General features: G+C 40.2%; 15 protein-coding genes, 1 long non-coding RNA gene, 53 other non-coding genes and 7 pseudogenes across 72 annotated transcripts; 39 read left to right on the forward strand and 37 right to left on the reverse strand.

Annotated features, from left to right (window-relative positions):
• The first annotated feature begins 6,226 nt into the window (after window positions 1–6,226).
• On the forward strand, window positions 6,227–8,399 carry LOC145465001 (melanocyte-stimulating hormone receptor-like). The gene is made up of 2 exons (XM_081448820.1): window positions 6,227–6,260; window positions 6,640–8,399. The coding sequence occupies exons 1-2, from the start codon at window positions 6,227–6,229 to the stop codon at window positions 7,548–7,550; spliced, it is 945 nt and encodes a 314-aa protein (XP_081304946.1). The 3' UTR covers window positions 7,551–8,399.
• Window positions 8,400–9,209: 810 nt separating this feature from the next.
• On the reverse strand, window positions 9,210–10,935 carry LOC145466060 (melanocyte-stimulating hormone receptor-like). The gene has a single exon (XM_081449838.1). The coding sequence runs from the start codon at window positions 10,675–10,677 to the stop codon at window positions 9,637–9,639; it is 1,041 nt and encodes a 346-aa protein (XP_081305964.1). The 5' UTR covers window positions 10,678–10,935; the 3' UTR covers window positions 9,210–9,636.
• A 9,121-nt stretch (window positions 10,936–20,056) lies between these two features.
• On the forward strand, window positions 20,057–20,955 carry LOC145464742 (melanocortin receptor 5-like; annotated as a pseudogene).
• Window positions 20,956–23,736: 2,781 nt separating this feature from the next.
• Window positions 23,737–24,651, forward strand: LOC145464920 (melanocyte-stimulating hormone receptor-like). The gene has a single exon (XM_081448735.1). The coding sequence runs from the start codon at window positions 23,737–23,739 to the stop codon at window positions 24,649–24,651; it is 915 nt and encodes a 304-aa protein (XP_081304861.1).
• A 4,748-nt stretch (window positions 24,652–29,399) lies between these two features.
• LOC145466764 (melanocyte-stimulating hormone receptor-like) lies at window positions 29,400–30,393 on the forward strand (annotated as a pseudogene).
• Window positions 30,394–32,234: 1,841 nt separating this feature from the next.
• Window positions 32,235–33,424, reverse strand: LOC145466846 (melanocyte-stimulating hormone receptor-like). The gene has a single exon (XM_081450559.1). The coding sequence runs from the start codon at window positions 33,422–33,424 to the stop codon at window positions 32,384–32,386; it is 1,041 nt and encodes a 346-aa protein (XP_081306685.1). The 3' UTR covers window positions 32,235–32,383.
• An 8,208-nt stretch (window positions 33,425–41,632) lies between these two features.
• On the forward strand, window positions 41,633–42,605 carry LOC145464738 (melanocortin receptor 5-like). The gene has a single exon (XM_081448522.1). It carries the CDS (start codon window positions 41,706–41,708, stop codon window positions 42,603–42,605), a length of 900 nt encoding a protein of 299 aa, XP_081304648.1. The 5' UTR covers window positions 41,633–41,705.
• A 2,614-nt stretch (window positions 42,606–45,219) lies between these two features.
• Window positions 45,220–46,612, forward strand: LOC145466737 (melanocyte-stimulating hormone receptor-like). Its single transcript, XM_081450446.1, has one exon. The coding sequence runs from the start codon at window positions 45,370–45,372 to the stop codon at window positions 46,282–46,284; it is 915 nt and encodes a 304-aa protein (XP_081306572.1). The 5' UTR covers window positions 45,220–45,369; the 3' UTR covers window positions 46,285–46,612.
• Window positions 46,613–52,657: 6,045 nt separating this feature from the next.
• LOC145465167 (melanocyte-stimulating hormone receptor-like) lies at window positions 52,658–53,569 on the forward strand (annotated as a pseudogene).
• Window positions 53,570–56,810: 3,241 nt separating this feature from the next.
• Window positions 56,811–57,886, forward strand: LOC145466397 (trace amine-associated receptor 8b-like; annotated as a pseudogene).
• Window positions 57,887–59,719: 1,833 nt separating this feature from the next.
• On the forward strand, window positions 59,720–60,682 carry LOC145466418 (melanocyte-stimulating hormone receptor-like). Its single transcript, XM_081450133.1, has one exon. It carries the CDS (start codon window positions 59,783–59,785, stop codon window positions 60,680–60,682), a length of 900 nt encoding a protein of 299 aa, XP_081306259.1. The 5' UTR covers window positions 59,720–59,782.
• A 9,820-nt stretch (window positions 60,683–70,502) lies between these two features.
• LOC145465154 (transmembrane prolyl 4-hydroxylase-like) lies at window positions 70,503–85,332 on the forward strand. 2 transcript variants are annotated; one of them, XM_081448926.1, is made up of 11 exons: window positions 70,503–71,056; window positions 72,136–72,220; window positions 73,041–73,172; window positions 75,404–75,495; window positions 76,836–76,897; window positions 77,100–77,137; window positions 77,338–77,500; window positions 77,697–77,754; window positions 79,225–79,343; window positions 79,766–79,856; window positions 80,606–85,332. In XM_081448926.1, the coding sequence occupies exons 1-11, from the start codon at window positions 70,847–70,849 to the stop codon at window positions 80,870–80,872; spliced, it is 1,317 nt and encodes a 438-aa protein (XP_081305052.1). In that variant the 5' UTR covers window positions 70,503–70,846; the 3' UTR covers window positions 80,873–85,332. The 2 variants fall into 2 exon arrangements, with proteins under 2 accessions (XP_081305052.1, XP_081305053.1); XM_081448927.1 differs by lacking the exon at window positions 73,041–73,172.
• Window positions 77,951–78,021, reverse strand: Trnae-cuc (transfer RNA glutamic acid (anticodon CUC)). Its single transcript has one exon. It is a non-coding gene; the product is annotated as a tRNA-Glu (tRNA).
• On the reverse strand, window positions 78,546–78,617 carry Trnae-uuc (transfer RNA glutamic acid (anticodon UUC)). Its single transcript has one exon. It is a non-coding gene; the product is annotated as a tRNA-Glu (tRNA).
• On the forward strand, window positions 79,987–80,058 carry Trnae-cuc (transfer RNA glutamic acid (anticodon CUC)). The gene has a single exon. It is a non-coding gene; the product is annotated as a tRNA-Glu (tRNA).
• On the reverse strand, window positions 82,624–82,695 carry Trnae-cuc (transfer RNA glutamic acid (anticodon CUC)). The gene has a single exon. It is a non-coding gene; the product is annotated as a tRNA-Glu (tRNA).
• On the forward strand, window positions 83,784–83,905 carry LOC145466869 (U5 spliceosomal RNA). Its single transcript, XR_014041999.1, has one exon. It is a non-coding gene; the product is annotated as a U5 spliceosomal RNA (small nuclear RNA).
• Window positions 85,295–85,366, reverse strand: Trnae-cuc (transfer RNA glutamic acid (anticodon CUC)). The gene has a single exon. It is a non-coding gene; the product is annotated as a tRNA-Glu (tRNA).
• A 10,100-nt stretch (window positions 85,367–95,466) lies between these two features.
• LOC145466870 (U5 spliceosomal RNA) lies at window positions 95,467–95,588 on the forward strand. The gene has a single exon (XR_014042000.1). It is a non-coding gene; the product is annotated as a U5 spliceosomal RNA (small nuclear RNA).
• A 925-nt stretch (window positions 95,589–96,513) lies between these two features.
• On the reverse strand, window positions 96,514–96,585 carry Trnae-cuc (transfer RNA glutamic acid (anticodon CUC)). Its single transcript has one exon. It is a non-coding gene; the product is annotated as a tRNA-Glu (tRNA).
• Window positions 96,586–97,699: 1,114 nt separating this feature from the next.
• LOC145466867 (U5 spliceosomal RNA) lies at window positions 97,700–97,821 on the forward strand. The gene has a single exon (XR_014041997.1). It is a non-coding gene; the product is annotated as a U5 spliceosomal RNA (small nuclear RNA).
• A 1,338-nt stretch (window positions 97,822–99,159) lies between these two features.
• Window positions 99,160–99,231, reverse strand: Trnae-cuc (transfer RNA glutamic acid (anticodon CUC)). The gene has a single exon. It is a non-coding gene; the product is annotated as a tRNA-Glu (tRNA).
• A 3,661-nt stretch (window positions 99,232–102,892) lies between these two features.
• Window positions 102,893–102,964, reverse strand: Trnae-cuc (transfer RNA glutamic acid (anticodon CUC)). Its single transcript has one exon. It is a non-coding gene; the product is annotated as a tRNA-Glu (tRNA).
• A 2,676-nt stretch (window positions 102,965–105,640) lies between these two features.
• On the reverse strand, window positions 105,641–106,664 carry LOC145465002 (melanocyte-stimulating hormone receptor-like). The gene has a single exon (XM_081448821.1). It carries the CDS (start codon window positions 106,662–106,664, stop codon window positions 105,747–105,749), a length of 918 nt encoding a protein of 305 aa, XP_081304947.1. The 3' UTR covers window positions 105,641–105,746.
• Window positions 106,665–112,157: 5,493 nt separating this feature from the next.
• LOC145465160 (transmembrane prolyl 4-hydroxylase-like) lies at window positions 112,158–122,881 on the forward strand (annotated as a pseudogene). Its single transcript, XR_014041527.1, has 11 exons — window positions 112,158–113,364; window positions 114,423–114,507; window positions 115,327–115,458; window positions 115,895–115,986; window positions 117,338–117,399; window positions 117,602–117,639; window positions 117,840–118,008; window positions 118,201–118,255; window positions 119,641–119,759; window positions 120,183–120,273; window positions 122,569–122,881. The product of XR_014041527.1 is annotated as a transmembrane prolyl 4-hydroxylase-like (transcript).
• On the reverse strand, window positions 118,452–118,523 carry Trnae-cuc (transfer RNA glutamic acid (anticodon CUC)). Its single transcript has one exon. It is a non-coding gene; the product is annotated as a tRNA-Glu (tRNA).
• Trnae-cuc (transfer RNA glutamic acid (anticodon CUC)) lies at window positions 121,953–122,024 on the forward strand. The gene has a single exon. It is a non-coding gene; the product is annotated as a tRNA-Glu (tRNA).
• Window positions 122,882–125,366: 2,485 nt separating the features above from the next.
• Window positions 125,367–125,488, forward strand: LOC145466879 (U5 spliceosomal RNA). The gene has a single exon (XR_014042008.1). It is a non-coding gene; the product is annotated as a U5 spliceosomal RNA (small nuclear RNA).
• A 928-nt stretch (window positions 125,489–126,416) lies between these two features.
• Window positions 126,417–126,488, reverse strand: Trnae-cuc (transfer RNA glutamic acid (anticodon CUC)). Its single transcript has one exon. It is a non-coding gene; the product is annotated as a tRNA-Glu (tRNA).
• Window positions 126,489–127,574: 1,086 nt separating this feature from the next.
• Window positions 127,575–127,696, forward strand: LOC145466860 (U5 spliceosomal RNA). Its single transcript, XR_014041991.1, has one exon. It is a non-coding gene; the product is annotated as a U5 spliceosomal RNA (small nuclear RNA).
• Window positions 127,697–129,081: 1,385 nt separating this feature from the next.
• On the reverse strand, window positions 129,082–129,153 carry Trnae-cuc (transfer RNA glutamic acid (anticodon CUC)). The gene has a single exon. It is a non-coding gene; the product is annotated as a tRNA-Glu (tRNA).
• Window positions 129,154–131,332: 2,179 nt separating this feature from the next.
• Window positions 131,333–131,405, reverse strand: Trnae-cuc (transfer RNA glutamic acid (anticodon CUC)). Its single transcript has one exon. It is a non-coding gene; the product is annotated as a tRNA-Glu (tRNA).
• An 11,542-nt stretch (window positions 131,406–142,947) lies between these two features.
• On the forward strand, window positions 142,948–160,137 carry LOC145465839 (transmembrane prolyl 4-hydroxylase-like). The gene is made up of 11 exons (XM_081449593.1): window positions 142,948–143,180; window positions 144,231–144,315; window positions 145,135–145,266; window positions 145,660–145,751; window positions 147,096–147,157; window positions 147,360–147,401; window positions 147,602–147,761; window positions 147,956–148,015; window positions 156,423–156,541; window positions 156,969–157,059; window positions 159,355–160,137. The coding sequence occupies exons 1-11, from the start codon at window positions 142,971–142,973 to the stop codon at window positions 159,619–159,621; spliced, it is 1,320 nt and encodes a 439-aa protein (XP_081305719.1). The 5' UTR covers window positions 142,948–142,970; the 3' UTR covers window positions 159,622–160,137.
• On the reverse strand, window positions 148,268–152,599 carry LOC145465739 (uncharacterized). Its single transcript, XM_081449505.1, has one exon. The coding sequence runs from the start codon at window positions 152,463–152,465 to the stop codon at window positions 148,476–148,478; it is 3,990 nt and encodes a 1,329-aa protein (XP_081305631.1). The 5' UTR covers window positions 152,466–152,599; the 3' UTR covers window positions 148,268–148,475.
• Trnah-gug (transfer RNA histidin (anticodon GUG)) lies at window positions 154,115–154,186 on the forward strand. The gene has a single exon. It is a non-coding gene; the product is annotated as a tRNA-His (tRNA).
• Window positions 155,789–155,860, reverse strand: Trnae-uuc (transfer RNA glutamic acid (anticodon UUC)). The gene has a single exon. It is a non-coding gene; the product is annotated as a tRNA-Glu (tRNA).
• On the forward strand, window positions 158,739–158,810 carry Trnae-cuc (transfer RNA glutamic acid (anticodon CUC)). The gene has a single exon. It is a non-coding gene; the product is annotated as a tRNA-Glu (tRNA).
• A 1,807-nt stretch (window positions 160,138–161,944) lies between the features above and the next one.
• On the forward strand, window positions 161,945–162,066 carry LOC145466876 (U5 spliceosomal RNA). The gene has a single exon (XR_014042005.1). It is a non-coding gene; the product is annotated as a U5 spliceosomal RNA (small nuclear RNA).
• A 929-nt stretch (window positions 162,067–162,995) lies between these two features.
• On the reverse strand, window positions 162,996–163,067 carry Trnae-cuc (transfer RNA glutamic acid (anticodon CUC)). Its single transcript has one exon. It is a non-coding gene; the product is annotated as a tRNA-Glu (tRNA).
• Window positions 163,068–164,118: 1,051 nt separating this feature from the next.
• LOC145466863 (U5 spliceosomal RNA) lies at window positions 164,119–164,240 on the forward strand. Its single transcript, XR_014041994.1, has one exon. It is a non-coding gene; the product is annotated as a U5 spliceosomal RNA (small nuclear RNA).
• Window positions 164,241–167,877: 3,637 nt separating this feature from the next.
• Window positions 167,878–167,949, reverse strand: Trnae-cuc (transfer RNA glutamic acid (anticodon CUC)). Its single transcript has one exon. It is a non-coding gene; the product is annotated as a tRNA-Glu (tRNA).
• A 5,065-nt stretch (window positions 167,950–173,014) lies between these two features.
• On the forward strand, window positions 173,015–173,086 carry Trnae-cuc (transfer RNA glutamic acid (anticodon CUC)). The gene has a single exon. It is a non-coding gene; the product is annotated as a tRNA-Glu (tRNA).
• A 3,088-nt stretch (window positions 173,087–176,174) lies between these two features.
• Window positions 176,175–176,296, forward strand: LOC145466877 (U5 spliceosomal RNA). Its single transcript, XR_014042006.1, has one exon. It is a non-coding gene; the product is annotated as a U5 spliceosomal RNA (small nuclear RNA).
• Window positions 176,297–177,225: 929 nt separating this feature from the next.
• On the reverse strand, window positions 177,226–177,297 carry Trnae-cuc (transfer RNA glutamic acid (anticodon CUC)). The gene has a single exon. It is a non-coding gene; the product is annotated as a tRNA-Glu (tRNA).
• Window positions 177,298–181,459: 4,162 nt separating this feature from the next.
• On the reverse strand, window positions 181,460–181,531 carry Trnae-cuc (transfer RNA glutamic acid (anticodon CUC)). Its single transcript has one exon. It is a non-coding gene; the product is annotated as a tRNA-Glu (tRNA).
• Window positions 181,532–189,979: 8,448 nt separating this feature from the next.
• Window positions 189,980–190,823, reverse strand: LOC145465003 (melanocyte-stimulating hormone receptor-like). Its single transcript, XM_081448822.1, has 2 exons — window positions 190,353–190,823; window positions 189,980–190,207 (listed from the first exon to the last, which is right to left on the reverse strand). The coding sequence occupies exons 1-2, from the start codon at window positions 190,821–190,823 to the stop codon at window positions 189,980–189,982; spliced, it is 699 nt and encodes a 232-aa protein (XP_081304948.1).
• A 2,267-nt stretch (window positions 190,824–193,090) lies between these two features.
• LOC145465004 (transmembrane prolyl 4-hydroxylase-like) lies at window positions 193,091–202,780 on the forward strand (annotated as a pseudogene).
• On the reverse strand, window positions 198,332–198,403 carry Trnae-cuc (transfer RNA glutamic acid (anticodon CUC)). Its single transcript has one exon. It is a non-coding gene; the product is annotated as a tRNA-Glu (tRNA).
• Trnae-uuc (transfer RNA glutamic acid (anticodon UUC)) lies at window positions 198,947–199,018 on the reverse strand. The gene has a single exon. It is a non-coding gene; the product is annotated as a tRNA-Glu (tRNA).
• Trnae-cuc (transfer RNA glutamic acid (anticodon CUC)) lies at window positions 201,898–201,969 on the forward strand. Its single transcript has one exon. It is a non-coding gene; the product is annotated as a tRNA-Glu (tRNA).
• Window positions 202,781–203,847: 1,067 nt separating the features above from the next.
• LOC145465166 (uncharacterized) lies at window positions 203,848–234,700 on the forward strand. Its single transcript, XM_081448938.1, has 2 exons — window positions 203,848–204,680; window positions 234,150–234,700. Exons 1-2 carry the CDS (start codon window positions 203,897–203,899, stop codon window positions 234,410–234,412), a joined length of 1,047 nt encoding a protein of 348 aa, XP_081305064.1. The 5' UTR covers window positions 203,848–203,896; the 3' UTR covers window positions 234,413–234,700.
• LOC145466873 (U5 spliceosomal RNA) lies at window positions 205,058–205,178 on the forward strand. The gene has a single exon (XR_014042003.1). It is a non-coding gene; the product is annotated as a U5 spliceosomal RNA (small nuclear RNA).
• Window positions 206,109–206,180, reverse strand: Trnae-cuc (transfer RNA glutamic acid (anticodon CUC)). The gene has a single exon. It is a non-coding gene; the product is annotated as a tRNA-Glu (tRNA).
• LOC145466862 (U5 spliceosomal RNA) lies at window positions 207,268–207,389 on the forward strand. The gene has a single exon (XR_014041993.1). It is a non-coding gene; the product is annotated as a U5 spliceosomal RNA (small nuclear RNA).
• Window positions 208,776–208,847, reverse strand: Trnae-cuc (transfer RNA glutamic acid (anticodon CUC)). The gene has a single exon. It is a non-coding gene; the product is annotated as a tRNA-Glu (tRNA).
• Trnae-cuc (transfer RNA glutamic acid (anticodon CUC)) lies at window positions 211,033–211,104 on the reverse strand. Its single transcript has one exon. It is a non-coding gene; the product is annotated as a tRNA-Glu (tRNA).
• On the forward strand, window positions 216,818–232,615 carry LOC145466172 (transmembrane prolyl 4-hydroxylase-like; annotated as a pseudogene). The gene is made up of 13 exons (XR_014041831.1): window positions 216,818–217,139; window positions 219,032–219,072; window positions 222,710–222,870; window positions 223,923–224,007; window positions 224,827–224,958; window positions 225,351–225,442; window positions 226,814–226,875; window positions 227,078–227,115; window positions 227,317–227,475; window positions 227,673–227,737; window positions 229,186–229,304; window positions 229,729–229,819; window positions 232,114–232,615. The product of XR_014041831.1 is annotated as a transmembrane prolyl 4-hydroxylase-like (transcript).
• On the reverse strand, window positions 227,934–228,005 carry Trnae-cuc (transfer RNA glutamic acid (anticodon CUC)). Its single transcript has one exon. It is a non-coding gene; the product is annotated as a tRNA-Glu (tRNA).
• Window positions 228,548–228,620, reverse strand: Trnae-uuc (transfer RNA glutamic acid (anticodon UUC)). Its single transcript has one exon. It is a non-coding gene; the product is annotated as a tRNA-Glu (tRNA).
• Trnae-cuc (transfer RNA glutamic acid (anticodon CUC)) lies at window positions 231,498–231,569 on the forward strand. The gene has a single exon. It is a non-coding gene; the product is annotated as a tRNA-Glu (tRNA).
• LOC145466878 (U5 spliceosomal RNA) lies at window positions 234,658–234,778 on the forward strand. Its single transcript, XR_014042007.1, has one exon. It is a non-coding gene; the product is annotated as a U5 spliceosomal RNA (small nuclear RNA).
• A 931-nt stretch (window positions 234,779–235,709) lies between these two features.
• Window positions 235,710–235,781, reverse strand: Trnae-cuc (transfer RNA glutamic acid (anticodon CUC)). Its single transcript has one exon. It is a non-coding gene; the product is annotated as a tRNA-Glu (tRNA).
• Window positions 235,782–236,866: 1,085 nt separating this feature from the next.
• LOC145466861 (U5 spliceosomal RNA) lies at window positions 236,867–236,988 on the forward strand. Its single transcript, XR_014041992.1, has one exon. It is a non-coding gene; the product is annotated as a U5 spliceosomal RNA (small nuclear RNA).
• Window positions 236,989–238,373: 1,385 nt separating this feature from the next.
• Trnae-cuc (transfer RNA glutamic acid (anticodon CUC)) lies at window positions 238,374–238,445 on the reverse strand. Its single transcript has one exon. It is a non-coding gene; the product is annotated as a tRNA-Glu (tRNA).
• A 2,163-nt stretch (window positions 238,446–240,608) lies between these two features.
• On the reverse strand, window positions 240,609–240,680 carry Trnae-cuc (transfer RNA glutamic acid (anticodon CUC)). The gene has a single exon. It is a non-coding gene; the product is annotated as a tRNA-Glu (tRNA).
• A 4,076-nt stretch (window positions 240,681–244,756) lies between these two features.
• Window positions 244,757–245,674, reverse strand: LOC145465007 (melanocyte-stimulating hormone receptor-like). The gene has a single exon (XM_081448823.1). It carries the CDS (start codon window positions 245,672–245,674, stop codon window positions 244,757–244,759), a length of 918 nt encoding a protein of 305 aa, XP_081304949.1.
• A 6,717-nt stretch (window positions 245,675–252,391) lies between these two features.
• LOC145465008 (transmembrane prolyl 4-hydroxylase-like) lies at window positions 252,392–260,467 on the forward strand. Its single transcript, XM_081448824.1, has 10 exons — window positions 252,392–252,658; window positions 253,722–253,806; window positions 255,146–255,277; window positions 255,706–255,886; window positions 256,032–256,069; window positions 256,271–256,436; window positions 256,634–256,691; window positions 258,109–258,227; window positions 258,650–258,740; window positions 259,498–260,467. Exons 1-10 carry the CDS (start codon window positions 252,449–252,451, stop codon window positions 259,762–259,764), a joined length of 1,347 nt encoding a protein of 448 aa, XP_081304950.1. The 5' UTR covers window positions 252,392–252,448; the 3' UTR covers window positions 259,765–260,467.
• Trnae-cuc (transfer RNA glutamic acid (anticodon CUC)) lies at window positions 256,888–256,959 on the reverse strand. The gene has a single exon. It is a non-coding gene; the product is annotated as a tRNA-Glu (tRNA).
• Trnae-uuc (transfer RNA glutamic acid (anticodon UUC)) lies at window positions 257,471–257,542 on the reverse strand. Its single transcript has one exon. It is a non-coding gene; the product is annotated as a tRNA-Glu (tRNA).
• A 1,622-nt stretch (window positions 260,468–262,089) lies between the features above and the next one.
• LOC145466874 (U5 spliceosomal RNA) lies at window positions 262,090–262,210 on the forward strand. The gene has a single exon (XR_014042004.1). It is a non-coding gene; the product is annotated as a U5 spliceosomal RNA (small nuclear RNA).
• A 929-nt stretch (window positions 262,211–263,139) lies between these two features.
• On the reverse strand, window positions 263,140–263,211 carry Trnae-cuc (transfer RNA glutamic acid (anticodon CUC)). The gene has a single exon. It is a non-coding gene; the product is annotated as a tRNA-Glu (tRNA).
• A 1,089-nt stretch (window positions 263,212–264,300) lies between these two features.
• LOC145466859 (U5 spliceosomal RNA) lies at window positions 264,301–264,422 on the forward strand. The gene has a single exon (XR_014041990.1). It is a non-coding gene; the product is annotated as a U5 spliceosomal RNA (small nuclear RNA).
• Window positions 264,423–268,103: 3,681 nt separating this feature from the next.
• Window positions 268,104–268,175, reverse strand: Trnae-cuc (transfer RNA glutamic acid (anticodon CUC)). The gene has a single exon. It is a non-coding gene; the product is annotated as a tRNA-Glu (tRNA).
• Window positions 268,176–269,336: 1,161 nt separating this feature from the next.
• On the forward strand, window positions 269,337–271,577 carry LOC145465911 (uncharacterized). The gene is made up of 2 exons (XR_014041733.1): window positions 269,337–270,474; window positions 270,963–271,577. It is a non-coding gene; the product is annotated as an uncharacterized LOC145465911 (long non-coding RNA).
• On the reverse strand, window positions 269,724–269,795 carry Trnae-uuc (transfer RNA glutamic acid (anticodon UUC)). Its single transcript has one exon. It is a non-coding gene; the product is annotated as a tRNA-Glu (tRNA).
• Window positions 271,187–271,258, forward strand: Trnae-cuc (transfer RNA glutamic acid (anticodon CUC)). The gene has a single exon. It is a non-coding gene; the product is annotated as a tRNA-Glu (tRNA).
• Window positions 271,578–283,430: the final 11,853 nt, after the last annotated feature.

Consider the following 283,430-nt stretch of genomic DNA (forward strand, 5'->3'; position numbering starts at 1 on the left):
AAACAAGGTATTCACTGACCAGTATCACGTGACCATATCTTAGACTCAGGTTATGTATGCTGCAAAGGCTGGAAGCATGCACGTCTGGAGCAATGTTTTGTCGTGTGACGATATCACCGCGGCGACCCATTTATTGAATGATACCCTTGCAGGGATATCCAATGAATGCTTCCCCCGGATTAAGGTTAAGGTGTCTTCATGGGACCCCCCCCCTCCCCTTATATGACGACAATAGTTAAACACCTGTGTACCATCAGGAATAAGAATTTTGACCTACAAGCAAGGATCTATGAGCTTATCCTCAACAACCAAGTGTGGGCTGTACGCAATGTAAACAGCAAACATGGAACTGGGACGAAGGGTTGGTGGAATACTGTAAACAAAATTGTTACAAGAGAGTCTAAGGCACAAAATATCAGCTCTGTTATTAACCCTGAGGATATAAGCCTGTTGTCGTAAAAAAATCAACACTGACACACAGTCTTCAGTCCCGGAGCTATCACTTAAACCGGAACGAACTTGGCCTTGCTCTTGAAGTGCATACTGTTAGGTTTATGACCCGGTCGAAACGTACAGCTGCAGGTCCGGATGGAATTCCTCTACCGGCTGTGGAGAGATTTTGCACACCACCTTGCTCCAATAGTTAGAAAGCTTTTTAGTTCTTCCCTCAGACAGCATTCAGTTCCTCTTCCATGGAATTAAGCTTGCCAACATATCTGCAATACCCAAAGAATCTCCACTGTCATCGTGTGCTCAGCTTCGACCGATATCCATCACGAACATCACCATGAGAATGTTTTTAGAGGTTAATATGTATAAACAAGAGGGTTTTGAAGGAGCTTAAGTTTGCGATTGGTATGGATCAGTCCGCCTATAAGGAATATTGCAATACCACAAAGACGTTTATTAAGTGTCAACATAATTGGCTCAGTTGGTTGGTAGAAGATGTAGACCTTTGGTGGAGTTTTGTCATTTGACCTTACTAAAGCATTTGACACTGTCTCCCACAAAATATAGATAGTATGCGATAAGCTGAAGTTTACTAATCTTAATCCATATATCATCAACTGGATTATCAGCTTCCTTGGCAACTGCGAACAGAGGGTCGTTCTTGATGGGAAGATTACTGGTTATGTTGACATTAAAAGAGGGGTGCCACAGGGCACAGTCCTTCAGCCATTTTTATTCTCTCTGATGGTGAACGATATAGAACTAGTCGATTTAAATAATGGGATCGTGAAATATGCCGATGACGTCACTATTACTGTGCCTATTAGAAGAAACTTGGACACAGCGCTTGCGGAAGTTAAGAACCGTGAGAGCTGGGCAGCCAACAACAGGATGTCTTTGAATTTGTCAAAGACGTGAGAAATGCTATTGCATATTAGTATAATATCAGAGCTGAACAAATAGTTTCCAGTAATCTGATTGGTTGAGCGATTCCTTATACAACATTTTTGAGGCTTGGTTACTAAGCTCGCCTCCTTTGATATCTCGGCAAGTAAACATTGCAGACAGTTGCTGAATGAATTTTTCATTTATTTGGAAGACATCACTCCAGCTCAGGATATTTAAAAGGATGGAGAATTTTCAAAATGAAGGCCATTACCCTGGGCCCAAAAATCTTTTAATAACTCGTATTCGTTTCTGTGAGTATTCACCAATGTTCACTTCGCTTTCGGCGAATGTATAATTGTTAAGTACAACTACTAAGTCTGCTCCCCCTCCAATGTCTGGGATTAAGCAGTAAGAGTGGCTGGAACGTCGGGGAATTATTTCCAGGAAGATTGTTGTAACTGGGATCTTCATATTGACAATTTACTGTCCAGAGCTGCTAGTCAACTGTATATTCTTAGAGTATGCAGGTATGATGGATACACTAAAGATCAGCTCAATAAACTCTTCGAATCTTTGAAAATTTCACTGTTTCTGTATGGATTAGAAGTGTAGGGCTCCGCCTTTCAAGGCAAATATTTAGATCGGATTGACACCTCCATCAGGCGAGCCCATCGATTTAGTTATACAAATAAGATCATTCTAATATTTGATGTAATAAAGAATAGGGACAGCACTCTCTTAAGAGAATCACAGTGACACTGATCATATATTGTACGACTTGCTTCCACCTAAACGTAACAGGGCTCTTAGAGATAAGGGTCATGACTTCATACTCCCTAGAGCTGTGAAAACAACTGACCGATTTAAACTGGCTTTTGTATAAATAAACGTCTTTTTTAAATTTCTTTCTTAATGTCTTTTTTAACTTATAATAATTTTGTAATACATATGACAGAGCTTATTATTGGTTGTAAAGTCACACGTATGCTGTGCCTGATCTTTTAGTAAAGACCTTATTTATTTATAAGTTTGGAGCTCATCGAGATTTGGTTTTTTTTTAAGTTTACCGCTAACCATGTACTGGTTTTCCATTGGATGGCAAGCTCAAGTGAGGTTATTACTCTGGGAGAGAAGGAGGGAGTAGGTGTAAAGGCAAAATTTCGGCGCATTTCGCTCTCTTCTAACCGCTGCAAAATCGTTTTTCAGCATTTGCCTGTTGTAACCTTCAGACGCTCCCCTAACCTTCGCGACCTACTAGTTACAGCTAAACTCTCTTCTAATTCTTGTAATCCCCAACTCCCTTCTCGTTCTTTCCGTTGTGGCAAAAACTGTGCTACTTGTCCCTACATTTCTCACGGACTTACTACATATACGTTCTTTTCTACCGGGGAAACGCGCCCCATAAAATCTAACCTGACCTGTGACACTAAAAACTTTATCTACATGATTCAATGTAACCGCTGTAATTTACAATACATAGGAGAGACGAAACGACGATTAAAAGACCGATTTAATGAACACAGAGTGCCATAGATGACCCTAACAACAAATCTAAACCTACTACAGCCGCTGAACATTTCCTGTCCTCTCCTAACCACACTTCTAATGACATGCAATTAATCCCCACAGAAAAAATCTTTTCTAACTGAGACTCTATCCCTAAGGCCAGGGAAGCTTTTTTAATTCAAAAAGGCAGAACAATTGATCCTGATGGTCTGAACATCCGCGAAGAAACATATTAATTGTTTCCATTTGTTTTCTTTTATTATGTTCTTTTATCATGTTACTTCATTTTACCGTATGCTTGTCTTTAATTTACACTGTCAATTACTTTTACGTATTTCCGGTATTACGTAAATATCGGCTACATAAAAACACGTCCCGATGTAAAAATTTCCATTGTACCTGAAGAAGGCTGGTTTGGCCAGCCGAAATATAGTACACCTTCAAAAACTCATCCTATGTTGTGTCGGTTTTTGCTTTTGTATTCTGCAAAAAAAAAAAAAAAAAAAAAAAAAAAAACCTGGCGCGTTGTTGACTTCTCTCCCGACATAGTCCTTGCACAATCTTCTCTTGAAAAGTCCCTGATATATTGCGTACCTAATTTCTAAAATCTTGAGTACGCTTATTGGGTATAGTTGTCACATGATTTTCTGATCCAATAGAAACAAATCCTCTTCTTCCTTTATGGTTAATTATTGGAATTAATTAGGAGCTCCGCTTTTAGGCCTGGCTAAATCTATATCTGTAACCAGTCCGGAATATCCCGATAAATTAGGACGGTCATGACGTCATGAAGCTATTGTTAGCAGGGAAAATGGCGGACCTTATACGCTGACAAAGAAAATATGTTGTTTCCAGTCTCGCATAGAGTCTGGCCAGCATTATCCAGGACTTTTTGCGACCAAACGTTGAGAAGGAGAATAAGCGGCCATTTTGGTAGTGGGAGAACGTTGACTGTCGTTTAATCATTGAGTTTTTTTGGTATCAAGCGACGATGTTGACGCGATTTTGTGGCCAAATATTAAGGCTAGTAAAGAGTAAGCGTTATTTTCTAGTATTCACGTATTTTTCATTGAGCTGTGTATATTTTTTACTGGTTCTAGTGTTGTTAAAGTTTCATCATGCCAAATTACATGGTTGTAAACAACGCCGATATTTTGTAAACTCTCTTTGAATTTGAGGCGTCACAAGTGTACCTGAACCGCTGTTGTTGTAAGGCTTGAGTAATACATCGTTCCTTCATTTTTATGACAGTTGTTTTCAATTTCTCTCTCTTAAGTACGTGGAAGGGCATACTCGACTGCTCGAGGCACTTTGCCGAATTTTTTAGGAAAAAACAAAGGGAAAAGAGAGGAAAGAAGACGTCGCTAAGTATGCGGACGAAATTAAACAAATTTGGGAGGTCTCTGTTTTGGTGGTGATTCACCAAATGTGCACCCCAGTTTTATCACTGGAGAGCCAGCAGCCTGTTGAAAACCACCTACAGCACAGAAGTGGCAGCGAAACAGACAGGCTAGGGGTAGTGCAGTCCCTGTAAATGGACGCTATCAGTATCCCAAGGAATGGCGCAAAGGGTAGAGAGATTGTTTGTGTTCATTTACCAGACGTTGAGGGCCATGCAAACATGTAAGTTAAGGTTTGTAGGGGGCATTGTACTCTTTTTTTTTTTTGGCATTTTTTAAAAACTATACACACAGCAGCTGTTCCTAGTAGATGATGATTCTTTTCACCTCCCCATGAAGCTTGAATGTACCAGAAAGTAATGCTTTTGCAAAATAATTTTTGTGAACGCAAAGACTGAAAAGGTACAAGAGTTTGGAATGTAGTGTCAAGTGCTGAACATTACTAATTGTGAAACTAATGCAAAACATTAATTGGTTGTGAACAGGAAACATATCAGTTTGGTTAGGAATATGTAATAAAAAATAGAAAACATAAGAGTTATCAGACCACTTGAGGGAAATCTCTTATTTATTGAGACTAATGTGGTAATTACATTCAAAATAAATTCATCTGTTAAAACGAAAAATACATTTGTAATAATATTGACATCTGTAAGCAATGTAATAATCTTCCAAGTGCTTGTGATTTGTTTCAGGTCCTGCATTCTGCTAAGAGGCAAATTCAAGGTTGAGAGTACCTAAAGAGTGAATAAAATGAAATGGATTTCACTTTCAAGACTGAATTTACTTTGTATACTTTAAATAAATAAATAATAAAACCTTGGGACATGTGGATGGATTGTGAATGCTCCCTTGTCAACCTGTCCAGGAATTATATTTTGATATTTTTGGGTAAATACCTTGTGAAAGTCAGCAATTATATGTAAGTTTTCATAATTTAAATGTGGAAATCAGACATGATATCTTCTGGCACAGCAACAAGTAGATACAAGAAATATTTAAAATAAATACCAAAATGGAGAAATTTCAGCTTTACAAAGTAACAGAATTTTTGACTCTCCATGCATCTGACAACACTAAAATTCTGGATACATTTTTCTAGTTTAGTTTATTTGGTATAACAGAACAAGAATTTCTCACACGTATGCGTTATTGAAAATTCTGTTTTAATAATGATTTCATTTCCTCGATTTAGCCAGAAAAACGTATAGTATTTTGGACATTTTACAATTTATCTTTGCTGGCATATAAGAACACGCGCGTGCTGTCAATTTCGGCCCGATAATCCCTAGATAAGAGGAAAGCCTCAATTCTCATATCGATCATTTCTGTTGTTAGAAAAATGTAGAATAAAGATGCTTACCGATTGTACGGTCTCTTTCCAAAGAATGATAACTGCAGCTCGTCAAACTTGGCCCGCATTGCGTTCCGAAGTGCTTCCTTCAGTCCGAGGATAATCATTATCTGGGCAGAATTGTCTGTGACATGGAAGGCGAACACAAACTTTCCTTTTATTTTATAATTTGGACAGTATTAACTCAATTCAAGATAAATATATACCTCCTGAAGGCCCGCATTCATGGCATTGGAAAGTATTCGCGACTCTCTTTGTCCGCCATCTTGAATCTTTTGGTTTGTTGTGAAACACAACACTCCAACCAAAACACGAATTGTCATTGGTTGAAACGTGAGTTTCGTGACATCACAGATGTCCTAATATATCGGAATATTCCGGACTGGTAACACAGCTTAAGTTAACTGTGCTAAACGGGGTCATTCGTCAATCGAATTTCAGCCATTACAGAGGATTACAATTGAAATGCCTTCTGGCTCCAGTTTTAAGACCAGGCTTTTACAGCTGATGATCATGCATGGCATAACGAGACGGTTTCTAGAATTTCGGTAGGAAATGCTTCACAAGAAGTGTCCCTGCACAGCCCACAATAAGCTTCGATCAGGCTCTTGTGGCTACGAAAGGAATAATGATCTGCTTTTACGCGCTGACAATAAATCGACGTAAATAATTTATTACACATTTCCTCAGTTGAGTGCTCACATTTTACCAAATGCACTTCTTGTATTTAACTAACTGTACGTAAATCATTCATTAGACAGATGGATATTTTAGAATTATTTAATTGTCAGACATTGTGATTGACTAAAAAGAAATGACTCGAATATATCATCTGATCGAGTGATGTTTTGATGTCAGGATATGCAAGTCTGATATTGATCTATAAATTCACCGAAAGAAACCATAACTGACTACGTAATTATTCAATACAGCAAGTATATATATGAATTAAATATAAAAATTCGAATCTAACCTGCACAAATCTCATCATGCATCATTTACAGCATACCATGAGGCATGCTAGCTATTGCTGTGTATGAGACTATCTACAATATGAACAAACACATCATCTGAACTGCTTCTTTCTGGACGTAAATCTGGAACAAACCAAAAATACAAATATTTCAGACGTTCTAACATGCGTTCTCAATTCAGTGTTCTCTCTCGTAACATCTACTGGAAATGCTCTAATTCTACATGTCATCTGGAAAACGCAAGAACTTCATTCGCCATCTTTCATCTTTTTATTTTGTCTTGCTGCTACGGATCTTCTCGTTGGACTTATTATATTTACGCAGCCTTTTTACGTGGCTTACAAGATTGCCGAGCTTACAAATAACTATGGTGCCTATTGCATCTTGAGAATGATTAAGAGCATATCTGGGTGGACAACGAGTGGCGCATCTTTGGCAATCTTAAGTGGAGTCTCTATTGATCGACTTCTTGTTTTAACCCTTCATTTACGGTACAACGCCATTGTAACCGTTCAAGGAGTATTGCAAACTGTTTTTGTTGTATGGATGTTATCTGTGACAATCGTCATGCTAAGATTTCGGATTCGCCAGTGGCTTATTTTTCCCGCTGCAATAGTTGTGACAAGAAAACTTGTCACAACCATGAGCACCTTGAAAATATTTCAGATCGTTCGCAGACATCAGCGCCAGATATCTCAGCAGCAGCAGAGTGTTCAAAGTAACACTATAAACGCGCTCAAATGTAGAAAATCAGTTGTGACTGCACTTTACGTTTATGGTTTGTTCATGATATTCTATCTTCCTTTTTGGGCGACGATGATTATGCGAGCTGTTACAGGATATACGTTGACAGTGAAAACCACCTATAACTACACAGCACCTGCTGTTTTCATTAACCCCTGCTTAAATCCTCTAGTGTACTGTTGGAGAATAACAGAAATAAGACTAGCTGTGAAGAATACGCTGAGCATAAACTGAAAGAAACAAACAAAACAAAACAAATTAGCGACTTTTCCGCTTTAGCACTTCGCTTTGAAATTGAGCAGACATCGGAAAGATGGGTGTGGCTTAACCAGGGTGTTGTTTTGTGTGTTTGTAGGAAGGATTTTGATGCGATGCATGTTGAATTACCAAACGTTTCGAAATGCTGGTGGAACTTGTACTTTGGCCTTAATGTAGGCGGTCATTTCACCTCCGTCTCTATCTCAGTCACACTTACTAAGCAAGTAATACAAATAACTACGTCACATTTTCAATATTTCGAAACCTAACCGTCCTTGTTTCAGGAAGAAGATAAACGAAATACAAAGGCTTTACGAGCGTAATAACTACGAAGAAAATTTACGACCACATATTCCCAACTCACAGATAATTCATCAAGTCTAAACAGGGGAAATCATGACTGTGGCGGTGTTTGAATATCTTGTCTTAATCAGCATAAAATTTTCCATTTTCTTGTTAGTTTTAGCTTCGTTTGAGAAAATCTCTCAAACACTCAAAACAGTGTTTAGCCACATTTCCAAACACCTTGAAGTTCATCAAACATACTCCGCTACGCGTCGTATTTTCAACTCTCTTCTCGGTGTTTGGAACTGTGAACACAATGTTTCGTGTTTGATATATTATTGACTTCAAAGAGAGCTAACAAAAACATGGGTTAATTTCCCGTGCAAATTGGTATCGCAATGCTATAAATTTTGTAAAAGAAATATTGTATTTATTATTAATCCAAAACACATTTTCTGAAGTTCTTCCACAAAAAGTTAAACAAAAACAAACAAACAAACAAACAAATGCAGGTGATTGTATGACAGCTGATCTGTTGCCGCCTAATTAACAACCCAAATTTTATATATATTCGATAAGAGAAAAGGGAAAACAGTCTGGAACTAGGGAAATATGAATAGGACCATCCGACTTTATATTTACGCTGCTCTTTCTACTGTACAGGGAGTTTATGATGCAGCTGATTTATTCAGTGTTTATCGTTTAGTCCTTTTGATTTGCCTCGCTACCAATTAAGCGTCATGACACCAAGTCGTTCTAAGTAATTTAAGAGGTGAATGTTCACAAGCTTCAGGAATTAAAGCAAGGTATTCCCAATATTCAAGCTACAGTGGCATGTCACACTTTGCGACTTTTACTAAAATAGACCATTTTACAGTTGTCTGCTCAGTGACCTGACCTTTTTATGGCAGCGAGGCTAGAGTTGACCTTGTTTTGATACAGACCTCACTGCTTTTGTCATGTAAATGCACCTAGTTGGCATCAGAACAACTTGTTTTACACAACAAAAGCAGTGAGGTCTGTATCAAAACAAGGTCAACTCTAGCCTCGCTGCCATACAAAGGCCAGGTCACTGAGCAGACAACTGTAAAATGGTCTATTTATCAGGAAATATATGGGCTTTCGGTGGTTTAATCTTTAGCAAGCTTTTCCATGTAGATATTATTAATTTTGAAAGCATTGGAAACGTCATGCAAATTAAAATTAAAATTTTAATATTAATGGTGTCAAAAAAGGCACTCTTAATAATTCTATGATGGTTTTTTGTTTCGGCTTTTCAGGTCGCACCACGACAATACTAGTGATTGCCAAGTGCTCGTGATATTAGCATTTGCAGAACCTATTGACAAAAGCTATTACCGTAATCACGCAATAGAATATTAGATCCAACTGAAAAAAGAAAAGTTTTCTTAAAGTTGGCTTTATGTTCAAATTGACTGTAATTTTAAAAGTGACGAAATAAGTTGTTATTAGGAGTTTGACTGTCAAATTTTTAGAGAACAAGTGAGATCGAAACTTTCTCCGTTTCAACTGTTCCGACTAGATAGGCGACTCACTCCAGCGTTAGAACTGTTATTGATTTCTGATTGGAAATGGTCGGCAATAGCGATGAATAATGGTGACAAGAAATGAAAATTTTATGGCAAAAAGCAAATTAATATATAAGTAGTGTGCGTGTGTACGTACAATGGACTAAGAATAATTATTAATGGTAGTGTAGTTTGCTTCATACTTCTTACCACACAGAACTCATAAAATTTGCAATTGATGCACAAAATTATATCTTTGAAACTGATCGAAATGTGCTTTCCAAAATGGTGACTTCGTTATTGTTTTTCCTCAGTGCATTTCTAACAGCTCTTCGTATCTCTCCAATTCTCCAGCAATATACAAGTGGATTCAAGAAGGAATTGATGTAAACAGCAGTAGTAACGTAGTCATAAATGATTTTCATTGTAGTTGTGTATCCAGTAAACGACTCCATGAAGATCGTCACAAAAAGTGGAAGAAAGAAAAGTAAAAGCAAACCATAAACATAAAGTACAGTTATGGTCGATTTCCTGGACTTCAGGACGTTCACATCATGTCTTTGAACATTCCGCTGTTGCTGAGATATCTGGCGCTGATGTCTCCGAACGATCTGAAATATTTTCCAGGTGCTGAGGGCTGTAATGAGAAATGTTATCAGTAGAACGGCTACAGGGACAAAAAACCAATTGCTTATCCAAAACCTCAATAGAACGACAGAGGTTGATACTACCCAGACGACTAAAGCAGTTAGCATTACTTTGGGAATAGTGACAAGCCCGTTGTATCGTAAATGAAGGGTTAAAGCGAGAAGTCGATCAATGGAGATTCCGCTTAAGGTCGCCAAGGACACGCCAATTGTTGTATAGCTAGATATGCTCTGAATAATTCTCAAGGCACAGTAAGCGTCAAAATCATCCGTGAGTTCCGCGATGTGATAGGCCACGAAAGACGGCTGACAAACCAGCCCAACAATGAGATCAGAAGCTGCGAGGCCGGACAAAAGAACGAAGGATGGCGAATGAAGTTCTTGTTTTTTCCAGATGACACGGAGGATGATCACATTACCGGTAGATGTTAACAGAGAAAACAGTACATTTAGAATAGATGTTAGGATACTTGCCACCACGGTATTGTGTGTTCGTTCCAAATTAACGCTTAGAAAGAAGCAGTTGGGTTGAATGTCGCTGCTTCTGTTCATGTTGGAGATGAGCCTCGTTGAAATGCTATAGCTCTCAGACGTATACGTATCTGTTCTGTTTGGACCCTGCAGCTGAAGCTTGCTAGTCATATATAATTCATACCTGCCATAATCTTTGGCTCGTGATTGGTAACCGAGACGGAGTTGTCTTAGTTGTTTGCTTATCTTTGTATGAAGAAATTACTGTGTAACTCAAACTGTCATCTGTTATCTTCACACTGAGGACTCTTGATCCATGGACGAAAATAGTTTTTGTGTTTACCTTATTATGACCTGTTTCAACTTAGCCAGGTTTTGGCCAGAGCTCGAAGACACAACTAATAAATTTTATTTAACACTTTTCCTCGTTTTTACTATAACAGGAAATTAAATTGCCAGTGATAACAATGGAAAAAATTATTTGAAGATAAAACAGAAAGTATGGAAAATGAGTTGGAGGTTATCTTTTTTTTTTTATCAGGCTTTTATTGCTTTCCAGTTTGTCATCTGTCGTCCTTTAATAGACGACTTATGTCACATACTATGCATAAAACCTCTGGAGAGGCCATTTTCTTGATGAAAATTAAAAGTTTATTTTTCAAGTGTCTGCCTAGATAATATTCTTAACTGAAATCTTGAGATAATACACTATTCTTAAAGAGGATTTTCGTGAAAAGTTTCGTGGAATACTACATAGCAGGCTGTTAATTGACAGGGCTCGGTGCCCAATTAAGGTGCGAGACTTGATAAGGAAAATCCGGCTATCTTTATAACGGGGAACGGGGAACGGGGAATCTTTAAAATGCGGAATCTTTAAAAGCGGGAATCTTTAAATTGGGGAATCTTTAAAAGCGGGAATTTTTGAAATGGGGAATTTTTAAAAGCGGGAATCTTTAAAATGGAGAATCTTTAAAATGAGGAATATTTAAAAGCGGGGAATCTTTTTTAAGCGGGAATCTTTAAAAGTGGGTGATTTCCTGTCAACCACTGTTTCGACTTTCCTTCGTTGTTCCTGGTTTTTATGATGAAAACGGCTTCAAACGACCCTTCCCCTATCACATCTCGTTCGCCGAGACCATTCCACTTAAACTGTGGAAGACCTTCAAAACGACCGATTCTTTCTTCTTTAAAGTGAATGCAATGGGCACTTTGAAATTGTCTTCGCATGACTGCATGGCGTAGAAAGAGGTATCATGAAGCAAACAGTGACGGATTATACGCGAAATTCGCCGCCACATCGTTCGGGCATCGAGCATCGAATTACTTTATTGCTGGTTTTCAGTGTCACGCCGTTCAAAATAAATCAAAATAAAAATCAAAACAGTTCAAATGATAAAGTCCAGAATCTTGAAGAGAACAAAGGTAAATATGGGAAGACTTTCACCAAGATTCACGTCACAGCAATGTTTCTTACGCAAGATATGCAGAGAAATTTTTTGCCCAAATTTATAGAGATTTTGATGGAGACGCCATGCTGGCGCCCATCGGGATGGCAGCCGGAAAACAACAGAAACATCTGTCACTGAGTTTTGCCACAAAAGCGTGAATTTATCTCTCCAGGAACTCAAAAACATTTTAAAAATGATACTTTTTCTAATACATGAACTGTTCAGATAACCAAATTCCCCGGAATAAGTCACTCTTTCAACCAACATCACAGCTTTCTTGCCCGTCATGTAAACGCCGCGTCACCCAAAAGCTTAGAAATTCGAGCGTAGTCTATTACAAAACCAAGAACCCACTTGGAGCGACAATTTGTATGAATATTAATTTTCAGCTGCTCTTATACATCATGAAAGTAAAATCTCAGGAGAATCCATAGTTTTGTAGTTTGAATTTTAGCGACGTCATGTGAAAACCAGATTTAGGGGACTGTTGATTTATCGATTAAATAACCAAAAATGTGTGTTCCTTACCATATATTTGCAGATATTTGTCGTTAAGTCGTAAGTCCTTCCATTAGCACATGATAAGGCTAGGAAAAATATCCATCGCTGTGAAACTCAATTTAAAAACGTCACAGTCCGAGTTAAGATAAATCCAGGCGGTTCGATTCTTTGGTCGGCGGGTCTAGCGGATCTCAAAGAGTGAGAATCGAGATTTGAACCGCTCCACTATCCCGCTAAACCGATGTGCTTTAATAGCGTGCACATCGCGCAGAATTCTATTGTCTTTCGCGATATATACTTGCAGTGCTCATTTTTTCAATGCGCGGAATAATAATTACAAATATTAGCTGTCGGAATTCCGACTGCTCTCGTCAATGAATCGGCGGCTGTCAATCAAACGGTCTGATGTGTGAAGTAAATCCCAAGGTGTAATAAGCTAACAAAAGCGCTCTAATTTAAAGGCGGCCTGCGCTCTTCACAAAGACTTTTGTCAACAAAGTCGTGTGCAGCGACATTCTCACTTTTTTTGTTAACATGTCACACTCGAAATGGTTTGAGCGCGAGAGCCAAAAGTTCTCCCACAAAAAATTCTTCTTCCAAAGCGTTGCCAAATTGAAAGAACGGTGCGCATAAAACTTTCTTCTACTTTATCGTTGTCCTCTTTTACTCGACCGGTCAAAGCAGTTCACCAGACGTAGTCTTTTACTCGATCGGTTTACGTAGCCTGTCGTTGATCGAGGACTTAAAAGACAACACAGGTCTCTATCTATTCGAAAGATGAAGGGGAAAATAGATGACATTTCTGTTTGAAATCCAGAGCCGAACAAAAAAGCAAAGGCACGCAGCGCGTCTTACGCCTGAGTGAGCATTGTTGTCCGCTGCATGTGTGAGATAATTATTCAAAATTGGAACCGTTTTAATTGATCAAAACATTTAAAATGCCCAGGTTCGAGTATTCAGTTATTAGAATCCTCTTTGGAGTAACATGTCAAAGCGTACGAGACAGCTGGGCTTTTACGCATCACTATTTGATGACGTTTATGATCGTGGCCTCAGTTATAAGTACCGACCCAAGCAAAAGCCCGTTGTTATGGGTATTTATGAAGTTGAGCGCATAGTCTCTCAACGAAATCAAGGGGGCAAGGCAGAGTATTTTATTCAGTGGAAGAATTATCCTTTAACTGAAAACACATGGGAGCTGTCCGAACACTTCTTATGTTGATGAAATTACATGTAAAGTGATGTTAAAGTGCACCTAACCCCAAAATTTGTTTTTCGCTAAAACAAATCTAGACTTTATTTGAAGCATTTGGGCGAAAAAATTTTTGAATTTGGTTGAATCCTCGATTTTCTATGCCCTTTCAAAGTCGCGATTAAGTGTTTCACGACCGCGTTTTAGGGAGTCTGGGGCGGCGGTTCCTGATGACGTCTACCCAGGAACCAAACACAATAGCGCCTCAGTCAACTCACTGTATTTGCTCGAGAAAATAGAATGCAAAACTAACCGTTCCGATGTATTTTGGGACTAAAACGTCCAAGTTTTGTCTCAGAATCATTTCTTTTTCGTCACTGGAGTCAGAGTTAAGTTTCGATTCGGAAGGCTCCGAAATAAACTTCGATCGAGCACGTTCGACAACTGTGAACTCACTGCTTAGAGCTTTGAGAACAATTTGCAATATTTCAAGCGACGACGGGGAAGACGTCTTTGCGGACGAGCTGCTTGTATATTAGGAATGGAAAGCTAGATACGAAGTGGAGGAGCAGGCAAACGAACAGCAGGAAAGAAAACTCAAGGACTGCTTTGGATGGTAATTTCCTCAACTAAATATAAGATTCCCACGCGTGTTTATAGCCCGTTTACATTTGTCCTTACCGAGAATGTATTTTGTCAAGGTTCTGTTAAATCCAGTTTGTGTTTTACTTTCAGTTGAATGCTTCATGTTTATAAGAGCGACGTACGTGTTGCAGTTTTCGAGACTTGATGACTTGCAAAACATGAGCTTCGATCGATTGAAAATCGTATTGTTTGGACCTGCATTTTTGAAGCTGCGGGAAGCAAGGCGGAAGGAAACATTTCATACAATTACTGATTTCACATTGTCACACGTTTTAAGTCGTAACTCCAAATAACCAATGTAAATTGTTCTCAAAGTTTGCAGTGAAATTCGTCGGATAAGCGAAAAGGATGTGTTCCCTAAGCGGTCCGCAGATAATGTTACGCGGTCATATTTTCGACGCTATTGCACAGAATCCTTGTCACACTGCTGATTTCCAAACCTTCGAAAAACTCTGTGAGTCTAACAATTTTGTTATCATGTAATTCTAGAGGATTAATCTTCGACTTTCATCTAAATCGAAAGAGAAATAAGTGTTGGTTGGCGGCGTACAGTTGCGATCTATTTACGTATCAGTATAACGCTTCTTGATCATGACCGGATCACACAACTTTGCCGGTTATGTTATAAATACTGCGGGATTGGAAGATATAGGTTGTCGGTGGTATTTCTACAAATTGATGGTTAGCTTTAAGCAGAAAATTTATGAAAACAGCGTTCGAAAGTCTGCGGAACAAATTCCGGTGAGAGTTCTTCAATGGTTCTCACAGATTCAGTTCGCTTGTTTCGGTTCGACAAACTCAACCATCGTTTACGTCTTTATTGCACCATTAGCCGATCATCGCCAGTAAATTGTACAGTATACCTTTCTTTAAATCTGGAATATTGCTGCAACAGCCGATAGCACCTCTGGAAGGCGTTTCTGCGCACTTTTCGAATGTGTATTGCACCATCCTGAAGGAGATGAGAGGAAATGAGATATCCAACCTTCCTGGGTAGACGTCACAAGAGCCGCTGGACCCATTCTCCTCAAACTCGGTCGTGAAACAAAATGGCGGTGTTTTGGAGCTAGTTTCGAGATTTCGTCGTGGCACAGAAAATCGAGGATTTAACGGAATCCAAAAATTTTTTTCGCAGAACTATTTCAAATAATAAGTAGATTCGTTTTAGCGAAAAAAAATTTTTGGGGTTAGGTGCACTTTAAAACGACGTTCAGAACACTCTGAGATCTTTTTTTCAACGAAAATCAAAAATGATCTCTTTGAGACCGGCTGAGGATGAAGTACTCTGCTTCGCTTCCTTTAACTCTTTTATCTCTCTGAGATCATTTTTGCCTTGACAACGCGCCACTGCCAGAGAGCCTCACCGTTTATTTGAAGATAAAACATTGGGTCGTAGCCTTTCAGTGGAGTGGACATGTACAAGAAAACGGGATTGACCGGGGATTCAATGAGCTCTAAAAAGAGCTCCCGATCAACGCGCTGCATTTCTTGCACAGATGACATGCTGAACATTCGTTTATTGCAACTCGCGCAAAGCGTTACTTTAAATACGATGGTTAAGTGATACATTTTATCACCTCTCAATTTCAATGCCTTATAGCGTCGGCGTCTGTCCTATTGTTTGTGGAGGCGGAGCTTGGCATATATTAACATTCCGCCGGGAAATTCAAAAGAGTTTCGCTCTATTGTTCTTCTAGTCTCCGAGGCGAACGAAGGCTGAAGGATCGTTACGAGTGTTCGAAAGTTGGCAGAATGACCACTTCGAAACATTATTTTCCGTTAAAACTTGGCATAAAGCTTCCTTTAACAACATACATTCAAAGTCGTATGATAACCGTTAAGAAGGGCACTTTGAAGGAGTAAAATTCTTCCTCCAAATATTTCCTCATATAATATTTTCCCTCAAATGGACCAAATTCAGGAAAAGAAAACGACTAAATCCACTTTTCGTAACATTTCAAAAAATGTGTCCTTTATTCCATCAATGTCTCATCTACAAAAGCCATATGATAACCACTACGAAACACAAGTATGAAGCACGTAAACTCTAAACAAGTATGCGTAGTCGGCCATTTTCTGGTCATTTTCTTTGTTGTTTAGCCATCGGCAGCCTAATTAATAATTAACTTTCGCGCGCACTCTACATTTAAGTCCCGGATATGTCGCGGCATTCTGCGCGATGAATATAATTAGAATGAATAAATTCCACAACTGTCTCTGTACCTGATAAGTTGATACATGTGACAGAATAAATAGGTTCCAGTAAGAAACTGAGAGATTCTCGCTCACTTTTCAGTAAAGATTAACGCTATTAAAGATCCCCCATTTTATAGATTCCCCGCTTTTAAAGGCTCCCCGCTTTTAAGGCTCCCCATTTTAAAGATTCCCGCTTTTAAAGATTTCTGCTTTTAAAGATTCCCCATTTTAAAGATTCCCGCTTTTAAAGATTCTATTATTTTAAAGGTTCCCGTTTTTAAAGATTCCCGCTTTTAAAGATTCCCCATTTTAAAGATTCCCGCTTGTAAAGATTCCTCATTTTAAAGACTCCCGCTTTTAATGATTCCCCATTTTAAAGATTCCCCGTTCCCCGTTCCCCATTCCAATTCTCCGTTTTTCCCATTCCCCGTTTCTTATTTTAAAGATAGCCGGAAAATCCGCTGTCAAGAACTTTTAATTAAATCTAGGTTCTACTAAAAACCAGGTTTTCGGAATACCTAGACGGAAAATAACTACTCCCGGCGCCCTCACGGTTAAAAGAGCCGCGAGGAAACGTTTCAAAATTTAATAATGATTTCACGAGAAATTATATATAACTTGTCAAACTAACCGTGCAACGAAAACTAAGTTTGCTGTTTGCATGTTCACGCTATGTCAGTTGAAAAAACTGTCGAGACCACATGTCAACGAAGACAATGATGTATGTGTGTAATAACAGCACAAGCCTGCCGCACAACCATCTCGTTAATGCAGCCACTGGCCTCAAGTTATTTTTACGGTCTCTTGTTGTACAAGTAGCCTAAACGACGTTGTCGAACCGAGAAAAAAATACCTCAGGTTATCGCTTTGTAGGACTCAGCCAAGTGTGTGAATCTGGGGGAACTCGCACTTCCTCGACAAGAAAATTTCGAATTGACCGTTCCTGGTTAACTCGCTTGGACGGATCTTGGACGTGCTGTTTACCTTCTAAGGTTCATTGTTATTCTTTTAAAAATGTTCTTGGAGCAATGGAGCAGGGGTGGGATCAGGGGTGGGATCAGGGGTGGTGGTGAAATCCGGCCGTGGAAAAACACAAAAATCCAATTTTCATTCATAGCTGGACGAAAATGTTCGAATTTGTCAGTCTCCAAAAATTGTTACGACAAATGGCAAATGAGCGATTAATCATTCTGGGGCTGAGCACGAAATCGTACCTTTCGCTAAATCAATCAACATTTACCAATTTTGTCAGCTCTAGAGAGATATAAAAATTAATGGGCGTAACTATATTAGACGCTTGCAAACTCAGGCGCGCAGAGGAAGGAATTCCATGATTCCTCCAATTTAAACTTATTGCCATTTAAAACATTTCTGATAACCTTAACATATTAACTTTCTCGATGAAGTTCGACTATTCAGAAGGCCAAGTCATCGCCCCTGTTACCGAACACGAATGCAGTAAAAACGCGCGTGTAAGAATGTACGTTATTGGCAATTTAGGATAAGTAGGTCTTTAATTAGGTTCTTAATTTCTATGAAGGAGATATTTGTTGATTATCAGAAAAATAAGTCAACTTGGGTTTGGTCCTTAAATATACAATATTTATTCACAACTGATTATTGTAAGCCTGGCGAAACTAATTACAGAATGTATATGCAGTGTTGCCTCTATAACAAAAGTTTATAATTTAACTGTAACCCATATATAAGAACCTGCTTGATCTTGCTTGGCTAAACAGGTTCCAAATTTTAAGGGTTGAAAATGGCAAATTTCTGCCTGCAGGTTCTTAAACCACTGGGTTCTTACACGAGGGTTTTTACTGTACTCCACCAGATTTGATTACTCTACCTGATCATCACCAAGCTAATGAATAATAATTTAGATAATGATTTACCATGAAACGTTTTTATTAGCAGAACGTTATGTTTCCTTGGCATCCATAACTTAACAGACTTTTTCTTTCAATATTGATGGTTTGTTAAATTTGCAGCGTTCGTTTCAACAAAAATTTCTATAAAAATACTCTAAATTCTAAAAACCTACAAACCACCGTGGAAAATTACATCATCAATGGTAGGTATCATTATTAATCCTCCGTAGGCAAAAAGATGGCGACTGGCACATTTACCCATAGTTCTTGGCGCACGAAAACCGAAATAACGTTCATAAAAACGTACAGAAACGTTATAGAATCTTCAAACCTAGGCTACTTAATATCCTTAGTACAGGGACAAAATATTGCAATGATAAGGCTTTCTTCGTGCTTTTTGGGCTGTGTTAGGTTTGCGAGGCGTTGTGGTAAAATGTACAGTCGCCATCTTTTTTTCCTACGGTGGATTTCATGCCGATCTTTACATTTCTAGTTATTTTCCATTTTCGTTCCACAACTATTTTTAAGATTGACAAGGTGAATTGGAAAGAACGATAAGTAAGATAAATAAATTTGTTTCCCAGATTTAAACGATAAAGAATGTTTAAGGTCAAGTGACTAAAGTTTTAAAATTTAGTTAAAACTCATTTCGATATAGACCGCAGGAATAAAAAATGCAACAAATTGATTTAATTCCGATTTATACTACATTTGAATTACAGCAGGCTGATAGAATCAACCAATCACTGAGCGATTTTGACCTAAGACAATTTAATATGGTCTATTTAGATAATGATTTTTGCGCGATCAAGGAATATATTTCACCTCAAAATGCGGAACATTAGATAAAATTCAAAACTATTTCAGAGATCCTGGAGAAATGCACGTGCTTTTGGGTAAGAAACAACTCAAAAGTTATCATAAGTTATTATGAAAGAAATAAAAAAGCTTGTCCAATATAATCAGTAATTTTTTTAAACACGACTGTGACAGCTTAGCAGATGAATCACTTTTAGTAGTAGTAGTAGTAGTAGTAGTAGTAGTAGTAGTAGTAGTGGTAGTTAACTTTATTTAAGTGTCAGTCGTTCTAATGCTTGTGGTCGCTTAAGAGACTCCAGCAGTGTTGTTTTCATGTTTATATACCTAAGTAAGTAACACATTATTGTATTGATGTGGTCGATTCAATTCTAGCATTTGTCTGATCATTGATAAAATTTAAGCAAACCTTTTGGCCATTGATAAATTACCGAAAGCGACCTGTCATATTGTGCAAATACCGCAAGTATACAATTGTATATTATATGGCAAGCCACCTGCAAAAATTATCATCAACCGATAGGATGAGATAAATGTCTTCCTTAACCACTGTATCGAGCTGTGCCACCTAATAGGGTTGTCCACTCCAGCGTAAACACCGTGCCGGATTATTGAAGATAATCTTAAGTGTTGTTTACATTTGTCTGAATATATGTGGAAATATATTCTTGAGTTCCCTATAAAGTCGAACAGGTCAGCTTTGACATTTTTACTGTCATTTACGAAACAAACCTGTTCTCCGTTAATTGTAAACTTATCGCACAATACAGCAGCTACGTTATTGTATATTACTAGCATGACGTATTTGGTATAACTTATGTAATTTACGTGCAACTCTTCATAAACAGACGGTTGTTATCTACAGATAAGTTATCTTCAGCATGGACAAAACCCATCCCAGTAATGTAACTTGCGCTTTTTTGGATATAAACTTGGAACAAACGAATAATACTTTTATCGCAAGTATTCTAACATGTATTCTCAATGCAGTGTTTTCTTTGATAACGGTCTCTGGAAATTTTATCATTTTACGTGTCATCTGGAAAACGCAAGAGCTTCACTCGCCATCTTTTATCCTTTTATTTTGCCTCGCAGCCGCGGACCTTCTCGTTGGATTAATTTGTCAGCCATTTTTTGTGGCGTATCAGATTGCGGAACTTACAGATAACTTTAGTGCCTACTGCGTTTTGAGAATGATTCAAAACATATCTGGTTGGATAACCACTGGTGTTTCGCTCGCAACATTAAGCGGAGTCTCAATTGATCGACTTCTCGCTTTAACCCTACATCTACGATACAACACCATTGTCACTGCTCAAAGAATGTTGCAAGCTGTTTTTATGTTCTGTATCGTGTCTGTGACAGTTGTCATGTTAAGATTTTGGATACACCCATGGATTGTTTTTCCTGTTGTAGTTGTAGTTGCAAGTTTTGTTGTTACAACCATAAGTACCTTAAAAATATTTCAGATTGTCCGTAAACATCAGCGTCAGATAAGCCAGCAAAAACAGAGTGTTCAAAGCAACACCGTTAACGTTCTAAAATGTAGAAAATCTGCCGTGACTGTACTATATGTTTACGGTTTGTTCGTGATATTATATCTTCCGTTTTTTGCGACGATGTTTGTGGAGACAGTAACTGGATATACATTAACAGTGAAAATCGCCTATGACTACGTGACAACTGTCGTTTCATTAATTCGTTCTTGAATCCAATTGTGTACTGCTGGAGAATCGGCGAGATACGACGAGCTGTTAAGAATTTCCTGAGGAAAAACTAAAAAAAAAAAAAAAAAAAACCCTCAAGACATTAGATATCTGATTTTTAGTAATACTTCAATTAGTGCATTGACGTTGAAATTGAGGCTTCAACAAGACGCATAAAGAAAAGATCGAAGGAGCGTGAACTATAATCAACGCTGTTTGAACAGCATAAGTGCAGATATATGCAAGCTAACTTAGCGAGGCACGTATGTGATGGCAGATGTCAAGATTTTGAAAATGTATGCAAACTTTACAAGCTCTATTTGTCGTTTTGCGATTTGCAAGTGACATTTCAATTAATGTGATGCGGGTTTAGCAATTTTTGATGGAAAGTTGTTTTGTGATAGGTGAGTACGAGGGGGGGCGGGGAAGAAGGGGCGGAATTTCCTTTCTGGGAGATGGCGTAGTTCCTGTAATTTCTCATTCAAACTGATGCCGATTGCAAACCTTAGTTTAAATCGGTAACAGAAACTATTTTTTATTGCTGGGTGTTTTTATGATCGAAATGCGCAGAAACACGAAGCAAAACGGCGTTGGAATCCGCCGCTTTCAGGATACTTTGCTTTTTCCCAATGACCTCAGACAAGTTAAAAGCGATCCAAAGATGAACATGTCAGAAACAAAGGTCCAAACCATAGTTAAAAAAAGGAAATAGAAAATTCAAATTAAGCATGCCTGTAAAATGTATGCTTACCTAGGAAGCATCGCTTTTCGAAAGCTACCAACTATGTCATATGAATTGTTCAAACAAATTTCAAATTACGTTTGGTACACTTTTTTAGTATTGAAAAGGTAGTCTTCCTATGTTTAGGCTCCCATTGTGGAAAACATGCCTTTCTCCTCTTCCGGGTCTGTATAGATTTAAACTGGCTTGACTCAAAAACAAGGAACATCATGCCTGTCAAAATCATGTTTTGTTTTCAGCACAAGGTTTGTGATTTGGTTACATTGCACTGGCTGAGCGATTTCAGAGAAGAGCTTCGATTTAATTTGGCGTAGTTATGCAAGTTTCTCAATTTAATTGCTTTGCTCACCTTTCAAACATGGCAGAACAAACTCTCAGCATCGATCAACAGTACATTTACATGCAGGTTTAACATGACCACATACTGTGTGCCATCGAGATCACATAAATGCTATCGATGGATTAAAAAAACAGAATACAAATTGTTTTGGAAACGTAACCAGATATAAAAGCTGTAAATACTCATATTAGCTACATAAATTTATTTACAATGGGCTAAGAGCAGGCGAAGTTATCGTTGGTTTTTTATTTGCCCTTTGGCTGGGTGCACTTTAATATGGGCGTGTTTGTCATTTTCTCAATGATATGGTAAATAAATAATCGCATGAACGCTAGAGCAATTAAGGATTTACACTATACCCGTGATATTTGAAAAAAATTCAAATTGCACTTGCCTATAGCTTGAGGCTAGTGCAATTTTGCCCGAAATTGGAGACATGTCAAATATCATTTGAAGTGTAAATAATCAGTTACACTTACGAGGATTCGACTACTTATTTTAAAACAATAAGACAACCATGTTGAGGTTGAGATTCATTTATCTTATGTTTCAATATCTTCTAGGGCTGCCCCAGGGTTTTTTAATCACTCTTTGTCTCCATTGAACATCGTTAAACAAGACAAAATTGTGTTTGTAAACGCGTTTTGACCTTAACAAAATTGTTCTGATTCCTTTCATGAATTATATTCCAGAAAGAGCGTAGTCGGACAAGAACTAATATCTCATTTCTATAGATATAAGTTATGGATATAACTTATCGTTACTTGAGTTTCACGAAGGAATAGGGACTGAGAAAATTAAGACTCCTCAAGCCTTATCGCTACGCTCCCGGACTCGCTCTTAACCCCTCGCGCGCGGGACTCAAAAGCTAAGTTACCCTACACGCAGGCTGTTTTTGCCTGTTTTCAATAAAATCCTTTTATTTTTTCTATTGTCTTCTTTACACCATCATTTGTCATTTGCCTTTAGGTCTCCCATTTAAGCTTCCGTGTTTAGGCTCTGCTCCCCCAAATCGTACAATAGAGAAAACACACGATGTGCAGCTTTGTAGCGAAAGCATAGAGTTGTTCTTTTAACATGTTTTAATTTCTTTTGTTATGGTTCTGTCCAATATGATTTTCAGTTAGGTAAAATTAAACTATACAGCTCCAGTTCTGAGACTCTTTGTTAGCGCGAGTGGGCATTTGAAACGTTTTCGCGGTATTTATTTAAAGACATTTAATAGGATTTTATGCGCAAACATGATCAAGACCGTGCATTGAGATATTCGAAAAAGCAAACTTTATTTACGCACTCGCTGTCGAGCTTTTGATGTTTACAACATATCATTATTATTTTTTGCGAATTTCACAATTGTATGAAAGCAAAAATGAACTACAGATTGAAAGCGTTTGTTCTTGGTATCATTTAATTTGCTTCCAATCAAAACAACTTCAGTTATTATTGATCCAAGATTTGAAACATGGAGATATCTGTGATTTTATTGGTCAATCACCCTTGAAGACAGGTGCTATTCATAATATTCAGTATGTCCAACTGACTTGCTTGAAAACTCTTGAGTTTAATTTTGCTACATGTAAACAACTTTGAAATAATACTTAAAAAACAAAGGCACCTCGTGTGTTGTGAGCCGAGAAACCAATCAACAAAACTAAGGTGATAAGAAAAGCTCAATAGCGCAAAGATGTAAATTACTGACTCTACTTGTATCAACTGCACTACGCGCACAACACACAGGTTTAAAGTACAGCTACAGTCTATAACCGGTCAGTTATGGTCATGTCAGAAATTAACAGAACCAACTTAAGTCTTCCCAACTGCTTCTATTTGGACCTACGCTTGGAACAAACCAACGATACCTTTATCGCAACTTTTGTAACATGTATTCTCAATGCTGTGTTTTCTTTGATAACGGCTATTGGAAATTTAGTTATATTGCAAGTCGTCTGGAGAAAACAAGAACTTCATATGCCATCTTTCACCCTTTTATTTTGCCTTGCAGCCTCGGATCTCCTCGTTGGATTAGTATGTCAGCCATTTTACGTGGCTCATAAGATAACCGAACTTACAGATAACTTTGGTGCCTATTGTATCTTAAGGATGATTCAGAGCATATCTGGCTGGACAACAACTGGCGCATCTTTTTCAATTTTAAGTGCAGTCTCTATTGATCGACTTCTCGCTTTAACCCTTCATTTACGATACAACACCATTGTAACCGTTAAAAGAATATTGCAAACTGTTTTTGTTGTATGGATGTTGTGTGTGACAATCGTCATGCTAAGATTTTGGATTCGCCAGTGGCTTATTTTTCCAGTGACGATCGTCGCTACAAGTTTTCTTGTCACACTCATGAGCACCTTAAAAATATTTCAAATCGTTCGCAGACATCAGCGCCAGATATCTCAGCTGCAGCAGAGTGTTCAAAGTAACACTGTAGACGTGCTGAAATGTAGAAAATCAGCCGTGACTGCACTTTACGTTTACGGTTTGTTCGTAATATTCTATCTACCGTTGTGTGCGACAATGGTTGTAGAAACATTAACTGGATACACGTTAAGAGTTAAAATTGCTTATGACTACGCAGCAACTGCGGTTTTTATTAACTCCTTCTTAAATCCCCTTGTATATTGCATGCGAATAGGAGAAATACGCCGAGCTGTGAAGAATTTATTTAAGAGAAACTGAAAACTCAAGAGAAATTCTTACAGACTCTTTAACCATTGGCCAATGTTTTGTTTTTGAAATGATGGTGATAGAGTGACAAGTAAGTGAAACAAGATCGGTATAATTGCAAATAATTATGTGTCCCCAGATATTGACATCAGGGTGGCAAAGCACTTACATTCTTGATGTATGGCAATATATTTTGTTTAACTTCAAGCGAGATCTATATCGCCTTTATTACCTCGTCGTCTTGCAGGTTTGCAAATACGGTTTTAGTGATGCGTATTCAGCAAAATTATATGAAAAATTACGCACAATTCATAGTTAAGCTGCCATTTCACCTTTAGAAGGTTCCTCAATCCCAAGCAATTCTATGAGATCTGTTGTAAACATTTACTACTGAGTTTAGTCGTTCACGAGCGCTCGGACTGGAAAGGGGACTACGTCAATACACGACACATCTAGAAATATTACACGTGTCTTTCGATCGATATTTTTCGAAGATCGTGGTTTATAATCTGTCTGCATCTTTCTTGCTTGCTTTTTAGTTTTACTCATAATAACGGAGCCCCTGCGCGCCAAAGATGAGCGAGCTGAGCCCCATACCTTAGAAAGTTAGGTAACCCAACGCTCTTAAAAAATTTCGTTGTCACGTGACTGTCCGTACATACGTCCGTTCGTAAGTCCGTAAGTCCGTACGTCCATACGCCAAGCCCAATACCTTGAAAATTAAGAAAGTAACTCCGTTACCATAGGTACGTCTTTGATATTGGACATTCATGTTATAGTTAATTGGCAGCTGTCAAAACAAGGCATCCACTGACCAGTATCACGTGACCATATCGCGGGCTCAGGTTATGTATGCTTCAAAGGTTGGAAGCATGCGTGTCTGAAGCAATATATTTTCGTGTGACGATATCACCGAGGCGACCCATTTATGGAATGATACCCTTGCAGGGATATCCAATGAATGCCTCCCCCTGATCAAGGTTAAGGTGTCTTCATGGGACCCTCCTTATATGTCGCCAATAGCTAAACACCTGTGTACCATCAGGAATAAGAATGCTGACCTACAAGCAAGGATCTATGAGGTTATCCTCAACAACCAAGTGCGGGCTGTAGGCAATGTAAACAGCAAACATGGAACTGGGACGAAGGGTTGGTGGAATACTGTAAACAAAATTGCTACAAGAGGGTCTAAGGCACAAAACAACAGCTCTGTTATTAACCCTGAGGATATAAACCTGTTGTCGTAAAAAAATAACACTGGCACACAGTCGTCAGCCCCGGAGCTATCGCCTATTCCGGAACGAACTTGCATCCTTACTCTTGAAGTGCATACTGCTAGGTTTATGACCCGTTCGAAACGTACAGCTGCAGGTCCGGATGAAATTCCCCTACCGGCTATGGAGAGAGTTTGCACACCGTCTTGCTCCAATAGTTCTTCCCTCAGACAGCAGTCAGTTCCTCTTCCATGGAATGAAGCTTGCCAACATATCTGCAATACCCAAAGAATCTCCACTGTCATCGTGTGCTCAGCTTCGACTGATATCCCTCACGAACATCACCATGAGAATGATTTTAGGGGTTAATAGTTATAAACAAGAGGTTTTTGAAGGAGCTTAAGTCTGTGATTGGTATGGATCAGTTCGCCAATAAGGAATATTGCAATACCACAACGACGTTTATTGTCAACATAATTGGCTCAGATGGTTGGAAGAGGATGTAGACCTTTGTTAGAGATTTGTCATTTGACCTTACTAAAGCATTTGACACCATCTCCCACAATATATCTATAGTCTGCGATAAGCTGAAGTCTACTAATCTTAATCCATATATCATCAACTGGATTAGCAGCTTCCTTGACAACCGCAAACAGAGGGTCGTCCTTGATGGAAAGATTACTGGTTATGTTGACATTAAAAGAGGGGTGCCACAGAGCACAGTCCTCGAGCCATTTTTATTCTCTCTGATGGTGAACGATATAAAACTTGTCGATTTAAACAATGGGATCGTGAAATATGCCGATGACATCACTATTACTGTGGCTGTTAGAAGAAACTCTGACACAGCGCTTGCGGAAGTTAAGAACCTTGACAGCTGGGCAGCCAACAACAGGATGTCTTTGAATTTGACAAAGATGTGAGAAATGCTATTGCATATTAGTATAATATCAGAGCTGAACAAATAGTTTCCAGCAATCTGATTGGTCGAGCGATTCCTTGTATGCCATTATATTTAGCGCGCCAGGCGGTGAATATAACGTTTTTTAGGCCTGGTTACTAGGCTCGCCTCCTTTGACATCTCGGCAAGTAAACGTGGCAGACAGTTGCTGAATGAATTTTTCATTTATTCGGAAGATATCACTCCAAGTCCAGGATATTTAAAAGGACAGAGAATTTTCAAAATGACTGCCGTTGCCCTTGGACCAAAAATCCTTTCAGTAACTCATATTCATTTCTGTGAATATTCACCAATGTTCACTTCGCTTTCGGCGAATGTATAATTGTTAAGTACAACTACTAAGTCTGCCCCTCCTCCAGTGTCTGGGATTAAGCAGAAAGAGTGGCTGAAACGTCGGGGAATTATTTTCCAGGAAGATTGTTGTAACTGGGATCTTCATATTGACAACTTACTCGCTAGAGCTGCTAGTCAACTGTATATTCTTAGAGTATGCAAGTATGATGGATACACCAAAGATCAGCTCAATAAACTCTTCGAATCTTTGATAATGTCACTATTTCTGTATGGATTAGAAGTGTAGGGCTCCGCCTTTCAAGGCAAATATTTAGATCGGAATGACACCTTCATTAAGCGAGCCTATCGATTTAGTTATACAAATAAGATCATTCTGATATCTGATGTAATAAAGAATAGGGACTGTGCTCTGTTAAGAGAATCACCAGTGACACTGATCATATATTGTATGACTTGCTGCCACCTAGACGTAACAGGGCCCTTAGAGATAAGGGTCATGACTTCATACTCCCTAGAGCTGTGAAAACAACTGAACGGTTTAAACCGGCTTTTGTAAATAAACGTCTTTTTTAAATTTATTTCTTAATATCTTTTTTAACTTAAAATAATTTTGTAATACATATGACAGAGATTATTATTGGTTGTAAAGTCACACGTATGCTGTGCCTGATCTTTCAGTAAAGACCTTATTTATTTATAAGTCTGGAGCTCATCGAGATTGCGTTTTCTTTTTTTTTTAAGTTAACCGCTAACCATGTACTGGTTTTCCATTGGATGGCAAGCTCAATTCAGGTTATTACTCTGGGAGAGAAGGAGGGAGTAGGTATAAAGGCAAAATTTCGGCCTCCCCTCCCCCCCCCCCCCAAAAAAAAAAAACCTGGCGCGTTGTTGACTTCTCTCCCGACATAGTCCTTGCACAATCTTCTCTTGAAAAGTCCCTGATATATTGCGTACCTAATTCTACAATCTTGGGTACGCTTATTGGGTATAGTTTGTCAAAATGTAACTACAAAAATAGCGAAACCACACGCTGAACTGTTACACGGGTTTCTGATCCAATAGAAACAAATCCTCTTCTTCTTTTATGGTTAATTATTGGAATCAATTAGGAGCTCCGCTTTTAGGCCTGGCTAAATCTATATCTGTAACACAGCTTAAGGTCATTCCACTGAAATAGAACCTGCACTGAGATTTTCGTCAAACTTTGCCTATTGTTTGTTCAAATTATAGGAACTTAAATTTTGAAATAAAAATGAAGGGTCCCCATGTTCGTTTAGGAGCAACAGCACCCCGTTTATACCCATATAAATCCTTATAATAGCACCACGATTGTAGTCACGATTGCTTGCTAAATTCACGTTTCCGACGATTGCTTTTTGTTCTACACTGAGTATTGGTCCATATTTATTTTACACAGAGAAATTTATTACTCAATTCAAAACACAGATAAAAATGATAGGTCACCATACTCGTTTGCGAGAAAATGACGATTTACCACTATGGCGAGGTCCAGCTGTAAACAAAAAGCCGCCATTTTTTAATGCGCGCGCGCTAATCACGCGTGAAATTATGCGAAGTAGGGATGCGCAATGCAATACTGGGGAATGACCTTAAGTTAACTGTGCTAAACGGGGTCTTTCGTCAATCGAATTTCAGCCATTTCAGAGGATTAGAATTGAAATGCCTTCTGGCTCCAGTTTTAAGACCAGGCTTTTACAGCTGATGATGATGCATGGCATAACGAGACGGTTTTAGGATTTCGGTAGGAGACGCTTCACAAGAAGTGTCCCTGCACAGCCCACAATAAGCTTCGATCAGGCTCTTGTGGCTACGAAAAGAATAATGATCTACTTTTACGCGCTAACAATAAATCGACGTAAACAATTTATTACACATTTCCTCAGTCGAGTGCTAACAATAAATAGCACACTTTAATGGCATTTTGCCAAATGCACTTCTTGTATTTAACTAGCTGGATGTAAATAATTCATTAGACATATTGATATATTAAAATTATTCAATTGTCAGACATTGTGATTGGCTAAAAAGAAATGACTGGAATATATCATTATCTGATCGAGTGATGTTTTGATGTCAGGATACGCAAGTCTGATATTGATCGATAAATTCACCGAAAGAAACCATAACTGACTACGTAATTATTCAATATGGCAAGTATATATATATGAATTAAATATAACAATTGAATGTAAACTGCAAAAATCTCATCGTGCATCATTTACAGCATACCATGAGGCGTGCTAGCTATTGCTGTGTATGAAACTATCTACAATATGAACAAAACACATCAGCTGAACTGCTTCTTTCTGGACGTAAATCTGGAACAAACCAAAAATACATCTATTTCAGACGTTCTAACATGCATTCTCAATTCAGTGTTTTCTCTTATAACATCTACTGGAAATGCTCTAATTCTACATGTCATCTGGAAAACGCAAGAACTTCATTCGCCATCTTTCATCTTTTTATTTTGTCTTGCTGCTACGGATCTTCTCGTTGGACTTATTACGCAGCCTTTTTACGTGGCTTACAAGATTGCCGAGCTTACAAATAACTATGGTGCCTATTGCATCTTGAGAATTATTAAGAGCATATCTGGGCGGTGGACAACGAGTGGCGCATCTTTGGCAATCTTAAGTGGAGTCTCTATTGATCGACTTCTTGTTAAACCTTCATTTACGGTACAACGCCATTGTAACCGTTCAAAGAGTATTGCAAACTGTTTTTGTTGTATGGATGCTATCTGTGACAATCGTCGTGCTAAGATTTCGGATTCGCCAGTGGCTTATTTTTCCCGCTGCAATAGTTGTGACAAGTTTTCTTGTCACAACCACGAGCACCTTGAAAATATTTCAGATCGTTCGCAGACATCAGCGCCAGATATCTCAGCAGCAGCAGAGTGTTCAAAGTAACACTATAAACGCGCTCAAATGTAGAAAATCAGTTGTGACTGCACTTTACGTTTATGGTTTGTTCATGATATTCTATCTTCCTTTTCGGGCGACGATGATTATGCGAGCTGTTACAGGATATACGTTGACAGTGAAAACCACCTATAACTACACAGCACCTGCTGTTTTCATTAACCCCTGCTTAAATCCTCTAGTGTACTGTTGGAGAATAACAGAAATAAGACTAGCTGTGAAGAATACGCTGAGCAAAAACTGAAAGAAACAAACAAAACAAAACAAATTAGCGACTTTTCCGCTTTAGTACTTCGCTTTGAAATTGAGCAGACATCGGAAAGATGGGTGTGGCTTAACCAGGGTGTTGTTTTGTGGGTTTGTAGGAAGGATTTTAATGCGATGCATGTTGAATTACCAAGCGTTTCGAAATGCTGGTGGAACTTGTACTTTGGCCTTAATGTAGGCGGTCATTTCACCTCCGTCTCTATCTCAGTCACACTTACTAAGCAAGTAATACAAATAACTACGTCACATTTTCAATATTTCGGAACCTAACCGTCCTTGTTTCAGGAGGAAGATAAACGAAATACAAAGGCTTTACGAGCGTAATAACTACGAAGAAAATTTACGACCACATATTCCCAACTCACAGATAATTCATCAAGTCTAAACAGGGGAAATCATGACTGTGGCGGTGTTTGAATATCTTGTCTTAATCAGCATAAAATTTTCCATTTTCTTGTTAGTTTTAGCTTCGTTTGAGAAAATCTCTCAAACACTCAAAACAGTGTTTAGCCACATTTCCAAACACCTTGAAGTTCATCAAACATACTCCGCTACGCGTCGTATTTTCAACTCTCTTCTCGGTGTTTGGAACTGTGAACACAATGTTTCGTGTTTGATATATTATTGACTTCAAAGAGAGCTAACAAAAACATGGGTTAATTTCCCGTGCAAATTGGTATCGCAATGCTATAAATTTTGTAAAAGAAATATTGTATTTATTATTAATCCAAAACACATTTTCTGAAGTTCTTCCACAAAAAGTTAAACAAAAACAAACAAACAAACAAACAAATGCAGGTGATTGTATGACAGCTGATCTGTTGCCGCCTAATTAACAAGCCAAATTTTACATATATTCGATAAGAGAAAAGGGAAAACAGTCTGGAACTAGGGAAATATGAATAGGACCATCCGACTTTATATTTACGCTGCTCTTTCTACTGTACAGGGAGTTTATGATGCAGCCGATTTATTCAGTGTTTATCGTTTAGTCCTTTTGATTTGCCTCGCTACCAATTAAGCGTCATGACACCAAGTCGTTCTAAATAATTTAAGAGGTGAATGTTTACAAGCTTCAGGAATTAAAGCAAGGTATTCCCAATATTCAAGCTACAGTGGCATGTCACACTTTGCGACTTTTACTAAAATAGACCATTTTACAGTTGTCTGCTCAGTGACCTGGCCTTTTTATGGCAGCGAGGCTAGAGTTGACCTTGTTTTGATACAGACCTCACTGCTTTTGTCATGTAAATGCACCTAGTTGGCATCAGAACAACTTGTTTTACACAACAAAAGCAGTGAGGTCTGTATCAAAACAAGGTCAACTCTAGCCTCGCTGCCATACAAAGGCCAGGTCACTGAGCAGACAACTGTAAAATGGTCTATTTATCAGGAAATATATGGGCTTTCGGTGGTTTAATCTTTAGCAAGCTTTTCCATGTAGATATTATTAATTTTGAAAGCATTGGAAACGTCATGCAAATTAAAATTAAAATTTTAATATTAATGGTGTCAAAAAAGGCACTCTTAATAATTCTATGATGGTTTTTTGCTTCGGCTTTTCAGGTCGCACCACGACAATACTAGTGATTGCCAAGTGCTCGTGATATTAGCATTTGCAGAACCTATTGACAAAAGCTATTACCGTAATCACGCAATAGAATATTAAATCCAACTGCAAAAAGAAAAGTTTTCTTAAGGTTGGCTTTATGTTCAAATTGACTGTAATTTTAAAAGTGACGAAATAAGTTGTTATTAGGAGTTTGACTGTCAAATTTTTAGAGAACAAGTGAGATCGAAACTTTCTCCGTTTCAACTGTTCCGACTAGATAGGCGACTCACTCCAGCGTTAGAACTGTGATTGATTTCTGATTGGAAATGGTCGGCAATAGCGATGAATAATGGTGACAAGAAATGAAAATTTTATGGCAAAAAGCAAATTAATATATAAGTAGTGTGCGTGTGTACGTACAATGGACTAAGAATAATTATTAATGGTAGTGTAGTTTGCTTCATACTTCTTACCACACAGAACTCATAAAATTTGCAATTGATGCACAAAATTATATCTTTGAAACTGATCGAAATGTGCTTTCCAAAATGGTGACTTCGTTATTGTTTTTCCTCAGTGCATTTCTAACAGCTCTTCGTATCTCTCCAATTCTCCAGCAATATACAAGTGGATTCAAGAAGGAATTGATGAAAACAGCAGTAGTAACGTAGTCATAAATGATTTTCATTGTAGTTGTGTATCCAGTAAACGACTCCATGAAGATCGTCACAAAAAGTGGAAGAAAGAAAAGTAAAAGCAAACCATAAACATAAAGTACAGTTATGGTCGATTTCCTGGACTTCAGGACGTTCACATCATGTCTTTGAACATTCCGCTGTTGCTGAGATATCTGGCGCTGATGTCTCCGAACGATCTGAAATATTTTCCAGGTGCTGAGGGCTGTAATGAGAAATGTTATCAGTAGAACGGCTACAGGGACAAAAAACCAATTGCTTATCCAAAACCTCAATAGAACGACAGAGGTTGATACTACCCAGACGACTAAAGCAGTTAGCATTACTTTGGGAATAGTGACAAGCCCGTTGTATCGTAAATGAAGGGTTAAAGCGAGAAGTCGATCAATGGAGATTCCGCTTAAGGTCGCCAAGGACACGCCAATTGTTGTATAGCTAGATATGCTCTGAATAATTCTCAAGGCACAGTAAAGGTTAAAATCATCCGTGAGTTCCGCGATGTGATAGGCCACGAAAGATGGCTGACAAACCAGTCCAACAATGAGATCAGAAGCTGCGAGGCCGGACAAAAGAACGAAGGATGGCGAATGAAGTTCTTGTTTTTTCCAGATGACACGGAGGATGATCACATTACCGGTAGATGTTAACAGAGAAAACAGTACATTTAGAATAGATGTTAGGATACTTGCCACCACGGTATTGTGTGTTCGTTCCAAATTAACGCTTAGAAAGAAGCAGTTGGGTTGAATGTCGCTGCTTCTGTTCATGTTGGAGATGAGCCTCGTTGAAATGCTATAGCTCTCAAACGTATACGTATCTGTTCTGTTTGGACCCTGCAGCTGAAGCTTGCTAGTCATATATAATTCATACCTGCCATAATCTTTGGCTCGTGATTGGTAACCGAGACGGAGTTGTCTTAGTTGTTTGCTTATCTTTGTAGGAAGAAATTACTGTGTAACTCAAACTGTCATCTGTTATCTTCACACCGAGGACTCTTGATCCATGGACGAAAATAGTTTTTGTGTTTACCTTATTATGACCTGTTTCAACCTAGCCAGGTTTTGGCCAGAACTCGAAGACACAACTAATAAATTTTATTTAACACTTTTCCTCGTTTTTACTATAACAGGAAATTAAATTGCCAGTGATAACAATGGAAAAAATTATTTGAAGATAAAACAGAAAGTATGGAAAATGATTTGGAGGTTATCTTTTTTTTTTTTTATCAGGCTTTTATTGCTTTCCAGTTTGTCATCTGTCGTCCTTTAATAGACGACTTATGTCACGTACTATGCATAAAACCTCTGGAGAGGCCATTTTCTTGGTGAAAATTAAAAGTTTATTTTTCAAGTGTCTGCCTAGAGAATATTCTTAACTGAAATCTTGAGATAATACACTATTCTTAAAGAGGATTTTCGTGAAAAGTTTCGTGGAATACTACATAGCAGGCTGTTAATTGACAGAGCTCGGTGCCCAATTAAGGTGCGAGACTTGATAAGGAAAATCCGGCTATCTTTATAACGGGGAACGGGGAATCGAGGAATCGGGAAATGGAAATTGAAGAATTGAAATGGAGAACGGGGAACGGGGAACGGGGAACGGGGAACGGGGAATCTTTAAAATGCGGAATCTTTAAAAGCGGAAATCTTTAAATTGGGGAATCTTTAAAAGCGGGAATTTTTGAAATGGGGAATTTTTAAAAGCGGGAATCTTTAAAATGGAGAATCTTTAAAATGAGGAATCTTTAAAAGCGGGGAATCTTTTTTAAGCGGGAATCTTTAAAAGTGGGTGATTTCCTATCAACCACTGTTTCGACTTTCCATCGTTGGTCCTGGTGTTTATGATGAAAACGGCTTCAAACGACCCTTCCCCTATCACATCTCGTTCGCCGAGACCATTCCACTTAAACTGTGGAAGACCTTCAAAACGACCGATTCTTCCTTCTTTAAAGTGAATGCAATGGGCACTTTGAAATTGTCTTTGCATGACTGCATGGCGTAGAAAGAGGTATCATGAAGCAAACAGTGACGGATTATACGCGAAATTCGCCGCCGCATCGTTCGGGCATCGAGCATCGAATTACTTTATTGCTGGTTTTCAGTGTCACGCCGTTCAAAATAAATCAAAATAAAAATCAAAACAGTTCAAATGATAAAGTTTAGAATCTTGAAGAGAACAAAGGTAAATATGGGAAGACTTTCGCCAAGATTCAGGTCACAGCAATGTTTCTTACGCAAGATATGCAGAGAAATTTTTTACCCAAATTTATAGAGATTTTGATGGAGACGCCATGCTGGCACCCATCGGGATGGCGGCCGGAAAACAACAGAAACATCTGTCACTGAGTTTTGCTACAAAAGCGTGAATTTATCTCTCCAGGAACTCAAAAACATTTTAAAAATGATACTTTTTCTAATACATGAACTGTTCAGATAACCAAATTCCCCGGAATAAGTCACTCTTTCAACCAACATCACAGCTTTCTTGCCCGTCATGTAAACGCCGCGTCACGCAAAAGCTTAGAAATTCGAGCGTAGTCTATTACAAAACCAAGAACCCACTTGGAGCGACAATTTGTATGAATATTAATTTTCAGCTGCTCTTATACATCATGAAAGTAAAATCTCAGGAGAATCAATAGTTTTGTAGTTTGAATTTTAGCGACGTCATGTGAAAACCAGATTTAGGGGACTGTTGATTTATCGATTAAATAACCAAAAATGTGTGTTCCTTGCCACATATTTGCAGATATTTGTCGTTAAGTCGTAAGTCCTTCCATTAGCACATGATAAGGCTAGGACAAATATCCATCGCTGTGAAACTCAATTTAAAAACGTCACAGTCCGAGTTAAGATAAATCCAGGCGGTTCGATTCTTTGGTCGGCGGGTCTAGCGAATCTCAAAGAGTGAGAATCGAGATTTGAACCGCTCCACTATCCCGCTAAACCGATGTGCTTTAATAACGTGCACATCGCGCAGAATTCTATTGTCTTTCGCGATATATACTTGCAGTGCTCATTTTTTCAATGCGCGGAATAATAATTGTAAATATTAGCTGTCGGAATTCCGACTGCTCTCGTCAATGAATCGGCGGCTGTCAATCAAACGGTCTGATGTGTGAAGTAAATCCCAAGGTGTAATAAGCTAACAAAAGCGCTCTAATTTAAAGGCGGACTGCGCTCTTCACAAAGACTTTTGTCAACAAAGTCGTGTGCAGCGACATTCTCACTTTTTTTGTTAACATGTCACACTCGAAATGGTTTGAGCGCGAGAGCCAAACGTTCTCCCAAAAAAGATTCTTCTTCCAAAGCGTTGCCAAATTGAAAGAACGGTGCGCATAAAACTTTCTTCTACTTTATCGTTGTCCTCTTTTACTCGACCGGTCAAAGCAGTTCACCAGACGTAGTCTTTTACTCGATCGGTTTACGTAGCCTGTCGTTGATCGAGGACTTAAAAGACAACACAGGTCTTTATCTATTCGAAAGATGAAGGGGAAAATATATGACATTTCTGTTTGAAATCCAGAGCCGAACAAAAAAGCAAAGGCACGCAGCGCGTCTTACGCCTGAGTGAGCATTGTTGTCCACTGCATGTGTGAGATAATTATTCAAAATTGGAACCGTTTTAATTGATCAAAACATTTAAAAGGCCCGGGTTCGAGTATTCAGTTATTAGAATCTTCTTTGGAGTAACATGTCAAAGCGTACGAGACAGCTCGGCTTTTACGCATCACTATTTGATGACGTTTATGATTGTGGCCTCAGTTATAAGTACCGACCCAAGCAAAAGCCCGTTGTTATGGGTATTTATGAAGTTGAGCGCATAGCCTCTCAACGAAATCAAGGGGGCAAGGCAGAGTATTTTATTCAGTGGAAGAATTATCCTTTAACTGAAAACACATGGGAGCCGTCCGAACACTTCTTATGTTGATGAAATTACATGTAAAGTGACGTTAAAACGACGTTCAGAACACTCTGAGATCTTTTTTTCAACGAAAATCAAAAATGATCTCTTTGAGACCGGCTGAGGATGAAGTACTCTGCTTCGCTACCTTTAACTCTTTTATCTCTCTGAGATCATTTTTGCCTTGACAACGCGCCACTGCCAGAGAGCCTCACCGTTTATTTGAAGATAAAACATTGGGTCGTAGCCTTTCAGTGGAGTGGACATGTGCAAGAAAGCGGGATTGACCGGGGATTCAATGAGCTCTAAAAAGAGCTCCCGATCAACGCGCTGCATTTCTTGCACAGATGACATGCTGAAAATTCGTTTATTGCAACTCGCGCAAAGCGTTACTTTAAATACGATGGTTAAGTGATACATTTTATCACCTCTCAATTTCAATGCCTTATAGCGTCGGCGTGTGTCCTATTGTTTGTGGAGGCGGAGCTTGGCATACATTAATATTCCGCCGGGAAATTCAAAAGAGTTTCGCTCTATTGTTCTTCTAGTCTCCGAGGCGAACGAAAGCTGAAGGATCGTTACGAGTGTTAGCAGAATGATCACTTCGAAACATTATTTTCCGTTAAAACTTGGCATAAAGCTTCCTTTAACAACATACATTCAAAGTCGTATGATAACCGTTAAGAAGGGCACTTTGAAGGAGTAAAATTCTTCCTCCAAATATTTCCTCATATAATATTTTCCCTCAAATGGACCAAATTCAGGAAAAGAAAACGACTAAATCCACTTTTCGTAACATTTCAAAAAATGTGTCCTTTATTCCATCAATGTCTCATCTACAAAAGCCATATGATAACCACTACGAAACACAAGTATGAAGCACGTAAACTCTAAACAAGTATGCGTAGTCGGCCATTTTCTGGTCATTTTCTTTGTTGTTTAGCCATCGGCAGCCTAATTAATAATTAACTTTCGCGCGCACTCTACATTTAAGTCCCGGATATGTCGCGGCATTCTGCGCGATGAACATAATTAGAATGAATAAATTCCACAACTGTCTCTGTACCTGTTAAGTTGATACATGTGACAGAATAAATAGGTTCCAGTAAGAAACTGAGAGATTCTCGCTCACTTTTCAGTAAAGATTAACGCTATTAAAGATCCCCCATTTTATAGATTCCCCGCTTTTAAAGGCTCCCCGCTTTTAAGGCTCCCCATTTTAAAGATTCCCGCTTTTAAAGATTTCTGCTTTTAAAGATTCCCCATTTTAAAGATTCCCGCTTTTAAAGATTCTATTATTTTAAAGATTCCCGTTTTTAAAGATTCCCGTTTTTAAAGATTCCCGCTTTTAAAGATTCCCCATTTTAAAGATTCCCGCTTGTAAAGATTCCTCATTTTAAAGACTCCCGCTTTTAATGATTCCCCATTTAAAGATTCCCCGTTCCCCGTTCCCCATTCCCATTCCCCGATTTTCCTATTCCCCGTTCCTTATTTTAAGGATAGCCGGAAAATCCGCTGTCAAGAACTTTTAATTAAATCTAGGTTCTACTAAAAACCTGGTTTTCGGAATACCTAGACGGAAAATAACTACTCCCGGCGCCCTCACGGTTAAAAGAGCCGCGAGGAAACGTTTCAAAATTTAATAATGATTTCACGAGAAATTATCTATAACTTGTCAAACTAACCATGTAACGAAAACAAAGTTTGCTGTTTGCATGTTCACGCTATACCAGTTGAAAAAACTGTCGAGACCACATGTCAACGAAGACAATGATGTATGTGTGTAATAACAGCACAAGCCTGCCGCACAACCATCTCGTTAATGCAGCCACTGGCCTCAAGTTATTTTTACGGTCTCTTGTTGTACCCGCTTTTAAAGATTCCCTGCTTTTATAGGCTCCCCATTTTAAAGATTCCCCATTTTAAAGATTCCCGCTTTTAAAGGTTCTATTGTTTTAAAGATTCCCGTTTTAAAAGATTCCCCATGTTAAAGATTCCCGCTTTTAAAGATTCCCCACTTTAAAGATTTCCGCTTGTAAAGATTCCCTATTTTAAACATGATTCCCGCTTTTAATGATTCCCCATTTTAAAGATTGCCCGTTCCCCGTTCCCCATTCCCATTCCCCGATTTTCCCATTCCCCGTTCCTTATTTTAGAGATGGCCGGAAAATCTGCTGTCAAGAACTTTTAATTAAAGCTAGGTTCTACTAAAAACCTGGTTTTCGGAATACCTAGACGGAAAATAACTACTCCCGGCGCCCTCACGGAAAAAGAGCCGCAAAGAAAAGTTTCAAAATTTAATAATGATTTCACGAGAAATTATCTATAACTTGTCAAACTAACCATGTAACGAAAACAAAGTTTGCTGTTTGCATGTTCACGCTATACCAGTTGAAAAAACTGTCGAGACCCCATGTCAACGAAGAAAATGATGTATGTGTGTAACAACAGCACAAGCCTGCCGCACAACCATCTCGTTAATGCAGCCACTGGCCTCAAGTTATTTTTACGGTCTCTTGTTGTACAAGTAGCCTAAACGACGTTGTCGAACCGAGAAAAAAATACCTCAGGTTATCGCTTTGTAGGACTCAGCCAAGTGTGTGAATCTGGGGGAACTCGCACTTCCTCGACAAGAAAATTTCGAATTGACAGTTCCTGGTTAACTCGCTTGGACGGATCTTGGACGTGCTGTTTACCTTCTAAGGTTCATTGTTATTCTTTTAAAAATGTTCTTGGAGTAATGGAGCAGGGGTGTGATCACGGGTGGGATCAGGGGTGGTGGTGAAATCCGGCCGTGGAAAAACACAAAAATCCAATTTTCATTCTTAGCTGGACGAAAATGTTCGAATTTGTCAGTCTCCAAAAATTGTTACGACAAATGGCAAATGAGCGATTAATCATTCTGGGGCTGAGCACGAAATCGTACCTTTCGCTAAATCAATCAACATTTACCAATTTTGTCAGCTCTAGAGAGATATAAAAAGTAATGGGCGTAACTATATTAGACGCTTGCAAACTCAGGCGCGCAAAGAAAGGAATTCCATGATTCCTCCAATTTAAACTTATTGACATTTAAAACATTTCTGATAACGTTAACATATTAACTTTTTCGATGAAGTTCGACTATTCAGAAGGCCAAGTCATCGCCCCTGTTACCGAACACGAATGCAGTAAAAACACGCGAGTAAGAATGTACGTTATTGGCAATTTAGGCTGAGTAGGTTCTTAATTAGGTTCTTAATTTCTATGAAGGAGATATTTGTTGATTACCAGAAAAATAAGTGAACTTGGGTTTGGTCCTTAAATATACAATATTTATTCACAACTGATCATTGTAAGCCTAGCGCAACTAATTACAGAATGTATATGCAGTGTTGCCTCTATAACAAAAGTCCTTAATTTAACTGTAGCCTATATATAAGAATCTGCTTGATCTTGCTTGGCTAAACAGGTTCCAAATTTTAAGGGTTGAAAATGGCAAATTTCTGCCTGCAGGTTCTTAAACCACTGGGTTCTTACGCAAGGGTTTTTACTGTACTTCACCAGATTTGATTACTCTACCTGATCATCACCAAGCTAATGAGTAATAATTTAGATAATGATTTACCATGACACGTTTTTATTAGCAGAACTTTATGTTTCCTTGGCATCCATAACTTAACAGAGTTTTTCTTTCAACATTGATGCTTTGTTAAATTTGCAGCGTTCCTTTCAACAAAAATTTCTATAAAAATACTCTAAATTCTAAAAACCTACAAACCACCGTGGAAAATTACATTTAGACATCAATGGTGGGTATCCTTATTAATCCTCCGTAGGAAAAAAGGTGGCGGTTGGCACATTTACCCATAGTTCTTGGCGCACGAAAACCGAAATAACGTTCATAAAACGTACAGAAACGTTATAAAATCTTCTTTAGGCTACCTAATATCCTTAGTACAGGGACAAACTATTGCAATGATAAGGCTTTCTTCGTGCCTTTTGGGCTGTGTTAGGTTTGCGAGGCATTGTGGTAAAATGTACAGCCGCCATCTTTTTTTCCTACGGTGGATTTCATGCCGATCTTTACATTTCTGGTTGTTTTCCATTTTCCTTCCACAACTATTTTTAAGATTGACAAGGTGAATTGGAAAGAACGATAAGTAAGATAAATGCATTTGTTTCCCAGATTTAAATGATAAAGAATGTTTAAGGTCAAGTGACTAAAGTTTTAAAATTTAGTTAAAACTCATTTCGATATAGACCGCAGGAATAAAAAATGCAACAAATTGATTTAATTCCGATTTATACTACATTTGAATTACAGCAGGCTGATAGAATCAACCAATCACTGAGCGATTTTGACCTAAGACAATTTAATATGGTCTATTTAGATAATGATTTTTGCGCGATCAAGGAATATATTTCACCTCAAAATGCGGAACATTAGATAAAATTCAAAACTATTTCAGAGATCCTGGAGAAATGCACGTGCTTTTGAGTAAGAAACAACTCAAAAGTTATCATAAGTTATTATGAAAGAAATAAAAAAGCTTGTCCAATATAATCAGGAATTTTTTTAAACACGACTGTGACAGCTTAGCAGATGAATCACTTTTAGTAGTAGTAGTAGTAGTAGTAGTAGTTAACTTTATTTAAGTGTCGTTCTAATGCCTGTGGTCGCTTAAGAGGCTCCAGGAGTGTTGTTTTCATGTTTATATACCTAAGTAACACATTATTGTATTGATGTGGTCGATTCAATTCTAGCATTTGTCTGATCATTGATAAAATTTAAGCAAACCTTTTGAAGGCGAGCTGTCATATTGTGCAAATACCGCAAGTATACAATTGTATATTATATGGCAAACCACCTGCAAAAATTATCATCAACCGATAGGATGAGATAAATGTCTTCCTTAACCACTGTATCGAACTGTGCCACCTAATAGGGTTGTCCACTCCAGCGTAAACACCGTGCTGGATTAGCGAAGATAATCTTAAGTGTTGTTTACGTTTATCTGAATATATGTGGAAATATATTCTTGAGTTCCCTATAAAGTCGAACAGGTCAGCTTTGACATTTTTACTGTCATTTACGAAACAAACCTGTTCTCCGTTAATTGTAAACTTATCGCACAATACAGCAGCTACGTTATTGTATATTACTAGCATGACGTATTTGGTATAACTTATGTAATTTACGTGCAACTCTTCACAAACAGACGGGTTGTTATCTACAGATAAGTTATCTTCAGCATGGACAAAACCCATCCCAGTAATGTAACTTGCGCTTTTTTGGATATAAACCTGGAACAAACGAATAATACTTTTATCGCAAGTATTCTAACATGTATTCTCAATGCAGTGTTTTCTTTGATAACGGTTTCTGGAAATTTTATCATTTTACGTGTCATCTGGAAAACGCAAGAGCTTCACTCGCCATCTTTTATCCTTTTATTTTGCCTCGCAGCCGCGGACCTTCTCGTTGGATTAATTTGTCAGCCATTTTTCGTGGCGTATCAGATTGCGGAACTTACAGATAACTTTAGTGCCTACTGCGTTTTGAGAATGATTCAAAACATATCTGGTTGGATAACCACTGGTGTTTCGCTCGCAACATTAAGCGGAGTCTCAATTGATCGACTTCTCGCTTTAACCCTACATCTACGATACAGCACCATTGTCACTGCTCAAAGAATGTTGCAAGCTGTTTTTATGTTCTGTATCGTGTCTGTGACAGTTGTCATGTTAAGATTTTGGATACACCCATGGATTGTTTTTCCTGTTGTAGTTGTAGTTGCAAGTTTTGTTGTTACAACCATAAGTACCTTAAAGATATTTCAGATTGTCCGTAAACATCAGCGTCAGATAAGCCAGCAACAGCAGAGTGTTCAAAGCAACGCGATAAACATGCTCAAATGTAGAAAATCTGCCGTGACTGTACTATATGTTTACGGTTTGTTCGTGATATTATATATTCCGTTTTGTGCGACGATGCTTGTGGAGACAGTAACTGGATATACATTAACAGTGAAAATCGCCTATGACTACGTGACAACTGTCGTTTTCATTAATTCGTTCTTGAATCCAATTGTGTACTGCTGGAGAATCGGCGAGATACGACGAGCTGTTAAGAATTTGCTCATGGAAAACTGAAAAAATGGAAAAAAAAACCCTCAAGACATTGGTAATCTGATTCTTAGTAATACTTCAGTTAGCGCATTGACGTTGAAATAAAGGCTTCAACAAGACGCATAAAGAAAAGATCGAAGGAGCGTAAACAACGATGTTTGAACAGTATAAGTGCAGATGTATGCATGCTAACTTAGTGAGCCACGTATGTAATGGCAGATGTCAAGATTTTGAAAATGTATGCAAACTTTACAAGCTCTGTTTGTCGTTTTGTAATTTGCAAGTGAAATTAATGTGATGCGGGTTTAGCAATTTTTGATGGAAAGTTGTTTTGTGATAGGCGGGGGGAAAATTTCCTTTCTGGGAGATTGCTTAGTTCTTGGAAATTTCTCATTCAAATTGAAACCGATTCCAAACCTTAGTTTACATCGGTAACAGGAACTATTTTATATTGCTGGGTGCTTTTATGATCGAAATGCGCAGAAACACGAGGCAAAACGGCGCTCGGATCCGTCGCTTTCAGGATACCTTGCTTTTTCCCAATGATTTCAGAAAAGTTAAAGCGATCCAAAGATGAACATGTCGGAAACAAAGGTCCAAACCATAGTTAAAAAAAGGAAATAGAATAATAAATAATAAATTCAAATTAAGCATGCCTGTAAGCATGCCTGAAAGCTACTAACTATGTCATATGAATTGTTCAAACAAATTTCAAGTTACGTTTGGTGCACTTTTTTAGTATTGAAAAAGTAGTCTTCCTATGTTTAGTCTCCCATTGTGGAAATATGCCTTTCTCCTCTTCCGGGTCTGTATAGATTTAAACTGGCTTGACTCAAAAACAAGGAATATCATGCCTGTCAAAATCATGTTTTGTTTTCAGCACAAGGTTTGTGATTTCGCTACATTGCACTGACTGAGCGATTTCAGTGAAGAGCTTCGATTTAATTTCGCGCAGTTATGCAAGTTTTTCAATTTAATTGCTTCCTTCAAACATGGCAGACCAACTCTCAGCATCGATCAACAGTACATTTACATGCAGGTTTAACATGACCACATACTGTGTGCCATCGATATCACATAAATGCTATCGATGGATTAGAAAAAACAGAATACAAATTGTTTTGGAAACGTAACCAGATATAAAAGCTGTAAAGACTCACGTTAGCTACATAAATTTATTTACAATGGGCTAAGAGCAGGCGAAGTTATCGTTGGTTTTTTATTTGCCCTTTGGCTGGGTGCACTTTAATATGGGCGTGTTTGTAATTTTCTCAATCATATGGTAAATAAATAATCGCATGAACGCTAGAGCAATTAAGGATTTACACTATACCCGTGATATTTGAAAAAAATTCAAATTGCACTTGCCTATAGCTTGAGGCTAGTGCAATTTTGCCCGAAATTGGAGACATGTCAAATATCATTTGAAGTGTAAATAATCAGTTACACTTAGAGGATTCGACCACTTATTTTAAAACAATAAGACAACCATGTTGAGGTTGAGATACATTTATCTTATGTTTCAATATCTTCTAGGGCTGCCCCAGGGTTTTTTAATCACTCTTTGTCTCCATTGAACATCGTTAAACAAGACAAAATTGTGTTTGTAATCGCGTTTTGACCTTAACAAAATTGTTCTGATTCCTTTCATGAATTATATTCCAGAAAGAGCGTAGTCGGACAAGAACTAATATCTCATTTCTATAGATATAAGTTATGGATATAACTTATCGTTACTTGAGTTTCACGAAGGAATAGGGACTGAGAAAATTAAGACTCCTCCGGCCTTATCGCTACGCTCCCGGACTCGCTCTTAACCCCTCGCGCGCGGGACTCAAAAGCTAAGTTACCCTACACGCAGGCTGTTTTTGCCTGTTTTCAATAAAATCCTTTTATTTTTTCTATTGTCTTCTTTACACCATCATTTGTCATTTGCCTTTAGGTCTCCCATTTAAGCTTCCGTGTTTAGGCTCTGCTCCCCCAAATCGTACAATAGAGAAAACACACGATGTGCAGCTTTGTAGAGAAAGCATAGAGTTGTTCTTTAAACATGTTTTGATTTCTTTTGTTATGGTTCTGTCCAATATAATTTTCAGTTAGATAAAATTAAACTATACAGCTCCAGTTCTGAGACTCTTTGTTAGCGCGAGTGGGCATTTGAAACGTTTTCGCGGTATTTATTTAAAAACATGTAATGGGATTTTATGCGCAAACATGATCAAGACCGTGCAACGCAATCATGTAAATTATTATTACTGTCCGTTTTTCCGAAGAGATATTCGAAAAAGCAAACTTTATTTACGCACTCGCTGTCAAGCTTTTGATGTTTTCAACATATCATTATTATTTTTTGCGAATTTCACAATTGTATGAAAGCAAAAATGAACTACAGATTGAAAGCGTTTGTTCTTGGTACCATTTAATTCAATTTGCTTGCAACCAAAACAACTTCAGTTATAATTGATCCAAGATTTGAAACATGGAGATATCTGTGATTTTATTGGTCAATCACCCTTGAAGACAGGTGCTATTCATAATATTGTATGCCCAACTGACTTGCTTGAAAACTCTTGAGTTCAATTTTGCTACATGTAAACAACTTTGAAATAATACTTAAAAAACAAAGGCACCTCGTGTGTTGTGGGCCGATAAACCAATCAACAAAATTAAGGTGATAAGAAAAGCTCAATAGCGCAAAGATGTAAATTACTGACTCTACTTGTATCAACTGCACTACGCGCGCAACACACAGGTTTAAAGTACAGCTACAGTCTATAACCGGTCAGTTATGGTCATGTCAGAAATTAACAGAACCAACTTAAGTCTTCCCAACTGCTTCTATCTGGACCTACGCTTGGAACAAACCAACGATACCTTTATCGCAACTGTTGTAACATGTATTCTCAATGCTGTGTTTTCTTTGATAACGGCTATTGGAAATTTAGTTATATTGCACGTCATCTGGAGAAAACAAGAACTTCATACGCCATCTTTCACCCTTTTATTTTGCCTTGCAGCCTCGGATCTCCTCGTTGGATTAGTTTGTCAGCCATTTTACGTGGCTCATAAGATAACTGAACTTACAGATAACTTTGGTGCCTATTGTATCTTAAGAATGATTCAGAGCATATCTGGCTGGACAACAACTGGCGCATCTCTTTCAATTTTAAGTGCAGTCTCTATTGATCGACTTCTCGTTTTAACCCTTCATTTACGATACAACACCATTGTAACCGTTAAAAGAATATTGCAAACTGTTTTTGTTGTATGGATGTTATGTGTGACAATCGTCATGCTAAGATTTTGGATTCGCCAGTGGCTTATTTTTCCGGTGGCGATCGTCGCTACAAGTTTTGTTGTCACACTCATGAGCACCTTAAAAATATTTCAAATCGTTCGCAGACATCAGCGCCAGATATCTCAGCAGCATCAGAGCGTTCAAAGTAACACTGTAGACGTGCTCAAATGTAGAAAATCAGCTGTGACTGTTCTTTACGTTTATGGTTTGTTCGTCATATTCTATCTACCGTTGTCTGCTACAATGGTCGTAGAAACATTAACTGGATACACGTTAAGAGTTAAAGTGGCTTATGACTACGCAGCAACTGCCGTTTTTATTAACTCCTTCTTAAATCCCCTTGTATATTGCATGCGAATAGGAGAAATACGCCGAGCTGTGAAGAATTTACTTAAGAGAAACTGAAACTGACTCAAGAGAAATTCTTAGAGTCTCTTTGACAATTGGCTGTTGTTTTGCTTTTGAAATGATGGTGATAGAGCGACAAGTAAGTGAAACAAGATCGGTATAATTGCAAATAATTATGTGTCCCCAGATATTGACATCAGGGCGGCACAGCACTTACATTCTTGAAGTATGGCAATATATTTTGTTTAATTTCAAGCGAGATCTATATCGGCTTTATTACCTCGTCTTGTAGGTTTGCAAATACGGTTTTAGTGATGCGTATTCAGCAAAATTATATGAAAAATTACGCCCAGTCCATAGTCAAGCTGCCATTTCACCTTTAGAAGGTTCCTCAATCCCGAGCAGTTCTATGAGATCTGTTGTAAACATTTACTACTGAGTTTAGTCGTTCACGAGCGCTCGGACTGGAAAGGGGACTACGTCAATGCACGACACATCTAGAATTATTACACGTAAATGTCTTTCGATCGATATTTTTCGAAGATCGTCGTTTATAACCTGTCTACATCTTCCTTGCTTGCTTTTTAGTTTTACTCATAATAACGGAGCCCCTGCGCGCCGAAGGTGCACCAGCTGAGCCCCACACCTTAGAAAATTTGGTAACCCAACGCTCTTAAAAAATGTGGTTGTCACGTGACTGTCCGTACATACGTCCGTTCGTACGTCAATAAGTCCGTACGTCCACACGCCAAGCCCAATACCTTGAAAATTAAGAGAGTAACTCCGTTACCATAGGTACGTCTTTGATATTGGACATTTATATTATAGTTAATTGACAGCTGTCAAAACAAGGCATCCACTGACCAGTATCACGTGACTATATCGCGGGCTCAGGTTATGTATGCTGCAAAGACTGGAAGCATGCCCTTTTGGAGCAATGTATTGTCGTGTGACGATATCACCGAGGCGACCCATTTATTAAATGACACCCTTGTAGGGATATCCAATGAATGCCTCCCCCTGATCAAGGTTAAGGTGTCTTCATGGGACCCCCCTTGTATGTCGCCAATAGTTAAACACCTGTGTACCATCAGGAATAAGAATGCTGACCTACAAGCAAGGATCTATGAGCTTATCCTCAACAACCAAGTGCGGGCTGTAGGCAATGTAAACAGAAAACATGGAACTGGGACGAAGGGTTGGTGGAATACTGTAAACAAAATTGCTACAAGAGGGTCTAAGGCACAAAACAACAGCTCTGTTATTAACCCTGAGGATATAAGCCTGTTGTCGTAAAAAAGTTAACACTGACACACAGTCTTCAGCCTCGGAGCTATCACCTATTCCGGAACGAACATACATCTTTACTCTTGAAGTGCATACTGTTGGGTTTAGGACACGGTCGAAACGCACAGCTGCAGGTCCGGATGGAATTCCCCTACTGGCTGTGGAGAGATTTTGCACACCATCTTGCTCCAATAATTAAAAAGCTTTTTCATTCTTCCCTCAGACAGCATTAAATTGCTCTTCCATGGAATTAAGCTTGCCAACATATCTACAATACCCAAAGAATCTCCACTAGTCATAGTGTGCTCAGCTTCGACTGATATCCCTCACGAACACCACCATGAGAATGTTTTTAGAGGTTTTTGAATCGAAGGAGCTTAAGTCTGCGATTGGTTTGGATCAGTTCGCCTACAAGGAATATTGCAATATCACAATGACGTTTATTAAGTGTCAACATAATTGGCTCAGATGGTTCGAAGAGGATTTAGACCTTTGTTCGAGATTTGTCATTTGACCTCACTAAAGCATTTGACACCGTCTCCCACAAAATATCTATAGTCTGCGATAAGCTGAGGTCTACTAATCTTAATCCATATATCATCAACTGGATTATCAGCTTCCTTGACAACCGCAAACAGAGGGTCATTCTTGATGGAAAGATTACTGGTTATGTTGACATTAAAAGAGGGGTGCCACAGGGCACAGTCCTTGAGCCATTTTTATTCACTCTGATGGTGAACGATGTAAAACTTGTCGATTTAAAGAACGGGATCGTGAAATATGCCGATGACATCACTATTACTGTGGCTGGTAGAAGAAACTCTGACACAGCGCTTGCGGAAGTTAAGAACCTTGACAGCTGGGCAGCCAACAACAGGATGTCTTTGAATATGTCAAAGACGTGAGAAATGCTATTGCATATTAGTATAATACCAGAACTGAACAAATAGTTTCCAGCAATCTGATTGGTTGAGCGATTGCTTATATGACGTTATATTCAGCGATCCACGCGGTGAATATAACATTTTTGAGGCCTGGTTACTAAGCTCGCCTCCTTTGATTAGGATTTTAATTTTTAATTAGGATTAATTAAGAGCACTAATTTTTAATTAGGATTTTAATTTTAAAGTATTGTAAAGCGCCATGGACAATTAGTGGAAAATGGCGCTATATAAATGTATATTTATTTATTTATTTATTTGACATCTCGGCAAGTAAACGTGGCAGACAGTTGCTGAATGAATTTTTCATTTATTCGGAAGATATCACTCCAAGTCCAGGATATTTAAAAGGACAGAGAATTTTCAAAATGACTGCCGTTGCCCTTGGGCCAAAAATCCTTTCAGTAACGCGTATTCGTTTCTGTGAATATTCACCAATGTTAACTTCGCTTTCGGCGATTACGTAGGGGCCAAACCCGCCCCCAAATGTTGGATATTTCACATTATTTCGCATTACTTAAAAAGTATTGACTCTTTCTACGCCAAACTTGGCAGATGAGCAGGAGACCTATTGCCAATTATATTTACGTGAAAAATGTCAGTAAATGTCAAAGTTGTGACGTCACAGTGATGACGTCATGTTTTTTTTTGCCACTTTTGAAGTTTTTAATATGCATATTTTTTTAGAATGTGTTCGAAAGAGCACATCAAGGGGAGCTGAAACCTGAAAAAATTTTGTCCATATCACAAAAATTAAATGAAATATGGCATTTTGAAATATGAAAAATAACTCTGCAAAATATGGGGTCCCCCCTTGAAAAAATCCCCAAATTGGAGCCGTAATTTTGTTCCAGCAAATGCAGCTATGTTGCACATGTGATGTGCCAGATGACTTAAGCAAAAATAAAGAAGAAAATCGGAATAAAAAATTATCCCTCTAGTGTTATTTCGTTAAAATTAGTTTTTTTTTACGTCATAACCTGTGACGTCACCCGTTTTTTAACTGTTAATACCATCCTAACAAAGCCGAAAATCAAATTTCTAAAACCATACGATTTTTGACAACATCAAGCTTTCTATTTTTCTAGATTATTAGCCTTCCTAGAAAAAAACTGAAAAAAATAAACCAAAGAGACTGACTTAAGAAGAACAGTATGGTTAAGCAAATTCCGGGGGGACAGCAAAAAAATTTTTAATTTACCATATGTCAAAAAATAATCATCATAGCAGAAAACGGTTTCCAGCATTTTACTCCTCAAGTCAGGGCCTTTCCAATGACATAATCTTTACATCAGATTTTACAAAAAATTATAGCACGTTTTGGTGACGTCATCAATTATGACGTCATAATCTGACATTTTGTCACAACTTCTAAATTAAAATAAACTGGAGAACAAAGAAAGCTCATCTGCCAAACTTGGTTCAGAAATATATAAACCAAGCAAATATAGCCTTCATGAAACATTAAGTACAACTACTTAGTCTGCTCCTCCACCAGCGTCTGGGATTGAGCACAAAGAGTGGCTGAAACATCGGGGAATTATTTTCCAGGAAGATTGTTGTAACTGGGATCTTCATATTGACAACTTACTGTCCAGAGCCACTAGTCAACTGTATATTCTTAGAGTATGCAAGTATGATGGATACACTAAAGATCAGCTCAATAAACTCTTCGAATCTTTGAAAATGTCACTGTTTCTGTATGGATTAGAAGTGTAGGGCCCCGTCTTTCAAGGCAAACATTTAGATCGGATTGACACCTTCATTAGGCGAGTCTATCGATTTAGTTACATACATACATACATACTTTATTGTTACCTCCCCAATGGGGCTTTTCAGGAACAATTACTTAAATTACTAAGTTACTAATAATTACACAATCAAAATTAATCAAATTTAAAAAACATTTACAACATTATCTAAACTTTGTAGTCGCGAAAAATACTAAAAATAAATGAAGTTTAGGGAGTATTTACAAAATTGTCTAAAAGCTTATTCTTTAAGATACGTTTAAAAACTTGAACTGAACAGCTTGATTTTAAAAAGGGGTCTAAATTGTTCCGAAGTCCAATAGTTCTGTAATAAAATGTTCTTTGTCCTGAGGCTGTTTTAAAAAAAGGTATATCAAGCTTTTGGCCACTCCTAGTTGTACGCTTGGTAACTTGCTCGCGAGTAATGAATTGTGACGTCAGATATTTGGAGGCGTGTCCGGAAATGCATTTAAAAGTCATGGTAGCTTGGCGGTAGTATAGTTGGTCCTTAACGGGTAACGAAGACAAACTTTTTAAGTGGGGAGTTACATGATCGTACTTTCTCGCGCCACTAACGATTCGACATGCGTAGTTCTGCACAGTCTGTAATTTCCTTATATTTTTCTCTGTGGTATTTGCCCAGACGTTCGAGCAGTAGTACAACTTACTGAAAACCAAGGCATTTATCACGGTTAACAACGACGTTCTGTCAAGACAGTGTTTGACACGGCTAATTTGCGCAAGGCGTGCGATACATTCCGATACTGTGGTCTTAATATGATCATCAAATGTCAAGTTCGAATCCAAAATCACGCCGAGATCTTTGGGTGATTGTACTGGGGAGATGTCTTTTCCCAACAAAGACAAACGAAAATCATGGGGCTTCGAAGTCATCTGTCGGCTCCCGAAAACAATTAATTTCGTCTTGTCTGGACTTAGTACTAGTCGATTTCTGAAGCACCAGTTGCGCACATCGAGGAGGTCTTCGTTCATCTCCTCAACAATCCGTTGGGTGTCTTAGTTATACAAATAAGAACATTCTGATATCTGATGTAATAAAGAATAGGAACAGTGCTCTGTTAAGAGAATCACCAGTGACACTGATCATATATTGTATGACTTGCTTCCACCTAAACGTAACAGGGCTCTTAGAGATAACGGTCATGACTTCATACTCCCTAGAGCTGTGAAAACAACTGAACGGTTTAAACTGGCTTTTGCAAATAAACGTCTTTTTAAATTTCTTTCCTAATATCTTTTTTAATTAACTTCAAATAATTTTGTAATACATATGACAGAGTTTATTATTGGTTGTAAAGTCACATGCACGTATGCTGTGCCTGATCCTTTCGTAAAGACCTTATTTATTTATAAGTTTGGAGCTCATCGAGATTGCGTTTTTTTTAAAGTTTACCGCTAACCATGTACTGGTTTTCCATTGGATGGCAAGCTCAAGTCGGGTTATTACTCTGGGAGAGAAGGAGGGAGTAGGTGTAAAGGCAAAATTTCGGCGCCAAAAAAGACCTGGCGTGTTGTTGACTTCTCTCCCGACATAGTCCTTGCACAATCTTCTCTTGAAAAGTCCCTGATATATTGCGTACCTAATTTCTACAATCTTGAGTACGCTTATTGGGTGTAGTTTGTCAAAATGTAACTAGAAAAATAGCGAAACCACACGCTGAACTGTTACATGAGTTTCTGATCCAATAGAAACAAATCCTCTTCTTCCTTTAGGGTTAATTATTAGAATTACTTAGGAGCTCCGCTTTTAGGCCTGACTAAATCTATATCTGTAACACAGCTTAAGTTAACTGTGCTAAACGAGGTCATTCATCATACGAATTTCAGCCATTACAGAGGATTACAATTGAAATGCCTTCTAGCTCCAGTTTTAAGACCAGGCTTTTACAGCTGATGATCATGCATGCATGGCATAACCAGACGGTTTCTAAAATTTCGGTAGGAGACGCTTCACAAGAAGTGCCCCTGCACAGCCCACAATAAGCTTCGATCAGGCGGCTTGTGGCTACGAAAAGAATAATGATCTACTTTTACGCGCTGACAATAAGTCGACGTAGATAATTTATTACACATTTCCTCAGTTGAGTGCTCACATTTTGCCAAATGCACTTCTTGTATTTAACTGACTGGACGTAAATAATTCATTAGACAGATGGATATTTTAAAATTATTTCATTGTCAGACTTTGTGATTGGCTAAAAAGAAATGACTCGAAAATATCATTATCTGATCGAGTGATGTTTTGATGTCAGGATACGCAAGTCTGATATTGATCGATAAATTCACCGAAAGAAACCATAACTGACTACGTAATTATTCAATATAGCAAGTATATATATATGAATTAAATATAACAATCGAATGTAAACTGCAAAAATCTCATCGTGCATCATTTACAGCATACCATGAGGCGTGCTAGCTATTGCTGTGTATGAAACTATCTACAATATGAACAAAACACATCATCTGAACTGCTTCTTTCTGGACGTAAATCTGGAACAAACCAAAAATACATCTATTTCAGACGTTCTAACATGCATTCTCAATTCAGTGTTTTCTCTTATAACATCTACTGGAAATGCTCTAATTCTACATGTCATCTGGAAAACGCAAGAACTTCATTCGCCATCTTTCATCTTTTTATTTTGTCTTGCTGCTACGGATCTTCTCGTTGGACTTATTACGCAGCCTTTTTACGTGGCTTACAAGATTGCCGAGCTTACAAATAACTATGGTGCCTATCGCATCTTGAGAATGATTAAGAGCATATCTGGGTGGACAACGAGTGGCGCATCTTTGGCAATCTTAAGTGGAGTCTCTATTGATCGACTTCTTGTTTTAACCCTTCATTTACGGTACAACACCTTTGTAACCGTTCAAAGAGTATTGCAAACTGTTTTTGTTGTATGAATGTTATCTGTGACAATCGTCATGCTAAGATTTTGGATTCGCCAGTGGCGTATTTTTCCCGCGGCAATAGTTGTTACCAGTTTTCTTGTCACAACCATGAGCACCTTGAAAGTATTTCAGATCGTTCGCAGACATCAGCGCCAGATATCTCAGCAGCAGCAGAGTGTTCAAAGTAACACTGTAAACGTGCTCAAATGTAGAAAATCAGCTGTGACTGCACTTTACGTTTATGGTTTGTTCATGATATTCTATGTTCCATTTTGGGCGACGATGGTTATGCAAGCTGTTACTGGATACACGTTAACAGTGAAAACCACCTATAACTACACAGCAACTGCTGTTTTCATTAACTCCTGCTTAAATCCTCTAGTGTACTGTTGGAGAATAACAGAAATAAGACTAGCTGTGAAGAATACGCTGAGCAAAAACTGAAAGAAAGAAACAAAACAAAACAAATTAGCGACTTTTCCGCTTTAGCGTTTCGCTTTGAAATTGAGCAGACATCGGAAAGGTGGGTGTAACTGCAAATATTTAAACATGTGCATCCGACTAATGTCAAGATTTAAAATTGTTTGCTTCAAGGTGTTTAAGCCTTGTTACCTTAACCAGGGTGTTGTTTTGTGGGTTTGTAGGAAGGATTTTAATGCGATGCATGTTGAATTACCAAACGTTCCGAAATGGTGATGGAACTTGTACTGTGGCCTTAATGTAGGCGGTCATTTCACCTCCATCTCTATCTCAGTCAAAATTACGAAGCAAGCAATACAAATAACCACGTCACATTTTCAATATTTCGAAACCTAACCGTCCTTGTTTCTCATGGAAGGTGGGTTGATGGAGGCCCCCTGAGGTTATCGCTGTAATTAGTCTTCAAGTCAAAATGCTGGTACTATGGTGGTCAAACAACGTGGGTAAGCAGCTGAGAAATCAAAGTGGCTACCGTTGTTCATAAATGCAGCAAAACCGTGAGGACTCCCTCAGCAACCTCAAGCTCGTTCGCAGTGACTTTTTACAGGTTTCTCTGGTTAGCAATAAACCCTTTTCATCAAATGTGCTCTAGTTGGCACTAAATCAGCCTGAATAATTTATTTACACAGATGTTCTTTAGTAGTAGGAAAAATACACAGCAAACTCTAATGGCTTTTTACCAAATGCGCGTCTCGTTTATCACTAAATTGACGTAAATAGTTCATTAGAGAGCGATGTTCACCATTTGCTATTTGTGTTTCCTCAGACATAATATTAACATATACAGTTTTGTAAGAAATTTTGAACAGTGATATATTTACTTGATCCGGCTCAGAAATTTGATTATTTAGCGCCGCAACGGTGCGTACAACTGCGCATACCGATCTGATCTGATTCTGATAAAAATCATAAAACCGAAATAAAATGCACCTTCCCTTGTTAAATTAAAAAAATGTATATATTTTAGCGCTGTAATCAGAGAACGAGAAAACGTTTTATTGTCGTTAGCATGAAAAGAACAATTAACTGAACATAATTTTCAAAGCGGGTTTAGCGTAGTGTCGGATCTTGGGGAGCCGTTGGATTTTTATTCCGGTGGTGTTATTTCTGCTGAAGTTTCTTGCTATTTTGTTCTCATTACAACCCCACAGACAACTTTAAACTTGAAAATTATTTCAGAACGTTCGCAGACACCAGCGCCAGATAAGGTAGCACTGAACAGCGGAGTTTTCAGGGCAACGTGGTAACCGAGTTCAAATGTAGCAAATCCGTCATTACTATACGCGTTTGCGATATCCTGTCTTCCATCGACGATGTTCGTGGAGACATTAGGTGGGTTCACAGTTGAAATCGCCTATGTTTGCATTACTGCTAATGTTTGTGTTAACCTGTTCTTGCATCCGCCTGATGGTCTTGCTGGAGAATTATCATTATGCTTGCGTCTGAATTATAAAATGAATCAAAATAATATGAAATCGAACAAATAAGATATTGGACATTTTCTTGCCAGGAAATTATTGACAGGAGATAAACGAAATACAAAGGCTTTATGAGCGTAATAACGACGAAGAAATTTACGACCACATATTCTCAACTCATAGATAATTCATCAAGTCTAAACAAGGGAAATCATACACCTTATTCCAAAATGGCCGCAATTTCAGTATTCTTTTGTTTACTTGCAAATTAGTCCTTGTTGCCTCGTTCTTAAACTCGAAATTCAAAAGAATATTTTCCCTTAAACGAAGCAACAAGGGCTAATTTGCAAGTAAACAAAAGAATACTAAAATTGCGGCCATTTTGGAATAAGGTGTATGACTGTGACGGTGTTTGAATATCTTGTCTTAATCAGGGTAGAATTTTCCATTTTCTTGTTAGTTTTAGCTTCGATTAAGAAAATCTTTCAAACACTCAAGACAGCATTTAGCCACATTTCCAAACACCTTGAAGTTCATCAAACATACTCCGCTACGCGTCGTATCTTCAACACTCTTCACGGTGTTTGGAACTGTGAACACAGTGTTTCGTGTTTGATATATTATTGACTTCAAAGAGAGCTAACAAAAACACGGGTTAATGTCCTATGCAAATTGGTATCGGAGTGCTATAAATTTTGTAAAAATATTGTATTTATAATTAATACAAAACACATCTTCTGAAGTTCTCCCACAAAAAATTAAACAACAAAAAAACATACAAATACAGGTAATTGTATGACAGATGATTTGTTGTCGCCTAATTAACAGCCCAAATTTTATAGATATTCGATAAGGGAAGAGGAAAAACAGTCTGGAACCAGGGAAATATGAATAGGACCATCTGACTTTATATTTACGCTGCTCTTTCTCCTGTACAGGGAGTTTATGATGCAGCCGATATATTGTTTATCGTTTAGTCCTTTTGATTTGCCTCGCTACCAATTAAGCGTCATGACACCAAGTCGTTCTAAATAATTTAAGAGGTGAATGTTCACAAGCCTCAGGAATTAAAACAAGGTATTCCCAATATTCAAGCTACAGTGGTATGTCACACTTTGCGACTTTTACTAAAATTTATCGGGAAATATATGGGGTTTCAGTGGCTTAATCTTTAGCAAGCTTTTCCATGTAGATATTATTAATTTTGAAAGCATGGAAAACGTCATGCAAATTAAAATTAAAATTTTAATATTAACGGTGTCGCAAAAGGCACTCTTAATAATTCTATGATGGTTTTTTGTTTCGGCTTTTCAGGTCGCATCACGACAATACTAGTGATTGCCAAGTGCACGTGATATTAGCATGTGCAGAACCTATTGACAAAAAGCTATTACCGTAATCACGCAATAGAATATTAGATCCAGCCGAAAAAAGAAAAGGTTGGCTTTATGTTCAGATTGACTGTAATTTTAAAAGTGACTGTCAAATTTCTAGAGAACAAGTGAGATCGAAACTTTCTCCGTTTCAACTGTTCCGACTAGGTAGGCGACTCACTCAGCGTTAGAACTGTGATTGGCTTAAATGTAAGAATGTAAGACTCTAAGAATTCATTTGTTTCAAGTTTATCGTCTCCTACTCAACATTTAAATTTTTATAAACATCCAGAAAACAAACCTGGCGCCGTTAATTGGCACTCCCACTGTTACAAGTAAATACAGCAGCTATTTGTACATAATTATTAGACTTGTATGCAATATGTGTCAAATGGGTATAAGTCTTCATTCAAGATGAACAAAACCTAGCTTAGTCATCCTGCCTGCTTGTTTTTGGATGTCAACTTGGAACGAACGAAAGGCACTTTTATCGCAAGGGTTCTAACTGTTTTTCTCGATGCGGTGTTTTCTTTGATAACAGCTTCTGGGAATTTTATTATTTTACAAGTCATTTGGAAGGCACAAGAACTTCATTCACCATCTTTCATCCTTTTGTTTTGCCTCGCCGTTTCAGATTTCCTAGTTGGACTCATTTGCCAGCCATTTTTCGTGGCTTATCAGATTGCCGAACTTTTAGAAAGTTTCAGTGCATACTGTACTTTGCGAATGACTCAGAACATATCAAGCTGGACAACGTCTGGCGTGTCATTGTTAATTTTAAGCGCAGTCTCTATTGATCGACTTCTCGCTTTAACCCTGCATCTACGATACAACACGGTTATTACTGTTCCTCGCGTGATTCAGACTGCTGTTTGCCTTTGGATCTTCGCCAAAGCTGTTGCTACATTGAAGTTTTGGATGAACAAGTGGATTATCGTTCCAGCGTTGATATTGGTTCGGGCATTTCTTATTACAACTTTGAGCACCTTGAAAATATTTCAGATCGTTCGCAGACATCAGCGTCTGATAAGCCAGCAACAGCATAGTGTTCAAAGCAACACGATAAACATGCTCAAATGTAGAAAATCAGCAGTGACTGTACTTTATGTTTACGGTTTGTTTGTGATATTCTATCTCCCATTTTGTACAACGATGTTTGTCGAAACATTTACTGGATACACAGTAACAGTGAAAATCGTTTATGACTACGCGACAACTGTCGTTTATATCAACTCCTTCTTAAATCCAGTTGTGTACTGCTGGAGAATTGGGGACTGAGGTACGACGAGCTATAACGAATAGACTGAGAAATTGAAAATGATTTTGGGACAGCAGTTTTAGCTATGTATTGGTAATCGAATGCATGCGAGTGCAGTACGAGTGATATTAATATGAGAATTTCCCAGATACTATTCATTATAATTATTGTTATGGCTTTGATATTACGAAAGTGCACGTATTAATTTGTAGTGCAGTGCAAATTAAAAATGAACGGCAAATTGGCCGCCTCTCAGCCAATCACAATCAAGTAATTTTCTTAGTCGTATATTAATAGATATATAAAATAATTTTTTTTTTAGCTCGAGCAAGGAATATGATAAAAACCTGTACTGTGAAACCTTTTGGGTCCTGTTGTAAATGAACTATTCTGATAGAAAGGTTGCTGCGTTACTCTTTGCTTTCAACAAATTAAAGCATCTCTCTGCCCGTGCTTTTAGCTCGATTATTTTATCAAGAAACGGTGAGAGCAATCGCTACGTATGTTGATCACCGACAGTTATGTAACAATAGATAGTTGTGGTCGAGGGAGAAACAAACTAGGGCTGAATATTGGTATATAACCCAGATTTCTGATAAAAATCTAGATCTCGTTGAACTGCAATAAAGTAAGTAAGTAAGTAAGTAAGTAAGTAAGTAAGTAAGTAAAGACTTTATTTAAAGAGGGTAGCAGAAAAACAAATCATGTAGTCATCTTCAAGATATCAGCGAGAATGAGAGAATGCCACGTTTCCACACTAGTGTCTATTAGTTCTATAGTAGAACCTGCTCTCTCAAACTTTTAAGTCATTATTCATAAAGCATCTGAATGCAAATGATGATTTATGTAAATTCCTTCCCTGGTCACTTGAGCTAACGTTTTGCGGCTGTGTGTTGTTTTGTGTAGCATTCATTGGAAGGACCAAGTTAATCTGGATCCCGAGGCATTTTTTCCAAAAAAAAGGACGAAATTTACATCTAACCATCTTAAACATATTTCTGTCTGGTTTACTAGTTTTTCCGTTTTACGGCAACTTTTGTTGCCATTTTTTAATTGTTGAAAATCTATGTTTTGTGTATATATTTTTCAGGTTATATAATTTCATTTTATTTAATATCCAGTGCAAGTTGTAATCACTGTAGGGATCTTAAATAAGTTCTACGATTTTGCATCCCTTGAAAACAATGAGGAGTTCAGTCTGTGTTTCCAGTCATACTAAATGATTTTTGTAACTCTCTTACAGAGCCGTTTCATAAATGGCTGTCAATTTTAAATTATTTTGTATGTATTTAAATTTGCCTCACTAAACCCGTTTGGGAGTAAACATTCTTTTGAATTATCAACTCAAAAACGAGGTTAGTCAGGCTAATTTTAGTACTTACAAAAGGATTTATAATTGGCAGCCATTTTTGAAAAGGGTCAACAGAGTGACTAGTCACCGATCACTATATGGATAAATATGCTGATTGTATTGCCACATCTTTTGTATTACCCAGCTTTCTTTGCTTTTTGGAGACGAAGACCACAACACGACATTTTTGACAGGGGTATTATTTTGTTTGAACGTGTTATTTGGTTTCGTGAGTGGCTTTTAATTAAAAGGGAAACACCTTTTTTCGCTCCTTGAACTTCGCAGTAAATTATTTTGCTAGGATCTGAAATTACGTTGGGATATGTGAATACTGTATAAAATCAAGCTTTCATAATTTTGCATTTTAGCCGAACAAGAACTTCATTTCGAAATAATTAACTCTATGCTCAAATATAAAGGTCTAATAAGAGCCGGTTTTGGTGTAGTATGTGCAACATATTACTAACCAGGCGCAGTTGACTCTAGTACTGCAAATGACTCATTTCAAAGTTGAAAAAATAATGGGATGTGATTGGTCTTTTCACTTCGGGTGATGTTTTTAATACTTCCATAGACTTCTTTGAGAGCACTTGAGTTTTCATATGCAAACAACTTTGAAGCACCAAAGACTGCTCCCACCGTCTTGGTAATCAATCACCAAACTCAATTATTTTTAGTGTTGAACGTCGCAGGTGTATATTACATATACCGTAAGGCATATTTCAACTGCTATACAACTTTAAAAATCATAGCGCACAATATTTCTTATCTTCCAACATGAACAGCACCAATGTAAGTCATCTAAACTGCTTCTTTTTGAACGTAAACTTGGACCAGACAAAAGACACCTTCATCGCAATCATTCTGACATGTACTCTCAATGTAGTGTTTTCTCTATTCACCTCTACTGGGAACATGGTTATTTTACATGTCATCTGGAAGAAACATGAACTTCATTCACCGTCTGTCACCCTTCTGTTTTGCCTTTCTGCTTCGGATCTTCTCGTGGGACTGATTTGTCAGCCATGTTTCGTGATTTACAATATTGCCGAACTTTCAGATAACTTTAATGTGTACTGCACATTCCGAATCGTTCAGACGATATCTGGCTACATAACGTCTGGTATGTCTTTGGCAACTCTAAGCAGGATCTCCGTCGACCGACTTCTCGCCCTAACCCTGCATCTACGATACAACACGGTTGTTACTGTCGACAGAATAGTGCGAACTGTTTCTGTTCTTTGGATCGCATCTATAACGGTGGTTGCGTTGCGATTCTGGATAAGCAAGTGGATTATTTTTCCTACTGTTTTATTTCTTTCAACCTGTGTTGTAACAACCCTGAGCACTTTGAAGATATTTCAAATCGTTCGCACACATCAGCGCCTGATAAGCCAACAACAGCAGAGTATTCAGATTAACACAGTAACGGCGTTGAAGTGTAGGAAATCTGCTGTGACTGTACTTTTTGTTTATGGTTTGTTCATGTTTTTCTATCTTCCTTTCTTTGTGACAATGCTTGTGGACTCCTTAACTGGATACTCACTAGATGTGAAAATCGCCTATGAATACGCGGGAACTGCCGTTTTTATCAACTCCTTCTTAAATCCACTTGTGTACTGCTGGAGAATTAGTGAGATACGGCGAGCTGTTAAGAATTTGTTAAGAAAAAACTGAAAAGACACTCGACAATTACAATATTATTCTTAAATTCCGATCTTTCTCAATCTTGCCCTTTGTTACACGCAAGGTTCCTAGGAAGCTTGATGTCTGGGCTCCAGTATCGCTTTCTAGACTTTCTAGCTGTGACTGAACAAAATACACCAGCTGCCATGAAAACAAAATTTCCTGTAGAATATTCATCATGCTGGGACATGCTGATCTGTCTGGGTACTTTATTCATTCGGCCTTTCAATTATTCTGGGAATCATCCCATGCCATCGATAGATAGCTATATTTATAGTCTTTCAATTGAAGTGTCTTCAGCCTGCTTTGTCACACGATCGCGAAGAGATTTTACAATACCCAACTCACGCGAGAACTGTCAGTTGTCTTTGGTACTCATAGTTGTTTTAGGGACCTTACAATTGTGAGTATCTGTATTAATATTTTTTTTTATTTGATGATTGACGATTTCAATGCAGTTTTGTTAAAATAAGATGTAGTTAAAGGAAAGTGCAAAATGCAAAATGAAGTAAACTAATTATATGGCTTTTAATTAGATCCCGTGTTTCAGGATAAAAAGAAAACTAGTGTACGAGGGGAAAGAGTAAACCCATAGTAAATAAATGGTTTATGTTACTCTTGTTAATACTGAGCAAAATAAAACCGGTAAAGTGGCTTTTTACGTAGTTTTCTGGTCGGCTAATTACGTATATAAATATATGAATGTCATTCCAATATTGGCATCCAATAATAGTAAGACAAGTTTCCTTATATTTATTCTGAGTACTGCAAATATATGGTGGCTGCATTGGCTCCCACGGAACGTTACTACAGCAGATCACAAGTGTCCTTTTGACAACCTCGTCACCAGGACTTCTTTCCTTACCACCCGGTCTGGTTCGAGCCACGCTCTGCATTTTTCTCCCGTTCCATTTGTATTCTTTGCAAAAACCATATGGTCCCTTGTAATTTCAAGGTTATGGAACAGATTAGGAAGGATGTTCAAACGGGAAAACAGAATGGGGCGATTTAGGCAGTACGAATTATTTTGTGTACACCCCGCTTGAAAAACATAATCTCGGCGATGTTTTAAGAAAAAACGAAAATAAAAATAGAAATAAAAAAAAGAAAAGAACAACAGGCGAAGGGATATGGATGTAGGGGAACACTTCTGTTGGCATCACTATTATCATATTGCTCTGAAATGTCATTTTCGCAGAGATACCTAACTATTGGCAGATAATGTCGTCATATTTAATTTGCATAGCAATATTTATGAAAAACTTTGCGGTAAGTATCGTGCACATGGTCTATTGCCACGCGCACCGTATTTTTTAACAGAAAATGCGTCACTCGATCAGTTAAAATCCGGAGGCACTAGGTCAAAACTGTTAGTTACGTGCGCTGAATTGGTTTAAATTTAGTGCAAATTAAAACTAGTTCGGGCTGACGAAATAAAATTTCACGTTGCCTGGTGGTTAGAATAGCCCTTTACGGTCAAACTTTGCTTAGCGTATTTACTCGATTAAACGCCGCCCTCGAATAAACGCCGCATTTTGGAGCAGAGGTATTAACAAACGCCGCGCTTGAATAAACGCGTGATGGGGCGTTTATTCGAATATTAAAATCAAAAAGCAAACGCAGTAATAATCAAGTTTGGTCAGGAAGCTTAAGAAATTTATTTTCCTTAATTGTAACAATGTCTTCGAATATCAGTACATTAGAAGCTCAAAGGAATATAATCAAAACACGAGAGCAACATATGGTATTTCAACTTAAACAAGCTTTGTAGATTTGCTTTTATCGATAACTATGTTTATTTCAGCTCGGAGTATACTTCATTGCTCTTTCAATGCTCTTTCAATGCTCCTACCATACTATTGTTTGCAAGAAATAATTTGGATTTTAAATAAACGCCGCCCTCGAATAAACTCCGCACTCGATTAACGAAAAATTTACTAAACGCCGCGGCGTTTAATCGAGTTAATACGGCAGTTAAATTGCAATATAATATAGCATGTATGTAAAGCATTTTCGGGCTATTTTGTAGCTGAAGCCTAAAATTGCTTCGCATCCACGTTGCAGGATTACATGCTTGATTACATTGTAAATGAGAAAAACTAACCGTGAAAATGACTATTGAACCCTGTCACCGCCGCAGTCCAACTGAGCTCGACCCTGCAGTTTAATTTTTCATTTATGCACACATCGATAATATAGGAATACATGCATTATGTATAAGATGAGACGATTACCTATGACTGTCACATGTGAGGTAACTGAGAAAGGCCTTGTCATATACGCCCACGATCATTTTTATGAGAGTCATGACGTTGTTGTACGTTTTATGCACAGGTTGGTGGGGACGAAAATCTTTGTAAAAGGTCAGATCAAATGTGTTTTGATAGCTACCTTTCAGAGAAAAAAAGAAAAGAAAAAAAAAGTGTATCAGACCATCCTATAATAATGTTGTTAAAATGGAGTCCCGATGTTTGAGATACGTTTATGATTAAGAAAACTCTATAACATGTAACTCCCTGTCAACATAAAATAAACAATACTAAAACATCTGTCATGGCACAGCAAACAAAAAAATATTAACAAAGAGAGTGGAAAATGTACTTTCTGTACCACATTATGAATAAAATAAAAAATCCGAATATTCCAGTCGTTTAGATTATGCATGATGAAGCCAAAATTTCCCTTCGTGCAACAAGGAAGAAGTACAACGAAAACTTGTGCCATCATGTTACAGCTCAAACTATTTTGCACCTTTGCAGTCAAGGAGAGCTAACTTTTATTACAGAAAAACAGCCTTTTCAGATATTGTTTGACTGCGGATCGCACTAGCTTAATTCTCCAGCAGTATATAATAGGGTTTATTGAGGAGTTTATTAACACAACTATTGTGGCGTACTCGCAAGCCGTTCCTACTGACCGCGTGGTACCTTTTATTGTTTCAAGAACCATAACCACTATGAAAGGAAGATAAAAAGCCAACAACAAGCCATAAACGTAGAGTACTGTTATGACTGATTTTTTGCATTTGAGCACCTCAACTGTGTTGTGTTGTAAGTTAGCCATTGTTTGGTTTCGCGTATTTATTTGACGTTGGTGCTTAAGAGCAATCTGGAATATTTTACTTGTGCAAAACGCAATTGTTAGAAGAGTTGCCATTGCTGCTATACTTGGAAGAATAACCCATTTGTCAAACCAAAACTTTATGATGGTCCCAGCAGAACAAACGATCCAAACTCCTACTATAACCATTACCACCCGTGGCACTGTGATCAGATTGCTGTACCGCAGATGCAGGGTTAAAGCGAGAAGTCGATCGATGCAGACTCCGCTCAGGGTTAAGAAAGAAACTCCAGAAGTTATCCATCCGCAAAAGAACTGAACCATCCTCAGTTTACAATAAGCGCTGAAATTCTCTAAAAGCTCTGCTAACTTGTAAGCAACGAAGCATGGCTGAACAACCAATCCAACAAGCAGATCTGAAGATGCCAAACAAAATAGCAGCGTAAAAGATGGTGAATGAAGTTCTCGAGTTTTGCAAATTACAAGCATAACGATGCAATTTCCCAGTATTGCAGTGAGCGTGAACAGTGCAGTTACAACACACGACAAAATGCTTCCTGTAACATCACGTCCTGTTTGCTCCCAATAAACCTCCAAGAAAAAACATTTTAAGTCTGTCACGTTCATGGTAAATCTTAGGTTGTGGGAAGCTGATTCCCGATCTCCAGTTACTGCGAGAATGGTCGAGACTGATATGAACAAAATGGAAATCGTTCTTGAATCCAAGTTTCGTCTGTATGTTCATCTGTTATAAAGAGTATATTATGTCAGAGAAAGAGAAATCGAGCCAATTTAAGCTGTCAAATTTCAAGGCATGTCCTCTATTGTCCTTAACTAAAGAAATACTGTACGAGTTATTCAAGAGAAAACACGCGATATTTCTAGTTCAAGCTCTGTTATTGTTATGTCTTATGTAGGAGCAAATTCAGAGCGGAGGATTGTAAAAACAATGTGTGAAAACATTGTCAGATTGTTTATGCCTTGTGAAAAGACAACTTTGACGGGAGCATATGGTTTGTCAAGCTGTTTAAGCTGAGTAAAGACATTTTATTTATGCACATATGTAATATGTAATAGTATGTATGTAAGTTGAACATTTTAGAGTTAGGGTCTTCCGTATATATACTCGGCCATCGTGGTATTTAGACGTGTTTCACGCTCACCAGCCGGTAGGGATGACCATCGATAGCGGTACCATTGGTAACATGATCCACCACACAGGCACCCAGCGACGTAACTGCTGTGTCACACCTATTTTTCAATCGGTTTACCATAGTAGGTGCTCGTCCCTACCTCAAGTCCTCGATGAGACATGCTTTTCATTCACCCGCAGCAGCCACGAGTTCATACCTCGTCCTCCTCCGAATCGAATATACACCTTGACCCCGCAACAATCTACTTTTCACAGATAACAGAGCTAATTTCAACTTTCTCCTGAATTGCCGATGACCTGCATCTGTGGAGGGAACACCGCACTAGATCTTCTCTAGGTTCATGTACAAGCCCTCCACAAATATGATCTCTGCCTCTCTGTTTTAAAGACTGTTATCAACCCCCCACAATATCCTAGGCTGGTTTTGGAACTCTTGTGCTTAACAGGCGAGCGCACACGCACATCGTGTTGTCGGCATGATTGTTCCGAGCGCGACACCGTGGGTCAGATGAAGCTCTTCTGCGAATCCAAATAGTCGATCTATACTACATTCTGCAATGCCTCATAAGAACTTGGCTACTGCTCGCACCATTACACTGCCCAAACCAGACGACCAGGTATGGATTTTCACTACTACGCTGCGTTTAGTAGGGGTCAGTTTAGTGCAAAATTGCGATAGTCACAGGCAAAGTGACCACCTTGCGAAATAGACGCCCAGGCTATCGCTTCAGACGCCAAACACTTAAGCACATATCTGATCAAGTCTCACCAAAAGGTCTGCATCCTGACAGACAGTAAGCCCTGCATGCACGCATACGAAAGGCTCACAAGTCTATGTTCGATTCCTCTCCACCGTCGGTCGATATGAAACATCAGTCGGGTATTTTTCCGGGTCAGTAATCCTGCCTTCCAATCTCGCTAGCCGCAAAGTAGCACCATGCTGCCATGCTGCCATGCTGTCAGATCTGATCTTTGTCGCATACCCCAAGCTGCAACACTAAACGTAAACCTTACACCCAACTTCAAATGTAGGGGTATAGCCGTCCTCTTGCCCCCCATCCGATACTGTCGGGGTATTCTTCGCTACAGACATCATTAATCGCTCCAGACAGTACAGCTCGCGCTTGTACTACGGGAGTCCGGCACTTCGCTGACACCCACAAGTCTGCCGGAGGACGAGCGCCATCACATTCTTGGTGAAGCTCTCATCTTCCTTCGCTTCAAAATGCGTTCTCTTGACGGACCCTTGCCTTGAGATACAATATTCACCAACCACCAAATTTCCCTACAGGACAAAGAAATCATCTTAGGTCAGCATGAGCAACGCCTGGCCAATCACCCGCACATTGAGAAGTCCAAGGCACCAGTTGCAAAGTTAGAGTCGTCCAGCAGGTAAAAATCTCTGTTAATGATCTCACATACACTGTGACCAGACCAACACCTAAGCCCGTGACCGCGTCCTAGTTGTGGCATTATCAAGGGTTTTTTTTTGCAAGATTAGAACGTTTGGAAGAGATGATTAACCATCGCAGTTATACACACCACTTGAGTAGCCTGTTTTTTTGTTTTGTTTTGTTTTGTTTTTTTCTTTCAGGCTTTATTTCAAAACTGCTTAAGTTAATTTTCTGCATAACTGCAATGAACAATCATGTGTTCATATCGTTCTCCGAAGAAAGTTTAATTTGTTGGCTTCCAATTCCGTAGTACATCCTACAAAGTGGAGACAACTGTCACCAACGCGCTTCAAATACAAATGCAGATTGATCAGGTGCTGAAACTCACCTCAGCAATCGTTACATACCCTGACTTCTCGCGCCATAACAAGCGTAAAATCTACACGAGGAATTTAACCCAGGAAGTTCCGTGCAATGATGAACTTACCTCTAGCAACAAGGACCCGTCCACCTCTCCAGCCATCCCTGATCCATAAGGAGATTCCTGTGTCGCTGATATTAGTCACCCTGATACATCTCGTCCTTCTCGCACATCTTTACGGATACGTCACCGCCCAGTTTGCTTTGATGACTCTGCTATAGTCGCTTCTGTTAGTGGTTAAAACGTCCTTTGATATTTTGTCCCAATCACTTTAGAACTTTAAGGAACAAGAGAAAGGAAGGAACACCAGAGCTGGCCAGCTGTACTTCTGCTGCATGAGTACGTAATTCGTTCCTTTTAGCTTCCCTCGTGTTTTGTACTCGCGTTTCTGAAGTCTCGCTTATTAGAGGTCATTAAGTTGTGTTACGGACCGTGTTGTCGATCTATCGATCTTCTATTTACTGGCACTTTTAAAATTAGAGGGCCGACTTGAAATTGAAATTGTTAGTGCTCTTTATTGGTTTACTTAGTGCAAATCCTGACTCTATTTTGGTCTAAAGAAGCAAAATCTCACGTGGTCTTATTGTTAGAATTATGTACTCTCAACGCCGCGGTCCGGGCTCAATCCTTGCAGATTCATATGCATAATTCAAGAGTACATGATGTTAGATGGGACGATTACGTACGACTGTCACATGTGAGGTAACTGAGAAAGGTCTTGTGTTCCATTTACAGGCCTACCATCATCTTTATATGACAATCATTATCTTTGTTGTACTTTTTTGCGCAGGTGGCGTGGGACAAAAATCTTTGTCACAGGTTTTGAAACAGGTTAGATTCATGTGGTTTTAATAGCTTTTCAAAGGAAACGAATTATGAATCCAACAAGAACATGTACAAGACCATCCTATAATGCGGATCGCACTAGTTTAATTCTCCAGCAGTATATAATAGGGTTTGATTGAGGAGTTTATTAACACAGCCATTGTAGCGTGTTCATAAGCCATTCTTACTGAGCGCGCGGGACCATTGATGGCTTCAATAACCATAGCTACTAAGAACGGGAGATAAAAAACCAGCAGCAAACCGTAAGCGTAGAGAACTGTTACGGCTGATTTTTTGCATTTAAGTACGGTAACAGTGTTGTTTTGTAAGTTAATCATTGTTTGGTTTGCGCGTTTATTTGGCGTTGATGCTTAAGAGTTATTTGGAATATTTTACTTGTGCAAAACGCAATCAATAGAAGGTTCGGCCCTGCTAAGATACCTGGAAAAATTACCCATTTGTCAAACCAAAACTTTATGATGGCGAGCAGAACAAACGATCCAAACTCCTACTATAACCATTATCACCCGTGGCACTGTGATCAGACTGCTGTACCGCAGATGCAGGGTTAAAGCGAGAAGTCGACCGATGCAGACTCCGATCAGGGTTAAGAAAGAAACTCCAGAAGTTATCCATCCGCAAAAGAACTGAATCATCCTCAGTTTGCAATACCGGCTGAAATGATCTAGAAGCTTCGCTACTTTGTAAGCAACGAAGCATGGCTGAACAACCATTCCGTCAAGAAGATCTGAGACCGCCAAACAAAATAGCAGCGTAAAAGATGGCGAATGAAGTTGTCGTGTTTTGCAAATTACAAGCATGACGATGCCATTTTCCAGTATTGCGCTCAGCGAGAACAGTGTAGTAATAACACACGACAAGATGCTTGCTGTGACATCATGTCTCTGTTCCCAATAAACTTTAAGGAAAAAGCATTCGAAGCTTGTTGAGTTCATCTGAAAGCCAAAGTTGCGGATAACGACCGATACTGATTTGCGATGTCCAGAGAAAAAGCGAAACTAATGTGATAAATAAAAGGGAAATCGCACTGGTTCATGCATTAAGTTTTAAATTGCGTGTTCATCTATTATAAATAAGTGTACTATGTCGGTAGAAAAGACAAATGGAGCCAATTTTAATTGTCAAAATTCAAGGGATCGCTTTTTTATGGTGCTTATTGAGCTTTAGATATATTATTCGTTAGTAACAACAAAACACGCGATATTTGTTGTTATTCCTTTATTAATATTATTATTGTTATTATTATTATTATTATTATTATTATTTATGTGCGATCAAATCAAAATAGAGCTGAGGGTTGTAGAAGAACGTATGCAAAACTAACATGTTTATTTTAAAGATTATTTATGCTTTGTGAAGAAAAGCTTGGCCCGAAGCATATGGCCGGCCTTTCAAGTGTTTTAAGCCGCGCATTTTGGAATTACATGTGCCTGATATTAACACATACCTTCGAGTCCTTCGTTGATAAACATTTCTCTAAAAGCCAGATGCACTGCAACATTCATTGCGATTGATCTGGCCATGTTAACCTCGCATCTGGCGAATTTTCTTTGGCTCTATATGTACCTTTTGTTTGTATTTTCACATGAATGCTCTCCGCTCACTTTCTATGGTTGAGTGACAATGATTGCCATGACTTGTTAATAGCCAATCAAAATCACTCCCAAAAAGCAATTCTCGCGGCGGGATCGCGTTGAGCGCAGGCGTGGTACGAAGTATCTTCCTTTCAATAAGCAAATATTGGATTTAAAAGAAAATGAAAATGGGATTGTAATCTTCTTCTTCTTCTTCTTCTTCTTCTTTTCATTTATTCATGATCCATGGCCATTTCTGCTCAATACAACAAAGGACAAATTCAGAAGATGGAAAAAAATTTGAATTCAAATGTACCCGCCCACTCATTTCTACATATACCTTATTTTAACTTACGTAAACTTGATTTTAAAAAAAATGGAATTGGAAGCGGCAAATTTTGGCGAGACTGCTTAAAGAAATTGAATTTCGCGATGCTTTTCAAATATTGATCCCAATCAACAAACAAATAGTCTCAGAGTCATACCCACAGATAATTTATTTTAGTCTTTTTGGACAAACCTATTTTACAATGATATTGGACGAAATGAAATGCTGGCATACTCGTTTCCGACGAAGCGCAACGTCTTACTTCAAAGGTAAACATTTACGTTATGAATTTTGCATGTCGTATAATTGCGAGGAATATATCGCTCGAGAGAAACAACGCGCAAGTATAAAAACGCTACATAATTATCTAAGGTGACGTTGAGATATAAAGGGTTTTACGCCGGGAGATTTAACTTTGTGTCCTTAATTTTTGGTATAATTTTTTTTTACAAGTGAATATATGAAAGATCATATATTTGAACTACTGCCCAAAAAGATATGAAGACATGATTGATTGACAACTTAAGCAACTGTGAAATTAAAGCTTGAAAAAAATTCCGGCTTGAACGGGATTCGAACCAGCCCATGACCTCTGCGATACCGGTGCAGTGCTCTGCCAAGTGAGCTATGAAGCCAACTGGGAGCTGGTCACTTTGTGAGTTCTTTAATAATATACCCGTAGATGATATTTGAACTGCGGAGAAAGATATGAAGACAAGATGGTCATCGCAGTTAAGTTCATAACTTTTTTTCGCGGGCCTTTAATTTCGTAATCGTTTCGCTATCGTGGAAATGGAAATAAGATAGGCAACAATCAGAAAGATCAAACAAGTTTACCTTACTGTTACGTCGCTGCGTTCAATCTTCTTCCTAGAAGTTAACTACCAATATATTCATCTGCACTGTACTATCGGACACAACTGGGCTGCATAAAATGAGCAAAACTGTTATTTCGGGGAAAAGACAGGAAGCAACTTTAACGGAAGATAAAATTTCCGGGAATCGTGTGACTGTAAAATTACCGAGACCCAGAGATACAAAAGAAAATACTCAATAATAATACAAAACAAACAAACAAACAAACGGGAAAATCCTCAAGAAATATTCTCTTCAGTTTAAAACCTGGTGCAAGACCTCAACACTCCTCTGACCCTCACATTTCTGGCAGTTTAATTTCACGCTGGGTATTTATTGAGCATGCGATTTCTCGAACTGCGGTTACTGATCATAAATCAATAAAGCCACCATGAAAATCTACACCGGCAGCAAAATTGCTACACTCGATAAATAATTAATTCTGATCGCTGTAGAAGCTGTTTTTCTTTCTTTTTTTTTTAATTATGGCTCTCACATAGAAAGTTGCTTCTTATGGAGTGAAAATGAGACTTCTAGATTTTACCTTACTCCTTTTCGTTTTGATTTTAAAGCCATGGAATTGTACCACTGGTCGTCACGGTAGTACTTCCAAGAAATTTATAAAGCCATGCTTTGATGGAGACGAAATTGAAAACACGTGCTCAGAACCAAGCGATTCTTGCCACGAGAAGCTAGGAACCGAGTTTAAGCTCGTCCGTTTGGAGGGATTTAAGGTAAGATGTAACTGTCAAAGCTAAATGTACAGCCGAAACTGGAACTGCGTTATCGACCAATTCCATTTAAACCGGCTACCGACTGTTCCTTAGGTGTAATTTTCAAATCGTTAGAAATTTTTAAACATTAGAAAGCGGCCATTATTATTATTAGAAGCTTGCTGGTGGCTCAAGAGACTCAGTGGAATTGTTATTTTCCCTTCTTTTATTTTGTATATTTTTCGTAGCCTGCGTACTACGTCCGCCCCCTCCGCCTCTCTCCGATTTTTTTTGAGCGGAAGAGGCGGATGTACACAGACTAACTTTTCACGGCATTTATTGATTTCAAACTTTTCTTTTTCAGGGTCTTACAACCACAATTACCCGCAAAAACCCGCGTAAAAAGAACACACAAAGAGTGGGACGAATACACTAGTTCTCTTAAGCCTGGTTCTCACATCCCGCCGACCCACCTGCGACGAAGTCGCCAGTTGCAACTGATAACGTTCGTTGATCTGTCCCTGTGGGTCCGTAGGCGCATCTGCGATGAATCGCCGACGTGTTCAAATTTGCACGAAGTGCAAACCGAATTGCGCTATTTTTAATCATTTTACCTTTAAATATGGATCGAATCTTCTTACTGAAGTACGTTGCGTCCGCGGATGATATAATGTTCACATAAAATATTTTAATCGCCGACAACCGCCGGCTTGCCTGTGAAGTTGAATTCAGCTCAACTTCGCAGGCAAGCCGGCGGTCAAGGTCTGGGATAGATTATGATTCGGCGCTAAATGTGCACATATGCCGTCACGGTGTCCCAGGCCCAGGTATGTCGGCGGCATATGAGAGCCAGGCGTAATGTTTCCTTTTTTATGGAAACAAGCTGACCGTTTTTGCGCAACATCGATTGACCTGAGCTGGCATTAAAACGTAATCAAAGCTTTTTCTATCTTCAACAATTCAGCCAATCTTGATCATTCATCTTTGTGTGCAAGGCGAACGTACGGCTTGTATGAGCTAAGATACTTAGTCATAATTAACACTATTTATTCAAAATAATTTATTACTTGCAGTATTTTTAATCTCAACGTTCTGCTCAGACAGGACACGTGCAGTGGATGGAGGTCGGTGACGGAAAGAAGAAAGTCAAGCTCATAACACGAGCGATGAAACCTTTAATACTCGGTATGGCATGCATTTGTTTTATTTTTCATTGCTCTGTATGTCGTCTTTTATATTGTAGCATTGCTATGAACGTAGCTCTGCTGTTTTGGAAACGTCTTCATGTCAGCTATATGAATCTATCCAGCTTAAATCCATCGGAAACTTTAAATACGGTGTTCATTTTAACCATGCACCCTCTACGAATCTACAGCAAAGTATTTGTTCTAGTCGACTAACGCTGAGTGGAATTACAACAAAGGTGCATCTCTTTTTTTCTGATTCTGAGTGCTTTGACGCTTTAACTAATATGGCTCGAACCAAATTAGCTGTTATTTGAAGCGCATATAAATGTAGTAGGAAAAATAAATCTAATAAGACTAGTCTTTTGATAATTTTGTTCAATTTTGGTATATTGGATAAATGGGAGTTAGTTCTTTCGAAATGATTCAGAATGTTTGAACCAGCGCCTCACATAAGAGGGTCTCTTGACGTCATGTAAAGTGTCTTAGAGCGGAGAGGTGTCCGTAAAAGACAGATTAAAAATGAGGGGTTTGTGTGGCGACCACGACGAAGTGTCTGGCAACCTCATTTCCAGGGTCTCTCATCTTCTAGCTGTCTCCTCTCTCTCTCCGGGAGGGTGGGAAGATAAGAGACCCTGGGAACGAGGTTGAAGGAACTCGATCATTTTTCCGCGTAACGTTTCCGTTCGCGGAGGTTCAACTGTCTTCGAGCTTTTGTGATGATGGGTTAGAGACTTTCTAATTCTATATTTGTTACGGTGGCACTTTGAATTCCGTTAGAAATCTCCTTCATGCTTTTTTTACTGTTACTTAAATTTAAGAAATTCCTGAGTTCTTATCAGATGAGGAGTGTGATCACATCATCTCACTAGCTAAAGAAAGCGGACTTCAAACAAGTACGTCAGGTTTTTTCAACTACGAGGCAGACTTAGATGCGGTCTTGGCGATAGCCGGTGAGGATGCGTTAAAATTTTAACTTTTTTTGCACCTTGTCGTTTGCTTTATTGATATTCCACTGAACTGATTAGTAATTGCATTCAGCTGAAAGACGTGCGATACAAGGGGTCTTTTCCACTGCCGCTTTCTATTCAGTCATCACTGAAAGAGCGGGAAACCACTGGCGCTTTCCCTTAAGAGGCCCTGCGCCTAAGAAACGACCGATGATTTCCGGCTAAAAAATAAAATCGGCCTATTTTTATCTCTCAAGTAGAGGTTACCGAATACTATTTAAAAATGTATTTGTTTTGTTTCAGTTTCGCTTTAAACCAAAAATATCGAGCCGCAAAGTTTTTCCGTCTGAAAGCAGCAAAATCAGGCCGAAAATAAGCCCCCGCAAAAAACTGTTTAGAAATTACTATCGCAACGCAAAATAATGAGAAAACTACACAGTGTTGAAGAAAAAGGCCTTTTAATGCAATATCATTCGATAAACATCAAAAAACTGCCGAAGCGATTAACAAATAAAGTTTCAAATATTGCATACTAAATTAGATGGAGCGTTGGAGCTGATTTTAAAATAATTATTTCTCAAAAGTTCAACGCTTTTGAAAGCAATCACAGTGATGAATGAGACATTGGAGGGATACAAATCACGTTTCTGGAAAAATGTTTTTCGGCCAAAGTATATTGACCTTGTACAAAGCGTTCAAAGTTACCGTTTTTACCGTTATCCTGCTACTTCGGCGAAACACTTCTCTTTTGCCAATACGGCCGTGGATAGCGTGGTAAACCCCACTTTAAACCTTGCTAGGCATTCAAAGACCGTCCTAAGTAGAAGGAAGTAGAATTAAAAGAGAAAGGAAGATGAAAAATACACACAAAAAGAAAATAACTCGAAATTACCATCTGCTAACGAAAGTTGAATCTGGAAAATGTCGTCGCGTGACAGCGGCCATTGACGTCATTTGTACCAATAGCGGTGGAATCCAAACGAATGCACAAACAGGAAAACAATTTTTCCCGGCTAGAAAACGTTTAGTGGAACAATGTTATGTTATTTTTCACAAATGATGGTCACTCAAAAAGAAAAACTTCCCCAACCGCCACACCGTTTTGGCCGCAGCGTGATCTGAGTTATGGGTCACGACTGGATCTCTAGCCGCTGACCACCCGAAGGACATTGCAGACTCGTTTTCCCACGCTCTTGCGACCTTTACGTGACAAATGACGTCATTGGCCGCTGTCACGCGACGACATTTTCCAGATTCAACTTTCGTTAGCAGATGGTAATTTCGAGTTATTTTCTTTTTCTGCGTATTTTTCATCTTCCTTTCTCTTTCAATTCTACATCCTTCTACTCAGGATAGTCTCTGAATGCCTAGCAAGGTTTAAAGTGGCGTTTACCACGCCATCCACGGCCGTATTGGCAAGAGAGAAGCGTTTCGCCGAAGTAGCAGGATAACGGTAAAAACGGTAACTTTGAACGCTTTGTACAAGGTCAATATACTTTGGCCGAAAAACATTTTTCCAGAAACGTGATTTGTATCCCTCCAATGTCTCATTCATCACTGTGATTGCTTTCAAAAGCGTTGAACTTTTGAGAAATAATTATTTTAAAATCAGCTCCAACGCTCCATCTAATTTAGTATGCAATATTTGAAACTTTATTTGTTAATCGCTTCGGCAGTTTTTTGATGTTTATCGAATGATATTGCATTAAAAGGCCTTTTTCTTCAACACTGTGTAGTTTTCTCATTATTTTGCGTTGCGATAGTAATTTCTAAACAGTTTTATGCGGGGGCTTATTTTCGGCCTTATTTTGCTGCTTTCAGACGGAAAAACTTTGCGGCTCGATATTTTTGGTTTAAAGCGAAACTGAAACAAAAGAAATTCATTTTTAAATAGTATTCGGTAACCTCTACTTGGGAGATAAAAATAGGCCGATTTTATTTTTTAGCCGGAAATCATCGGTCGTTTCTTAGGTGCAGGGCCTCTTAAGTCGTCACTGAAAGAGCGGGAAACAGGGAACACGGGATTTCCTGACTAAAATTACGATCGATTTCCAGTTTAAAATCAAGATCGAACATCATTTCCACCCAACTTCGCACAAACCTGCTGGAAGTGGAGCAAGAGGGCGAGGCGCTATTACAAGTCAGTCAGTCAATTATTCATTCATTAGGTGACAGCAGGCTCCTGGTGACAGTCATGTTCAGTCCAAACAGTAACTAAGCAAAACTTTTTTCAGACAGAAATTGGACCCTCCCACAAGAAACATCATTTGCTGAAAACTTTGACGCTTGGGATGACAATAGGGATGGCTTTATCAATGCTCAAGAGGTATCTTTTAACATGACAAGTAGGCGTGTTAAAGAGTTTTCAGTGAGAAATATCATCATTAAACTAAAAGATTACATGTTCCAGCTCTCATCAGATTGATTTCATCCTAGATACTAGTTATGGGCACGTAGAGAACAGAACTGACCTTCTAGGCTTTTTGATGTATTTTGTTTGGAACATGAACAAAAAAAAAAATACGGTTTAAACGTAACCGAGCACTATTTTTCATTATTTTCTTTTGACATGTTATCATGATCAAGTCCCAGCGAAATGGCTTTGAAATGTTCGCATGAGTAATCATCACGAAAAACAGTATTAATAATTTCAATTTTAATATATAATTCAAACAGGGCCGTAGCCAGAAAAAAACATTATTATATGGCTGTGTCTCACAAGGACTGGGAACTACCGAATTCACGAATTTGATTGGCTGAAATCGATATTGACCACGGTCTAGATTTTCCCATCTAGACCGGCATCTGTAGACCGGTTTCATTTTGCGTTGAAAAAGTAGCAAACTAAAATACAAAAATGTTCAACATTTTCTTTTATTTTCTTCTCAATCATTTATGGAAGTGCCAAAAAGCCTGATGACAAAAAAACAAGTAAAGAGGACGAGCAAATTTCGGCAGGTTTAAGTTAAGCTTATCGCCGTTCGCTAGCAAAATGTCAGCAAACCAGTTACATTAAACGAATTAAAGTTTTCTTTTTTGCCATATAATAAACATCTTATTAACCGAGCTAAGTCGGTCTGTATGGGAGAATCTTGACCTCGGTCGTGTGTACAGACCTCACTGCGTTCGGTCTGTACTCACGACCTCGGTCAAGATTCCCCCATGCATACAGACCTCCTGCTCGGTTAATGAGAGCTAAATAATGACTGAGGCAATATCCTTGGTTTAATTATCTTCCTTGGTATTAAGACTGTTTATGATTGCAAAAACAACAAACACGACCAAAAAAAAAAAAAGCCAAACAAAGAAAAAAACACTGACTGAGGCAGGTGCCTCTGTTTGCCTGTTACTAGCTACGGACCTGTCCAAATAGGCCACGTTCGGTATATCAACATTCTAACATGGTTCCGAGGCTTTTGGGTCAAAATTGTAAGCTTTTAAAGTTTCTTTTGTCCCTCAATTCCCAAAAGAGACTTGAATAGAAAGGAACCAACACCAACTATACGGGTTTGTGCTGAAAGGCTCAGAGCCACGTTAGAATATTGATATATCGAACGTGGAGTATTGAAAACCCATTAAACTTAATTTAAGATCTGACCTATATCTTAAAAGTTAGGTCTAAACTAACCAAATAAACTTGCTGACGTCTTTTATTAATTGTGGAAGGTGAAGACGTTTGCTCAGAAACACAAGCAGCTTCATCTGGATGAGGATGATCTGCACGACATGTAAGACAAATGGATAAGTCTTTCCACTTTGTAATCAACTTCGTAACATTTCTGGATTTGTAATTAAGCGTTATTTTACAAATTAATCGACCATTTTTTTCTTCTTTTTAATTTTGTTTTGAAAAATGTAGCTAGTAAGTATAAAGCGCTTTAATGTTCCTAATATTATAAGAGATGTTTTCATTTTCGATCTACTTTTTAGGTTTGAACGCCTACAGGTTAATAATGAACTCACAAAAGGTAAGTACATATCACGGTCGATTGTCTTAATTTTACAATGTATACTCAAACATCCAATTGGGCTATAGAAAATAGGGGTATATCGATCTGATTAGCTAAGGCAAACTTTCTATTCTTTTCCTTTCTTTTTATGTCAACTGACTACCTGGCTGTCTGCAGTTGAATAGTTATCAGAAAAACAACTGTTATTTTCATTTCAGGGAGATTAACAATGCAGTCATTTAACATGAATATTAAGAAGATTCTCCGGTACATGGATTTCTTGAAAAACAATAGTCCACGCCACAGATTCCGTTTTAGTCAACAGGCCTGGCTACCACAGGACAAAACCGCTGACCCTGTTTTGAGACGGCTCCACGAAAGGTTATTTCTCCCAAATAACAATAATAATAAATATATAATAATAATAAAGTAACTAGAGCGCGATGTCCCGTAGATAAGCGCAGCTGCCATAATTTGCAACGTTTTTCCAGCTTGCAACTGACTGCGAGACAAGTTGCAGATCAGAAAATGCCGCATGTTATATTGCGACTTAAAACCAAACTTTTTTGTTTTACAGGATCCTTAAGTTAACCAAGCTGCCGAGAAAAATAGTTCAGGGTGGAGAACCAATGCAGGTCAAAGATTTAATTTAGTAATGCGCACGCACTTGCTATACACGTACCTGTAAATGTGATGTGTTGAATTCGTGCAAAAGACACGTACTGTCTTAATGAATAAATCTGCGAGAGAACAACTTATCGAAGCCATAATTTTCAGAGTAAAAGAAAATAAAAACGACTTTAGATTTTGATTTAACAGCTTTTTAATCGCTTCCCAAGCCGGGAATCGAACCCGGGCCGCGGCGGTGAGAGCGCCGAATCCTAACACTAGACCACGTAGGATTGCTCGTTTGAATAAACAAGAATTTAAGGTCCGGCTTGCTTAGAACAGATTGTGCGATCCAAGGGATAGGACGTGTTCTCGGCAAAACATTAAAGAAAGGAGAAGAAAAAAACCCATTTTCGGGAAACACTTTTTCATTTTCATCAAATTTGTTCGTTGCGGTTTTTTAAGGGTTGTTACGGAAGCATGTCTCTCTTTAGTTGTAATTTGATTTAAATGTTTGCGATCTGTAGACTTTTTTTTTTTTTCACTAAATATTCGGTGTCATCTGTCCAACTTCATCAGAGTGTAAAGTGGATATTTCTTATAACGTAGCTTACATCCATTTTTCACCCTGATGAACGTGCACAGATGCAACCGAAAATTCAGTGAACAAAAACCTACAGATCGGATATATTTAGGTCGTATAATCAGTGTCCACCAATCGCAATAATCGAACTATCTTAAGTTGTACATAAGTTTAGGTAATTAAACAGTTAAAACTGATTTGGAAGGACCCTTCAAGAAAAGAAAAAAAGAGACTTTCCCACGCCGGGAATTGAACCCGGGCAGCGGCGGTGAAAGCGCCGAATCCTAACCACTAGACCACGTGGGAATCCTATCTTAACCAGGTTTCCGCCTTAGAGTCAATCAACAGTTACGAAAATTTCAAATGTATGATTGACAGGTCTAGTTACTGAAAAAAAAAATTGACACATTTTGTAGGCACAGAACGGCTTTGATGCACTGATAAGGCGCAAACATTATAAAAATGTTGCACTATAAAAGACTATTGACACGTATAATAAGCACTTAATTACTGGCCCCAAGGGAAACAGAGAGTTTGTTTCCACTCGACGTGTATGCTAAGTTCCCCTCGCCTTCGCCTCGGGGAACATTAAGGTCGAGGGAAAACAAAACTCACCGTTTGCCGTGGGGCCAGTCATTAAGTGTTTTGTTATACCTCTCAACTCAAATATAGTAAAAACTGCGAAACAATTCTTTGCTTGAAGCCGGAGGCAAAACAAATTTGCCTCGGTTTCAAGGTGCACGACCTAATCATGTGCGAGTCGAAAATTCAAGTCATTATCTCCCTAGGGAGTTAGTGAGTTTTGCTCCCCTTAGGGTGTCAGTGAGTTTTGACCCACGGCACGTGACACGTTCTCCACCTATCGGAAATTGTATTTGAGTTGGGAGGTATAACAACGAACTATGTTTTCTAGGTTGTTAAGTACGAAAAGTTCGGCCATTTCCATGCACACATGGATTCTACCATCAAAGACCCTAATGTTCCTTGCTGTCATCAGAATTATCTCAGAGCATCCGACTGCAGAGTCTGCAGGTTGGTTATTTATTAAAGCCATGCGTAGTCCCCATATTACAAAAGGCATAACTTGAAATACTGCAGTTAACACCAAAGACAAGGGACATGCTTCAGCAGCCATTTCTTTATGACTACTGAACCATTTTCAAACCGGGCTCTGTCCAGTGGCGTTTCTTGTTAATTTACTTTCAGACACAGTGGCAAATTTCGTCAGCTGTTACTAAAATATTGAAAAAGCTATGACCAGTTTTCAAGTCAGAAACTACATCTTGAAGAGAAAAGAGACTAGAAGTCTCCATAAAAGGGCAGTATGACCCATCACCTTTTGTCTCTTCATGTTTATGCTTGAACTCTCTCTATACATGTACATTGATGCATTTCATAATTCTTTCATCTGTTTAATGCTTTCATCTGTTTTTTTTTTTCTATCTTTTTTTCAGATTTATAACGATCCTGTATTTCCTTAACAATGTAGAAGAAGGAGGGCAGACAGCCTTTTTGATGGCAGATAACACTACAATCACTCCAGAAGTAAGTAATTAACCCCAGTGAATTGTAATGAAGTGAACTGAGCTTGCAAGTTTGCACACCAGTTAGTTACTGATCAATGCAGGACGAGATGACTGACCAGTAACCAAAACTCTTACCACATCTGTGTACATCCCACGTAGTCTAGTGGTTAGGATTTGGCGCTCTCACCGCCGCGGCCCGGGTTCGATACCCGGCGTGGGAATTTGCTTTTTTTCTGCTTTTCTTTTGGATTCAAAGCGTCAGTGAGTAGTTAATTAGGCAAAGAAGTTCACAGTAGTTGTTTAGTTGTCAAGATATTTGCTGAGAAATGTTGCTTGGCGCCTTGGTCTAGAAACAAACTGGTTCAATACAAGACAAAAAGTCAAAACCGCAGCTGCAGCAAACTATGAAAACTAAACAATAACAATACACACGGTCATTACATATCAGTTTTATGTCCTGCACTATTTAATGGAGGAAAAAAACCCTGAAAATTCTTTGAATGGAAACTAATCATTTATTTGATTGGGAATAGAGCGTAACTACATGTAGTGTCAAGTCAGTTGAGAGTTGGCCAAGTTATAGTAAAACAAGTAGTTAACATTTTGGCCCGATTATCAAATGAGATAAAAATCAACTTGAATGATAATCTTAAGACATCGTGTTGGTCCATGAAATTCTGATCCCCTCGGAGGTGTTCTAACCTGGCCAGTTTGATGTTCACTTAGAGAACATAACGAAGTCTTTTTATTACTTTATAATATTTTTAGGAAATTGAAAGAACGGATGAGATCAATCTGAGTATGAATTGCCGTTCGGCCGATCTTATTCTGCCACCAAAGAAAGGCACCGCCATCATGTGGTATAACAACTTTATTGACCCCGACAGCGGTCTGCTTGGGTCCGTGGACCGTCGTACATTGCACGGCGGGTGTGACGTCATCAGAGGAGAGAAATGGATCGCTAACAATTGGCTGACGGCGCCTACCAAGCACTCAAGATACATTAAGAGCATGTTTGACACGGGATTCGATTGAAAATCTCAGTCCATTTAATTTACTAGTTAGTCTCCTCGTGATAACAAAACAATTGTCGAGTATGTGTTCCACAACATGCGTTGAGTTGTGCTTTAGCTTTGTTCTGTATTAGTAGTGCTTTTTAGACGGTTATTAGTGCTATGATCACTGTATGGAAACTGTACGTAAGGGTTGTCCTCCACGCGTCTATACTGAGCCAATATTAACTTGAAGTTGATAAAGCTCAACAGCCTTTCGTAAAGAAATTGTGAAGCTGACTTCTCGAGCTTTAACCTTTCTCGTGGGAGCAATGTCAGCGAACAGTTCAAGACACAAGCGAAATTAAAGACATGTGAAATGATAAACACTTGCCTATTTACCAGCGCGTATGGGCGCAATGCACAATAAATCGTATTGGCGTTATAATGCGTCTACGATTCCAAAACAACTCAGTCCGCCCTATTAGAAGAAACTGTATCGTAGCCAATGTTATGAATAAAGACGATGACTGCAAAACACTTTCCAAAACACTTTCCAAAACGCTTTCCAAAATAAAGTGAAGATAAATGCGAAACTGTTTGCCATAACACTGCGCCTGCGTACCTGTTTAAAGGGTGCCAGTTGTATGATGTTCGGATGGCCGAATCGACGTTTAGTACGTCTCAGTCTTCCTTGTCTTCTCGTGTGTCGTGTTCTGTGGCTGAATCGACGTCTGGTCTTGCTACTATAGGTGTTCCAATAAAGCGTCCCCGTCTTGAGTCTACTCCTGTTGCCTTTTACTAAAGATTTCCGAGGATGAGGACAACTCGAATGAGTCTTTAGACTAATTTTTCGTCGCCCTGCCTCTTGGCAGAGCTCATAACTTAACAAATGAAGTGTATACGCGGTTATTGACCAAACTTTTTTGGTCAAGATGGCTGGATATTGGCCAAGTTCCTTAGCGTGTTTTTGGACTGAGACGGACGGAGAAAGAGGCCAATATCCAGCCATCTTGACCGAATAAGCTTGTTCAATAAAGGATTTATTAGTATAAGACTTTCGAGGAAATTGTCCTTGCGGGACAGCAGGTAGTCCCGAGCGGGCATGATGGCGCCATCTTGCCCGCTCGGAGAGTCAATTATAGCGCTAGGTTTGGTTTATCTTGCCCGTTCACGGAGCTAGCCATATAATAAACGACGTTTCTCTGACCGCTTCCACTAGTTAGGGTTGACCTATCAGCATTATCAGCACGAGCATATTTTAAGAAAGTCCAGTACATACAGAACTACGTGTGTATTTGGGTTTACGTACGTTAAATGCAGCATTCCTGTAACCATTGTTCAATCTTGTAACTCCTATCTATCTAGCCACCACCCTCACCTACCCCGCTGCTGCCTCCCTACCCCTCTCCCTACCCCCACCCCATTGTTTACATGGTTAAGTTTGGCCCTCAAAAGACATCAATAAAACTTTCAGATTACCAAATTAAATGCTTCAAGCATGATATTTTTCGTACGTTTTGCCGAAATGTTCTCCTATTTTCAGGATTTGCAAAAAAAGAGATGATCTTTTCCCATTTAGTTAGTCAACAATCAGCTAATGTTAGCGAATATCATTATTGATTTTCCCGTTTTCTGTTAAAATTCAGGCTATGAAGTGCACAAGTAAGTAAGAGGACACCAATAGCCTTTGGTTATAAACATTGACTACCGAAGGTAAATAAAAGTCGTTTATTTACTGATCGAAAACAAGAAACGAAAACGAAAGGAAAATAGTTGAAAATAACGATTACATTCCCACGCCGGGAATAGAACCCGGGCCGCGGCGGAGAGAGCGCCGAATCCTAACCACTGGACCACGTGGGATTGCAGTATTTTGTAACATCAATTTTCCCAATTTGTTGAGCTGCGTGATTGCTGATCTGGCAGCCAAAAAAAAAACAAAAAAAAAAAATTCCTTATCTTTTCTGAGAGCAACGATATAGGAAGTTTTTTGCTCCTTATTTTCCGAATTTGCTCCTCACTATCTCCGTTGCAAGCCGCTATTAACGATCTGAGAAAACTCCCGTTGCAAATTGGTTACCCTCGATGCAAGGTCGTAACACGTTAAACATTAACGATGTATTAAAGACCATTGAACAAGAATAGAAGTAAGCCAAATAACCCTGTTCAAGTTACAGTTCCCCAAAAAGATATCTTAAACCTGTCACCCTACTTATGTCCTGACAGTAACCAAATCAAGGGTGCGTTTCTTTAGGGTGATCCGGATCCGGATCAGTGATCCAAGATCACTCGGATCATGGTGCATCAAAGGAACCTACGAATCCACTCTGGTCACGGATTCATCGGTTCCTTTGATGCACCATGATCCGAGTGATCTTGGATCACTGATCCTGGTCCAGATCATCCCAAAGGGACGCACCCTAGATCTCCTCTTTTGTCAACCTCAAGATCATATTTCAGAACACATGCCGCATCAAATCTCACTTTCCATACAAAATTCACTTCAACCGCTCTCAGAAATCCAAAGTCATCTATAAAGCCGGTTTCTGGGGCTGTAATTAATGAATTATCTGACGTGAGCAAAACAAAACGAAGACTCCTTGACAGGAAAACGGAAAATTACAAGGCCCCTGCTAAAATTGACCATTCATTAGCCATTGCTGATCATGTGAGAACCACTGGTGGGTCACAACATAAAATGGGATCACTTTGACATTCTAGCGTCCGACAAAACTGACTTTCTATGATTGCAGAATTGAGGAGATTCTGTTCATTCAAGAGCTTAAGACTTCACTAAGATAGTGACACTGTCAGTACTGAAAAGTTGTTGCTTTACTAGCTGTTACTCATGCTGAATACGCGCATGCGTATTTGCAGACTTCAGTACATTTATGTCCCACACGCTGTGTAGCATCTTGTACAACAAAACACCTAGTATCCAAAATCCACAGTAACTCTGGGTTTCCTTCAACACGCACAAATCTTTCGCCTTTTACTAAAGATTTCTGTGGAGGAGAACAACTCGAATGAGTCTATTGACCAATTTTTGGAAGCTCTGCCTGTTGGCGGGGCTCATAATTTAACAGATGAAGTATACCACGTTTCTACCGCTTCAGTCAATAATGGTTGACCTCGTAGTATCAGCATGAGGATATTTTAGGCAGTCTAACACAGGAACATTGAGTTTCTCGCGTAGAAGCCATCTTTATGATACGTGGACACGTTAAGTCTTTAAACTCGCGGAAAGGGTTTTCGGCTGATTTTTTTTCTAATTCGGCTTCATTTTTTCCGCGAAATGGACTCGATTCAACGTATTTTAATTAATCATTGTACCTACAGAAACGTTTTGAACTCGTATGAAATGAGGCGTCAAAACTGCTCCTCAATATTTGTGCCATTCCTATTTTATACGCCAAATATCTTTGCGTACGTATACTCCTCAATACATGTGCATATGGGTTTACGCAATACAACATTCTTCTAACCATTTCTGGTAACTCATATCTACCTGGCCACTCCCGTTCCCTAACAACCTGCTGCTTTCCTACCCCTCTCCCTACCCCTACCCCCTTATTTACATGGCTAAATTTGGCTGTAAAAACACCAAAGTTCAGCATTCAGATCACTAAAATGAAACTTCATGGCACAATATATTCCGTAGACTTTTGCAAACTGTCAGGATTTGCAAAGAGATGATATTTTCCCATTTATTTATTCAACATTAGTTCATATTAATAACTATATCCCATTTAATGAAAAAGAAAAAAAAAGAGAAAAAGTTCCGTGCATACGGCGGCTACGCCCGCAGTACGAGCGGCAGTCAAAACTGAGCTGTCCTACCGAAACGACACGAAAATAGCCTTTTTCTTCACAACTAACAAAAACAAACACGATACTAAAGTTCTTTTTGCCCCTTTCCAATAGTTAACTTGAGAATTCTGGGTTTAATTTCTCGAGGTACAGCATATTTTGTTCAAAATAACACAACTATTATCCTACCTGGCGACACTCGACGAACTCGGCGAGCGAGCGCGAGTTGCCATGCCGAACGCCGAACACCCATTTTTGGCGCCAGATTAGAAGCTTGGAGACACAAAATGTTTGATTTTTTTTTACTTTTCACAATGTGATATGATATTTGGAATTGTAAATATCTTTTTCTGAATATTTAAAACCGTATCTAGTGAGAAAAGTTACCTGATTTCAATGCCATTCCTGTTAACTTACATTGACGTCAGGACAGTGAAGTTTTTCTCACCTGTTGAATTCTGATTGATCAATTCAAATTTCAGGCGAGCTAGCCGTATGCAAGGTCTGGCCATAAGAACACAATTATTAAGTACGAGAAACCCCCTAGCCTTTGGCTATAAACACTGACCAAAGGTAGATAAAGGTTGTTTATCTATTTTTAAATTTTTTTTCAGGAGTCAAATCAAAAACGAAAAGAAAAAAAGTATTTACATTCTCACGCCGGGAATCGAACCCGGGCTGCGGCGGTGAGAGCGCCGAATCCTAACCACTAGACCACGTGGGATGTTCACTAGGTTACAGGATCAGCTATAGAAACAACATTGCAAGGAGATTCCAGTATTTTGTAACATCAAATTTGCCAATTATTCTTATGAATTGCATGATTGTTGATTTTGCCAAGAATCTTGACGTTTTCTTAAAGTACAAGCATATTTCTATACTTGCCTATATGTTAATTTTGTTTTGTCTTGTTTGTTTGTTTGTTTGTTTGGGATTTTTGTCATTACTTCAGCTTAGAAAAGTTAGAGAAGACTTACATGAGGAAAAACACACAATTCCAAGACCGGGTTTCAAACCCGGGTTGTCGTAGCAGATAAATGTCTATAGGTCAATACCCTTAGGCATACCGAGTTGGTGAGAGCGTTAATCTCTAAACACAGAACTCTCAGAAAGGTTATACGTTGCGTTGCTCATGTGTTCAATTATTACGCAAAGAGACAAGCAAAGAAGAAGAAAAAAGAATTAAGCTAATTATTAATCAAATCCGATATCATGAGAACTTTTGATGTGATTTGAACACTTTGTTGGTGCTGTGAGCCAGGTGTTGGCGATCCACTTTTCTCCTTTATATTAATGACGTCACATCCAACGTGAATGGAATATCGGTCTAAATCTCCAAGACGACCGCTGTCTTTCCACTTTGTAATCAACTTCGTAACATTTCTGGATTTGTAATTGAGCGGCGTTATTTCACACATTAATCGACCATTTCTTTCTTCTTCTTAATTATGTTTTGAAAAATGTAGCCAGTAGGTATAAAGCGCTTTAATATTTCTAATATTCTAAGACATGTTTTCATTTTCGATCTACTTTTTAGGTTTGAACGCGTACAGCTTAACGGGACTTACAAATGGTAAGTGCACATGGTTCGATTGTATTAATTTTATAATGTATACTCAAACATCCCAATTGGGCTAAAATAGGGGATATATCGATTTCATTAGCTAAGGCAAACTTTCTCTAGTCTCTCTTTTCCTTTCTTTTTATGTGTGCTTTTGTGTCATTTTCCTGACCTGGGATTTATTTTCATTTAACTTTGATGTCAACTGACTACCTGGCTGCCTGTGCTTGAATAGTCATCAGAAAAACAAAACTTTTATTTTCATTTCAGGAAGATTAACTATGCAGTCATTTAGCAAGTTGAATATTAAGAAGATTCTCCGGTACATGGATTTCTTGAAAACAATAGTCCACGACACAGATTCGGTTTTAGTCAACAGGCCTGGCTACCACAAGGCAAAACCGCTGACCTTGTTTTGAGACCTCTCTACGAAAGGTCATTTCTTCCAAATACTGTAAGGTAACTAGAACGCGATGTCCCGTAGGTAAGCGTGGTTGCCATAATTTGCAAAACAGGTGTTAACGCGCGCAACAACGTTTTTCCAGCTTGAAACTGACTACGAGACAAGTTGCAGATCAGAAAATCCCGGATGTTATATTGCGACTTAAAAAAGAAACAGTTGCGGGAAACAGTTTTTCATTTTCATCAAGTTAGCTGATTTTTGGTGTTATTTGTTCGTTGGTTTTTTTTAAGGGCTGTTACGGAAGCATGTCTTCTCTTTAATTTTTAGCTGTAATTTGACTTAAATGTTTGCGATCTGCAGGGTTTTTTTTCCTGAATTTTCGGTGGCACCTGTCTAACTTCATCAGAGTGTAAAGTGGATGTTCGTTATAACGTAGCTTACATCCATTTTTCACCCTGATGAAGGTGGAAAGATGCCACCGAAAATTCAGTGAACAAAAATCTACAGCGGCCCGGGTTCGATTCCCGGCGTGGGAATTTTCCTTTTTCTGCCTTTTGTTTAGATTCAAAGCGCGTGTGGGTATTACTTACACAAAGTAGCTTACAGCAGTTGTTAGTTGTCAAGGTGCTTCCTGAAAGATTTTGGTTGACGGCTTGGCCTAGAGACGCGTATATCCAACGAGTAAATAACAAGACAAAAAGTCAAAACCGCAGCAAACTCTGAAAACTAATAAACAAAAACAATATACACGGTCATTACATATTCATTTTATATCCTGCACTCCTTAACTGAAGAAAACAACAAGCTTTTTTTGAATGGGAATTTAACATTTATTCACCTGAGAAGAGAGCTTAATTAGCTAGTGTCAATTCAGGTCAGAGTTGGCCAAGTAATAGTATTCAAACGTAATAGTGAAATAAGTGGTTAAAATTTGGCCCCATTAACAAATGTAATAAGAATCGACTTAAATGATAATCTTAAGACATCGTGTTGGTCCACTGAATTTGTGAGTCCAATTCTGATCCCCTCGGAGGTGTTCTAACCTGGCCAGTTTGATGTTCACTCAGAGAACATAACAAAATCTTGTTATTCCTTTATTGTATTTTAGGAAATTGAAAGAACGGATGAGTCTGTTGGTTCAAAGCGTTAGTGAGTAGTAATTACACACAGAAGTTCACAGTAGTTGTTTAGTTGTCAAGATATTTACTGAGATTTGTTAGTTGGCGCCTTGATCTAGAGACACACTGGTCCAATACAAGACAAATGGTCAAAACCGCAGCTGCAGCAAACTATGAAAACTAAACAAAAACAATACACACGGTAACTACATATCAGTTTTATGTCCTGCACTATTTAATGGAGGAAAAAAAACCTTGAAATTTCTTTGAATGGAAACTAGTCATTTATTTGATTGGGAATAGAGCGTAACTACATGTAGTGTCAAGTCAGTTGAGAGTTGGCCAAGTTATAGTAAAACAAGTAGTTAACATTTTGGCCCGATTATCAAATGTGATAAAAATCAACTTGAATGATAATCTTAAGAATGGCTGACTGTTAGGATCGAGAACCGCCGGTCAACGACCCATTTGGCAAATCGCTCATATTTTGCCCAAAGACACCCTTAGGTGACCTAATTCTAAAAATCATATTTCAAGGTTCCAGCGAATTTTTATTTTTCAGAAATTCGCGAAAATTTGAAAGCGCGGTCAAAGTGCGGTTTTTCGTGTAATAAAATGACCGAAATAAGGTGCGAGGACGAAGCGCTGGTAAAGTCTTAAAATAAATTCAATTGACTTCAAACTTCACACAAATGTGGAACAACCACTCTAATTTATTCCTCGTTTTAAACTAATCTCAGAGATGTTAATATAGTGGTTTTCCGAACCCTTTTAAAAACACCTATGAAACGTGTGAAAAATAACGGCAAAATATAGGTCATGTTTAACAACATAAAAATGCATCTGGTACCTCACTTTCCGATTATTTTACTTTACAGCCTAGAAATATCATTATTAAACATATATCATGCCAAGTTTCACGCTCGAACTCGCAGTATTTCCCTTTGAGAAAAATGAAAATCTACGTCAATGTGTTGGGCGCAAATAACACAATAATTATACACGAACAAGAGACAAATCAGTTTCAACGGCGAAAGTAAAAGGCCATCATTCATTAAAATCCCGTCAATTCACTGCTATCAGTAGAAACGTAATGTCCACTACATAGAAACTGTTTTTAGACGTTTTCGAAACATTGCGCGTTAACTTTGTTTAATTTCCTGTCCGCCGTCATGTCTAGTCTGTCATCGCGTGTATTTCATTAATGTAAACAATGTGAAATATCTTGAAGCAAATCAAAATCGCGCCCTTATTCTAATTTGGCAAACAGCCGACCTCCGTTCAAGTTCAAGAAGTCGAGGGGTTAATTCGGCAATGTATTACTGGTACAACAACAAAATCAAACCGAGGTCACAAAAGTGTAAGTCTAAAAGTGTAGTAGCAAGTCCCAAATAAATTTCGCCTATATAAAATGGAAACAAGAAGTGAAACGCTCTGACCCGAAACAAATAAACAAAATATTAATACGACTAATTTAATCCGAAAATGTTACAGAAAACATACCTAAAAGCCGTCGATTCCCCTCAATACCACTCCACATTGCCTTAAAGAGCCCAAGCTTTCTGCTGTAAGAATCAGGGGCCTCAGGAATCTGTTTTTATCATATCGGCAACCATGCTGCGTCGCTGATATTCGAGACTCAGTAAAAGTTGTCACACAACCGTACGAGCAGCCCAGTCACGCTTTCACTGCTCTTGCGCAAATGTTCAACATTTCGCAATTTACCTAAACCGATTACAAGTTTAAAGTAGTGACAGTAGATTGAAATGCGCTTCTTAAAGCTGACCTATCCAGGAGCAATTATTTCTTGTTCTTGAATGGCTCTTAGTTGTAGCTACAGTCGGGAAGGGGGCGGAGGGGGTACTCCTGGAAATTTCGGATATCTGTATGCAGTGGAAGATTAAGTGGTCTCCAGCTCTTAACGCCAACACTGACACACCAGATGATTCTCGAAGTATCACAAGGATCACTAAGCTAAATAATTTTGAGTTTAGTTCCGCTGAGTCAATTACCTGTTGGCGCACATATTGCATTGACCGTGGACAGGTGGAAAAACAGTTAAACCGGAAAAGCCCGGTGCACGTTGTAATTTAGCGTTGTCCAACAATCATATTTGACAGAATCTCAAGTTTTCTTTCGACACATACTGGGGTGACATACTCCTAGATGGGCGTGACCGGGAGCCATGAGTCAAGTCAGTCAACTCGCAAAGCTTAACAGAAGAGTGATAGTGAACCACTGGTGGAAGGACTGCAGATTGTCCCTACGCCTTACCCTGATAGGCCTCTGTTTTATTCTAATGAACTGATGCTGTGACAATAATACTATTTAGCTTTACGAACATGCTAATTGTCAAGGGTTTCTTTTGCAATTTAGTCAGACATCGCTCTCTCTTTATTTCTGCTGGAAACATCGTTCTCTAAAGGAGACTTCAGGTCATTTTCTAAAAAGGCACGAACACTGCGACCCCAACATCGGTGCCATTATCAACGGGTGTGACCGAGAAAGCGTCTGGTGATGCTTCCATGGACAGTAACCATGCATGGCAGGGGTGTATTAATGTCTTCAAGGCAGCTGCATTCGTGTCTTTCATAGCCTGTCCACTTTAGAGAGGCACTTGTCTCTGGAGAAATATACTCAGTCACTGGAGAGACTTTCCCTTATGGACTTAGCCAAAATGTGCTACAAACCCTGCCTGGAGCAACCGTTGGCGCGTTACTCAAAGCCACAATAGGTCACCAAGAAGCCCTTGTTGTTTCAAAAGAGGGTTGGGCTCTCAGGGCAGTCAGTGACAAGCAGCAATCGTATCTTATGGCAAAATTCCGCACTGGTCAAACGACAGGCCGAAAGCTTGACGTCGAAATGGTGGCGCGGGAAATACTGCAAAAGAAACCCTTGACAATTAGCATGTTCATAAAGCTAAATGGTATCATTGTCACAGCATCAGTTCATTAGAATAAAACAGAGGCCTATCAGGGTAAGGCGTAGGGACAATCTGCAGTCCTTCCACCAGTGGTTCACTATCACTCTTCTGTTAAGCTTTGCGAGTTGACTGACTTGACTCATGGCTCCCGGCCACGCCCATCTAGGAGTATGTCACCCCAGTATGTGTCGAAAGAAATCGTGAGATTCTATTAAATACGATTAGCATTACAACCTGACCGATTGCGTGTTGGACAACGCTAAATTACAATGTGCACCAGGGTTTTCCGGTTTAACTGTTTTTCCACCTGTCCACGGTCAATGCAATATGTGCGCCAACAGGTAATTGACTCAGCGGAACTAAACTCAAAATTATTTAGCTTAGTGATCCTTGTGATACTTCGAGAATCATCTGGTGTGTCAGTGTTGGCGTTAAGAGCTGGAGACCACTTAATCTTCCACTGCATACAGATATCCGAAATTTCCAGGAGTACCCCCTCCGCCCCCTTCCCGACTGTAGCTACAACTAAGAGCCATTCAAGAACAAGAAATAATTGCTCCTGGATAGGTCAGCTTTAAGAAGCGCATTTCAATCTACTGTCACTACTTTAAACTTGTAATCGGTTTAGGTAAATTGCGAAATGTTGAACATTTGCGCAAGAGCAGTGAAAGCGTGACTGGGCTGCTCGTACGGTTGTGTGACAACTTTTACTGAGTCTCGAATATCAGCGACGCAGCATGGTTGCCGATATGATAAAAACAGATTCCTGAGGCCCCTGATTCTTACAGCAGAAAGCTTGGGCTCTTTAAGGCAATGTGGAGTGGTATTGAGGGGAATCGACGGCTTTTAGGTATGTTTTCTGTAACATTTTCGGATTAAATTAGTCGTATTAATATTTTGTTTATTTGTTTCGGGTCAGAGCGTTTCACTTCTTGTTTCCATTTTAGAAAGGCGAAATTTATTTGGGACTTGCCACTACACTTTTAAACTTACACTTTTGATGACCGCGGTTTGATTTTGTTGTTGTACCAGTAATACATTGCCGAATTAACCTCTCGACTTCTTGAACTTGAACGGAGGTCGGCTGTTTGCCAAATTAGAATAAGGGCGCGATTTTGATTTGCTTCGAGATATTTCAACTCGATTAATTTACAGTCCTTTAACGTCCTTAATGCTAAACAGCATTCCAAGTTGACCCATTATTGTGTCTTAACGAACTTAAAGCGTTTTGATGAACCGAAAACATTAAGGTTACAGGAAATCTCTTGGGTCTGTCGTGAAAACCATTCACAGTGTTGTTTACATTAAGGAAATACACGCGATGACAGACTAGACATGACGGCGGACAGAAAATTAAACAAAGTTAACGCGCAATGTTTCGAAAACGTCTAAAAATAGTTTTTATGTAGTGGACATTACGTTTCTACTGATAGCAGTGAATTGACGGGATTTTAATGAATGATGGCCTTTTACTTTCGCCGTTGAAACTGATTTGTCTCTTGTTCGTGTATAATTATTGTGTTATTTGCGCCCAACACATTGACGTAGATTTTCATTTTTCTCAAAGGGAAATACTGCGAGTTCGAGCGTGAAACTTGGCATGATATATGTTTAATAATGATATTTCTAGGCTGTAAAGTAAAATAATCGGAAAGTGAGGTACCAGATGCATTTTTATGTTGTTAAACATGACCTATATTTTGCCGTTATTTTTCACACGTTTCATAGGTGTTTTTAAAAGGGTTCGGAAAACCACTATATTAACATCTCTGAGATTAGTTTAAAACGAGGAATAAATTAGAGTGGTTGTTCCACATTTGTGTGAAGTTTGAAGTCAATTGAATTTATTTTAAGACTTTACCAGCGCTTCGTCCTCGCACCTTATTTCGGTCATTTTATTACACGAAAAACCGCACTTTGACCGCGCTTTCAAATTTTCGCGAATTTCTGAAAAATAAAAATTCGCTGGAACCTTGAAATATGATTTTTAGAATTAGGTCACCTAAGGGTATCTTTGGGCAAAATATGAGCGATTTGCCAAATGGGTCGTTGACCGGCGGTTCTCGATCCTAACAGTCAGCCATTCTTAAGACATCGTGTTGGTCCATGAAATTCTGATCCCCTCGGAGGTGTTCTAACCTGGCCAGTTTGATGTTCACTTAGAGAACATAACGAAGTCTTTTCATTACTTTATAATATTTTTAGGAAATTGAAAGAACGGTTGAGATCAATCTGAGTATGAATTGCCGTTCGGCCGATCTTATTCTGCCACCAAAGAAAGGCACCGCCATCATGTGGTATAACAACTTTATTGACCCCGACAGCGGTCTGCTTGGGTCCGTGGACCGTCGTACATTGCACGGCGGGTGTGACGTCATCAGAGGAGAGAAATGGATCGCTAACAATTGGCTGACGGCGCCTACCAAGCACTCAAGATACATTAAGAGCATGTTTGACACGGGATTCGATTGAAAATCTCAGTCCATTTAATTTACTAGTTAGTCTTTCCGTGATAACAAAGCAATTGATGCTGCTTGCAAAGATAATGAGAATAGTTGCTAGCTTGGGAGTTCAGACTGAACATATTCGGGACATTATCTGAAGGCTCACATTGACCAAAGCTATAGATACGAACAATCAAGCGAAGGCTACAATACTGACTTCAATATTCATCCGTTTTATAAACATTATCATGTTTTTTTTTTTTTGTAATAAATTCTGATAAAAGACACATGAAGGTCTCAATTTTAAATTAAGTTTCATTATGGCGTAACACGAGGTTAAAAAAGAAGGTAAAGGAATTTTAAATAGAAGGCCCCGCTGAGTCCTCTGGGCCGGGATCCTTCGTCTCTGATGATCTAAAAGTCTATCAATGTAATCAAGAGCAAGGGTACAGGAAATGAAAAGTCACATTTGTTCCTACTATGGATGTAACAATAAAAATGGATGTAATGACCTTTGCATTGTGTAAGCCAAAATAAGAGATGAATTTGGAAGACGCTGAGGCTACGGTCGACAATAAATAAATAATGGGAAGAACAGAACACAATCAGGAGGCTTCACTCTCTTTGGGTTGACCACATCGGTCACTCCGATCGAGGTGTCTCTCGAACTCTGACCAGGGTATAAAATGTATTCTGCCGGCATTATTTTCTAGTCCAAGTAGAGCATGTGTTCCACAACATGCGTTGAGTTTTGTTTTAGCTTTGTTCTGTATTAGTATTACTTTTTAGACGGTTGTTAGTGCTATGATCACTGTATGGAAACTGTACGTAAGGGTTGTCCTCCACGCGTCTATACTGAGCCAATATTAACTTGAAGTTGATAAAGGTCAACAGCCTTTCGTAAAGAAATTGTGAAGCTGACTTCTCGAGCTTTAACCTTTCTCGTGGGAGCAATGTCAGCGAACAGTTCAAGACACAAGCGAAACTAAAGACATGCGAAATGAAAAACACTTGCCTATTTACCAGCGCGTATGGGCGCAATGCACATTAAATCGTATTGGCGCTATGATGCGTCTGCGATTCCAAAAACAACTTAGTCCGCCCTATTAGAAGAAACTATATGGCAGCCAATGTTGTGAATAAAGACGATGACTGCAGAAATGTATCGTAAAATAAATTGTTCCTGAAGTGCTGTAACTGTATATAATCTGCTGGACAAGTGAGCAATAGTCGAACTGGGAAACGGGTCTAAACAAACATCACTTGTTCTCGAGATTTTATTTGCATCGAGGAAGACCAAAACACTTTCCAAAATAACGTGAAGATAAAAGCGAAACTGTTTGCTATAACTCTGCGCCTGCGTACCTGTGTAAAGGGTGCCAGTTGTATGATGTTCGGATGGCTGAATCGACGTTTGGAACGTCTCAGTCTTCCTTGTCTTCTCGTGTGTCGTGTTCTGTGGCTGAATCGCCGTCTGGTCTTGCTACTATTGGTGTTCCAATAAAGCGTCCGCGTCTTGAGTCTACTCCTGTTGCTGTTTTGCCCAAGAGCCGTACCTTGTCTATTCGTCTATACCTGTCTCGCCCGCGTTTTCCTCTTGTTAGTACTCTTGCTGCTTCGCCTGTCCAGTCAAGTTCTGTTGTTGCTCTGTTGAGTCCTGTTAGTACTGTTGCTGCTTCGCCTGTCCAGTCCAGTTCCGTTGCTCCGTTGAGTCCTGTTAGTACTGTTGCTGCTTCGCCTGTCCAGTCCAGTTCCGTTACTGCTCCGTTGAGTCCTGCTAGTACTGTTGCTGCTTCGCCTGTCCAGTACAGTTTCGTTAGTGTTGTTGCTACTTCGCCTGTTCCGTCCAGTTCCGTCGCTGCTCCGTCTAGTCCTGTTAGTTCTGTTCCTGCCTCGCCCGTTGCTCTTGTCTTGTCCCCAGCGTTTTCCGTCCTCTGTGTTGGCCTCGTATCTCTTCGTTTCTTCCCGTGGTTTCCATCGTTTGGATTGCTGTTCCCGTTTAGTTGTTCACTCCTTTTGGCCTCCTTTTTTCGTATATACCTTTGTTACGTTGAGTTTGGACTGCTTTGTTTGTTTTTGGTCTAGGTTTGTTTTGGTTACATTTTGGTGGCGAACGTATTTTTATATAGGATAAGACTGTTGACAGGTGCCCCTCCCGGGTTTACCTTTCGCCGTTGTACTGAAACAGTGTTCGTTTGTCCTGTTGTCTGACGTTTTTACCTGTTTGTTCCTCGTTTGTTTTTTTCTATGTTATTTGTTTGTAGGGGCGGGGTCGATCCCCCGGTACCGTTGTGTGGCGCATTAGTCTGTATGTCTGGCGGACATTGCACTCTCCATTGCACGTTGGGGGCCCGGCCATTCGCCTTAAACATAAAAACCTCTGGTTTTCCTTCAACACGCATAAATCTTTCGCCTTTTACTAAAGATTTACGTGGAGGAGAACAACTCGAATGAGTCTTTAGACTAATTTTTCGTAGCCCTGCCTCTTGGCAGGGCTCATATTCTTAACAGATGAAGTGTATATGCGGTTATTGACCAAACTTGTTCGGTCAAGATGGCTGGATATTGGCCAAGTTCCTTAGCGTGTTTTTGGACTGAGACGGACGGTGAAAGAGGCCAATATCCAGCCATCTTGACTGAATAAGCTTTTTCAGTGAAGGATTTATTATGAGACTTTTGAGGAAGTTGTCCTTGCGGGACAGCAGGTATTCCCGAGCGGGCATGATAGCGCCATCTTGCCCGCTCGGGTAGTCAATTATAGCGCTGGGTTTGGTTCATCTTGCCCGCTCACGGAGCTAGCCATATAATAAACGCCGTTTCTCTGACCGCTTCCGTTAGTGACGGTGACCTATCAGGGCTATCAGCAGGAGCATATTTTAAAAAAGTCTTATATACAGAACTACGTGTGTTGGGTTTTCGTACGTTAAAGGCAACATTCCTGTAACCATTGTTCAATCTTGTAACTCCTGTCTATCTACCCACAACCCTCTGAGTCACCTACCCCGCTGCTGCCTCCCTACCCCTCTCCCTACCCCTCCCACTACCCCCAACCGTTGTTCATATGGCTAAGTTTGGCTCTCAAAAGACATCAATAAAACTTTCAGATCACCAAATTAAATGCTTCAAGCATGTTATTTTCCATACGTTTTGCCCAAATGTTCTCAAATTTTCAGGATTTGCAAAAAAAGAGATAATCTTTTCCCATTTAGTTAGTCAACAATCAGCTAATGTTAGCGAATATCATTATTAATTTTCCCGTTTTCTGTTAAAATTCAGGCTATGAAGTGCACAAGTTTAGTAAGAGGACACTAATAGCCTTTGGCTATAAACATCGACGACCGAAGGTAAGTAAAGGTCCTTTATTTACTGATCGAAAACAAGAAACGAAAATAAAAGGAAAATAGCTGAAAATAATGATTACATTCCCACGCCGGGAATTGAACCCGGGCCGCGGCGGTGAGAGCGCCGAATCCTAACCACTAGACCACGTGGTATGTTCTCTTGTGAGAGGATCAACTTTGAATCTTAGATTGTAATGCAATTCCAGTATTTTGTAACATCAATTTTCCCAATTTGTTGAGCTGCGTGATTGCTGATCTGTCAGCAAAAAAAAAATCTTGATGTTTTCTCAAAGCAAAGATATGGGAAGTTACTTGCTCCTTAATTACGAATTTGCTCCTCACCATCTCTGTTGCAAGCCGCTATTAATGATCTTAAAAAGCTCCCGGTGCAAAATGGTTACTCTCGATGCAAGGTGGTAACACGTTGAACATTAACGATTTGTTGAGGACCATTGAACAAGAATAAAAGTAAGCCAAATAATCCTGTTCAAGTTACAGTTTCCCAAAAAGATGTCTTAAACCTGTCACCCTACTGATGTCCTCACAGTAACCAAATCAAGGGTGCGTTTCTTTGGGGTGATCCGGATCCCAATCAGTGATCCAAGATCACGGGGATTATGGTGCATCCATGGAACCGACGAATCCACTCTGGTCACGGATTCATCGGTTCCTTTGATGCACCATGATCTGAGTGATCTTGGATCACTGATTCTGATCCAGAACATCCCAAAGGAACGTACCTCAAATCTCCTCAAGATCATATTCCAGAACACATGCCGCATCAAATCTCACTTACCATAGAAAATTTACTTGAACCGCTCTCAGAAATCCAAAGTCGATCATCTATAAACTTGGTTGCTGGAACTGCAATTAATGAATTTTATGCAGGTAAAATTAAACGAAGACTCCTTGACAGAAAAACGGAGAATTCCAAGGCCCCTGCTAAAATTGACCATTCATCAGCCTTTGCTGATCATGTGAGAACCACCTGTCACAACATAAAATGGGATCACTTTGACATTCTAGCGTCCGACAAAACTGACTTTCGATGATTGCAGAATTAAGGGGAGTCTGTTCATTCAAGAGCTTAAGACTTCACTAAGATAATATCACTGTCAGTAGTGAAAAGTTGTTGCTTTACTAGCTGTTACTCTTCTTGCGACTCATGTTGAATAGGCGCATGCGTATTTGTATTCTTCAGTACATTTATATCCCACAGGCTGTGTAGCAGTTGCACAACAAAACACCTAGTATCCAGAATCCACAGTAACTCTGGTTTTCCTTCAACACGTACAAATCTTTCGCCTTTTACTAAAGATTTCTGTGGAGGAGAACAACTCGAATGAGTCTATTGACCAATTTTTGGAAGCTCTGCCCGTTGGCGGGGCTCAAATTTTAAAAGATGAAAGTTACCACGTTTCTACTGCTTCAGTCAGTAATGGTTGACCTCGTAGTATCAGCATTAGCATATTTTAGCCAGTCTAACACAGGAATATTGAGTTTCTCCCGTAGAAGCCATCTTTATGATACGTGGACACTTTAAGTCTTTAAACTCGTGGAAAGGGTTTTCGGCTGATTTTTTTAAAATTAATCATTGTATCTTACAGAAACGTTTTGAACTCGTATAAAAGGAGGCGTCAAAACTGCTCCTCAATATCCGTGCCATTCCTATTTTATACGCCAAATATCTTTGCGTACTCCTCACTACGTGTGTATTTGGGTTTACGCAATACAACATTCTTCTAACCATTTCTGGTAACTCATATCTACCTGGCCACTCCCGTCCCCTAACACGCTGCTGCTTTCCTACCCCTCTCCCTATCTCTAACCCCTTATTTACATGGTTAAATTTGGCTGTAAAAACACCAAAGTTAAACATTCAGATCAGTAAAATGAAACTTGAAGCACAATATAATCTGTAGGTTTTCGCAAATTCTCAAGATTTTCAAAGAGATGATATTTTCCCATTTATTTATTCAACATTAATTCATATTAATAACTTTATCGCATTTTGTGTTTAAATAAAAAAAAACAAAACAAAAAGAAAAAAAGTCCCTTGCATACGGCGGCTGCGTCCGCAGTACGAGCGGCAGTCAAAACTGAGCTATCCTACCGAAACGACACGATAATAGTCTTTTTCTTCACAGCTAACAAAAACAAACACGATGCTAAAGTTGTTTTGGCCTGTTCCAACAGTTAACTTGAGAATTCCGGGTTTAATTTGACGAGGAACAACATATTTTGTTCAAAATAACACAACTATTATCCTACCTGGCAACACTCGACGAACTCGGCGGGCGAATTGCCATGCCAAACGCCGAAGACCCATTTTTGGCGCCAAATTAGAAGCTTGAAGACACAAAATGTTTGATATTTTTCACTTTTCACAATCTGATATGGTATTTGGAATTGTAAATCCCTTTTTTTGAATATTTAAAGCGGTCTCCAGTGAGAAAAGTTGCCTGATTCCGATGCCATTCTTGTTAACTTACATTGACGTCAGGACAGTGAAGTTTTTTCACCTTTTGAATTCTGATTGGTCAATTCAAATGTCAGGCGAGCCAGCCGTATGCAAGGTCTGGCTATAAGAACACAATTATTAAGTACGAGAAACCCCCTAGCCTTTGGCTATAAACACTGACCACAGGTAGATAAAGGTTGTTTATTTATTTTTAAAAATTTATTTCAGGAGTCAAATCGAAAACGAAAAGAAAAAAAATGATTACATTCTCACGGCGGGAATCGAACCCGGGCTGCGGCGGTGAGAGCGCCGAATCCTAACCACTAGACCACGTGGGATGTTCACTAGATTACAGGATCAGTTATAGAAATAACATTGCAAGGAGATTCCAGTATTTTGTAACATCAAATTTGCCAATTATTCTTATGAATTGCATGATTGTTGATTTTGCCAAGAGCTTTGTTTCTTTTACAAAAAAAAATCTTGACGTTTTCTTAAAGTACAAGCGTATTTCTATACTTGCCTATATGTTTATTTTGTTTTGTTTTGTTTGTTTGTTTGTTTGTTTGTTTGGCATTTTTTTCATTCCTTCAGCTTAAAAAAGCTAGAGAACACTTACAGAAGGAAAAATACAAAATTCTAAGGTCGGGTTTCAAACCCGGGTTGTCGTAGAAGAATAATGTTAATTCTCTATTTTCCAATTGCCCATAATTCACTCTGTTTCCCCCCAAATTTTGCACAAACTATTGTTGTGAAATTCTCTTGGGAGGTCTGCATATTCCCAAGAGTTTTTCACAACAATAGTTTATCCAAAATTTTGGGGGGCAAACAGAATGAATTATGGGCAATTTGAAAATAGAGAATAGGTCAATACCCTTAGCCATACCGAGTTGGTTCTCAGACATGACCCTCACGTAATGAGAGCGTTTATCTGTAACCACAGAACTCACAGAAAGGCTATACGTTATGTTGCTCATGTGTTCAATTATTACGCAATGAGACAAACAAAGAAGAAAAAAGGAATTAATAGCGCTAGCTAATATTAATCAAATCCGACATCATAAGAACTTGTGATGTGACTTGAATGCTTTGTTGGTGCTGTGAGCCAGTTGTTGGCGATCCACTTTTCTCCTTTAATGACGTCACATCCACCGTGAATGGAATATCAGTCTAAATCTCCAAGAAGACCGCTGTCTTTCCACTTAGTAATCAACTTCGTAACATTTCTGGATTTGTAATTAAGCGTTATTTAACACATTAATCGACCATTTCTTTCTTCTTTTTAATTTTGTTTTGAAAAATGTAGCCAGTAAGTATAAAGCGCTCTAATATTTCTAATATTCTAAGAGATGTTTTCATTTTCTATCTACTTTTTAGGTTTGAACGCCTACAGTTTAACCGAACTTACAAAATGGTCAGTACGCATGGTTCGATTGTATTAATTTTATAATGTAACGTCCCAATTAAGCTACAGAAAATAGGGGATATATCGATCTGATTAGCTAAGGCAAACTTTCTCTAGTCTCTCTTTCCCTTTCTTTTTATGTGTGCTTTTGTGCTATTTTCCTGACCTGGGATTTATTTTCATTTAACGTTGATGTCAACTAACTTCCTGGCTGCCTGTTGTTGAATAGTCATCAGAAAAACGAAACTTCTATTTTCATTTCAGGAAGATTAACAATGTAGTCATTCAACAAGCTGAATATTAAGAAGACTCTCGGGTAAATCGATTTCTTGAAAAACAATAGTCCACGACACAGATTCCGCTTTAGTCAACAGGCCTGGCTACCACATGACAAAACCGCTGACCTTGTTTTGAGATGTCTCCACAAAAGGTTAGTACTCTTAAACTGTAAAGTAACTAATATAGAACGATGTCCCGTAGGTATGCGCGGTTGCCATAATTTGTAACAAGGGTGTTAATCGCACGACACCACTTTACCAGCTTGCATCTGATTGCGGGACAAGTTGCAAATCAGAAAATGCCGCATGTTATGTTTCGACTTAAAACCAAACTGTTTTGTTTTACAGGATTATAAAGTTAACCAAGCTTCCGAGGAAAATAGTTCAGGGTGGAGAACCAATGCAGGTGAAACTGACTTAATTTATAATGGTAATTGAACTGAGTGGAGTGCAATTTGGTCTGAAATCATACGCGTGATTTCAAAATCGAACGAGCGCGCAGCGCGAGTTCGATTTGAAATCACAAGTATGATTTCAGACCAAAATTGCACGACACGAAGTTCAATTGCCACTTTATTAGATCCATTTTGAAATCGCGCAATTTTATCGCCTTAATTTTTAGATTTCTGGTGTATTGTTCTAGTAGCCGGTTTGTTAAAAAAAAAAAAAGCGGAACCGGAAACGCCTTTACGTCTCATTTAGTATGCGAAATGATGTCATGTGACGAAAACTCATCCGAGTATGACAAAGAAACAAGCGATTTTGAAGTGAGAACGAAAATAGTCTACCTCAGGTATAAAAGTTCAATTCTCGTCGCCTGAATCAATGATGGAAGGTCTTTCTTTCTTCTGTGGTTGAGGCTGAGACTTTTCATTGTCTTTGGAGAAGGAATTTGAAGGTGCATCCAAAATTGCACGACACGAAGTTCAATTGCCACTTTATTAGATCCATTTTGAAATCGCACAATTTTATCGCCTTAATTTTTAGATTTCTGGTGTATTGTTCTAGTAGCCGATTTGTTAAAAAAAAAAAAGCAGAACCGGAAACGCCTTTACGTCTTATTTAGTATGCCAAATGATGTCATGTGACGAAAACTCATCCGAGCATGACAAAGAAACAAGCGGTTTTGAAGTGAGAACGAAAATAGTCTACCTCAGGTATAAAAGTTCAATTCTCGTCGCCTGAATCAATGATGGAAGGTCTTTCTTTCTTCTGTGGTTGAGGCTGAGACTTTTCATTGTCTTTGGAGAAGGAATTTGAAGGTGCATCCTGCGTAATTCTGCGATGGATTTCTTTTGAGTTGTGAAACTCGAGTGCACGGTGCCCAGTGGATGGTACGTTTTTTTTTTCTTTCATACCGTTTAATGGCATGATTTTAAGGGAGTCCAGCACGTTATCATCTCCGTTTCTTTTTGTGACCTCGGCGAAGGACTCAATACTCAGGACCTTGTCAAGTTCTTGCGGCGCCATTTGTTTCAAGATATTTCCAAGATGGCGGGACTAGCACCAGCTTCATAAGACGTTCATTCATTCATTGTTTTGTGGAGCGGGGCGTATTTTGACTATGTTTATTCACAGCGACAGAGTTGAGCTCTTTTGTTACTTCGTTTGAAACCTGGAAACATCTAACTTCTTGAGATGGCCCTGAATTTGTTGTTGTGTGGTTTTCGTTTGTTTATGTTTTACTGGACTCGGTATCATACGGATTTTGAGCAGACGTTGAAGAAAAATCGCCAAAATATTCGTCAAAATGGACACTGAAAGTTGGAAACTTCCATTAAAGTAGGTGTTCAGCCTGAAGGAGCTCATAATCGTCATTTAGAAACTGTAATTAATTACATTCGTCAATTTTTTTGGAAAAAAAGCAACAGTAACAACAAAGTTTTGGCAATAGTAGTTGCTAAATTCTCCACACAATGGCTTTTTGCCTCTCATTTTCCTGAAATTTTATTGTTTGCTTTAAACTAATTTTGAAATCTGATTGGTTGTTTTGTTTTACTGTGCCATTCTCAATGGCTGAGAAAAAGATGCGATTTAGAGCAAAAAATAGTGCGATTCGTGAATAAATCGCACCATTGAGAGCCAATCAGATTGCAAGGATAACCAGTGATTTCAAAATGGATTTAATTTAGTCAGTAATCCGCGTGCACTTGCTATCCAAGTACACGTAAATACCATCGGTTCACTTGGTGCAAAGGAACGCACTGTTTTAATGCAAGACTCGATCTGCGAAAGAACAACTTATCGAAGCCATAATTTTCAGAGTAAAGGAAATGAAGTCGAAGTTAGATTTTAATGTAAAAGTTAATTTATCGCTTCCCACGCCGGGAATCGAACCCGGGCCGCGGCGGTGAGAGCGCCGAATCCTAACCACTAGACCACGTGGGATTGCACGTTAAAGCTAAGAATAATTTTAGATCCGGGTTGTTCAGAACAGATTGTGCGATCCACGGGATAGAAATTATTCACTGCAAAACATTAAGGAAAGGTTGGAAAGAATAAAAAAGCAGTTTCGGGAAACAGTTTTTCATATTAATCAAATTAGCTGATGTTTGGTTTCATTTGTTCGTTGGTTTTTTTAAGGGTTTTTACAGTAGTATGTCTCTCTTTAGTTGTAATTTGATTTAAATGTTTGCGATCAGTAGGGGTTTTATTTTCACTGAATTTTCGGTGGCATCTGTCAAACTTCATCAGAGTGTAAAGTGGATGTTCGTGCAGTAACGTAGCTTACGTCCATTTTTCACCCTGATGAAGGTGGACAGATGCCACCGAAAATTCAGTGGACAAAAACCTACAGATCGGATATATTCAGAGCCAAATAATCAGTGTCCACCAATCGCAACAATCGAAGTATCTTTAGTTGTACGTAAGTTTAGGTATTCAAACCGTTAAAATTGATTTATAAGCAGAAATGCTGTATCTCCATCTAGTATTAACACCAGCCGGAGGACTCTAAAAGAAAAGAAAAAAGAGATTTTCCCACGACGGGAATCGAACCAAGGCAGCGGCGGTGAAAGCGCCGAATCCTAACCACTAGACCACGTGGGAATCCTATCTTATCCAGGTTTCTGCCTTAGAGTCAATCAACACCGATCAGTTACGAAAATTTCAAATGTAAGATTGACAGGTCTAGTTACTGAAAACAAAAATTGACACATTTCCAGGCACAGAACGACTTTGATGCACTGATAAGGCGCAAACATTACAAAAATATTTCAATTTCAAAGGCTATTGACACGTATAATAAGCACTTATTTACTGGCCCCGAGGGAAACAGTGAGTTTTTTTTTCCCCTCCCCCTTAATGTTCCCCGAGACAAAGCCGAGGGGAACATTGAGGTCGAGGGGAAACAAAGCTCACTGTTTGCCGTGGGGCCAGTCATTATGTGTTTTGTTATACCTCCCAACTCAAATATGGGAAAAACTGCGAAACAATTATTTGCTTAAAGCCGGGAGGTACAACAAACTTGCTGCGGTTTCAAAGTGCACGACCTGATTACGTGCGAGTCGAAAATTCAAGTCATTGTTTCCCTAGGGAGTTAGTGAGTTTTGCTTCCCTTATGGAGTTTTGACCCACGACACGTGACACGTTCTCTTCCAATCGGAAAACGTATTTGAGTTGGGAGGTATAACAAAGGACGATGTTTTCTAGGTTGTTAGGTATGAAAAGTTCGGTCATTTCCATGCGCACATGGACCCTAATGTTTGATCGTCATGTGGCTGATTTTTCCTGGTTACTTGCTCATGGTGTAGTTCTCACTGCTGATCGTCTTCGTTCGTCTTTTCGCATGTGGTCTGTTCCTCCTGATTGTTTTTGTGGTGCTTCCTTAGAGACTGCTGGCCATTTGTTTTTTGAGTGCTCTTTGGCCCAGAGTGTTTTGACTTGGGTGCAGTCTCTGTTAGTCCTTGCTGTTCCGTCTGCTCCGTCATTGTGTCTCCGTCATGTGCTGTTTGGTTTCGACATTGCTGAGTTCACAGTTATCCCTCTGTTTTTTTCCCATTTTATCAACCTTGCTAAACATCCCATCTGGTTGGCACGTAACGATTTCCGTTTTAGGAACCAACTGCCCTCTGCGTTTGATGTCATTGCAGCGGTTCGTTCCCAGGCCTGTTTTATTCTAAAACTCTGGTCTCCTAAGTGTGTGCGCCGGTTCTTTATCAAGCAGTGGGGTGCTTTTGGTGTCATTGCTTCAGTTTCTGACGACAATGTTCAGTTTAATTTCTAACTTGTAGTCTGCTCTTTCAATACTCCTACCATACTTTTGTTTGCAAGAAATAAATTGGATTTTAAATAAACGTCGCCCTCAAATGACGAAAAATTTCATAAACGGCGCGGCGTTTAATCAAGTAAATACAGCATTTGTATTGCAATATAATCTAGCATATATGTAAGGCATTTTCGGGCTATTTTGTAGCTTTAGCCTGAAATTGCTTTGCAACCACGTTAGATTACCTTTTTGATTACATTGTAAATGAAAATAAATAAATAAATAAATAAATAACCGTGAAAATGGCTATTGAGCCCTTTCACCGCCGCAGTCCAACTGGGCTCAATCCCTGCGGTTTAATTTTTCATTTATCCGGCACATCAATAATATAGGAATACAGGCATTATGTAAGATGAGACGATTACCTACGACTGTCACATGTGAGGTAACTGAGAAAGGCCTTGTCATTTACGCCCACGATCATCGATCTTTTTATGACAATCATGACGTTGTTGTACGTTTTATGCGCAGGTTGGTAGGGACGAAAATCTTTGTAACAGGTCAGATCAAATGTTTTTAATAGCTAGCTTTTGGAGGAAAAAAAAAAGAAAAAAGAAGTGTTTCAGACCATCCTATAATGATGTTGTTAAATGGAGTCCCGATGTTTGAGATACGTTTATAATTAAGAAAACTCTATAACATGTAACGCCCTGTCCACATAAAATAAACAAGACTAAAACATCTGTCATGGCACAGCAAACAAAAAAAATATTAACAAAGAGAATGGAAAATGTACTTTCTGTACCACATTATGAATAAAATAAAAATCCGAATATTCCAGTCGTTTAGATTATGCATGCTTAAGCCAAAATTTCCCTTCGTCCAACAAGGAAGAAGTACAACAAAAGATTACGCCAATATGTTACAGTTCAAACTATTTTGCACCTTTGCAGTCAAGGAGGGCTAACTTTTATTACAGAAAAACAGCCTTTTCAGATATTGTTTGACTGCGGATCGCACTAGTTTAATTCTCCAGCAGTATACAATAGGGTTTATTGAGGAGTTTATTAACACAACTGTTGTGGCGTAGTCATAAGCCGTTCCTACTGACCGCGTAGTACCTCTTATTGTTTCAAGAACCATAACCACTACGAAAGGAAGATAAAAAGCCAACAACAAGCCATAAACATAGAGTACTGTTATGGCTGATTTTTTGCATTTAAGTACCTCAACTGTGTTTTGTTGTAAGTTAGTCATTGTTTGGTTTCGCGTATTTATTTGACGTTGGTGCTTAAGAGCAATCTGGAATATTTTACTTGTGCAAAATGTAATTGTTAGAAGAGTTGCCATTGCTGCTATACTTGGAAGAATGACCCATTTGTCAAACCAAAACTTTATGATGGTCCCAGCAGAACAAACGATCCAAACTCCTACTATAACCATTACCACCCGTGGCACTGTGATCAGATTGCTGTACCGCAGATGCAGGGTTAAAGCGAGAAGTCGATCGATGCAGACTCCGCTCAGGGTTAAGAAAGAAACTCCAGAAGTTATCCATCCGCAAAAGAACTGAACCATCCTCAGTTTACAATAAGCGCTGAAATTCTCTAAAAGCTCTGCTAACTTGTAAGCAACGAAGCATGGCTGAACAACCAATCCAACAAGCAGATCTGAAACTGCCAAACAAAATAGCAGCGTAAAAGATGGCGAATGAAGTTCTCGAGATTTGCATATTACAAGCATGACGATGCAATTTCCCAGTATTGCAGTGAGCGCGAACAGTGCAGTTACAACACACGACAAAATGCTGCCTGTAACATTACGTCCTGTTTGCTCCCAATAAACCTCCAAGAAAAAACATTTTAAGTCTGTCACGTTCATTGTGAATCTTAGGTTGTGGGAAGCTGATTCGCGATCTCCAGTTACTGCGAGAATGGTCGAGACTGATATGAACAAAATGGAAATCGTTCTTGAATCCAAGTTTCGTCTGTGTGTTCATCTGTTATAAAGAGTATGTATATTATGTCAGAGAAAGAGAAATCGAGCCAATTTAAGCTGTCAAATTTCAAGGCATGTCCTCAATTGTCCTTAACTAAAGAAATACTGTACGAGTTATTTAAGAGAGAACACGCGATATTTCTAGTTCAAGTTCTGTTATTGTTATGTTTTATGTAGGAGCAAATTCAGAGGGGAGGATTGTAAAAACAATGTGTGAAAACATTGTCAGATTGTTTATGCCTTGTGAAAAGACAACTTTGACGGGAGCATATGGTTTGTCAAGCTGTTTAAGCTGAGTACAGACATTTTATTTATGCACATATGTAATATGTAATAGTATGTATGTAAGTTGAACGTTTTAGAGTTAGAGTCTTCCGTATATATACTCGGCCATCGTGGTATTTAGACATGTTCCACGCTCACCAGCCGGTAGGGATGACCATCGATAGCGGTGCCATTGGTAACATGATCCACTACACAGTCACCCAGCGACGTAACTGCCGTGTCACACCTATTTTTCAATCGGTTTACCAAAGTAGGTGCTCATCCCTACCTCAAGTCCTCGATGAGACACGCTTTTCATTCACCCGCAGCAGCCACGAGTTCATGCCTCGTCCTCTTCCGGATCAAATATACGCCTTGACCCCGCAACAATCTACTTTTCACAGATAACAGAGCTAAGTTCAACTTTCTCCTAAATTGCCGATGACCTGTATCTGTGGAGGGAACACCGCACTAGATCTTCTCTAGGTTCACGTACAAGCCCTCCACAAATATGATCTCCGCCTCTCTGTGTTAAAGACTGTTATCAATCCCCTACAATATCCTAGGCTGGTTTTGGAACTCTTGTACTTAACAAGCGAGTGCACACGCACATCGTGTTGCGGCATGATTGTTCCGAGCGCGACACCGTGGGTCAGATGAGGCTCCTCTGCGAATCCAAATAGTCGATCTATACTACATTCGGCAATGCCTCATAAGCCCTAGGCTACTGCTCGCACCATTACACTGCCGAAACCAGAAGACCAGGTATGGATTGTCACTACTACGCTGCGTTTAGTAGGGGTCAGTTTAGTGCAAAATTGCGAGGGTCACAGGCAAAGTGACCACCTTGCGAAATAGACGCCCAAGCTATCGCTTCAGACGCCAAATACTTAAGCACATATCTGATCAAGTCTCACCAAAAGGCCAGCATCCTGACAGACAGTAAGGCCTGCATGCACGCATACGAAAGGCTCACATGTCTATCTTCGATTCCTCTCCACCGTCGGTCGATATGAAACATCAGTCGGGTATTTTTCCGGGTCAGTAATCCTGCCTTCCAATCTCGCTAGCCGCAAAGTAGCACCTTGCTGTCATGCTGCCAGATCTGATCTTTGCCGCATAACCCAAGCCTCAACACTAAACCTAAACCTTACGCCCAACTTCAAATGTAGGGGTATAGCCGTCCTCTTGCCCCCCACCCGATACTGTCGGGGTATTGTTGGCTACAGACATCATTAATCGCTCCAGACAGTACAGCTCGCGCTTGTACTACGGGAGTCCGGCACTTCGCTGACACCCACAAGTCTGCCGGAGGACGAGCGCCATCACATTCTTGGTGAAGCTCTCATCTTCTTTCGCTTCAAATTGCGTTCTCTTGACGGACCCCTGCGTTGAGATACAACATTCACCAACCACCAAATTTTCCTACAGGACAAAGAAATCATCTTACGTCCGCATGAGCAACGCCTGGCCAATCACCCGCACATTGAGAAGTCCAAGGCACCAGTTGCAAAGTTAGAGTCGTCCAGGAGGTAAAAATCTATGTTAATGATCTCACATACACTGTGACCAGAACAACACCCAAGCCCGTGACCGCGTCCTAGTTGTGGCATTATCAAGTTTTTTTTTGCAAGATTAGAACATTTGGAAGACATGATTAACCATCCCAGTTATACACACCACTTGAGTAGCCTGGTTTTTTTGTTTTGTTTTTTTTTGTTTTTGTTGTTTTTGTTGTTTTTGTTGTTTTTCTTTTCAGGCTTTATTTCAAAACTGCTTAAGTTAATTTTCTCCATAACTGCGATGAACAATCATGTCTTCATATCTTTCTCCGAAGAAAGTTTAATTTGTTCGCTTCCAATTCCGTAGTACATCCTACAAAGTGGAGACAACTGTCACCAACGCGCTTCAAATACAAATGCAGATTGATCAGGCGTTGAAACTCACCTCAGCAATCGTTACATACCCTGACTTCTCGAGCCATACCAAGCGTAAAATATACACGAGGAATTTAACCCAGGAAGTTCCGTGCAATGATGAACTTACCTCTAGCAACAAGGACCCGTCCACCTCTCGAGCCATCCCTGATCAGTAAGGAGATTCCTGTGTCGCTGATATTAGTGACCCTGATACATCTCGTCCTTCTCGCACATCTTTACGGATACGTCACCGCCCAGTTTGCTTTGATGACTCTGCTATAGTCGCTTCTGTTAGTGGTCGAAACGTCCCTTGATATTTTGTCCCAATCACTTTAGAACTTTAAGGAACGAGAGAAAGGAAGGAACACCAGAGCTGGCCAGGTGTACTTCTGCTGCATGAGTACGTAATTCGTTCCTTTTAGCTTCCCTCGTGTTTTGTACTCGCGTTTCTGAAGTCTCGCTTATTAGAGTTCGTTAGGTTGTGTTACGGACCGTGTTGTCGATCTATCGATCTTCTGTTTACTGGCACTTTTAATATTAGAGGACCGACTTGAAATTGAAATTGTTAGTGCTCTTTATTGGTTTACTTAGTGCAAATCCTGACTCTATTTTGGTCTAAAAAAGTAAAATCTCACGTGGTCTTATTTTAGAATTATGTACTCTCAATGCCGCGGTCCGGGCTCATTCCTTGCAGATTCATATGCATAATTCAAGAGTACATGATGTTAGATGGGACGATTACGTACGACTATCACATGTAAGGTAACTGAGAAAGGTCTTGTGTTCTATTTACAGGCCTACCGTGATCTTCATATGACAATCATTATGTTTGTTATACTTTTTTGCGCAGGTGGCGTGGGACAAAAATCTTTGTCACAGGTTTTGAAACAGGTTAGATTAATGTGGTTGTAATAGCTTTTCAAAGGAAACGAATTATGACTCCAACAAGAACATGTACAAGACCATCCTATAATGTGGATCGCATTATAGGAGTTTAATTTTCCAGCAGTATATAATAGGGTTTGATTGAGGAGTTTATTAACACCACCGTTGTAGCGTGTTCGTAAGCCATTCTTACTGGGCGCGTGGGACCATTGATGGCTTCAATAACCATAGCTACTAAGAACGGGAGATAAAAAACCAGCAGCAAACCGTAAGCGTAGAGAACTGTTACGGCTGATTTTTTACATTTAAGTACGGTAACAGTGCTGTTTTGTAAGTTAATCATTGTTTGGCTTTGTGCGTTTATTTGGCATTGATGCTTAAGAGTTATTTGGAATATTTTACTTGTGCAAAACGCAATAATTAGAAGGGTCGACCCTGCTAAGATACCTGGAAGAATTACCCATTTGTCAAACCAAAACTTTACGATGGTTCCAGCAGAGCAAACGATCCAAACCCCTACTATAACCATTACGACCCATGGCACTGTGATCAGGCTGCTGTACCGCAGATGCAGGGTTAAAGCGAGGAGTCGATCGATGCAGATTAAGAAAGAAACTCCAGAAGTTATCCATCCGCAAAAGAACTGAACCATCCTCAGTTTACAATACGGGCTGAAATGATCTAGAAGCTTCGCTACTTTGTAAGCAACGAAGCATGGCTGAACGACCATTCCAACAAGCAGATCTGAAGCTGCCAAACAAAACAGCAGCGTAAAAGATGGCGACTGAAGTTCTCGTGTTTTGCAAATTACAAGCATGACGATGCCATCTTCCAGTATTGCGGTCGGCGCGAACAGTGTAGTAACAACACACGACAAGATGCTTGCTGTAACATCATGTCTCTGTTCCCAATAAACTTTAAGGAAAAAGCATTCGAAGTTTGTTGAGTTCATCTGGAAGCCAAAGTTCCGGATAACGACCGATACTGATTCACGATGTCCAGAGAAAAAGTGAAACTAATGTGATAAATAAAAGGGAAATCGCACTGGTTCATGCATTAAGTTTTAAATTGCGTGTTCATCTATTATAAATAAGTGAACTATGTCGGTAGAAAAGACAAATCGAGCCAATTTTAATTGTCAAAATTTAAGGCATCACTTTTCTATGGTGCTTATTGTGCTTTAGATATATTATTCGCTAGTAACAACAAAACACCCGATATTTGTTGTTATTCCTTTATTATTATTATTATTATTATTATTATTATTTATGTACGATCAAATCAAAATAGAGCTGAGGGTCGTAGAAGAACGTATGCAAAACTAACATGTTTATTTTAAAGATTATTTATGCCTTGTGAAGAAAAGCTTGCCCTGAAGCATATGGCCGGCCATTCAAGTGTTTTAAGCCGCGCATTTTGGAATTACATGTGCCTGATATTAACACATACCTTCGAGTCCTTCGTTGATAAACATTTCTCTAAAAGCCAGCTGCACTGCAACATTCATTGCGATTGATCTGGCCATGTTAACCTCGCATCTGGCGAATTTTCTTTGGCTCTATATGTACCTTTTGTTTGTATTTTTACATGAATGCTCTCCGCTCACTTTTTATGGTTGAGTGACAATGATTGGCATGACTTGTAAATAGCCAATCAAAATCACTCCCAAAAAGCAATTCTCGCGGCGGGATCGCGTTGAGCGCAGGCGTGGTACGAAGCATCTTCCTTTCAATAAGCAAATATTGGATTTAAAAGGAAATGAAAAAGGGATTGTAATCTTTTTCTTCTTCGTCGTCGTCGTCTTCTTCTTCTTCTTCTTCTTTTCATTTATTCATGACCATGGCCATTTCTGCTCAATACAACAAAGGACAAATTCAGAAGATGGTAAAAATTTTGAATTCAATTAAATGTACCCGCCCACTCATTTCTACATATACCTTATTTTAACTTACGTAAACTTCATTTAAAAAAAAAAATGGAATTGGAAGCGGCAAATTTTGGCGAGCCTGCTTAAAGAAATTGAATTTCGCGATGCTTTTCAAATATTGATCCCAATCAACAAACAAATAGTCTCAGAATCATACCCACAGATAATTTATTTTAGTCTTTTTGGACAAACCTATTTTACAATGATATTGGACGAAATGAAATGCTGGCGTACTCGTTTCCGACGAAGCGCAACGTCTTACTTCAAAGGTAAACATTTACGTTATGAATTTTGCATTTCGTATAATTGCGAGGAATATATCGCTCGAGAGAAACAACGCGCAGTATAAAAACGCTACATAATTATCTAAGGTGACGTTGAGATATAAAGGGTTTTACGCCGGGGGATTTAACTTTGTGTCGTTAATTTTTGGCATAACCTTTTTTACAAGTGAATATATGAAAGATCATGATATATTTGAACTGCTGCCCAAAAAGATATGAAGACATGATTGATTGACAACTTAAGCAGCTGTGAAATTAAAGCTTGAAAAACATTCCGGCTTGAACGGGATTCGAACCAGCCCATGACCTCTGCGATACCGGTGCAGTGCTCTGCCAAGTGAGCTATCAAGCCAACTGGGAGCTGGTCACTTTGTGAGTTCTTTAATAATATACCCGTAGATGATATTTGAACTGCGGAGAAAGATATGAGGACAAGATGGTCATCGCAGTTAAGTTCATAACTTTTTTTCGCGGGCCTTTAATTTCGTAATCGTTTTGCTATCGTGGAAATGGAAATAAGATATGCAACAATCACAAAGATCAAACAAGTTTATCTTACTGTTACGTCGCTGTGTTCAATCTTTTTCCTAGAAGTCAACTACCAATATATCCATCTGCACTGTACTATCGGACACAACTGGGCTGCATAAAATGAGCAACACTGTTATTTCGGGGAAAAGACAGGAAGCAACGTTAACGGAAGATAAAATTTCCGGGAATCGTGTGATGGTAAAATTACTGGGACCGAGAGATACAAAAGATAATACTGAGTAATAATAGAAAAAAAAAAACAAACGGGAAAAGCCTCAAGAAATATTCTCTTCAGTTTGAAACCTGGTGCAAGAACTCAACACTCCTCTGACCCTCACATTTCTGGCAGTTTGATTTAACGCTGGGTATTTATTAAGAATGCGATTTCTCGAACTGCGGTTGCTGATCATAAATCAATAAAGCCACCATGAAAATGTTCACCGGCAGCAAAATTGCTAGACTCGATAAATAATTAATTCTGATCTCTGTAGAAGCTGTTTTTTCTTTCTTTCTTTTTTTTAATTATGGCTCTCACATAGAAAGTTGCTTCTTATGGAGTGAAAATGAGACTTCTAGATCTTACCTCACTCCTTTTCGTTTTGATTTTAAAGCCATGGAATTGTACCACTGGTCGTCACGGTAGTACTTCCAAGAAATTTATAAAGCCATGCTTTGATGGAGACGAAATTGAAAACACGTGCTCAGAGCCAAGCGATTCCTGCCACGAGAAGCTAGGAACGGAGTTTAAGCTCGTCCGTTTGGAGGGATTTAAGGTAAGATGCAACTGTCAAAACTAAATGTACAGCCGAAACTGGAACTGCGTTATCGACCAATTCCATTTAAACCGGCTACCGACTGTTCCTTCGGTGTAATTTTCAAATCGTTAGAAATTTGTAAACAATAGAAAGCGGCCGTTATTATTATTAGAAGCTTGCTGGTGGCTCAAGAGACTCAGTGGAGTTGTTATTTTCCCTTCTTTTATTTTGTATATTTTTCGTAGCTTGCGTAGTACGTCCGCCCGCTCCGCCTCTCTCCGATTTTTTTGAGCGGAAGAGGCGGATGTACACAGACTAACTTTTCACGGCATTTATTGATTTCAAACTTTTCTTTTTCAGGGTCTTACAACCACAATTACCCGCAAAAACCCGCGTAAAAAGAACACACAAACAGTGGGACGAATACACTAGTTCTCTTAAGCCTGGTTCTCACATCCCGCCGATCTGCCTGCAACGAAGTCGCCGGTTGCAACTGATAACGTTCGTTGATCTGTCCCAGTGGGTCCGTCGGAGCATCTGGGATGAATCGCCGATGTGCTCAAATTTGCACGAAGTGCAAACCGAATTGCGCAATTTTTAACCATTTTACCTTTAAATATGGATCGAATCTTCTTACTGAAGTACGTTGCGTCCGCGGATGATATAATGTTCACATAAAATATTTTCATCGCCGACAACCGCCGGCTTGACTGTGAAGTTGAATTCAGCTCAACTTCGCAGGCAAGCCGGCGATCAATGTCTGGGATAGATTGTGATTCGGCGTCACGGTGTCCCAAGCCCAGGTATGTCGGCGGCATATGAGAACCAGACGTAATGTTTCCTTTTTTATCGAAACAAGCTGACCGTTTTTGCGCAACATCGATTGACCTGAGCTGGCATTGAAACGTAATGAAAGCTTTTTCTATCTTCAACAATTCAGTCAATCTTGATCATTCATCTTGCTGTGCAAGGCGAACGTACGGCTTGTATGGGCTAAGATACTTAGTCATAATTAACACTATTTATTCAAAATAATTTATTACTTGCAGTATTTTTAATCCCAACGTTCTGCTCAGACAGGTCACGTGCAGTGGATGGAGGTCGGTGACGGAAAGAAGAAAGTCAAGCTCATAACACGAGCGATGAAACCTTTAATACTCGGTATGGCATGCATTTGTTTTATTTTTCATTGCTCTGTATGTCGTCTTTTATATTGTAGCATTGCTATGAACGTAGCTCTGCTGTTTTGGAAACGTCTTCATGTCAGCTATATGAATCTATCCAGCTTAAATCCATCGGAAACTTTAAATACGGTGTTCATTTTAACCATCCACCCTCTACGAATCTACAGCAAAGTATTTGTTCTAGTCGACTAACGCTGAGTGGAATTACAACAAACGTGCATCTCTTTTTTTCTGATTCTGAGTGCTTTGACGTTTTAACTAATATGGCTCGAACCAAATTAGCTGTTATTTGAAGCGTATATAAATGTAGTAGGAAAAATAAATCTAATAAGACTAGTCTTTTGATGATTTTGTTCAATTTTGGTATATTGAATAAATGGGAGTTAGTTCTTTCGGAATGATTCAGAATGTTTGAACCAGCACCTCCCATAAGAGGGTCTCTTGACGACATGTAAAGTGTCGTAGAGTGGAGAGTTGTCCCTAAAAGACAGATTAAAAAAGAGGGGTTTGTGTGGCGACCACGACCAAGTGTCTGACAACCTCATTTCCAGAGTCTCTCCTCTTCTGGCTGTCTCCTCTCTCTCTCCGGGAGGGTGGGAAGATAAGAGACCCTGGGAACCAGGTTGAAGGAACTCGATCATCTATCCGCGCAACGTTTCCGTTAACGGTGGTTCAACTGTCTTCGAGCTGCTGTGATCATGGGTTAGAGACTTTCTCATTCTATATTTGTCACTGCGGCGCTTTGAATTCCGTTAGAAATCTCCTTCATGCTTTTTTACTGTTACTTAAATTTAAGAAATTCCTGAGTTCTTATCAGATGAGGAGTGTGATCACATCATCTCACTAGCTAAAGAAAGCGGACTTCAAACAAGTACGTCAGGTTTTTTCAACTACGAGGCAGACTTAGATGCGGTCTTGGCGATAGCCGGTGAGGATGCGTTAAAATTTTAACTTTTTTTGCACCTTGTCGTTTGCTTTATTGATATTCCACTGAACTGATTAGTAATTGCATTCAGCTGAAAGACGTGCGATACAAGGGGTCTTTTCCACTGCCGCTTCCTATTCAGTCATCACTGAAAGAGCGGGAAACCACTGGCGCTTTCCCTTAAGTCATCACTGAAAGAGCGGGAAACAGGGAACACGGGATTTCCTGACTAAAATTACGATCGATTTCCAGTTTAAAATCAAGATCGAACAACAGACCATCATTTCCACCCAACTTCGCACAAACCCGCTGGAAGTGGAGCAAGAGGGCGAGGCGCTATTGCAAGTCAGTCAGTCAATTATTCATTCATTAGGTGACAGCAGGCTCCTGGTGACAGTCATGTTCAGTCCAAACAGTAACTAAGCAAAACTTTTTTCAGACAGAAATTGGACCCTCCCACAAGAGACATCATTCGCTGGAAACTTTGACGCTTGGGATGACAATAGGGATGGCTTTATCAATGTTCAAGAGGTATCTTTTAACATGACAAGTAGGCGTGTTAAAGAGTTTTCAGTGAGAAATATCATCATTAAACTAAAAGATTACATGTTCCAGCTCTCATCAGATTGATTTCATTCTAGATACTAGTTCTGTGCACGTAAAGAACAGAACTGACCTTCTAGGCTTTTTGATGTATTTTGTTTGGAACATGAACAAAAAAGAAAAAAAAAACATACGGTTTCAACGTAACCGAGCACTATTTTTCATTATTTTCTTTTGACATGTTATCATGATCAAGTCCCAGCGAAATGGCTTTGAAATGTTCGCATGAGTAATCATCACGAAAAACAGTATTAATAATTTCAATTTTAATATATAATTCAAACAGGGCCGTAGCCAGAAAAAAACATTATTATATGGCTGTCTCACAAGGACTGGGAACTACCGAATTCCCGAATTTGATTGGCTGAAATCGATATTGACCACGGTCTAGATTTTCCCATCTAGACCGGCATCTGTAGACCGGTTTCATTTTGCGTTGAAAAAGTAGCAAACTAAAATACAAAAATGTTCAACATTTTCTTTTATTTTCTTCTCAATCATTTATGGAAGTGCCAAAAAGCCTGATGACAAAAAAAGAAGAAAAGAGGACGAGCAAATTTCGGCAGGTTTAAGTTAAGCTCATCGCCGTTCGCTAGCAAAATGTCAGCAAACCAGTTAGCTTAAACGAATTAAAGTTTTCTTCTTTGCCATATAATAAACATCTTATTAACCGAGCTAAGTCGGTCTGTATGGGAGAATCTTGACCTCGGTAGTGTGTACAGACCTCACTGCGTTCGGTCTGTACTCACGACCTCGGTCAAGGTTCTCCCATACAGACCGCCTGCTCCGTTAATAAGAGCTAAATAATGACTGAGGCAATATCCTTGGGTTAATTATCTTCCTTGGTATTAAGACTGTTTATGATGGCAAAAACAACAAAAACGACAAAAACAAAAACAAAAACAAAAAAAACAAAGAAAAAAAACACTGACTGAGGCAGGTGCCTCTGTTTGCTTGTTACTAGCTACGGACCTGTCCAAATAGGCCACGTTCGGGATATCAACATTTTAACATGGCTCCGAGGCTTCCGGGTCAAAATTGTAAGCTTTTAAAGTTTCTTTTGTCCCTCAGTTCCCAAAAGAGACTTGAATAGAAAGGAACCAACACCAACTATACGAGTTTGTGCTGAAAGCCTCAGAGCCACGTTAGAATATTGATATATCGAACGTGGCCTATTGAAAACCCATGCCATAAACTTAATTTAAGATTTGACTTATCTTAAAAGTTAGGTCTAAACTGACCAAATAAACTTGCTGACGTCTTTTATTAATTGTGGAAGGTGAAGACGTTTGCTGGGAAACACAAGCAGCTCCATCTGGATGAGGATGATCTGCACGACATGTAAGGCAAATGGATCAGTCTTTCCACTTTGTAATCAACTTCGTAACATTTCTGGATTTGTAATTAAGCGTTATTTTCCAAATTAATCGACCATTTTTTTCTTCTTTTTAATTTTGTTTTGAAAAATGTAGCCAGTAAGTATAAAGCGCATTAATGTTCCTAATATTATAAGAGATGTTTTCGTTTTCGGTCTACTTTGTAGGTTTGAACGCCTACAGGTTAATAATGAACTCACAAAAGGTAAGTACATATCACGGTCGATTGTATTAATTTTATAATGTATACTCAAACATCCCAATTGGGCTATAGAAAATAGGGGTATATCGATCTGATTAGCTAAGCAAACTTTCTCTTCTTTTCCTTTCTTTTTATGTCAACTGACTACCTGGCTGCCTGTAGGTGAATAGTTATCAGAAAAACAACTTTTATTTTCATTTCAGAAAGATTAACAATGCAGTCATTTAACAATTTGAATATTAAGAAGATTCTTCGGTACATGGATTTCTTGAAAAACAATAGTCCACGCCACAGATTTCGTTTTAGTCAACAGGCCTGGCTACCACAAGACAAAACCGCTGACCCTGTTTTGAGACGTCTCCAAGAAAGCTTATTTCTCCCAAATAATAATAATAATAAATATAATAATAATAAAGTAACTAGAGCGCGATGTCCCGTAGATAAGCGCGGCTGCCATAATTTGCAACAACGTTTTTCCAGCTTGCAACTGACTGCGAGACAAGTTGCAGATCAGAAAATGGCGCATGTTATATTGCGACTTAAAACCAAACTGTTTTGTTTTACAGGATCATAAACCAAGCTGCCGAGAAAAATAGTTCAGGGTGGAGAACCAATGCAGGTCAAAGACTTAATTTAGTAATGCGCACGCACTTGCTATACACGTACCCGTAAATGTGATGTGTTGACTTCGTGCAAAGGACACGCAATGCCTTAATGCATAAATCTGCGAGAGAACAAATTATCGAAGCCATAATTTTCAGAGTAAAAGAAAATGAAGACGACAGTAGATGTTAATTTAAAAGTTTAGTAATCGCTTCCCACGCCGGGAATCGAACCCGGGCCGCGGCGGTGAGAGCGCCGAATCTTAACCACTAGACCACGTGGGATTGCTCGTTGGAGTTAACAATAATTTAAGGTCCATCTTGTTTAGAGCAGATATTGCGATCCACGGGATAGGACGTGTACACGGCAAAACATTAAAGAAAGGAGAAGAAAAAAAAACATTTTCGAGAAACACTTTTTCATTTTCATCAAATTAGCTGATTTTTGGTTATTTTGTTTGTTGGGGGTTTTTGAGGGTTGTTACGGCAGCATGTCTCTCTTTAGTTGTAATTTGATTTAAATGTTTGCAATCTGTAGAACTTTTTTTTTCACTGAATTTTCGGTGTCATCTGTCCAACTTCATCAGAGTGTAAAGTGGATGTTTCTTATAACGTAGCTTACATCTATTTTTCACCCTGATGAAGGTGCACAGATGCAACCAAAAATTCATTGAATAAAAACCTACAGATCAGATATATTTAGGTCGTATAATCAGTGTCCACCAATCGCAACAATCGAACTATCTTTAGTTGTACATAAGTTTAGGTAATTAAACCGTTAAAATTGATTTGGAAGGACCCTTCAAGAAAAGAAAAAAAGAGACCACGTGGGAATCCTATCTTAACCAGGTTTCCGCCTTAGAGCCAATCAACAGTTACGAAAATTTCAAATGTATGATTGACAGGTCTAGTTACTGAAAAAAAATTGACACATTTTGTAGGCACAAAACGGCTTTGATGCACTGGCAAGGCGCAAACATTATAAAAATGTTGCACTATAAAAGACTATTGACACGTATAATAAGCACTCGACGCCTATGTTAAGTTCCCCTCGCCTTCGCCTCGGGGAACATTAAGGTCGAGGGAAAACAAAACTCACTGTTTGCCGTGGGGCTAGCCATTAAGTGTTTTGTCAGTTATACCTCCCAACTCAAATATAGGAAAAACTGCGAAACAATTCTTTGCTTGAAGCCTGGAGGCATAACAAATTTGCCTCGGTTTCAAGGTGCATGACCTAATCACGTGCGAGTCGAAAATTTAAATCATTGTCTCCCTAGGGAATTAGTGAGTTTTGCTCCCCTTAGGTTATCAGTGAGTTTTGACCCACGACACGTGACACGTTCTCCACCTATCGGAAAACGTATTTGAGTTGGGAGGTATAACAACGGACGATGTTTTCTAGGTTGTTAGGTACGAAAAGTTCGGCAATTTCCATGCTCACATGGATTCCACTATCAGAGACCCTAATGTTCCTTGCTGTCATCAGAATTATCTCAGAGGATCCGACTGCAGAGTCTGCAGGTTGGTTATTTATTAAAGCCACGCGTAGTCCCCATATTACAAAAAGGCATAAATTACTGCACTTACGGCACCAAAGACAAGGGACATGCTTCAGTAGTCATTTCTTTATGACTACGGAACCATTTTCAAACCGGGCACTGTCCAGTAGCATTTCGTGTTAATTTAGTTCCAGACATAGTAGCAAAATTCGTCAGCTTTTACTAAAATATTGAAAAAGCTGTAAACAGTTTTAAAGTCAAAAACTACATCTTGAAGAGAAAAGAGAGTAGAAGTCTCCATATAAAAAGGGCGGTATGACCCATCACTTTTTGTCTCTTCATGTTTATGCTTTAACTTTCTCTATACATCTACCTTGATGCATTTGATAATGCTTTCATCTGTTTAATGTTCTCATCTAATTTCTTTTTCTATCTTTTTTTTCATATTTATTACAATCCCGTATTTCCTTAACGATGTAGAAGAAAGAGGGCAGACAGCCTTTTTGATGGCAGATAACATTACAATCACGGCAGAAGTAAGTAATTAACCCCAGTGAATTGTAATGAAACGAACTGAGCTTGCAAGTTTGCACATAGCCTGCGTAGCAAGCGTTTCCGTGGGGTTTGGAAGCAAAGAAAGACCGAGGAACGGGATTTTCGGTGTTTTGTCTGCGCGGAAAATGGGGCGAGAACCAAAAAAAAGAAAGACGGGGGTGGGAGAGGGGAAGGAAGAAAACGCTTGCAGACAAACCCCTGGATTTTGAAAACCTCCGTTCGCCAGCGAACGGAGCTCGTGATTGGCTGGGCTAGTCCAATATTATTGACATGTGTCGATCAAAGGTATTTAATGCCTTTGAGTGCCAGACAAAAGGGGAAGACGCGTTTGAAGCTTGGTTACAGAACGCTTTAACTTTTCTCGCTGAACGAGGATTTAGTCGTAAGCTTCGACAGTACCGTAGAAATCCTGTAGTGCAATGCCGACGCTTTGGTTTTTCGAAGCCTGCACATTATTGCAGAAGCAAGCGCGACACAATTTGCAGCTGTTCCTTTTATTTTAACATCACTTTCTTGAATGCCACTTGCGCCAAGGACAAGATAATAAACCACGGGACAGAAAATTCGCACTACTGCGTGGGAAAACCTAGTGATTTCGTCTGGCTTGTTACATGGCAACATAATGTCGTAGGTACTCTGACATTTCATTAGAAGCATTTTTGTTGACAGCATTTAGAATCTCTGGGTACAATTCTGAATGATTTGTTATGGTGTTAGCTGCGGCATGCCAGTTTTTGTCACATATTTGCCTTACCAAAAATTTGGTCGTCTCGTCGCGGGGAATTCTTACGAGGACATATTATAAACAACTTCCGCCTAGGGGAAGATTATCTTTATTCAGATACTGGTCAAGATTATCCTTATTTCCCCTCTCAGATGTTTGAAGCCTCTCCTGCCCAAATTCCAAAGTTTGCCGAGAAGACTTTCCCATGTTTGTTTTTGCTGCAGGCCCATGGTAACACTCGAACCGATTTGCGGATCTGGCGTTTCCAGCAAACGCTTCTTTACTGGAATTGCCTTTGTGGGAGTTGACTTGCTTATTTTACCTTGTATCGATTCCTGGACGAATGAATACAGTGATCCAAGATTTCGAATCATGCGAGCACAAGGATTACTAACGCGACTGGAATACTTCTCACATTTTAACTTTCTGGCATATTTGCGTTAAAACTTCACCCTTGTAGTTCTTCCTTTTAGACGGATTTAGTAGAAATATAGCTTGATCATAAATTACCAAATTTAATTCATCGAGATTTCTACGTTCCTATCGTGCGCTCGTTGTCTCAGACATATTTTGACAAGTAAAGTTTCTTTTGGTTCAAAGTTCACTTCCGCTACGGAAGGCCAAAGATTTTATTGGTTTATTTATGACAGTCGATGACAGCACAAAATCTCAGTGTGCGCACTCAGGCATGAAAGGCCAAGTGAGCGGTTTTCAAAATCCAGGGGTTTGTCTGCAAGCGTTTCCTTCCATCCTTCCCCTCCCCCTCCCCCCTCTTTTACTCGCTCCATTTTTCGCGCTGTAATTCTTTGCTCCCGAACCCCACAGAAACGCTTGCTACGCAGGCTAGTTTGCACACCAGTTAAATTACTGAGTTACTGATCAATGCAAGACGAGATGACCGACCAGTAACCAAAAGTCTTACCACAACAGTGCACATCCCTCGGGGTCTAATGGTTAGGATTCGGCGCTCTCACCGCCGCGGCCCGGGTTCGATTCCCGGCGTGGGAATTTGCTTTTTTCTGCTTTTCTGTTGGTTCAAAGCGTTAGTGAGTAGTAATTACGCTCAGGAGTTCACAGTAGTTGTTTAGTTGTCAAGATATTTACTGAGATTTGTTGGTTGGCGGCTTGGTCTAGAGACACACTGGTCCAATACAAGACAAATGGTCAAAACCGCAGCTGCAGCAAACTATGAAAACTAAACAACAACAATACACACGGTCACTACATATCAGTTTTATGTCCTGCACTATTTAATGGAGGAAAAAAACCTTGAAATTTCTTTGAATGGAAACTAATCATTTATTTGATTGGCAATAGAGCGTAACTTCATGTAGTGTCAAGTCAGTTGAGAGTTGGCTAAGTTATAGTAAAACAAGTAGTTAAAAGTTTGGCCCGATTATCAAATGTGATAAAAATCAACTTGAATGATAATCTTAAAACATCGTGTTGATCCATGAAATTCTGATCCCCTCGGAGGTGTTCTAACCTGGCCAGTTTGATGTTCACTTAGAGAACATAACGAAGTCTTTTTATTACTTTATAATATTTTTAGGAAATTGAAAGAACGGATGAGATCAATCTGAGTATGAATTGCCGTTCGGCCGATCTTATTCTGCCACCAAAGAAAGGCACCGCCATCATGTGGTATAACAACTTTATTGACCCCGACAGCGGTCTGCTTGGGTCCGTGGACCGTCGTACATTGCACGGCGGGTGTGACGTCATCAGAGGAGAGAAATGGATCGCTAACAATTGGCTGACGGCGCCTACCAAGCACTCAAGATACATTAAGAGCATGTTTGACACGGGATTCGATTGAAAATCTCAGTCCATTTAATTTACTAGTTAGTCTTTCCGTGATAACAAAGCAATTGATGCTGCTTGCAAAGATAATGAGAATAGTTGCTAGCTTGGGAGTTCAGACTGAACATATTCGGGACATTATCTGAAGGCTCACATTGACCAAAGCTATAGATACGAACAATCAAGCGAAGGCTACAATACTGACTTCAATATTCATCCGTTTTATAAACATTATCATGTTTTTTTTTTTTTGTAATAAATTCTGATAAAAGACACATGAAGGTCTCAATTTTAAATTAAGTTTCATTATGGCGTAACACGAGGTTAAAAAAGAAGGTAAAGGAATTTTAAATAGAAGGCCCCGCTGAGTCCTCTGGGCCGGGATCCTTCGTCTCTGATGATCTAAAAGTCTATCAATGTAATCAAGAGCAAGGGTACAGGAAATGAAAAGTCACATTTCTTCCTACTATGGATGTAACAATAAAAATGGATGTAATGACCTTTGCATTGTGTAAGCCAAAATAAGAGATGAATTTGGAAGACGCTGAGGCTACGGTCGACAATAAATAAATAATGGGAAGAACAGAACACAATCAGGAGCCTTCACTCTCTTTGGGTTGACCACATCGGTCACTCCGATCGAGGTGTCTCTCGAACTCTGACCAGGGTATAAAATGTATTCTGCCGGCATTATTTTCTAGTCCAAGTAGAGCATGTGTTCCACAACATGCGTTGAGTTGTGTTTTAGCTTTGTTCTGTATTAGTATTACTTTTTAGACGGTTGTTAGTGTTGTGATCACTGTATGGAAACTGTACGTATGGGTTGTCCTCCACGCGTCTATACTGAGCCAATATTAACTTGAAGTTGACAAAGGTAAACAACCTGTCGTAAAGAAATTGTGAAGCTGACTTCTCGAGCTTTAACCTTTCTCGTGAGAGCAATGTCAGCGAACAGTTCAAGACACAGGCGAAACTAAAGACATGCGAAATGAAAAACACTTGCCTATTTACCAGCGCGTATGGGCGCAATGTACATTAAATCGTATTGGCGCTATGATACGTCTGCGATTCCAAAAACAACTCAGTCCGCCCTATTAGAAGAAACTATATGGCAGCCAATGTTGTGAATAAAGACGATGAGTGCAGAAATGTGCCGTAAAATAAATTGTTTCTGAGATGCTGTAACTGTATATAATCTGCTGGACAAGTGAGCAATAGTGGAACTGGGAAACGGGTCTAAACAATCATCACTTGTTCTCGAGATTTTATTTGCATCGAGGAAGACCAAAACACTTTCCAAAATAAAGTGAAGATAAAAGCGAAACTGTTTGCTATAACTCTGCGCCTGCGCACCTGTGTAAAGGGTGCCAGTTGTATGATGTTCGGATGGCTGAATCGACGTTTGGAACGTCTCAGTCTTCCTTGTCTTCTCGTGTGTCGTGTTCTGTGGCTGAATCGCCGTCTGGTCTTGCTACTATTGGTGTTCCAATAAAGCGTCCGCGTCTTGAGTCTACTCCTGTTGCTGTTTTGCCCAAGAGCCGTACCTTGTCTATTCGTCTATACCTTTCTCGCCCGCGTTTTCCTCTTGTTAGTACTCTTCCTGCTTCGCCTGTCCAGTCAAGTTCCGTTGTTGCTCTGTTGAGTCCTGTTAGTACTGTTGCTGCTTCGCCTGTCCAGTCCAGTTCCGTTGTTGCTCCGTTGAGTCCTGTTAGTACTGTTGCTGCTTCGCCAGTCCAGTCCAGTTCCGTTACTGCTCCACTGAGTCCTGTTAGTACTGTTGCTGCTTCGCCTGTCCAGTCCAGTTCCGTTGCTCCGTTGAGTCCTATTAGTACTGTTGCTGCTTCGCCTGTCCAGTCCAGTTCCGTTACTGCTCCGTTGAGTCCTGCTAGTACTGTTGCTCCTTCGCCTGTCCAGTCCAGTTCCGTTACTGCTCCGTTGAGTCCTGCTAGTACTGTTGCTGCTTCGCCTTTCCAGTCCAGTTTCGTTAGTGCTGTTGCTGCTTCGACTGTTCAGTCCAGTTTCGTCGCTGCTCCGTCTAGTCCTGTTAGTTCTGTTCCTGCCTCGCCCGTTGCTCTTGTCTTGCCCCCAGCGTTTTCCGTCCTCTGTGTTGACCTCGGATGTCCTCGTTTGTTCCCGTGGTTTCCATCGTTTGGATTGCTGTTCCCGTTTAGTTGTTCACTCCTTTTGGCCTCTTTTTTTCGTATATACCTTTGTTACGTTGAGTTTGGACTGCTTTGTTTGTTTTTGGTCTAGGTTTGTTTTGGTTACATTTTGGTGGCGAATGTATTTTTATATAGGATAAGACTGTTGACAGGTGCCCCTCCCGGGTTCACCTTTCGCCGTTGTACTGAAACAGTGCTCGTTTGTCTTCAGTGTTGTCTGACGTTTTACCTGTTTGTTCCTCGTTTGTTTGTTTCTATGTTATTTGTTTGTAGGGGCGGGGTTCGATCCCCCGGTGCCGTTGTGTGACGGATTAGTGTGTTTGTCTGGCGGACATTGCGCTCTCCATTGCACGTTGGGGGCCCGGCCATTCGCCTTAAACATAAAAAACTCTGGTTTTCCTTCCACACGCATAAATCTTTCGCCTTTTGCTAAAGATTTACGTGGAGGAGACCAACTCGAATGAGTTTTTAGACTCATTTTTCGTAGCCCTGCCTCTTGGCAGGGCTTATATTCTTAACAGATGAAGTGTATATGCGGTTATTGACCAAACTTGTTCGGTCAAGATGGCTGGATATTGGCCAAGTTCCTTAGCGTGCTTTTGGACTGAGACGGACGGTGAAAGAGGCCAATATTCAGCCATCTTGACCGAATAAGCTTGTTCAGTGAAGGATTTATTATAAGACTTTTGAGGAAATTGTCCTTGCGGGACAGCAGGTAGTCCCGAGCGGGCATGATAGCGCCATCTTGCCCGCTCGGGTAGTCAATTACAGCGCTGGGTTTGGTTCATCTTGCCCGCTCACGGAGCTAGCCATATAATAAACGACGTTTCTCAGACCGCTTCCGTTAGTGACGGTTGACCTATCAGAGCTATCAGCAGGAGCATATTTTAAAAAAGTCTTATATACAGAGCTACGTGTGTATTTGGGTTTACGTACGTTAAAGCAACATTCCTGTAACCATTGTTCAATCTTGTAACTCCTGTCTATCTACCCACAACCCTCTGAGTCACCTATCCCGCTGCTGCCTCCCTACCCCTCTGCCTACCCCTCCCACTACCCCCAACCGTTATTCATATGGCTAACTTTGGCTCTCAAAAGACATCAATAAAACTTTCAGATCACCAAATTAAATGCTTCAAGCATGTTATTTTCCGTACGTTTTGCTCAAATGTTCTCAAATTTTCAGGATTTGCAAAAAAAGAGATGATCTTTTCCCATTTAGTTAGTCAACAATCAGCTAATGTTAGCGAATATCATTATTAATTTTCCCGTTTTCTGTTAAAATTCAGGCTATGAAGTGCACAAGTTTAGTAAGAGGACACCAATAGCCTTTGGCTATAAACATCGACGACCGAAGGTAAGTAAAGGTCCTTTATTTACTGATCGAAAACAAGAAACGAACACGAAAGGAAAATAGTTGAAAATAACGATTACATTCCCACGCCGGGAATCGAACCCGGGCCGCGGCGGTGAGAGCGCCGAATCCTAACCACTAGACCACGTGGGATGTTCTCTTGTGAGATGATCAACTTTGAATCTTAGATTGTAATGCAATTCCAGTATTTTGTAACATCAATTTTCCCAATTTGTTGAGCTGCGTGATTGCTGATCTGTCAGCAAAAAAAAAAAAAAATCTTGATGTTTTCTCAAAGCAAAGATATGGGAAGTTACTTGCTCCTTAATTACGAATTTGCTCCTCACCATCTCTGTTGTAAGCTGCTATTAATGATCTGAGAAAGCTCCCGGTGCAAAATGGTTACTCTCGATGCAAGGTGGTAACACGTTGAACATTAACGATTTGTTGAGGACCATTGAACAAGAATAAAAGTAAGCCAAATAATCCTCTTCAAGTTACAGTTCCCCAAAAAGATGTCTTAAACCTGTTACCCTATTTATGTCCTCACAGTAACCAAATCAAGGGTGCGTTTCTTTGGGGTGATCCGGATCCCGATCAGTGATCCAAGATCACGGGGATTATGGTGCATCCATGGAACCGACGAATCCACTCTGGTCACGGATTCATCGGTTCCTTTGATGCACCATGATCTGAGTGATCTTGGATCACTGATTCTGATCCAGAACATCCCAAAGGAACGTACCTCAAATCTCCTCAAGATCATATTCCAGAACACATGCCGCATCAAATCTCACTTTCCATACAAAATTCACTTCAACCGCTCTCAGAAATGCAAAGTCGATCATCTATAAAGCAGGCAAAATTAAACGAAGACTCCTTGACAAAAAAACGGAGAATTCCAAGACCCCTGCTAAAATTGACCATTCATCAGCCATTGCTGATCATGTGAGAACCACTTGTCACAATATAAAATGGGATCACTTTGACATTCTAGCGTCCGACAAAACTGACTTTCGATGATTGCAGAATTAAGGAGAGTCTGTTCATTCAAGAGCTTAAGACTTCACTAAGATAATGTCAATGTCAGTAGTGAAAAGTTGTTGCTTTACTAGCTGTTACTCTTCTTGCGACTGATGCTGAATACGCGCATGCGTATTTGTAGACTTCAGTAAATTTATGTCCCACACGCTGTGTAGCATCTTGCACAACAAAACACCTAGTATCCAAAATCAATAGTAACTCTGGTTTTCCTTCAACACGTACAAATCTTTCGCCTTTTACTAAAGATTTCCGTGGAGGAGAACAACTGGAATGAGTCTATTGACCAATTTTTGGAAGCTCTGCCTGTTGGCGGGGCTCATAATTTAACAGATGAAGTATACGACGTTTACACCGCTTCAGACAGTAATGGTTGACCTCGTAGTATCAGAATGAGCTCATTTTAGGCAGTCTAACACAGGAATATTGAGTTTCTCGCGTAGAAGCCATCTTTATGATACGCGGACACGTTAAGTCTTTTAACTCGCGGAAAGAGTTTTCGGCTGAGTTTTTTTTTTTCTAATTCGGCTTGATTTTTTCCGCCAAATGGACTCGATTCAACGTATTTTAATTAATCATTGTATCTTACAGAAACGTTTTGAACTCGTATGAAATGAGGCATCAAAACTGCTGCTCAATATTCGTGCCATTCCTATTTTATACGCCAAATATCTTTCCGTACTCCTCACTACGTGTGTATTTGGGTTTCCGCAATGCAACTTTCTTCTAACCATTTCTGGTAACTCATATCTACCTGGCCACTCCCGTCTCCTAACACGCTGCTGCTTTCCTACCCCTCTCCCTACCCCTACGCCCTTATTCACATGGTTAAATTTGGCTCTCAGAGACATCATTAAACATTCAGATCACTAAAATGAAACTTGAAGCACAATATATTCCGTAGGTTTTTGCAAATTCTCAGGATTTGCAAAGAGATGATATTTTCCCATTTATTTATTCAACATTAGTTCATATTAATAACTATATCGCATTTTATGTTTAAATAAAAAAAAAAAGAAAGAAAAAAAGTCCCTTGCATACGGCGGGTGCGCCCGCAGTACGAGCGGCAGTCAAAACTGAGCTGTCCTACCGAAACGACACGATAATAGTCTTTTTCTTTACAGCTAACAAAAATAAAGACGATGCTAAAGTTGTTTTGGCCTCTTCCAGTAGTTAACTTGAGAATTCCGGGTTTAATTTTACGAGGAACAGCATATTTTTTTCAAGATAAAACAACTACTATCCTACCTGGCGACACTCGACGAACTCGGCCAGCGAGTTGCCATACACAACGCTGAAGACCCATTTTTGGCGCCAAATTAGAAGCTTATAGACACAAAATGTTTGATATTTTTCACTTTATATAATCTGAAATGGTATTTGGAATTGCAAATCTCTTTTTCTGAATATTTAAAGTCGTCTGCAGTGAGAAAAGTTGCCTGATTTCGATGCCATGCCTGTTAACTTACATTGACGTCAGGACAGTGAAGTTTTTCCCATCTTTTGAATTCTGATTGGTCAATTCAAATTTCAGGCGAGCCAGCCGTATGCAAAGTCTGGCTATAAGAACACAATTATTAACTACGAGAAACCCCCTAGCCTTTGGCTATAAACACTGGCCAAAGGTGGATAAAGTTTGTTTATTTATTTTTAAAAATTTATTTCCTGAGTCAAATCGAAAACGAAAAGAAAAAAAATGATTACATTCCCACGGCGGGAATCGAACCCGGGCTGCGGCGGTGAGAGCGCCGAATCCTAACCACTAGACCACGTGGGATGTTCACTAGCATCAGTTATAGAAATAACACTGCAAGGAGATTCCAGTATTTTGTAACATCAAATTTGCTAATTATTCTTATGAATTGCATGACTGTTGATTTTGCCCAGAGTTTGTTTCTTTTACAAAAAAAATCGTGACATTTTCTTAAAGTACAAGCGTTTTCTATACTTGCCTATATGTTTATTTTGTTTTGTTTTGTTTGTTTGTTTGTTTGTTTGTTTGTTTGTTTGGCATTTTTGTTTCATTACTTCAGCTTAAAAAAGCTAGAGAAGACTTACAGAAGGAAAAATACAAAATTCTAAGGTCGGGTTTCAAAACCGGATTGTCGTAGAAGATAAATGTTTATTCTCTATTTCCAATTTCTCATAATTCACTCTGTTTGCCCCCAAATTTTGCACAAACTATTGTTGTGAAATTCTCTTGGGAGGTCTGCATATTCCCAAGAGTATTTCACAACAATAGTTTATCCAAAATTTGGGGAGCAAAAAGAGTGAATTATGGACAATTGGAAAATAGAGAATAGGTCAATACCCTTAGCCATACCGAGTTGGTTATCAGACATGACCCTCACGTAATGAGAGCATATATCTGTAACCACATAACTCACAGAGAGACTATACGTTGTGTTGCTCATGTGTTCAATTATTACGCAAAGCGACAAACAAAGAAGAAAAAAGGAATTAATATTACTAGCTAATTATTAATCAAATCCGACATCATAAGAACTTTTGATGTGACTTGAATGCTTTGTTGGTGCTGTGAGCCATTTGTTGGCGATCCACTTCTCTCCTTTAATGACGTCACATCCACCGTGAATAGAATATCGGTCTAAATCTCCAAGAAGACCGCTGTCTTTCCACTTTGTAATCAACTTCGTAATATTTCTGGATTTGTACACATTAATTGACCATTTCTTTCTTCTTTTTAATTTTGTTTTGAAAAATGTAGCCAGTAAATATAAAGCGCTGTAATATTTCTAATATTCTAATATTAGAATAATGTATTTCTATATTTGTATATATATTTTTTAATTTTAATAAGTGGGGACATCCCTAGTATGGTGCCATTGCGCTTTTGGTTGTCTCCTTCTCAACTGCTTTTTGTTTTTGTCTGTTTTTTTTTTTTTTTTTTTCTTTTTTTTCTGTCTCTTTAGTTAGCTATCTTAATTATTCATAATGTATTCGTATTGTATGGAGTAAATCGTAATAAATAAATAACTAATAAATAAAGAGATGTTTTCGTTTTTGATCTACTTTTTAGGTTTGAACGCCTACAGTTTAACGGAACTTACAAATGGTAAGTACACATGGTTCGATTGTATTGATTTTATAATGTTACGTCCCAGTTGGGCTACAGAAAATAGGGGATATATCGATCTGATTAGCTAAGGCAAACTTTCCCTAGTCTCTCTTTTCCTTTCTTTTTATGTGTGCTTTTGTGCTATTTCCCTGACCTGGGATTTATTTTCATTTAACGTTGATGTCAACTGACTACCTGGCTGCCTGTTGTTGAATAGTTATCAGAAAAACAAAACTTTAATTTTCATTTCAGGAAGATTAACAATGCAGTTATCCAACAAGCTCAATATTAAGAAGATTCTCCGGCACATGGATTTCTTGAAAAACAATAGTCCACGACACAGATTCGGCTTTAGTCAACAGGCCTGGCTACCATAAGACAAAACCGCTCACCCTGTTTCGAGACGTCTCCACAAAAGGTTAGTACTCCCAAACTGTAAAGTAACTAATATAGAACGATGTCCCGCAGGTATGCGCGGTTGCCATAATTTGTAACAAGGGTGTTAATCGCGTAACAACATTTTACCAGCTTGCAACTGACTGCGAGACAAGTTGGAGATCAGAAAATGCCGCATGTTATATTGCGACTCAAAACCAAACTGTTTTGTTTTACAGGATTATAAAGTTAACCAAGCTTCCGAGAAAAATAGTTCAGGGTGCAAAACCACTGCAGGTGAAACTGAATTAATTTAGTCAGTAATCCGCGTGCACTTTCTATCCACGTACACGTAAATACCATGGGTTCACTTGGTGCAAAAGGAACGGACTGTTTTAATGCAAAACTCGATCCGCGAAAGAACAACTTATCGAAGCCATAATTTTCAGAGTAAAGGAAATGAAGTCGAAGTTAGATTTTAATGTAAAACTTAATTCATTGCTTCCCACGCCGGGAATCGAACCCGAGCCGCGGCGGTGAGAACGCCCGAATCCTAACCACTAGACCACGTGGGATTGCTCGTTAAAACTAAGAACTAGGGTATCTAAAAGATAGTAATGCTGCGGCACATTCTGTTGATAGTGACATATTTAACGCCTTGATTCATTTACCTGCGCGTTCCAAGACTTACATTAACTGTTATTTCTCAAAGTAGTGTCAAATCGTGGTGTCACTTAAAATCTGTCGTTGCATGCATCAACTTCATGCATGACGACGCATCGATGGCGAGGTTTGACAAAGGATCGAGACAAAAAAGCACAGTGTGATCTGAAGTATGTTTGGACATAAAACGATACACATCAGCCTCTCCTTTACCAGATCGCGAAAATCGAAAGATGTGGAAATTGTAGGAGCAGAAATCTAACTTATAAATTCTGTACTGGCACGTATTTAATATCTCTAGAACTCGACAGAAGAACACACAGACTGTGTCGAGAACGTGTCCACCGCGATGTGTGAAAATGCTCAAGCTTTAACTTAAATTCATGTTTCGATGAATAGGAATAGATTGCAGCATTTATGAAATCAGCGTTTTCCACGGTTTTCGTTTGTTTTAATTATTCTACAGGCTTTAGTAACGACGGTTTCTCGTCACTTAAGAATTCGGCGAAGGAGGCGAGACTGCTAAGAAATGACATACTAAGATTAAGATGTCACAATTAATCGTCCAGATTTACAAACTTTCACATACTGCATAGCAAGAGTTGTGAAAGTCAAGCACGATCTCCTTCACATCGCTTTACAGGTAAATCAGAGCAAACTTTCTCAGTGGAATCCAAGCGAAAAAGGACGACGGCTCGACGAGTATGACATCCTCGTGTTGTTCGTGGCGCAATGCACTCCAGTAAAAGTGGCGCAGTGCAGTCTGGTTAACTGCAATGCATTCTGGTAAAAAGTGATGAATTCGAGAATTCGTACCCCCTTCTATATATTCTTCTTAAATCCTGATTATGTTGCTGCTCGCTCGCTACGCTCGCTCCGCAGCAATAATTTTAGATCCGCGTTGTTCAGAACAGATTGTGCGATCCACGGGATAGGAAGTATTCACGGCAAAACATTAAAGAAAGGTTCGAAAGAATGAAAAAAAACAACAGATTCGGGAAACAGTTTTTCATTTTAATCAAATTAACTGATGTTTGGTTTGATTTGTTCCTTGGTTTTTTTTAAGGGTTGTTACAGAAATATGTCTCTCTTTAGTTGAAAAAATTTGATTTGAATGTTTGCGATCTGTAGGGGCTTTATTTTGACTGAATTTTCGGTGCCATCTGTCCAACTTCATCAGAGTGTAAAGTGGATGTTCTTTATAACGTAGCTTACATTCATTTTTCACCCTGATGAATCTGGACAGATGCCACCGAAAATTCAGTGGACAAAAACCTACAGATCGGATATATTTAGAGCCAAATAATCAGTGTCCACCGATCGCAACAATCGAAGTATCTTTGGTAGTACGTAACTTTAGGTATTTAAACCGTTAAAATTGATTTAAAAGCAGAAATGCTGTAAGTCCATCTAGTATTAACACCAGCCGGAGAAAAGAAAAAGGAGATTTTCCCACGACAGGAATTGAACCAGGGCAGCGGCGGTGAAAGCGCCGAATCCTAACCACCAGACCACGTGGGAATCCTATCTTATCCAGGTTTCCGCCTTAGAGTCAATCAACATCGATCAGTTACGAAAATTCCAAATGTGTGCTTGACAGGTCTAGTTACTTAAAAAAAAAGTGACACATTTTTCAGGCACAGAACGGCTTTGATGCACTAATAAGGCGCAAGCATTACAAAAATATTTCACTTTCAAAGGCTATTGACACGTATAATAAGCACTTAATTACTGGCCCCGAGGGAAACAGTGAGTTTTTTTCCCCTCACCCTTAATGTTCCCCGAGGCAAAGCCGAGGGGAATATTGAGGTCGAGGGGAAACAAAACTCACTGTTTGCCGTGGGGCCAGTCATTATGTGTTTCGTTATCAACTCAAATATGGGAAAAACTGCGAAACAATTATTTGCTTAAAGCCGGGTGGTACAACAAACTTGCTGCGGTTTCAAAGTGCACGACCTGATTACGTGCGAGTCGAAAATTCAAGTCATTGTTTCCCTAGGGAGTTAGAGAGTTTTGCTCCCCCTGTGGAGTTTTGACCCACGACACGTGACACATTCTCTTCCAATCGGAAAACGTATTTGAGTTGGGAGGTATAACAAAGGACGACGGTTTTCTAGGTTGTTAGGTATGAAAAGTTCGTTCATTTCCATGCACACATGGACCCTAATGTTCGATCGTCATGTGGCTGATTTTTCCTGGTTACTTGCTCATGGTGTAGTTCTCATTACTGATCGTCTTCGTTCGTCTTTTCGCATGTCGTCGGTTCCTCCTGATTGTTTTTGTGGTTCTCCCTTAGAGACTGCTGGCCATTTGTTTTTTGAGTGCTCTTTGGCCCAGAGTGTTTTGGCTTGGGTGCAGTCTCGGTTAGTCCTTGCTGTTCCGTCTGCTCCGTCATTGTGTCTGCGTCATGTGCTCTTTGGTTTTGATATTGCTGAGTTCACAGTTATCCCTCTGGTTTTTTGCTATTTGATCAACCTTGCTAAACATCCCATCTGGTTGGCACGTAACGATTTCCGTTTTAGGAACCAGCTGCCCTCTGCGGTTGATGTCATTGCAGCGGTTCGTTCCAGGCCTGTTTTATTCTAAAACTCTGGTTTCCCAAGTGTGCGCGCGGGTTTTTCATCAAGCAGTGGGGTGCTTCTGTTGTAATTGCTTCAGTTTCTGGCGACAATGTTCAGTTTAATTTCTAACTTGTAGTCTGCTCTTTCAATACTCCTACCATACTTTTGTTTGCAAGAAATAAATTGGATTTTAAATAAACGTCGCCCTCAAATGACGAAAAATTTCATAAACGGCGCGGCGTTTTATCGAGTGAATACAGCATTTGTATTGCAATATAATCTAGCATATATGTAAGGCATTTTCGGGCTATTTTGTAGCTTTAGCCTGAAATTGCTTTGCATCCACGTTAGATTACCTTTTTGATTATATTGTAAATCAAAAGAAAAAAAAACTAACCGTGAAAATGGCTATTGAACCCTTTCACCGCTGCAGTCCAACTGGGCTCAATCCCTGCGGTTTAATTTTTCATTTATGCGGCACATCAATAATATAGGAATACAGGCATTATGTAAGATGAGACGATTACCTACGACTGTCACATGTGAGGTAACTGAGAAAGGCCTTGTCATTTTATACGCCCACGATCATCTTTTTATGACAATCATGACGTTGTTGTACGTTTTATGCGCAGGTTGGTAGGGACGAAAATCTTTGTAACAGATCAGATCAAATGTTTTTAATAGCTAGCTTTTGGAGGGAAAGAAAAAGAAAAAAAAGTGTATCAGACCATCCTATAATAACGTTGTTAAATGGAGTCCCGATGTTTGAGATACGTTTATAATTAAGAAAACTCTCTAACATGTAACTCCCTGTCCATATAAAATAAACAAGGCTAAAACATCTGTCATGGCACAGCAAACAAAAAAATATTAACAAAGAGAATGGAAAATGTACTTTCTGTACCGCATTATGAATAAAATAAAAATCCGAATATTCCAGTCGTTTAGATTATGCATGCTTAAGCCAAAATTTCCCTTCGTGCAACAAGGAAGAAGTACAACGAAAGCTTACACCAATATGTTACAGTTCAAACTATTTTGCACCTTTGCAGTCAAGGAGGACTAACTTTTATTACAGAAAAACAGCCTTTTCAGATACTGTTTGACTGCGGATCGCACTAGTTTAATTCTCCAGCAGTATATAATAGGGTTTATTGAGGAGTTGATTAACACAACTGTTGTGGCGTAGTCATAAGCCGTTCCTACTGACCGCGTAGTACCTTTTATTGTTTCAAGAACCATAATCACTACGAAAGGAAGATAAAAAGCCAACAACAAGCCATAAACATAGAGTACCGTTATGGCTGATTTTTTGCATTTAAGTACCTCAACTGTGTTTTGTTGTAAGTTAGTCATTGTTTGGTTTCGCGTATTTATTTGGCGTTGGTGCTTAAGAGCAATCTGGAATATTTTACTTGTGCAAAACGCAATTGTTAGAAGAGTTGCCATTGCTGTTATACTTGGAAGAATGACCCATTTGTCAAACCAAAACTTTATGATGGTTCCAGCAGAGGAAACGATCCAAACTCCTACTATAACCATTACCACCCGTGGCACTGTGATCAGACTTCTGTACCGCAGATGCAGGGTTAAAGCGAGAAGTCGATCGAGGCAGACTCCTGTCAAGGTCAATAAAGAAACTGAAGACGTTATCCATCCAAAAAAGAACTGAACCATCCTCAGTTTACAATAAGCGCTGAAATTCTCTAAAAGCTCTGCTAACTTGTAAGCAACGAAGCATGGCTGAACAACCAATCCAACAAGCAGATCTGAAACTGCCAAACAAAATAGCAGCGTAAAAGATGGCGAATGAAGTTCTCGAGATTTGCAAATTACAAGCATGACGATGCTATTTCCCAGTATTGCAGTCAGCGCGAACAGTGCAGTCACAACACACGACAAAATACTTCCTGTAACATCACGTCCTGTTTGCTCCCAATAAACCTCCAGGAAAAAACATTTTAAGTCTGTCACGTTCATGGTGAATCTTAGGTTGTGGGAAGCGGATTATTCGCGATCTCCAGTTACTGCGAGAATGGTCGAGACTGATATGAATAAAATGGAAATCGTTCTTGAATCCAAGTTTCGTCTGTGTGTTCATCTGTTATAAAGAGTATATTATGTCAGAGAAAGAGAAATCGAGCCAATTTAAGCTGTCAAATTTCAACGCATGTCCTCAATTGTCCTTAACTAAAAAAGTACTGTACGAGTTATTCAAGAGAAAACACGCGATATTTCTAGTTCAAGTTCTTTTATAATTGTTATGTTTTATATAGGAGCAAGTTCAGAGCGGAGGATTGTAAAAACATTGTCAGATTGTTTATGCCTTGTGAAAAGACGACTTTGACGAGAGCATATGGTTTGTCAAGCTGTTTAAGCTGAGTAAAGGCATTTTATTTATGCACATATGTAATATGTAATAGTATGTATGTAAGTTGAACATTTTAGAGTTAGAGTCTTCCGTATATATACTCGGCCATCGTGGTATTTAGACATGTTTCACGCTCACCAGCCGGTAGGGATGACCATCGATAGCGGTGCCATTGGTAACATGATCCACTACACAGTCACCCAGCGACGTAACTGCCGTGTCACACCTATTTTTCAATCGGTTTACCAAAGGAGGTGCTCATCCCTACCTCAAGTCCTCGATGAGACATGCTTTTCATTCACCCGCAGCAGCCACGAGTTTATGCCTCGTCTTCCACCGGATCTAATATACACTTTGACCCCGCAACAATCTACTTTTCTCAGACAACAGAGCTAAGCTCAAGTTTCTCCTGAATTGCCGATGACCTGTGTCTGTGGAGGGAACACCACACTAAATCTTCTCTAGGCTTACGTACAAACCCTTCACAAATATGATCTCCGCCTCTCTGTTTTAAAGACCGTGGTCAATCCCCTACAATCCTAGGCTGGTTTTGGAACCCTTGTACTTAACAAGCAAGTGCACATCGTGTTACCGGTTTCATCATTGTTCTGAGCGCGACACCGTGGGTCAGATGAGGCTCTTCTGCGAATCCAAATAGTCGATCCATACTACATTCTGCAATGCCTCATAAGCCCTTGGCTACTGCTCGCACTATTACACTGCCCAAACCAGACGACCAGGTATGGATTGTTACTACTACGCTGCGTTTAGTAGGGCTCTTTAGTGCAACATTGCGAGGGTCACAGGCAAACTGGCCACATATATCTTGCGAAATAGACGCCCTGACTATCGCTTCAGGCGTCAAACACTTAAGCACATATCTGATCAAGTCTCACCAAAAGGCCTGCATCCTGACAGACAGTAAGCTCTGCATGCATGCGTACGAAAGGCTCACATGTCTACCTTCCTCTCCACCGTCGGTAGATATCAAACCTCAGTCGGGTATTTTTCCGGGTCAGTAATCCCGACTTCCAATCTCGCTAGCCACAAAGCAGCGCCATGCTGCCATGCTGCCAGATCTGATCTTTGCTGCATAATCCAAGCTTCAACACTAAACCTAAATCTTACGCCCAACTTCAAAAGTAGGTGTAAGGCTGTCCTCTTGCCCTCCACCCGATACTGTCACAGTATTCTTCTCTACAGACATCATTAATCGCTCCAGACAGCTCGTGCTCTTACTATGGGAGTCCGGCACTTCGCTTCCACCAACAGCTCTGCCGGAGGACGAGCACCGTCACATTCTTCGTGAAGCTCTCGTCTTCTTTCGCTTCAAAATGCGTCCTCTTGGGATACAAGGGACACACCTTGCCTTTGGATACAAGGCACACACGGACGACCCACTCCTCAGATAACCCTGGAGATTGACTATGCCGAGAATAAAAGCAAGAGCCCAGTAGCCGAGGGCAGTCTAGGAAGTAGAAAACGAACTATTTCGTGGCGACCTATTAAGATGTCCCGTATCTCCTACAGCCAACCTGAATGCGAACGCGACCAGTCACGTCACGTAATCTTTCTGCTAGAGAGTTGAGAGACGTGAAATAACGAGATAAATTCACCAACCACCAGATTTCCCTACAGGAAAAGCATGAGCAACGTCTGGCCAATCAGCCGCACATTGAGAAGTCCAAGGCACCAGTTACAAAGTTAGAGTCGTCCAGCAGGTAAAATCTCTGTTAATGATCTCACATACACTGTGACCGGAACGAGACCCAAGTCCGTGACAGTGTCCTAGTTATGGCATTATCAAGGTCTTTTTTGAAACATTAGAAAGTTTTGAAGACATGATTAATTGACCATCGCAGTTATACACACCAATTGAGTAGCCTGAATGTTTTCTTTTTTTCAGGCTTAATGTCACAACTGCTTAAGTTTTTTGTATAACTGCGGTGAGCAATCATGTCTTCATATCTTTCTCCGAAGAAAGTCTGTTGGCTTCCACCTCCGTAGTACATCTTACAAAGTGGAGACAACTGTCACCAACGCGCCCCAAATACAAATGTAGATTGATCAGGCGTTGAAACTCCACCTCAACAAACGTTACATACCCTGACTTCTCGCACCATAACAAGTGTAAAATCTACGCTAGGAATGCAATCCAGGAAGTTCCGTGCGATGATGAACTTACCTCTAGCAACAAGGACCCGTCCACCTCTCCAGCCAGCCCTGATCAGGAAGGAGATTCCTGTGTCGCTGATATTAGTGACTCTGATACATCTCATCCTACTCGCATATCTTTACGGATACGGCACCGCTCAGTTTGCTATGATGACTCTGCTATAGACTTAACAGTCGCTTCTCTTGGTGGTTTAAACGTCCTTTGATATTTTGTCCCAATCACTTTACAACTTTAAGGAACAAGAGAAAGGAAGTAACGCGAGAACTGGCCAGCTGTACTTCTGCCGCATGATTACGTAATTCGTTCTTTTTAGCTTCCCTCGTGTTTGGTACACGCGTTTTCGAAGTCTCGTTTATTTAAGGTCATTAAGTTGTGTTACGGACCGTGTTGTCAATCTATCGATCTTCTCTTTACTGGCGCTTTTCAAATTGGGAGGCACTTTGTTGAAATTGTTACTGCTCTTTATTGGTTTACTTAGTGCAAATCCTGACTCTATTTGGTCTAAAGAAGTAAAATCCCACGTCGTCTAGTGGTTAGAATTATGTACTCTCGATCCCTGCGGATTCATGTGCATAATACAAGAGTACATGATGTTAGATGGGACGATTACGTACGACTGTCACATGTGAGGTAACGGACAAAGGTCTTGTGTTCCATTTACACGCCCACGATCATCTTTATATGACAATCATGATGTTTCTTGTACTTTTTTGCGCAGGTGGCGTGGGACAAAAATCTTTGTCACAGGTTTTAAAACAGGTTAGATTAATGTGTTTTTAATAGCTTTCCAAAGGGAAAGAATTATAACTCCAACAAGAACATGCCTAAGACCATCTTATACTGCAGTTAAAATAGAGCCGCGATGGGCGAGATGCATATGCATTTCGAACCGCACAAAACTGTATAAATCTAACACCAAATGTGCCTGCCCTCAAGCGTCGATCTCAACAGTCCTTATAGAATAAACAAGACCACAACATCTGTCATAGTACAGCAAACGCAAAAATTAAAAAAGAGAACAGAAAATGTCCTTTCTGAATCGCAACAAGAATAAGTCAAAATCCCGATGAGGTTAAGCCAAAATTTCATTTCTCGCAACAAAGAAGAGGTATAACGAAATCCAAAGCCAAGCTCAAACCATTTTGCACCTAGGCAGTCAAGGAGGGCTAACTATTTTGTATAAAAAAAAAAATCAGCCTTTTCAGATAATGTTTGACTGTGGATTACACTAGTTTAATTCTCCAGCAGTATATACTAGGGTTTATTGGGGAGTTTATTGACACAACCGTTGTAGCGTATTCGTAAGCCATTCTTGCTGAGGGCGTGGGGCCGTTGATGGCTTCAAGAACCATAGCTACCAGAGACGGGAGATAAAAAAACCAGCAACAAACCGTAAACGTAGAGAACTGTCACGGCTGATTTTTTTGAATTTAAGTACGTTAACGGTGTTGTGTTATAAGTTAATCATTGTTTGGTTTTGCGCATTTATTTGGCGTTGATGCTTAAGAGTTATTTGGAATATTTTACTTGCGCAAAACGCAATCATTAGAAGGGTCGACGCTGTTAAGATACCTGGAAGAATTACCCATTTGTCAAACCAAAACTTTAATCCAAACTCCTACTATAACCATAACCACCCGTGGCACTGTGATCAGACTGCTGTACCGCAGATGCAGGGTTAAAGCGAGAAGTCGATCGATGCAGACTCCGCTCAGGGTTAAGGAAGAAACTCCAGAAGTTATCGACCCGCAAAAGAACTGAACCATCCTCAGTTTACAATACGGGCTGAAATAATCTAGAAGCTTCGCTACTTTGTAAGCAACGAAGCATGGCTGAACAACTAATCCCACAAGAATATCTGAGGCTGCCAAACAAAATAGCAGCGTAAAAGATGGCGAATGCAGTTCTCGTGTTTTGTAAATTACAAGCATGACGATGCCATTTTCCAGTATTGCAGTCAGCGCGAACAGTGTGGTAATAACACACGACAAGATGCTTGCTGTAACATCATGTCTGATTTGTTCCCAATAAACTTTAAAGAAAAAGCATTCGAAGTTTGTTGAGTTCATCTGGAAGCCAAAGTTGCGGATAACGACCGATACTGATTCGAGATCTCCAGAGAAAAAGCGAAACTAATCTGATAAATAAAAGGGAAATCGCATTGGTTCATGCATTAAGTTTTACATTGCGTGCTCATCTATTATAAATAAGAGTCAAATTTCAAGTCATCGCCTTTTTATGGTGCTTATTGTGCTTTAGATATGTTATTCGTTAGTAACAACAAAACACGCGATATTTGTTGTTATTCCTTTATTCAGTATTATTATTTCTTATTTACGATCAAATCAAAATAGGGTTGTAGAAGAATGTGTGCATAACTAACATGTTTATTTTAAAGATTATTTTAGCCTTGTGAAGAAAAGCTTAGCCCGAAACATATGGCCGGCCTTTCAAGTGTTTTAAGCCGGGAATTTTCGAATTACATGTGCCTGATATTAACACATACCTTCAAGTCCTTCGTTGATAAACATTTCTCTAAAAACCAGCTGCACTGCAACATTTATTGCGATTGATCTGGCCATGTTAAACTCCCATGCATCTGGCGAATTTTCTTTGGCTCTTTATGTACCTTTTGTTTGTATTTTCACATCAATGCTCTCCGCTCACTTTTTATGGTTGAATGACAATGATTGGCATGACCTCTAAATAGCCAATCAAAATCACTCCCAAGGAGCAATTCTCGCGGCGGGATCGCCTTTAGTGCAGGCGTGGTACGAAGTATCTTCCTTTCAATAAGCAAATATTGGATTTAAACGAAAAGGAAAAAGGGATTGTAATCTTCTTCTTCTTCTTCTTCTTCTTCTTCTTCTTCTTCTTCTCCTTCTCCTTCTTTTCATTTATTCATGATCCATGGCCATTTCTGCTCAATATAACAAAGGGAAAATTCAGAAGATGGAAAAAAATTTGAATTCAAATGTACCCGCCTACTTATTTCTACATGTACCTAATTTTAACTGACGTAAACTTAATTTTTTAAAAAATGGAATTGGAAGCGGCAAATTTTGGCAAGACTGCTTAAAGAAATTAAATTTCGCGATGCTTTTCAAATATTGATTCCAATCAACAAACAAATAGTCTCAGAATCATACCCACAGACAATTTAGTTTAGTCTTTTTGGACAAACCAATTTTACAATGATATTGGACGAAATGAAGAGCTGGCATACTCGTTTCCGACGAAGCGCAACGTCTTACTTCAAAGGTAAACATTTGCGTTATAAATTTTGCATGTCGTATAATTACGAGGAATATATCGCTCGAGAGAAACAACGCGCAAGTATAAAAACGCTACATAATTATCTAAGGTGACGTTGAGATATAAAGGGTTTTACGCCGGGGGATTTAACTTTGTGTCGTTAATTTTTGGCATAACCTTTTTTTACAAGTCAACATATGAATGATCATATATTTGAACTGCTGCCCAAAAAGATGTGAAGACATGATTGATTGACAACTTAAGCAGCTCTGAAATTAAAGCTTGAAAAAAATTCCCGCTTGAACGGGATTCGAACCAGCCCATGACCTCTGCGATACCGGTGCAGTGCTCTGCCAACTGAGCTATCAAGCCAACTGGGAGCTGGTCACTTTGTGAGTTCTTTAATAATATACCCATAGATGATATTTGAACTGCGGAGAAAGATATGAAGACAAAATGGTCATCGCAGTTAAGTTCATACCTTTTTTTCGCGGGCGTTTAATTTCGTAATCGTTTTGCTATCGTGGAAATGGAAATAAGATATACAACAATCAGAAGACCAAACAAGTTTATCTTACTGTTACGTCGCTACGTTTAATCTTCTTCCTAGAAGTTAACTACCAATGTATTCATCTGCACTGTACGATCGGACACAACTGGCTTGCATGGAATGAGTAACACTGTTATTTCGGGGAAAAATACAGGGAGCAACTTTTAACGGAAGATAAAATTTCCGGGAATCGTGTGACGGTAAAATTACTGGGACCCAGAGATACAAAAGATAATACTGAATAATAATAGAAAAAAAAAAAAAAGAAACAGGAAAATCCTCAAGAAATATTCTCTTCAGTTTAGACCCTGGTGCAAGAACTCAACACTCCTCTGACCCTCACATTTCTGGCTTTTTAATTTAATGTTGGGCATTTATTGAGCATGCGATTTCTCTAACTGCGGTTACTGATCATAAATCATGCAAAAAAGCAACCGTGAAAATGTCCACCGGCAGCAAAATTGCTACAATCGATAAATAATTGATTCTGATCGCTGTGGAAGCTGTTTTTCTTTTTTTTTAATTATGGCTCTCACAGAGAAAGTTGCTTCTTATGGAGTGAAAATGAGACTTCTAGATCTTACCTTAATCCTTTTCGTTGTGATTTTAAAGCCCTGGGATTGTACCACTGGTCGTCACGGTAATACTTCCAAAAAATTTATAAAGCCATGCTTTGATGGAGACGAAATTGAAAACACGCCCTCAGAGCCAAGCGATTCCTGCTACGAGAAGCTAGGAAAGGAGTTTAAGCTCGTCCGTTTGGAGGGATTTAAGGTAAGATGTAACTGTCAAAACTAAATGTACAGCAGAAACCGCCGACCTACCGACTGTTCCCTAGGTGCAATTTTCAAATCGTTAGAAATTTGTAAACAATAGAATGCGGCCGTTAATATTATTAGAAGCTTGCTGGTGGCTCAAGAGACTCAGTGGAGTTGTTATTTTCCCTTCTTTTATTTTGTATATTTTTTTGTAGCCTGCGTAGTACGTCCGCCCTCTCCGCCTCTCTCCGATTTTTTTTTTTGCGAAAGAGGCGGATGTACACAGACTAACATTTCACGGCATTTACTGATTTCAAACTTTTCTTTTTCAGGGTCTTAGAACCACAATTACCCGCAAAAACCCGCGTAAAAAGAACACACAAACAGTGGGATGAATACACTAGTTCTCTTAAGCCTGGTTCTCACATCCCGCCGACCTACCTGCGACGTAGTCGCCGGTTGCAACTGACAACGTTCGTTGATCTGTCCCAGTGGGTCCGTCGGCGCATCTGCGATGAATCGCTGACGTGCTCAAATTTGCACGAAGTGCAAACCGAATTGCGCAATTTTTAACCATTTTATCTGTAAATATGGATCGAATCGTCTTACGGAAGTACGTTGCGTCCGCGAATGATATAATGTTCACATAAAATATTTTCATCGCCGACAACCGCCAGCTTGCCTGCAAAATTCAACTCAGCTCAACTTCGCGGGCAAGCCGGCGGTCAATTTCTGGGATAGATTATGATTCGGCGCTAAATGTGCACATATGCCGTTACGGTGTCCCAGGCCCAGGTATGTCGGCGGCATATGAGAACCAGGCGTAATGTTTCCTTTTTTATCGAACTGAAGCTGCAACATCGCGCAACATCGATTGACCTGAGCTGGCATTAAAACGTAATCAAAGCTTTTTCTATCTTCAAGAATTCAGTAAATCTTGATCATTCATCTTGCTGTGCAAGGCGAACGTACGGCTTGTATGAGCTAAGATACTTAGTCATAATTAACACTATTTATTCAAAATAATTTATTACTTGCAGTATTTTAATCTCAACGTTCTGCTTAGACAGGTCACGTGCAGTGGATGGAGGTCGGTGACGGAAAGAAGAAAGTCAAGCTCATAACACGAGCGATGAAACCTTTAATACTCGGCATAGCATGCATTTGTTTTATTTTTCATTGCTCTGTATATCGTCTTTTATATTGTAACATTACTATGAACGTAGCTCTGCTGTTTTGGAAACGTCTTCATGTCAGCTATATGCATCTATCCAGCTTAAATCCATCGGAAACTTTAAATACGGTGTTCATTTTAACCATGCACCCTCTACGAATCTACAGCAAAGTATTTGTTCTAGTCGACTAACGCTGAGTGGAATTACAACAAACGTGCATCTCTTTTTTTCTGATTCTGAGTGCTTTGACGTTTTAACTAATATGGCTCGAACCAAATTGGCTGCTATTTGAAGCGTATATAAATGTAATATGATAAATAAATCTAATAAGACTAGTCTTTTGATAATTTTGTTCAATTTTGGTATATTGGATAAATGGGAGTTAGTTCTTTCGAAATGATTCAGAATGTTTGAACCAGCACCTCCCATAAGAGGGTCTCTTGACGTCATGTAAAGTGTCTTAGAGCGGAGAGGTGTCCGTAAAAGACAGATTAAAAATGAGGGGTTTGTGTGGCGACCACGACCAAGTGTCTGGCAACCTCATTTCCAGGGTCTCTCATCTTCTAGCTGTCTCCTTTCTCTCTCCGGGAGGGTGGGAAGATAAGAGATCCTGGGAACCAGGTTGAAGGAACTCGATCATTTATTCTCGTAACGTTTCCGTTAGCGGAGGTTCACCTGTCTTCGAGCTGCTGTGATGATGGGTTAGAAACTTTCTCATTCTATATTTGTCACTGTGGCACTTTGGATTCCGTTAGAAATCTCCTTCATGCTTTTTTACTGTTTCTTAAATTTAAGAAATTCCTGAGTTCTTATCAGATGACGAGTGTGATCACATCATCTCACTCGCTAAAGAGAGCGGACTTCAAACAAGTACGTCAGGTTTTTTCAACTACGTGGCAGACTTAGATGCGGTCTTGGCGATAGCCGGTGAGGATGCGTTAAAATTTTAACTTTTTTTTGCACCTTGTCGTTTGCTTTGTTGATATTCCACTGAACTGATTAGTATTGCATTCAGCTGAAAGACGTGCGATACAAGGGGTCTTTTCCACTGCCGCTTTCTATTCAGTCATCACTGAAAGAGCGGGAAACAGGGAACACGGGATTTCCTGACTAAAATTACGATCGATATCCAGTTTAAAATCAAGATCAAGCAACAGACCATCATTTCCACCCAACTTCGCACAAACCCGCTGGAAGTGGAGCAAGAGGGCGAGGCGCTATTGCAAGTCAGTCAGTCAATTATTCATTCATTAGGTGACAGCAGGCTCCTGGTGACAGTCATGTTCAGTCCAAATAGTAACTAAGCAAAACTTTTTTCAGACAGAAATTGGACCCTCCCACAAGAGACATCATTTGCTGGAAACTTTGACGCTTGGGATGACAATAGGGATGGCTTTATCAATGTTCAAGAGGTATCTTTTAACATGACAAGTAGGCGTGTTAAAGAGTTTTCAGTGAGAAATATCATCATTAAACTAAAAGATTACATGTTCCAGCTCTCATCAGATTGATTTCATCCTAGATACTAGTTCTGGGCACGTAGAGAACAGAACTGACCTTCTAGGCTTTTTGATGTATTTTGTTTGGAACATGAACAAAACAAAAAAAAAATACGGTTTAAACGTAACCGAGCACTATTTTTCACTATTTTCTTTTGACATGTGATCATGATCAAGTCCCAGCGAAATGGCTTTGAAATGTTCGCATGAGTAATCATCACGAAAAACAGTATTAATAATTTCAATTTTAATATATAATTCAAACAGGGCCGTAGCCAGAAAAAAAACATTATTATATGGCTGTGTCTCACAAGGACTGGGAACTACCGAATTTACGAATTTGATTGGCTGAAATCGATATTGACCATGGTCTAGATTTTCCCATCTAGACCGGCATCTGTAGACCGGTTTCATTTTGCGTTGAAAAAGTAGCAAACTAAAATACAAAAATGTTCAACATTTTCTTTTATTTTCCTCTCAATCATTTATGGAAGTGCCAAAAAGCCTGATGACAAAAAAAGAAGAAAAGAGGACGAGCAAATTTCGGCAGGTTTAAGTTAAGCTCATCGCCGTTCGCTAGCAAAATGTCAGCAAACCAGTTAGGTTAAACGAATTAAAGTTTTCTTCTTTGCCATATAATAAACATCTTATTAACCGAGCTAAGTCGGTCTGCATGGGAGAATCTCGACCTCGGTCTGTACTCACGACCTCGGTCAAGATTCTCCCATACAGACCGCCTGCTCCGTTAATAAGAGCTAAATAATGACTGAGGCAATATCCTTGGGTTAATTATCTTCCTTGGTATTAAGACTGTTTATTATGGCAAAAACAACAAAAACGACAAAACAAAAAAAACAAAAAAACAAAAAAATAAAAAAAACAAAAAAAAAACCAAAGAAAAAAACACTGACTGAGGCAGGTGCCTCTGTTTGCCTGTTACTAGCTATGGACCTGTCCAAATAGGCCACGTTCGGTATATCAACATTTTAACATGGCTCCGAGGCTTTCGGGTCGAAATTGTAAGCTTTTAAAGTTTCTTTTGTCCCTCAGTTCCCAAAAGAGACTTGAATAGAAAGGAAACAACACCAACTATAGGAGTTTGTGCTGAAAGGCTCAGAGCTACGTTAGAATATTGATATATAGAACGTGGCTATTGAAAACCCATGCCATAAACTTAATTTAAGATTTGACTTATCTTAAAAGTTAGGTCTAAACTGACCAAATAAACTTGCTGACGTCTTTTATTAATTGTGGAAGGTGAAGACGTTTGCTGGGAAACACAAGCAGCTCCATCTGGATGAGGATGATCTGCACGACATGTAAGGCAAATGGATCAGTCTTTCCACTTTGTAATCAACTTCGTAACATTTCTGGATTTGTAATTAAGCGTTATTTTACAGATTAATCGACCATTTTTTTCTTCTTTTTAATTTTGTTTTGAAAAATATAGCCAGTAAGTATAAAGCGCATTAATTTTCCTAATATTATACGAGATGTTTTCGTTTTCGGTCTACTTTGTAGGTTTGAACGCCTACAGGTTAATAATGAACTCACAACAGGTAAGTACATATCACGGTCGATTGTATTAATTTTATAATGTATACTCAAACATCCCAATTGGGCTATAGAAAATAGGGGTATATCGATCTGATTAGCTAAGCAAACTTTCTCTTCTTTTCCTTTCTTTTTATGTCAACTGACTACCTGGCTGCCTGTAGTTGAATAGTTATCAGAAAAACAACTTTTATTTTCATTTCAGAAAGATTAACAATGCAGTCATTTAACAATTTGAATATTAAGAAGATTCTTCGGTACATGAATTTCTTGAAAAACAATAGTCCACGCCACAGATTCCGTTTTAGTCAACAGGCCTGGCTACCACAAGACAAAACCGCTGACCCTGTTTTGAGACGTCTCCACGAAAGCTTATTTCTCCCAAATAATAATAATAATAAATATAATAACAATAAAGTAACTAGAGCGCGATGTCCCGTAGATAAGCGCGGCTGCCATAATTTGCAACGTTTTTCCAGCTTGCAACTGACTGCGAGACAAGTTGCAGATCAGAAAATGGCACATGTTATATTGCGACTTAAAACCAAACTGTTTTGTTTTACAGGATCATAAAGTTAACCAAGCTGCCGAGAAAAATAGTTCAGGGTGGAGAACCAATGCAGGTCAAAGACTTAATTTAGTAATGCGCAGGCACTTGCTATACACGTACCCGTAAATGTGATGTGTTGACTTCGTGCAAAAGACACGCAATGCCTTAATGCATAAATCTGCGAGAGAACAAATTATCGAAGCCATAATTTTCAGAGTAAAAGAAAATGAAGGTGACATTAGATGTTAATTTTATTAATCGCTTCCCACGCCGGGAATCGAACCCGGGCCGCGGCGGTGAGAGCGCCAGTAGTCAATAGCGCCCGTTTGGGCCGTAACCAATCAGGAGCCAGGGATTGTACCACGTGACCACTTTTTTCCCATACATTCTCTTAAATTGTAAAATCCAAGATGGCCCCTTTGGTAGCAAAACATGGCGCCCGTGACGTCACAGCTCGCTGCGCATGCCCAAATAAGGAGATAGACCGGAAGTGAGTTTCAAAATTGATTTTTATTGATTACAGGAAGTAAAAATTACAATGGTGAGTATCCGTATGGAAACGACATGAAAGTGTTCGTGTCTACGACGCGTTTGTCGAAGACGAGTCCGTAGCGTTTGGTTCGTGTGATGACTCTGAGATGTTTGGTGGCTGGGTTTCTCCAGAAGAAGTTGGGGTTGACAACGTTGATGCTGCGTCGTTCATCCTCGAGAGGTTGTGTGAGTTCGTCGAGTAGATTTTGTCGCATGACGTCATAATTGAGTTGCCTGGATCCTCGTACATTGAGTGAGAAGCCTCGGACTTTGCAGCAGACTTTGCCTTGGTGGGTTCTGTATCCGTAATTTTTGGGTCCAGCGGCGGTGAAATCGGTGATGAAATCGCCCTCGTCGAGTTCGTTGGTCATCTCTCCCAGGTAATCGCCTAGGGTGACGTCGGCTTGACCTGGTTTGTGCGAGTAGATGACGGAGTCCGTGTCAAAGTAGAGAACTTGTTGTTTTAATTGTTCAAGGTAGCTGTATAATTTGAGACGCGCCCAGCAGGTGGTGAAAGCGGCGACGAAGATGTTGATTCGTCCGTTATCGGGTTGATTGTCTTTGAGTTCGGCGTGTACGACTTCTAGGGCTTCGTCGTTGGCGATTCTGACTTGTCGTATGTCGTTGAAGGGATTGGAAACGAGGTCGAAGAGTTGCGTGGCGTTGTAGACGACTTGGGTGGTGGGTTTGTGTAGATTTTCGCCGAACTTGCCCCAGAAGGAGTTGAGCATGAGTTTGGCGGTGGCTTTGCGTCCTGTATTTTTCTGGATCATGGTCGGATCGAGAGCGATGCCTTCTTTCTGTTGGTATTGTTGCACGTACTGTGCCTTGTCTTCGGGGGTGTTACACCAGTTGGGGTAGCCAGCGGATTCCAGTTTAATTTTTAGCCAGGTGTTCACGTAATCGGCGAAGAGTCCTTTACGTCGTTGTTCTGGCGGGAAATGGTGGACTTCGTGTATTTTGTTGAGCGTGTATCCCATGGCAACGGCTTTCTGGATTTCGGGTGTGCACCAGGTCCCTCGTAGCGTGCGTTGCTCGGCCGTGTGAGGGCAGCGATGCGATTTCTCTAGGAGGGGTTTGGTCATTTCGTGTTCCACGCACGATCGGCAGAGTGGGAAGGTGAGTTTACCTCCGTGCCTGAAGGGTAGAACGGGATGGTATAGTTCGTGAGGCGGCAGTATGTCCACTTTGGCCATACCGAAGTAGTGGTGGATGTCTTGATCTTGGGGGTTGACAATGACTTGCGGGTGTCCTACGGGGTATTCGCCTTCCTTGTTGGCCCATGGGTAGAGCGACGTCACGTCGACGTACTTGGTTTTTTCTCCTTGAGCCACGTCGGTCACGTGATACAGTTTGACAGCGTTCGTGCGCCCTCCGAAGAAGGCTTCTCTGGGCTCGAGCGGGTGTACGATTTCGAACGTGTCTAGGAACTTGCGGAGATCTGGGTCGGTTTTGACCTCTAGGTCCCAGTCGCATTCCCACTTGACGTGGAGCTGGTAGCCTTGGTGCCTGAGAAGGTCGTGTTTACGGAGTGTGGACTCGTAGACTTCCTGTAGGGTGCGATCGGTGTGGTAGATGGGATATCGGTCGCGTTTGATAGGGAAACAGCGAGGACATCCGTGCCATAGACAGCCGTGGAATTCGTAGACGGTTCGTGTGGTTGGATCGTATCCGTCCACGAGTTGATTGGCTACTCGGACTTCACCTCCGTTTCGTACGGTGCGTATACGATCGCCTTGGTCGGTGTGTTGTAACAAGTGTTCTTGCCAGGCTAGCCATTTCAGGGCTTTGACGGACTGATTGGATCGGGCGCCGTGCCAGCCTCGAGGTGGCCTGGAGGCGATGGTGTTGGGCGGGACGAGTTTCTTGCGCCAGAATCGGTTGCAGGCGGAGGCGATGGTGACGCATTTCTCCATGGGGTCAAAGTCCGCTTTTTGTTTGAATTCTTGCCGGAACTTTTGGCAGCCTGCTTTGAGGAGTTTGACGTCCGACTCGCAGTAGGCTTCCATTTCTTGTCTTAGTACGAAATGGTAGTTGTCATTGACTTTCTCTTGGTACCACTGTTCGAATTCGGCTTTCTTTTTGGCGGACATGCCGTCGGGATCGTACATGTCTCGCGGCGGCATGGGTCCTTCGTACTCTTGATTTTCTAGGGTGTTGAATTTGTGCGGGAAGAATCCCTTGCACAGTTCGTGGATTCCGAAGGTGGCTGGAAAGTTGGCCAGCGGGAACGGGAGAAAGCATAGGGAATCTTTGAAAGTCAGTCTGTCGGATCTCAGTGACAGTATTTTGGTGCCAACGGTGATTTGGTCTGTGACTTCTCGATGCGTGGCGTAACAGTGTTGCAAGATGAACATCCCGTCGTAGCCTTTGAGATTGTGAAAGAGGACGATGACGTCCCGATCGTCTCCGTCCACGTCGACGGCGAGGGATTCGAGGTGGTCGAACATGTCAGCGGTGCAGTTGGGACCGTAGAAGGAGCAGAATTGATCCTCTTCATCGTCTTCCAGGCAGAGTAGAATGGGTGTCTGATTCCCTTCGGCGTCGGTGATGGCTTCGTAGTCGCAGTACACTTGAAGGGGCGGATCTTTGGCCACCCAGACGCGTGTGTCTGGATCATCGGGTTCGGGTTCTTCGAAGGGTCGACCTTTGACTTCGTCGCGCGACACGCGTTTCTTTTTGGGCTCGTCTTCGTCTTCGGGGATGCGTTGGATGTAACATCGGTGCGTCGGCAGAAAGACTTTCTTTTCGCAGATGTGACATTCGCCCCATCCACATACGTGATCGGGGGTGAAACGGTCACCTCCTCGCCTGTTCCTATCTTTTGGTTCGTAGACGTGGCAACAGTCTGGACACTTTTTGTAAGTGTCGCAGATGGATGGAATGTTGAGACTCCGCCGTTGCAGGTGGTAGTTGTAGCATTGGTCTCCGAAGAATTTTCTGTGGCACAATCGGCAGATCGAGGTGGGTGCGGGAAACTTGCCACGTGCTAGGGGTCGTTTGGCTTCGATGAAATCGGGGCAGTCTTTTCGTTTGCAGGCGGGACACCATTTACCGTGGCAGGGATGACGTTGAAAGTCGTCGTGATCGTATCCTCGATTGCATTCGTCGCAGAAGTAGGATTTGCTTAGGAACCCGCTGAACGAATTGCATCCGTCGTAGTGACTGTCTTCTTTGATGAGTCGAATGATCTTGTCCGAGGGTTCGGGTCCCGCGTAGATGAGCATGTGGGGCGGGTCGATGGAAAGGACTTTGAGTTGGTACCCAGGTAACGCGGCCTGAAACTGCTGCAGTTCGTGAATGCCGCAAGGTCCTTCGGGGACGTGGGCCAGACGGTGGAGTTCTTTGGCCAATCGCTCTTGGACGGGTCGCCCCTGTTTGAGATTGTGGTAATCTTGGTCACGCGTATTCCCGTTCGCATCTACCAGGGCTTTCATGGTGACGATGGCGCGAGCGCAGCATAGATTGTCTTTGTTTTGGATGGTCACGCGCGACCGTTTGACGATTCCCCGTACGGCGGCGCAGCTCGGTTTGTATCGTTTTCCGTGACCGCGCCCACGACCTGGGGTGCGTATGAAGGTGGTTTCCATGGTAAACGTGTCGTCGGGGGTGAATTCTTCGTTGGAGTTGAGTTTGGCCGCGAGAGACTGGAGATAGGTGTCTAGTCTTTCGCTCCCTTCTTCGAATTCGCGCACGGTGAAGGTGGTGGATTGAAAGGCGTGCGTGAAGGCGCTGGACTGCATGGTGAAATGGACCGTGGAGTTGGGTGTCAGGGTAGGATCCTGAGCGATTTGTTGTTCGATGGATCGTTGAAGGGCCTGAGTCAATTCTTGGCCTAGATTGTCCCTGGGAGTCACGTCTCTGTGTTGTCTGAGCGTGGCTTCGAATCGTTGTTTGTTGAGGACGTTTCTCCAGTTACGTCGAGCGCCTACGGGTCTTAATTCAAATTCTAGGAGGGGTCTTGTATTGCTACCACCTCCGGTTTGGCTCATCACTCGGTCGAGAGCCGGATCGAAGATCCAGTCGTCGTCATCGTCGAAGGGGAAGGCTTCGTCGTGGGTCCGTCTGTTCTGTGAAGACAATGAACACAACGTTTTTAATGGTTGTTTTTTACTCTCAGGTTTCCAAGCAAAGTATCTGACAATAACAATTTTTTGTCGGGTATATTGATTAACGCTAAGCTAAGGTACTTGTACCTACTTCGTGTCCAGTTCTCACGCTGCTCGTCCATGAAAAATAGGATCTGGTGAAGCATCACCTCGAGCTGACTCGAATCCCGAAACCGCGTCAGCCACCGACGGCCCGCCAACAAATCCCGGATGAGAAAATTCATGCTTTCATAAAACCGGGTCCAGGTCTCGTCCATTCGGTCAATCGCCTCCTCGTAAGTAGTATCAGGCTTTCTAGGTCTGAAACTGTTCTGGATTTGTCTCTCCCTCAAGGCCATAATGACGCTCAATACAAGTGAAGACACTCAGAGTGACGAGCCGACGACGCGGATTCGCTTTATGCAGATCCGTCCAGCCAATCACAGATCGAGACGAAGTCACGTGTTACCCCAGACCCAGGGGATAGGGGGTATCCCCCTACCACGCCCACTCACGGTCGGAGACTGGACACCATTATACCGTGTGTATAAAATAAGCGAGTCGGACCGTTCACTTTCACTCTAAGTTATTCAACTTGTATGAGCGACCATCACAGAAGACTGTTAGTATTGCTGTGGCTTCTCAAGGTACCAAGTGAGTATAGCATGGAAGTATTAGAGCGGTGTAACGTAAAGTTGACTACCTGGGAAAAGCGGGTGAGAGAGTGGATGAACGACGAAGAAGAGACCCCTTTGTACAGGGACCTAGAACAACTTTTAGGTTTTATCGAGGTGGCCCTGGACCAACTAGATCTTTTGGGGTTGGAAGAGAGGTTGGGGATCCTTGACGTGGACGATACCAATGATTTGGTGATTCATATAGACTGGGTACGCAACACTTACCGACAATTGCTTCAATTTTAGACATGGAACCACCCCTCCATTGTCACGTATGCAAACAGCTGAGACCCTGCTGCCGCCAACCCATCCTAGAATTGAGCAGAAAAGGGAACCACACCAAATTCGTACGCGCGCTCTCGGGACCACTGAGAAAAGACTGGGGACTAGGGTGCGTCTACGCAACCTGTTGTGGGATCATCTATGGCATGTACTACAATGTGGAAACCAATTGTTACGAACCCGTCTTCCTGGGAAACGGTTACAACCAGGCTCTGTCACGTGTCAATCACGTCAAATCGTTTATTGATTGTTATCCCGAGGAAAAAGAGGGCGCCGGTCAATAGGACCGTGCACACGTCCCACCATGTAAACTAAGTAGTGTCCAATAAAAAAGTTTTTTGTTCCATTTTTCAGACTCCATGTCACGATTTCCCAAACCCGAATGCATATGGTGTAAGGAAGGATTCACTCCCAATCACAGTATCAGCGACTACTTCCTGACACCGTGTTGCGACCAATTCTTTCACGGAAGCTGTAAAGCCCTCCACACCTGGTGGTTGAAACCCTCCCAAAGACTCTGCCCTCATTGCAATACCGTGAATTTCGGACTGCCTCCCGATGACATCCCCAAAACCAAGTCCTAAAGAGGTAAGCGCTTCGATGGTCCAATGGTCAAGACGTTGAGTTGTGGCCTCAAAGACCCAGGTTCGATTCCTGGTCGGGGCATTAAAATTTTTTTTCTTTTTCCCTATAGAGACCCCTGGCCTGTAAAATCTGTTTGGACGAACCCCACCCCGACGAGGACGTCATGCTCCTCTTCCTCACCCAACATTTTCCCTACCCCTGGTACATGAGAAGAGACCTCTCCAAGATCTGGCCCTTCGGACGTGTGTTCGAATCCTCCTCAGGCTTTCACGGAGAATTTCTCACCCCGCAAACCATGATGCTATCCCTAGTACACCTGGGAACCGATGACGTGCAAGCACTCAAGATGATGCAAAAAATCACACAACAAACCATGTATATTCTCTCGTTAAATGATCTTTATTAAAATGTTTTTTCACTCTGTAGTTGGTAGTGGTGCAATTTCTTTGATAAATACTTGGTACGCCAACTCTTCTCTGTTGTCCCAACTGCTCTTCCACGCTTCCCATCCGGCCTCAAATCCATCCGGCAACTTCTCCAAACACACGGGGTCTTTAAACGATCTGGACTGGTCTGCAAGCATCTTCTCGGACAGGAGTTTTCGGAACCTCAGCACATCATCCGCCACCCTCGTAATTTCCTTCCTCAGAACACCATCCATCGCGCGAGAAACGGCGTTCTTCATTATCTTTCCAAGAATACCATCATGAACGGCATCCAGCACCCTCGCTGCAAATTCTTCTCTCGACATGTCGTCTTCCTCAGAATCGCTATTCACCTCCACCTTCGTCTTGCTCTCCTCTGAAGACATCTTCGCGTCGATCTCAAAACAACAATACCCACTCGATACTCACGCAAACCCTTTTATCACCCCTTCCGAACCTCGATTTCAGGCATTGGCTTATTTGACCATGCACGTGACAACCTCGATTTCATGTTGACCTTATTTAGGCATGCGCGAACTGTGACGTCACGGGCGCCATGTTTTGCTACCAAAGGGGCCATCTTGGATTTTACAATTTAAGAGAATGTATGGGAAAAAAGTGGTCACGTGGTATAATCCCTGGCTCCTGATTGGTTACGGCCCAAACGGGCGCTATTGACTACTAGCGCCGAATCCTAACCACTAGACCACGTGGGATTGCTCATTGGAGTTAACAATAATTTAAGGTCCACCTTGTTTAGAACAGATTGTGCGATCCACGGGATAGGACGTGTTCACGGCAAAACATTAAAGAAAGGAGAAGAAAAAAAAAACATTTTCGGGAAACACTTTTTAATTTTCATCAAATTAGCTGATTTTTGGTTAATTTGTTTGTTGGGGTTTTTTAAGGGTTGTTACGGAAGCATGTCTCTCTTTAGTTGTAATTTGATTTAAATGTTTGCGATCTGTAGAATTTTTTTTTTCATTGAATTTTCGGTGTCATCTGTCCAACTTCATCAGAGTGTAAAGTGCATGTTTCTTATAAAGTAGCTTACATCCATTTTTTCACCCTGATGAAGGTGCAGAGATGCAACCAAAAATTCATTGAACAAAAACCTACAGATCAGATATATTTAGGTCGTATAATCAGTGTCCACCAATCGCAGCAATCGAACTATCTTTAGTTGTACATAAGTTTAGGTAATTAAACCGTTAAAATTGATTTGGAAGGACCCTTCAAGAAAAGAAAAAAATAGACTTTCCCACGCCGGGAATTGAACCCGGGCAGCGGCGGTGAAAGCGCCGAATCCTAACCACTAGACCACGTGGGAATCCTATCTTAACCAGGCTTCCGCCTTAGAGTCAATCAACAGTTACCAAAATTTCAAATGTATCATTGACAGGTCTAGTTACTGAAAAAAACTTGACACATTTTGTAGGCACAAAACGGCTTTGATGCACTGGTAAGGCGCAAACATAAAAATGTCGCACTATAAAAGACTATTGACACGTATAATAAGCACTCGACGTCTATGTTAAGTTCCCCTCGCCTTCGCCTCGGGGAACATTAAGGTCGAGGGAAAACAAAACTCACCGTTTGCCGTGCGGCTAGTCATTAAGTGTTTTGTTATACCTCCCAACTCAAATATAGGAAAAACTGCGAAACAATTCTTTGCTTGAAGCAGGGAGGCATAACAAATTTGCCTCGGTTTCAAGGTGCACGACCTAATCACGTGCGAGTCGATAATTTAAGTCATTGTCTCCCTAGGGAGTTAGTGAGTTTTGCTCCCCTTAGGGTGTCAGTGAGTTTTGACCCACGACACTTGACACGTTTTCCACCTATCGGAAAACGTATTTGAGTTGGGAGGTATAACAACGGACCATGTTTTCTAGGTTGTTAGGTACGAAAAGTTCGGCCATTTCCATGCTCACATGGATTCCACCATCAGAGTCCCTAATGTTCCTTGCTGTCATCAGAATTATCTCAGAGCATCCGACTGCAGAGTCTGCAGGTTGGTTATTTATTAAAGCCATGCGTAGTCCCCATATTACAAAAAGGCATAAATTACTGCAGTTACGGCACCAAAGACAAGGGACATGCTTCAGTAGTCATTTCTTTATGACTACTGAACCATTTTCAAACCGGGCACTGTCCAGTAGCATTTCGTGTTAATTTACTTCCAGACATAGTAGCAAAATTCGTCAGCTTTTACTAAAATATTGAAAAAGCTGTAAACAGTTTTAAAGTCAAAAAACACATCTTGAAGAGAAAAGAGAGTAGAAGTCTCCATACAAAAAGGGCGGTATGACACATCACTTTTTGTCTCTTCAGACCTGTTTATGCTTTAACTTTCTCTATACATCTACCTTGATGCATTTGATAATGCTTTCATCTGTTTAATGTTCTCATCTAATTTCTTTTTCTATCTTTTTTTTCGTATTTATTACAATCCCGTATTTCCTTAACGATGTAGAAGAAGGAGGGCAGACAGCCTTTTTGATGGCAGATAACATTACAATCACGGCAGAAGTAAGTAATTAACCCCAGTGAATTGTAATGAAACGAACTGAGCTTGCAAGTTTGCACATAGCCTGCGTAGCAAGCGTTTCCGTGGGGTTTGGAAGCAAAGAAAGACCGAGGAACGGGATTTTCGGTGTTTTGTCTGCGCGGAAAATGGGGCGAGAACCAAAAAAAAGAAAGACGGGGGTGGGAGAGGGGAAGGAAGAAAACGCTTGCAGACAAACCCCTGGATTTTGAAAACCTCCGTTCGCCAGCGAACGGAGCTCGTGATTGGCTGGGCTAGTCCAATATTATTGACATGTGTCGATCAAAGGTATTTAATGCCTTTGAGTGCCAGACAAAAGGGGAAGACGCGTTTGAAGCTTGGTTACAGAACGCTTTAACTTTTCTCGCTGAACGAGGATTTAGTCGTAAGCTTCGACAGTACCGTAGAAATCCTGTAGTGCAATGCCGACGCTTTGGTTTTTCGTAGCCTGCACATTATTGCAGAAGCAAGCGCGACACAATTTGCAGCTGTTCCTTTTATTTTAACATCACTTTCTTGAATGCCACTTGCGCCAAGGACAAGATAATAAACCACGGGACAGAAAATTCGCACTACTGCGTGGGAAAACCTAGTGATTTCGTCTGGCTTGTTACATGGCAACATAATGTCGTAGGTACTCTGACATTTCATTAGAAGCATTTTTGTTGACAGCATTTAGAATCTCTGGGTACAATTCTGAATGATTTGTTATGGTGTTAGCTGCGGCATGCCAGTTTTTGTCACATATTTGCCTTACCAAAAATTTGGTCGTCTCGTCGCGGGGAATTCTTACGAGGACATATTATAAACAACTTCCGCCTAGGGGAAGATTATCTTTATTCAGATACTGGTCAAGATTATCCTTATTTCCCCTCTCAGGTGTTTGAAGCCTCTCCTGCCCAAATTCCAAAGTTTGCCGAGAAGACTTTCCGTTGTTTGTTTTTGCTGCAGGCCCATGATAACACTCGAACCGATTTGCGGATCTGGCGTTTCCAGCAAACGCTTCTTTACTGGAATTGCCTTTGTGGGAGTTGACTTGCTAATTTTACCTTGTATCGATTCCTGAACGAATGAATACAGTGATCCAAGATTTCGAATCATGCGAGCACAAGGATTACTAACGCGACTGGAATACTTCTCACATTTTAACTTTCTGGCATATTTGCGCTAAAACTTCACCCTTGTAGTCCTTCCTTTTAGACGGATTTAGTAGAAATATAGCTTGATCATAAATTACCAAATTTAATTCATCGAGATTTCTCCGTTCCTACCGTGCGCTCGTTGTCTCAGACATATTTTGACAAGTAAAGTTTCTTTTGGTTCAAAGTTCACTTCCGCTACGGAAGGCCAAAGATTTTATTGGTTTATTTATGACAGTCGATGACAGCACAAAATCTCAGTGTGCGCACTCAGGCATCAAAGGCCAAGTGGGCGGTTTTCAAAATCCAGGGGTTTGTCTGCAGGCGTTTCCTTCCATCCTTCCCCTCCCCCTCCCCCCTCTTTTACTCGCTCCATTTTTCGCGCTGTAATTCTTTGCTCCCGAACCCCACAGAAACGCTTGCTACGCAGGCTAGTTTGCACACCAGTTAAATTACTGAGTTACTGATCAATGCAAGACGAGATGACCGACCAGTAACCAAAAGTCTTACCACAACAGTGCACATCCCTCGGGGTCTAATGGTTAGGATTCGGCGCTCTCACCGCCGCGGCCCGGGTTCGATTCCCGGCGTGGGAATTTGCTTTTTTCTGCTTTTCTGTTGGTTCAAAGCGTTAGTGAGTAGTAATTACGCTCAGGAGTTCACAGTAGTTGTTTAGTTGTCAAGATATTTACAGAGATTTGTTGGTTGGCGGCTTGGTCTAGAGACACACTGGTCCAATACAAGACAAATGGTCAAAACCGCAGCTGCAGCAAACTATGAAAACTAAACAACAACAATACACACGGTCACTACATATCAGTTTTATGTCCTGCACTATTTAATGGAGGAAAAAAACCTTGAAATTTCTTTGAATGGAAACTAATCATTTATTTGATTGGCAATAGAGCGTAACTACATGTAGTGTCAAGTCAGTTGAGAGTTGGCCAAGTTATAGTAAAACAAGTAGTTAAACGTTTGGCCCGATTATCAAATGTGATAAAAATCAACTTGAATGATAATCTTAAAACATCGTGTTGATCCATTAAATTCTGATCCCCTCGGAGGTGTTCTAACCTGGCCAGTTTGATGTTCACTTAGAGAACATAACGAAGTCTTTTTATTACTTTATAATATTTTTAGGAAATTGAAAGAACGGATGAGATCAATCTGAGTATGAATTGCCGTTCGGCCGATCTTATTCTGCCACCAAAGAAAGGCACCGCCATCATGTGGTATAACAACTTTATTGACCCCGAGAGCGGTCTGCTTGGGTCCGTGGACCATCGTACATTGCACGGCGGGTGTGACGTCATCAGAGGAGAGAAATGGATCGCTAACAACTGGCTGACGGCGCCTACCAAGCACTCAAGATACATTAAGAGCATGTTTGACACGGGATTCGATTGAAAATCTCAGTCCATTTAATTTACTAGTTAGTCTTTCCGTGATAACAAAACAATTGATGCTGCGTGTAAAGATAATGAGAATGGTTGCTAGCTTGGGAGTTCAGACTGATTTTTTGGCTGTTCTCGCACGGCCGAGACAATGTAACAGCCGAATGGCTAAGGCTTTAGCATATTCGGGACATTATCTGAAGGCTCACATTGACCAAAGCTATAGATACGAACAATCAAGCGATCGAGGGTACAGGAAATAAAAAGTCACATTTGTTCCTACTATGGATGTAACAATAAAAATGGATGTAATGACCTTTGCATTGTGTAAGCCAAAATAAGAGATGAATTTGGAAGACGCTGAGACTACGGTCGACAATAAATAAATAATGGGAAGAACAGAACACAATCAGGAGCCTTCACTCCGATCGAGGTGTTTCTCGAACTCTGACCAAGGTATAAACTGTATTCTGCCGGCATTATTTTCTAGTCCAAGTAGAGCATGTGTTCCATAACATGCGTTGAGTTGTGTTTTAGCTTTGTTCTGTCTTAGTATTACTTTTTAGACGGTTGTTAGTGCTATGATCACTGTATGGAAACTGTACGTAAGGGTTGTCCTCCACGCGTCTATACTGAGCCAATATTAACTTGAAGTTGACAAAGGTAAACAACCTGTCGTAAAGAAATTGTGAAGCTGACTTCTCGAGCTTTAACCTTTCTCGTGAGAAGAATGTCAGCGAACAGTTCAAGACACAGGCGAAACTAAAGACATGCGAAATGAAAAACACTTGCCTATTTACCAGCGCGTATGGGCGCAATGTACATTAAATCGTATTGGCGCTATGATACGTCTGCGATTCCAAAAACAACTCAGTCCGCCCTATTAGAAGAAACTATATGGCAGCCAACGTTGTGAATAAAGACGATGACTGCAGAAATGTGTCCTAAAATACATTGTTTCTGAAGTGCTGTAACTTTATATAATCTGCTGGACAAGTGAGCAATAGTGGAACTGGGAAACGGGTCTAAACAATCATCACTTGTTCTCGAGATTTTATTTCCATCGAGGAAGACCAAAACACTTTCCAAAATAAAGTGAAGATAAAAGCGAAACTGTTTGCTATAACTCTGCGCCTGCGCACCTGTCTAAAGGGTGCCAGTTGTATGATGTTCGGATGGCTGAATCGACGTTTGGAACGTCTCAGTCTTCCTTGTCTTCTCGTGTGTCGTGTTCTGTGGCTGAATCGCCCTCTGGTCTTGCTACTATTGGTGTTCCAATAAAGCGTCCGCGTCTTGAGTCTACTCCTGTTGCTGTTTTGCCCAAGAGCCATACCTTGTCTATTCGTCTATACCTGTCTCGCCCGCGTTTTCCTCTTGTTAGTACTCTTGTTGCTTCGCCTGTCCAGTCAAGTTCCGTTGTTGCTCTGTTGAGTCCTGTTAGTACTGTTGCTGCTTCGCCTGTCCAGTTCAGTTCCCTTGTTGCTCCGTTGAGTCCTGTTAGTACTGTTGCTGCTTCGCCAGTCCAGTCCAGTTCCGTTACTGCTCCGCTGAGTCCTGTTAGTACTGTTGCTGCTTCGCCAGTCCAGTCCAGTTCCGTTGCTCCGTTGAGTCCTGTTAGTACTGTTGCTGCTTCGCCTGTCCGGCCCAGTTCCGTTACTGCTCCGTTGAGTCCTGCTAGTACTGTTGCTGCTTCGCCTGTCCAGTCCAGTTCCATTACTGCTCCGTTGAGTCCTGCTAGTACTGTTGCTGCTTCGCCTTTCCAGTCCAGTTTCGTTAGTGCTGTTGCTGCTTCGACTGTTCAGTCCAGTTTCGTCGCTGCTCCGTCTAGTCCTGTTAGTTCTGTTCCTGCCTCGCCCGTTGCTCTTGTCTTGCCCCCAGCGTTTTCCGTCCTCTGTGTTGACCTCGCATCTCCTCGTTTGTTCCCGTGGTTTCCATCGTTTGGATTGCTGTTCCCGTTTAGTTGTTCACTCCTTTTGGCCTCTTTTTTTCGTATATACCTTTGTTACGTTGAGTTTGGACCGCTTTGTTTGTTTTTGGTCTAGGTTTTTTTTGCTTACATTTTGGTGGCGAATATATTTTTATATAGGATAAGACTGTTGACAGGTGCCCCTCCCGGGTTCACCTTTCGCCGTTGTACTGAAACAGTGTTCGTTTGTCCTCAGTGTTGTCTGACGTTTTACCTGTTTGTTCCTCGTTTGTTTGTTTCTATGTTATTTGCTTGTAGGGGCGGGGTTCGATCGCCCGGTGCCGTTGTGTGACAGATTAGTGTGTTTGTCTGGCGGACATTGCACTCTCCATTGCACGTTGGGGCGCCGGCCATTCGCCTTAAACATAAAAAACTCTGGTTTTCCTTCCACACGCATAAGTCTTTCGCCTTTTACTAAAGATTTACGTGGAGGAGAACAACTCGAATGAGTTTTTAGACTCATTTTTCGTAGCCCTGCCTCTTGGCAGGGCTTATATTCTTAACAGATGAAGTGTATATGCGGTTATTGACCAAACTTGTTCGGTCAAGATGGCTGGATATTGGCCAAGTTCCTTAGCGTGCTTTTGGACTGAGACGGACGGTGAAAGAGGCCAATATCCAGCCATCTTGACCGAATAAGCTTGTTCAGTGAAGGATTTATTATAAGACTTTTGAGGAAATTGTCCTTGCGGGACAGCAGGTAGTCCCGAGCGGGCATGATAGCGCCATCTTGCCCGCTCGGGTAGTCAATTACAGCGCTGGGTTTGGTTCATCTTGCCCGCTCACGGAGCTAGCCATATAATAAACGACGTTTCTCAGACCGCTTCCGTTAGTGACGGTTGACCTATCAGAGCTATCAGCAGGAGCATATTTTAAAAAAATCTTATATACAGAGCTACGTGTGTATTTGGGTTTACGTACGTTAAAGGCAACATTCCTGTAACCATTGTTCAATCTTGTAACTCCTGTCTATCTACCCACAACCCTCTGAGTCACCTACCCCGCTGCTGCCTCCTTACCCCTCTCCCTACCCCTCCCACTACCCCCAACCGTTATTCATATGGCTAACTTTGGCTCTCAAAAGACATCAATAAAACTTTCAGATCACCAAATTAAATGCTTCAAGCATGTTATTTTCCGTACGTTTTGCCCAAATGTTTTCAAATTTTCAGGATTTGCAAAAAAAGAGATGATCTTTTCCCATTTAGTTAGTCAACAATCAGCTAATGTTAGCGAATATCATTATTAATTTTCCCGTTTTCTGTTAAAATTCAGGCTATGAAGTGCACAAGTTTAGTAAGAGGACACCAATAGCCTTTGGCTATAAACATGGACGACCGAAGGTAAGTAAAGGTCCTTTATTTACTGATCGAAAACAAGAAACGAAAACGAAAGGAAAATAGTTGAAAATAACGATTACATTCCCACGCCGGGAATCGAACCCGGGCCGCGGCAGTGAGAGCGCCAAATCCTAACCACTAGACCACGTGGGATGTTCTCTTGTGAGATGATCAACTTGTAACATCAATTTTCCCAATTTGTTGAGCTGCGTGATTGCTGATCTGTCAGCAAAAAAAAAAAAAATCTTGATGTTTTCTCAAAGCAAAGATATGGGAAGTTACTTGCTCCTTAATTACGAATTTGCTCCTCACCATCTCTGTTGTAAGCTGCTATTAATGATCTGAGAAAGCTCCCGGTGCAAAATGGTTACTCTCGATGCAAGGTGGTAACACGTTGAACATTAACGATTTGTTGAGGACCATTGAACAAGAATAAAAGTAAGCCAAATAATCCTCTTCAAGTTACAGTTCCCCAAAAAGATGTATTAAACCTGTTACCCTATTTATGTCCTCACAGTAACCAAATCAAGGGTGCGTTTCTTTAGGGTGATCCGGATTCCGATCAGTGATCCAAGATCACGGGGACTATGGTGCATCCATGGAACCGACGAATCCACTCTGGTCACGGATTCTTCGGTTCCTTTGATGCACCATGATCTGAGTGATCTTGGATCACTGATTCTGATCCAGAACATCCCAAAGGAACGTATCTCAAATCTCCTCAAGATCATATTCCAGAACACATGCCGCATCAAATCTCACTTTCCATACAAAATTCACTTCAACCGCTCTCAGAAATCCAAAGTCGATCATCTATAAAGCAGGCAAAATTAAATGAAGACTCCTTGACAAAAAAACGGAGAATTCCAAGACCCCTGCTAAAATTGACCATTCATCAGCCATTGCTGACCATGTGAGAACCACTTGTCACAACATAAAATGGGATCACTTTGACATTCTAGCGTCCGACAAAACTGACTTTCGATGATTGCAGAATTAAGGAGAGTCTGTTCATTCAAGAGCTTAAGACTTCACTAAGATAATGTCAATGTCAGTAGTGAAAAGTTGTTGCTTTACTAGCTGTTACTCTTCTTGCGACTGATGCTGAATACGCGCATGCGTATTTGTAGACTTCAGTAAATTTATGTCCCACACGCTGTGTAGCATCTTGCACAACAAAACACCTAGTATCCAAAATCAATAGTAACTCTGGTTTTCCTTCAACACGTACAAATCTTTCGCCTTTTACTAAAGATTTCCGTGGAGGAGAACAACTGGAATGAGTCTATTGACCAATTTTTCGAAGCTCTGCCTGTTGGCGGGGCTCATAATTTAACAGATGAAGTATACGACGTTTACACCGCTTCAGACAGTAATGGTTGACCTCGTAGTATCAGAATGAGCTCATTTTAGGCAGTCTAACACAGGAATATTGAGTTTCTCGCGTAGAAGCCATCTTTATGATACGCGGACACGTTAAGTCTTTTAACTCGCGGAAAGAGTTTTCGGCTGAGTTTTTTTTTTTCTAATTCAGCTTCATTTTTTCGCCAAATGGCCTCGATTCAACGTATTTTAATTAATCATTGTATCTTACAGAAACGTTTTGAACTCGTATGAAATGAGGCATCAAAACTGCTGCTCAATATTCGTGCCATTCCTATTTTATACGCCAAATATCTTTCCGTACTCCTCACTACGTGTGTATTTGGGTTTCCGCAATGCAACTTTCTTCTAACCATTTCTGGTAACTCATATCTACCTGGCCACTCCCGTCTCCTAACACGCTGCTGCTTTCCTACCCCTCTCCCTACCCCTACGCCCTTATTCACATGGTTAAATTTGGCTCGCAAAGACATCATTAAACATTCAGATCACTAAAATGAAACTTGAAGCACAATATATTCCGTAGGTTTTTGCAAATTCTCAGGATTTGCAAAGAGATGATATTTTTCCATTTATTTATTCAACATTAGTTCATATTAATAACTATATCGCATTTTATGTTTAAATAAAAAAAAAAAAAAAGAAAGAAAAAAAGTCCCTTGCATACGACGGCTGCGCCCGCAGTACGAGCGGCAGTCAAAACTGAGCTGTCCTACCGAAACGACACGATAATAGTCTTTTTCTTCACAGCTAACAAAAATAAAGACGATGCTAAAGTTGTTTTGGCCTCTTCCGGTAGTTAACTTGAGAATTCCGGGTTTAATTTGACGAGGAACAGCATATTTTGTACAAGATAACACAACTATTATCCTACCTGGCGACACTCGACGAACTCGGCCAGCGAGTTGCCATACACAACGCTGAAGACCCATTTTTGGCGCCAAATTAGAAGCTTATAGACACAAAATCTTAATTATTTTTTACTTCATACAATCTGATATGGTATTTGGAATTGCAAATCTCTTTTTCTGAATATTTAAAGCCGTCTGCAGTGAGAAAAGTTGCCTGATTTCGATGCCATTCCTGTTAACTTACATTGACGTCAGGACAGTGAAGTTTTTCCCATCTTTTGAATTCTGATTGGTCAATTCAAATTTCAGGCGAGCCAGCCGTATGCAAGGTCTGGCTATAAGAACACAATTATTAACTACGAGAAACCCCCTAGCCTTTGGCTATAAACACTGACCAAAGGTGGATAAAGTTTGTTTATTTATTTTTAAAACTTTATTTCCTGAGTCAAATCGAAAACGAAAAGAAAAACAATGGTTACATTCCGGGAATCGAACCCGGGCTGCGGCGGTGAGAGCGCCGAATCCTAACCGCTAGACCACGTGGGATGTTCACTAGCATCAGTTATAGAAATAACACTGCAAGGAGATTCCAGTATTTTGTAACATCAAATTTGCTAATTATTCTTATGAATTGCATGACTGTTGATTTTGCCCAGAGTTTGTTTCTTTTACAAAAAAAATCGTGACGTTTTCTTAAAGTACAAGCGTTTTCTATACTTGCCTATATGTTTATTTTGTTTTGTTTTCTTTGTTTGTTTGTTTGTTTGCTTGTTTGTTTGGCATTTTTTTTCATTACTTTAGCTTAAAAAAGCTAGAGAAGACTTACAGAAGGAAAAATACAAAATTCTAAGGTCGGGTTTCAAACCCGGATTGTCGTAGAAGATAAATGTTTATTCTCTGTTTCCAATTTCTCATAATTTACTCTGTTTGCCCCCAAATTTTGCACAAACTATTGTTGTGAAATTCTCTTGGGAGGTCTGCATATTCCCAAGAGTATTTCACAACAATAGTTTACCCAAAATTTGGGGAGCAAAAAGAGTGAATTATGGACAATTGGAAAATAGAGAAGAGGTCAATACCCTTAGCCATACCGAGTTGGTTATCAGACATGACCCTCACGTAATGAGAGCATATATCTGTAACCACATAACTCACAGAGAGACTATACGTTGTGTTGCTCATGTGTTCAATTATTACGCAAAGCGACAAACAAAGAAGAAAAAAGGAATTAATAACACTAGTTAATTATTAATCAAATCCGACATCATAAGAACTTTTGATGTGACTTGAATGCTTTGTTGGTGCTGTGAGCCATTTGTTGGCGATCCACTTCTCTCCTTTAATGACGTCACATCCACCGTGAATAGAATATCGGTCTAAATCTCCAAGAAGACCGCTGTCTTTCCACTTTGTAATCAATTTCGTAACATTTCTGGATTTGTAATTAAGCGTTATTTTACACATTAATTGACCATTTCTTTCTTCTTTTTAATTTTGTTTTGAAAAATGTAGCCAGTAAATATAAAGCGCTGTAATGTTTCTAATATTATAATATTAGAATAATGTATTTCTATATTTGTATATGTATTTTTAAATTTTAATAAGTGGGGACATCCCTAGTATGGTGCCATTGCACTTTTGGTTGTCTCCTTCTCCACTGCTTTTTGTTTTGTTTTTTTTTTCTCTCTCTCTCTCTCTCTCTTTAGTTAGCTATCTTAATTATTCATAATGTATTCGTATTGTATGGAGTAAATCGTAATAAATAAATAACTAATAAATAAAGAGATGTTTTCGTTTTTGATCTACTTTTTAGGTTTGAACGCCTACAGTTTAACGGAACTTACAAATGGTAAGTACACATGGTTCGATTGTATTGATTTTATAATGTTACGTCCCAGTTGGGCTACAGAAAATAGGGGATATATCGATCTGATTAGCTAAGGCAAACTTTCCCTAGTCTCTCTTTTCCTTTCTTTTTATGTGTGCTTTTGTGCTATTTCCCTGACCTGGGATTTATTTTCATTTAACGTTGATGTCAACTGACTACCTGGCTGCCTGTTGTTGAATAGTTATCAGAAAAACAAAACTTTAATTTTCATTTCAGGAAGATTAACAATGTAGTTATTCAACAAGCTCAATATTAACAAGATTCTCCGGTACATGGATTTCTTGAAAAACAATAGTCCACGACACAGATTCGGCTTTAGTCAACAGGTCTGGCTACCATAAGACAAAACCGCTCACCCTGTTTCGAGACGTCTCCACAAAAGGTTAGTACTCCCAAACTGTAAAGTAACTAATATAGAACGATGTCCCGCAGGTATGCGCGGTTGCCATAATTTGTAACAAGGGTGTTAATCGCGTAACAACATTTTACCAGCTTGCAACTGACTGCGAGACAAGTTGCAGATCAGAAAATGCCGCATGTTATATTGCGACTCAAAACCAAACTGTTTTGTTTTACAGGATCATAAAGTTAACCAAGCTTCCGAGAAAAATAGTTCAGGGTGGAAAACCAATGCAGGTGAAACTGACTTAATTTAGTCAGTAATCCGCGTGCACTTTCTATCCACGTACACGTAAATACCATGGGTTCACTTGGTGCAAAAGGAACGGACTGTTTTAATGCAAAACTCGATCCGCGAAAGAACAACTTATCGAAGCCATAATTTTCAGAGTAAAGGAAATGAAGTCGAAGTTAGATTTTAATGTAAAACTTAATTCATTGCTTCCCACGCCGGGAATCGAACCCGAGCCGCGGCGGTGAGAACGCCGAATCTTAACCACTAGACCACGTGGGATTGCTCGTTAAAACTAAGAACTAGGGTATCTAAAAGATAGTAATGCTGCGGCACATTCTGTTGATAGTGACATATTTAACGCCTTGATTCATTTACCTGCGCGTTCCAAGACTTACATTAACTGTTATTTCTCAAAGTAGTGTCAAATCGTGGTGTCACTTAAAATCTGTCGTTGCATGCATCAACTTCATGCATGATGACGCATCGATGGCGAGGTTTGACAAAGGATCGAGACAAAAAAGCACATTGTGATCTGAAGTATGTTTGGACATAAAACGATACACATCAGCCTCTCCTTTACCAGATCGCGAAAATCGAAAGATGTGGAAATTGTAGGAGCAGAAATCTAACTTATAAATTCTGTACTGGCACGCATTAAATATCTCTAGAACTCGACAGAAGAACACACAGACTGTGTCGAGAACGTGTCCACCGCGATGTGTGAAAACGCTCAAGCTTTAGCTTAAATTCATGTTTCGATGAAAAGGAATAGATTGCAGCATTTATGAAATCAGCGTTTTCCACGGTTTTCGTTTGTTTTAATTATTCTACAGGCTTTAGTAACGACGGTTTCTCTTCACTTAAGAATTCGGCGAAGGAGGCGAGACTGCTAAGAAATGACATACTAAGATTAAGATGTCACAATTAATCGTCCAGATTTACAAACTTTCACATACTGCATAGCAAGAGTTGTGAAAGTCAAGCACGATCTCCTTCACATCGCTTTACAGGTAAATCAGAGCAAACTTTCTCAGTGGAATCCAAGCGAAAAAGGACGACGGCTCGACGAGTATGACATCCTCGTGTTGTTCGTGGCGCAATGCACTCCAGTAAAAGTGGCGCAGTGCAGTCTGGTTAACTGCAATGCATTCTGGTAAAAAGTGATGAATTCGAGAATTCGTACCCCCTTCTATATATTCTTCTTAAATCCTGATTATGTTGCTGCTCGCTCGCTACGCTCGCTCCGCAGCAATAATTTTAGATCCGCGTTGTTCAGAACAGATTGTGCGATCCACGGGATAGGAAGTATTCACGGCAAAACATTAAAGAAAGGTTCGAAGGAATAAAAAAAAAAAACAGATTCGGGAAACAGTTTTTCATTTTAATCAAATTAACTGATGTTTGGTCTGATTTGTTCCTTGGTTTTTTTTAAGGGTTGTTACAGAAATATGTCTCTCTTTAGTTGAAAAAAATTGATTTAAATGTTTGCGATCGTTAGGGGTTTTATTTTCACTGAATTTTCGGTGGCATCTGTCCAACTTCATCAGAGTGTAAAGTGGATGTTCTTTATAACGTAGCTTACATCCATTTTTTCACCCTGATGAATGTGGACAGATGCCACCGAAAATTCAGTGGACAAAAACCTACAGATCGGATATATTTAGAGCCAAATAATCAGTGTCCACCGATCGCAACAATCGAAGTATCTTTAGTTGTACGTAAGTTTAGGTATTTAAACCGTTAAAATTGATTTAAAAGCAGAAATGCTGTAAGTCCATCTAGTATTAACACCAGCCGGAGAAAAGAAAAAGGAGATTTTCGCACGACGGGAATCGAACCAGGGCAGCGGCGGTGAAAGCGCCGAATCCTAACCACCAGACCACGTGGGAATCCTATCTTATCCAGGTTTCCGCCTTAGAGTCAATCAACATCGATCAGTTACGAAAATTCCAAATGTGTGCTTGACAGGTCTAGTTACTGAAAAAAAAATTGACACATTTTTCAGGCACAGAACGGCTTTGATGCACTAATAAGGCGCAAACATTACAAAAATATTTCACTTTCAAAGGCTATTGACACGTATAATAAGCATTTAATTACTGGCCCCGAGGGAAACAGTGAGTTTTTTTCCCCTCACCCTTAATGTTCCCCGAGGCAAAGCCGAGGGGAATATTGAGGTCGAGGGGAAACAAAACTCACTGTTTGCCGTAGGGCCAGTCATTATGTGTTTCGTTATCAACTCAAATATGGGAAAAACTGCGAAACAATTATTTGCTTAAAGCCGGGTAGTACAACAAACTTGCTGCGGTTTCAAAGTGCACGACCTGATTATGTGCGAGTCGAAAATTCAAGTCATTGTTTCCCTAGGGAGTTAGAGAGTTTTGCTCCCCTTGAGGAGTTTTGACCCACGACACGTGATACATTCTCTTCCAATCGGATAACGTATTTGAGTTGGGAGGTATAACAAAGGACGACGGTTTTCTAGGTTGTTAGGTATGAAAAGTTCGTTCATTTCCATGCACAGATGGACCCTAATGTTCGATCGTCATGTGGCTGATTTTTCCTAGCTGGTTACTTGCTCATGGTGTAGTTCTCACTACTGATCGTCTTCGTTCGTCTTTTAGCATGTCGTCTGTTCCTCCTGATTGTTTTTGTGGTTCTCCCTTAGAGACTGCTGGCCATTTGTTTTTTGAGGGCTCTTTGGCCCAGAGTGTTTTGGCTTGGGTGCACTCTCTGTTAGTCCTTGCTGTTCCGTCTGCTCCGTCATTGTGTCTCCGTCATGTGCTCTTTGGTTTTGATATTGCTGAGTTCACAGTTATCCCTCTGGTTTTTTGCTATTTGATCAACCTTGCTAAACATCCCATCTGGTTGGCACGTAACGATTTCCGATATAGGAACCAGCTGCCCTCTGCGGTTGATGTCATTGCAGCGGTTCGTTCCAGGCCTGTTTTATTCTAAAACTCTGGTTTCCCAAGTGTGCGCGCGGGTTTTTCATCAAGCACTGGGGTGCTTCTGGTGTCATTGCTTCAGTTTCTGGTGACAATGTTCAGTTTAATTTCTAACTTGTAGTCTGCTCTTTCAATGCTCCTACCATACTTTTGTTTGCAAGAAATAAATTGGATTTTAAATAAACGTCGCCCTCAAAAAACGAAAAATTTCATAAACGGCGCGGCGTTTAATCGAGTTAATACAGCATTTGCTTTGCAATATAATCTAGCATATAAGTAAGGCATTTTCGGGCTATTTTGTAGCTTTAGCCTGAAATTGCTTTGCAACCACGTTAGATTACCTTTTTGATTATATTGTAAATCAAAAAAAAAAACAAAAAAAACTAACCGTGAAAATGGCTATTGAACCCTTTCACCGCCGCGGTCCAACTGGGCTCAATCCCTGCGGTTTAATTTTTCATTTATGCGGCACATCAATAATATAGGAATACAGGCATTATGTAAGATGAGACGATTACCTACGACTGTCACATGTGAGGTAACTGAGAAAGGCCTTGTCATTTTATACGCCCACGATCATCTTTTTATGACAATCATGACGTTGTTGTACGTTTTATGCGCAGGTTGGTAGGGACGAAAATCTTTGTAACAGGGCAGATCAAATGTTTTTAATAGCTAGCTTTTGGAGGGAAAGAAAAAGAAAAAAAAGTGTATCAGACCATCCTATAATAATGTTGTTAAATGGAGTCCTGATGTTTGAGATACGTTTATAATTAAGAAAACTCTATAACATGTAACTCCCTGTCCATATAAAATAAACAAGGCTAAAACATCTGTCATGGCACAGAAAACCAAAAAATATTAACAAAGAGAATGGAAAATGTACTTTCTGGACCGCATTATGAATAAAATAACAATCCGAATATTCCAGTCGTTTAGATTATGCATGCTTAAGCCAAAATTTCCCTTCGTGCAACAAGGAAGAAGTACAACGAAAGCTTACACCAATATGTTACAGTTCAAACTATTTTGCACCTTTGCAGTCAAGGAGGACTAACTTTTATTACAGAAAAACAGCCTTTTCAGATATTGTTTGACTGCGGATCGCACTAGTTTAATTCTCCAGCAGGCATTGCGTAGAAATCCTGTAGTGCAATGCCGACGCTTTGGTTTTTCGAAGCCTGCACATTATTGCAGAAGCAAGCGCGACACAATTTGCAGCTGTTCCTTTTATTTTAACATCACTTTCTTGAATGCCACTTACGCCAAGGACAAGATAATAAACCACGGGACAGAAAATTCGCACTACTGCGTGGGAAAACCTAGTGATTTCGTCTGGTTTGTTACATGGCAACATAATGTCGTAGGTACTCTGACATTTCATTAGAAGCATTTTTGTTGACAGCATTTAGAATCTCTGGGTACAATTCTGAATGATTTGTTATGGTGTTAGCTGCGGCATGCCAGTTTTTGTCACATATTTGCCTTACCAAAAATTTGGTCGTCTCGTCGCGGGGAATTCTTACGAGGACATATTATAAACAACTTCCGCCTAGGGGAAGATTATCTTTATTCAGATACTGGTCAAGATTATCCTTATTTCCCCTCTCAGGTGTTTGAAGCCTCTCCTGCCCAAATTCCAAAGTTTGCCGAGAAGACTTTCCGTTGTTTGTTTTTGCTGCAGGCCCATGATAACACTCGAACCGATTTGCGGATCTGGCGTTTCCAGCAAACGCTTCTTTACTGGAATTGCCTTTGTGGGAGTTGACTTGCTAATTTTACCTTGTATCGATTCCTGAACGAATGAATACAGTGATCCAAGATTTCGAATCATGCGAGCACAAGGATTACTAACGCGACTGGAATACTTCTCACATTTTAACTTTCTGGCATATTTGCGCTAAAACTTCACCCTTGTAGTCCTTCCTTTTAGACGGATTTAGTAGAAATATAGCTTGATCATAAATTACCAAATTTAATTCATCGAGATTTCTCCGTTCCTACCGTGCGCTCGTTGTCTCAGACATATTTTGACAAGTAAAGTTTCTTTTGGTTCAAAGTTCACTTCCGCTACGGAAGGCCAAAGATTTTATTGGTTTATTTATGACAGTCGATGACAGCACAAAATCTCAGTGTGCGCACTCAGGCATCAAAGGCCAAGTGGGCGGTTTTCAAAATCCAGGGGTTTGTCTGCAGGCGTTTCCTTCCATCCTTCCCCTCCCCCTCCCCCCTCTTTTACTCGCTCCATTTTTCGCGCTGTAATTCTTTGCTCCCGAACCCCACAGAAACGCTTGCTACGCAGGCTAGTTTGCACACCAGTTAAATTACTGAGTTACTGATCAATGCAAGACGAGATGACCGACCAGTAACCAAAAGTCTTACCACAACAGTGCACATCCCTCGGGGTCTAATGGTTAGGATTCGGCGCTCTCACCGCCGCGGCCCGGGTTCGATTCCCGGCGTGGGAATTTGCTTTTTTCTGCTTTTCTGTTGGTTCAAAGCGTTAGTGAGTAGTAATTACGCTCAGGAGTTCACAGTAGTTGTTTAGTTGTCAAGATATTTACTGAGATTTGTTGGTTGGCGGCTTGGTCTAGAGACACACTGGTCCAATACAAGACAAATGGTCAAAACCGCAGCTGCAGCAAACTATGAAAACTAAACAACAACAATACACACGGTCACTACATATCAGTTTTATGTCCTGCACTATTTAATGGAGGAAAAAAACCTTGAAATTTCTTTGAATGGAAACTAATCATTTATTTGATTGGCAATAGAGCGTAACTACATGTAGTGTCAAGACAGTTGAGAGTTGGCCAAGTTATAGTAAAACAAGTAGTTAAACGTTTGGCCCGATTATCAAATGTGATAAAAATCAACTTGAATGATAATCTTAAAACATCGTGTTGATCCATTAAATTCTGATCCCCTCGGAGGTGTTCTAACCTGGCCAGTTTGATGTTCACTTAGAGAACATAACGAAGTCTTTTTATTACTTTATAATATTTTTAGGAAATTGAAAGAACGGATGAGATCAATCTGAGTATGAATTGCCGTTCGGCCGATCTTATTCTGCCACCAAAGAAAGGCACCGCCATCATGTGGTATAACAACTTTATTGACCCCGAGAGCGGTCTGCTTGGGTCCGTGGACCATCGTACATTGCACGGCGGGTGTGACGTCATCAGAGGAGAGAAATGGATCGCTAACAACTGGCTGACGGCGCCTACCAAGCACTCAAGATACATAAAGAGCATGTTTGACACGGGATTCGATTGAAAATCTCAGTCCATTTAATTTACTAGTTAGTCTTTCCGTGATAACAAAACAATTGATGCTGCGTGTAAAGATAATGAGAATGGTTGCTAGCTTGGGAGTTCAGACTGATTTTTTGGCTGTTCTCGCACAGCCGAGACAATGTAACAGCCGAATGGCTAAGGCTTTAGCATATTCGGGACATTATCTGAAGGCTCACATTGACCAAAGCTATAGATACGAACAATCAAGCGATCGAGGGTACAGGAAATAAAAAGTCACATTTGTTCCTACTATGCAAAATAAGAGATGAATTTGGAAGACGCTGAGACTACGGTCGACAATAAATAAATAATGGGAAGAACAGAACACAATCAGGAGCCTTCACTCCGATCGAGGTGTTTCTCGAACTCTGACCAAGGTATAAACTGTATTCTGCCGGCATTATTTTCTAGTCCAAGTAGAGCATGTGTTCCATAACATGCGTTGAGTTGTGTTTTAGCTTTGTTCTGTCTTAGTATTACTTTTTAGACGGTTGTTAGTGCTATGATCACTGTATGGAAACTGTACGTAAGGGTTGTCCTCCACGCGTCTATACTGAGCCAATATTAACTTGAAGTTGACAAAGGTAAACAACCTGTCGTAAAGAAATTGTGAAGCTGACTTCTCGAGCTTTAACCTTTCTCGTGAGAAGAATGTCAGCGAACAGTTCAAGACACAGGCGAAACTAAAGACATGCGAAATGAAAAACACTTGCCTATTTACCAGCGCGTATGGGCGCAATGTACATTAAATCGTATTGGCGCTATGATACGTCTGCGATTCCAAAAACAACTCAGTCCGCCCTATTAGAAGAAACTATATGGCAGCCAACGTTGTGAATAAAGACGATGACTGCAGAAATGTGTCCTAAAATACATTGTTTCTGAAGTGCTGTAACTTTATATAATCTGCTGGACAAGTGAGCAATAGTGGAACTGGGAAACGGGTCTAAACAATCATCACTTGTTCTCGAGATTTTATTTCCATCGAGGAAGACCAAAACACTTTCCAAAATAAAGTGAAGATAAAAGCGAAACTGTTTGCTATAACTCTGCGCCTGCGCACCTGTCTAAAGGGTACCAGTTGTATGATGTTCGGATGGCTGAATCGACGTTTGGAACGTCTCAGTCTTCCTTGTCTTCTCGTGTGTCGTGTTCTGTGGCTGAATCGCCCTCTGGTCTTGCTACTATTGGTGTTCCAATAAAGCGTCCGCGTCTTGAGTCTACTCCTGTTGCTGTTTTGCCCAAGAGCCATACCTTGTCTATTCGTCTATACCTGTCTCGCCCGCGTTTTCCTCTTGTTAGTACTCTTGCTGCTTCGCCTGTCCAGTCAAGTTCCGTTGTTGCTCTGTTGAGTCCTGTTAGTACTGTTGCTGCTTCGCCTGTCCAGTTCAGTTCCGTTGTTGCTCCGTTGAGTCCTGTTAGTACTGTTGCTGCTTCGCCAGTCCAGTCCAGTTCCGTTACTGCTCCGCTGAGTCCTGTTAGTACTGTTGCTGCTTCGCCAGTCCAGTCCAGTTCCGTTGCTCCGTTGAGTCCTGTTAGTACTGTTGCTGCTTCGCCTGTCCGGCCCAGTTCCGTTACTGCTCCGTTGAGTCCTGCTAGTACTGTTGCTGCTTCGCCTGTCCAGTCCAGTTCCATTACTGCTCCGTTGAGTCCTGCTAGTACTGTTGCTGCTTCGCCTTTCCAGTCCAGTTTCGTTAGTGCTGTTGCTGCTTCGACTGTTCAGTCCAGTTTCGTCGCTGCTCCGTCTAGTCCTGTTAGTTCTGTTCCTGCCTCGCCCGTTGCTCTTGTCTTGCCCCCAGCGTTTTCCGTCCTCTGTGTTGACCTCGCATCTCCTCGTTTGTTCCCGTGGTTTCCATCGTTTGGATTGCTGTTCCCGTTTAGTTGTTCACTCCTTTTGGCCTCTTTTTTTCGTATATACCTTTGTTACGTTGAGTTTGGACTGCTTTGTTTGTTTTTGGTCTAGGTTTTTTTTGCTTACATTTTGGTGGCGAATATATTTTTATATAGGATAAGACTGTTGACAGGTGCCCCTCCCGGGTTCACCTTTCGCCGTTGTACTGAAACAGTGTTCGTTTGTCCTCAGTGTTGTCTGACGTTCTACCTGTTTGTTCCTCGTTTGTTTGTTTCTATGTTATTTGCTTGTAGGGGCGGGGTTCGATCGCCCGGTGCCGTTGTGTGACAGATTAGTGTGTTTGTCTGGCGGACATTGCACTCTCCATTGCACGTTGGGGCGCCGGCCATTCGCCTTAAACATAAAAAACTCTGGTTTTCCTTCCACACGCATAAGTCTTTCGCCTTTTACTAAAGATTTACGTGGAGGAGAACAACTCGAATGAGTTTTTAGACTCATTTTTCGTAGCCCTGCCTCTTGGCAGGGCTTATATTCTTAACAGATGAAGTGTATATGCGGTTATTGACCAAGCTTGTTCGGTCAAGATGGCTGGATATTGGCCAAGTTCCTTAGCGTGCTTTTGGACTGAGACGGACGGTGAAAGAGGCCAATATCCAGCCATCTTGACCGAATAAGCTTGTTCAGTGAAGGATTTATTATAAGACTTTTGAGGAAATTGTCCTTGCGGGACAGCAGGTAGTCCCGAGCGGGCATGATAGCGCCATCTTGCCCGCTCGGGTAGTCAATTACAGCGCTGGGTTTGGTTCATCTTGCCCGCTCACGGAGCTAGCCATATAATAAACGACGTTTCTCAGACCGCTTCCGTTAGTGACGGTTGACCTATCAGAGCTATCAGCAGGAGCATATTTTAAAAAAATCTTATATACAGAGCTACGTGTGTATTTGGGTTTACGTACGTTAAAGGCAACATTCCTGTAACCATTGTTCAATCTTGTAACTCCTGTCTATCTACCCACAACCCTCTGAGTCACCTACCCCGCTGCTGCCTCCTTACCCCTCTCCCTACCCCTCCCAATACCCCCAACCGTTGTTCATATGGCTAACTTTGGCTCTCAAAAGACATCAATAAAACTTTCAGATCACCAAATTAAATGCTTCAAGCATGTTATTTTCCGTACGTTTTGCCCAAATGTTTTCAAATTTTCAGGATTTGCAAAAAAAGAGATGATCTTTTCCCATTTAGTTAGTCAACAATCAGCTAATGTTAGCGAATATCATTATTAATTTTCCCGTTTTCTGTTAAAATTCAGGCTATGAAGTGCACAAGTTTAGTAAGAGGACACCAATAGCCTTTGGCTATAAACATGGACGACCGAAGGTAAGTAAAGGTCCTTTATTTACTGATCGAAAACAAGAAACGAAAACGAAAGGAAAATAGTTGAAAATAACGATTACATTCCCACGCCGGGAATCGAACCCGGGCCGCGGCGGTGAGAGCGCCAAATCCTAACCACTAGACCACGTGGGATGTTCTCTTGTGAGATGATCAACTTGTAACATCAATTTTCCCAATTTGTTGAGCTGCGTGATTGCTGATCTGTCAGCAAAAAAAAAAAAAATCTTGATGTTTTCTCAAAGCAAAGATATGGGAAGTTACTTGCTCCTTAATTACGAATTTGCTCCTCACCATCTCTGTTGTAAGCTGCTATTAATGATCTGAGAAAGCTCCCGGTGCAAAATGGTTACTCTCGATGCAAGGTGGTAACACGTTGAACATTAACGATTTGTTGAGGACCATTGAACAAGAATAAAAGTAAGCCAAATAATCCTCTTCAAGTTACAGTTCCCCAAAAAGATGTATTAAACCTGTTACCCTATTTATGTCCTCACAGTAACCAAATCAAGGGTGCGTTTCTTTAGGGTGATCCGGATTCCGATCAGTGATCCAAGATCACGGGGACTATGGTGCATCCATGGAACCGACGAATCCACTCTGGTCACGGATTCTTCGGTTCCTTTGATGCACCATGATCTGAGTGATCTTGGATCACTGATTCTGATCCAGAACATCCCAAAGGAACGTATCTCAAATCTCCTCAAGATCATATTCCAGAACACATGCCGCATCAAATCTCACTTTCCATACAAAATTCACTTCAATCGCTCTCAGAAATCCAAAGTCGATCATCTATAAAGCAGGCAAAATTAAATGAAGACTCCTTGACAAAAAAACGGAGAATTCCAAGACCCCTGCTAAAATTGACCATTCATCAGCCATTGCTGACCATGTGAGAACGTATTTTAATTAATCATTGTATCTTACAGAAACGTTTTGAACTCGTATGAAATGAGGCATCAAAACTGCTGCTCAATATTCGTGCCATTCCTATTTTATACGCCAAATATCTTTCCGTACTCCTCACTACGTGTGTATTTGGGTTTCCGCAATGCAACTTTCTTCTAACCATTTCTGGTAACTCATATCTACCTGGCCACTCCCGTCTCCTAACACGCTGCTGCTTTCCTACCCCTCTCCCTACCCCTACGCCCTTATTCACATGGTTAAATTTGGCTCGCAAAGACATCATTAAACATTCAGATCACTAAAATGAAACTTGAAGCACAATATATTCCGTAGGTTTTTGCAAATTCTCAGGATTTGCAAAGAGATGATATTTTTCCATTTATTTATTCAACATTAGTTCATATTAATAACTATATCGCATTTTATGTTTAAATAAAAAAAAAAAAAAAGAAAGAAAAAAAGTCCCTTGCATACGACGGCTGCGCCCGCAGTACGAGCGGCAGTCAAAACTGAGCTGTCCTACCGAAACGACACGATAATAGTCTTTTTCTTCACAGCTAACAAAAATAAAGACGATGCTAAAGTTGTTTTGGCCTCTTCCGGTAGTTAACTTGAGAATTCCGGGTTTAATTTGACGAGGAACAGCATATTTTGTACAAGATAACACAACTATTATCCTACCTGGCGACACTCGACGAACTCGGCCAGCGAGTTGCCATACACAACGCTGAAGACCCATTTTTGGCGCCAAATTAGAAGCTTATAGACACAAAATCTTAATTATTTTTTACTTCATACAATCTGATATGGTATTTGGAATTGCAAATCTCTTTTTCTGAATATTTAAAGCCGTCTGCAGTGAGAAAAGTTGCCTGATTTCGATGCCATTCCTGTTAACTTACATTGACGTCAGGACAGTGAAGTTTTTCCCATCTTTTGAATTCTGATTGGTCAATTCAAATTTCAGGCGAGCCAGCCGTATGCAAGGTCTGGCTATAAGAACACAATTATTAACTACGAGAAACCCCCTAGCCTTTGGCTATAAACACTGACCAAAGGTGGATAAAGTTTGTTTATTTATTTTTAAAACTTTATTTCCTGAGTCAAATCGAAAACGAAAAGAAAAACAATGGTTACATTCCGGGAATCGAACCCGGGCTGCGGCGGTGAGAGCGCCGAATCCTAACCGCTAGACCACGTGGGATGTTCACTAGCATCAGTTATAGAAATAACACTGCAAGGAGATTCCAGTATTTTGTAACATCAAATTTGCTAATTATTCTTATGAATTGCATGACTGTTGATTTTGCCCAGAGTTTGTTTCTTTTACAAAAAAAATCGTGACGTTTTCTTAAAGTACAAGCGTTTTCTATACTTGCCTATATGTTTATTTTGTTTTGTTTTCTTTGTTTGTTTGTTTGTTTGCTTGTTTGTTTGGCATTTTTTTTCATTACTTTAGCTTAAAAAAGCTAGAGAAGACTTACAGAAGGAAAAATACAAAATTCTAAGGTCGGGTTTCAAACCCGGATTGTCGTAGAAGATAAATGTTTATTCTCTATTTCCAATTTCTCATAATTTACTCTGTTTGCCCCCAAATTTTGCACAAACTATTGTTGTGAAATTCTCTTGGGAGGTCTGCATATTCCCAAGAGTATTTCACAACAATAGTTTACCCAAAATTTGGGGAGCAAAAAGAGTGAATTATGGACAATTGGAAAATAGAGAAGAGGTCAATACCCTTAGCCATACCGAGTTGGTTATCAGACATGACCCTCACGTAATGAGAGCATATATCTGTAACCACATAACTCACAGAGAGACTATACGTTGTGTTGCTCATGTGTTCAATTATTACGCAAAGCGACAAACAAAGAAGAAAAAAGGAATTAATAACACTAGTTAATTATTAATCAAATCCGACATCATAAGAACTTTTGATGTGACTTGAATGCTTTGTTGGTGCTGTGAGCCATTTGTTGGCGATCCACTTCTCTCCTTTAATGACGTCACATCCACCGTGAATAGAATATCGGTCTAAATCTCCAAGAAGACCGCTGTCTTTCCACTTTGTAATCAATTTCGTAACATTTCTGGATTTGTAATTAAGCGTTATTTTACACATTAATTGACCATTTCTTTCTTCTTTTTAATTTTGTTTTGAAAAATGTAGCCAGTAAATATAAAGCGCTGTAATGTTTCTAATATTATAATATTAGAATAATGTATTTCTATATTTGTATACGTATTTTTAAATTTTAATAAGTGGGGACATCCCTAGTATGGTGCCATTGCACTTTTGGTTGTCTCCTTCTCCACTGCTTTTTGTTTTGTTTTTTTTCTCTCTCTCTCTCTCTCTCTTTAGTTAGCTATCTTAATTATTCATAATGTATTCGTATTGTATGGAGTAAATCGTAATAAATAAATAACTAATAAATAAAGAGATGTTTTCGTTTTTGATCTACTTTTTAGGTTTGAACGCCTACAGTTTAACGGAACTTACAAATGGTAAGTACACATGGTTCGATTGTATTGATTTTATAATGTTACGTCCCAGTTGGGCTACAGAAAATAGGGGATATATCGATCTGATTAGCTAAGGCAAACTTTCCCTAGTCTCTCTTTTCCTTTCTTTTTATGTGTGCTTTTGTGCTATTTCCCTGACCTGGGATTTATTTTCATTTAACGTTGATGTCAACTGACTACCTGGCTGCCTGTTGTTGAATAGTTATCAGAAAAACAAAACTTTAATTTTCATTTCAGGAAGATTAACAATGTAGTTATTCAACAAGCTCAATATTAACAAGATTCTCCGGTACATGGATTTCTTGAAAAACAATAGTCCACGACACAGATTCGGCTTTAGTCAACAGGTCTGGCTACCATAAGACAAAACCGCTCACCCTGTTTCGAGACGTCTCCACAAAAGGTTAGTACTCCCAAACTGTAAAGTAACTAATATAGAACGATGTCCCGCAGGTATGCGCGGTTGCCATAATTTGTAACAAGGGTGTTAATCGCGTAACAACATTTTACCAGCTTGCAACTGACTGCGAGACAAGTTGCAGATCAGAAAATGCCGCATGTTATATTGCGACTCAAAACCAAACTGTTTTGTTTTACAGGATCATAAAGTTAACCAAGCTTCCGAGAAAAATAGTTCAGGGTGGAAAACCAATGCAGGTGAAACTGACTTAATTTAGTCAGTAATCCGCGTGCACTTTCTATCCACGTACACGTAAATACCATGGGTTCACTTGGTGCAAAAGGAACGGACTGTTTTAATGCAAAACTCGATCCGCGAAAGAACACCTTATCGAAGCCATAATTTTCAGAGTAAAGGAAATGAAGTCGAAGTTAGATTTTAATGTAAAACTTAATTCATTGCTTCCCACGCCGGGAATCGAACCCGAGCCGCGGCGGTGAGAACGCCGAATCTTAACCACTAGACCACGTGGGATTGCTCGTTAAAACTAAGAACTAGGGTATCTAAAAGATAGTAATGCTGCGGCACATTCTGTTGATAGTGACATATTTAACGCCTTGATTCATTTACCTGCGCGTTCCAAGACTTACATTAACTGTTATTTCTCAAAGTAGTGTCAAATCGTGGTGTCACTTAAAATCTGTCGTTGCATGCATCAACTTCATGCATGATGACGCATCGATGGCGAGGTTTGACAAAGGATCGAGACAAAAAAGCACATTGTGATCTGAAGTATGTTTGGACATAAAACGATACACATCAGCCTCTCCTTTACCAGATCGCGAAAATCGAAAGATGTGGAAATTGTAGGAGCAGAAATCTAACTTATAAATTCTGTACTGGCACGCATTAAATATCTCTAGAACTCGACAGAAGAACACACAGACTGTGTCGAGAACGTGTCCACCGCGATGTGTGAAAATGCTCAAGCTTTAGCTTAAATTCATGTTTCGATGAAAAGGAATAGATTGCAGCATTTATGAAATCAGCGTTTTCCACGGTTTTCGTTTGTTTTAATTATTCTACAGGCTTTAGTAACGACGGTTTCTCTTCACTTAAGAATTCGGCGAAGGAGGCGAGACTGCTAAGAAATGACATACTAAGATTAAGATGTCACAATTAATCGTCCAGATTTACAAACTTTCACATACTGCATAGCAAGAGTTGTGAAAGTCAAGCACGATCTCCTTCACATCGCTTTACAGGTAAATCAGAGCAAACTTTCTCAGTGGAATCCAAGCGAAAAAGGACGACGGCTCGACGAGTATGACATCCTCGTGTTGTTCGTGGCGCAATGCACTCCAGTAAAAGTGGCGCAGTGCAGTCTGGTTAACTGCAATGCATTCTGGTAAAAAGTGATGAATTCGAGAATTCGTACCCCCTTCTATATATTCTTCTTAAATCCTGATTATGTTGCTGCTCGCTCGCTACGCTCGCTCCGCAGCAATAATTTTAGATCCGCGTTGTTCAGAACAGATTGTGCGATCCACGGGATAGGAAGTATTCACGGCAAAACATTAAAGAAAGGTTCGAAGGAATAAAAAAAAAAAACAGATTCGGGAAACAGTTTTTCATTTTAATCAAATTAACTGATGTTTGGTCTGATTTGTTCCTTGGTTTTTTTTAAGGGTTGTTACAGAAATATGTCTCTCTTTAGTTGAAAAAAATTGATTTAAATGTTTGCGATCGTTAGGGGTTTTATTTTCACTGAATTTTCGGTGGCATCTGTCCAACTTCATCAGAGTGTAAAGTGGATGTTCTTTATAACGTAGCTTACATCCATTTTTTCACCCTGATGAATGTGGACAGATGCCACCGAAAATTCAGTGGACAAAAACCTACAGATCGGATATATTTAGAGCCAAATAATCAGTGTCCACCGATCGCAACAATCGAAGTATCTTTAGTTGTACGTAAGTTTAGGTATTTAAACCGTTAAAATTGATTTAAAAGCAGAAATGCTGTAAGTCCATCTAGTATTAACACCAGCCGGAGAAAAGAAAAAGGAGATTTTCGCACGACGGGAATCGAACCAGGGCAGCGGCGGTGAAAGCGCCGAATCCTAACCACCAGACCACGTGGGAATCCTATCTTATCCAGGTTTCCGCCTTAGAGTCAATCAACATCGATCAGTTACGAAAATTCCAAATGTGTGCTTGACAGGTCTAGTTACTGAAAAAAAAATTGACACATTTTTCAGGCACAGAACGGCTTTGATGCACTAATAAGGCGCAAACATTACAAAAATATTTCACTTTCAAAGGCTATTGACACGTATAATAAGCATTTAATTACTGGCCCCGAGGGAAACAGTGAGTTTTTTTCCCCTCACCCTTAATGTTCCCCGAGGCAAAGCCGAGGGGAATATTGAGGTCGAGGGGAAACAAAACTCACTGTTTGCCGTAGGGCCAGTCATTATGTGTTTCGTTATCAACTCAAATATGGGAAAAACTGCGAAACAATTATTTGCTTAAAGCCGGGTAGTACAACAAACTTGCTGCGGTTTCAAAGTGCACGACCTGATTATGTGCGAGTCGAAAATTCAAGTCATTGTTTCCCTAGGGAGTTAGAGAGTTTTGCTCCCCTTGAGGAGTTTTGACCCACGACACGTGATACATTCTCTTCCAATCGGATAACGTATTTGAGTTGGGAGGTATAACAAAGGACGACGGTTTTCTAGGTTGTTAGGTATGAAAAGTTCGTTCATTTCCATGCACAGATGGACCCTAATGTTCGATCGTCATGTGGCTGATTTTTCCTAGCTGGTTACTTACTCATGGTGTAGTTCTCACTACTGATCGTCTTCGTTCGTCTTTTAGCATGTCGTCTGTTCCTCCTGATTGTTTTTGTGGTTCTCCCTTAGAGACTGCTGGCCATTTGTTTTTTGAGGGCTCTTTGGCCCAGAGTGTTTTGGCTTGGGTGCACTCTCTGTTAGTCCTTGCTGTTCCGTCTGCTCCGTCATTGTGTCTCCGTCATGTGCTCTTTGGTTTTGATATTGCTGAGTTCACAGTTATCCCTCTGGTTTTTTGCTATTTGATCAACCTTGCTAAACATCCCATCTGGTTGGCACGTAACGATTTCCGATATAGGAACCAGCTGCCCTCTGCGGTTGATGTCATTGCAGCGGTTCGTTCCCAGGCCTGTTTTATTCTAAAACTCTGGTTTCCCAAGTGTGCGCGCGGGTTTTTCATCAAGCACTGGGGTGCTTCTGGTGTCATTGCTTCAGTTTCTGGTGACAATGTTCAGTTTAATTTCTAACTTGTAGTCTGCTCTTTCAATGCTCCTACCATACTTTTGTTTGCAAGAAATAAATTGGATTTTAAATAAACGTCGCCCTCAAAAAACGAAAAATTTCATAAACGGCGCGGCGTTTAATCGAGTTAATACAGCATTTGCTTTGCAATATAATCTAGCATATAAGTAAGGCATTTTCGGGCTATTTTGTAGCTTTAGCCTGAAATTGCTTTGCAACCACGTTAGATTACCTTTTTGATTATATTGTAAATCAAAAAAAAAAACAAAAAAAACTAACCGTGAAAATGGCTATTGAACCCTTTCACCGCCGCGGTCCAACTGGGCTCAATCCCTGCGGTTTAATTTTTCATTTATGCGGCACATCAATAATATAGGAATACAGGCATTATGTAAGATGAGACGATTACCTACGACTGTCACATGTGAGGTAACTGAGAAAGGCCTTGTCATTTTATACGCCCACGATCATCTTTTTATGACAATCATGACGTTGTTGTACGTTTTATGCGCAGGTTGGTAGGGACGAAAATCTTTGTAACAGGGCAGATCAAATGTTTTTAATAGCTAGCTTTTGGAGGGAAAGAAAAAGAAAAAAAAGTGTATCAGACCATCCTATAATAATGTTGTTAAATGGAGTCCCGATGTTTGAGATACGTTTATAATTAAGAAAACTCTATAACATGTAACTCCCTGTCCATATAAAATAAACAAGGCTAAAACATCTGTCATGGCACAGAAAACCAAAAAATATTAACAAAGAGAATGGAAAATGTACTTTCTGGACCGCATTATGAATAAAATAACAATCCGAATATTCCAGTCGTTTAGATTATGCATGCTTAAGCCAAAATTTCCCTTCGTGCAACAAGGAAGAAGTACAACGAAAGCTTACACCAATATGTTACAGTTCAAACTATTTTGCACCTTTGCAGTCAAGGAGGACTAACTTTTATTACAGAAAAACAGCCTTTTCAGATATTGTTTGACTGCGGATCGCACTAGTTTAATTCTCCAGCAGTATATAATAGGGTTTATTGAGGAGTTGATTAACACAACTGTTGTGGCGTAGTCATAAGCCGTTCCTACTGACCGCGTAGTACCTTTTATTGTTTCAAGAACCATAATCACTACGAAAGGAAGATAAAAAGCCAACAACAAGCCATAAACATAGAGTACCGTTATGGCTGATTTTTTGCATTTAAGTACCTCAACTGTGTTTTGTTGTAAGTTAGTCATTGTTTGGTTTCGCGTATTTATTTGGCGTTGGTGCTTAAGAGCAATCTGGAATATTTTACTTGTGCAAAACGCAATTGTTAGAAGAGTTGCCATTGCTGTTATACTTGGAAGAATGACCCATTTGTCAAACCAAAACTTTATGATGGTTCCAGCAGAGGAAACGATCCAAACTCCTACTATAACCATTACCACCCGTGGCACTGTGATCAGACTTCTGTACCGCAGATGCAGGGTTAAAGCGAGAAGTCGATCGAGGCAGACTCCTGTCAAGGTCAATAAAGAAACTGACGACGTTATCCATCCAAAAAAGAACTGAACCATCCTCAGTTTACAATAAGCGCTGAAATTCTCTAAAAGCTCTGCTAACTTGTAAGCAACGAAGCATGGCTGAACAACCAATCCAACAAGCAGATCTGAAACTGCCAAACAAAATAGCAGCGTAAAAGATGGCGAATGAAGTTCTCGAGATTTGCAAATTACAAGCATGACGATGCTATTTCCCAGTATTGCAGTCAGCGCGAACAGTGCAGTCACAACACACGACAAAATACTTCCTGTAACATCACGTCCTGTTTGCTCCCAATAAACCTCCAAGAAAAAACATTTTAAGTCTGTCACGTTCATGGTGAATCTTAAGTTGTGGGAAGCGGATTATTCGCGATCTCCAGTTACTGCGAGAATGGTCGAGACTGATATGAATAAAATGGAAATCGTTCTTGAATCCAAGTTTCGTCTGTGTGTTCATCTGTTATAAAGAGTATATTATGTCAGAGAAAGAGAAATCGAGCCAATTTAAGCTGTCAAATTTCAACGCATGTCCTCAATTGTCCTTAACTAAAAAAATACTGTACGAATTATTCAAGAGAAAACACGCGATATTTCTAGTTCAAGTTCTTTTATAATTGTTATGTTTTATATAGGAGCAAGTTCAGAGCGGAGGATTCTAAAAACAATGTGTGAAAACATTGTCAGATTGTTTATGCCTTGTGAAAAGACGACTTTGACGGGAGCATATGGTTTGTCAAGCTGTTTAAGCTGAGTACAGACATTTTATTTATGCACATATGTAATATGTAATAGTATGTATGTAGGTTGAACATTTTAGAGCTAGAGTCTTCCGTATATATACTCGGCCATCGTGGTATTTAGACGTGTTTCACGCTCACCAGCCGGTAAGGATGACCATCGATAGCGGTGCCATTGGTAACATGATCCACTACACAGTCACCCAGCGACGTAACTGCCGTGTCACACCTATTTTTCAATCGGTTTACCAAAGGAGGTGCTCATCCCTACCTCAAGTCTTCGATGAGACATGCTTTTCATTCACCCGCAGCAGCCACGAGTTTATGCCTCGTCCTCCACCGGATCTAATATACACTTTGACCCCGCAACAATCTACTTTTCTCAGACAACAGAGCTAAGTTCAAGTTTCTCCTGAATTGCCGATGACCTGTGTCTGTGGAGGGAACACCACACTAAATCTTCTCTAGGCTTACGTACAAACCCTTCACAAATATGATCTCCGCCTCTCTGTTTTAAAGACCGTGGTCAATCCCCTACAATCCTAGGCTGGTTTTGGAACCCTTGTACTTAACAAGCAAGTGCACATCGTGTTACCGGTTTCATCATTGTTCTGAGCGCGACACCGTGGGTCAGATGAGGCTCTTCTGCGAATCCAAATAGTCGATCCATACTACATTCTGCAATGCCTCATAAGCCCTTGGCTACTGCTCGCACTATTACACTGCCCAAACCAGACGACCAGGTATGGATTGTTACTACTACGCTGCGTTTAGTAGGGCTCTTTAGTGCAACATTGCGAGGGTCACAGGCAAACTGGCCACATATATCTTGCGAAATAGACGCCCTGACTATCGCTTCAGGCGTCAAACACTTAAGCACATATCTGATCAAGTCTCACCAAAAGGCCTGCATCCTGACAGACAGTAAGCTCTGCATGCATGCGTACGAAAGGCTCACATGTCTACCTTCCTCTCCACCGTCGGTAGATATCAAACCTCAGTCGGGTATTTTTCCGGGTCAGTAATCCCACCTTCCAATCTCGCTAGCCGCAAAGCAGCGCCATGCTGCCATGCTGCCAGATCTGATCTTTGCTGCATAATCCAAGCTTCAACACTAAACCTAAATATTACGCCCAACTTCAAAAGTAGGTGTAAAGCTGTCCTCTTGCCCTCCACCCGATACTGTCACAGTATTCTTCTCTACAGACATCATTAATCGCTCCAGACAGCTCGTGCTCTTACTATGGGAGTCCGGCACTTCGCTTCCACCAACAGCTCTGCCGGAGGACGAGCAACGTCACATTCTTCGTGAAGCTCTCGTCTTCTTTCGCTTCAGAATGCGTCCTCTTGGGATACAAGGGACACACCTTGCCTTTGGATACAAGGCACACACGGACGACCCACTCCTCAGATAACCCTGGAGATTGGCTATGCCGAGAATAAAAGCAAGAGCCCAGTAGCCGAGGGCAGTCTAGGAAGTAGAAAACGAACTATTTCGTGGCGACCTATTAAGATGTCCCGTATCTCCTACAGCCAACCTGAATGCGAACGCGACCAGTCACGTCACGTAATCTTTCTGCTAGAGAGTTGAGAGACGTGAAATAACGAGATAAATTCACCAACCACCGGATTTCCCTACAGGAAAAGCATGAGCAACGTCTGGCCAATCAGCGGCACATTGAGAAGTCCAAGGCACCAGTTACAAAGTTAGAGTCGTCCAGCAGGTAAAATCTCTGTTAATGATCTCACATACACTGTGACCGGAACAAGACCCAAGTCCGTGACAGTGTCTTAGTTATGGCATTATCAAGGTCTTTTTTGAAACATTAGAAAGTTTTGAAGACATGATTAATTGACCATCGCAGTTATACACACCAATTGAGTAGCCTGAATTTTTTCTTTTTTTCAGGCTTAATTTCACAACTGCTTAAGTTTTTTCATAACTGCGGTGAGCAATCATGTCTTCATATCTTTCTCCGAAGAAAGTCTGTTGGCTTCCACCTCCGTAGTACATTTTACAAAGTGGAGACAACTGTCACCAACGCGCCCCAAATACAAATGTAGATTGATCAGGCGTTGAAACTCCACCTCAACAACCGTTACATACCCTGACTTCTCGCACCATAACAAGTGTAAAATCTACGCTAGGAATGCAATCCAGGAAGTTCCGTGCGATGATGAACTTACCTCTAGCAACAAGGACCCGTCCACCTCTCCAGCCAGCCCTGACCAGGAAGGAGATTCCTGTGTCGCTGATATTAGTGACTCTGATACATCTCATCCTACTCGCATATCTTTACGGATACGGCACCGCTCAGTTTGCTATGATGACTCTGCTATAGACTTAACAGTCGCTTCTCTTGGTGGTTTAAACGTCCTTTGATATTTTGTCCCAATCACTTTAGAACTTTAAGGAACAAGAGAAAGGAAGTAACGCGAGAACTGGCCAGCTGTACTTCTGCCGCATGATTACGTAATTCGTTCTTTTTAGTTTCCCTCGTGTTTTGTACACGCGTTTTCGAAGTCTCGTTTATTTAAGGTCATTAAGTTGTGTTACGGACCGTGTTGTCAATCTATCGATCTTCTCTTTACTGGCGCTTTTCAAATTGGGAGGCACTTTGTTGAAATTGTTACTGCTCTTTATTGGTTTACTTAGTGCAAATCCTGACTCTATTCGGTCTAAAGAAGTAAAATCCCACGTCGTCTAGTGGTTAGAATTATGTACTCTCGATCCCTGCGGATTCATGTGCATAATACAAGAGTACATGATGTTAGATGGGACGATTAGAAATACGTACGACTGTCACATGTGAGGTAACGGACAAAGGTCTTGTGTTCCATTTACACGCCCACGATCATCTTTATATGACAATCATGATGTTTCTTGTACTTTTTTGCGCAGGTGGCGTGGGACAAAAATCTTTGTCACAGGTTTTAAAACAGGTTAGATTAATGTGTTTTTAATAGCTTTCCAAAGGGAAAGAATTATAACTCCAACAAGAACATGCCTAAGACCATCTTATACTGCAGTTAAAATAGAGCCGCGATGGGCGAGATGCATATGCATTTCGAACCGCACAAAACTGTATAAATCTAACAGCAAATGTGACTGCCCTCAAGCGTCGATCTCAACAGTCCTTATAGAATAAACAAGACCACAACATCTGTCATAGTACAGCAAACGCAAAAATTAAAAAAGAGAACAGAAAATGTCCTTTCTGTATCGCAACAAGAATAAGTCAAAATCCCGATGAGGTTAAGCCAAAATTTCATTTCTCGCAACAAAGAAGAGGTATAACGAAATCCAAAGCCAAGCTCAAACCATTTTGCACCTAGGCAGTCAAGGAGGGCTAACTATTTTGTATAAAAAAAAAATCAGCCTTTTCAGATAATGTTTGACTGTGGATTACACTAGTTTAATTCTCCAGCAGTATATAATAGGGTTTATTGGAGAGTTTATTGACACAACCGTTGTAGCGTATTCGTAAGCCATTCTTGCTGAGGGCGTGGGGCCGTTGATGGCTTCAAGAACCATAGCTACCAGAGACGGGAGATAAAAAACCAGCAACAAACCGTAAACGTAGAGAACTGTCACGGCTGATTTTTTGAATTTAAGTACGTTAACGGTGTTGTGTTATAAGTTAATCATTGTTTGGTTTTGCGCATTTATTTGGCGTTGATGCTTAAGAGTTATTTGGAATATTTTACTTGCGCAAAACGCAATCATTAGAAGGGTCGACACTGTTAAGATACCTGGAAGAATTACCCATTTGTCAAACCAAAACTTTAATCCAAACTCCTACTATAACCATTACCACCCGTGGCACTGTGATCAGACTGCTGTACCGCAGATGCAGGGTTAAAGCGAGAAGTCGATCGATGCAGACTCCGCTCAGGGTTAAGGAAGAAATTCCAGAAGTTATCGACCCGCAAAAGAACTGAACCATCCTCAGTTTACAATACGGGCTGAAATAATCTAGAAGCTTCGCTACTTTGTAAGCAACGAAGCATGGCTGAACAACTAATCCCACAAGAATATCTGAGGCTGCCAAACAAAATAGCAGCGTAAAAGATGGCGAATGCAGTTCTCGTGTTTTGTAAATTACAAGCATGACGATGCCATTTTCCAGTATTGCAGTCAGCGCGAACAGTGTGGTAATAACACACGACAAGATGCTTGCTGTAACATCATGTCTGATTTGTTCCCAATAAACTTTAAGGAAAAAGCATTCGAAGTTTGTTGAGTTCATCTGGAAGCCAAGGTTGCGGATAACGACCGATACTGATTCGCGATCTCCAGAGAAAAAGCGAAACTAATCTGATAAATAAAAGGGAAATCGCATTGGTTCATGCATTAAGTTTTACATTGCGTGCTCATCTATTATAAATAAGAGTCAAATTTCAAGTCATCGCCTTTTTATGGTGCTTATTGTGCTTTAGATATGTTATTCGTTAGTAACAACAAAACACGCGATATTTGTTGTTATTCCTTTATTCAGTATTATTATTTCTTATTTACGATCAAATCAAAATAGGGTTGTAGAAGAATGTGTGCATAACTAACATGTTTATTTTAAAGATCATTTAAGCCTTGTGAAGAAAAGCTTAGCCCGAAACATATGGCCGGCCTTTCAAGTGTTTTAAGCCGCGAATTTTCGAATTACATGTGCTTGATATTAACACATACCTTCAAGTCCTTCGTTGATAAACATTTCTCTAAAAACCAGCTGCACTGCAACATTTATTGCGATTGATCTGGCCATGTTAAACTCCCATGCATCTGGCGAATTTTCTTTGGCTCTTTATGTACCTTTTGTTTGTATTTTCACATCAATGCTCTCCGCTCACTTTTTATGGTTGAATGACAATGATTGGCATGACCTCTAAATAGCCAATCAAAATCACTCCCAAGGAGCAATTCTCGCGGCGGGATCGCCTTTAGTGCAGGCGTGGTACGAAGTATCTTCCTTTCAATAAGCAAATATTGGATTTAAACGAAAAGGAAAAAGGGATTGTAATCTTCTTCTTCTTCTTCTTCTCCTTCTCCTTCTTTTCATTTATTCATGATCCATGGCCATTTCTGCTCAATATAACAAAGGGAAAATTCAGAAGATGGAAAAAAATTTGAATTCAAATGTACCCGCCTACTTATTTCTACATGTACCTAATTTTAACTGACGTAAATTTAATTTTTAAAAAAATGGAATTGGAAGCGGTAAATTTTGGCAAGACTGCTTAAAGAAATTAAATTTCGCGATGCTTTTCAAATATTGATTCCAATCAACAAACAAATAGTTTCAGAATCATACCCACAGACAATTTAGTTTAGTCTTTTTGGACAAACCAATTTTACAATGATATTGGACGAAATGAAGAGCTGGCATACTCGTTTCCAACGAAGCGCAACGTCTTACTTCAAAGGTAAACATTTGCGTTATGAATTTTGCACGTCGTATAATTACGAGGAATATATCGCCCGAGAGAAACAACGCGCAAGTATAAAAACGCTACATAATTATCTAAGGTGACGTTGAGATATAAAGGGTTTTACGGCGGGGGATTTAACTTTGTGTCGTTAATTTTTGGCATAACCTTTTTTTACAAGTCAACATATGAAAGATCATATATTTGAACTGCTGCCCAAAAAGATGTGAAGACATGATTGATTGACAACTTAAGCAGCTCTGAAATTAAAGCTTGAAAAAAATTCCCGCTTGAACGGGATTCGAACCAGCCCATGACCTCTGCGATACCGGTGCAGTGCTCGGCCAACTGAGCTATCCGAGCCAACTGGCAGCTGGTCACTTTGTGAGTTCTTTAATAATATACCCGTAGATGATATTTGAACTGCGGAGAAAGATATGAAGACAAAATGGTCGTCGCAGTTAAGTTCATAACTTTTTTTCGCGGGCGTTTAATTTCGTAATCGTTTTGCTATCGTGGAAATGGAAATAAGATATGCAACAATCAGAAGACCAAACAAGTTTATCTTACTGTTACGTCGCTGCGTTTAATCTTCTTCCTAGAAGTTAACTACCAATGTATTCATCTGCACTGTACGATCGGACACAACTGGCTTGCATGGAACTGTTATTTCGAGGAAAAACACAGGGAGCAACTTTTAACGGAAGATAAAATTTCCGGGAATCGTGTGACGGTAAAATTACTGGGACCCAGAGATACAAAAGATAATACTGAATAATAATAGAAAAAAAAAAGAAACAGGAAAATCCTCAAGAAATATTCTCTTCAGTTTAGAACCTGGTGCAAGAACTCAACACTCCTCTGACCCTCACATTTCTGGCTTTTTAATTTAACGTTGGGCATTTATTGAGCATGCGATTTCTCTAACTGCGGTTACTGATCATAAATCATGCAATAAAGCAACCGTGAAAATGTCCACCGGCAGCAAAATTGCTACAATCGATAAATAATTGATTCTGATCGCTGTGGAAGCTGTTTTTCTTTTTTTTTAATTATGGCTCTCACATAGAAAGTTGCTTCTTATGGAGTGAAAATGAGACTTCTAGATCTTACCTTAATCCTTTTCGTTTTGATTTTAAAGCCCTGGGATTGTACCACTGGTCGTCACGGTAATACTTCCAAAAAATTTATAAAGCCATGCTTTGATGGAGACGAAATTGAAAACACGCCCTCAGAGCCAAGCGATTCCTGCCACGAGAAGCTAGGAAAGGAGTTAAGCTTGTCCGTTTGGAGGGAATTAAGGTAAGATGTAACTATCAAAACTAAATGTACAGCAGAAACCGCCGACCTACCGACTGTTCCCTAGGTGCAATTTTCATATCGTTAGAAATTTGTAAACAATAGAATGCGGCCGTTAATATTATTAGAAGCTTGCTGGTGGCTCAAGAGACTCAGTGGAGTTGTTATTTTCCCTTCTTTTATTTTGTATATTTTTTTGTAGCCTGCGTAGTACGTCCGCCCTCTCCGCCTCTCTCCGATTTTTTTTTTTTTGCGGAAGAGACGGATGTACACAGACTAACATTTCACGGCATTTACTGATTTCAAACTTTTCTTTTTCAGGGTCTTACAACCACAATTACCCGCAAAAACCCGCGTAAAAAGAACACACAAACAGTGGGACGAATACACTAGTTCTCTTAAGCCTGGTTCTCACATCCCGCCGACCTACCTGCGACGTAGTCGCCGGTTGCAACTGACAACGTTCGTTGATCTGTCCCAGTGGGTCCGTCGGCGCATCTGCGATGAATCGCCGACGTGCTCAAATTTGCACGAAGTGCAAACCGAATTGCGCAATTCTTAACCATTTTATCTGTAAATATGGATCGAATCGTCTTACGGAAGTACGTTGCGTCCGCGAATGATATAATGTTCACATAAAATATTTTCATCGCCGACAACCGCCAGCTTGCCTGCAAAATTCAACTCAGCTCAACTTCGCAGGCAAGCCGGCGGTCAATTTCTGGGATAGATTATGATTCGGCGCTAAATGTGCACATATGCCGTTACGGTGTCCCAGGCCCAGGTATGTCGGCGGCATATGAGAACCAGGCGTAATGTTTCCTTTTTTATGGAACTGAAGCTGCAACATCGCGCAACATCGATTGACCTGAGCTGGCATTAAAACGTAATCAAAGCTTTTTCTATCTTCAAGAATTCAGTAAATCTTGATCATTCATCTTGCTGTGCAAGGCGAACGTACGGCTTGTATGAGCTAAGATACTTAGTCATAATTAACACTATTTATTCAAAATAACTTATTACTTGCAGTATTTTAATCTCAACGTTCTGCTTAGACAGGTCACGTGCAGTGGATGGAGGTCGGTGACGGAAAGAAGAAAGTCAAGCTCATAACACGAGCGATGAAACCTTTAATACTCGGCATAGCATGCATTTGTTTTATTTTTCATTGCTCTGTATATCGTCTTTTATATTGTAGCATTACTATGAACGTAGCTCTGCTGTTTTGGAAACGTCTTCATGTCAGCTATATGAATCTATCCAGCTTAAATCCATCGGAAACTTTAAATACGGTGTTCATTTTAACCATGCACCCTCTACGAATCTACAGCAAAGTATTTGTTCTAGTCGACTAACACTGAGTGGAATTACAACAAACGTGCATCTCTTTTTTTCTGATTCTGAGTGCTTTGACGTTTTAACTAATATGGCTCGAACCAAATTGGCTGCTATTTGAAGCGTATACAAATGTAATATGATAAATAAATCTAATAAGACTAGTCTTTTGATAATTTTGTTCAATTTTGGTATATTGGATAAATGGGAGTTAGTTCTTTCGAAATGATTCAGAATGTTTGAACCAGCACCTCCCATAAGAGGCTCTCTTGACGTCATGTAAAGTGTCTTAGAGCGGAGAGGTGTCCGTAAAAGACAGATTAAAAATGAGGGGTTTGTGTGGCGACCACGACCAAGTGTCTGGCAACCTCATTTCCAGGGTCTCTCATCTTCTAGCTGTCTCCTTTCTCTCTCCGGGAGGGTGGGAAGATAAGAGATCCTGGGAACGAGGTTGAAGGAACTCGATCATTTATTCTCGTAACGTTTCCGTTAGCGGAGGTTCACCTGTCTTCGAGCTGCTGTGATGATGGGTTAGAAACTTTCTCATTCTATATTTGTCACTGTGGCACTTTGGATTCCGTTAGAAATCTCCTTCATGCTTTTTTACTGTTTCTTAAATTTAAGAAATTCCTGAGTTCTTATCAGATGACGAGTGTGATCACATCATCTCACTCGCTAAAGAGAGCGGACTTCAAACAAGTACGTCAGGTTTTTTCAACTACGTGGCAGACTTAGATGCGGTCTTGGCGATAGCCGGTGAGGATGCGTTAAAATTTTAACTTTTTTTTGCACCTTGTCGTTTGCTTTGTTGATATTCCACTGAACTGATTAGTATTGCATTCAGCTGAAAGACGTGCGATACAAGGGGTCTCTTCCACTGCCGCTTTCTATTCAGTCATCACTGAAAGAGCGGGAAACAGGGAACACGGGATTTCCTGACTAAAATTACGATCGATATCCAGTTTAAAATCAAGATCAAGCAACAGACCATCATTTCCACCCAACTTCGCACAAACCCGCTGGAAGTGGAGCAAGAGGGCGAGGCGCTATTGCAAGTCAGTCAGTCAATTATTCATTCATTAGGTGACAGCAGGCTCCTGGTGACAGTCATGTTCAGTCCAAATAGTAACTAAGCAAAACTTTTTTCAGACAGAAATTGGACCCTCCCACAAGAGACATCATTTGCTGGAAACTTTGACGCTTGGGATGACAATAGGGATGGCTTTATCAATGTTCAAGAGGTATCTTTTAACATGACAAGTAGGCGTGTTAAAGAGTTTTCAGTGAGAAATATCATCATTAAACTAAAAGATTACATGTTCCAGCTCTCATCAGATTGATTTCATCCTAGATACTAGTTCTGGGCACGTAGAGAATAGAACTGACCTTCTAGGCTTTTTGATGTATTTTGTTTGGAACATGAACAAAACAAAAAAAAAATACGGTTTAAACGTAACCGAGCACTATTTTTCACTATTTTCTTTTGACATGTGATCATGATCAAGTCCCAGCGAAATGGCTTTGAAATGTTCGCATGAGTAATCATCACGAAAAACAGTATTAATAATTTCAATTTTAATATATAATTCAAACAGGGCCGTAGCCAGAAAAAAAACATTATTATATGGCTGTGTCTCACAAGGACTGGGAACTACCGAATTTACGAATTTGATTGGCTGAAATCGATATTGACCATGGTCTAGATTTTCCCATCTAGACCGGCATCTGTAGACCGGTTTCATTTTTCGTTGAAAAAGTAGCAAACTAAAATACAAAAATGTTCAACATTTTCTTTTATTTTCCTCTCAATCATTTATGGAAGTGCCAAAAAGCTTGATGACAAAAAAAGAAGAAAAGAGGACGAGCAAATTTCGGCAGGTTTAAGTTAAGCTCATCGCCGTTCGCTAGCAAAATGTCAGCAAACCAGTTAGGCTAAACGAATTAAAGTTTTCTTCTTTGCCATATAATAAACATCTTATTAACTGAGCTAAGTCGGTCTGTATGGGAGAATCTCGACCTCGGTCGTGTGTACAGACCTCACTGCGTTCGGTCTGTACTCACGACCTCGGTCAAGATTCTCCCATACAGACCGCCTGCTCCGTTAATAAGAGCTAAATAATGACTGAGGCAATATCCTTGGGTTAATTATCTTCCTTGGTATTAAGACTGTTTATTATGGCAAAAACAACAAAAAAATAAAAAAAACAAAAAAAAAACAAAGAAAAAAACACTGACTGAGGCAGGTGCCTCTGTTTGCCTGTTACTAGCTACGGACCTGTCCAAATAGGCCACGTTCGGTATATCAACATTTTAACATGGCTCCGAGGCTTTCGGGTCGAAATTGTAAGCTTTTAAAGTTTCTTTTGTCCCTCAGTTCCCAAAAGAGACTTGAATAGAAAGGAAACAACACCAACTATAGGAGTTTGTGCTGAAAGGCTCAGAGCTACGTTAGAATATTGATATATAGAACGTGGCTATTGAAAACCCATGCCATAAACTTAATTTAAGATTTGACTTATCTTAAAAGTTAGGTCTAAACTGACCAAATGAACTTGCTGACGTCTTTTATTAATTGTGGAAGGTGAAGACGTTTGCTGGGAAACACAAGCAGCTCCATCTGGATGAGGATGATCTGCACGACATGTAAGGCAAATGGATCAGTCTTTCCACTTTGTAATCAACTTCGTAACATTTCTGGATTTGTAATTAAGCGTTATTTTACAGATTAATCGACCATTTTTTTCTTCTTTTTAATTTTGTTTTGAAAAATATAGCCAGTAAGTATAACGCGCATTAATGTTCCTAATATTATACGAGATGTTTTCGTTTTCGGTCTACTTTGTAGGTTTGAACGCCTACAGGTTAATAATGAACTCACAACAGGTAAGTACATATCACGGTCGATTGTATTAATTTTATAATGTATACTCAAACATCCCAATTGGGCTATAGAAAATAGGGGTATATCGATCTGATTAGCTAAGCAAACTTTCTCTTCTTTTCCTTTCTTTTTATGTCAACTGACTACCTGGCTGCCTGTAGTTGAATAGTTATCAGAAAAACAACTTTTATTTTCATTTCAGAAAGATTAACAATGCAGTCATTTAACAATTTGAATATTAAGAAGATTCTTCGGTACATGAATTTCTTGAAAAACAATAGTCCACGCCACAGATTCCGTTTTAGTCAACAGGCCTGGCTACCACAAGACAAAACCGCTGACCCTGTTTTGAGACGTCTCCACGAAAGCTTATTTCTCCCAAATAATAATAATAATAAATATAATAACAATAAAGTAACTAGAGCGCGATGTCCCGTAGATAAGCGCGGCTGCCATAATTTGCAACAACGTTTTTCCAGCTTGCAACTGACTGCGAGACAAGTTGCAGATCAGAAAATGGCACATGTTATATTGCGACTTAAAACCAAACTGTTTTGTTTTACAGGATCATAAAGTTAACCAAGCTGCCGAGAAAAATAGTTCAGGGTGGAGAACCAATGCAGGTCAAAGACTTAATTTAGTAATGCGCAGGCACTTGCTATACACGTACCCGTAAATGTGATGTGTTGACTTCGTGCAAAAGACACGCAATGCCTTAATGCATAAATCTGCGAGAGAACAAATTATCGAAGCCATAATTTTCAGAGTAAAAGAAAATGGAGGTGACATTAGATGTTAATTTAAAAGTTTATTAATCGCTTCCCACGCCGGGAATCGAACCCGGGCCGCGGCGGTGAGAGCGCCGAATCCTAACCACTAGACCACGTGGGATTGCTCGTTGGAGTTAACAATAATTTAAGGTCCACCTTGTTTAGAACAGATTGTGCGATCCACGGGATAGGACGTGTTCACGGCAAAACATTAAAGAAAGGAGAAGAAAAAAAAAAACATTTTCGGGAAACACTTTTTAATTTTCATCAAATTAGCTGATTTTTGGTTAATTTGTTTGTTGGGGTTTTTTAAGGGTTGTTACGGAAGCATGTCTCTCTTTAGTTGTAATTTGATTTAAATGTTTGCGATCTGTAGACTTTTTTTTTTCATTGAATTTTCGGTGTCATCTGTCCAACTTCATCAGAGTGTAAAGTGGATGTTTCTTATAAAGTAGCTTACATCCATTTTTTCACCCTGATGAAGGTGCACAGATGCAACCAAAAATTCATTGAACAAAAACCTACAGTTCGGATATATTTAGGTCGTATAATCAGTGTCCACCAATCGCAGCAATCGAACTATCTTTAGTTGTACATCAGTTTAGGTAATTAAACCGTTAAAATTGATTTGGAAGGACCCTTCAAGAAAAGAAAAAAAGAGACTTTCCCACGCCGGGATTTGAACCCGGGCAGCGGCGGTGAAAGCGCCGAATCCTAACCACTAGACCACGTGGGAATCCTATCTTAACCAGGCTTCCGCCTTAGAGTCAATCAACAGTTACCAAAATTTCAAATGTATGATTGACAGGTCTAGTTACTGAAAAAAAATTGACACATTTTGTAGGCACAAAACGGTTTTGATGCACTGGTAAGGCGCAAACATTATAAAAATGTTGCACTATAAAAAGACTATTGACACGTATAATAAGCACTCGACGCCTATGTTAAATTCCCCTTGCCTTCGCCTCGGGGAACATTAAGGTCGAGGGAAAACAAAACTCACCGTTTGCCGTGCGGCTAGTCATTAAGTGTTTTGTTATACCTCCCAACTCAAATATAGGAAAAACTGCGAAACAATTCTTTGCTTGAAGCAGGGAGGCATAACAAATTTGCCTCGGTTTCAAGGTGCACGACCTAATCACGTGCGAGTCGAAAATTTAAGTCATTGTCTCCCTAGGGAGTTAGTGAGTTTTGCTCCCCTTAGGGTGTCAGTGAGTTTTGACCCACGTCACGTGACACGTTCTCCACTTATCGGAAAACGTATTTGAGTTGGGAGATATAACAACGGACCATGTTTTCTAGGTTGTTAGGTACGAAAAGTTCGGCCATTTCCATGCTCACATGGATTCCACCATCAGAGACCCTATTGTTCCTTGCTGTCATCAGAATTATCTCAGAGCATCCGACTGCAGAGTCTGCAGGTTGGTTATTTATTAAAGCCATGCGTAGTCCCCATATTACAAAAAGGCATAAATTACTGCAGTTACGGCACCAAAGACAAGGGACATGCTTCAGTAGTCATTTCTTTATGACTACTGAACCATTTTCAAACCGGGCACTGTCCAGTAGCATTTCGTGTCAATTTACTTCCAGACATAGTAGCAGAATTCGTCAGCTTTTACTAAAATATTGAAAAAGCTGTAAACAGTTTTAAAGTCAAAAACTACATCTTGAAGAGAAAAGAGAGTAGAAGTCTCCATAAAAGGGCAGTATGACCCATCACTTTTTGTCTCTTCAGACCTGTTTATGCTTTAACTTTCTCTATACATCTACCTTGATGCATTTGATAATGCTTTCATCTGTTTAATGTTCTCATCTAATTTCTTTTTCTATCTTTTTTTTCATATTTATTACAATCCCGTATTTACTTAACGATGTAGAAGAAGGAGGGCAGACAGCCTTTTTGATGGCAGATAACATTACAATCACGGCAGAAGTAAGTAATTAACCCCAGTGAATTGTAATGAAGTGAACTGAGCTTGCAAGTTTGCACATAGCCTGCGTAGCAAGCGTTTCCGTGGGGTTTGGAAGCAAAGAAAGACCGAGGAACGGGATTTTCGGTGTTTTGTTTGCGCGGAAAATGGGGCGAGAACCAAAAAAAAGAAAGAGGGGGGTGGGAGAGGGGAAGGAAGAAAACGCTTGCAGACAAACCCCTGGATTTTGAAAACCTCCGTTCGCCAGCGAACGGAGCACGTGATTGGCTGGGCTAGTCCAATATTATTGACATGTGTCGATCAAAGGTATTTAATGCCTTTGAGTGCCAGACAAAAGGGGAAAACGCGTTTGAAGCTTGGTTACAGAACGCTTTAACTTTTCTCGCTGAACGAGGATTTAGTCGTAAGCTTCGACAGTACCGTAGAAATCCTGTAGTGCAATGCCGACGCTTTGGTTTTTCGAAGCCTGCACATTATTGCAGAAGCAAGCGCGACACAATTTGCAGCTGTTCCTTTTATTTTAACATCACTTTCTTGAATGCCACTTGCGCCAAGGACAAGATAATAAACCACGGGACAGAAAATTCGCACTACTGCGTGGGAAAACCTAGTGATTTCGTCTGGCTTGTTACATGGCAACATAATGTCGTAGGTACTCTGACATTTCATTAGAAGCATTTTTGTTGACAGCATTTAGAATCTCTGGGTACAATTCTGAATGATTTGTTATGGTGTTAGCTGCGGCATGCCAGTTTTTGTCACATATTTGCCTTACCAAAAATTTGGTCGTCTCGTCGCGGGGAATTCTTACGAGGACATATTATAAACAACTTCCGCCTAGGGGAAGATTATCTTTATTCAGATACCGGTCAAGATTATCCTTATTTCCCCTCTCAGATGTTTGAAGCCTCTCCTGCCCAAATTCCAAAGTTTGCCGAGAAGACTTTCCCTTGTTTGTTTTTGCTGCAGGCCCATGGTAACACTCGAACCGATTTGCGGATCTGGCGTTTCCAGCAAACGCTTCTTTACTGGAATTGCCTTTGTGGGAGTTGACTTGCTAATTTTACCTTGTATCGATTCCTGGACGAATGAATACAGTGATCCAAGATTTCGAATCATGCGAGCACAAGGATTACTAACGCGACTGGAATACTTCTCACATTTTAATTTTCTGGCATATTTGCGCTAAAACTTCACCCTTGTAGTCCTTCCTTTTAGACGGATTTAGTAGAAATATAGCTTGATCATAAATTACCAAATTTAATTTATCGAGATTTCTCCATTCCTACCGTGCGCTCGTTGTTTCAGACATATTTTGACAAGTAAAGTTTCTTTTGGTTCAAAGTTCACTTCCGCTACGGAAGGCCAAAGATTTTATTGGTTTATTTATGACAGTCGATGACAGCACAAAATCTCAGTGTGCGCACTCAGGCATCAAAGGCCAAGTGGGCGGTTTTCAAAATCCAGGGGTTTGTCTGCAGGCGTTTCCTTCCATCCTTCCCCTCCCCCTCCCCCCTCTTTTACTCGCTCCATTTTTCGCGCTGTAATTCTTTGCTCCCGAACCCCACAGAAACGCTTGCTACGCAGGCTAGTTTGCACACCAGTTAAATTACTGAGTTACTGATCAATGCAAGACGAGATGACCGACCAGTAACCAAAAGTCTTACCACAACAGTGCACATCCCTCGGGGTCTAATGGTTAGGATTCGGCGCTCTCACCGCCGCGGCCCGGGTTCGATTCCCGGCGTGGGAATTTGCTTTTTTCTGCTTTTCTGTTGGTTCAAAGCGTTAGTGAGTAGTAATTACGCTCAGGAGTTCACAGTAGTTGTTTAGTTGTCAAGATATTTACTGAGATTTGTTGGTTGGCGGCTTGGTCTAGAGACACACTGGTCCAATACAAGACAAATGGTCAAAACCGCAGCTGCAGCAAACTATGAAAACTAAACAACAACAATACACACGGTCACTACATATCAGTTTTATGTCCTGCACTATTTAATGGAGGAAAAAAACCTTGAAATTTCTTTGAATGGAAACTAATCATTTATTTGATTGGCAATAGAGCGTAACTTCATGTAGTGTCAAGTCAGTTGAGAGTTGGCCAAGTTATAGTAAAACAAGTAGTTAAAAGTTTGGCCCGATTATCAAATGTGATAAAAATCAACTTGAATGATAATCTTAAAACATCGTGTTGATCCATTAAATTCTGATCCCCTCGGAGGTGTTCTAACCTGGCCAGTTTGATGTTCACTTAGAGAACATAACGAAGTCTTTTTATTACTTTATAATATTTTTAGGAAATTGAAAGAACGGATGAGATCAATCTGAGTATGAATTGCCGTTCGGCCGATCTTATTCTGCCACCAAAGAAAGGCACCGCCATCAAGTGGTATAACAGCTTTATTGACCCCGAGAGCGGTCTGCTTGGGTCCGTGGACCGTCGTACATTGCACGGCGGGTGTGACGTCATCAGAGGAGAGAAAGGGATTGCTAACAACTGGCTGACGGCGCCTACCAAGCACTCAAGATACATTAAGAGCATGTTTGACACAGGATTCGATTGAAAATCTCAGTCCATTTAATTTACTAGTTAGTCTTTCCGTGATAACAAAACAATTGATGCTGCGTGTAAAGATAATGAGAATGGTTGCTAGCTTGGGAGTTCAGACTGATTTTTTGGCTGTTCTCGCACAGCCGAGACAATGTAACAGCCGAATGGCTAAGGCTTTAGCATATTCGGGACATTATCTGAAGGCTCACATTGACCAAAGCTATAGATACGAACAATCAAGCGATCGAGGGTACAGGAAATAAAAAGTCACATTTGTTCCTACTATGCAAAATAAGAGATGAATTTGGAAGACGCTGAGACTACGGTCGACAATAAATATATAATGGGAAGAACAGAACACAATCCGGAGCCTTCATTCCGATCGAGGTGTCTCTCAAACTCTGACCAAGGTATAAACTGTATTCTGCCGGCATTATTTTCTAGTCCAAGTAGAGCATGTGTTCCACAACATGCGTTGAGTTGTGTTTTAGCTTTGTTCTGTATTAGTATTACTTTTTAGACGGTTGTTAGTGCTATGATCACCGTATGGAAACTGTACGTAAGGGTTGTCCTCCACGCGTCTATACTGAGCCAATATTAACTTGAAGTTGACAAAGGTAAACAACCTGTCGTAAAGAAATTGTGAAGCTGACTTCTCGAGCTTTAATCTTTCTCGTGAGAGCAATGTCAGCGAACAGTTCAAGACACAGGCGAAACTAAAGACATGCGAAATGAAAAACACTTGCCTATTTACCAGCGCGTATGGGCGCAATGTACATTAAATCGTATTGGCGCTATGATACGTCTGCGATTCCAAAAACAACTCAGTCCGCCCTATTAGAAGAAACTATATGGCAGCCAATGTTGTGAATAAAGATGATGACTGCAGAAATGTGTCGTAAAATAAATTGTTCCTGAAGTGCTGTAACTGTATATAATCTGCTGGACAAGTGAGCAATAGTGGAACTGGGAAACGGGTCTAAACAATCATCACTTGTTCTCGAGATTTTATTTGCATCGAGGAAGACCAAAACACTTTCCAAAATAAAGTGAAGATAAAAGCGAAACTGTTTGCTATAACTCTGCGCCTACGCACCTGTGTAAAGGGTGCCAATTGTATGATGTTCGGATGGCTGAATCGACGTTTGGAACGTCTCAGTCTTCCTTGTCTTCTCGTGTGTCGTGTTCTGTGGCTGAATCGCCGTCTGGTCTTGCTACTATTGGTGTTGCAATAAAGCGTCCGCGTCTTGAGTCCACTCCTGTTGCTGTTTTGCCCAAGAGCCATACCTTGTCTATTCGTCTATACCTGTCTCGCCCGCGTTTTCCTCTTGTTAGTACTTTTGCTGCTTCGCCTGTCCAGTCAAGTTTCGTTGTTGCTCTGTTGAGTCCTGTTAGTACTGTTGCTGCTTCGCCTGTCCAGTCCAGTTCCGTTGTTGCTCCGTTGAGTCCTGTTAGTACTGTTGCTGCTTCGCCAGTCCAGTCCAGTTCCGTTACTGCTCCGCTGAGTCGTGTTAGTACTGTTGCTGCTTCGCCTGTCCAGTCCAGTTCCGTTGCTCCGTTGAGTCCTGTTAGTACTGTTGCTGCTTCGCCTGTCCAGTCCAGTTCCGTTACTGCTCCGTTGAGTCCTGCTAGTACTGTTGCTGCTTCGCCTGTCCAGTCCAGTTCCGTTACTGCTCCGTTGAGTCGTGCTAGTACTGTTGCTGCTTCGCCTGTCCAGTCCAGTTTCGTTAGTGCTGTTGCTGCTTCGCCTGTTCAGTCCAGTTTGGTCGCTGCTCCGTCTAGTCCTGTTAGTTCTGTTCCTGCCTCACCCGTTGCTCTTGTCTTGCCCCCAGCGTTTTCCGTCCTCTGTGTTGACCTCGTATCTCTTCGTTTGTTCCCGTGGTTTCCATCGTTCGGATTGCTGTTCCCGTTTAGTTGTTCACTCCTTTTGGCCTCTTTTTTTCGTATATACCTTTGTTACGTTGAGTTTGGACTGCTTTGTTTGTTTTTGGTCTAGGTTTGTTTTGGTTACATTTTGGTGGCGAATGTATTTTTATATAGGATAAGACTGTTGACAGGTGCCCCTCCCGGGTTCACCTTTCGCCGTTGTACTGAAACAGTGTTCGTTTGTCCTCAGTGTTGTCTGACGTTCTACCTGTTTGTTCCTCGTTTGTTTGTTTCTATGTTATTTGTTTGTAGGGGCGGGGTTCGATCCCCCGGTGCCGTTGTGTGACGGATTAGTCTGTTTGTCTGGCGGACATTGCACTCTCCATTGCACGTTGGGGGCCCGGCCATTCGCCTTAAACATAAAAAACTCTGGTTTTCCTTCAACACGCATAAATCTTTCGCCTTTTACTAAAGATTTACGAGGAGGAGAACAACTCGAATGAGTTTTTAGACTCATTTTTCGTAGCCCTGCCCCTTGGCAGGGCTCATATTCTTAACAGATGACGTGTATATGCGGTTATTGACCAAGCTTGTTCGGTCAAGATGGCTGGATATTGGCCAAGTTCCTTAGCGTGCTTTTGGACTGAGACGGACGGTGAAAGAGGCCAATATCCAGCCATCTTGACCGAATAAGCTTGTTCAGTGAAGGATTTATTATAAGACTTTTGAGGAAATTGTCCTTGCGGGACAGCAGGTAGTCCCGAGCGGGCATGATAGCGCCATCTTGCCCGCTCGGGTAGTCAATTACAGCGCTGGGTTTGGTTCATCTTGCCCGCTCACGGAGCTAGCCATATAAGGAACGACGTTTCTCAGACCGCTTCCGTTAGTGACGGTTGACCTATCAGAGCTATCAGCAGGAGCATATTTTAAAAAAGTCTTATATGCAGAGCTACGTGTCTATTTGGGTTTACGTACGTTAAAGGCAACATTCCTGTAACCATTGTTCAGTCTTGTAACTCCTGTCTATCTACCCACAACCCTCTGAGTCACCTACCCCGCTGCTGCCTCCCTACCCCTCTCCCTACCCTTCCCACTACCCCCCACCGTTATTCATATGGCTAACTTTGGCTCTCAAAAGACATCAATAAAACTTTCAGATCACCAAATTAAATGCTTCAAGCATGTTATTTTCTGTACGTTTTGCCCAAATGTTCTCAAATTTTCAGGATTTGCAAAAAAAGAGATGATCTTTTCCCATTTAGTTAGTCAACAATCAGCTAATGTTAGCGAATATCATTATTAATTTTCCCGTTTTCTGTTAAAATTCAGGCTATGAAGTGCACAAGTTTAGTAAGAGGACACCAATACCCTTTGGCTATAAACATGGACGACCGAAGGTAAGTAAAGGTCCTTTATTTACTGATCGAAAACAAGAAGCGAAAACGAAAGGAAAATAGTTGAAAATAACGATTACATTCCCACGCCGGGAATCGAACCCGGGCCGCGGCGGTGAGAGCGCCGAATCTTAACCACTAGACCACGTGGGATGTTCTCTTGTGAGATGATCAACTTTAAATGTTAGATTGTAATGCAATTCCAGTATTTTGTAACATCAATTTTCCCAATTTGTTGAGCTGCGTGATTGCTGATCTGTCAGCAAAAAAAAAAAAAAAATCTTGATGTTTTCTCAAAGCAAAGATATGGGAAGTTACTTGCTCCTTAATTACGAATTTGCTCCTCACCATCTCTGTTGTAAGCTGCTATTAATGATCTGAGAAAGCTCCCGGTGCAAAATGGTTACTCTCGATGCAAGGTGGTAACACGTTGAACATTAACGATTTGTTGAGGACCATTGAACAAGAATAAAAGTAAGCCAAATAATCCTCTTCAAGTTACAGTTCCCCAAAAAGATGTCTTAAACCTGTTACCCTATTTATGTCCTCACAGTAACCAAATCAAGGGTGCGTTTCTTTGGGGTGATCCGGATCCCGATCAGTGATCCAAGATCACGGGGATTATGGTGCATCCATGGAACCGACGAATCCACTCTGGTCACGGATTCATCGGTTCCTTTGATGCACCATGATCTGAGTGATCTTGGATCACTGATTCTGATCCAGAACATCCCAAAGGAACGTACCTCAAATCTCCTCAAGATCATATTCCAGAACACATGCCGCATCAAATCTCACTTTCCATACAAAATTCACTTCAACCGCTCTCAGAAATGCAAAGTCGATCATCTATAAAGCAGGCAAAATTAAACGAAGACTCCTTGACAAAAAAACGGAGAATTCCAAGACCCCTGCTAAAATTGACCATTCATCAGCCATTGCTGATCATGTGAGAACCACTTGTCACAATATAAAATGGGATCACTTTGACATTCTAGCGTCCGACAAAACTGACTTTCGATGATTGCAGAATTAAGGAGAGTCTGTTCATTCAAGAGCTTAAGACTTCACTAAGATAATGTCAATGTCAATAGTGAAAAGTTGTTGCTTTACTAGCTGTTACTCTTCTTGCGACTGATGCTGAATACGCGCATGCGTATTTGTAGACTTCAGTAAATTTATGTCCCACACGCTGTGTAGCATCTTGCACAACAAAACACCTAGTATCCAAAATCAATAGCAACTCTGGTTTTCCTTCAACACGTACAAATCTTTCGCCTTTTACTAAAGATTTCCGTGGAGGAGAACAACTGGAATGAGTCTATTGACCAATTTTTGGAAGCTCTGCCTGTTGGCGGGGCTCATAATTTAACAGATGAAGTATACGACGTTTACACCGCTTCAGACAGTAATGGCTGACCTCGTAGTATCAGAATGAGCACATTTTAGGCAGTCTAACACAGGAATGTTGAGTTTCTCGCGTAGAAGCCATCTTTATGATACGCGGACACGTTAAGTCTTTTAACTCGCGGAAAGAGTTTTCGGCTGAGTTTTTTTTTTCTAATTCGGCTTCACTTTTTCCGCAAAATGGACTCGATTCAACGTATTTTAATTAATCATTGTATCTTACACAAACGTTTTGAACTCGTATGAAATGAGGCATCAAAACTGCTGCTCAATATTCGTGCCATTTCTATTTTATACGCCAAATATCTTTGCGTACTCCTCACTACGTGTGTATTTGGGTTTCCGCAATGCAACTTTCTTCTAACCATTTCTGGTAACTCATATCTACCTGGCCACTCCCGTCCCCTAACACGCTGCTGCTTTCCTACCCCTCTCCCTACCCCTACGCCCTTATTCACATGCTTAAATTTGGCTCTCAAAGACATCATTAAACATTTAGATCACTAAAATGAAACTTGAAGCACAATATATTCCGTAGGTTTTTGCAAATTCTCAGGATTTGCAAAGAGATGATATTTTTCCATTTATTTATTCAACATTAGTTCATATTAATAACTATATCGCATTTTATGTTTAAATAAAAAAAAGAAAGAAAGAAAAAAAGTCCCTTGCATACGGCGGCTGCGCCCGCAGTACGAGCGGCAGTCAAAACTGAGCTGTCCTACCGAAACGACACGATAATAGTCTTTTTCTTTACAGCTAACAAAAATAAAGACGATGCTAAAGTTGTTTTGGCCTCTTCCGGTAGTTAACTTGAGAATTCCGGGTTTAATTTGACGAGGAACAGCATATTTTGTACAAGATAACACAACTATTATCCTACCTGGCGACACTCGACGAACTCGGCCAGCGAGTTGCCATACACAACGCTGAAGACCCATTTTTGGCGCCAAATTAGAAGCTTATAGACACAAAATGTTTGATATTTTTCACTTTATATAATCTGAAATGGTATTTGGAATTGCAAATCTCTTTTTCTGAATATTTAAAGTCGTCTGCAGTGAGAAAAGTTGCCTGATTTCGATGCCATTCCTGTTAACTTACATTGACGTCAGGACAGTGAAGTTTTTCCCATCTTTTGAATTCTGATTGGTCAATTCAAATTTCAGGCGAGCCAGCCGTATGCAAGGTCTCGCTATAAGAACACAATTATTAACTACGAGAAACCCCCTAGCCTTTGGCTATAAACACTGACCAAAGATGGATAAAGTTTGTTTATTTAGTTTTAAAAATTTATTTCCTGAGTCAAATCGAAAACGAAAAGAAAAAAAAATGATTACGTTCCCACGGCGGGAATCGAACCCGGGCTGCGGCGGTGAGAGCGCCGAATCCTAACCACTAGACCACGTGGGATGTTCACTAGCATCAGTTATAGAAATAACACTGCAAGGAGATTCCAGTATTTTGTAACATCAAATTTGCTAATTATTCTTATGAATTGCATGACTGTTGATTTTGCCCAGAGTTTGTTCCTTTTACAAAAAAAAATCGTGACGTTTTCTTAAAGTACAAGCGTTTTCTATACTTGCCTATATGTTTTTTTTTGTTTTGTTTTGTTTGTTTGTTTGTTTGTTTGTTTGTTTGGCATTTTTGTTTCATTACTTCAGCTTAAAAAAGCTAGAGAAGACTTACAGAAGGAAAAATGCAAAATTCTAAGGTCGGGTTTCAAACCCGGATTGTCGTAGAAGATAAATGTTTATTCTCTATTTCCAATTTCTCATAATTCACTCTGTTTGCCCCCAAATTTTGCACAAACTATTGTTGTGAAATTCTCTTGGGAGGTCTGCATATTCCGCCCAAGAGTATTTCACAACAATAGTTTATCCAAAATTTGGGGAGCAAAAAGAGTGAATTATGGACAATTGGAAAATAGAGAATAGGTCAATACCCTTAGCCATACCGAGTTGGTTATCAGACATGACCCTCACGTAATGAGAGCATATATCTGTAACCACATAACTCACAGAGAGACTATACGTTGTGTTGCTCATGTGTTCAATTATTACGCAAAGCGACAAAAAAAGAAGAAAAAAGGAATTAATAACACTAGCTAATTATTAATCAAATCCGACATCATAAGAACTTTTGATGTGACTTGAATGCTTTGTTGGTGCTGTGAGCCATTTGTTGGCGATCCACTTCTCTCCTTTAATGACGTCACATCCACCGGTCTAAATCTCCAAGAAGACCGCTGTCTTTCCACTTTGTAATCAACTTCGTAACATTTCTGGATTTGTACACATTAATTGACCATTTCTTTCTTCTTTTTAATTTTGTTTTGAAAAATGTAGCCAGTAAATATAAAGCGCTGTAATATTTCTAATATTCTAATATTAGAATAATGAGTTTTTATATTTGTATATATATTTTTAAATTTTAATAAGTGGGGACATCCCTAGTATGGTGCCATTGCGCTTTTGGTTGTCTCCTTCTCCACTGCTTTTTGTTTTGTTTTGTTTCTCTCTCTCTCTCTCTCTCTCTCTCTCTCTCTCTCTCTCTCTCTCTCTCTCTTTAGTTAGCTATCTTAATTATTCATAATGTATTCGTATTGTATGGAGTAAATCGTAATAAATAAATAACTAATAAATAAAGAGATGTTTTCGTTTTTGATCTACTTTTTAGGTTTGAACGCCTACAGTTTAACGGAACTTACAAATGGTAAGTACACATGGTTCGATTGTATTGATTTTATAATGTTACGTCCCAGTTGGGCTACAGAAAATAGGGGATATATCGATCTGATTAGCTAAGGCAAACTTTCCCTAGTCTCTCTTTTCCTTTCTTTTTATGTGTGCTTTTGTGCTATTTCCCTGACCTGGGATTTATTTTCATTTAACGTTGATGTCAACTGACTACCTGGCTGCCTGTGGTTGAATAGTTATCAGAAAAACAAAACTTTAATTTTCATTTCAGGAAGATTAACAATGCAGTTATCCAACAAGCTCAATATTAAGAAGATTCTCCGGTACATGGATTTCTTGAAAAACAATAGTCCACGACACAGATTCGGCTTTAGTCAACAGGCCTGGCTACCATAAGACAAAACCGCTCACCCTGTTTCGAGACGTCTCCACAAAAGGTTAGTACTCCCAAACTGTAAAGTAACTAATATAGAACGATGTCCCGCAGGTATGCGCGGTTGCCATAATTTGTAACAAGGGTGTTAATCGCGTAACAACATTTTACCAGCTTGCAACTGACTGCGAGACAAGTTGCAGATCAGAAAATGCCGCATGTTATATTGCGACTCAAAACCAAACTGTTTTGTTTTACAGGATCATAAAGTTAACCAAGCTTCCGAGAAAAATAGTTCAGGGTGGAAAACCAATGCAGGTGAAACTGACTTAATTTAGTCAGTAATCCGCGTGCACTTTCTATCCACGTACACGTAAATACCATGGGTTCACTTGGTGCAAAAGGAACGGACTGTTTTAATGCAAAACTCGATCCGCGAAAGAACAACTTATCGAAGCCATAATTTTCAGAGTAAAGGAAATGAAGTCGAAGTTAGATTTCAATGTAAAACTTAATTTATTGCTTCCCACGCCGGGAATCCAACCCGAGCCGCGGCGGTGAGAACGCCGAATCCTAACCACTAGACCACGTGGGATTGCTCGTTAAAACTAAGAGCTAGGGTATCTAAAAGATAGTAATTTTGCGGCACATTCTGTTGATAGTGACATATTTAACGCCTTGATTCATTTACCTGCGCGTTCCAAGACTTACATTAACTGTTATTTCTCAAAGTAGTGTCAAATCGTGGTGTCACTTAAAATCTGTCGTTGCATGCATCAACTTCATGCATGATGACGCATCGATGGCGAGGTTTGACAAAGGATCGAGACAAAATGGCACATTGTGATCTGAAGTATGTTTGGACATAAAACGATACACATCAGCCTCTCCTTTACCAGATCGCGAAAATCGAAAGATGTGGAAATTGTAGGAGCAGAAATCTAACTTATAAATTCTGTACTGGCACGTATTTAATATCTCTAGAACTCGACAGAAGAACACACAGACTGTGTCGAGAACGTGTCCACCGCGATGTGTGAAAATGCTCAAGCTTTAGCTTAAATTCATGTTTCGATGAATAGGAATAGATTGCAGCATTTATGAAATCAGCGTTTTCCACGGTTTTCGTTTGTTTTAATTATTCTACAGGCTTTAGTAACGACGGTTTCTCTTCACTTAAGAATTCGGCGAAGGAGGCGAGACTGCTAAGAAATGACATACTAAGATTAAGATGTCACAATTAATCGTCCAGATTTACAAACTTTCACATACTACATAGCAAGAGTTGTGAAAGTCAAGCACGATCTCCTTCACATCGCTTTACAGGTAAATCAGAGCAAACTTTCTCAGTGGAATCCAAGCGAAAAAGGACGACGGCTCGACGAGTATGACATCCTCGTGTTGTTCGTGGCGCAATGCACTCCAGTAAAAGTGGCGCAGTGCAGTCTGGTTAACTGCAATGCATTCTGGTAAAAAGTGATGAATTCGAGAATTCGTACCCCCTTCTATATATTCTTCTTAAATCCTGATTATGTTGCTGCTCGCTCGCTACGCTCGCTCCGCAGCAATAATTTTAGATCCGCGTTGTTCAGAACAGATTGTGCGATCCACGGGATAGGAAGTATTCACGGCAAAACATTAAAGAAAGGTTCGAAGGAATAAAAAAAACAACAGATTCGGGAAACAGTTTTTCATTTTAATCAAATTAACTGATGTTTGGTTTGATTTGTTGCTTGGTTTTTTTTAAGGGTTGTTACAGAAATATGTCTCTCTTTAGTTGAAAAAATTTGATTTAAATGTTTGCGATCTGTAGGGGTTTTATTTTCACTGAATTTTCGGTGGCATCTGTCCAACTTCATCAGAGTGTAAAGTGGATGTTCTTTATAACGTAGCTTACATCCATTTTTCACCCTGATGAATCTGGACAGATGCCACCGAAAATTCAGTGAACAAAAACCTACAGATCGGATATATTTAAGTCAAATAATCAGTGTCCACCGATCGCAACAATCGAAGTATCTTTAGTTGTACGCAAGTTTAGGTATTTAAACCGTTAAAATTGATTTAAAAGCAGAAATGCTGTAAGTCCATCTAGTATTAACACCAGCCGGAGAAAAGAAAAAGGAGATTTTCCCACGACGGGAATCGAACCAGGGCAGCGGCGGTGAAAGCGCCGAATCCTAACCACCAGACCACGTGGGAATCCTATCTTATCCAGGTTTCCGCCTTAGAGTCAATCAACATCGATCAGTTACGAAAATTCCAAATGTGTGCTTGACAGGTCTAGTTACTGAAAAAAAAATTGACACATTTTTCAGGCACAGAACGGCTTTGATGCACTAATAAGACGCAAACATTACAAAAATATTTCACTTTCAAAGGCTATTGACACGTATAATAAGCACTTAATTACTGACCCCGAGGGAAACAGTGAGTTTTTTTCCCCTCACCCTTAATGTTCCCCGAGGCAAAGCCGAGGGGAATATTGAGGTCGAGGGGAAACAAAACTCACTGTTTACCGTGGGGCCAGTCATTATGTGTTTCGTTATCAACTCAAATATGGGAAAAACTGCGAAACAATTATTTGCTTAAAGCCGGGTGGTACAACAAACTTGCTGCGGTTTCAAAGTGCACGACCTGATTACGTGCGAGTCGAAAATTCAAGTCATTGTTTCCCTAGGGAGTTAGAGAGTTTTGCTCCCCCTGTGGAGTTTTGACCCACGACACGTGACACATTCTCTTCCAATCGGAAAACGTATTTGAGTTGGGAGGTATAACAAAGGACGACGGTTTTCTAGGTTGTTAGGTATGAAAAGTTCGTTCATTTCCATGCACACATGGACCCTAATGTTCGATCGTCATGTGGCTGATTTTTCCTGGTTACTTGCTCATGGTGTAGTTCTCACTACTGATCGTCTTCGTTCGTCTTTTCACATGTCGTCTGTTCCTCCTGATTGTTTTTGTGGTTCTCCCTTAGAGACTGCTGGCCATTTGTTTTTTGAGTGCTCTTTGGCCCAGAGTGTTTTGGCTTGGGTGCAGTCTCTGTTAGTCATTGCTGTTCCGTCTGCTCCGTCATTGTGTCTCCGTCATGTGCTGTTTGGTTTTGATATTGCTGAGTTCACAGTTATCCCTCTGGTTTTTTCCTATTTGATCAACCTTGCTAAACATCCCATCTGGTTGGCACGTAACGATATCCGTTTTAGGAACCAGCTGCCCTCTGCGGTTGATGTCATTGCAGCTGTTCGTTCCCAGGCCTGTTTTATCCTAAAACTCTGGTTTCCCAAGTGTGCGCGCGGGTTTTTCATCAAGCAGTGGGGTGCTTCTGGTGTCATTGCTTCAGTTTCTGGCGACAATGTTCAGTTTAATTTCTAACTTGTAGTCTGCTCTTTCAATGCTCCTACCATACTTTTGTTTGCAAGAAATAAATTGGATTTTAAATAAACGTCGCCCTCAAATAACGAAAAATTTCATAAACGGCGCGGCGTTTAATCGAGTGAATACAGCATTTGTATTGCAATATAATCTAGCATATATGTAAGGCATTTTCGGGCTATTTTGTAGCTTTAGCCTGAAATTGCTTTGCATCCACGTTAGATTACCTTTTTGATTATATTGTGAATCAAAAAAAAAAAAAAAAACTAATCGTGAAAATGGCTTTTGAACCCTTTCACCGCCGCAGTCCAACTGGGCTAAATCCCTGCGGTTTAATTTTTCATTTATGCGGCACATCAATAATATAGGAATACAGGCATTATGTAAGATGAGACGATTACCTACGACTGTCACATGTGAGGTAACTGAGAAAGGCCTTGTCATTTTATACGCCCACGATCATCTTTTTATGACAATCATGACGTTGTTGTACGTTTTATGCGCAGGTTGGTAGGGACGAAAATCTTTGTAACAGATCAGATCAAATGTTTTTAATAGCTAGCTTTTGGAGGGAAAGAAAAAGAAAAAAGTGTATCAGACTATCCTATAATAATGTTGTTAAATGGAGTCCCGATGTTTGAGATACGTTTATAATTAAGAAAACTCTATAACATGTAACTCCCTGTCCATATAAAATAAACAAGGCTAAAACATCTGTCATGGCACAGCAAACCAAAAAATATTAACAAAGAGAATGGAAAATGTACTTTCTGGACCGCATTATGAATAAAATAAAAATCCGAATATTCCAGTCGTTTAGATTATGCATGCTTAAGCCAAAATTTCCCTTCGTGCAACAAGGAAGAAGTACAACGAAAGCTTACACCAATATGTTACAGTTCAAACTATTTTGCACCTTTGCAGTCAAGGAGGACTAACTTTTATTACAGAAAAACAGCCTTTTCAGATATTGTTTGACTGCGGATCGCACTAGTTTAATTCTCCAGCAGTATATAATAGGGTTTATTGAGGAGTTGATTAACACAACTGTTGTGGCGTAGTCATAAGCCGTTCCTACTGACCGCGTAGTACCTTTTATTGTTTCAAGAACCATAATCACTACGAAAGGAAGATAAAAAGCCAACAACAAGCCATAAACATAGAGTACCGTTATGGCTGATTTTTTGCATTTAAGTACCTCAACTGTGTTTTGTTGTAAGTTAGTCATTGTTTGGTTTCGCGTATTTATTTGGCGTTGGTGCTTAAGAGCAATCTGGAATATTTTACTTGTGCAAAACGCAATTGTTAGAAGAGTTGCCATTGCTGTTATACTTGGAAGAACGACCCATTTGTCAAACCAAAACTTTATGATGGTTCCAGCAGAGGAAACGATCCAAACTCCTACTATAACCATTACCACCCGTGGCACTGTGATCAGACTTCTGTACCGCAGATGCAGGGTTAAAGCGAGAAGTCGATCGAGGCAGACTCCTGTCAAGGTCAATAAAGAAACTGACGACGTTATCCATCCAAAAAAGAACTGAACCATCCTCAGTTTACAATAAGCGCTGAAATTCTCTAAAAGCTCTGCTAACTTGTAAGCAACGAAGCATGGCTGAACAACCAATCCAACAAGCAGATCTGAAACTGCCAAACAAAATAGCAGCGTAAAAGATGGCGAATGAAGTTCTCGAGATTTGCAAATTACAAGCATGACGATGCTATTTCCCAGTATTGCAGTCAGCGCGAACAGTGCAGTCACAACACACGACAAAATACTTCCTGTAACATCACGTCCTGTTTGCTCCCAATAAACCTCCAAGAAAAAACATTTTAAGTCTGTCACGTTCATGGTGAATCTTAAGTTGTGGGAAGCGGATTATTCGCGATCTCCAGTTACTGCGAGAATGGTCGAGACTGATATGAATAAAATGGAAATCGTTCTTGAATCCAAGTTTCGTCTGTGTGTTCATCTGTTATAAAGAGTATGTTATGTCAGAGAAAGAGAAATCGAGCCAATTTAAGCTGTCAAATTTCAACGCATGTCCTCAATTGTCCTTAACTAAAAAGATACTGTACGAGTTATTCAAGAGAAAACACGCGATATTTCTAGTTCAAGTTCTTTTATAATTGTTATGTTTTATATAGGAGCAAGTTCAGAGCGGAGGATTGTAAAAACAATGTGTGAAAACATTGTCAGATTGTTTATGCCTTGTGAAAAGACAACTTTGACGGGAGCATATGGTTTGTCAAGCTGTTTAAGCTGAGTAAAGACATTTTATTTATGCACATATGTAATATGTAATAGTATGTATGTAAGTTGGACATTTTAGAGTTAGAGTCTTCCGTATATATACTCGGCCATCGTGGTATTTAGACATGTTTCACGCTCACCAGCCGGTAAGGATGACCATCGATAGCGGTGCCATTGGTAACATGATCCACTACACAGTCACCCAGCGACGTAACTGCCGTGTCACACCTATTTTTCAATCGGTTTACCAAAGGAGGTGCTCATCCCTACCTCAAGTCTTCGATGAGACATGCTTTTCATTCACCCGCAGCAGCCACGAGTTTATGCCTCGTCCTCCACCGGATCTAATATACACTTTGACCCCGCAACAATCTACTTTTCTCAGACAACAGAGCTAAGTTCAAGTTTCTCCTGAATTGCCGATGACCTGTGTCTGTGGAGGGAACACCACACTAAATCTTCTCTAGGCTTACGTACAAACCCTTCACAAATATGATCTCCGCCTCTCTGTTTTAAAGACCGTGGTCAATCCCCTACAATCCTAGGCTGGTTTTGGAACCCTTGTACTTAACAAGCAAGCGCACATCGTGTTGCCGGTCTCATCATTGTTCTGAGCGCGACACCGTGGGTCAGATGAGGCTCTTCTGCGAATCCAAATAGTCGATCCATACTACATTCTGCAATGCCTCATAAGCCCTTGGCTACTGCTCGCACTATTACACTGCCCAAACCAGACGACCAGGTATGGATTGTTACTACTACGCTGCGTTTAGTAGGGCTCTTTAGTGCAACATTGCGAGGGTCACAGGCAAACTGGCTACATATATCTTGCGAAATAGACGCCCTGACTATCGCTTCAGGCGTCAAACACTTAAGCACATATCTGATCAAGTCTCACCAAAAGGCCTGCATCCTGACAGACAGTAAGCTCTTCATGCATGCGTACGAAAGGCTCACATGTCTACCTTCCTCTCCACCGTCGGTAGATATCAAACCTCAGTCGGGTATTTTTCCGGGTCAGTAATCCCACCTTCCAATCTCGCTAGCCGCAAAGCAGCGCCATGCTGCCATGCTGCCAGATCTGATCTTTGCTGCATAATCCAAGCTTCAACACTAAACCTAAATCTTACGCCCAACTTCAAAAGTAGGTGTAAGGCTGTCCTCTTGCCCTCCACCCGATACTGTCACAGTATTCTTCTCTACAGACATCATTAATCGCTCCAGACAGCTCGTGCTCTTACTATGGGAGTCCGGCACTTCGCTTCCACCAACAGCTCTGCCGGAGGACGAGCACCGTCACATTCTTCGTGAAGCTCTCGTCTTCTTTCGCTTCAAAATGCGTCCTCTTGGGATACAAGGGACACACCTTGCCTTTGGATACAAGGCACACACGGACGACCCACTCCTCAGATAACCCTGGAGATTGGCTATGCCGAGAATAAAAGCAAGAGCCCAGTAGCCGAGGGCAGTCTAGGAAGTAGAAAACGAACTATTTCGTGGCGACCTATTAAGATGTCCCGTATCTCCTACAGCCAACCTGAATGCGAACGCGACCAGTCACGTCACGTAATCTTTCTGCTAGAGAGTTGAGAGACGTGAAATAACGAGATAAATTCACCAACCACCAGATTTCCCTACAGGAAAAGCATGAGCAACGTCTGGCCAATCAGCCGCACATTGAGAAGTCCAAGGCACCAGTTACAAAGTTAGAGTCGTCCAGCAGGTAAAATCTCTGTTAATGATCTCACATACACTGTGACCGGAACGAGACCCAAGTCCGTGACAGTGTCCTAGTTATGGCATTATCAAGGTCTTTTTTGAAACATTAGAAAGTTTTGAAGACATGATTAATTGACCATCGCAGTTATACACACCAATTGAGTAGCCTGAATTTTTTCTTTTTTTCAGGCTTAATTTCACAACTGCTTAAGTTTTTTGTATAACTGCGGTAAGCAATCATGTCTTCATATCTTTCTCCGAAGAAAGTCTGTTGGCTTCCACCTCCGTAGTACATCTTACAAAGTGAAGACAACTGTCACCAACGCGCCCCAAATACAAATGTAGATTGATCAGGCGTTGAAACTCCACCTCAACAAACGTTACATACCCTGACTTCTCGCGCCATAACAAGTGTAAAATCTACGCTAAGAATGCAATCCAGGAAGTTCCGTGCGATGATGAACTTACCTCTAGCAACAAGGACCCGTCCACCTCTCCAGCCAGCCCTGATCAGGAAGGAGATTCCTGTGTCGCTGATATTAGTGACTCTGATACATCTCATCCTACTCGCATATCTTTACGGATACGGCACCGCTCAGTTTGCTATGATGACTCTGCTATAGACTTAACAGTCGCTTCTCTTGGTGGTTTAAACGTCCTTTGATATTTTGTCCCAATCACTTTACAACTTTAAGGAACAAGAGAAAGGAAGTAACGCGAGAACTGGCCAACTGTACTTCTGCCGCATGATTACGTAATTCGTTCTTTTTAGCTTCCCTCGTGTTCTGTACACGCGTTTTCGAAGTCTCGTTTATTTAAGGTCATTAAGTTGTGTTACGGACCGTGTTGTCAATCTATCGATCTTCTCTTTACTGGCGCTTTTCAAATTGGGAGGTACTTTGTTGAAATTGTTACTGCTCTTTATTGGTTTACTTAGTGCAAATCCTGACTCTATTTGGTCTAAAGAAGTAAAATCCCACGTCGTCTAGTGGTTAGAATTATGTACTCTCGATCCCTGCGGATTCATGTGCATAATACAAGAGTACATGATGTCAGATGGGACGATTACGTACGACTGTCACATGTGAGGTAACGGACAAAGGTCTTGTGTTCCATTTACACGCCCACGATCATCTTTATATGACAATCATGATGTTTCTTGTACTTTGTTGCGCAGGTGGCGTGGGACAAAAATCTTTGTCACAGGTTTTAAAACAGGTTAGATTAATGTGTTTTTAATAGCTTTCCAAAGGGAAAGAATTATAACTCCAACAAGAACATGCCTAAGACCATCTTATACTGCAATTAAAATAGAGCCGCGATGGGCGAGATGCATATGCATTTCGAACCGCACAAAACTGTATAAATCTAACAGCAAATGTGACTGCCCTCAAGCGTCGATCTCAACAGTCCTTATGGAATAAACAAAACCACAACATCTGTCATAGCACAGCAAACGCAAAAATTAAAAAAGAGAACAGAAAATGTCCTTTCTGTATCGCAACAAGAATAAGTCAAAATCCCGATGAGGTTAAGCCAAAATTTCATTTCTCGCAACAAAGAAGAGGTATAACGAAATCCAAAGCCAAGCTCAAACCATTTTGCACCTAGGCAGTCAAGGAGGGCTAACTATTTTGTATAAAAAAAAAATCAGCCTTTTCAGATAATGTTTGACTGTGGATTACACTAGTTTAATTCTCCAGCAGTATATAATAGGGTTTATTGGGGAGTTTATTGACACAACCGTTGTAGCGTATTCGTAAGCCATTCTTGCTGAGGGCGTGGGGCCGTTGACGGCTTCAAGAACCATAGCTACCAGAGACGGGAGATAAAAAACCAGCAACAAACCGTAAACGTAGAGAACTGTCACGGCTGATTTTTTGAATTTAAGTACGTTAACGGCGTTGTGTTGTAAGTTAATCATTGTTTGGTTTTGCGCATTTATTTGGCGTTGATGCTTAAGAGTTATTTGGAATATTTTACTTGCGCAAAACGCAATCATTAGAAGGGTCGACACTGTTAAGATACCTGGAAGAATTACCCATTTGTCAAACCAAAACTTTAATCCAAACTCCTACTATAACCATTACCACCCGTGGCACTGTGATCAGACTGCTGTACCGCAGATGCAGGGTTAAAGCGAGAAGTCGATCGATGCAGACTCCGCTCAGGGTTAAGGAAGAAACTCCAGAAGTTATCGACCCGCAAAAGAACTGAACCATCCTCAGTTTGCAATACGGGCTGAAATAATCTAGAAGCTTCGCTACTTTGTAAGCAACGAAGCATGGCTGAACAACTAATCCCACAAGAATATCTGAGGCTGCCAAACAAAATAGCAGCGTAAAAGATGGCGAATGCAGTTCTCGTGTTTTGTAAATTACAAGCATGACGATGCCATTTCCCAGTATTGCAGTCAGCGCGAACAGTGTGGTAATAACACACGACAAGATGCTTGCTGTAACATCATGTCTGATTTGTTCCCAATAAACTTTAAGGAAAAAGCATTCGAAGTTCGTTGAGTTCATCTGGAAGCCAAAGTTGCGGATAACGACCGATACTGATTCGCGATCTCAAGAGAAAAAGCGAAACTAATCTGATAAATAAAAGGGAAATCGCATTGGTTCATGCATTAAGTTTTACATTGCGTGCTCATCTATTATAAATAAGAGTCAAATTTCAAGTCATCGCCTTTTTATGGTGCTTATTGTGCTTTAGATATGTTATTCGTTAGTAACAACAAAACACGCGATATTTGTTGTTATTCCTTTATTCAGTATTATTATTTCTTATTTACGATCAAATCAAAATAGGGTTGTAGAAGAATGTGTGCATAACTAACATGTTTATTTTAAAGATTATTTAAACCTTGTGAAGAAAAGCTTAGCCCGAAACATATGGCCGGCCTTTCAAGTGTTTTAAGCCGCGAATTTTCGAATTACATGTGCCTGATATTAACACATACCTTCAAGTCCTTCGTTGATAAACATTTCTCTAAAAACCAGCTGCACTGCAACATTTATTGCGATTGATCTGGCCATGTTAAACTCCCATGCATCTGGCGAATTTTCTTTGGCTCTTTATGTACCTTTTGTTTGCATTTTCACATGAATGCTCTCCGCTCACTTTTTATGGTTGAATGACAATGATTGGCATGACCTCTAAATAGCCAATCAAAATCACTCCCAAGGAGCAATTCTCGCGGCGGGATCGCCTTTAGTGCAGGCGTGGTACGAAGTATCTTCCTTTCAATAAGCAAATATTGGATTTAAACGAAAAGGAAAAAGGGATTGTAATCTTCTTCTTCTTCTTCTTCTTCTTCTTCTCCTTCTCCTTCTTTTCATTTATTCATGATCCATGGCCATTTCTGCTCAATATAACAAAGGGAAAATTCAGAAGATGGAAAAAAATTTGAATTCAAATGTACCCGCCTACTTATTTCTACATGTACCTAATTTTAACTGACGTAAACTTAATTTTTAAAAAAATGGAATTGGAAGCGGTAAATTTTGGCAAGACTGCTTAAAGAAATTAAATTTCGCGATGCTTTTCAAATATTGATTCCAATCAACAAACAAATAGTCTCAGAATCATACCCACAGACAATTTAGTTTAGTCTTTTTGGACAAACCAATTTTACAATGATATTGGACGAAATGAAGAGCTGGCATACTCGTTTCCGACGAAGCGCAACGTCTTACTTCAAAGGTAAACATTTGCGTTATGAATTTTGCATGTCGTATAATTACGAGGAATATATCGCTCGAGAGAAACAACGCGCAAGTATAAATACGCTACATAATTATCTAAGGTGACGTTGAGATATAAAGGGTTTTACGCCGGGGGATTTAACTTTGTGTCGTTAATTTTTGGCATAACCTTTTTTTACAAGTCAACATATGAAAGATCATATATTTGAACTGCTGCCCAAAAAGATGTGAAGACATGATTGATTGACAACTTAAGCAGCTCTGAAATTAAAGCTTGAAAAAAATTCCCGCTTGAACGGGATTCGAACCAGCCCATGACCTCTGCGATACCGGTGCAGTGCTCTGCCAACTGAGCTATCAAGCCAACTGGCAGCTGGTCACTGTGAGTTCTTTAATAATATACCCGTAGATGATATTTGAACTGCGGAGAAAGATATGAAGACAAAATGGTCATCGCAGTTAAGTTCATACCTTTTTTTCGCGGGCGTTTAATTTCGTAATCGTTTTGCTATCGTGGAAATGGAAATAAGATATGCAAGAATCAGAAGACCAAACAAGTTTATCTTACTGTTACCTCGCTGCGTTTAATCTTCTTCCTAGAAGTTAACTACCAATGTATTCATCTGCACTGTACGATAGGACACAACTGGCTTGCATGGAATGAGTAACACTGTTATTTCGGGGAAAAATACAGGGAGCAACTTTTAACGGAAGATAAAATTTCCGGGAATCGTGTGACGGTAAAATTACTGGGACCCAGAGATACAAAAGATAATACTGAATAATAATAGAAAAAAAAAAGAAACAGGAAAATCCTCAAGAAATATTCTCTTCAGTTTAGAACCTGGTGCAAGAACTCAACACTCCTCTGACCCTCACATTTCTGGCTTTTTAATTTAACGTTGGGCATTTATTGAGCATGCGATTTCTCTAACTGCGGTTACTGATCATAAATCATGCAATAAAGCAACCGTGAAAATGTCCACCGGCAGCAAAATTGCTACAATCGATAAATAATTGATTCTGATCGCTGTGGAAGCTGTTTTTCTTTTTTTTTAATTATGGCTCTCACATAGAAAGTTGCTTCTTATGGAGTGAAAATGAGACTTCTAGATCTTACCTTAATCCTTTTCGTTTTGATTTTAAAGCCCTGGGATTGTACCACTGGTCGTCACGGTAATACTTCCAAAAAATTTATAAAGCCATGCTTTGATGGAGACGAAATTGAAAACACGCCCTCAGAGCCAAGCGATTCCTGCCACGAGAAGCTAGGAAAGGAGTTAAGCTCGTCCGTTTGGAGGGATTTAAGGTAAGATGTAACTGTCAAAACTAAATGTACAGCAGAAACCGCCGACCTACCGACTGTTCCCTAGGTGCAATTTTCAAATCGTTAGAAATTTGTAAACAATAGAATGCGGCCGTTAATATTATTAGAAGCTTGCTGGTGGCTCAAGAGACTCAGTGGAGTTGTTATTTTCCCTTCTTTTATTTTGTATATTTTTTTGTAGCCTGCGTAGTACGTCCGCCCTCTCCGCCTCTCTCCGATTTTTTTTTTTTTGCGGAAGAGGCGGATGTACACAGACTAACATTTCACGGCATTTACTGATTTCAAACTTTTCTTTTTCAGGGTCTTAGAACCACAATTACCCGCAAAAACCCGCGTAAAAAGAACACACAAACAGTGGGACGAATACACTAGTTCTCTTAAGCCTGGTTCTCACATCCCGCCGACCTACCTGCGACGTAGTCGCCGGTTGCAACTGACAACGTTCGTTGATCTGTCCCAGTGGGTCCGTCGGCGCATCTGCGATGAATCGCCGACGTGCTCAAATTTGCACGAAGTGCAAACCGAATTGCGCAATTTTTAACCATTTTATCTGTAAATATGGATCGAATCGTCTTACGGAAGTACGTTACGTCCGCGAATGATATAATGTTCACATAAAATATTTTCATCGCCGACAACCGCCAGCTTGCCTGCAAAATTCAACTCAGCTCAACTTCGCAGGCAAGCCGGCGGTCAATTTCTGGGATAGATTATGATTCGGCGCTAAATGTGCACATATGCCGTTACGGTGTCCCAGGCCCAGGTATGTCGGCGGCATATGAGAACCAGGCGTAATGTTTCCTTTTTTATGGAACTGAAGCTGCAACATCGCGCAACATCGATTGACCTGAGCTGGCATTAAAACGTAATCAAAGCTTTTTCTATCTTCAAGAATTCAGTAAATCTTGATCATTCATCTTGCTGTGCAAGGCGAACGTACGGCTTGTATGAGCTAAGATACTTAGTCATAATTAACACTATTTATTCAAAATAATTTATTACTTGCAGTATTTTAATCTCAACGTTCTGCTTAGACAGGTCACGTGCAGTGGATGGAGGTCGGTGACGGCAAGAAGAAAGTCAAGCTCATAACACGAGCGATGAAACCTTTAATACTCGGCATAGCATGCATTTGTTTTATTTTTCATTGCTCTGTATATCGTCTTTTATATTGTAGCATTACTATGAACGTAGCTCTGCTGTTTTGGAAACGTCTTCATGTCAGCTATATGAATCTATCCAGCTTAAATCCATCGGAAACTTTAAATACGGTGTTCATTTTAACCATGCACCCTCTACGAATCTACAGCAAAGTATTTGTTCTAGTCGACTAACACTGAGTGGAATTACAACAAACGTGCATCTCTTTTTTTCTGATTCTGAGTGCTTTGACGTTTTAACTAATATGGCTCGAACCAAATTGGCTGCTATTTGAAGCGTATACAAATGTAATATGATAAATAAATCTAATAAGACTAGTCTTTTGATAATTTTGTTCAATTTTGGTATATTGGATAAATGGGAGTTAGTTCTTTCGAAATGATTCAGAATGTTTGAACCAGCACCTCCCATAAGAGGCTCTCTTGACGTCATGTAAAGTGTCTTAGAGCGGAGAGGTGTCCGTAAAAGACAGATTAAAAATGAGGGGTTTGTGTGGCGACCACGACCAAGTGTCTGGCAACCTCATTTCCAGGGTCTCTCATCTTCTAGCTGTCTCCTTTCTCTCTCCGGGAGGGTGGGAAGATAAGAGATCCTGGGAACGAGGTTGAAGGAACTCGATCATTTATTCTCGTAACGTTTCCGTTAGCGGAGGTTCACCTGTCTTCGAGCTGCTGTGATGATGGGTTAGAAACTTTCTCATTCTATATTTGTCACTGTGGCACTTTGGATTCCGTTAGAAATCTCCTTCATGCTTTTTTACTGTTTCTTAAATTTAAGAAATTCCTGAGTTCTTATCAGATGACGAGTGTGATCACATCATCTCACTCGCTAAAGAGAGCGGACTTCAAACAAGTACGTCAGGTTTTTTCAACTACGAGGCAGACTTAGATGCGGTCTTGGCGATAGCCGGTGAGGATGCGTTAAAATTTTAACTTTTTTTTGCACCTTATCGTTTGCTTTGTTGATATTCCACTGAACTGATTAGTATTGCATTCAGCTGAAAGACGTGCGATACAAGGGGTCTCTTCCACTGCCGCTTTCTATTCAGTCATCACTGAAAGAGCGGGAAACAGGGAACACGGGATTTCCTGACTAAAATTACGATCGATATCCAGTTTAAAATCAAGATCAAGCAACAGACCATCATTTCCACCCAACTTCGCACAAACCCGCTGGAAGTGGAGCAAGAGGGCGAGGCGCTATTGCAAGTCAGTCAGTCAATTATTCATTCATTAGGTGACAGCAGGCTCCTGGTGACAGTCATGTTCAGTCCAAATAGTAACTAAGCAAAACTTTTTCAGACAGAAATTGGACCCTCCCACAAGAGACATCATTTGCTGGAAACTTTGACGCTTGGGATGACAATAGGGATGGCTTTATCAATGTTCAAGAGGTATCTTTTAACATGACAAGTAGGCGTGTTAAAGAGTTTTCAGTGAGAAATATCATCATTAAACTAAAAGATTACATGTTCCAGCTCTCATCAGATTGATTTCATCCTAGATACTAGTTCTGGGCACGTAGAGAATAGAACTGACCTTCTAGGCTTTTTGATGTATTTTGTTTGGAACATGAACAAAACAAAAAAAAAATACGGTTTAAACGTAACCGAGTACTATTTTTCACTATTTTCTTTTGACATGTGATCATTATCAAGTCCCAGCGAAATGGCTTTGAAATGTTCGCATGGGTAATCATCACGAAAAACAGTATTAATAATTTCAATTTCAATATATAATTCAAACAGGGCCGTAGCCAGAAAAAAAACATTATTATAAGGCTGTGTCTCACAAGGACTGGGAACTACCGAATTTACGAATTTGATTGGCTGAAATCGATATTGACCATGGTCTAGATTTTCCCATCTAGACCGGCATCTGTAGACCGGTTTCATTTTTCGTTGAAAAAGTAGCAAACTAAAATACAAAAATGTTCAACTTTTTCTTTTATTTTCCTCTCAATCATTTATGGAAGTGCCAAAAAGCCTGATGACAAAAAAAGAAGAAAAGAGGACGAGCAAAATTCGGCAGGTTTAAGTTAAGCTCATCGCCGTTCGCTAGCAAAATGTCAGCAAACCAGTTAGGTTAAACGAATTAAAGTTTTCTTCTTTGCCATATAATAAACATCTTATTAACCGAGCTAAGTCGGTCTGTATGGGAGAATCTCGACCTCGGTCGTGTGTACAGACCTCACTGCGTTCGGTCTGTACTCACGACCTCGGTCAAGATTCTCCCATACAGACCGCCTGCTCCGTTAATAAGAGCTAAATGATGACTGAGGCAATATCCTTGGGTTAATTATCTTCCTTGGTATTAAGACTGTTTATTATGGCAAAAACAACAAAAACGACAAAAACAAAAAACAAAAAAACAAAAAAATAAAAAAAACAAAAAAAAAACCAAAGAAAAAAACACTGACTGAGGCAGGTGCCTCTGTTTGCCTGTTACTAGCTACGGACCTGTCCAAATAGGCCACGTTCGGTATATCAACATTTTAACATGGCTCCGAGGCTTTCGGGTCGAAATTGTAAGCTTTTAAAGTTTCTTTTGTCCCTCAGTTCCCAAAAGAGATTTGAATAGAAAGGAAACAACACCAACTATACGAGTTTGTGCTGAAAGGCTCAGAGCTACGTTAGAATATTGATATATAGAACGTTGCTATTGAAAACCCATGCCATAAACTTAATTTAAGATTTGACTTATCTTAAAAGTTAGGTCTAAACTGACCAAATAAACTTGCTGACGTCTTTTATTAATTGTGGAAGGTGAAGACGTTTGCTGGGAAACACAAGCAGCTCCATCTGGATGAGGATGATCTGCACGACATGTAAGGCAAATGGATCAGTCTTTCCACTTTGTAATCAACTTCGTAACATTTCTGGATTTGTAATTAAGCGTTATTTTACAGATTAATCGACCATTTTTTTCTTCTTTTTAATTTTGTTTTGAAAAATATAGCCAGTAAGTATAAAGCGCATTAATGTTCCTAATATTATACGAGATGTTTTCGTTTTCGGTGTACTTTGTAGGTTTGAACGCCTACAGGTTAATAATGAACTCACAACAGGTAAGTACATATCACGGTCGATTGTATTAATTTTATAATGTATACTCAAACATCCCAATTGGGCTATAGAAAATAGGGGTATATCGATCTGATTAGCTAAGGCAAACTTTCTCTTCTTTTCCTTTCTTTTTATGTCAACTGACTACCTGGCTGCCTGTAGTTGAATAGTTATCAGAAAAACAACTTTTATTTTCATTTCAGAAAGATTAACAATGCAGTCATTTAACAATTTGAATATTAAGAAGATTCTTCGGTACATGAATTTCTTGAAAAACAATAGTCCACGCCACAGATTTCGTTTTAGTCAACAGGCCTGGCTACCACAAGACAAAACCGCTGACCCTGTTTTGAGACGTCTCCACGAAAGCTTGTTTCTCCCAAATAATAATAATAATAAATATAATAACAATAAAGTAACTAGAGCGCGATGTCCCGTAGATAAGCGCGGCTGCCATAATTTGCAACAACGTTTTTCCAGCTTGCAACTGACTGCGAGACAAGTTGCAGATCAGAAAATGCCGCATGTTATATTGCGACTTAAAACCAAACTGTTTTGTTTTACAGGATCATAAAGTTAACCAAGCTGCCGAGAAAAATAGTTCAGGGTGGAGAACCAATGCAGGTCAAAGACTTAATTTAGTAATGCGCAGGCACTTGCTATACACGTACCCGTAAATGTGATGTGTTGACTTCGTGCAAAAGACACGCAATGCCTTAATGCATAAATCTGCGAGAGAACAAATTATCGAAGCCATAATTTTCAGAGTAAAAGAAAATGAAGATGACATTAGATGTTAATTTAAAAGTTTATTAATCGCTTCCCACGCCGGGAATCGAACCCGGGCCGCGGCGGTGAGAGCGCCGAATCCTAACCACTAGACCACGTGGGATTGCTCGTTGGAGTTAACAATAATTTAAGGTCCACCTTGTTTAAAACAGATTGTGCGATCCACGGGATAGGACGTGTTCACGGCAAAACATTAAAGAAAGGAGAAGAAAAAAAAAACATTTTCGGGAAACACTTTTTAATTTTCATCAAATTAGCTGATTTTTGGTTAATTTGTTTGTTGGGGTTTTTTAAGGGTTGTTACGGAAGCATGTCTCTCTTTAGTTGTAATTTGATTTAAATGTTTGCGATCTCTAGAATTTTTTTTTTCATTGAATTTTCGGTGTCATCTGTCCAACTTCATCAGAGTGTAAAGTGGATGTTTCTTATAAAGTAGCTTACATCCATTTTTTCACCCTGATGAAGGTGCACAGATGCAACCAAAAATTCATTGAACAAAAACCTACAGATCAGATATATTTAGGTCGTATAATCAGTGTCCACCGATCGCAACAATCGAACTATCTTTAGTTGTACATAAGTTTAGGTAATTAAACCGTTAAAATTGATTTGGAAGGACCCTTCAAGAAAAGAAAAAAAGAGACTTTCCCACGCCGGGAATTGAACCCGGGCAGCGGCGGTGAAAGCGCCGAATCCTAACCACTAGACCACGTGGGGATCCTATCTTAACCAGGCTTCCGCCTTAGAGTCAATCAACAGTTACCAAAATTTCAAATGTATGATTGACAGGTCTAGTTACTGAAAAAAAATTGACACATTTTGTAGGCACAAAACGGTTTTGATGCACTGGTAAGGCGCAAACATTATAAAAATGTTGCACTATAAAAAGACTATTGACACGTATAATAAGCACTCGACGCCTATGTTAAATTCCCCTTGCCTTCGCCTCGGGGAACATTAAGGTCGAGGGAAAACAAAACTCACCGTTTGCCGTGCGGCTAGTCATTAAGTGTTTTGTTATACCTCCCAACTCAAATATAAGAAAAACTGCGAAACAATTCTTTGCTTGAAGCAGGGAGGCATAACAAATTTGCCTCGGTTTCAAGGTGCACGACCTAATCACGTGCGAGTCGAAAATTTAAGTCATTGTCTCCCTAGGGAGTTAGTGAGTTTTGCTCCCCTTAGGGTGTCAGTGAGTTTTGACCCACGTCACGTGACACGTTCTCCACCTATCGGAAAACGTATTTGAGTTGGGAGATATAACAACGGACCATGTTTTCTAGGTTGTTAGGTACGAAAAGTTCGGCCATTTCCATGCTCACATGGATTCCACCATCAGAGACCCTAATGTTCCTTGCTGTCATCAGAATTATCTCAGAGCATCCGACTGCAGAGTCTGCAGGTTGGTTATTTATTAAAGCCATGCGTAGTCCCCATATTACAAAAAGGCATAAATTACTGCAGTTACGGCACCAAAGACAAGGGACATGCTTCAGTAGTCATTTCTTTATGACTACTGAACCATTTTCAAACCGGGCACTGTCCAGTAGCATTTCGTGTTAATTTACTTCCAGACATAGTAGCAGAATTCGTCAGCTTTTACTAAAATATTGAAAAAGCTGTAAACAGTTTTAAAGTCAAAAACTACATCTTGAAGAGAAAAGAGAGTAGAAGTCTCCATAAAAGGGCAGTATGACCCATCACTTTTTGTCTCTTCAGACCTGTTTATGCTTTAACTTTCTCTATACATCTACCTTGATGCATTTGATAATGCTTTCATCTGTTTAATGTTCTCATCTAATTTCTTTTTCTATCTTTTTTTTCATATTTATTACAATCCCGTATTTACTTAACGATGTAGAAGAAGGAGGGCAGACAGCCTTTTTGATGGCAGATAACATTACAATCACGGCAGAAGTAAGTAATTAACCCCAGTGAATTGTAATGAAGTGAACTGAGCTTGCAAGTTTGCACATAGCCTGCGTAGCAAGCGTTTCCGTGGGGTTTGGAAGCAAAGAAAGACCGAGGAACGGGATTTTCGGTGTTTTGTTTGCGCGGAAAATGGGGCGAGAACCAAAAAAAAGAAAGAGGGGGGTGGGAGAGGGGAAGGAAGAAAACGCTTGCAGACAAACCCCTGGATTTTGAAAACCTCCGTTCGCCAGCGAACGGAGCACGTGATTGGCTGGGCTAGTCCAATATTATTGACATGTGTCGATCAAAGGTATTTAATGCCTTTGAGTGCCAGACAAAAGGGGAAAACGCGTTTGAAGCTTGGTTACAGAACGCTTTAACTTTTCTCGCTGAACGAGGATTTAGTCGTAAGCTTCGACAGTACCGTAGAAATCCTGTAGTGCAATGCCGACGCTTTGGTTTTTCGAAGCCTGCACATTATTGCAGAAGCAAGCGCGACACAATTTGCAGCTGTTCCTTTTATTTTAACATCACTTTCTTGAATGCCACTTGCGCCAAGGACAAGATAATAAACCACGGGACAGAAAATTCGCACTACTGCGTGGGAAAACCTAGTGATTTCGTCTGGCTTGTTACATGGCAACATAATGTCGTAGGTACTCTGACATTTCATTAGAAGCATTTTTGTTGACAGCATTTAGAATCTCTGGGTACAATTCTGAATGATTTGTTATGGTGTTAGCTGCGGCATGCCAGTTTTTGTCACATATTTGCCTTACCAAAAATTTGGTCGTCTCGTCGCGGGGAATTCTTACGAGGACATATTATAAACAACTTCCGCCTAGGGGAAGATTATCTTTATTCAGATACCGGTCAAGATTATCCTTATTTCCCCTCTCAGATGTTTGAAGCCTCTCCTGCCCAAATTCCAAAGTTTGCCGAGAAGACTTTCCCTTGTTTGTTTTTGCTGCAGGCCCATGGTAACACTCGAACCGATTTGCGGATCTGGCGTTTCCAGCAAACGCTTCTTTACTGGAATTGCCTTTGTGGGAGTTGACTTGCTAATTTTACCTTGTATCGATTCCTGGACGAATGAATACAGTGATCCAAGATTTCGAATCATGCGAGCACAAGGATTACTAACGCGACTGGAATACTTCTCACATTTTAACTTTCTGGCATATTTGCGCTAAAACTTCACCCTTGTAGTCCTTCCTTTTAGACGGATTTAGTAGAAATATAGCTTGATCATAAATTACCAAATTTAATTCATCGAGATTTCTCCGTTCCTACCTTGCGCTCGTTGTTTCAGACATATTTTGACAAGTAAAGTTTCTTTTGGTTCAAAGTTCACTTCCGCTACGGAAGGCCAAAGATTTTATTGGTTTATTTATGACAGTCGATGACAGCACAAAATCTCAGTGTGCGCACTCAGGCATCAAAGGCCAAGTGGGCGGTTTTCAAAATCCAGGAGTTTGTCTGCAAGCGTTTTCTTCCATCCTTCCCCTCCCCTTCACCCCTCTTTTACTCGCTCCATTTTTCGCGCTGTAATTCTTTGCTCCCGAAACGACAGAAACGCTTGCTACGCAGGCTAGTTTGCACACCAGTTAAATTACTGAGTTACTGATCAATGCAAGACGAGATGACCGACCAGTAACCAAAAGTCTTACCACAACAGTGCACATCCCTCGGGGTCTAATGGTTAGGATTCGGCGCTCTCACCGCCGCGGCCCGGGTTCGATTCCCGGCGTGGGAATTTGCTTTTTTCTGCTTTTCTGTTGGTTCAAAGCGTTAGTGAGTAGTAATTACGCTCAGGAGTTCACAGTAGTTGTTTAGTTGTCAAGATATTTACTGAGATTTGTTGGTTGGCGGCTTGGTCTAGAGACACACTGGTCCAATACAAGACAAATGGTCAAAACCGCAGCTGCAGCAAACTATGAAAACTAAACAACAACAATACACACGGTCACTACATATCAGTTTTATGTCCTGCACTATTTAATGGAGGAAAAAAACCTTGAAATTTCTTTGAATGGAAACTAATCATTTATTTGATTGGCAATAGAGCGTAACTTCATGTAGTGTCAAGTCAGTTGAGAGTTGGCCAAGTTATAGTAAAACAAGTAGTTAAAAGTTTGGCCCGATTATCAAATGTGATAAAAATCAACTTGAATGATAATCTTAAAACATCGTGTTGATCCATTAAATTCTGATCCCCTCGGAGGTGTTCTAACCTGGCCAGTTTGATGTTCACTTAGAGAACATAACGAAGTCGTTTTATTACTTTATAATATTTTTAGGAAATTGAAAGAACGGATGAGATCAATCTGAGTATGAATTGCCGTTCGGCCGATCTTATTCTGCCACCAAAGAAAGGCACCGCCATCATGTGGTATAACAACTTTATTGACCCCGAGAGCGGTCTGCTTGGGTCCGTGGACCGTCGTACATTGCACGGCGGGTGTGACGTCATCAGAGGAGAGAAATGGATTGCTAACAATTGGCTGACGGCGCCTACCAAGCACTCAAGATACATTAAGAGCATGTTTGACACAGGATTCGATTGAAAATCTCAGTCCATTTAATTTACTAGTTAGTCTTTCCGTGATAACAAAACAATTGATGCTGCGTGTAAAGATAATGAGAATGGTTGCTAGCTTGGGAGTTCAGACTGATTTTTTGGCTGTTCTCGCACAGCCGAGACAATGTAACAGCCGAATGGCTAAGGCTTTAGCATATTCGGGACATTATCTGAAGGCTCACATTGACCAAAGCTATAGATACGAACAATCAAGCGATCGAGGGTACAGGAAATAAAAAGTCACATTTGTTCCTACTATGCAAAATAAGAGATGAATTTGGAAGACGCTGAGACTACGGTCGACAATAAATATATAATGGGAAGAACAGAACACAATCCGGAGCCTTCATTCCGATCGAGGTGTCTCTCAAACTCTGACCAAGGTATAAACTGTATTCTGCCGGCATTATTTTCTAGTCCAAGTAGAGCATGTGTTCCACAACATGCGTTGAGTTGTGTTTTAGCTTTGTTCTGTATTAGTATTACTTTTTAGACGGTTGTTAGTGCTATGATCACCGTATGGAAACTGTACGTAAGGGTTGTCCTCCACGCGTCTATACTGAGCCAATATTAACTTGAAGTTGACAAAGGTAAACAACCTGTCGTAAAGAAATTGTGAAGCTGACTTCTCGAGCTTTAATCTTTCTCGTGAGAGCAATGTCAGCGAACAGTTCAAGACACAGGCGAAACTAAAGACATGCGAAATGAAAAACACTTGCCTATTTACCAGCGCGTATGGGCGCAATGTACATTAAATCGTATTGGCGCTATGATACGTCTGCGATTCCAAAAACAACTCAGTCCGCCCTATTAGAAGAAACTATATGGCAGCCAATGTTGTGAATAAAGATGATGACTGCAGAAATGTGTCGTAAAATAAATTGTTCCTGAAGTGCTGTAACTGTATATAATCTGCTGGACAAGTGAGCAATAGTCGAACTGGGAAACGGGTCTAAACAATCATCACTTGTTCTCGAGATTTTATTTGCATCGAGGAAGACCAAAACACTTTCCAAAATAAAGTGAAGATAAAAGCGAAACTGTTTGCTATAACTCTGCGCCTACGCACCTGTGTAAAGGGTGCCAATTGTATGATGTTCGGATGGCTGAATCGACGTTTGGAACGTCTCAGTCTTCCTTGTCTTCTCGTGTGTCGTGTTCTGTGGCTGAATCGCCGTCTGGTCTTGCTACTATTGGTGTTGCAATAAAGCGTCCGCGTCTTGAGTCCACTCCTGTTGCTGTTTTGCCCAAGAGCCATACCTTGTCTATTCGTCTATACCTGTCTCGCCCGCGTTTTCCTCTTGTTAGTACTTTTGCTGCTTCGCCTGTCCAGTCAAGTTTCGTTGTTGCTCTGTTGAGTCGTGTTAGTACTGTTGCTGCTTCGCCTGTCCAGTCCAGTTCCGTTGTTGCTCCGTTGAGTCCTGTTAGTACTGTTGCTGCTTCGCCAGTCCAGTCCAGTTCCGTTACTGCTCCACTGAGTCGTGTTAGTACTGTTGCTGCTTCGCCTGTCCAGTCCAGTTCCGTTGCTCCGTTGAGTCCTGTTAGTACTGTTGCTGCTTCGCCCGTCCAGTCCAGTTCCGTTACTGCTCCGTTGAGTCCTGCTAGTACTGTTGCTGCTTCGCCTGTCCAGTCCAGTTCCGTTACTGCTCCGTTGAGTCCTGCTAGTACTGTTGCTGCTTCGCCTGTCCAGTCCAGTTTCGTTAGTGCTGTTGCTGCTTCGCCTGTTCAGTCCAGTTTGGTCGCTGTTCCGTCTAGTCCTGTTAGTTCTGTTCCTGCCTCACCCGTTGCTCTTGTCTTGCCCCCAGCGTTTTCCGTCCTCTGTGTTGACCTCGTATCTCTTCGTTTGTTCCCGTGGTTTCCATCGTTCGGATTGCTGTTCCCGTTTAGTTGTTCACTCCTTTTGGCCTCTTTTTTTCGTATATACCTTTGTTACGTTGAGTTTGGACTGCTTTGTTTGTTTTTGGTCTAGGTTTGTTTTGGTTACATTTTGGTGGCGAATGTATTTTTATATAGGATAAGACTGTTGACAGGTGCCCCTCCCGGGTTCACCTTTCGCCGTTGTACTGAAACAGTGTTCGTTTGTCCTCAGTGTTGTCTGACGTTCTACCTGTTTGTTCCTCGTTTGTTTGTTTCTGTGTTATTTGTTTGTAGGGGCGGGGTTCGATCCCCCGGTGCCGTTGTGTGACGGATTAGTCTGTTTGTCTGGCGGACATTGCACTCTCCATTGCACGTTGGGGGCCCGGCCATTCGCCTTAAACATAAAAAACTCTGGTTTTCCTTCAACACGCATAAATCTTTCGCCTTTTACTAAAGATTTACAAGGAGGAGAACAACTCGAATGAGTTTTTAGACTCATTTTTCGTAGCCCTGCCCCTTGGCAGGGCTCATATTCTTAACAGATGACGTGTATATGCGGTTATTGACCAAGCTTGTTCGGTCAAGATGGTTGGATATTGGCCAAGTTCCTTAGCGTGCTTTTGGACTGAGACGGACGGTGAAAGAGGCCAATATCCAGCCATCTTGACCGAATAAGCTTGTTCAGTGAAGGATTTATTATAAGACTTTTGAGGAAATTGTCCTTGCGGGACAGCAGGTAGTCCCGAGCGGGCATGATAGCGCCATCTTGCCCGCTCGGGTAGTCAATTACAGCGCTGGGTTTGGTTCATCTTGCCCGCTCACGGAGCTAGCCATATAATGAACGACGTTTCTCAGACCGCTTCCGTTAGTGACGGTTGACCTATCAGAGCTATCAGCGGGAGCATATTTTAAAAAAGTCTTATATACAGAGCTACGTGTGTATTTGGGTTTACGTACGTTAAAGGCAACATTCCTGTAACCATTGTTCAATCTTGTAACTCCTGTCTATCTACCCACAACCCTCTGAGTCACCTACCCCGCTGCTGCCTCCCTACCCCTCTGCCTACCCCTCCCACTACCCCCAACCGTTATTCATATGGCTAACTTTGGCTCTCAAAAGACATCAATAAAACTTTCAGATCACCAAATTAAATGCTTCAAGCATGTTATTTTCCGTACGTTTTGTCCAAATGTCCTCAAATTTTCAGGATTTGCAAAAAAAAGAGATGATCTTTTCCCATTTAGTTAGTCAACAATCAGCTAATGTTAGCGAATATCATTATTAATTTTCCCGTTTTCTGTTAAAATTCAGGCTATGAAGTGCACAAGTTTAGTAAGAGGACACCAATACCCTTTGGCTATAAACATGGACGACCGAAGGTAAGTAAAGGTCCTTTATTTACTGATCGAAAACAAGAAACGAAAACGAAAGGAAAATAGTTGAAAATAACGATTACATTCCCACGCCGGGAAACGAACCCGGGCCGCGGCGGTGAGAGCGCCGAATCTTAACCACTAGACCACGTGGGATGTTCTCTTGTGAGATGATCAACTTTGAATGTTAGATTGTAATGCAATTCCAGTATTTTGTAACATCAATTTTCCCAATTTGTTGAGCTGCGTGATTGCTGATTTGTCAGCAAAAAAAAAAAAAATCTTGATGTTTTCTCAAAGCAAAGATATGGGAAGTTACTTGCTCCTTAATTACGAATTTGCTCCTCACCATCTCTGTTGTAAGCTGCTATTAATGATTTGAGAAAGCTCCCGGTGCAAAATGGTTACTCTCGATGCAAGGTGGTAACACGTTGAACATTAACGATTTGTTGAGGACCATTGAACAAGAATAAAAGTAAGCCAAATAATCCTCTTCAAGTTACAGTTCCCCAAAAAGATGTCTTAAACCTGTTACCCTATTTATGTCCTCACAGTAACCAAATCAAGGGTGCGTTTCTTTGGGGTGATCCGGATCCCGATCAGTGATCCAAGATCACGGGGATTATAGTGCATCCATGGAACCGACGAATCCACTCTGGTCACGGATTCATCGGTTCCTTTGATGCACCATGATCTGAGTGATCTTGGATCACTGATTCTGATCCAGAACATCCCAAAGGAACGTACCTCAAATCTCCTCAAGATCATATTCCAGAACACATGCCGCATCAAATCTCACTTTCCATACAAAATTCACTTCAACCGCTCTCAGAAATGCAAAGTCGTTTATCTATAAAGCAGGCAAAATTAAACGAAGACTCCTTGACAAAAAAACGGAGAATTCCAACACCCCTGCTAAAATTGACCATTCATCAGCCATTGCTGATCATGTGAGAACCACTTGTCACAATATAAAATGGGATCACTTTGACATTCTAGCGTCCGACAAAACTGACTTTCGATGATTGCAGAATTAAGGAGAGTCTGTTCATTCAAGAGCTTAAGACTTCACTAAGATAATGTCAATGTCAGTAGTGAAAAGTTGTTGCTTTACTAGTTGTTACTCTTCTTGCGACTGATGCTGAATAGGCGCATGCGTATTTGTAGACTTCAGTAAATTTATGTCCCACGCGCTGTGTAGCATCTTGCACAACAAAACACCTAGTATCCAAAATCAATAGCAACTCTGGTTTTCCTTCAACACGTACAAATCTTTCGCCTTTTACTAAAGATTTCCGTGGAGGAGAACAACTCGAATGAGTCTATTGACCAATTTTTGGAAGCTCTGCCTGTTGGCGGGGCTCATAATTTAACAGATGAAGTATACGACGTTTACACCGCTTCAGACAGTAATGGCTGACCTCGTAGTATCAGAATGAGCACATTTTAGGCAGTCTAACACAGGAATGTTGAGTTTCTCGCGTAGAAGCCATCTTTATGATACGCGGACACGTTAAGTCTTTTAACTCGCGGAAAGAGTTTTCGGCTGAGTTTTTTTTTTTCTAATTCGGCTTCATTTATTCCGCAAAATGGACTCGATTCAACGTATTTTAATTAATCATTGTATCTTACACAAACGTTTTGAACTCGTATGAAATGAGGCATCAAAACTGCTGCTCAATATTCGTGCCATTCCTATTTTATACGCCAAATATCTTTGCGTACTCCTCACTACGTGTGTATTTGGGTTTCCGCAATGCAACTTTCTTCTAACCATTTCTGGTAACTCATATCTACCTGGCCACTCCCGTCCCCTAACACGCTGCTGCTTTCCTACCCCTCTCCCTACCCCTACGCCCTTATTCACATGCTTAAATTTGGCTCTCAAAGACATCATTAAACATTTAGATCACTAAAATGAAACTTGAAGCACAATATATTCCGTAGGTTTTTGCAAATTCTCAGGATTTGCAAAGAGATGATGTTTTCCCATTTATTTATTCAACATTAGTTCATATTAATAACTATATCGCATTTTATGTTTAAATAAAAAAAAGAAAGAAAGAAAAAAAGTCCCTTGCATACGGCGGCTGCGCCCGCAGTACGAGCGGCAGTCAAAACTGAGCTGTCCTACCGAAACGACACGATAATAGTCTTTTTCTTCACATCTAACAAAAATAAACACGATGCTAAAGTTATTTTGGCCTCTTCCGGTAGTTAACTTGAGAATTCCGGGTTTAATTTGACGAGGAACAGCATATTTTGTTCAAGATAACACAACTATTATCCTACCTGGCGACACTCGACGAACTCGGCCAGCGAGTTGCCATACACAACGCTGAAGACCCATTTTTGGCGCCAAATTAGAAGCTTATAGACACAAAATGTTTGATATTTTTCACTTTATACAATCTGATATGGTATTTGGAATTGCAAATCTCTTTTTATGAGTATTTAAAGCCGTCTGCAGTGAGAAAAGTTGCCTGATTTCGATGCCATTCCTGTTAACTTACATTGACGTCAGGACAGTGAAGTTTTTCCCATCTTTTGAATTCTGATTGGTCAATTCAAATTTCAGGCGAGCCAGCCGTATGCAAGGTCTGGCTATAAGAACACAATTATTAACTGCGAGAAACCCCCTAGCCTTTGGCTATAAACACTGACCAAAGGTGGATAAAGTTTGTTTATTTAGTTTTAAAAATTTATTTCCTGAGTCAAATCGAAAAGGAAAAGAAAAAAATGATTACATTCCCACGGCGGGAATCGAACCCGGGCTGCGGCGGTGAGAGCGCCGAATCCTAACCACTAGACTACGTGGGAGGTTCACTAGCATCATTTATAGAAATAACACTGCAAGGAGATTCCAGTATTTTGTAACATCAAATTTGCTAATTATTCTTATGAATTGCATGACTGTTGATTTTGCCCAGAGTTTGTTTCTTTTACAAAAAAAAAATCGTGACGTTTTCTTAAAGTACAAGCGTTTTCTATACTTGCCTATATGTTTATTTTGTTTTGTTTTGTTTGTTTGTTTGTTTGTTTGTTTGGCATTTTTTTCATTACTTCAGCTTAAAAAAGCTAGAGAAGACTTACAGAAGGAAAAATACAAAATTCTAAGGTCGGGTTTCAAACCCGGATTGTCGTAGAAGATAAATGTTTATTCTCTATTTCCAATTTCTCATAATTCACTCTGTTTGCCCCCAAATTTTGCACAAACTATTGTTGTGAAATTCTCTTGGGAGGTCTGCATATTCCCAAGAGTATTTCACAACAATAGTTTATCCAAAATTTGGGGAGCAAAAAGAGTGAATTATGGACAATTGGAAAATAGAGAATAGGTCAATACCCTTAGCCATACCGAGTTGGTTATCAGACATGACCCTCACGTAATGAGAGCGTATATCTGTAACCACAGAACTCACAGAGAGACTATACGTTGTGTTGCTCATGTGTTCAATTATTACGCAAAGCGACAAACAAAGAAGAAAAAAAGGAAGTAATAACACTAGCTAATTATTAATCAAATCCGACATCATAAGAACTTTTGATGTGACTTGAATGCTTTGTTGGTGCTGTGAGCCATTTGTTGGCGATCCACTTCTCTCCTTTAATGACGTCACATCCACCGTGAATAGAATATCGATCTAAATCTCCAAGAAGACCGCTGTCTTTCCACTTTGTAATCAACTTCGTAACATTTCTGGATTTGTACACATTAATTGACCATTTCTTTCTTCTTTTTAATTTTGTTTTGAAAAGTGTAGCCAGTAAATATAAAGCGCTGTAATATTTCTAATATTCTAATATTAGAATAATGAGTTTCTATATTTGTATATATATTTTTAAATTTTAATAAGTGGGGACATCCCTAGTATGGTGCCATTGCGCTTTTGGTTGTCTCCTTCTCCACTGCTTTTGTTTTGTTTTGTTTTTTTTTTCTCTCTCTCTCTCTCTCTTTAGTTAGCTATCTTAATTATTCATAATGTATTCGTATTGTATGGAGTAAATCGTAATAAATAAATAACTAATAAATAAAGAGATGTTTTCGTTTTTGATCTACTTTTTAGGTTTGAACGCCTACAGTTTAACGGAACTTACAAATGGTAAGTACACATGGTTCGATTGTATTGATTTTATAATGTTACGTCCCAGTTGGGCTACAGAAAATAGGGGATATATCGATCTGATTAGCTAAGGCAAACTTTCCCTAGTCTCTCTTTTCCTTTCTTTTTATGTGTGCTTTTGTGCTATTTCCCTGACCTGGGATTTATTTTCATTTAACGTTGATGTCAACTGACTACCTGGCTGCCTGTGGTTGAATAGTTATCAGAAAAACAAAACTTTAATTTTCATTTCAGGAAGATTAACAATGCAGTTATCCAACAAGCTCAATATTAAGAAGATTCTCCGGTACATGGATTTCTTGAAAAACAATAGTCTACGACTCAGATTCGGCTTTAGTCAACAGGCCTGGCTACCATAAGACAAAACCGCTGACCCTGTTTCGAAACGTCTCCACAAAAGGTTAGTACTCCCAAACTGTAAAGTAACTAATATAGAACGATGTTCCGCAGGTATGCGCGGTTGCCATAATTTATAACAAGGGTGTTAATCGCGTAACAACATTTTACCAGCTTGCAACTGACTGCGAGACAAGTTGCAGATCAGAAAATGCCGCATGTTATATTGCGACTCAAAACCAAACTGTTTTGTTTTACAGGATCATAAAGTTAACCAAGCTTCCGAGAAAAATAGTTCAGGGTGGAAAACCAATGCAGGTGAAACTGACTTAATTTAGTCAGTAATCCGCGTGCACTTTCTATCCACGTACACGTAAATACCATGGGTTCACTTGGTGCAAAAGGAACGGACTGTTTTAATGCAAAACTCGATCCGCGAAAGAACACCTTATCGAAGCCATAATTTTCAGAGTAAAGGAAATGAAGTCGAAGTTAGATTTCAATGTAAAACTTAATTTATTGCTTCCCACGCCGGGAATCGAACCCGAGCCGCGGCGGTGAGAACGCCGAATCCTAACCACTAGACCACGTGGGATTGCTCGTTAAAACTAAGAGCTAGGGTATCTAAAAGATAGTAATGCTGCGGCACATTCTGTTGATAGTGACATATTTAACGCCTTGATTCATTTACCTACGCGTTCCAAGACTTACATTAACTGTTATTTCTCAAAGTAGTGTCAAATCGTGGTGTCACTTAAAATCTGTCGTTGCATGCATCAACTTCATGCATGATGACGCATCGATGGCGAGGTTTGACAAAGGATCGAGACAAAAAAGCACATTGTGATCTGAAGTATGTTTGGACATAAAACGATACACATCAGCCTCTCCTTTACCAGATCGCGAAAATCGAAAGATGTGGAAATTGTAGGAGCAGAAATCTAACTTATAAATTCTGTACTGGCACGTATTTAATATCTCTAGAACTCGACAGAAGAACACACAGACTGTGTCGAGAACGTGTCCACCGCGATGTGTGAAAATGCTCAAGCTTTAGCTTAAATTCATGTTTCGATGAATAGGAATAGATTGCAGCATTTATGAAATCAGCGTTTTCCACGGTTTTCGTTTGTTTTAATTATTCTACAGGCTTTAGTAACGACGGTTTCTCTTCACTTAAGAATTCGGCGAAGGAGGCGAGACTGCTAAGAAATGACATACTAAGATTAAGATGTCACAATTAATCGTCCAGATTTACAAACTTTCACATACTACATAGCAAGAGTTGTGAAAGTCAAGCACGATCTCCTTCACATCGCTTTACAGGTAAATCAGAGCAAACTTTCTCAGTGGAATCCAAGCGAAAAAGGACGACGGCTCGACGAGTATGACATCCTCGTGTTGTTCGTGGCGCAATGCACTCCAGTAAAAGTGGCGCAGTGCAGTCTGGTTAACTGCAATGCATTCTGGTAAAAAGTGATGAATTCGAGAATTCGTACCCCCTTCTATATATTCTTCTTAAATCCTGATTATGTTGCTGCTCGCTCGCTACGCTCGCTCCGCAGCAATAATTTTAGATCCGCGTTGTTCAGAACAGATTGTGCGATCCACGGGATAGGAAGTATTCACGGCAAAACATTAAAGAAAGGTTCGAAAGAATAAAAAAACAACAGATTCGGGAAACAGTTTTTCATTTTAATCAAATTAACTGATGTTTGGTTTGATTTGTTCCTTGGTTTTTTTTAAGGGTTGTTACAGAAATATGTCTCTCTTTAGTTGAAAAAATTTGATTTGAATGTTTGCGATCTGTAGGGGCTTTATTTTCACTGAATTTTCGGTGGCATCTGTCCAACTTCATCAGAGTGTAAAGTGGATGTTCTTTATAACGTAGCTTACATCCATTTTTCACCCTGATGAATCTGGACAGATGCCACCGAAAATTCAGTGGACAAAAACCTACAGATCGGATATATTTAGAGCCAAATAATCAGTGTCTACCGATCGCAACAATCGAAGTATCTTTAGTTGTACGTAAGTTTAGGCATTTAAACCCTTAAAATTGATTTAAAAGCAGAAATGCTGCATGTCCATCTAGTATTAACACCAGCCGGGGAAAAGAAAAAAGAGATTTTCCCACGACGGGAATTGAACCAGGGCAGCGGCGGTGAAAGCGCCGAATCCTAACCACCAGACCACGTGGGAATCCTATCTTATCCAGGTTTCCGCCTTAGAGTCAATCAACATCGATTAGTTACGAAAATTTCAAATGTGTGCTTGACAGGTCTAGTTACTGAAAAAAAATTGACACATTTTTCAGGCACAGAACGGCTTTGATGCACCAATAAGGCGCAAACATTACAAAAATATTTCACTTTCAAAGGCTAGTGACACGTATAATAAGCACTTAAGAGTTCCTACCTCTAAAAATCAGACAAATTCTTAATTTCGCGGCAAGGGTCGAAAATTCGATTTCGCTCATATTCTTATGGTGGATAGGCTAAGGCATGACAAAAACTACTGGATAGTTTTTTTGGCAAAATATCCTTTTATTTCAAAGAAATATGCAAATTACCAAATTCCGTTAAAATCGTCATTTCACGCTCCATTTCATTAAGCAAGTTTGAGAGCCTCGCATGCAAAACCACATCATTCTTCCGTCTTTAAAACACTCAAATATTTTTGTGCAATGTTTAAATGTGTACTGGGTTGATTTTAGGGAATGTTGTGTTGTCTTTTTGGGTGCCAAATAATTAAATTTCAAAGACATGTATATCATTCACTTAAAAGTACTTCGTGAATATAATTAATTTTCACCATGTGCGAAACCTTCAAATGGATTAAGCTTCTGGTGGTTGAATCGCAGAAGGATGGTCTACAGATTCCTGTAAAAATTTCTTTGGGCAAATGATTGTGAGCGACGCAAGAGCTTTTCAAAGTACGTCAAAAATGCAAATATTTGACCATCCGTCGTCAAATTTCAATTTTTTTTGTTAATATTGAGGTCGAGGGAAAACAAAACTCATTGTTTGCCGTGGGGCCAGTCATTATGTGTTTCGTTATACCTCCCAACTCAAATATGGGAAAAACTGCGAAACAATTATTCGCTTAAAGCCGGGTGGTACAACAAACTTGCTGCGGTTTCAAAGTGCACGACCTGATTATGTGCGAGTCGAAAATTCAAGTCATTGTTTCCCTAGGGAGTTAGAGAGTTTTGCTCCCCTTGTGGAGTTTTGACCCACGACACGTGACACATTCTCTTCCAATCGGAAAACGTATTTGAGTTGAGAGGTATAACAAAGGACGACGGTTTTTTTTGTGGTTCTCCGTTAGAGACTGCTGGCCACTTGTTTTCTGAGTGCCCTTTGGCCCAGAGTGTTTTGGCTTGGGTGCAGTCCCTGTTTGTCCTTGCTGTTCCGTCTGCTCCGTCATTGTGTCTCCATCATGTGCTGTTTGGTTTTGACATTGCTGAGTTCACAGTTATCCCTCTGATTTTTTCCTATTTGATCAACCTTGCTGAACATCGCATCTGGTTGGCACGTAACGATTTCCGTTTTAGGAACCAGCTGCCCTCTGCGGTTGATGTCATTGCAGCGGTTCGTTCCCAGGCCTGTTTTATTCTAAAACTCTGGTCTCCTAGGTTTGCGCGTCGGTTTTTTATCAAGCAGTGGGGTGCTTCTGGTGTCATTGCTTCAGTTTCTGGCGACAATGTTCAGTTTAATTTCTAACTTGTAGTCTGCTCTTTCAATACTCCTACCATACTTTTGTTTGCAAGAAATAAATTGGATTTTAAATAAACGTCGCCCTCAAATAACGAAAAATTTCATAAACGGCGCGGCGTTTAATCAAGTAAATACAGCATTTGTATTGCAATATAATCTAGCATATATGTAAGGCATTTTCGGGCTATTTTGTAGCTTTCGCCTGAAATTGCTTTGCAACCACGTTAGATGACCTTTTTGATTACATTGTAAATGAAGATAAATAAATAAATAAATAAATAAATAACCGTGAAAATGGCTATTAAGCCCTTTCACCGCCGCAGTCCAACTGGGCTCAATCCCTGCGGTTTAATTTTTCATTTATGCGGCACATCACTAATATAGGAATACAGGCATTATGTAAGATGAGACGATTACCTACGACTGTCACATGTGAGGTAACTGAGAAAGGCCTTGTCATTTACGCCCACGATCATCGATCCTTTTATGACAATCATGACGTTGTTGTACGTTTTATGCGCAGGTTGGTAGGGACGAAAATCTTTGTAACAGGTCAGATCAAATGTTTTTAATAGCTAGCTTTTGGAGGAAAGAAAAAACGAAAAAAAGTGTATCAGACCTTCCTATAATAATGTTGTTAAATGGAGTCCCGATGTTTGAGATACGTTTATAATTAAGAAAACCCTAACATGTAACTCCCTGTCCACATAAAATAAACAAGACTAAAACATCTGTCATGGCGCAGCAAACAAAAAAAATATTGAGAAAGAGAATGGAAAATGTACTTTCTGTTCCGCGTTATGAATAAAATAAAAATCCGAATATTCCAGTCGTTTAGATTATGCATCCTTAAGCCAAAATTTCCCTTTTTGCAACAAGGAAGAAGTACAACGAAAGCTTACGCCAATATGTTACAGTTCAAACTATTTTGCACCTTTGCAGTCAAGGGGGGCTAACTTTTATTACAGAAAAACAGCCTTTTCAGATATTGTTTGACTGCGGATCGCACTAGTTTAATTCTCCAGCAGTATACAATAGGGTTTATTGAGGAGTTTATTAACACAACTGTTGTGGCGTAGTCATAAGCCGTTCCTACTGACCGCGTGATACCTTTTATTGTTTCAAGAACCATAACCACTACGAAAGGAAGATAAAAAGCCAACAACAAGCCATAAACATAGAGTACCGTTATGGCTGATTTTTTGCATTTAAGTACCTCAACTGTGTTTTGTTGTAAGTTAGTCATTGTTTGGTTTCGCGTATTTATTTGGCGTTGGTGCTTAAGAGCAATCTGGAATATTTTACTTGTGCAAAACGCAATTGTTAGAAGAGTTGCCATTGCTGCTATACTTGGAAGAACGACCCATTTGTCAAACCAAAACTTTATGATGGTCCCAGCAGAACAAATGATCCAAACTCCTACTGTAACCATTACCACCCGTGGCACTGTGATCAGACTGCTGTACCGCAGATGCAAGGTTAAAGCGAGAAGTCGATCGAGGCAGACTCCTGTCAAGGTCAATAAAGAAACTGCAGAGGTTATCCATCCAAAAAAGAACTGAACCATCCTCAGTTTACAGTAAGCGCTGAAATTCTCTAAAAGCTCTGCTAACTTGTAAGCAACGAAGCATGGCTGAACAACCAATCCAACAAGCAGATCTGAAGCTGCCAAACAAAATAGCAGCGTAAAAGATGGCGAATGAAGTTCTCGAGATTTGCAAATTACAAGCATGACGATGCTATTTCCCAGTATTGCAGTCAGCGCGAACAGTGCAGTTACAACACACGACAAAATGCTTCCTGTAACATTACGTCCTGTCTGCTCCCAATAAACCTCCAAGAAAAAACATTTTAAGTCTGTCACGTTCATGGTGAATCTTAGGTTGTGGAAAGCTGATTCGCGATCTCCAGTTACTGCGAGAATGGTCGACACTGATATGAATAAAATGGAAATCGTTCTTGAATCCAAGTTTCGTCTGTGTGTTCATCTGTTATAAAGAATATATTATGTCAGAGAAATAGAAATCGAGCCAATTTAAGCTGTCAAATTTCAACGCATGTCCTCAGTTGTCCTTAACTAAAGAATTACTGTACGAGTTATTCAGGAGAAAACACGCGATATTTCTAGTTCAAGTTCTGTTATTGTTATGTTTTATGTGCGAGCAAACTCAGAGGGGAGGATTGTAAAAACAATGTGTGAAAACATTGTCAGATTGTTTATGCCTTTTGAAAAGAAAACTTTGACGGGAGCATACGGTTTGTCAAGCTGTTTAAGCTGGGTAAAGACATTTTATTTATGCACATATGTAATATGTAATAGTATGTATGTAAGTTGAACATTTTAGAGTTAGGGTCTTCCGTATATATACTCGGCCATCGTGGTATTTAGACATGTTTCACGCTCACCAGCCGGTAGGGATGACCATCGATAGCGGTGCCATTGGTAACATGATCCACCACACAGTCACCCAGCGACGTAACTGCCGTGTCACACTTATTTTTCAATCGGTTTACCAAAGTAGGTGCTCAACCCTACCTCAAGTCCTCGATGAGACATGCTTTTCATTCACCCGCAGCAGCCACGAGTTCATACCTCGTCCTCCTCCGGATCAAATATACACCTTGACCCCGCAACAATCTACTTTTCACAGATAGCAGAGCTAAGTTCAACTTTCTCCTGAATTGCCGATGACCTGTATCTGTGTAGGGGACACCGCACTAGATCTTCTCTAGGTTCACGTACAAGCCCTCCACAAATATGAACTCCGCCTCTCTGTTTCAAAGACTGTTATCAATCCCCTACAATATCCTAGGCTGGTTTTGGAACTCTTGTACCTAACAAGCGAGCGCACACGCACATCGTGTTGCCGGCATGATTGTTCCGAGCGCGACACCGTGGGTAAGATGAGGCTCTCCTGCGAATCGAAATAGTCGATCTATACTACATTCTGCAATGCCTCATAAGCCCTTGGCTACTGCTCGCACCATTACACTGCCCAAACCAGACGACCAGGTATGGATTGTCACTACTACGCTGCGTTTAGTAGGGGTCAGTTTAGTGCAAAATTGCGAGGGTCACAGGCAAAGTGGCCACCTTGCGAAATAGACGCCCAGGCTATCGCTTCAGACGCCAAACACTGAAGCACATATCGGATCAAGTCTCGTCAAAAGGCCTGCATCCTGACAGACAGTAAGCCCTGCATGCACGCATACGAAAGGCTCACCTGTCTATGTTCGATTCCTCTCCACCGTCGGTCGATATGAAACATCAGTCGGGTATTTTTCCGGGTCAGTAATCCTGCCTTCCAATCTCGCTAGCCGCAAAGTAGCACCATGCTGCCATGCTGCCAGATCTGATCTTTGCCGCATAACCCAAGCTTCAACACTAAACCTAAACCTTACGCCCAACTTCAAATGTAGGGGTATAGCCGTCCTCTTGCCCTCCACCCGATACTGTCGGGGTATTGTTGGCTACAGACATCATTACGGAATCGCTCCAGACAGTACAGCTCGTGCTTGTACTACGGGAGTCCGGTACTTCGCTGACACCCATAAGTCTGCCGAAGGACGAGCGCCGTCACATTCTTGGTGAAGCTCTCATTTTCCTTGCGCTTCAAAATGCGTTCTCTTGACGGACCCCTGCCTTGAGATACACCATTCACCAACCACCAAATTTCCCTACAGGACAAAGAAATCATCTTACGTCCGCATGAGCAACGCCTGGCCAATCACCCGCACATTGAGAAGTCCAAGGCACCAGTTGCAAAGTTAGAGTCGTCCAGCAGGTAAAAATCTATGTTAATGATCTCACATACACTGTGACCAGAACAACACCCAAGCCCGTGACCGCGTCTTAGTTGTGGCATTATCAAGGTTTTTTTTTTTTTTTGCAAGATTAAAACGTTTGGAAGAAATGATTAACCATCCCAGTTATACACACCACTTGAGTAGCCTGTTTTTTTTTTTGTTTTTTTTCAGGCTTTATTTCAAAACTGTTTAAGTTAATTTCCTGCATAACGGCGATGAACAATCATGTCTTCATATCTTTCTCCGAAGAAAGTTTAATTTGTTGGCTTCCAATTCCGTAGTACATCCTACAAAGTGGAGACAACTGTCACCAACGCGCTTCGAATACAAATGCAGATTGATCAGGCGTTGAAACTCACCTCAGCAATCGTTACATAACCTGACTTCTCGTAAAATCTACACGAGGAATTTAACCCAGGAAGTTCCGTGCAATGATGAACTTACCTCTAGCAACAACGACCCGTCCACCTCTCCAGCCATCCCTGATCAGTAAGGAGATTCCTGTGTCGCTGATATTAATGACCCTGATACATCTCGTCCTTCTCGCACATCTTTACGGATACGTCACCGCCCAGTTTGCTTTGATGACTCTGCTATAGTCGCTTCTGTTAGTGGTTAAAACGTCCCTTGATATTTTGTCCCAATCACTTTAGAACTTTAAGGAACAAGAGAAAGGAAGGAACACCAGAGCTGGCCAGCTGTACTTCTGCTGCATGAGTACGTAATTCGTTCCTTTTAGCTTCCCTCGTGTTTTGTCCTCGCGTTTCTGAAGTCTCGCTTATTAGAGGTCGTTAAGTTGTGTTACGGACCGTGTTATCGATCTATCGATCTTCTCTTTACTGGCACTTTTAAAATTAGAGGGCCGACTTGAAATTGAAATTGTCAGTGCTCTTTATTGGTTTACTTAGTGCAAATCCTGACTCTATTTTGGTCTAAAGAAGTAAAATCTCACGTGGTCTTATTTTAGAATTATGTACTCTCAATGCCGCGGTCCGGGCTCAATCCTTGCAGATTCATATGCATAATTCAAGAGTACATGATGTTAGATGGGACGATTACGTACGACTGTCACATGTGAGGTAACTGAGAAAGGTCTTGTGTTCCATTTACAGGCCTACCGTCATCTTTATATGAAAATCATTATGTTTGTTGTACTTTTTTGCGCAGGTGGCGTGGGACAAAAATCTTTGTCACAGGTTTTGAAACAGGTTAGATTAATTGGTTGTAATAGCTTTTCAAAGGAAACGAATTATGACTCCAACAAGAACATGTACAAGACCATCCTATAATGTGGATCGCATTATAGGAGTTTAATTTTCAGCAGTATATAATAGGGTTTATTAACACAACCGTTGTAGCGTGTTTGTAAGCCATTCTTACTGGGCGCTTGAGACCATTGATGGCTTCAATAACCATAGCTACTAAGAACGGGAGATAACAAACCAGCAGCAAACCGTAAGCCTAGAGAACTGTTACAGCTGATTTTTTGCATTTAAGTACGGTAACAGTGTTGTTTTGTAAGTTAATCATTGTTTGGTTTTGCGCGTTTATTTGGCGTAGATGCTTAAGAGTTATTTGGAATATTTTACTTGTGCAAAACGCAATCATTAGAAGGATCGACCCTGCTAAGATACCTGGAAGAATTACCCATTTGTCAAACCAAAACTTTATGATGGTTCCAGCAGAGCAAACGATCCAAACTCCTACTATAACCATTACGACCCGTGGCACTGTGATCAGACTGCTGTACCGCAGATGAGGGTTAAAGCGAGAAGTCGATCGATGCAGACTCCGCTCAGAGTTAAGAAAGAAACTCCAGAAGTTATCCATCCGCAAAAGAACCGAACCATCCTCAGTTTACAATACGTGCTGTAATGATCAAGAAGCTTCGCTACTTTGTAAACAACGAAGCATGCCTGAACAACCATTCCAACAAGCAGATCTGAAGCTGCCCAACAAAACAGCAGCGTAAAAGATGGCGAATGAAGTTCTCGTGTTTTGCAAATTACAAGCATGACGATGCCATTTTCCAGTATTGCGGTCAGCGCGAACAGTGTAGTAATAACACACGACAAGATGCTTGCTGTAACATCATGTCTCTGTTCCCAATAAACTTTAAGGAAAAAGCATTCGAAGTTTGTTGAGTTCATCTGAAAGCCAAAGTTGCGGATAACGACCGATACTGATTCACGATGTCCAGAGAAAAAGTGAAACTAACGTGGTAAATAAAAGGGAAATCGCACTGGTTCATGCATTAAGTTTTAAATTGCGTGTTCACCTATCATGATTACAAATAAGTGTACTATGTCGGTAGAAAAGACAAATCGAGCCAATTTTAATTGTCAAAATTCAAGGCATCGCTTTTCTATGGTGCTTATTATGCTTTAGATATATTATTCGCTAGTAACAACAAAACACCCGATATTTGTTGTTAGTATATTCTCAGCTCCGACTATTGCATTTCTAGCTCTCTGATTGGCTCAAAAACTCCGACTATGAGCCATTAGTCGGAGTTTTACCTTATATGGAAAACAGTGCGCCAAGTTTAAAAATTTTCCGCTCTGTAAAATTGTTGAAATAAAAATCGGCGGCAAAAACCCGATTAAGAATATACTAAAACAATTATTCCATTCGACCTTGTTGGATATGAAGTGATCATAACCAACTCGCGCTACGCGCTCGTTGGTTATTTATCACTTCATATCCAACGCGGTTTCATGGAATAATTGTTAATTATTCCTTTATTATTATTATTATTATTATTATTATTATTATTATTAGTTATGTACGATCAAATCAAAATAGAGCTGAGGGTTGTAGAAGAACGTATGCAAAACTAACATGTTTATTTTAAAGATTATTTATGCCTTGTGAAGAAAAGCTTGGCCTGAAGCATATGGCCGGCCTTTCAAGTGTTTTAAGCCGCGCATTTTGGAATTACATATGCCTGATATTAACACATACCTTCAAGTCCTTCGTTGATAAACATTTCTCTAAAAGCCAGCTGCACTGCAACATTCATTGCGATTGATCTGGCCATGTTAACCTCGCATCTGGCGAATTTTCTTTGGCTCTATATGTACCTTTTGTTTGTATTTTCACATGAATGCTCTCCGCTCACTTTTTATGGTTGAGTGACAATGATTGGCATGACTTGTAAATAGCCAATCAAAATCACTCCCAAAAAGAAATTCTCGCGGCGGGATCGCGTTGAGCGCAGACGTGGTACGAAGTATCTTCCTTTCAATAAGCAAATATTGGATTTAAAAGGAAATGAAAAAGGGATTGTAATCTTTTTCTTCTTCGTCTTCTTCTTCGTCTTCTTCTTCGTCTTCTTCTTCTTCTTCTTCTTCTTCTTCTTTTCATTTATTCATGATCCATGGCCATTTCTGCCCAATACAACAACGGACAAATTCAGAAGATGGAAAAAAATTTGAATTCAATTAAATGTAGCCGCCCCCTCATTTCTACATATACCTTATTTTAACTTACGTAAACTTCATGTTTAAAAAAAATGGAATTGGAAGCGGCAAATTTTGGCGAGACTGCTTAAAGAAATTGAATTTCGCGATGCTTTTCAAATATTGATCCCAATCAACAAACAAATAGTCTCAGAATCATACCCACAGATAATTCATTTTAGTCTTTTTGGACAAACCCATTTTACAATGATATTGGACGAAATGAAATGCTGGCATACTCGTTTCCGACGAAGCGCAACGTCTTACTTCAAAGGTAAACATTTACGTTATGAATTTTGCTTGTCGTATAATTGCGAGGAATATATCGCTCGAGAGAAACAACGCGCAGTATAAAAACGCTACATAATTATCTAAGGTGACGTTGAGATATAAAGGGTTTTACGCCGGGGGATTTAACTTTGTGTCGTTAATTTTTGGCATAACCTTTTTTACAAGTGAATATATGAAAGATCATATATTTGAACTGCTGCCCAAAAAGATATGAAGACATGATTGATTGACAACTTAAGCAGCTGTGAAATTAAAGCTTGAAAAAAATTCCCGCTTGAACGGGATTCGAACCAGCCCATGACCTCTGCGATACCGGTGCAGTGCTCTGCCAACTGAGCTATCAAGCCAACTGGGAGCTGGTCACTTTGTGAGTTCTTTAATAATGTACCCGTACGTGATATTTGAACCGCGGACAAAGGTATGAGGACAAGATGGTCATCGCAGTTAAGTTCATAACTTTATTCCGCGGGCCTTTAATTTCGTAATCGTTTCGCTATCGTGGAAATGGAAATAAGATAGGCAACAATCAGAAAGATCAAACAAGTTTATCTTACTGTTACGTCGCTGCGTTCAATCTTCTTCCTAGAAGTTAACTACCAATATATCCATCTGTACTGTACTATCGGACACAACTGGGCTGCATAAAATGAGCAACACTGTTATTTCGGGGAAAAGACAGGAAGCAACTTTAACGGAAGATAAAATTTCCGGGAATCATGTGATGGTAAAATTACCGGGACCCAGAGATACAAAAGATAATACTGCATAATAATAGAAAAAAAAAACAAACGGGAAAAAACCTCAAGAAATATTCTCTTCAGTTTAAAACCTGTTGCAAGAACTCAACACTCCTCTGACCCTCACATTTCTGGCAGTTTGATTTAACGCTGGATATTTATTAAGAATGCGATTTCTCGAACTGCGGTTGCTGATCATAAATCAATAAGGCCACCATGAAAATCTACACCGGCAGCAAAATTGCTACACTCGATAAATAATTAATTCTGATCGCTGTAGAAGCTGTTTTTCTTTCTTTTTTTTTAATTATGGCTCTCACATAGAAAGTTGCTTCTTATGGAGTGAAAATGAGACTTCTAGATCTTACCTCACTCCTTTTCGTTTTGATTTTAAAGCCATGGAATTGTACCACTGGTCGTCACGGTAGTACTTCCAAGAAATTTATAGAGCCATGCTATGATGGAGACGAAATTGAAAACACGTGCTCAGAGCCAAGCGATTCCTGCCACGAGAAGCTAGGAACGGAGTTTAAGCCCATCCGTTTGGAGGGATTTAAGGTAAGATGTAACTGTCAAAACTAAATGTACAGCCGAAACTGGAACTGCGTTATCGACCAATTGCATTTAAACCGGCTACCGACTGTTGCCAAGGTGTAATTTTCAAATCGTTAGAAATTTGTAAACAATAGAAAGCGGCCGTTACTATCATTAGAAGCTTGCTGGTGGCTCAAGAGACTCAGTGGAGTTGTTATTTTCCCTTCCTTTATTTTGTATATTTTTCGTAGCCTGCGTAGTACGTCCGCCCCCTCCCCTTAAAAGATCTCCCTGAGTGTACACAGACTAACTTTTCACGGCATTTATTGATTTCAAACTTTTCTTTTTCAGGGTCTTACAACCACAATTACCCGCAAAAACCCGCGTAAAGAGAACACACAAACAGTGGGACGACTACAGTAGTTCTCTTAAGCCTGGTTCTCACATCCCGCCGATCTGCCTGCGACGAACTCGCCGGTTGCAACTGATAACGTTCGTTGATCTGTCCCAGTGGGTCCGTCGGCGCATCTGCGATGAATCGCCGACGTGCTCAAATTTGCACGAAGTGCAAACCGAATTGCGCAATTTTTAACCATTTTACCTTTAAATATGGATCGAATCTTCTTACTGAAGTACGTTGCGTCCGCGGATGATATAATGTTCACATAAAATATTTTCATCGCCGACAACCGCCGGCTTGCCTGTGAAGTTGAATTCAGCTCAACTTCGCAGGCAAGCCGGCGGTCAATGTCTGGGATAGATTATGATTCGGCGCTAAATGTGCACATATGCCGTCACGGTGTCCCAAGCCCAGGTATCTCGGCGGCATATGAGAACCAGGCGTAATGTTTCCTTTTTTATGGAAACAAGCTGACCGTTTTTGCGCAACATCGATTGACCTGAGCTGGCATTAAAATGTAATCAAAGCTTTTTCTTTCTTCAACAATTCAGTCAGTCTTGATCATTCATCTTGCTGTGCAAGGCGAACGTACGGCTTGTATGAGCTAAGAGACTTAGTCATAATTAACACTATTTATTCAAAATAATTTATTACTTGCAGTATTTTTAATCTCAACCTTCTGCTCAGACAGGTCACGTACAGTGGATGGAGGTCGGTGACGGAAAGAAGAAAGTCAAGCTCATAACACGAGCGATGAAACCTTTAATACTCGGTATGGCATGCATTTGTTTTATTTTTCGTTGCTCTGTATATGGTCTTTTATATTGTAGCATTACTATCAACGTAGTTCTGCTGTTTTGGAAACGCCTTCATGTCAGCTATATGAATCTATCCAGCTTAAATCCATCGGGAACTTTAAATACGGTGTTCATTTTAACCATGCACCCTCTACGAATCTAGTATTTGTTCTAGTCGACTAACGCTGAGTGGAATTACAACAAAGGTGCATCTCTTTTTTCTGATTCTGAGTGCTTTGACGTTTTAACTAATATGGCTCGAACCAAATTGGCTGCTATTTGAAGCGTATATAAATGTAGTATGATAAATAAATCTAATAACACTAGTCTTTTGATAATTTTGTTCACTTTTGGTATATTGGATAAAATGTCATTTGTGATGATCTTAAATTAGCATAAATTACTATTTTGCCGGCACGGACCAGAGGGCTGGGTACGGGTTTGAGGTGCGCAGTGTATAGTGGGATTTGAGTTTGTAATCGGTGACAGTTGGCGAGGTGAGACATTCTATGGCCAGCCTTTGCCGTGTTTAGGTTAAGTTTGGTTTTCTTTTAATAATATCATCAGTTGTAATCCACTGTTGTACGTTTATTTACTTCTCTTATTGCTATTATATCGCTGTATAAAGCCTTAGGTTTATTATTCTACAGTACTGATGTTAACCAAGGATACCCTAAAACCCCGAGGGTTGCACCACTGCCTTGGTCGGGGGCACACGTTCCCAATTTTCTCCACTTGCTGGTTTTAGGGTTTTCGTGTCCGGCTTTGGTGCACTTAGCAATTGTCTTTTTATTCATAGCTTGTATTATATGCTGAGATGGAATAAACGGGACGATGGCTTGGCTGGCCAACGCACCCAATTTAATCACTGTCTAGTGTGTCCGGATGTGTAGTGGAGGCAAAATTGGGAGTTAGTTCTTTCGAAATGATTCAGAATGTTTGAACCAGCACCTCCCATAAGAGGCTCTCTTGACGTCATGTAAAGTGTCTTAGAGCGGAGAGGTGTCCGTAAAAGACAGATTAAAAATGAGGGGTTTGTGTGGCGACTACGACGAAGTGTCTGGCAACCTCATTTCCAGGGTCTCTCATCTTCTAGCTGTCTCCTCCCTCTCTCCGGGAGGGTGGGAAGATAAGAGATCCTGGGAACGAGGTTGAAGGAACTCGATAATTTATCCGCGTAACGTTTCCGTTCAACTGTCTTCGAGCTTCTGTGATGATGGGTTAGAGACTTTCTCATTCTATATTTGTCACGGTGGCACTTTGAATTCCGTTAGAAATCTCCTTCATGCTTTTTTACTGTTACTTAAATTTAAGAAATTCCTGAGTTCGTATCAGATGAGGAGTGTGATCACATCATCTCACTGACTAAAGAAAGCGGACTTCAAACAAGTACGTCAGGTTTTTTCAACTACGAGGCAGACTTAGATGCGGTCTTGGCGATAGCCGGTGAGGATGCGTTAAAATTTTAACTTTTTTTGCACCTTGTCGTTTCCTTTGTTGATATTCCACTGAACTGATTAGTAATTGCATTCAGCTGAAAGACGTGCGATACAAGGGGTCTTTTCCACTGCCGCTTTCTATTCAGTCATCACTGAAAGAGCGAGAAACCACTGGCGCTTTCCCTTAAGTCGTCACTGAAAGAGCGGGAAACAGGGAACACGGGATTTCCTGACTAAAATTACGATCGATTTCCAGTTTAAAATCAAGATCGAACATCATTTCCACCCAACTTCGCACAAACCCGCTGGAAGTGGAGCAAGAGGGCGAGGCGCTATTGCAAGTCAGTCAGTCCATTATTCATTCATTAGGTGACAGCAGGCTCCTGGTGACAGTCATGTTCAGTCCAAACAGTAACTAAGCAAAACTTTTTTCAGACAGAAATTGGACCCTCCCACAAGAGACATCATTTGCTGGAAACTTTGACGCTTGGGATGACAATAGGGATGGCTTTATCAATGCTCAAGAGGTATCTTTTAACATGACAAGTAGGCGTGTTAAAGAATTTTCAGTGAGAAATATCATCATTAAAGACAAATGGATAAGTCTTTCCACTTTGTAATCAACTTCGTAACATTTCTGGATTTGTAATTAAGCGTTATTTCACAAATAACTTGTTTTGAAAAATGTAGCCAGTAAGTATAAAGCGCATTAATGCTCCTAATATTATAAGAGATGTTTTCGTTTTCGGTCTACTTTGTAGGTTTGAACGCCTTCAGGTTAATAATGAACTCACAAAAGGTAAGTACATATCACGGTCGATTGTATTAATTTTACAATGTATACTCAAACATCCCAACTGGGCTATAGAAAATAGGGGTATATCGATCTGATTAGCTAAGGTAAACTTTCTCTTCTTTTCCTTCCTTTTTATGTCAACTGACTACCTGGCTACCTGTAGTTGAATAGTTATCAGAAAAACAAGTTTTATTTTCATTTCAGGAAGATTAACAATGCAGTCATTTAACAATTTGAATATTAAGAAGATTCTTCGGTACATGGATTTCTTGAAAAACAATAGTCCACGCCACAAATTCCGTTTTAGTCAACAGGCCTGGCTAGCACAAGACAAAACCGCTGACCCTGTTTTGAGACGTCTCCACGAAAGGCTATTTCTCCCAAATAATAATAATACTAAATATAATAATAATAAAGTAACTAGAGCGCGATCTCCCGTAGATAAGCGCGGCTGCCATAATTTGCAACAACGTTTTTCCAGCTTGCAACTGACTGCGAGACAAGTTGCAGATCAGAAAATGCCGCATGTTATATTGCGACTTAAAACCAAACTGTTTTGTTTTACAGGATCATAAAGTTAACCAAGCTGCCGAGAAAAATAGTTCAGGGTGGAGAACCAATGCAGGTCAAAGACTTAATTTAGTAATGCGCACGCACTTGCTATACACCTACCTGTAAATGTGATGTGTTGACTTCGTGCAAAAGACACGCAATGCCTTAATGCATAAATCTGCGAGAGAACAAATTATCGAAGCCATAATTTTCAGAGTAAAAGAAAATGAAGACGACATTGGATGTTAATTTAAAAGTTTACTAATCGCTTCCCACGTCGGGAATCAAACCCGGGCCGCGGCGGTGAGAGCGCCGAATCTTAACCACTAGACCACATGGGATTGCTCGTTGGAGTTAACAATAATTTAAGGTCCACCTTGTTTAGAACAGATTGTGCGATCCACGGGATAGGACGTGTTCACGGCAAAACATTAAAGAAAGGAGAAGAAAAAAAACCATTTTCGGGAAACACTTTTTCATTTTCATCAAATTAGCTGATTTTTGGTTAATTTGTTTGTTGGGGTTTTTTGTGGGTTGTTACGGAAGCATGTTTGCGATCTGTAGACTTTTTTTTTTTCGCTGAATTTTCGGTGTCATCTGTCCAACTTCATCAGAGTGTAAAGTGGATGTTTCTTATAACGTAGCTTACATCCATTTTTCACCATGATGAAGGTGCACGGATGCAGCCAAAAATTCATTGAACAAAAACCTACAGATCAGATATATTTAGGTCGTATAATCAGTGTCCACCAATCGCAACAATCGAACTATCTTTAGTTGTACATAAGTTTAGGTAATTAAACCGTTAAAATTGATTTGAAAGGACCCTTCAAGAAAAGAAAAAAAGAGACTTTCCCACGCCGGGAATTGAACCCGGGCAGCGGCGGTGAAAGCGCCGAATCCTAACCACTAGACCACGTGGGAATCCTATCTTAACCAGGCTTCCGCCTTAGAGTCAATCAACAGTTACCAAAATTTCAAATGTATGATTGACAGGTCTAGTTACTGAAAAAAAATTGACACGTTTTGTAGGCACAAAACGGTTTTGATGCACTGGTAAGGCGCAAACATTATTAAAATGTTGCACTATAAAAAGACTATTGACACGTATAATAAGCACTCGACGCCTATGTTAAGTTCCCCTCGCCTTCGCCTCGGGGAGCATTAAGGTCGAGGGAAAACAAAACTCACCGTTTGCCGTGGCGCTAGTCATTAAGTGTTTTGTTATACCTCCCAACTCAAATATAGGAAAAACTGCGAAACAATTCTTTGCTTGAAGCAGGGAGGCATAACAAATTTGCCTCGGTTTCAAGGTGCACGACCTAATCACGTGCGAGTCGGAAATTTAAGTCATTGTCTCCCTAGGGAGTTAGTGAGTTTTGCTCCCCTTAGGGTGTCAGTGAGTTTTGACCCACGTCACGTGACACGTTCTCCACCTATCGGAAAACGTATTTGAGTTGGGAGATATAACAACGGACCATGTTTTCTAGGTTGTTAGGTACGAAAAGTTCGGCCATTTCCATGCTCACATGGATTCCACCATCAGAGACCCTAATGTTCCTTGCTGTCATCAGAATTATCTCAGAGCATCCGACTGCAGAGTCTGCAGGTTGGTTATTTATTAAAGCCATGCGTAGTCCCCACATTACAAAAGGCATAAATTACTGCAGTTACGGCACCAAAGACAAGGGACATGCTTCAGTAGTCATTTCTTTATGACTACTGAACCATTTTCAAACCGGGCACTGTCCAGTAGCATTTCGTGTCAATTTACTTCCAGACATAGTAGCAAAATTCGTCGACTTTTACTAAAATATTGAAAAAGCTGTAAACAGTTTTAAAGTCAAAAACTACATCGTGAAGAGAAAAGAGAGTAGAAGTCTCCATATAAAAAGGGCAGTATGACCCATCACTTTTTGTCTCTTCATGTTTATGCTTTAACTTTCTCTATACATCTACCTTGATGCATTTGATAATGCTTTCATCTGTTTAATGTTCTCATCTAATTTCATTTTCTATCTTTTTTTTCAGATTTATTACAATCCTGTATTTCCTTAACGATGTAGAAGAAGGAGGGCAGACAGCCTTTTTGATGGCAGATAACACTACAATCACTGCAGAAGTAAGTAATTAACCCCAGTGAATTGTAATGAAGTGAACTGAGCTTGCAAGTTTGCACACCAGTTAAATTACTGAGTTACTGATCAATGCAAGACGAGATGACCGACCAGTAACCAAAAGTCTTACCACAACAGTGCACATCCCTCGTGGTCTAATGGTTAGGATTCGGCGCTCTCACCGCTGCGGCCCGGGTTCGATTTTCGGCGTGGGAATTTGCTTTTTCTCTGCTTTTCTGTTGGTTCAAAGCGTTAGTGAGTAGTAATTACGCTCTGGAGTTCACAGTAGTTGTTTAGTTGTCAAGATATTTACTGAGATCTGTTAGTTGGCGGCTTGGTCTAGAGACACACTGGTCCAATACAAGACAAATGGTCAAAACCGCAGCTGCAGCAAACTATGAAAACTAAACAACAACAATACACACGGTCACTACATATCAGTTTTATGTCCTGCTCTATTTAATGGAGGAAAAAAAACCTTGAAATTTCTTTGAATGGAAACTAATCATTTATTTGATTGGCAATAGAGCGTAACTACATGTAGTGTCAAGTCAGTTGAGAGTTGGCCAAGTTATAGTAAAACAAGTAGTTAAAAGTTTGGCCCGATTATCAAATGAGATAAAAATCAACTTGAATGATAATCTTAAAACATCGTGTTGATCCATTAAATTCTGATCCCCTCGGAGGTGTTCTAACCTGGCCAGTTTGATGTTCACTTAGAGAACATAACGAAGTCGTTTTATTACTTTATAATATTTTTAGGAAATTGAAAGAACGGATGAGATCAATCTGAGTATGAATTGCCGTTCGGCCGATCTTATTCTGCCACCAAAGAAAGGCACCGCCATCATGTGGTATAACAACTTTATTGACCCCGAGAGCGGTCTGCTTGGGTCCGTGGACCGTCGTACATTGCACGGCGGGTGTGACGTCATCAGAGGAGAGAAATGGATCGCTAACAACTGGCTGACGGCGCCTACCAAGCACTCAAGATACATAAAGAGCATGTTTGACACGGGATTCGATTGAAAATCTCAGTCCATTTAATTTACTCGTTAGTCTTTCCGTGATAACAAAACAATTGATGCTGCGTGTAAAGATAATGAGAATGGTTGCTAGCTTGGGAGTTCAGACTGATTTTTTGGCTGTTCTCGCACAGCCGAGACAATGTAACAGCCGAATGGCTAAGGCTTTAGCATATTCGGGACATTATCTAAAGGCTCACATTGACCAAAGCTATAGATACGAACAATCAAGCGAGCAATTGTACAGGAAATGAAAAGTCACATTTTTTCCTACTATGGATGTAAAAATAAAAATGGATGTAATGACCTTTGCATTGTGTAAGCCAAAATAAGAGATGAATTTGGAAGACGCTGAGGCTACGGTCGACAATAAATAAATAATGGGAAGAACAGAACACAATCAGGAGCCTTCACTCCGATTGAGGTGTCTCTCGAACTCTGACCAAGGCATAAGCTGTATTCTGCCGGCATTATTTTCTAGTCCAAGTAGAGCATGTGTTCCACAACATGCGTTGAGTTTTGTTTTAGCTTTGTTCTGTATTAGTATTACTTTTTAGACGGTTGTTAGTGCTATGATCACCGTATGGAAACTGTACGTAAGGGTTGTCCTCCACGCGTCTATACTGAGCCAATATTAACTTGAAGTTGATAAAGGTAAACAACCTGTCGTAAAGAAATTGTGAAGCTGACTTCTCGAGCTTTAACCTTTCTCGTGAGAGCAATGTCAGCGAACAGTTCAAGACACAACCGAAACTAAAGACATGCGAAATGAAAAACACTTGCCTATTTACCAGCGCGTATGGGCGCAATGTACATTAAATCGTATTGGCGCTATGATGCGTCTGCGATTCCAAAAACAACTCAGTCCGCCCTATTAGAAGAAACTATATGGCAGCCAATGTTGTGAATAAAGACGATGACTGCAGAAATGTGTCGTAAAATAAATTGTTCCTGAAGTGCTGTAACTGTATATAATCTGCTGGACAAGTGAGCAATAGTGGAACTGGGAAACGGGTCTAAACAATCATCACTTGTTCTCGAGATTTTATTTCCATAGAGGAAGACTAAAACACTTTCCAAAATAAAGTGACAATAAATGCGAAACTGTTTGCTATAACTCTGCGCCTGCGTACCTGTGTAAAGGGTGCCAATTGTATGATGTTCGGATGGCTAAATCGACGTTTGGAACGTCTCAGTCTTCCTTGTCTTCTCGTGTGCCGTGTTCTGTGGCTGAATCGCCGTCTGGTCTTGCTACTATTGGTGTTCCAATAAAGCGTCCGCGTCTTGAGTCCACTCCTGTTGCTATTTTGCCCAAGAGCCATACCTTGTCTATTCGTCTATACCTGTCTCGCCCGCGTTTTCCTCTTGTTAGTACTTTTGCTGCTTCGCCTGTCCAGTCAAGTTTCGTTGTTGCTCTGTTGAGTCCTGTTAGTACTGTTGCTGCTTCGCCTGTCCAGTCCAGTTCCGTTGTTGCTCCGTTGAGTCCTGCTAGTACTGTTGCTGCTTCGCCAGTCCAGTCCAGTTCCGTTACTGCTCCACTGAGTCTTGTTAGCACTGTTGCTGCTTCGCCTGTCCAGTCCAGTTCCGTTGCTCCGTTGAGTCCTGTTAGTACTGTTGCTGCTTCGCCTGTCCAGTCCAGTTCCGTTACTGCTCCGTTGAGTCCTGCTAGTACTGTTGCTGCTTCGCCTGTCCAGTCCAGTTCCGTTACTGCTCCGTTGAGTCCTGCTAGTACTGTTGCTGCTTCGCCTGTCCAGTCCAGTTTCGTTAGTGCTGTTGTTGCTTCGCCTGTTCAGTCGAGTTTGGTCGCTGCTCCGTCTAGTCCTGTTAGTTCTGTTCCTGCCTCACCCGTTGCTCTTGTCTTGCCCCCAGCGTTTTCCGTCCTCTGTGTTGACCTCGTATCTCTTCGTTTGTTCCCGTGGTTTCCATCGTTCGGATTGCTGTTCCCGTTTAGTTGTTCACTCCTTTTGGCCTCTTTTTTTCGTATATACCTTTGTTACGTTGAGTTTGGACTGCTTTGTTTGTTTTTGGTCTAGGTTTGTTTTGGTTACATTTTGGTGGCGAATGTATTTTTATATAGGATAAGACTGTTGACAGGTGCCCCTCCCGGGTTCACCTTTGGCCGTTGTACTGAAACAGTGTTCGTTTGTCCTCAGTGTTGTCTGACGTTCTACCTGTTTGTTCCTCGTTTGTTTTTTTTTCTATGTTATTTGTTTGTAGGGGCGGGGTTCGATCCCCCGGTGCCGTTGTGTGACGGATTAGTCTGTTTGTCTGGCGGACATTGCACTCTCCATTGCACGTTGGGGGCCCGGCCATTCGCCTTAAACATAAAAAACTCTGGTTTTCCTTCAACACGCATAAATCTTTCGCCTTTTACTAAAGATTTACGAGGAGGAGAACAACTCGAATGAGTTTTTAGACTCATTTTTCGTAGCCCTGCCCCTTGGCAGGGCTCATATTCTTAACAGATGACGTGTATATGCGGTTATTGACCAAACTTGTTCCGTCAAGATGGCTGGATATTGGCCAAGTTCCTTAGCGTGCTTTTGGACTGAGACGGACGGTGAAAGAGGCCAATATTCAGCCATCTTGACCGAATAAGCTTGTTCAGTGAAGGATTTATATAAGACTTTTGAGGAAATTGTCCTTGCGGGACAGCAGGTAGTCCCGAGCGGGCATGATAGCGCCATCTTGCCCGCTCGGGTAGTCAATTACAGCGCTGGGATTGGTTCATCTTGCCCGCTCACGGAGCTAGCCATATAATGAACGACGTTTCTCAGACCGCTTCCGTTAGTGACGGTTGACCTATCAGCCCTATCAGCAGGAGCATATTTTAAAAAAGTCTTATATACAGAGCTACGTGTGTATTTGGGTTTACGTACGTTAAAGGCAACATTCCTGTAACCATTGTTCAATCTTGTAACTCCTGTCTATCTACCCACAACCCTCTGAGTCACCTACCCCGCTGCTGCCTCCCTACCCCTCTCCCTACCCCTCCCACTACCCCCAACCGTTGTTCATATGGCTAACTTTGGCTCTCAAAAGACATCAATAAAACTTTCAGATCACCAAATTAAATGCTTCAAGCATGTTATTTTCCGTACGTTTTGCCCAAATGTTCTCAAATTTTCAGGATTTGCAAAAAAAGAGATGATCTTTTCCCATTTAGTTAGTCAACAATCAGCTAATGTTAGCGAATATCATTATTAATTTTCCCGTTTTCTGTTAAAATTCAGGCTATGAAGTGCACAAGTTTAGTAAGAGGACACCAATAGCCTTTGGCTATAAACATCGACGACCGAAGGTAAGTAAAGGTCCTTTATTTACTGATCGAAAACAAGAAACGAAAACGAAAGGAAAATAGTTGAAAATAACGATTACATTCCCACGCCGGGAATCGAACCCGGGCCGCGGCGGTGAGAGCGCCGAATCTTAACCACTAGACCACGTGGGATGTTCTCTTGTGAGATGATCAACTTTGAATGTTAGATTGTAATGCAATTCCAGTATTTTGTAACATCAATTTTCCCAATTTGTTGAGCTGCGTGATTGCTGATCTGTCAGCAAAAAAAAAAGAAAAAAATCTTGATGTTTTCTCAAAGCAAAGATCTGGGAAGTTACTTGCTCCTTAATTACGAATTTGCTCCTCACCATCTCTGTTGTAAGCTGCTATTAATGATCTGAGAAAGCTCCCGGTGCAAAATGGTTACTCTCGATGCAAGGTGGTAACACGTTGAACATTAACGATTTGTTGAGGACCATTGAACAAGAATAAAAGTAAGCCAAATAACCCTGTTCAAGTTACAGTTCCCCAAAAAGATGTCTTAAACCTGTTACCCTATTTATGTCCTCACAGTAACCAAATCAAGGGTGCGTTTCTTTGGGGTGATCCGGATCCCGATCAGTGATCCAAGATCACGGGGATTATGGTGCATCCATGGAACCGACGAATCCACTCTGGTCACGGATTCATCGGTTCCTTTGACGCACCATGATCTGAGTGATCTTGGATCACTGATTCTGATCCAGAACATCCCAAAGGAACGTACCTCAAATCTCCTCAAGATCATATTCCAGAACACATGCCGCATCAAATCCCACTTTCCATACAAAATTCACTTCAACCGCTCTCAGAAATCCAAAGTCGATCATCTATAAAGCAGGCAAAATTAAACGAAGACTCCTTGACAAAAAAACGGAGAATTCCAAGACCCCTGCTAAAATTGACCATTCATCAACCATTGCTGATCATGTGAGAACCACTTGTCACAATATAAAATGGGATCACTTTGACATTCTAGCGTCCGACAAAACTGACTTTCGATGATTGCAGAATTAAGGAGAGTCTGTTCATTCAAGAGCTTAAGACTTCACTAAGATAATGTCAATGTCAGTAGTGAAAAGTTGTTGCTTTACTAGCTGTTACTCTTCTTGCGACTGATGCTGAATACGCGCATGCGTATTTGTAGACTTCAGTAAATTTATGTCCCACGCGCTGTGTAGCATCTTGCACGACAAAACACCTAGTATCCAAAATCAATAGTAACTCTGGTTTTCCTTCAACACGTACAAATCTTTCGCCTTTTACTAAAGATTTCCGTGGAGGAGAACAACTCGAATGAGTCTATTGACCAATTTTTGGAAGCTCTGCCTGTTGGCGGGGCTCATAATTTAACAGATGAAGTATACGACGTTTACACCGCTTCAGACAGTAATGGCCGACCTCGTAGTATCAGAATGAGCACATTTTAGGTAGTCTAACACAGGAATGTTGAGTTTCTCGCGTAGAAGCCATCTTTATGATACGCGGACACGTTAAGTCTTTTAACTCGCGGAAAGAGTTTTCGGCTGAGTTTTTTTTTTCTAATTCGGCTTCATTTTTTTCCGCAAAATGGACTCGATTCAACGTATTTTAATTAATCATTGTATCTTACACAAACGTTTTGAACTCGTATGAAATGAGGCATCAAAACTGCTGCTCAATATTCGTGCCATTCCTATTTTATACGCCAAATATCTTTGCGTACTCCTCACTACGTGTGTATTTGGGTTTCCGCAATGCAACTTTCTTCTAACCATTTCTGGTAACTCATATCTACCTGGCCACTCCCGTCCCCTAACACGCTGCTGCTTTCCTACCCCTCTCCCTACCCCTACGCCCTTATTCACATGCTTAAATTTGGCTCTCAAAGACATCATTAAACATTCAGATCACTAAAATGAAACTTGAAGCACAATATATTCCGTAGGTTTTTGCAAATTCTCAGGATTTGCAAAGAGATGATATTTTCCCATTTATTTATTCAACATTAGTTCATATTAATAACTATATCGCATTTTATGTTTAAATAAAAAAAAGAAAGAAAGAAAAAAAGTCCCTTGCATACGGCGGCTGCGCCCGCAGTACGAGCGGCAGTCAAAACTGAGCTGTCCTACCGAAACGACACGATAATAGTCTTTTTCTTCACATCTAACAAAAATAAAGACGATGCTAAAGTTGTTTTGGCCTCTTCCGGTAGTTAACTTGAGAATTCCGGGTTTAATTTGACGAGGAACAGCATATTTTGTTCAAGATAACACAACTATTATCCTACCTGGCGACACTCGACGAACTCGGCCAGCGAGTTGCCATACACAACGCTGAAGACCCATTTTTGGCGCCAAATTAGAAGCTTATAGACACAAAATGTTTGATATTTTTCACTTTATACAATCTGATATGGTATTTGGAATTGCAAATCTCTTTTTCTGAATATTTAAGGCCGTCTGCAGTGAGAAAAGTTGCCTGATTTCGATGCCATTCCTGTTAACTTACATTGACGTCAGGACAGTGAAGTTTTTCCCATCTTTTGAATTCTGATTGGTCAATTCAAATGTCAGGCGAGCCAGCCGTATGCAAGGTCTGGCTATAAGAACACAATTATTAACTACGAGAAACCCCCTAACCTTTGGCTATAAACACTGACCAAAGATGGATAAAGTTTGTTTATTTAGTTTTAAAAATTTATTTCCTGAGTCAAATCGAAAAGGAAAAGAAAAAAAATGATTACATTCCCACGGCGGGAATCGAACCCGGGCTGCGGCAGTGAGAGCGCCGAATCCTAACCACTAGAGCACGTGGGATGTTCACTAACATCAGTTATAGAAATAACACTGCAAGGAGATTCCAGTATTTTGTAACATCAAATTTGCTAATTATTCTTATGAATTGCATGACTGTTGATTTTGCCCAGAGTTTGTTTCTTTTACAAAAAAAAATCGTGACGTTTTCTTAAAGTACAAGCGTTTTCTATACTTGCCTATATGTTTGTTTTGTTTTGTTTTGTTTGTTTGTTTGTTTGTTTGTTTGTTTGTTTGTTTGTTTGGCATTTTTTTCATTACTTCAGCTTAAAAAAGCTAGAGAAGACTTACAGAAGGAAAAATACAAAATTCTAAGGTCGGGTTTCAAACCCGGATTGTCGTAGAAGATAAATGTTTATTCTCTATTTCCAATTTCTCATAATTCACTCTGTTTGCCCCCAAATTTTGCACAAACTATTGTTGTGAAATTCTCTTGGGAGGTCTGCATATTCCGCCCAAGAGTATTTCACATTAATAGTTTATCCAAAATTTGGGGAGCAAAAAGAGTGAATTATGGACAATTGGAAAATAGAGAATAGGTCAATACCCTTAGCCATACCGAGTTGGTTATCAGACATGACCCTCAAGTAATGAGAGCGTATATCTGTAACCACAGAACTCACAGAGAGACTATACGTTGTGTTGCTCATGTGTTCAATTATTACGCAAAGCGACAAACAAAGAGGAAAGAAAGGAATTAATAACACTAGCTAATTATTAATCAAATCCGACATCATAAGAACTTTTGATGTGACTTGAATGCTTTGTTGGTGCTGTGAACCATTTGTTGGCGATCCACGTCTCTCCTTTAATGACGTCACATCCACCGTGAATAGAATATCGGTCTAAATCTCCAAGAGGACCGCTGTCTTTCCACTTTGTAATCAACTTCGTAACATTTCTGGATTTGTACACATTAATTGACCATTTCTTTCTTCTTTTTAATTTTGTTTTGAAAAATGTAGCCAGTAAATATAAAGCGCTGTAATATTTCTAATATTCTAATATTAGAATAATGAGTTTCTATATTTGTATATATATTTTTAAATTTTAATAAGTGAGGACATCCCTAGTATGGTGCCATTGCGCTTTTGGTTGTCTCCTTCTCCACCGCTTTTTGTTTTGTTTTGTTTTTCTCTCTCTCTCTCTCTCTCTCTCTCTCTCTCTCTCTCTCTCTCTCTCTCTCTCTCTCTCTCTCTTAGTTAGCTATCTTAATTATTCATAATGTATTCGTATTGTATGGAGTAAATCGTAATAAATAAATAACTAATAAATAAAGAGATTTTTTCGTTTTTGATATACCTTTTAGGTTTGAACGCCTACAGTTTAACGGAACTTACAAATGGTAAGTACACATGGTTCGATTGTATTGATTTTATAATGTTACGTCCCAGTTGGGCTACAGAAAATAGGGGATATATCGATCTGATTAGCTAAGGCAAACTTTCTCTAGTCTCTCTTTTCCTTTCTTTTTATGTGTGCTTTTGTGCTATTTCCCTGACCTGGGATTTATTTTCATTTAACGTTGATGTCAACTGACTACCTGGCTGCCTGTCGTTGAATAGTTATCAGAAAAACAAAACTTTAATTTTCATTTCAGGAAGATTAACAATGCAGTTATCCAACAAGCTCAATATTAAGAAGATTCTCCGGTACATGGATTTCTTGAAAAACAATAGTCCACGACATAGATTCGGCTTTAGTCAACAGGCCTGGCTACCATAAGACAAAACCGCTGACCCTGTTTCGAGACGTCTCCACAAAAGGGTTAGTACTCCCAAACTGTAAAGTAACTAATATAGAACGATGTTCCGCAGGTATGCGCGGTTGCCATAATTTGTAACAAGGGTGTTAATCGCGTAACAACATTTTACCAGCTTGCAACTGACTGCGAGACAAGTTGCAGATCAGAAAATGCCGCATGTTATATTGCGACTCAAAACCAAACTGTTTTGTTTTACAGGATCATAAAGTTAACCAAGCTTCCGAGAAAAATAGTTCAGGGTGGAAAACCAATGCAGGTGAAACTGACTTAATTTAGTCAGTAATCCGCGTGCACTTTCTATCCACGTACACGTAAATACCATGGGTTCACTTGGTGCAAAAGGAACGGATTGTTTTAATGCAAAACTCGATCCGCGAAAGAACACCTTATCGAAGCCATAATTTTCAGAGTAAAGGAAATGAAGTCGAAGTTAGATTTCAATGTAAAACTTAATTTATTGCTTCCCACGCCGGGAATCGAACCCGAGCCGCGGCGGTGAGAACGCCGAATCCTAACCACTAGACCACGTGGGATTGCTCGTTAAAACTAAGAGCTAGGGTATCTAAAAGATAGTAATGCTGCGGCACATTCTGTTGATAGTGACATATTTAACGCCTTGATTCATTTACCTGCGCGTTCCAAGACTTACATTAACTGTTATTTCTCAAAGTAGTGTCAAATCGTGGTGTCACTTAAAATCTGTCGTTGCATGCATCAACTTCATGCATGATGACGCATCGATGGCGAGGTTTGACAAAGGATCGAGACAAAAAAGCACATTGTGATCTGAAGTATGTTTGGACATAAAACGATACACATCAGCCTCTCCTTTACCAGATCGCGAAAATCGAAAGATATGGAAATTGTAGGAGCAGAAATCTAACTTATAAATTCTGTACTGGCACGTATTTAATATCTCTAGAACTCGACAGAAGAACACACAGACTGTGTCGAGAACGTGTCCACCGCGATGTGTGAAAATGCTCAAGCTTTAGCTTAAATTCATGTTTCGATGAATAGGAATAGATTGCAGCATTTATGAAATAAGCGTTTTCCACGGTTTTCGTTTGTTTTAATTATTCTACAGGCTTTAGTAACGACGGTTTCTCTTCACTTAAGAATTCGGCGAAGGAGGCGAGACTGCTAAGAAATGACATACTAAGATTAAGATGTCACAATTAATCGTCCAGATTTACAAACTTTCACATACTGCATAGCAAGAGTTGTGAAAGTCAAGCACGATCTCCTTCACATCGCTTTACAGGTAAATCAGAGCAAACTTTCTCAGTGGAATCCAAGCGAAAAAGGACGACGGCTCGACGAGTATGACATCCTCGTGTTGTTCGTGGCGCAATGCACTCCAGTAAAAGTGGCGCAGTGCAGTCTGGTTAACTGCAATGCATTCTGGTAAAAAGTGATGAATTCGAGAATTCGTACCCCCTTCTATATATTCTTCTTAAATCCTGATTATGTTGCTGCTCGCTCGCTACGCTCGCTCCGCAGCAATAATTTTAGATCCGCGTTGTTCAGAACAGATTGTGCGATCCACGGGATAGGAAGTATTCACGGCAAAACATTAAAGAAAGGTTCGAAAGAATAAAAAAAAACAACAGATTCGGGAAACAGTTTTTCATTTTAATCAAATTAACTGATGTTTGGTTTGATTTGTTCCTTGGTTTTTTTTAAGGGTTGTTACAGAAATATGTCTCTCTTTACTTGAAAAATTTGATTTGAATGTTTGCGATCTGTAGGGGCTTTATTTTCACTGAATTTTCGGTGGCATCTGTCCAACTTCATCAGAGTGTAAAGTGGATGTTCTTTATAACGTAGCTTACATCCATTTTTCACCCTGATGAAGGTGGACAGATGCCACCGAAAATTCAGTGAACAAAAACCTACAGATCGGATATATTTAAGTCAAATAATCAGTGTCCACCGATCGCAACAATCGAAGTATCTTTAGTTGTACGTAAGTTTAGGTATTTAAACCCTTAAAATTGATTTAAAAGCAGAAATGCAGTGTGTCCATCAAGTATTAACACCAGCTGGAGGACTCTATAAAGAAAGAAAAAAAAAGGACTTTCCCACGCCGGGAATCGAACCCGGGCAGCGGCGGTGAAAGCGCCGAATCCTAACCACTAGACCACGTGGGAATCCTGTCTTAACCAGGTTTCCGCCTCAGAGCAAATCAACATCGATCAATTACGAAAATTTCAAATGTATGATTGACAGGTCTAGTTATTGAAAAAAAAAAAATGACACATTTTTCAGGCATAGAACAGTTTTAATGCATCGATAAGGCGCAAACATTATAAAAATATTGAACTTAAAAAGGTTATTGACACGTATAATAAGCACTTAATTACTAGCCCCAAGCGAGACAGTGAGTTTTGTTTCCCCTCGACTTCAATTAGGTCGAGGGGAAACAAAACTCACTGTTTGCCGTGGGGCTAGTCATTACGTGTTTTGTTATACCTTCCAACTCAAATATAGGTAGAACTGCCGGGAGGCATAACAAATTTGCAGCAGTTTCAAGGTGCACGACCTGATCATGTGTGATTCGAAAACTCAAGTCATTGTTTCCCTATGGAGTTAGTGAGTTTTGTTCCCCTTAGGGTGTCAGTGAGTTTTGACCCACGACACGTGACACGTTCTCCTCCAATCGGAAAACGTATTTGAGTTGGGAGGTATAACAACGGACGATGTTTTCTAGGTTGTTAGGTACGAAAAGTTCGGCCATTTCCATGCTCACATGGACTCTACCATCAAAGACCCTAATGTTCCTTGCTGTCATCAGAATTATCTCAGAGCATCCGACTGCAGAGTCTGCAGGTTGGTTATTTATTAAAGCCATGTGCAGTGCCCATATTACAGAGGGCATGAAATACCGTAGTTAACACCAAAGACAAGGGTCATGCTTTAGTAATCATTTCTTTATGACAACTGAACCATTTTCAAACCGGGCTCTGTTCAGTAGCATTTCGTGTTAATTTAATTACTTTCAGACATATTAGCAAAATTCGTCAGCTTTTACTAAAATATTGAAAAAAATATAAACAGTTCTAAAGTAAAAACTACATCTTGAAGAGAAAAGAGCCTTGGAGTTCTTGTGAAATAAATGACTAAGGTTGTTAACAGTTCATTTCAATTTTATTGGTCCGTAAACTACGTTCGCCAACGCCCATAAAAGGGTAGTATGACCCATCACCTTTTATCTGTTCATGTTTATGATTTAATTTTCGCCATACATTTATTTTGATGCATTTGATAATGTTAGTTTTAATGTTTTCATCCGTTTTCTTTTATTTTCTTTTTTTCAGATTTATTACGATCCTGTATTTCCTTAACGATGTAGAAGAAGGAGGGCAGACAGCCTTTTTGGTGGCAGATAACACTACAATCACTGCAGAAGTAAGTAATTAATAACCCCAGTGAATTGTAGCAAAGTGAACTGAGCTTGCAAGTTTGCACGCCAGTTAGTTACTGATCAATGCAAGACGAGATGACTGACCAGTAACCAAAACTGTTACCACAACAGTGCACATCCCACGTGGTCTAGTGGTTAGGATTCGGCGCTCTCACCGCCGCGGCCCGGGTTCGATTCCCGGCGTGGGAATTTCCTTTTTTCTGCCTTTTGTTTGGATTCAAAGCGCTTGTGGGTATTATTTACACAAAGTAGCTTACAGCAGTTGTTAGTTGTCAAGGTGCTTCCTGAAAGATTTTGGTTGACGGCTTGGCCTAGAGACGCGTATATCCAACGAGTAAATAACAAGACAAAAAGTCAAAACCGCAGCAAACTCTGAAAACTAATAAACAAAAACAATATACACGCTCATTACATATCCATTTTATATCCTGCACTCCCTAACTGAAGAAAACAACAAGCTTTTTTTTAATGGGAATTTAACATTTATTCACCTGAGAAGAGAGCTTAATTAGCTAGTGTCAATTCAGGTCACAGTTGGCCAAGTAATAGTATTCAAACGTAATAGTGAAATAAGTAGTTAAAATTTGGCCCCATTAACAAATGTAATAAGAATCGACTTAAATGATAATCTTAAGACATCGTGTTGGTCCACTGAATTTGTGAGTCCAATTCTGATCCCCTCGGAGGTGTTCTAACCTGGCCAGTTTGATGTTCACTCAGAGAACATAACAAAATCTTGTTATTCCTTTATTGTATTTTTAGGAAATTGAAAGAACGGATGAGTCTGTTGGTTCAAAGCGTTAGTGAGTAGTAATTACGCACAGAAGTTCACAGTAGTTGTTTAGTTGTCAAGATATTTACTGAGATTTGTTGGTTGGCGGCTTGGTCTAGAGACACACTGGTCCAATACAAGACAAGTGGTCAAAACCGCAGCTGCAGCAAACTATGAAAACTAAACATCAACAATACACACGGTCACTACATGTCAGTTTTATGTCCTGCTCTATTTAATGGAGGAAAAAAAACCTTGAAATTTCTTTGAATGGAAACTAATCATTTATTTGATTGGGAATAGAGCGCAACTACATGTAGTGTCAAGTCAGTTGAGAGTTGGCCAAGTTATAGTAAAACAAGTAGTTAAAATTTTGACCCGATTATCAAATGTGATAAAAATGAACTTGAATGATAATCTTAAGACATCGTGTTGGTCCATGAAATTCTGATCCCCTCGGAGGTGTTCTAACCTGGCCAGTTTGATGTTCACTTAGAGAACATAACGAAGTCTTTTGATTACTTTATAATATTTTTAGGAAATTGAAAGAACGGATGAGATCAATCTGAATATGAATTGCCGTTTGGCCGATCTTATTCTGCCACCAAAGAAAGGCACCGCCCGTCATGTGGTATAACAACTTTATTGACCCCGAGAGCGGTCTGCTTGGGTCCGTGGACCGTCGAACATTGCACGGCGGGTGTGACGTCATTAGAGGAGAGAAATGGATCGCTAACAATTGGCTGACGGCGCCTACCAAGCACTCAAGATACATAAAGAGCATGTTTGACACGGGATTCGATTGAAAATCTCAGTCCATTTAATTTACTAGTTAGTCTTTCCGTGATAACAAAACAATTGATGCTGAGTGTAAAGATAATGAGAATGGTTGCTAGCTTGGGAGTTCAGACTGATTTTTTGGCTGTTCTCGCACAGCCGAAACAATGTAACAGCCGAATAGCTAAGGCTTTAGCATATTCGGGACATTATCTGAAGGCTCACATTGACCAAAGCTACAGATACGAACGATCAAGCGAAGGCTACAATACTGACTTTAATATTCATCCGTTTTATAAACATTATCATGTTTTTTTTGTAATAAATTCTGATAAAAGACACATGAAGGTCTCAATTTTAAATTAAGTTTCATTATGGCGTAATCTGAGGTTAAAAAAGAAAATAATGGAATTTTAAATAGAAGGCCCGGGTGAGTCCTCTGGACCGGGATACTTCGTCTCTGATGATCTAAAAATCTATCAATGTGATCAAGAGCAAGGGTACAGGAAATGAAAAGTCACATTTGTTCCTACTATGGATGTAAAAATAAAAATGGATGTAATGACCTTTGCATTGTGTAAGCCAAAATAAGAGATGAATTTGGAAGACGCTGAGGCTACGGTCGACAATAAATAAATAATGGGAAGAACAGAACACAATCAGGAGCCTTCACTCTCTTTGGGTTAACCACATCGGTCACTCCGATCGAGGTGTCTCTCGAACTCTGACCAAGGTATAAAATGTATTCTGCCGGCATTATTTTCTAGTCCAAGTAGAGCCCGTTATGAGTTCCACAAGATGCGTTGAGTTGTGCTTTAGCTTTGTTCTGTATTACCTTTGATCAGTTTGATTCCCAAAAACAAAGAACCACTAAAAAGGAAAATAGTAACTTACGGCGTCAAACTGCGAAAGTTTCCCCTCTAAATAGCTGGCCAGCTCTTCCATCAAATCGACTACTTGGGAATCCCGTATCACAAGCTGTCAAACATGGAATGCTGTCAATAGTGAAACAAGGACTCGAGAGCTTAGAATACTGTGAAGTCAATTAATCTGGTCCTCATACCGAGCGGTTTTGATGGGCCATTTCTGTCATTTGCTGCCGGTTAGCCATTATGGTCTGTTATCAGCTTCTCTAACGAGAAACGCTTTGTGTTCTTCGCGCTTGGGAACCTCTAGCAAAGTAATTCAACCCGTACTGGATGTTTATTTCTGTCTGTTTGTCAGTTCCGTCAAGCGGTCTTTTCACAGAAGTACATGCGCACGCCCGGTTGAAAGGAAAAGGAGGCAAGATGGCGCTCAACTTCAACCCCGACGGAGGTGGGTCGTTTAAAATTTGTTTACTGAAATTTGTGTATAAATGTGGACTCATACACCATAAGTCCTTTTTATCGGACATCTCTGCACTTTACTGTACATGTTCTCGAAACGTTTCTGGGTCTTCGAGAAAACGAGCCCAGTGTATTTAATAAATTTAATAAATATGGCCCATTATTGACTTAGCGTGATAATGGGTTTTATGCTGAGGCGGGGCGTTATCTTATCTTACGGTACAAGCTGCAGAGGTAGATAGCCGTTAATGGGCTAGACACCACACGCAGAGCAAGCTTTAAATTCGTGTGCTCTGCTAACCCTCTCCCCTTTTTCTGCCAGCGCCGATCGTGATAGCTGTTTAGCCTTAGAAGCGTACTTCACTTTCTTTCGTCGGAGTCAGGCAAGTGTACCTTTATAGCCCTTACCTTTACTCTAATTAGTCTGTCCTTCTCCATTTTGGCTATTGTTAACCTTCGTTTCAAGTTGCTGTTAGTGCCCTCTCCTTTTATACATCTATGGCTAAACATCGCGTGTTAATAATAGGGCACTCCTTCGTTCACCGACTTGCGGCGTTTGTGCAGAAGAAGCGGCACTTGCATGCGTTTATCAATCTTAGTGATATTGCGGATATTCATTTTCATGGCGTTGGGGGCCGCACAATTGAGAAATTTCGTAAGTTTGACTTTACAGTCGTGCGCCAAATTGTTCCCAAGATCATTATTTTGGAGTTTGGCTCCAATGATCTCGTTAAGGTCGCGCCTGAGACTATTGGCTCCGAGCTAGAAAAATTAGTTCGAGATTTGCACGATGTATATTCAGTCGAATTTGTTGTAGTAGGGCAGGTACTGCGGTGACGTACGCGCGACTCAGAGGATTACAATTGTAAGGTGGGCAAGCTTCACTAATATCTTAAGGTAGTGCCTGAGCAGTTGCCTTTTTGTTATTACTGGCGCACAGAGGTTTCTGGAACTGCAAGCGAGACCTTTATTTACCTGATGGGGTCCATCTAAACAATTTAGGCTACTACAAATTTATGCGTAGTATTCGAGGGGCTGTTTTGAAGGCTGTGAAGTTAGTGGGTGTGTCCGCCGATTAATTGCCGTTGCCCAAGGCCACGTAGCCATCGTGATCTTTTAAAGGCGGTATTACAAAATATTTAATACATGCATCATATATACAGATTTCGCAGGCTATATTGGAATTTGGAATTACTTGCACTTGACATTTATGGCGTAATTAGTGTGTTATCACCTGGCGGCTATTGTTATACCACATTAGTGTGCCCAACACACTCAGGCCACTATAGGACAATAGTCCTCTTGAAATGTCTCGGATTGTTTTACAGTATTGCACTTGACATTATGGCGTAATTAGTGTGTTATCACCTGGCGGCTATTGCTTAACTGCATTAGTGTGCCCAACACACTCAGGCCATTATAGGACAACTGTCCTTTTGAAATGTCTCGGATTGTTGGTTTTGTTATGTTGCCTGCTTCTATGTGTACTTGACATTCGTTGGCTTTCACGTAAGCCTTTACGAAATGTCTCGGATTTGTTTGTGCCATTTGTTTTCAACATATTAATCGCCCTTGGCTCATAGGCTGAAGTGCCAGCCTGCTAAGACAACGGGAGTACACCCACTAGGTTTGAGCTTCACAGCGTCTTAATCTCATCTACGTTTGAGTAATGTAATTTCAATTTTTCATAAGCATGCCTCCTAAACGAGCCTCTAAGCGTCAGGCGTCAAAAAGTTCCACACAGGCGGTATCGGCGAAACAGCGCCGTTCAGAGGGTAAGTCTGCGTCCCTGCCTAACAGCACGACGTCCTCACCACAGTTCAGCCCCACCGCACTGAGTGAATTGATATCAAACGCGATTTCTGGGGCCTTACAGTCGGCTGGCATCGGCACTCTCAACATCTCTCCCGCAGTTGGCGAACAGAGACCTAGTAATCAGTCCACGTCACAGCCCATCGTGGTTGAAGATGCCGCCTCAAAAGAGATTGCAGATCTGACGAACACCGTGGCTGCGGGTAGGCTAACCTTTGCGTCTGAGAAACCGGACGGCACGTTTTCCAGTGTCACTTTTGACCTCGAGTCTCGCGTCTCGGATCGTATCAAGGCAAAGATATGGGCAAACGAATATGTTGATTTCGGGTCTCTCCTCTCCGTGTCACCAGACGAGTCCCAATATCGATTATCTGTCGCAAATGACCATGATCACCCTAGTCTTTGCCTTGAGCACGTTAAGCCAAAACGGCGTAGCTTATCCATTGACCAATGGGTGAATGCATTTAATGTGTTTGTAGCTGTTTATACAATTAGGGTACCTAAGGCGACAAGTTCTCTGATGAAGTATTCTGAGGTGGTCAGGGATATTGCGGCAAAACAAGGTAACTGGCGTTATTACGACGAGCAGTTCTGATTTTTTCGCCAGTCTAAACCTGACCGATACCCATGGGATAACGTGGCTTGGGAATTATGGCACCAGGCCATGCATAGCTCCCTCACCACCTCACGCCCAAACTCGAACTATGATTTTCGTGCAAGGCGGCCCAACCAGCGTCCCTTTCAGTCCTTTCCCAAAGGGGTGTGTTGGAGATTTCATCCCGGTCAGTTCTGCAGAGGCTGCAATTTCAAACACTCCTGCTTCAGATGTGGGGCAGTCCATCCCGCAAGCCAATGCAGCGCTAACAGACCGAACAATAACACAAGCAACGCAGCCTCTAGCATGCCCTCTGGGAGTGACAGTCAGAGAAGAGCATCGGTTGTTGAGCCGCGGGCCAACGCCGGTAAGGCCCGACCGTCTCGCATTTTATCTTAAGGGCTATAACAACGTAATTTCGGACTATCTTATCCAAGGCTTTATTCACGGTTTCTCAATACGATATTTTGGTTCTCCCCTTGCAATCCGATCCCCAAATCTGAAGAGCGCCATGGACAATCCGACTAGCGTGAATAATAATTTGTCAAAAGAGCTCGCAGCGGGCAGAATTGTGGGTCCGTATGATACGCCTCCCTTTGAAACTTTTAGGGTATCGCCCCTAGGCATCGTTCCCAAAAAGTTACCGGGAGAATTTAGGTTAATTCATCTTTGTCTTACCCTGAGGGGTTATCTGTTAATGATGGTATTCCTAAAGAGTTAGCCACCGTAAGATATGCCACTATCGATGATGCTGTTAGGCTCATTAAAGCAATCGGACAGGGCTGTTTTCTGGCTAAGACAGACATTAAATCATCGTGCAATATATTTGAATCACTCAGCACTGCGTTAGAATGGATCGCTAAATATAGATTGCACGCGTCGTATGTCATCCATATTTTAGACGACTTCTTATTTATTGGGCATTCGGAGGCCAAATGTCAGGTAGATCTCGATAATTTTCTTTGCGTTTGCCGTCGTATAGGCGTTCCGATAGCCGATGAGAAAATTATGGGCCCCACCAATGCTCTGCAATTCGCAGGGATCACTTTAGATACGGCATTGATGGAGGCTCGTCTTCCAGAGGACAAGCTTGCCAAATGCCGTACCCAGTTGGCGGATTTTTGCTCTCGTAAAAGCGTCCCGCTGAAAGAGCTACAATCTTTAATAGGGCTCCTCAATTTTGCCTGCTGTGTTGTGGTTCCCGGGCGTGCTTTTCTGCGCCGTTTGATAGACTTGACTAAAGGTATCCGGAAACCCACACATCACGTCAGATTAACCCAGGAATGTAAACACGATCTCAACGTCTGGGGGGAATTTTTGAGCGTGTACAATGACAAATCCTTTTTCCTCGGATCGCGATGGGCCACTTCCCAAAACCTCAATTTATCTACGGACGCGGCGGGTTCCTTGGGCTACGCCGCAGTATTTGGCACACATTGGTGTTTTGGAGAGTGGCCCGCCGCTTGGAAACAACTCCATATTACTGTCTTAGAGTTCTTTCCGGTTGTCCTGGCGCTTGAGATTTGGGGACCGCTTACGCGTGACAAATGTATTGTTTTCTTTTCGGATAATCAGGCAGTTGTTGCTATAATCAATAAGCAAACTTCTAAAGATCGTTCAGTTATGGCTTTGCTTAGGCACTTTGTTCTCTGCACACTTCAATACAATATTTTGTTTCATGCTAAGCACATCGCTGGTCGCGTTAACCGCGAGAGCGATGCTTTATCTCGCTTACAGGTAGAGAAATTCAGATCACTAGCGCCTTACGCAGACGAACAACCGACACCGGTTCCGCCGGGCTTACTACCCAACAACTGGCGCATCACTTGAACGACCTTCTGCACTCAGCCATTACTGAGGGTTCGCGTAAGACTTACCAAAGAGGTTGGTCGACATATGTCGATTTTTCATCTGAATTTTGCGAGTCGTGTGCCTCGCTCCTTCCGGTCTCGGTAAACAATTTAGCATTGTTTATATCATATCTCTCGGCGAGGAAGTTTGCCTCCTCGTTAATCTCGACGTATGTCTCCGCCTTAAGTTAAGTTCACAAGCTAGCTAATTTTCCTGATCCCACTAAACAGTTTTTAGTGCAGAAGATTTTAGCGGCTCACAGTAAGCTATACTCTTCACCAGCCGTTCGACTTCCAATAACGCGTAGCGTGTTGCAACGATTAGTGCTCGCATTAGATCATACCAACTCATCAGCATATCAAAGGCTGTTGTACCAGACCATGTTTTTGGTGGCCTTCTATGGCTTTTTTCGAGTAGGCGAACTCACGGCCAAGGGTGCGATTTTGAAATCTTTAGTACGAATACAAGATCTTCATTTCCAATTTAAAGACAATTGCGTGACCGCCGCGACAATTGTCATCACCGACTTCAAACATAACTCGGGTAGGCGCCCCTTTTCGGTTGTTTTGGACTGCGCAACGGGAACAGAGTTTTGCCCAGTGAATTATTTACAACGTTACTGTTCTATGCGGGGTACCACTCCAGGTGCCTTGTTCTGCTTTTCCGATGGATCCCCAGTTCAAACTAGCCATTTTACGCAACAACTGCGGCAAGCACTAAACTTTTGTGGACTTGATTCATCCAAATACAAATCTCACTCTTTTCGGATCGGCGCCGCATCGTTGGCGGCTGACCAAGGTTTATCGGATGCCCAGATTCGCCACCTTGGCCGTTGGAAATCCGACGCGTTTAAACTGTATATTCGTCAACCTGGAGAGGTGTTTAAGACTTAAGCTCGCCTTTCAGTCAGGGGCTGCGGCATCATAATTATTATTTCTAGTCTTCAGTAAACTACTTCAGCTGTTAGCTGTAGCTAAGATCAATGCTCGCCTTCCAGGCATGGGCTGGGGCGGCAATTTTAGCCTAGTACATCCTATTTTATTTTTCCAGTTAGTTATTTTATTTTATTACGACAAAGACCGGGTAAGTGCTGGCTTTGTCTACTCTTATAAGTGTTCTTACTATTCTTACGATTAATCATAACGTGATCCACAATTTAGCTTATCTCCAGAGTTAGTTTGCCTGTCAGACAAGGGCTGGGGAAACAATTTTATATTAGAGTAGTTGTTAATCTAGAGCGCTGGAACGCGCGCTCTTATCGAGCCCGAGAACTAGCCGTTACTCGTTGGGGCTTCTAGGACATGTCAGAGAAGGGCCTGGTGTTCCTGATGCCTTCATATTACATAGTTTCCATTATCTTTATATTTGGTCATTTCTGCACTATTTCATAGTGCGTGCGTGCGTGCGTGCCTGCGGCTTGGGTTGGGGCTCGCCACAGGATGTGGCTTGTGGCTGTTTTTCGCCCCAACTTTATTCACTGAATCAAATATAGCGATGTTTAATTGATTAATTTGACACCTTAGCATTTGAATGGTTTGAAATAAACGCCACGTGAGTGGCCAAATTAATCCAAACAAGTGTTTCAGTGATTCAGTGGTTTCTGGCCGCATGCACGACCGCGATTATAACCATAACCATTTCATTATAGTCTTTTGTGCGCTGGGTTTATAAATAGGCGTCGCTCTCGGCATAAATGGCCCATTATTGACTTAGCGCGATAATGGGTTTTATGCTGAGGCGGGGCGTTATCTTATCTTACGGTACAAGCTGCAGAGGTAGATAGCCGTTAATGGGCTAGACACCACACGCAGAGCAAGCTTTAAATTCGTGTGCTCTGCTAACCCTCTCCCCTTTTTCTGCCAGCGCCCATCGTGATAGCTGTTTAGCCTTAGAAACGTACTTTACTTTCTTTCGTCGGCCCTCCACCATCCCCTGAGCTCCTCCTCTGCTCTTGCTACCTCTTACTGGGCTGGCTGTTTTTCGCCCCAACTTTATTCACTGAATCAAATATAGCGATGTTTAATTGATTAATTTGACACCTTAGCATTTGAATGGTTTGAAATAAACGCCACGTGAGTGGCCAAATTAATCCAAACAAGTGTTTCAGTGATTCAGTGGTTTCTGGCCGCATGCACGACCGCGATTATAACCATTTCATTATAGTCTTTTGTGCGCTGGGTTTATAAATAGGCGTCGCTCTCGGCATAAATAAGTTTGTAGAAGTTTGAAAAGAAAAGTAATTGAGAATGGGATTAGGCCCAGTCCCAACGCCGCTCCACTCATGTGCCGAACCAAAGTTGATCAAGTTCGACTTCAGAGCGACCAGAAAATATGCGTTCTGAATTCAAGAACTCTGTCCAAATAGAAAAGTTGTGACTAACATTTCACTGTTATAGCAATATTTAGGGAAGCAAACTCAAATTCAAGGTTCACTCAATTAATCAATCAAAATCAATAATCACAGATGTTTGGGCATCGGACATCGATTTCTATCGATTTTTAGACACTGCCCGAAGATATCGTGGAGCAGCAGAAAAAAGAATAAAACCTAAGAACGAGGCTCAGATTGGCCGAAAATTAAGAACAATTTAAGAACGAGCTCAGGCTGAGGCTGAAAAAAAAGTGAAAATGTTTCTAGTTGAAACGTAACTGAATCTTGTAATTTACGTTCGCAGTGCGGTGAAAACACAAACAGAAGCACCGTCTCTCATTTATTATTATATCTACCATCAACATCGTTTTCCAATACGTTGCCTTTTTATTTTGATTTCTCATCATTTCAAACCGCTCATAAGAATAAGACCAATTTAAGAACAATTTGAGGCTGAAATCGCCAAAAAAACTTATGAATGAGCCTCGGCAAAATTTTACTGGTTTTTACTGGAAAAGAAAGGCGTGTAAATCTTACAAGAAATTTGCACTGCCCGCAATGGGAACCGCAGTGCAGTGTTCTTCAGTTTAAGAATGGTTAAACCTTACCTTCAAGTTCTTTCATCAGTGTTTGGTTTTCACGAACCAGTTCCTCTTCTGTTTCTTTCAGGCTAGCGATGATGTCCGCAGGTACTTGGTTGATTTCATCTGGATGGAGGGCAATGCTACACCAGAAGTTCGATCTCAATGCGCGACGACTTAAGTTGCTCGTAAGATTTTGGACCTTCTTTGTAAGGTAGTTCACTCTGGCGTAGATGAGGACCCCCACACGATCTTTGCAAGACGACGATAGTCTGTAGCCAAGTTGGAGCAAGTTGTCTTGAAGCACTTCAAACATTTGTTTTTGTCTCTTGACAACGCGCCACTGCCAGAGAGCCTCGCTGTTTATTTGAAGATAAAACATTGGGTCGTAGCCTTTCAGTGGAGTGGACATGTGCAAGAAAGCGGGATTGACCGGGAATTCAATGAGCTCTAAAAAGAGCTCCCGATCAACGCGCTGCATTACTTGCACAGATGACATGCTGAAAATTCGTTTATTGCAACTCGCGCAAAGCGTTACTTTAAATACGATGGTTAAGTGATACATTTTATCACCTCTCAATTTCAATGCCTTATAGCGTCGGCGTGTGTCCTATTGTTTGTGGAGGCGGAGCTTGGCACTATTAATATTCTGCCGGGAAATTCAAAAGAGTTTCGCTCTATTGTTCTTCTTGTCTCCGAGGCGAACGAAGGCTGAAGGATCGTTATGAGTGTTCGAAAGTTGGCAGAACGACCACTTCGAAACATTATTTTCCGTTAAAACTTGGCATAAAGCTTCCTTTAACAACATACATTCAAAGCCATATGATAACCGTTAAGAAGGGCACTTTGAAGGAGTAAAATTCTTCCTCCAAATATTTCCTCATATAATATTTTCCCTCAAATGGACCAAATTCAGGAAAAGAAAACGACTAAACCCACTTTTCGTAACATTTCAAAAAATGTCTCCTTTATTCCATCAATGTCTCATCTACAAAAGCCATATGATAACCACTACGAAACACAAGTATGAAGCACGTAAACTCTAAACAAGTATGCGTAGTCGGCCATTTTCTGGTCATTTTCTTTGTTGTTTAGCCATCGGCAGCCTAATTAATAATTAAATTTCGCGCGCACTCTACATTTAAGTCCCGGATATGTCGCGGCATTCTGCGCGATGTACGTCTTTAGTTTGAGCAGGGTTTTAGACCAATTAGCGTACTGAATAGATCTTGCCAATTCGAGGTAAAATATAAATTCATATTTTACTATACGTCCTCCTTACGGTGTCCTTGGTGTCGCCGTCGTCATTGTTTAAGCTCTCTGATATCTCCCGATCAATCGAGAAGTCTAGTTGTGTGTGTCCTTGGAGAATATCTATTCCACGAGGCTCTCAGAGAGCTGTTCACTTCTCGGAACAGATAATGTCTTCGTGCAAATATCCGTGTATGCTTGGGAGGGGAAGTAATTATTTCAATATAACGATTACATATTGATAGCTAAATATAAATACGGTCAAATATTTCGTCATCATCAAAAGCAGATTTTTAATTCACAGAGATCACATATATATTAGTCTAGATGTGAAAGAGTCAAGAAAATATCAGCTGATGAAACAGTTTTTCATGAATGGAGTCTGCTTGTGTGTTTAAATTAAATTTTCAAATTGTCTCTGACATCAGTTTTTCAGTGACTCTTTTACACCAAACCAACTTGAAACCTAATCTGTATTTGGTAATGGCGACAATGATGCAGAAACGTCATGTACAAGCGTTTATATTTCTTCAGTTAAAATAATTGTATTTGTAAAAAAATCTGCGGTGAAAATGAACGTTATAAGTAGGGTGAGTGATTCACAAAGTAGCCTATGAACAGGCACCCGATTGGGTCGCCAATATTTTTCACGCAGGAGCCTGTTCAAATTAGATAGTAAAACCTTTATTGATATCAGGTTCTACTGTACTTACATTTGCGATTTAGTGACTGGTTTCGAGGGAAAGAGACAATTTTAGAGGAATTATATTAATTTGGTGGCATGAGTGTTTTGGCGGAAGATCAGTTGAGCGGGGATACATCGTACAATTCGGTGCGTATGTACAGCGGTTGTGGTATGAAACGGTTACTCAGGAATCCTCCGTAGGAAAAAAGATGGTGACTGGTACATTTACCCATAGTTCTTAGCACACGAAAACCTTAACAACGTTCATAAAAACGTACGGAAACGTTATAAAATCTTCAAACCTAGGCAAGTTAATGTCCTTGGAACAGGGACGACTA

Source organism: Orbicella franksi, chromosome 13 (assembly GCF_964199315.1).
Source record: "Orbicella franksi chromosome 13, jaOrbFran1.1, whole genome shotgun sequence".
In the NCBI taxonomy this organism is placed as follows: Eukaryota; Metazoa; Cnidaria; class Anthozoa; order Scleractinia; family Merulinidae; genus Orbicella; species Orbicella franksi.

What these genes read in the sequence shown, in the direction of transcription:
- LOC145465001 (XM_081448820.1), top strand. Translation starts at nt 6,227, where the DNA reads ATGATCTGCTTTTACGCGCTGACAATAAATCGAC. An exon ending in CGCGCTGACAATAAATCGAC is followed by an intron (nt 6,261 to 6,639) that starts GTAAATAATTTA and finishes GCTGTGTATGAG; the next exon opens with ACTATCTACAATATGAACAA.
- LOC145465003 (XM_081448822.1), bottom strand. Translation starts at nt 190,823, where the DNA reads ATGAACTCAACAAACTTCGAATGCTTTTTCCTTAAAGTTTATTGGGAA. An exon ending in GAGTTTGGATTAAAGTTTTG is followed by an intron (nt 190,208 to 190,352) that starts GTTTGACAAATG and finishes ATTAACTTATAA; the next exon opens with CACAACACCGTTAACGTACT.
- LOC145464738 (XM_081448522.1), top strand. Translation starts at nt 41,706, where the DNA reads ATGGACAAAACCCATCCCAGTAATGTAACTTGCGCTTTTTTGGATATA.
- LOC145465007 (XM_081448823.1), bottom strand. Translation starts at nt 245,674, where the DNA reads ATGAACGTGACAGACTTAAAATGTTTTTTCTTGGAGGTTTATTGGGAG.
- LOC145465002 (XM_081448821.1), bottom strand. Translation starts at nt 106,664, where the DNA reads ATGAACGTGACAGACTTAAAATGTTTTTTCTTGGAGGTTTATTGGGAG.
- LOC145465008 (XM_081448824.1), top strand. Translation starts at nt 252,449, where the DNA reads ATGAGACTTCTAGATCTTACCTCACTCCTTTTCGTTTTGATTTTAAAG. An exon ending in TAATAATGAACTCACAAAAG is followed by an intron (nt 256,070 to 256,270) that starts GTAAGTACATAT and finishes TTTTCATTTCAG; the next exon opens with GAAGATTAACAATGCAGTCA. An exon ending in TTGAGACGTCTCCACGAAAG is followed by an intron (nt 256,437 to 256,633) that starts GCTATTTCTCCC and finishes TTTGTTTTACAG; the next exon opens with GATCATAAAGTTAACCAAGC.
- LOC145466737 (XM_081450446.1), top strand. Translation starts at nt 45,370, where the DNA reads ATGGTCATGTCAGAAATTAACAGAACCAACTTAAGTCTTCCCAACTGC.
- LOC145465154 (XM_081448926.1), top strand. Translation starts at nt 70,847, where the DNA reads ATGAGACTTCTAGATTTTACCTTACTCCTTTTCGTTTTGATTTTAAAG. An exon ending in GAGGATGATCTGCACGACAT is followed by an intron (nt 76,898 to 77,099) that starts GTAAGACAAATG and finishes TCTACTTTTTAG; the next exon opens with GTTTGAACGCCTACAGGTTA. An exon ending in TCCGACTGCAGAGTCTGCAG is followed by an intron (nt 79,344 to 79,765) that starts GTTGGTTATTTA and finishes TCTTTTTTTCAG; the next exon opens with ATTTATAACGATCCTGTATT.
- LOC145464920 (XM_081448735.1), top strand. Translation starts at nt 23,737, where the DNA reads ATGGTCATGTCAGAAATTAACAGAACCAACTTAAGTCTTCCCAACTGC.
- LOC145465839 (XM_081449593.1), top strand. Translation starts at nt 142,971, where the DNA reads ATGAGACTTCTAGATCTTACCTTAATCCTTTTCGTTGTGATTTTAAAG. An exon ending in TCCGTTTGGAGGGATTTAAG is followed by an intron (nt 143,181 to 144,230) that starts GTAAGATGTAAC and finishes CGTTCTGCTTAG; the next exon opens with ACAGGTCACGTGCAGTGGAT. An exon ending in GCTTTATCAATGTTCAAGAG is followed by an intron (nt 145,752 to 147,095) that starts GTATCTTTTAAC and finishes TAATTGTGGAAG; the next exon opens with GTGAAGACGTTTGCTGGGAA.
- LOC145466418 (XM_081450133.1), top strand. Translation starts at nt 59,783, where the DNA reads ATGAACAGCACCAATGTAAGTCATCTAAACTGCTTCTTTTTGAACGTA.
- LOC145465166 (XM_081448938.1), top strand. Translation starts at nt 203,897, where the DNA reads ATGGCTGAATCGACGTTTGGAACGTCTCAGTCTTCCTTGTCTTCTCGT. An exon ending in CGGATTGCTGTTCCCGTTTA is followed by an intron (nt 204,681 to 234,149) that starts GTTGTTCACTCC and finishes TGTTCCGTCTAG; the next exon opens with TCCTGTTAGTTCTGTTCCTG.
- LOC145466060 (XM_081449838.1), bottom strand. Translation starts at nt 10,677, where the DNA reads ATGACTAGCAAGCTTCAGCTGCAGGGTCCAAACAGAACAGATACGTAT.
- LOC145465739 (XM_081449505.1), bottom strand. Translation starts at nt 152,465, where the DNA reads ATGAGCCAAACCGGAGGTGGTAGCAATACAAGACCCCTCCTAGAATTT.
- LOC145466846 (XM_081450559.1), bottom strand. Translation starts at nt 33,424, where the DNA reads ATGACTAGCAAGCTTCAGCTGCAGGGTCCAAACAGAACAGATACGTAT.